Here is a 288358-nt window from a genome sequence, read left to right as displayed (position 1 = left end):
GAGAATTTTGTGTAAAACTGGAGTCGGCATTGACTCATGAAAATTCAAAAGACATTGATGCTACTAATTTGTGTAGTGAGCTTCAGGCTTTTTCAAGAGGACTTAAGAAACATTCCACTCCTGAACAAGTACTGAAGTTTGTTTGGGAAAATAAACTCACAGACAGTTTTCCAAACATTTTTATAGCTATATGCATTCTTTTAACTTTGCCAGTTTCCGTAGCTAGTGGGTAAGGTAGCTTCTCAAAGTTAAAATTGATAAAAACATATCTGCATTCAACGATGGTGCAAGAGAGACTTGTTGGACTTGCCACAATGTCAGTAGAGCATGAAATAGCTGGGAAATTGGATCTAAAAGAACTAGTGACTGAATTTTCAAAACTTAAAGCAAAAAAAGTCATGCTTTAAGAGCACAGAGTGTTTTTTATTCGGCATGTTTTGTACATACAGGTTAAAGTTCATTGAAGAGTTTTCTTATTTGTTTCTATATTGGATGTGGTGGTAATGGCAGTTAAAGCAGGATAGCGTAATGGACGATTTTGGATTTGTAATAATAAAAATTATAATTAACATTTTAATGCATTTTTATTTGAAATTGGACTGAAATATCATCTAGCTGTTGTGTACAAATCTATTCTGAAAATTTTGTGTCTCTATTTTATCTGATCTCAGAAATATTGGTTGGACAGATGGACAGACGGACAAACCCAAAAATTAAGCCTCTGTTTAAAAAAATATGTTTAAAAAACATTAAAAGGAAAAAAGGGGCAAAATGTTTTCCAGTTTACCAAAAACCACAGCCTGGATCTGCCCTTGGGGTTTGGGGTGGGGGCGCCGATTGCATGGTTCGCCAAGGGCACCAGTTGCTGGCAGCTAGTCTAGGGCCACCCCTGTCCACCCATTTACTAAAGGGATTCTGTGACGGGGTGTACAAACCCCACACTGAGCAACAAGGAGTTCAGGGATTATTTTGGTCTCAGCCAGCCCTGCCCTGCCACACTTGCAGCAAATACTCCATCTGCTGGAGGAATTAAAAAGGCAGGGAATTAGCTTATATGGGTGGCAGAGCTGGAGGTGAGCAGACCTGCAGCCCACAGCTTCAGCAGTGCAATGCAATGGGAAGCCTAAGACTGTGACACAGCTGCCCAAAGGGGCCCTCCCTGAGGAAAGGGAGGACCCACCCCAGAGACAACCAGAGAGGAAAGTATCGTGTGGACCTTGGACATTGGTAACCAGTCTTACTTATTGTGGTTTGGACCAGAGGAAGAGGCCCAGGAGGATAGCCTTAAGCAGCCTTGGTTGTCAGATTACTGGTAGCCCAAAGCATTCTGGGTAGGTTCCTGGTGGAGTGGGAGGGCCCGGGCTCCCCTCTCCACAACCCCCTTGTCAGTCAGGAGCTGTGGCCATGACCACTAAATCATGCTCCCCAACCAGCCCCCAAGTGAGGACCATTATAGATGCATAGTGCATGAACATACAAGTGTTCTAACCACTGAGCACCACCACCGCCGCCTCCTCTAACAAAATTCTAAATGTGACCCGATCTGATACGTAGCTTCTGTGCATGCCTCTCAGATCAGGCCTCGCTGGGAAGATAGGCATCCATCCCCCTATCTTCCCACATTTCGTGGATCGCTCTGAGGCTTAGGTGGAGGGAGATAGGCATTTGGACATGGCAGCACTGTACATGGCCTCAGGCAGAAACTTAGGCACTGAAGGACCTTTTACCCTGAAAACTTAGGTGCAGGGTGAGTTTAGGGACCTACTGTGTTCAGTGGGCATATTGTGGATTGCAGTGGAGCCTAAACCTGAGACATAGGTGCCTAAACTTAAGACTTTGGCATCTTAGTTGGGGTTTGGGCTTCTAAGTACCTTTATGGATCGGCGCCAAAGTTCCTTTATTCCCATTGTTTTTCTAGATGAATAAGAAAGTTTGCTGAAAGGTGAACCTTCTGATGTGCAAAAAAGACCTGAACCAAAAGACTTCAATTGGTTTTAGATCTGGCCCAAAGTACAAATATAGAATTGAGAAATGGGCATGGTAGTGGCCAGTTACTCAGAAGTTCAGGAATCATTTTGATCGTGATTTTACTTTGTAAAGCCTTTCTTCCCAGGAAAGGAAAAGTGCATTTAAGGCATCCTCTAGACATAAATATTTCTGTCTGGAAAAAAACCCAGAAAAGGATTTTCAGTATATATAGCATTTCACATTGCCTTCCAACGGCCATACACAATTCATTAATAACCTACAGGCTGCAAGTATGGAATTGTCAAGTCGGATATCAGGACAGTGAATTCATTTTAAAAACACTCTGTTAAGATAGGTGTCAGGGATCCCAGCTGAGCCCAGACAGAGCTTATTGCCCTCAGCTGATTCAGCTAATGAACCTGGAGCCCTGATTGGCTGAAAACTCCAGCAGCTATAATCTTAAACCCTGCAACAGCAATAGGTATTGGGCTACTCAAGAGTGTTCCATGCTTGCAGCTATGTTTCTGGTCCTGTCCCTGTCACACAGCCCTGCCCCTGCCGATACTGTGGCTGTGACTTGGCTCCTGGCTCCTGCTCCTGCTCCTGCTTCTGCTCTGGATGATATTCTGGCTGTGACTCCTGGCTTCCTCCCTGGACTTAGTATCTGGCTTCAGAGCATAGCTCTGACCCTTGGATCCTGTTTCCTGGGTCTTGACTCCAGCTCTCTCCCTGGCCTTGGTAACTCATCTCCTGATCTGGGTTCTGTCCACTAGGCCTGGTCACCTCTGCTCCAACCTGTAGGTCAGTCTCCCGCCCTGACCATTAGGTAAGACAGCCCACTGCCTGGTCCTTAACAAGGGACCTTCATCAAGACTATATATTGCTTCCCATGCATTTCACTATAATGGCAGGCAATGAAATAGTATTACATTTGAAGAATACTCTTGGGAGCAGGGCTCAAACAGAAAATCTCTAATAAGGGGAATTCTCCTTCCCTTCAGTCACATATATGTGTGTATTAAACTAATCACTTTTTTCAGATCCTCTCTTGGCCTCTAGAGGTGGAGGAGATAAAACTTCAGTGGATGCTTGCTGTGGGCCAGTAGGAGGGGGAATGGTAACTGTAGTATTCTTCCTCCTTCTCCAGGGCCTGAAGAAACTCCTCCACAGAAGTTTTGGAGGAGCTGTATACACAAGTAGGGAAGGGGTTAGGATGGGGGCTATCTATATATCACCCCTCCCCACTAATCAGACCATTACTACTTTCCTAAAATAATGCTGTTGGAAGCTTCTTCCTTCCCTGACATGGGATTCCCCTGTAGGATGGAGTTACATGGCACTGGGTGTCAGGGAAGTCCCTGGCAATGCAACAGCAGCAAAGCATTGCTGACACTGGACTGGGACAGTGATCAAGGGGGCAGAGAACCAGTGCAGAAGCAAAGTCTTAGCTAGCCGTGGCCTTCACTGACCTCTTGAAAGGTACTCAAACAATATGGTGATGGGGCCATATAAGTAGTTTTCAGGAGATCTGATGATTGGGGCTGGGGGCATGGCAATGAAAGTGTGCAAATGATATCCCCAAAGGGCATGATTCCAGGGATCCTCTGTACAGGGGATATTGTGGGTTTTCCAGTCCCAAATATTGGTAACTGGTGAATGTGGCCCTTCATTTATAAAAAAGAGAAATTACCCCCTTCCATCCCAAGCCCTGTTTGGGACCACGAGTGACTGATTTCATGAACATTAGGATACATAGTTCTGCTTATTTTTGTACCTTTTCTTTAGCTGATTTTTCTTCAACAGAAGCATAGCCTATGACACTAATAACAGGGGATAACAGAAAACAAGTATTGGAGACACAGCAATAGGCAGCTATGAAAGGGGTATTACCGAGAATCTGGAAAGAAAAGCTGCCAGGTTTTGTTTGGCAGCCACAGTATATATTAGAAACCACTTGTATAGAATTGGGTAGCAATTTAAGTTCTGCCAAGTGTGCCATTGATCGGTTAAGAATTGTCTTCTGTAAGAGGTAAGGAATGTAATTTTTAAACTTTCTGTTAGGATATAGATATTCAGGCCTGTCTGTAAAGGCCTATACTCTAAGAATTTAGGTGTATTCTTATCACTTGGCTAATTATAGAGGTATAAAAGAAAGAATCAAAATCACTATCTGCTGGTGTAAGGGCCTTCTCTTACTGTGACAGTCTGAGGCCCTGTTTTTAGGCTAAGGCCTTTGGCTAAGCAGCAGAGGCAGCCATAAGCTGGGAAGCGAACAGTCACATCCTCACATTCCAAACTAGTCACATTGAAATAAGGTGCTATTGGGCTGTTAGGCACTATCAGGACAGGATTGTATTCCTATTACCTCCAGAGAAAGGGAAGTGCCTAGAAAATGTAAAAGGAAACTTAGTTTGATAGCATCCTGTCTGGCAAGAACTCACTTATCAATAGCTGGGATGTGAAATCCTCACTTCTGTGTTGTCTTGTCATTGTAGTTCCCACTTTGCTATTGTTTGTCTGTATAATCTCTGTCTGGTTCTGTGATTGTTCCTGTCTGCTGTATAATTAATTTTGCTGGGTGTAAACTAATTAAGGTGGTGGGATATAATTGGTTACATAATCATGTTACAATATGTTAGGATTGGCTAGTTAAATTTCAGGAAAATGATTGGTTAAGGTATAGCTAAGCAAAACTCAAGTTTTACTATATAATCTGTAGTCAATGAGGAAGTGAGTGGGTGGGGGTGGGGGTGGGCATGGGCATGTGGGTAAGGGAGATGGGAACAGGGAATGGAGGTAAGAAAATTGGAATCATGTTTTGCTAAAGGGGGAAATGGGAACAGGGAATGGGAGTAAGGAAGTTGGAATCATGTTTGGCTAAGGGTAGGAATGGGAACAGGGACACAGGTCTAAGGCTCTGTGGTGTCAGAGCTGGGAAGGAGGACACTAAGGAAGGAAACTGGAATCATGCTTGCTGGAAGTTCACCCCAATAAACATTGAATTGTTTGCACCTTTGGACTTCGGGTATTGTTGCTCTCTGTTCATGCGAGAAGGACCAGGGAAGTAAGTGGGTGAAGGAATAAGCCCCCTAACACTTTCTATAAAATGGAAAAGGTTTAAAAGACAGCTCACCTGGTAAGGGCCACAAAGAATGGCCTACATCAAATGTGGTTTTCCATTTCATCTTTAGATTAACAGGAGAAGAGAGTGAGATCAGGAAAACAATACAAAAGCAAAATCTTCTGTGCTCCTGACCCTACAGTGATGTTTCTGTGGCCAAACTGTTGTCTACGCAGCACTCGTTGCAGGAATAGGAACTAAGCTTACGCTCTCCTCTGGGTCTCCTAATATGTCTTGTCTTATCTGTGTCTCTTTCTCGGAGTCTGATTCAATTCCTACTTATGTTAATGGGAGTCATTTCTTTTTACTGCAGAGAGTGTTGGATTGGTGCCCTATATCGTAAGATATCTGGGGCAAGGACTGTCTTTATATTTGTCTCATATGCCACTCAGCATAATATTGATCTTTAACAGTAACTGCTCAGTAACTCTGTTAATTTAAACTTGATACAACAACTGGTAAGATAGTCATAGAGTGTAAGACCATAAGAGACCACTAAGTCATGTAGTCTGACCTCCTATATTTCACTGGACATCAGCACCCTCACACTCAACCGAACAACTGAAATCACACCAGAGCATTATAGCCCATAGAAGACTAAACTCTTACATGACACAGGTAGAGAATAAGAAGGACTGAAGTTCACCAATGCCTGAGGCCCCTGGAATGGCAGGGAATTGATCAAAAGAGATCTACCCAGATAATCCCTGCAAGTACCCTGCATGCCATACTGCGGAAGAAGGAAAAAAAACCCAATCTGACCTGCAGGAAAATTCCTTCCCAACCCCACATATGGCACTTAGACCCTGAGCATGTGAGTAAGAACCAGCCAGCTAAGCACAAGATGATACTTAAAAATGCAGTTAGTTTTCTTTATAAGCGCCAATGGCTGTTAATAAAAAAACTATACGGTTTAAAGTGTTGTTGTAAATAGTACATCATACTACTCGGAATGTCAGGCTGATGTGCATCATCATAGAAATCACTTTTTATTATTCTTTCTACTGAACACTAAAATTGTTTCTATGTGAACATTAAAAAGAAAAAAATACTCAATATACTTTTGTAGAATGTACTGTTTTATACTGTTCTCACAAATTACCTGATGGCAAAATACTGTACACTATCAAAGATAGCCTGTTCTATAGTGTTTGTTTACCCTATACAAGTATTCCTCAGTGAAGCGAAGCTGTTCAGAGTTACCATAGCACACGATGATGAACACTTGCATGAACCAGCAATAATGTAATGCATGCATGCATATGATCTCTCTGGTTAGTGGGAAAAAAACAGGATTTGTTCAATGTACAGACTCAAGGAGATGGGATTTGCACCTGTAGGGGCAGTTGCACAATGGGGGGTATTTATCTTTCACAGAGGGCAGGCGGTGCTACTGCTTCATGCTCCTGGGAGTCCTGCTAGAAGAGTGCAGTTTTAACTCCTGACCAGCTAGTGGAGGCTGTCCTGGAGATACGGTCAAAAAATTCAGACAATGTCCTTCTTTCTGAATTGCACTTTCTCGCACCAGACAGGGCCGTCCACAACATTTTGGCACCTGAGGCGGGGAGCACAAATGACACCCCTATAGTCCCTTGCTTGGGCCAAAACTCTGAAAGGTCTCTATTCTGCCTTTTTCCTGTTCTACTCCTCTCATGGTACTGCTCTGTTACCTACCCCAATAAAGGAGAACTAACAGCTTAAAATGTCTTACTCAAAAATGCCCCACCTTTAAATCCCATGACCCTGTCTGCCATCTTCCTTCTTCCTGGCTCCTTCGAGATTTTCTTCAGTCTAGGTTCTGGGATCTTTCCTTCACCAAAACTTAACTTGCCAATGTCCAAAAGCCTCTTCTTGATTAAGTCAATATCCTCTCTCTGCCTCCCCCTAAACTTCCCCTCCTCTTGGCTTCTGTAACTGTGATTTCTGAATATTCTCCTCTTAGCTTTCCAACTGCTCCTTCTGTTTCCCTTTCAGTGGTTCTTCTTCTTCCCCTTTCTGTCTGTAGCATTCTCCAGGGCTGTGCTCGCCCCTCCTTTCTCAACACCATAATATTTTTCTTTAATCACCACTCAGACCATGTCCCTCTCTTAATCAAATCCATCCAACTAGTGCCCCGTTGCTATCTGAATCAAAGTTAAGATTCTCGTCCTTACCTTCCAGGCACTGCACAACATTGTTCTCTGCTACATTTCCACTCTCTTATTATACCTCCTCCTCTCTGCAGATGATGCCAGTCTCTCTGTTCCTTGTATATCCTTCTCCGCCTGTTGTTTTCGTACTTTCTTCCATACTGTGTCCTGTGCCTAAAACTCTATGACAGCTTGTCAAACTCCCACCTCTCCTCATTCAAATCCTGTTGAAAAGGTCTTTTGTAAGGTGCTCAGACACTAATTCATGTTAATATAATCCCACTGCCTCGCCCATTCATAAAATTAAATGAAAAAGTAAATTAAACCCATTCTAAGATAGCACCATCCTCTGGATCACCTATGATATTATCAGCAAAATAAATTTACAGTCTGAGTTCTATAAAATAAACAGGAATTGAGTCAAGCAGTGTCTCACCCTGATAGATGGTACGACCAACAAGTCACAGATCATCAATCACAGGCTGGATCTGCCTTCCAGGCTGGGACCATCCACCCCCAGTTCAAAGTCTTTGTCGTCCAGATGTGTTTCCAGGAGTTGAGTTGTGGGAAGAGTGAGACCAAGTCATGATGTCACTTCCCCTTCTTTTATAGTTTCTTCCATCTCACTGAAAGGACCTTTTGCTTTGATGAGGGTCAAGCAGTCTCCTTGTATATGTGTTCTATCTGAGATGGTCATTGGGAGAGAGTGGATTCCCTTCAATGGGCCATCAGTGCATCTGGGTGTGCCATTGTTGTACCTGAAAGGCTGGTTATGAGTGTTCCCAACCTCACAACATACTTCAATAACACACACATAGCAAAACTTTATAACTTCCCATACAACGATAGCACATACTATTCAAAAGGATTTTAATGTTCAACAGATCAAGACTTTCAAAATGATATCGTACAAGGCATACTTTGTACAAAATATGTCATTATATTACAGTGGTGAATATGGGGGTTCCTTCCAGGGTACTTGAGGTACAGCACAGAGTGCCACAGAGAGTTCCGCCATCCCCACTTACCAATATGCTTCAACTTTGCCATGGAGAGACTCCCTGTAGGTGAAGCAGCTATTTAATCTAAACATCCAATAACAAAGGCACCATTTGATGCTAGCTATAGTAGTGCTTTTGTGATGCAGATATTTGTGTGCTCACTAGGTGACCTTGATGGAAAAGGATATATCTCCATGTGTATTCATTGCTGAACTTGCTTTTATGAGTTTTTAACTTTTCGGTAAATTACACTTGGTTGGAATCTGAAACATGCTGATTGCTTTTTAATGAAACAGTGAGGTGTGTAGCTTTCATGGTCTCTGAATAAGAAGTGCCCCTTACAGATCATTGACAGGGTAGTTGCAGCAAATCCTTCCCAGACCAGGTGGCCTGTAACTAAAAGAAAGGTGCACCAGTCTTTCTGATTATACTGTTTTTCATATTCACCTGGTGAGAAGAACTTTCAGAAAATCTAAAATAATGCTTGGTACTGACATTATTTATCTAGCTCTCCAATACCCTCAAAGCACTTCAAAAACTAATGAACCCCCTCCAACAGCTCTGTGAAGTAGATTATTTTCCCCCTAATATGTAGGTTAATACATCATTCCCATTTATAAATGGGGAAATTGCACACAGCCTGATTCTCCCCTCAAAGCAGCAGAAACTGAATCAAGGTGAAAGGAGTAACACTAGCGTAAAATTGGTATAGAGGAGGATCAAGTCCAATGACATTAGTTGCATCGCTGGCAGCCAGTCAATCTATCAATTATAAATGAATTTAATATTGTTATTTGAAAGATATTTCTGGGTCTTTTGCTGATGGTGGCCATATTATAAATGCCTTATTTACAGCAATATAGAGGTATATTGCCAGACATAGTAAATGCATCAATAAAATAATTTTACCAAAATAGTTATAAAAAATATTTAGTGAACAAGACTCTTTTCTGATTTTTGAAACCTGTATGCAAGCAGGATGTAGCATGGTTTGAGATCATCAACTTTAGTACAATGTTGCTGGTTTCACACATGATATCACCTTTCAGAAACATAGCTCTTGGCAACAGCAGGCACCAAAATGCCCACATTAATGAGAATTTTAATTACAAAATAAATTTGCAGTTTTTACACAGTGAGAAATACTTCTCAGCCTATGAAATTACAGAAACCATCACTTAATAAAATGAGGACAGGTTTTTTTAAGGTCTTATTTCATGTATTGGCAAAAGAGCTCTTTTTTTAAACTGCGTCTATGGGAGTGCAGGGATCTGATTCTCCTCACGAAGAAAAGGAGTACTTGTGGCACCTTAGAGACTAACCAATTTATTTGAGCATGAGCTTTCGTGAGCTACAGCTCACTTCATCGGATGCATACCGTGGAAACTGCAGCAGACTTTATATACACACAGAGAACATGAAACAATACCTCCTCCCACCTCACTGTCCTGCTGGTAATAGCTTATCTATTACCTGGATTTGTGCTGGAAATGGCCCAACTTGATGATCACTTTAGATAAGCTATTACCAGCAGGACAGTGGGGTGGGAGGAGGTATTGTTTCATGTTCTCTGTGTGTATATAAAGTCTGCTGCAGTTTCCACGGTATGCATCCAATGAAGTGAGCTGTAGCTTTTCTCCTTTTCTTTTTGCGAATACAGACTAACACGGCTGTTACTCTGAAACCTGTCATTCTCCTCACGCTTACTTTCACCCAGTTCCATTAATTTTAATTGCGTTTCTCCTTATTTACACAGGTGTGATATCAGAATTAGGTCCCATATGTCTCGTGTGTCCCTACCATCCATTCTTAATAACTGCCGCTTTATGTTATACAGTTACAAAACTCACTCTTCACCAGTGACTAGAACACAGGATGTTGCATAATGCAAGCAGATACCTGAATGGAATGGGTGTGGTTCTAATCTCCTAATATTACCACATTCTCTGTTTTTGTGAGTCATTTAGCAGGGAGAGTAAGGGAGTAGAGGGAAGAAAGAGAGAAATGAAGGTTGAATTTATGACTGTGGCAATGCATTGAGTCTCAGTACATTTAGATTCTGGCCCTGGCTCTTGGAGACTTTTAGCAAGTCACTAAGCCCCAGATCCTCAAAGGTATTTAGGCAGCTAACTCCCATTGGTTTCAGTGGAAGTTAAATAACTCAATGGGAGTTAGACACTTAAATATCTTTGAGTGTCTGGGCCATAGCTGCTGATCCATCAAAGCATTTAAGCATGTGCTTACCTAAAGAGGACTAGTCATGTGGTTTGGAACCACTCACACGCACCAAGCTAAGCATGTCCTTAAGTGTTTTTGTTGGATCAGGACCTTAATCTTCTTGTACCTCCTTCTTCGTCTGTAAAATGGGGATAATCTTTCCTATATCACAAGGATGTTGTGAGGCTAAATTCATGAATGTATGTGAGATGTTCAGCTACTAGAATGACAACTGCTATGGAAAAGCTGATAAATAACATAAATGATTGTGTCTGTCTTGTCTCTAAGAACATAAGTAACAACAAAGTAAAAGAAGCACTGAGAGGCAAAAAGACATCCTTTAAAGAGTGGAAGTTAAATCCTAGTGAGGAAAATAGAAAGGAGCATAAACTCTGGCAAATAAAGTGTAAAAATATAATTAGGAAGGCCAAAAAAGAATTTGAAGAACAGCTAGCCAAAGACTCAAAAAGCAATAGCAAAAAATTTTTAGGTACATGAGAAACAGGAAGCCTGCTAAACAATCACTGGGCCCACTGGATGATCGAGATGCTAAAGGAGCACTCAAAGATGATAAGGCCATTGCGGAGAAACTAAATTAATTCTTTGCATCGGTCTTCATGGTTGAGGATGTGAGGGAGATTCCCAAATCTGAGTCATTCTTTTTAGGTGACAAATCTGAGGGACTGTCCCAGATTGAGGTGTCATTAGAGGAGGTTTTGGAACAAATTGATAAACTAAATAGTAATAAGTCACCAGGACCAGATGGTATTCACCCAAGAGTTCTGAAGGAACTCAAATGTGAAATTGCAGGACTACTAACTGTCATCTGTAACCTATCATTTAAATCAGCTTCTGTAACAAATGACTGGAGGATAGCTAATGTGACACCAATTTTTAAAATGGGCTCCAGAGGTAACCCCGGCAATTACAGGCTATTAAGCCTGACTTCAGTACCAGGAAAACTGGTTGAAACTATAGTAAAGAACAAAATTGTCAGACACATAGATGAACATAATGTGTTAGGGAATAGTCAAGATGTTTTTTTAAAGGGAAATCATGACTAAACAATCTACTAGTATTCTTTGAGGTCAACAAGCATGTGGACAAGGGAGATCCAGTGGATATAGTGTATTGAGATTTTCAGAAAGCCTTTGACAAGATCCCTCATCAAAGTCTCTTACGCAAAGTAAGCAGTCATGGGATAAGAGGGAAGGTTCTCTCATGGACTGGTAACTGGTTAAAAGATAGGAAACAAAGATAAGAAACAAAGGGTAGGAATAAATAGTTTTCAGAATGGAGAGAGGTGGCATCCCCCAGAGATCTGTATTGGACCCAGTCCTATTCAACATATTCAAAAATGACCTGGAAAAAGGGTAAACAGTAAGGTAGCAAAATTTGCAGATGATACAAAACTACTCAAGATAGTTAAGACCCAGGTAGACTGCAAAGAGCTACTAAAGAATCTCTGAAAACTGAGTGACCAGGAAACAAAATTGCAGATGAAATTGAATGTTGATAAATGCAAAGTAATGCACATTGGAAAACATAATCCCAACTATACATATAAAATGATGGGGTCTAAATTAGCTGTTAGCACTCAAGAAAGAGATCTTGGAGTCATTGTGGATAGTTCTTTGAAAACAGCCACACAGTGTGCAGTGGCAATCAAAAAAGTGAACAATGTTGGGAATCATGAAGAAAGTGATAAATAATAAGACAGAAAATATTATATTGCTGCTATATAAATCCATGGTACGCCCACATCTTGAATACTGCGTGCAGATGTTGTCGCCCCATCTCAAAAAAGATGTATTGGACTTGGAAAAGATTCAGAGAAGGGCAACAAAAATGATTAGGGTATGGAACGGCTGCTGTATGAGGAGAGATTAATAAGACTGGAACTTTTCAGGTTAGAAAAGAGATGACTAAGAGGGGATATGATAGAGGTCTATAAAATCATGACTGGTGTGGAAAAAGTAAACAAGGAAGTGTTATTTACTCCTTCTCATAACACAAGAACTAGGGGCCATCAAAAGAAATTAATAGACAGCAGGTTTAAAACAAACAATAGGAAGTATTTTTTCATACAACACACAGTCAACCTGTGGAACTCCTTGCCAGAGGATGTTGTGAAGGCTAAGACTATAACAGGGTTCAAAGAAGAGCTAGATAAATTCAGGAAGGATAGGTCCATCAATGGCTATTAGCCAGGATTGGCGGGGATGATGTCCCTAGCCTCTGTTTTCCTGAAGCTGGGAATGGGCAACAGAGGATGGATCACTTGATGATTTCCTGTTCTGTTCATTCTCTCTGGGGCACCTGGCATTGGCCACTGGAAGACAGGATCCTGGGCTAGATGGACCTTTGGTATGACCCAGTATGGCCGTTCTTATGTTCTCCACCAGTGACTTGACCAGTACTTGAAGGATGAACAGACTTGGGTATCCCAAACATACTGGATGCAAGTACAGTGTTCTGGATGGTAAGAGTGAATGTGAGATGCTGTGGTGACTGGCTTTGCCAAAGGTTGTGGGAAGGTCAGGTCACGTGCAGGAATATAGAGATTTTCCTGGGACAGTGGGGATTTAGGCATTGTGATTCCTAACTTTTAGAACCCTTGCCACTGAGTAGAAACTACAGCCTTTTTGTGGATTTGGCCCAAAGTCCTTTGAAAAGGTAATGTGCTGTGTAAGTAGGTATTATTAACATTCTATTATTTAAACATTTGTATTCAAGAAAAACTTAGATTTTCCTGTAAAAACCCATCAGTCATAAAAACAGTGCCAGTAAAGAACTGCCCATAAAAAAACAAGGGAAAGCAGATGATGAAGCCCTAGACAAATATGTGTAATTTTGATTACAGTTAGGGCCTGATCCAAAGCCCATTCAAGTCCATGAGAGTTTTTCCATTGACTTCAATGGGCTTTAGAGCAAACCCTTAATGAGAAGCTAAGTGCTTGTATCAGCGAAAATCATGGATGAATAGGAAAATCAGTTGGTTAAGCAAATTAATCAAGAAGCAACATTTAAAGAATTTGTCTGCATGATTATGGAGACTTTGACAATGTCAAGGAATTTGGTAAATGAACATTTTGATGAGTTGCATTCCTGTGTTGACAAAGCAGTTCTGATTGTCATCTAAAACTTTCTCTAAATAAAACAATAGCTTTATCTCCCGCCACACATATTAAGTATTGCAAAAAAAGTACTTGTGCTGGAAATGTGTTAAAATTGCTCATTATATAGAATTACTGAAAATACTGGTGCCAGTGACTGTAAGATTACAGAGAAGACAGTGAACTCTCTTGTTTACATCAGTGTTAATTAATCTCATAAGGTGAAACACTTTTTCAGGACGCTTCTTTATTTACTCCTGTATCTTCATCACTCTGTCATATGAGCTTCTGGGTGTCCAGCCGCTACTATTTCTCCTAAAAGGGACAATGCCAATGTGTTTTTTCTTTGTTTTTAAATTAACAAATCTAAAAAAAAAATCACTTTCTGATAGAGTACCCATAACCAGTATGCTCTGAATTCTTAATTTTTAAAAAATATTCATTTCAAATATTTATAAAAGTTTTTCTGCTCCCCTATTTGTTTATAAGGGTCTTTTCAGTTAGTCAGTTATCCCCTTGGAAATAGGGCAGGTGGACTAGTTAAATTGATATACATTAAGTGCTGTCAAATGCACAAAGAACACAAAATAAATAGGTTTCAGAGTAACAGCCGTGTTAGTCTGTATTCGCAAAAAGAAAAGGAGTGCTTGTGGCACCTTAGAGACTAACCAATTTATTTGAGCATAAGCTTTCGTGAGCTACAGCTCACTTCATCGGATGCATACTGTGGAAAGTGTAGAAGATCTTTTTATATACACAAAAAGCATGAAAAAATACCTCCTCCCACCCCACTCTCCTACTGGTAATAGCTTATCTAAAGTGACCACTCTCCTTACAATGTGTATGATAATCAAGGTGGGTCATTTCCAGCACAAATCCAGGGTTTAACAAGAACGTCGGGGGGGGGAGGGTAGGAAAAAACAAGGGGAAATAGGTTACCTTGCATAATGACTTAGCCACTTCCAGTCTCTATTCAAGCCTAAGTTAATTGAATCAAATTTGCAAATGAATTCCAATTCAACAGTTTCTCGCTGGAGTCTGGATTTGAAGTTTTTTTGTTGAAGAATTGCAACTTTCATGTCTGTAATCGCGTGACCAGAGAGATTGAAGTGTTCTCCAACTGGTTTATGAATGTTATAATTCTTGACATCTGATTTGTGTCCATTTATTCTTTTACGTAGAGACTGTCCAGTTTGACCAATATACATGGCAGAGGGGCATTGCTGGCACATGATGGCATATATCACATTGGTGGATGTGCAGGTGAACGAGCCTCTGATAGTGTGGCTGATGTTATTAGGTCCTGTGGTGGTGTCCCCTGAATAAATATGTGGGCACAGTTGGCAACCCTGACAGCAGGATTGTCTGGCTATGTAGACTCCTTCCTCAGGCCCTACGCTACCAGCACTCCCAGCTACCTTCAAGACACCACTGACTTCCTGAGGAAACTACAATCCATCGGTGATCTTCCTGATAACACCATCCTGGCCACTATGGATGTAGAAGCCCTCTACACCAACATTCCACACAAAGATGGACTACAAGCCGTCAAGAACACTATCCCCGATAATGTCACGGCTAACCTGGTGGCTGAACTTTGTGACTTTGTCTTTACCCATAACTATTTTACATTTGGGGACAATGTATACCTTCAGATCAGCGGCACTGCTATGGGTACCCGCATGGCCCCACAGTATGCCAACATTTTTATGGCTGACTTAGAACAACGCTTCCTCAACTCTCGTCCCCTAACGCCCCTACTCTACTTGCGCTATATTGATGACATCTTTATCATCTGGACCCATGGAAAAGAAGCCCTTGAGGAATTCCACCATGATTTCAACAATTTCCATCCCACCATCAACCTCAGCCTGGTCCAGTCCACACAGGAGATCCACTTCCTGGACACTACAGTGCTAATAAACGATGGTCACATAAACACCACCCTATACCGGAAACCTACTGACTGCTATTCCTACCTATATGACTCCAGCTTTCACCCTGACCACACCACACGATCCCTCATCTACAGCCAAGCTCTGCGATACAACCGCATTTGCTCCAACCCCTCAGACAGAGACAAACACCTACAAGATCTCTATCAAGCATTCTTACAACTACAATACCCACCTGCGGAAGTGAAGAAACAGATTGATAGAGCCAGAAGAGTTCCCAGAAGTCTCCTACTACAGGACAGGCCTAACAAAGAAAATAACAGAACGCCATGTTTTTTCCCACACCCCCCCCCCCCCAGATGTTCTTGTTAAACCCTGGATTTGTGCTGGAAATGGCCCACCTTGATTATCATACACATTGTAAGGAGAGCGGTCACTTTAGATAAGCTATTACCAGCAGGAGAGTGGGTTTGTGTGTGTGGTGGGGGGGTTGGGGGGGTGTGAGAAAACCTGGATTTGTGCTGGAAATGGCCCAACTTGATTATCATACACACTGTAAGGAGAATGATCACTTTAGATAAGCTATTACCAGCAGGAGAGTGGGGTGGGAGGAGGTATTTTTTCATGTTTTGTGTGTATAGAAAAAGATCTTCTACACTTTCCACAGTATGCATCCGATGAAGTGAGCTGTAGCTCACAAAAGCTTATGCTCAGATAAATTGGTTAGTCTCTAAGGTGCCACAAGTACTCCTTTTCTTTTTGAAAATAAATAGGGAAATATATAGTTTTTCAGTTATAGTAATCTCAGGTTTTATTTGTAGCAATAAGGCAAGATTTTTAAGAGTGACTAATGAATTCAATTCTTGCACTACCTTATGTTCTTCCTTGGATATAAAGTTCAAGTATATACTCTTCATCTTCAAAGAAATGTCATACAAACCTCAAACATACAAACAAAGCTCATGCTCAAATAAATTGGTTAGTCTCTAAGGTGCCACAAGTACTCCTTTTCTTTTTGCGAATACAGACTAACACGGCTGTTACTCTGAAACCATACAAACCTATTTACTTGTCTGTTCCTCACCTCAACCTCTTTCTTTAGTTAAGTTTAAAGCAAGTCTCCATCCTAACAGCAATTATAGCAATTAATAAAATGAAATTGGATGTGTAATTGTTCTAGTGTATGTTTCTCCTTTTTGTCTAAAACATGGCTTAGTGTGTAAATCAGGTGACCTGACCTTTCCACTCTTACCATAGACTTAAGTGACAATGGCATTGAAGAGTCTTCCTACTCAAACAGTCCCTCTTAAATTATTGGGATTATCTATGGTGTAAAGTAAGATTCAGCATGAATAAACATATTGGAATCTGGCCCATTGTGATTATCTTTGATCAAGACCATGTTATCTGATACAGCAGTTGTAGTTGTACTACAGCTTATATTACTGTCGTGCCTAGGAGTCCTAGTGGTGGTCCTGGATCCTAGTGTGCTTGGTGCTGAGCAAACACAAAATGAAAAGACACTCCCTGTCCCAAAGAACTTACAGTTCAAGTATAAGACAAGAGACAAGACATGAATACGGACTGATGGAATACAAGGAAATCAGAAGACAATCTTATTCAACATGACAGCCAGTGGTCTCAATACACTCGCTGTCTAATTGTGGTCAGTTATTTTTGTAGGCCTCATAGCAAAGGACAGTTTTTAGGGGAGGGGAGACTTGAAGGAGAACAAAGAATTAGTTTTGTGGCAGTTTATGGGGCACCCCTTCCATGTGTGAGGAGCAGCATGTATTTGCTTGGTTGTTTAATGAATGATAATGGACACCTTATTAACTCTAAATTATTCCAAAAAATATTTGTATGTAATGCCATAAGTGTGCATAGTGCTTTAAACAGAGTGTAAATTCTGACAAATGCTTTACTATGTAACATGAATATGACAGACAGGTTATAGGATGCTCAGATGCTATGGTGGATGCCAATATAAGAACCTGGATGGATGAATTATTAGATGGGGGAAATTTAGCAATGAAGAAGGAAGAAAGTAGTGTATAAATACACTTATGGCACAGTACTCATCATGTTAGTTCCTGTTGGGAAGTTTTCCCCTAAATGTATGTTTAATGATGTTAATGTTAGTGTTTATGTTTGAATTAATGTGTTTGCTGTAATGATTAGTATAAAATGAGTTAATTATGGAACAGAAATCAATGGAGTCCATGATTCAAGATGGTGTTGTGCCATAATGACAACTCAGACTCCATGTTGTTGCTCCTTCTTGTCAGAACTTTCATACCTTTTCAAACTAGTGGTGGGAAAAGAGCAACGGACTCTTAGGGGGCAGTTAGAACCAGTTCAGACCACTAGGTTCACACCACTGAGCCTATTGAAAGGGCTGTGCACCTGAGCATTCTTGTTGTCCATCAGAGCGGAAGCCAGGTATCACACTGATTTGCGCGGACGTTGAGGATCTCCTCGGTGACTCCGGACCCCACCATCAGCCAAGAAGACATCACTCATGAACTGTAACAGCTACCTATATCCTGATTCTAGTGACTTCTTTATCTTCAATCCTGGTTCCAGCAGATCTTCGCTGATGGTCCTGTGCTCATCCCTCCCGTAGCTCAAGTCAGGCTGTGAAACTTGGTTTGAGGTCCAGGCTCTCAAGCTACAAAAAGATACACCACCATCAGCTGTTTTATCTTACCAGAAGTTGTCTCCTCTGACACAGTACAGTATTGGGATAGTTTGTGTTTTCCTTTTATTTAGTCTGAATATAGCCAAGGTTAAGGGTTGTGCGGGCTTACGGGCTTCACATCCAATTGGGGGCAGCCACACTTGCATTTGTATTGGGTTGTTTATTCTAGTTATCATTCACCTATCCCTGCTATTTTCAGTTTCCTTAATAAATCTTTGTTAACTGTTTTTGAAGCATTCACATCTCTCTGTCTCTTTTCTATCATACACGAGAGGGCAGTGGATGGACTGACAAACTGTTTCCACAACTGATCAGATACTGTGCCATCCCAAGTTCCTGACCCTGTTGGCTAGGTTGAACGTTAACATTCCTAGCTTACCAATGTGTGTTCATTTTTATTTTATTATAACTTTCTAGAAATCCATGTATTTATCTATATTGCAGTGCATACAGCAGTGAGCTTTAGCACTTTGCAAGGTGTGCACTTTTTGCCTTAGTAACTGTGAGACGATCCAGGTTCAGTACTAGGATCCTGGTAAACAGGTGAGCTCTAGGTTTCTTACCTTCTTCCCCTTCACAAACCCTTTAATAAAGGATGCTACTAAATCAAAATGCAGAGAGCACCTGTGGGAAGACAGGGCTCAATATACAAATTGGGTGGTAAGGGCCAACACCCTGATGGGGAGGATTTTAGTTATGTTTGTTTCACCTATGGTAAATTAGTTTGATTTAAGCTGAATAAAGATTTGCTCCTGCTGTAAAATCCTTTTCATTACTGCTTTATTTTGCTGAATCAGTACACCAGTTTATAATGACTTTAGACATTATCCTCAATCATTAATGCTTAGGAACATAAGGTAGAGCTGGTCAAATTTTCCATCCAAGTCATTTTTCAATGGGAAATAATTTTTCTCAATTAAATGGAAACTTTTGAGAAAAAAAAGTAAAAAAAAAATCAGGTTTTCAGTCTGATATAAGTGATGGGTTGGACCCCACCCCCCTTTCTGGAATGCCACGTGATGTTCTGGGATTTCACTGAGCCTGCCTGCTCCACTAGCCTGGGCTCCCTCTCCCTGTTTTGCTGAATTAGGCTCTCTGGCCTCTGTCAGCACATGCACACAGATAGGGATGCACCAGCTGTAGAATCACACAGAGTCTGCAAACAGCTCTCTATGAGAAGACTCAGCTAGGGAATCATCCAGCACTCAAGTACAGCTCCCCTCTGGAAAGTATACCCAAAATAATATTGTCTTGCACTGTAGAGAAATCTATACATTGTAAGTTCATAAATTCACCCCCTCCCTCAGTGTGGAGGAAGATATATACAACTACTTTCCTCCCCCCTCCACCAGCTAGAAATTGCACGAACCGGGTTTAATAATAAACAAAAACAAGTTTATTAACTATAAAAGGCAGATTTTAAGTGATTATAAGGGATAGCAAACAGAACAAAGCAGATTACCAAGCAAATAAAACAAAACTTGCATACTAAGCTTAAGATCTTAAAGTGACTGGTTTCAAGAAATAATTTCTCACCCTAAATGTTGTTTTAGGCAAGTTGATGAGCTTCTGTAGCTTAGAGTTCCAGTTATTTCTTCTTACAGACTGGACCCCTGTCTCAGTCTAGACTCATCCCTGCCTTTCCCCTCAGGTTAGTTCCTTTTTTATTTCAGGTACTTTCAGCAGTCTTTCTTCTTGTGTAGGCAATGCAAAGGAGTCCTGTTTTCCTTACTCCCCAACCTTAAATAGAATTTACATAAGGTGGGAAGCCTTTGTTTCCAGTGGAAAAGTACCAGCAGTGTCCAAGGTGGCACTTTTTACCAGGTGATATTATCAACTGATCTTGCAGTGTCAAAGCAACCATGAAACCAGATTTATTTGCAATGTCCACAGGAAGGAACTCCTGGAAGATGGGGAATCCACATCTTCAAAGACTTATTGTCTTTTTCCTAATAGCCCATTAAGGCTGATTGCTTATTGTCTGGTGAGTGTCTCCAAGTATAATGACAGTTGTACTTGTTACATAGTCAATATTCCTAACTCCAGATACAGAAATGATACATGTATACAAATTGGATAATCACATTCAGTAAATTATAACCTTTCCTAGGATACCTTACAAGATCAATCTTGCATGAAATATATTTCAGTTATGCCATATCCATATCATGAGCATATTTCCATAAAGAATATGGAATGCCACACCACAATAAGTCCAAAGAATTTTGAAGAAAAATTAATGAAAATGAAGAAAAAAATATTTTCAGCAAAACTTTTCATGGGAAAAATACATTTCCTGAAAAGCTTCAAAACAGGAGTTGGCTCTGTGCTCACATCAGCTGTAAAATGATGCTTCACTAGTATAAGTGAGAAGAGAATCAGGTCCTTAATCTACACTGTTGCAAAAGGATGAAATGAAGGACAACAACAAAATGTATACCAAACTGAAGACAGAAATTACATCCATCTGTGACTCAGGAATGTTTTATTTTATCAGGCAAGCATGACATGTCAGATGCAATCACATTCCACTGTGATAAGCTACCAATTAATTTTATTTGCTAAACAGTGCTTGTCATAAATATAAAGGGAAGGGTAAACATCTTTAAATCCTTCCTGGCCAGAGGAAAAACCCTTTCACCTGTAAATGGTTAAGAAGCTAGGATAACCTCGCTGGCACCTGACCAAAATGACCACTGAGGAGACAAGATACTTTCAAAGCTGGAGGGGCAGAGAAACAAAGGTTCTCTCTGTCTGTGTGTTGCTTTTGCCAGGACCAGAGCAGGAATGCAGGTCAGATCTCCTGTAAAGGGTTAATAAGCAATCTAGTTAGATATGCATTAGATTCTGTTTTCTTTAAATGGCTGATTAAAATAAGTTGTGCTGAATGGAATGTATATTCCTGTTTTTGTGTCTTTTTGTAACTTAAGATTTTGCCAAAGATTCTCTTTGTTTTGAATCTGATTACCCTGTAAGGTATTTACCATCCTGATTTTACAGAGGTGATTCTTTTACTTTTTCTTCAATTAAAATTCTTCTTTTAATAACCTGATTGCTTTTTCATTGTTCTTAAGATCCAAGGGTTTGGGTCTGTGTTCACCTGTGCAAATTGGTGAGGATTTTTATCAAGCCTTCCCCAGGAAAGTGGGGGAAGGTTTGGGAGGATTTTGGGGGGAAAGACGTTTCCAAGCAGGCTCTTTCCCATTATATATTTGTTAGACGCTTGGTGGTGGCAGCAATAAAGTCCAGGGGCAAATGGTAAAATACCATTGTACCTTGGGGAAATTTTAACCTAAGCTGGTAAAAATAAGCTTAGGGGGTTTTTCATGCAGGTTCCCACATCTGTACCCTAGAGTTCAGAGTGGGGAAGGAACTTTGACAGTGCTGATGATCCAAATGCTGTTATTTTGTTGTTATTAACATGTGGCTTCATATGGATGATTTCAGTGAAGTTACAAATCCATGGACTCAAGAACTACAGAACATTTTTGTACCTTAGCTGCCCTTTAATGCCATGTGAAGAAGAAATCAGATGCAGCAACTAAAATCCCTGTCCTCTGGCCACTTCACTGCAATCATAGCCTTCTGACTGAAAAGCCTAAGAAAACTTATATATTTCTGTTTGCCCAGGCAGTACTTTTTTGGTGGAAGTGCATATTTTTCAGAATGTTGTGCAACCATACTGAGTGCTATCCTCAGGCAACAATTAATATTTACTGTTCTCTAGCAGCATCGTCTTTGCTTGATTAGTTAAACAATGCCTTCCTCTTTTTTCAAATTGGCTATGTGATTCTTAGAGAGAGGACTTCTTTTATATAACTCATATAGTTTCATTATTCATAGCAACAGCCCTGCTGATGATATGGTGAATCAGATAATGAGCAAGAAGTTAAGCAGGCTGAGGCAACACCATTTATAATACTACGGAAAGTGCATTTTGGCATATTTTTCTGGGATGATGACAGGTATAAACATCAGTGAAAAGCAGGGTTCTAAAGAGTATGTGCTCAAGTTTCAAGCTGGAGAAAGTTGATATTCACTCATTAGGCCCAGAACTTGTAAGGTGGTGCTGAGCACTGTCACAGCATTAGAATTACCTGATGTGACCTAATTCAAGGAGACATTAGCAGATTTAAGGCCCATGAACTGTTATCCTGAAACTTTGGGGGAAAACCTAAAAATCATTTCAACAGAGTCAGCAAAGGAGCCATCCCAATGCATGCTGGAATTTGTTGAACTTGATTCTCAAAAATGAGCTTGAAGTCCATATGTTTCCAAACATTGTAAGTTTACTCAGGATTTCCTTGTTTTCAACTGAAAAGTTGTTTGGGTTAAAAGAGCTTCTGAAAAATTCTGATAGAACTGTGCAACTGGATATATGAGGCACCATAGGCCTCCGCAGGTTTCCCTTCATGTTGCTATGTGGAGGCCAATCCCAAGGAATCCTAGACCATGTTAAGGAAATCAGGGAGAGTCAGTTCACCGAAACCCAGTTATTCTTCAATACATGCACCACATGAAGAAGCAATTAGATGCAGTGGGGATATTTGCCTATAAGAACTTTTCCCAAGCCCAGCAGGCTCTAACTAGGAGATGCAACAAAGAAAAGAGAGCTAGGAAAGGGGACAGTGACTCTCCTGCACTTTTTCTGGAAGCTTCAAGAAATCCCAGCCTCTTAAAAGGCCCTTGCCAAGAAAGCTGACAATAGTAGCAAGGAAGAATTGAAGAGGAACTGAAGCTTCTGCCTCTTTCACTTGGACTGGAATCTGCCAGCTATCCCAGAACTGGGCCTTGACTGACAAGCGAAAGTGATGCAGAGGGTTACTTCACCATTGATAACAGTAACCAGCAATAGAGTTACTGATAACCAAACTGTTTAGTCAAACTCATCATTGACAGAGAGAAATGGACCAGGTAATGACATCCCTTCCATTACCAGCCAAACCTGTGATGCTAACTTTAGTAATTCTTACAGGACCAGTACAAATTCAGCATAGCATTCACTGAAGTAACTGTGGGTACACAGAGCAAAAGGCAGTCAGCTGATGTGGAGAGAAAAGATGACATCCAGATGACTACATATGGTTGAAAGAGAAAATAACACATCCCTGTGGACAAAGATAAAATGTCAAGCAGGAAGTACATGAGAAGGGCAAAAGAGAAGAATTTGAAGAATTTTTTTCCTCATGATAAATAACTGAATTTAATGAGAGACTTGTAGTTGGGCTAAGGGCATTATTATCCCAGATCTCTAACAAACTAAACTTTGCTTGTCTTTTGAAGAGGAATGCAATCCCATAGACTAGTTTTCAACTGACTTTGCAGTAGGGTGCCCCTACTCCACATGAACAGGTCAGCACTGTGGAAGGGTTAGTCTTTCTCCCCTTTGAACTTTGATTGACTAGGGGGTGGGAAAGGGCTCTGCCCCAAAGACTAGGGAATTGGGATGAAATCTCACTCCTGATTTCCTGCTGCCAGTCTGCCTCTCACTGGAGAAGAATGCTGCCCCAGGATGGGAGCTTACCTCTACACAAGTAGGAACAATGGATTGGTTGTAGACTACATCATTGCCAGTGGGTCTATTGGCTGGCACAGGGATGGTATTTAGGAGAAAGTCCGGGGCAGTGCGCACTTCTTGCTGCTGGAGAAAGCAGGCCCAGAGGTAACCTGAACCCAGGGCTATGGGATTAGCCCAAGGACCAAGCTGGGTGCACAGACATGTCCCAGACCCAGGAGAGGAAGCCTTTACCAGCATAGTGACCATAGGAGATGGACACCTGATGACTCAAACTAGGATCTCCACTCCAAGCCTGAACCAAATTCAAGCATCAATGATTGCTGCAAGGACAGAAAGGCGCCTTCTTTTCTTACTAAGGCTGGGAGGAAGTTTGTATCCTCTGTTGGCTAATATAGCATTATCCCTTTTTTCAGTACCAGTGTCCCATTCTGACACCAACATCACTCCTCTTCTGGATAGTAACAGTTGTGAAGGATGGTCTAGGTATGCTTTAGGGGGGACTGAGTGGGCTATCTGCGGCTGCCAAGGAGAGAGATGTTGTTTAGAGACACACTGAGAAATAGACACAAAAACTGCAGCAAGCAGGCTGTCTCTGCCAGCCCAGAGATGGTGGTAACTTTTCTGAATGGAACTTACTAAGCTTGCAAAGAAAGATTAATGGTTGGGTAAGGGGAAATATGCATATAGATCTCTGGTTTTACCCTTTACTCTACATGCCATGTACCAGTGGGTATACAAATAATGCTTTGGACAAGCTGTTTTTGAGTCACTTTAATCTCCTGCTGTCACAGGCTCCTGGAGGAAAAAGACTTTTGGTGCCAAAGTCAGTTCGACCTGTCAGGTTAATGCAGCTGGTTAACATGGGGGGCTGCAGCCAAGTGATCCAGTTTAGGAATGGTAACACCATGGTTCCACCCAGAGATAGTTGCAGGGAACCAGGCCTGTCCTCTGAGGAGTTCAGTCATGAGTAGGGTGACCAGACAGCAAATGTGAAAAATCGGGACGGGGGTGGGAGGTAATAGGAGTCTATATAAGAAAAAGACACAAAAATCAGGACTGTCCCTATACATTTGGGACATCTGGTCATGCTACTCATGAGGGATTAAAAGGGGTCTAAAACACAACTCACCCTGTGTTGTGGTTCAAATGCAAGACAAACAAAGCTTTTAGCAAGCAAGCGGGAAGGTCTGCCGTGTCGGCTTTCCACCCTCTCTTTTATTCTTTCTCCACCCATGTGCATTACATACGCCAACCACAAAAGGAAACAACAAAAGGAATAATATGACTTTGATTAATATTCTTATTTACCAGCTTCTATCTACTACATTCCTTGCTCTTAGGCCTTGAGCCCAGTCCAAGGAAGCTTCCCACGGTTCATGTCCTCTGGGTGACTTCCCATGGTCCATGTCCTTGGAAGGAGCAGTGTGCGCACTGCTCCTACACAACACTCAGGGTGTGCCCTGAATGTTTTCAGGTGCATGAACCCTGCATGAACCGTTCAACCCTGTAACTTTGACTGGCCCCAAGTGTTCAAAGGGAAGAAGGTAGTCTGAGGTGGCAATAGACTGTTTTCAAAACCATATCCAGCTGCTGCCTTTGTTCAAGGCCAATGTCATTGCTCCCAGGTGCACTGGGAACAGGAGCTTCCTCTCATCACTGAGCAACTGTGGAGTGTCTTTTATGTAGTGTGAGGAAACATCATGGTACAAAAATTGCAACCATTCACAGTAGCACAGAAGATCTGCAGCACCATGCCACAGCTCAGGAACAGCAACAGACCTGACTGAGCTGCAGGTGCAAAGTCAGCAACTACAAAAGACCACACAAGAATGTCAACAAGAGGCAAGGCAGGGCCAGCTTGGAAAGTAATTACCAGTCCAGCATCAGCAGCAGGAAACACAGCAATGCCAGCTGGGCAAGCAGTGGGCAACAAAAGTGCCAGCTTGAAGCACAACAGTAGAAACAGGAAGTGTAGTTTCAGCCTAACATGAATGTCAGAAACATATCACCACCAGCAGGAGGCACATTTGAAAGCGCATCATCATCAGCAAGAGAGGTACTTGGCAGCTCAGTACCAGCAACAAGAAACACAGTAACACCAGATGGAGTCACAGTGGGGCCGCTCAGTCTTACCAACTTGAAGCACAGCAACACCAGGAGAAGGCACAGTCAGCAGTCAGGCATCAACAGCAGGAAGCCCAGCAGTAAATCCAGGAACCTCCAACAGTATATCCCGTAATTATTTGCAGGAACGTTCTCAGACCAGCGGGTTTGACATAAGTAGTCTCAGCCTCACCAAGGTGGCCTTCTTGGCACATTTGAAAAGGTCAAAGACCTATAAGAGTGTGACAGATTCCTACCTTACCTGCTCTTGGTGCTCCAGGAGGTACCACAAGACTCCACACGATTCTTGCCTTTCAAGTCACTATAGGGAGAACCATACATCCTAGACCTCATCCAGGAAATCTGGAATAGTGAGCCTGCACAAGCTAAGATTGTGTTTTAATATTTTCTCCTTAGGAGGGAATGGTTTGATACAATAAAACATCTTACCTAACAGAATTTGGCTCAAGTTGGGAGGCTCTGACTTGGCATTACAACAAAGGAGAGACAGACAGACAGACAGGTCAGCTTCTCTCTCAAGCTTTCTCTGAAGGTTTAAATAAACCCATAGCTCTTAACAAGATGGGTGAAGAGTACAAGAAATATTGTACTGCAGATGATTAAGTGTTATTAATGATACAATTCATGCAGGTGAAACAAAAATGAGAAAAGCAGTTCTACCTTCAATATTAATTAATATTTTACTATATGTTAAAATCTACACAATGAGCCCCATTAATGAGTGATTTATAATCCATGTAAATTCCAATTTCATGTTATTTATATGAGGAATACAAGAAATTGCCTGTGCATTTATTAGGCAAAATTATTATTTATGAAGAAAAATTGGTTTGTGGATAACCTGAGAGTTATTGGTACATATTCATAGAATCATAAAAGTGTAGAACTGGAAGGAACTTCAAGAGGTCATCTAGTCCAGTCCCCTGCACTCAAGGCAGGAGGACTGTGTAACAGCTGGACAATTCCTGACAGGTGTTTGTCTAACCTGTTCTTAAAAACTTCCAATGGTGGAAATTCCACGATCTCCCCAGGCAATTTGTTCCAGTGCTTGCCTACCTTGACAGGAAATTTTTCCTACTGTCCAATTGTAATGGGTGAGCTCACTGCCCGGCCATTGCCACATGCATGAACATGGTGTTGCTAGGTTCTTCCAGGCTAGCACCCCTTATTGTCTGCTGATGTGGCTCTGCAGCAGTCTGTATATTCTGAGGCCCGGTCCTCCAGCCAGGTGACATTTCAAGTTCAGTCTCTTTCAGGGGTAACAAATGTCCAACTGAAAGTCCCAATAAAATTCCGAACAAAAGGTTCTTCTACTCCAGTTGAGTTACAGTGAAGTCCCCTGCATTTCACCCCTACTCCCAGATCCTGTTATGTTCTTCTAGCCTCCTGAAACTGAGCACTGCCTCCCCAGGTTTTCTCCCTGGGGCTCTTTTCCTCATAGCAGGTTTCCCACTGCCTCCTTTACCTGGGCATTCCAGGAGTTTCTCCCAGCCCTGCTTCTTATACACCTATCTCTGGGCCTAACCTGCTGCCCATTGTTTCTATCACAGCCTCCTCCCTCCAAACTGTTCTCTCTCAAGCCTTTTTATGAGGCCCGGGTGTTCACAATCCTAACCCCATTAATCCCACCCCTCAAGCTGGGAGATAGTTAATTAAAGCACAGATGGGACTGTCCCCAACTCCCTTTAAAGGCGCCAGTCACCATGTGAGTAGCTGTGAAATGGGAGATAAGGTACATTTTAAACTGGTTTGGTTTGGTTTTGTTTAATGGAAAAAACATAAAAAATACATGTTTAATATTTGAAGATAAAAATCAAAATAGCTCCAGGCAATACTAATTTGCACAGTTAATATTTATATTATGCAGCAGAGTATTCAAGCTGACGTTGGCCTTGGCACCACTACAAGGGTAGAATTTTTACAAGGATGAACATGTCTCAGAGAGTGTCTTCAGTTTTCCTGAGCACAGTTATGACTTCTTTAAATATTAGGTATGCTTAATTCTCCTACCCTATTCTTTGAAACATACAATTATGGTCAATACAAAGAATGACCTATTCATTGCTAAAACCAAAGTTATTTATGAACTCTTATAGCATACAGGAACAATAACACAGAAAAAAATCATAATCCAAACCTTTGTCATCTTTTAAGTAGACAACTGTTCACTAGAGGGACACTTCTGAAAAGATATAAGAATGATTTTGATGGTTTTTAACCCAAGCTTGAAAGGCTTTTTCACAGCCAGAGGACTGATGGATATTTTTTCTAACATTTAAGACAAGGATCAAAATAGGAGCATGAGTCTGCGATCAGGTAACTGCACTCACAAATATATATTTACTCACATACAACAAGGAATTATGCGCATCATCCTGGTGCTCTCTTTACAGCAATTTCAAGGTCCTCTTTATCTTGATCTTTAAGTCCTTTAATTGGCTGGGAACTGACTATTTCAAGGTTTCCACTACCCTCCTCAGACACTCATCAGCCCGAAGCCGTTGGTGCTTCTTGGGGTTTCTGGGTTAATTAACTGCTGCCCAGCACTCAGCATTGACCAATACAGGTCATACCGCTTATGGTCATAGCGGCAGCAGGTTTTCAATTCTGACCTGACAATAAATGTTCACATTGGAAAGGCTGCCACCACCTTTAGCAGACTAACTAAAAGAGCATGGAACAACTCAAAGTTTACCATCAAGACCAAAATGCTAGTGTACTAAGCTTGCGTCCTCAGCATTCTCATGTATGGTGGGGAAACATGGATAACTTATGCTCATCAGGAGAAAAGGTTAAACAGTTTCCATCTCTGCTGTTTACGCCACATACTCAACACCAAAGGGCGACATAAAGTCACCAACGCAGAGGTTGTTCAAAGCGCAAATTTACCACGTGTGACAGCCCTGCTCAAGCAAAGATGACTGCACTGGCTGGGCCAGCTGAGTAGGTTGGAAGATGGACGCATACCCAAGAATATGCTACATGGGGAGCTATCAGAGGGAACAAGAAAAACAGGTTGTCCCAAGGTTTTCTATAAAGACACATGCAAGTGAGATATGAAGGAATTTGGAATTGATCCTGACCAATGGGAAATCTTGGCAAGTGATCGTAAAAAGTGGTGCCATTGTCTCCATCAAGGTATCAAATTCCATGACAGAAGCTGGCTCCTACAGCTTGAAGAGAAAAGAGTCCATAGGAAGCAAACAGCTCCCAACCAAGATACATACATTTGCGATAACTGCCAAAGATCATGCAAATCTTGGATTGGACTATTCAGTCACATGAGACATTGCAAACCATCTACATCATAGGCTGCAATTCCCACTGTCTCTTGTAGATTAAAGGATGCCAACAATGTTTTCCCCATCAATTTTCAGGCTCTTTGTAATGAGCACTGCCTTCCAGGGTTCCCCCCCAGAAGTCTAGCTCATACCCTTGTCTCAGGGTCATTCATGGGAGCTTGCTCCAGTCCTGTGTCTTCCAGGTATTTTCCCCTTTCCAGCTTCCTCCTAGCCCTGCAGGAGCTTTCCTGTCCCCCTGCCCCCCCACCCCAGGTCTCTCTACTACCATGAGAATAGATTGATTTTACTGGGAGTCAGGAGCCTAAACGCTTTTGAGGATCTGGACCTAAATGATTTAAAAGAGTAAGTCTCATTGATTTTCAGGAAAGTCTCCAACAGCATCTCTCTAAACTATCCATGGGATAGGAGGGGTGAATTTCCATGGGACTTAGGATCCTAAGTTACTTAGGTGCTTTTTGAAACTTTTACACATGGACTAGGTTTTATGCTCAGTTAAATAGATTCTAGCTATACCAATGAATTTAGATAGACCTCATACTAGAAGCACTACAACAAGATTTGGATTTCTTACAAATGAATACTATATATCCAAAGCATATGTCATCATCAAAAATAAGAGTTGGTTGCAAGGTTCAGTTCTATATCTGAATTTTGAACACATCAAAGTTAGGAGATGTTCAGATCTGAAATTTTGATTTAGCATAACCTATAGTAAAAATAGCTCCTCTTCAATCTGATGTACTCCTGCCACCATTATTTTGGTCTCCAATATTATTACTGGGAGCTAGCACATAGCCCGACACTTAATTTTAAAAAAAATCTATTGACATCTTTACTAAATTCTCTGCTAAACAGCAATAAGATTTATAAAGCATTTCTGAGATTCATAATCCATATTTCAAATGCACATGTGCAGTATAACAAAAGCTATGTAAAAGGAAATAATTCACTACAATACATATATACTAAACACTATAGCCATAAACTATAACTATATTTACTGAAATATACAATTATCAATATATTATACTTGAGGTTCCAAACAGTCAGTGATAACCTTGCTCTCTGGATACATTTTAAAACATGCTGTGTTCATATTTATACTGAAGCATTTAAGTTCCAGTTTCTTCAGTAAATCGATCACATGTAGGCAGTGGTAACAGAGAAAGAAACAAATACATTTTAGGAAGTGTGCAGGCAGTAAGCAGTCAGTTCTGTTGACATAATTCTCAATTTTCAGGTATCATCATTGGCTAGAAAATTATTTGGATGGTTCAGGTCAGCTAAAAAACAATGTCAGCTGCTAACAAAATAGGATATAAAATTATTTTCCAACCATCACCATCCAGAATCTTATATTCTCACATAGAGACTGATCCAAAGCCCATTAATGTCAATGGAAATCTCTCCTCTTATTTAGTGGGCTTGAATCAGGTCTATATTGAACAAGAATTACTCTTAAGCATAGTCTCATTAGAAAGTTTGCTGATATGGTTATACCGATATAGCTATACCAGCAAACCCTTCTAGTTTAGACGCAGCTTGTACCAATAAAAGATTGCTATTGCCAGTACAGTTTATACCAGTTCCCCATGTGAAATAATCTATACTGGCAAACAGCACTTTTATACAGCTATAATTATGCATACACTAGGGCTTTTGCCTGTATAGAAATGTCATAAAAATTACATCCCTAATCGACAGTACTGAACCCGCAAAGGTTTCTAGTGTAAATGGGCCCTTAAAATCAAACTGGTAATCTATATCCTATGACATGATTAGATGTTTTTTCTGCTAGCATTGTAAAGCCATGATGCATTAAATTAACTTGTAAAATTAATTATAAACTTTTATATGCTGCATTTCAGTTTTACAATATTATTATATAACATACACAACTGCAAACCTTTCATCTATTGCTTGTATCAAGAAGTGTACAGTACCTTTGCCAATTAGAATGTTCTTGACAGATGTTGAAACTAGAGTGTTGATCTAACAATTTTCACACCCTGCCACTCTGGACAGAAATATTTCTGAACAAAATATCTTTCATTTTTCATAGGTATTTTTTAGGCAGAACATGGATGTAGTCGACTGGTGACACCTCAGAGGCAGCAAAGAAACAGAAATATCCAAGCTGTTTGACTGGGACACTCTACCAGGTAAATGTCATTCATCACTCTTGCCCCAAGGATACATGAGGAAAAACAGAGGGGAAGTTACAGTCTGCTGATTCACTGATTTGAGGTTGGGGAAGAAGTTCTGAGGGGGCAGAAGCTCACTTTGAATGAGGGGTCGGGGACAACAGAGGTCCAGAGTGAAACCTAAACATACTAAGCACCTAAACATACTAAAAATGGGAAGCAGGGAGAGTCAGAGGGAGCAGGAGGAAGTCAAGGTGTCAGAGAAAGTCAGGATGGGCGTGCGGCATGGAGAATAGGGGAGTCAAATTGTCAGAGATAGGAACAGGAGTCAGAGTGGCTGCTCTGCATGGGTAGTGGGGAAGATCAGGGACAGAAGGATGTTGTGATAATTGGGCCTATAAATATACCCTAACTGAGAGCTCAACAATGAGAAATGAATGAAAATCTGTAAAGTGTCAACCAATAACAACAAACATTGATGGGAAAGGGTGCAAAGAGCGGACAGACTAAATTAGTTCAAACAAAAAGGCCCACTGATATAAATCAAGGATTGTGTGTGTTAAGATCATGTCTGGTAAACAAGAAAAGTTTGAGACTAGTGTGATGGGATACCCAGAGTGCAGCCTGGGACTGTGGGACCGCTGTGCCCCCTTAACTCTCCAGGCTGAGCTGTCTCTCACAATGCTTTGCTAGTGACAAGCAACAAACCCCTCCAGCCACTATTATCACTCAGCACAACTGCATGTGGAGCCCCACATCCAGCTAGATTGCATGAATGCTCCCAGAACCACTCATGAATCAGAGAGAAAGGCACCAGCCAAATCTCCCCAGCTCCCAGCATTGCACCCTAGGAATATACCGTCTTGCACTGCTCAAGACCCTTTCTTGAGCAATGCAAGTTTATTAATTGGTTCACCATTTCATCAATGGAAAGTGGACATACACCAGCCTTTGTAAACCTGAGCAGATTTGCCAAGCACTTCAGGCAAACTCACTGGTGAAGATAAACAGTAAAACAAGTTTATTGATTACAAAAGATAGAATTTAAATTATTATACGTGATAGGCAAAAAGTCAGAGTGGTTACCAAACAACAATCACAACTGGAACTGGATGGCTAACTAAGTAGCTTCTTCTCTCTTCCCCAAAAGAACAGTTATTACCATCTTTAATACCATGTAAGAGCCTGTTAAACAAGGAGGGGTTCTTTCTAAAGACTCTCTTCACCTAAAGGGAAGAAAGGGAACAAGGAATGTTGTTGTTAAAATGAAAGCCTTACTTAATACTTTATATTTGAAATGCTTAAACTCTGTTTCTGTCTTTTATGTATCTTTAATAAAAGGTTTTAAAGGATTTGTAATAAAAAATTGTAAAAGGATTTAAAGGATTTGCCATGGTACTAAACAGTCTTAGATATCTGTACACCAGCCCCCAAATCTTCTTTAAAATTATTTAACGTTGGACAGTTTCAGGGTCATGTTAACACCTCTGACTGTTTGGGACCCATTATTCCATCTACATTAATACAACAGGGGGAAGCCGGGGTGTTGGGGGAAGTTGGGATGGGTGCTCTGCCTGGGGAGTATGGGAAGTTGAAGGAGCATGGCAAGTCAAGGTATCAGAGGGCATGGCTTTACTGGAAACTTCAAAGTGCTGTTGCAGGAGCGCTCCTGTGGCAGCACTTTGAAGTGCGAGTGTGGTCGCGCATGAGCGCTGGGAGAGAGCTCTCCCAGCACTCCTGGTCATTCACCTCCATGAGGGGATTAGCTCCGAGCGCTGGGAGCACAGCTCCCAGCGCTCAGAGCCTGTTTACACTAGCACTTTAAAGCGCTCTGACTTGCTGCACTCAGGGGGGTGATTTTTCACACCCCTGAGCCAGCAAGTTAGAGCACTATAAAATGTAAGTGTAGCCAAGCCCAGAGATAGGAAGAGGAGTCAGGATGGGTGTTCTGCATCATAGGCACTGACTTCCTCAGATCCCCGGGAGTGCTTGGCCCCCACTCCGCCCCAGGCCCTGTCCCCATTCACCCCTTCCTCCAAGCCCCCATTCCCACCCCGTCTCTTCCCACCCCCACCCTGCCCCTGCCCCTTCCCACACCTCTTCCTGCCCCCACTTCTCCCCCTACCCTCCCAGCACCTCCTGCATACCATGGAACAGCTGATCATGGCAGGAGGGAGGTGGTGGGAGGGGCCAATCCGTGGGGCTACTGGTGGGCAGGAGATGCTGGCGGGGGGGGGGGGGAATGTGCTGACCCACAGGGCTGCCAGTGGATGCTGAGCACCCACTATTTTTTTCCATGGGTGCTCCAGCCCCAGAGCACTCACGGAGTCAGCACCTATGCTCTGCATGGAGAACAAGGGAAGCTACTGAGGCTTGGCAGGAGACGAGGGCAGCTAGTTCCAGGCTGGGAAGAAGGGGAGGGGTCCATGTGGTTTGTGTCTCTTGCCAAGGGTAGCTGCTCCCAGCCTCAGAATGCACTAAGGCTCCTGGGAAAAGAGCCTTTTATCACATTCAGTGGTCCTAGCTCCCTTCTTTATCTCCTGCCCCAAGCAGTACATTGCACATCCTATAGTGGCTATTTCTTGCAGTAGCTGGAAGTAGTAACAAAGCTTTGTTACATGTGTCAGTGCTATTCCCTGCAGGACACACTAGTTACACTTATCTGTTAATATGTAAGTTATATTTTGTCAGTCTTGCATTCACCCATTTATTAATTACATGCATTTATCCTAAATTAATTCAGAAGAGTGCTGCTGGCTTTGAAATCACATACTTCAATAATTCATAAGGCTGACAAAAAAGAAACATTAAATTATTGTTTGTTTAAAAAACATGTGTGTCAGAGTATGTAATATGATTCAAAGATTTCCATTATACTGTAAGTATACTCTTTTGTATTAAATAGGTCATATTCATTCCCATTGGCATGGGACATTATTCAAAAAAATTTATTCAAAAATGCAATTATATATAATCTTTTCTATATAAATGTTAAAATACAAATAAACCTCCAACACCGTGAATTTCTATTAAAAATAACTAAAATTAGGAATAATGAGAATTTAAAAATGTACCACCTGATACTCTTATCAATGACCATACTTAAGACTAAAAGGTTATTATACTTTGATAAAATACGTAAAATAGCAGGGCCAGATCCTCAGCTGGTATATATCAGTATAGCTCCATTGAAAACAATAGAACTATCCAAATTTACACCAACTGAATATTTTACCTATGGGATAACATTTGTGGCCCCACTTCACTTGCTTTTAGTCAGCATAACCAGCTACCTGGGGATTCCCCAGGTGTAGGTGAATGGGGAATCTCCAAGTGACACACTAATTTTAAGGTTTTGCATGCCAGTAATACATTTTAATGCTTTTAGAAGGTCTCTTTCTATAAGTCTATAATATATAACTAAACTATTGTTGTATGTAAAGTAAATAAGGTTTTTAAAATGTTTAAGAAGCTTCATTTAAAATTCAATTAAAATGCAGATCTTATCAGTTTAGTGTGATTCTTGCCCTTGCTTTTCCTTGCCGAGTTTTCCAATGTCTGGCACGTATTTGGATACTTTAAGCTGCACACAGGCTTCTGAGTGATCAGTTGTTAACCAGCTCCGAGAGGGACAGAGGACAGATTTCAAGTGTGAAAATACCAGTTCACACAAATATGTGGATACAAATGCTGAAAGCATTGCAAAAGCAATTTTCTTCAAACAGTTAAATTTCACTGGCAAGGACATCCAGCAGGTCAGAATAGAGGCCCCATGATCTCTCTCGGTAGCTTCAAGTGCATTCCGCAGATGTCCAAACTTTGATGCCTCCATAAGAACCATTATTTATATTTTTGTTCCTGGAGGCAACCAGGGTACAGGTATATACAGTGCCTGTCCAGGTGGAGGCACTGCCAGCTATAGGTATTCATAGGAGTAAAAGCACTATTGCAGAGGAGTGACTAGCGGATTCCCACCTAATTCCCCATATCATCTTGTAGCGAAAGATTCTTGCTTTAGCTGTTTTGAGTTGCCTTACAGTACCTTAAATGAAGGATTGCTGGAAAAAAGGGGGTTGGAAGGGGCTTTAAATTCAGAGAAATTATAATTTGTTTAATTGAGGATAAAAAGAGTGGTGATAGTATCAGGATCCTTTGGAATGCCTAAAATAGTAATTAGTTTTAAAATTAAAGCTTTAATTAAATAGAAATTAATAATAGTTTAAATTAGAAAATCCAGTAATAGCAGATATAGGGTAATGTAATGGAAAGTTCCATTTCCTGTGGAAGATTCCATCTCTAAGGAAGATAGGGGTCCATTACCTATGATGTAATAATCACATTTCCCGTGATGCAATGGTAAATTCCACTTCCAGTAAGGAACTTTGATTGACAGCTCCAGGGGTCACCCACTGGTCAGCTGAAAACCCCCCATAGGAACACATAGGAGCCCACAGGAATGTATAGGGATGATGCAATTGGGAGACAGTACTGCATCATTTCCGGGTGATGCAATAGAGGCACAGCATTGCATCACTTCCTGGGGGGAATGACTCAGCAAAATCTCATAGAGCTACATTGTAGCCCATAGGAATATATGCAACTTCCTGTCACATGCAGGTACACATGACTGGGTGGGGCTAGGGACGGAGCCATCAGAAAGCTGGAAGTTGATTGGCTGAGCTTGAGTGACCAAACAGTATATAAGGGCGACAGCAAACAGGTTCAACCCTGTAGTGGGATAGGGACCTTGGAAGAGAGAAGAAGCTGCAAGACATCTACCTGGGAAGAAGAAGATTCTTAGACAGCTTTTGAGTCGAGTCTTGTTAGGCTTTGGGAGGGGGTTGCTTTGGGGTTCCAGAAAGCCTCTATCTAAGCAGCAGCAGCAACCATAGAATTCCAAGGTTGCCCAGACAACGGCTGTTCCAGTTACCGAGGCAGTAAGAGACTACTGCAGCAGCAGCCAAGCAGGCCTCCATAGCTGTCACCAGAGAACAGTGCTTTTACCTCAGAAACAGCAAACAGTGGCAAGCGTCAGCAAAGCAGCAGTCACTGACAGCAGGCAACAGAGTCCAATTCTCTTTTATTTACTATCCAAGAGCGTATGGGTTTCATTTGTAAATAAAGCTGTCTGTCTGGTCTGAATGAGTATTTAGTATTGAATGTTTAATTGTTTGCATTAGTGTGTTTTTCATTTGTTGGGCTGCTTCATTCCCTTCTTAACTGTAACCACTATTCTATCTATTTCTATTATTTTATTGTAACCACTCACTTCTAAATAAAATATTATTTTTGTTTTCAGAGATTTATTGCTTGCTTGTCTAGTCTTGACTGGAGGACTGTATCTGTGTCCTTTCAAGGGTCAGCAAGGCTAGTTTGCTTCTCTGGCAATTCCCTTAGTGGACTGCAACCTCGGTTATCGGTTTAGATAAATTAAGAATTAAGGTTTTAAAATAAAAGCAGTGTCTTTAGGCAACATGAGTGGTATAGTATAATTGGATTCAAATCTTCCGGTAACAATCTGGGATCCCCAGGATCTCCATTATCCTTAACGAGGTAAGGCACCCAGGCAACAGGTAAGAGTTGCCTACTCCCAAGTAACCCAGGAGGGAAAGGAAGGTTATAGTAATATTATCCAAATCCAAATGGAGGAGATCTTTATTGTCAGGGTCCAGTGATTCCAAATTAGCCTACCATCACATATTTTATCTACACAGCAAGTATTTTACCTAATCTGATTTGCCTTTATCTAATATTAGTACTCCCTCAACAACTGAAGACACACTTCTAGTTCTAATTCCTAAGTAAATTATACACCTTTTTTCATAAAATCAGAAGGAAGCTAATAGGCTTATCAGGGTTCTTTGTGAGAGGTTAAAACTACAATGTCCTAAAAATTTAGGAAAAATGGTAAAATAACCATTTTAATGCTAATTTTTATACCTAATTGCAATGTGACCTCTATCTCCGTCACTTTTGTGATTAACTTTGTTATTAAGTTTTAGGCTCAGGGTACTGCTTTGGAAATGTTATCCATCCACTCTTAGGACCACTTTTTTAAGTTAATGGTAAAATTTCCATTTACTTCAGTCAGAATAGGATTAGGCAAGTCCTTGCTAGTAGGTAGAGTAAATATTTTTCTGTCTACATACTACTTATCCATATCTAGTATGTCTGGTACATTTAAGTATCCAGCTATAAAGACGAAAGACATTTAATACATGAAGAAGTTAAATCAAATTTCATTCAGATTTTAAATGAAGTCTTTTCATGTGCTCAGAAGCCTCCATATGTTTTATTAGATCATTATAATACTTTATAATTCTGTCATGCAGCTGTTTGTTTCTGTTAGAAATACAGTATCTCATCCATGCAGATCAGAAGATGGATGTCAAAATAAACAGTAAAAAATTTGTGGAAAACTTGGGAGCTCATGTAACAAAGAAAGAATTGTAATAGCAAGATGTAACACAGTATTATGGTGGAGCAATTGCAACACCATAGTTAAGGGTGCATTTTATATTGCAACTAAAGTAGGAGTTCATTCTGTTTGTTTTATAGGAATAACACACTGTATCTGACCCAAAATTTCAGCATGTAATCTTTGGATAAAACTGGAATTTTCTGATGTTGATGAAGAAAATCAGTTAGTTTCCAAGTTCTAATCAATTAAAAATTCACCAAAATAGTTCACTTTCTGAGTCTCATGATTTTTTCAGCCCTACAACTTAGAAATTCCAAAGTGTAGAAAGTAAAAAATGGATATATTGTGCGAATTTTGTAAATAGGAACTGGGAGGCTGGGTCTGAGAAGGAGGTGCTGAGACTGAGGAGGTGCTGAGGAGAGGCTGGCTTTCAGAGCCCTAGGGGAGCCTGGGACTGGTTGGGCAAGGAGGTTGGGACATAAAAACTAAATTTGATAGTACTTTCACCCAGTTTGAGGTCTAAAGGGGAGGCATTTATGAGATGAATGCTGTTTGGAAACACTGAACAACTGAACATTACACAGAATCATAGAATCATAGAATATCAGGGTTGGAAGGGACCCCTGAAGGTCATCTAGTCCAACCCCCTGCTCGAAACAGGACCAATTCCCAGTTAAATCATCCCAGCCAGGGCTTTGTCAAGCCTGACCTTAAAAATCTCTAAGGAAGGAGATTCTACCACCTCCCTAGGTAACGCATTCCAGTGTTTCACCACCCTCCTGGTGAAAAAGTTTTTCCTAATATCCAATCTAAACCTTCCCCACTGCAACTTGAGACCATTACTCCTCGTTCTGTCATCTGCTACCATTGAGAACAGTCTAGAGCCATCCTCTTTGGAACCCCCTTTCAGGTAGTTGAAAGCAGCTATCAAATCCCCCCTCATTCTTCTCTTCTGCAGGCTAAACAATCCCAGCTCCCTCAGCCTCTCCTCATAAGTCTTGTGTTCTAGACCCCTAATCATTTTTGTTGCCCTTCGCTGGACTCTCTCCAATTTATCCACATCCTTCTTGTAGTGTGGAGCCCAAAACTGGACACAGTACTCCAGATGAGGCCTCACCAATGTCGAATAGAGGGGGACGATCACGTCCCTCGATCTGCTCGCTATGCCCCTACTTATACATCCCAAAATGCCATTGGCCTTCTTGGCAACAAGGGCACACTGCTGACTCATATCCAGCTTCTCGTCCACTGTCACCCCTAGGTCCTTTTCCGCAGAACTGCTGCCTAGCCATTTGGTCCCTAGTCTGTAGCGGTGCATTGGATTCTTCCATCCTAAGTGCAGGACCCTGCACTTATCCTTATTGAACCTCATCAGATTTCTTTTGGCCCAATCCTCCAATTTGTCTAGGTCCTTCTGTATCCTATCCCTCCCCTCCAGCGTATCTACCACTCCTCCCAGTTTAGTATCATCCGCAAATTTGCTGAGAGTGCAATCCACACCATCCTCCAGATCATTTATGAAGATATTGAACAAAACCGGCCCCAGGACCAACCCTTGGGGCACTCCACTTGATACCGGCTGCCAACTAGACATGGAGCCATTGATCACTACCCGTTGAGCCCGACAATCTAGCCAGCTTTCTACCCACCTTATAGTGCATTCATCCAGCCCATACTTCCTTAACTTGCTGCCAAGAATACTGTGGGAGACCGTGTCAAAAGCTTTGCTAAAGTCAAGAAACAATACATCCACTGCTTTCCCTTCATCCACAGAACCAGTAATCTCATCATAAAAGGTGATTAGATTAGTCAGGCATGACCTTCCCTTGGTGAATCCATGCTGGCTGTTCCTGATCACTTTCCTCTCATGCAAGTGCATCAGGATTGATTCTTTGAGGACCTGCTCCATGATTTTTCCAGGGACTGAAGTGAGGCTGACTGGCCTGTAGTTCCCAGGATCCTCCTTCTTCCCTTTTTAAAAGATTGGCACTACATTAGCCTTTTTCCAGTCATCCAGGACTTCCCCGGTTCGCCACGAGTTTTCAAAGATAATGGCCAATGGCTCTGCAGTCACAGCCGCCAATTCCTTCAGCACTCTCGGATGCAACTCGTCCGGCCCCATGGACTTGTGTACGTCCAGCTTTTCTAAATAGTCCCTAACCACCTCTATCTCCACAGAGGGCTGGCCATCTCTTCCCCATTTTGTGATGCCCAGCGCAGCAGTCTGGGAGCTGACCTTGTTAGTGAAGACAGAGGCAAAAAAAGCATTGAGTACATTAGCTTTTTCCACATCCTCTGTCACTAGGTTGCCTCCCTCATTCAGTAAGGGGCCCACACTTTCCTTGGCTTTCTTCTTGTTGCCAACATACCTGAAGAAACCCTTCTTGTTACTCTTGACATCTCTTGCTAGCTGCAGCTCCAGGTGGGATTTGGCCCTCCTGATATCATTCCTACATGCCCGAGCAATATTTTTATACTCTTCCCAGAGTATACATGAGGTATTATAAATACATGAGGTATTATAAATCATGCTTTTACTTTTACTGTACCATTTGCTCTCTAAACCAAGTTAATGCACATAGGATTAAATACACTTTAATCCCATTTAATCAACATTGTTCCAATAACTAATTATGTTTCCTAACTTTATGCATCACTATTGTTTTTTCAGCAATGCAATTATCAGTAGTCAGCACAAGGACATTTTGCAAATTGCATTTTCATGCTCCACTAGATGATCAATTCAAGATTCAGAGTAACAGCCGTGTTAGTCTGTATTCGCAAAAAGAAAAGGAGTACTTGTGGCACCTTAGAGACTAACCAATTTATTTGAGCATGAGCTTTCGTGTCTTACATATCACCCAGAGACTAATTTGTTTGAATTTGTAAACAAAGTACAGCAGCAAAATGAATAAATAAAATGGAGATATATTAGTAGATATCCTGGTTTTTCATTAGGTACATTTAGAATTACTGTACAAAATAATTATTGGGTCCAAATTTTATATATGCATTAACAGTTTTCTATAGCTCTTGAATCATCTGCAATACACTGTCACTTCTAATTTCCATTTCCCTTTTTTTAACCACAGCAGCTTTGGAAAAGTTATGTAAGATGCTGTACTTGTATCAAACCTAAGCATGATGTATCCTTTCTTTTTTATTATTAACATCACTGTTATCATAATCTGTAATTGCTCATATTTATACAATTGTTTCAAGGCCCAAACCTACTTTTTACTCAACAAAACTCTCAATTGTAGGGTTTTTTCTTTATGTAATGGTAATAAAGTTGAAGTAGCTAATCCTGCTTGTAGCATGGGCATAACTACAGGCAATGGTAGTTTTGACATTTGTTTCAGAATGGACAGGAGTAGACCCAGATTTCCTCCCCGCCGCACACATCCCTCAATTAATACAGCAGTACTACTATTTCTAGTTCTCTTTTTATATGTGTCTGTGCCGAAAAGATAAAAAGAATTTGGAGGAGGGAAAAAGGAGGTCTAAAGTATTGTAGGGAATGAGAGGATTGGAGAGTCTCTCTGGGGAGGAAGACTACCTTGAAGAATTTCTGACGAAAGGAAAGAATGAATAGGAGTCTTTAGAGAGTATGAGAGTGAATGAGGTTCACATTTTGAAAAAGAAGAAGAAAAAGTCCAGTGTCTAATCAAGTAATGTGTAACTTGTTCTCTATTTCTCATATACTTCTATTCATCAGATCATTTTCAAATCAACCAGGTAAATCACCGACTGCAGACTATTATAATACAGAGTGGGAATTAGGAAAGGGAGATAAACTATGAAGAAACAAATGGAGTTTCCTTACTGTAACTGAAAGTGCTTTGAGATGTGTGGTCCCTATCTGTATTCCACACATGGGTATGCATGCACGACATGCACCTGAGTCCAGAAATTCTTACAAGCAATGTCTATTGGCCCGCACATGTGCAGCAGGTCTCCTCATACTCCCAACTGAGGGTATAAAAGACGATGTGGGCCAACTCCTCTCCAGTTCTTCTCCTTACTGTGAATTCAACATAATCCAAAGCAGAGGGAATGGAGGACGGGTAGTGGAATACAGATAGGGACCACACATCTCAAAGAACTTCCAGTTACAATAAGTAACCTCTACCTTTTTCTTCAAGTGCTTGTCCCTATGTCAATTCCCCATATGGGTGATTGACAAGCAGTGCTCAGACTGGAGTTGGCTGTGAAGAAGCCAGCACTAAGGATGTTTGCAATAATGCAGATCCCACTGCTGCATCCACAACAGAAGCAAGAACTAATATGTAGTGTATAGCAAATGTGTGGATGGAGCTCCAGGTGGCCGCTTTGCAAATATCTGATATCTGGACCTCCTGCAGGAAAGCTGTAGAGGCAGCCTGTGCTCTCACGGAGTGAGCTGTGACACTTCCGGCGGAGGGATATGTGTTAACCTGTAGCACTCTAGGATGCATCCTGAAACCCACTTAGAGATACTTTAAGAGGATATAGTTTGACCATGCAATATTTCTGGTATGGCAATAAAAAGCTTTGGTGACTTTCTGATTGGTTTGGTTCTTTGCAGATAGAATGCCAGGGCACACAGGACATCGAGGGAGTGAAGTCTCTTCTCTTTGATGGAAGCATGGGGTTTCAGAAAAAAGACTGCAAGGGGACATTTTGGTTCACGTAGAATTCAGAAACAACTTTGGGAAGAAATTTAGGATGTAGGTGAAGGGAAACCTTCTCCTTGTGAAAAATCACATAGGGAGGTCTGCCGTGATGGCTCTCAGCTTGCTGACCCTCCTGGCTGAAGTAATAGCCACTAAAAATGCGACTTTCATGGACAGGTGGGGCATGGAACATGTCGCCAAGGGTTCAAAGGGTGGTTTGGAGCGTGTCAACAGGGCAAGATTAAGGCCCCATTGAGGTGTAGACTTGATCATTGGTGTCCAAATTAGGCCCTTCATAAACTGAATTTGGGTGGGTGAAGACAGAATGTCCATCTACCAGAGGGAGGAAGGCACTAATTGCTGCAAAGTGGACCTGCAACAAACTAATAGAGAGACCTGAGACCTTTAGGGACGGGAGATAAAGATTCTCAGAATACTTTCAGTGACTGGAGAATGTTGATTGTGCTGCAGCAGGCAGAGAAATGCCTCCATTCGGCCAGGTAGCAGGTCCTGGTCGAATCTTTCCTAGATTAGGTAAGGATAGCCTGAATAGAAGCTGAGTAGAAACATTCTATTTCCAATGTGCATCTGAACACCAGGCTGTGAAGTGGAGTGAGCCCAGACTGGGGTGTTTTATTTTGCTCCTCTCCTGAGTTAGGAGGTTCAGAAAGCGGTGTATCTTGATTGAGGGATGGGCAAACATTGTCAGGAGCTTCTTGAACCAAGACTGCCTGGGCCAGTTGAGTGCTAGGAGAATGATGCTGGCCCTGTCACAACATACCTTTTTCATGACCTGTGGAAGCAGGGGAATGAGAGCAAAGGCATATCTAAGGTAGTTTGTCCAGGACAAGAGGAAAGCATCTCCCTGGGAGCTGTGGCCCATGGCTCCTCTGGAGCAATATCGGGGAAGTTTTCTGTTCATTTGGGACACAAAGAGGTCCCACCAAGGTGTACTCTATTGTATGAATATTTTGCCCAGGATAGAGTCGTGGATTTCCCACTCATGGTCCACTGGAGCACTCCTCTGGAGGTATCGTTGGAGAGGCATTTTTCTTGACACTTTTACTCCCTGGCAGGGAGGCATCTGGCCAGTGCTGATCTACCATTGATTACTCAATACCGTCTCAGAATTTAGGTAAATATCTGGGATGTTCTAAATGTATGGCTTATGTCTGTGTGTGCTTAAATCTAATAAAATGCAGTTTTAGACAAGAGCATATTTACTTGCATTTATCTTTGATCAGATGGAATTGCTGTGTTCCCATTGATTTATTCCTGACACCACCTGGAATGAAACAGTTACATTACCACTACTGGGGGTTCTGAAAACCCCGGGTAACAGAATGTCTATATGGAAGTAAAAACAATGAGTCCTTGTGGCACCTTAGAGACTAACAAATTTATTTGTGCATAAGCTTTTGTGGGCTAGAACCCACTTCATCAGATGCATGGAGTGGAAAATACAGAAGCAGGTATAAATACATGAAAAGATGGGAGTTGCTTTATCAAGTGTGAGGTCAGTCTAATGAGACAATTCAATTAACAGCAGGATACCAAGGAAGGAAAAATTACTTTTGTAATGGTAATGAGAGTGGCCCATTTCAGACAGTTGACAAGAAGGTGTGAGTAACAGTAGGGGGAAATTAGATTTAGGTTTTGTAATGACCCAACTACTCCCACTATACATCCTTCATGTCGACAGTCATGAACCACATCTCCTCCTGAAGTGAGGGAATTATTGATGCCAATGTAATCATCCTTAATTTTGACTTTTGTATAAAGATGTTGAGTTGCCAAAGGTCTCTCTACCCTCCGTCTTTTTGGGGGGACTAGGAAATATGGAGAGTAGAACCCTCCCCCTTGATATTCAGGTCGGATGCATTCTATTGCCCCTCAGTGTAGGAGGGATTCTGCTTCCTGTTGAAGAATCACCTCGTGAGAATGGTCCCTGAACAGGGACCAAGAAGGGGGCTTGTTAGGGGGAAAGGCAGAGAAAATATATGGCTTACCCCTGATGGATAATCTCCAAAATGCCTGTCATGATTAATTGCTGGTTGTGAACGAAGAGGGTGAGACAGCCTCCAAAAATGGCACAGAAGAGTTGGGTGGCATCAGTGGTGGTAGGTGGGACTCAATCCATGTCAAAAGTGGCCTTTTGTAAGTGGCTGGGAATGGGTAGAGGTCATGGTGGTAGAGGGGACTTAAAAGCAAGGCCTCTGAACCCTCTGGCATTTTGTTGGAGGCTTGGCTGCGCACTAGTAATAGAATGCATGAGGAGATGATGGCCTTGGTTTATAGGTTTGTCTCTAGGGTTTCTTCCTTGGGGCTGAAATGTAGATCCTCAGGGAGTACAGGGTCAATCTCAAGTCCTTTAACAAGTGTAGAGATTTGTCCATTTTCTCATTAAAGAAATTCAGCTCGTCAAAGGGAAGGTCCTGAAAGGTGTTCTGGACCTCCCTGGGAAATCCCAACAATTGTAACCAAGCATACCTCCTCCTGACTATACCAGTGGCCAGACTTCTGTATGCCACATCTGTTGCACCAACTGTGGCCTGAAGGGCTGTTTTCACCACTAACTTGTGCTCCACTATGAAGGACTGAAACTGGGCTCTGACCTCAGGGTGGAGATTGTCCTTCAAGTTCGCTCGCATGGAATAATTGTTAAAGTAATATTTTTGCTAACAGGGCCTAATAGTTAGCGATGCAAAATTGCAGGCCCACAGAGCAGAAGACCTTTCTCCACAGGAAGTTGAGACTCTTTGGGCCCTTGTCCATCAGAGTGGTCCTTTGATTTTGTGACCTAGCCCTTTCTGTAGCTGCCTGTACCACCAGCAAGTTGGGGGCGGGGTGGGAGAACAACAATTCAGGTCCCTTGGCAGGGATATAATAGTGTCTCTCAGCAGTCTTAGGTGTGGGGGTACAGGATTCTGTGGTGTGCCAGACCATTCTATCCAATTCTAGGATGAACTCATTAACCAGAAGGGATACTTTACTCAGTCCTTGAGGTTGCAAGCTATTCAGGAGCCGGTATTGTGGGTTCTGGACTTCCTCCACTGGTATCTGGAGGTCATTGGCAACTCTTTGTATTAGGAGGGGCACTGCTTATCTGAGGGGCCAATGGAAAGGGATGTCACCCTGGCCCAGATCGGATAGAGGCCTCATAAACTTCTTCATTAGGTGTTTCCCAAGGCAAAGCTCACAAGCTTCTCGAGTTCTTGGTGGAAATGAGTGACAAATACTGCACTTTGCAGAGATATGCATATCACCCAGATGCAGCACTGGTGTTCATCACTGATGGAGAAGGAGTCAGGGCAAGAGACACAATCCTTGAATTGCAGGATTCTGGGCATAGACCCACACAACAGGGAAGGAATCCCTAGCTGGGGAAAAAATAAGCTACACTAACTATGCTATAAAATCTAACTATATTAATAGTCTAAGAAGAATAAAACTAGTTATAAATCTATTTTCAGGTTTTACAAAATAGCTGAAGGAAGAGAGGACACACAATTCTGACACAGGCCCTGTGGCAGTAAGAAGCAACTGGAGAGGCATTGGCCTGCACTGTCTGTCATTCCCTTGGTCAGGAGCACAAGGAGAGACCTACTGCACACGTGTGGACCAATGGACACGGCTTGTAAGAACTTCTAGACTTCGGCACATGGCTCACATACATACCCACATGTGAAATACACACAGGGACCACCATTTGTTCTTCAGTTGATGCTTTTATGCAAATGTCATTATTAAAAAGAACTAGAAAACAGATCTAACTATAATATACAATATATGAGGATTATTTCTGAGTTATTTTTTCAAGATTTCCAAGAGCTGATATGAGCAGTTCTTTACATCATGTTGAAGTAATTTTTTCAACATATAACTAGAATCCAGTTGGAAATAAAATATAATAATAATTTCAAAATAACTATTGAAGACTTCCCCCCTCACATGGTTTTGTATCCATTTTCAATTATAATATAAGTATGGCGCTACCCTGCTTTTAGATATGTTATCAAAAATAATATGAAAGCCAAAATTCACCATAGGGGAATAGAACTACAGAAATATTACAAATATAAAAGAGTTGAATATGATACATAAGCAGAATGTATGGGAAAATGTAACATTAACTTCTTACACTTCTAATTTTTAAATAGTTCTATTCCCTTGTTATTTATTATTGAGAACATCAGCATGAAAATATCTTATTCTTAGTTTCATAGATTCATAGATTTATAGATATTAAGGTCAGAAGGGACCATTATGATCATCTAGTCTGACCTCCTGCACAACACAGGCCACAGAATTTCACCCACCCACTCCTGTGAAAAACCTATCACCTATGTCTGAGCTACTGAAGTCCTCAAATCGTGGTTTAAAGACTTCAAGGAGCAGAGAATCCTCCAGCAAGTGACCCATGCCCCATGCTACAAAGGAAGGCGAAAAGTTTATCTGCTTCTTCTGCTTAATTCTTACCTTAAATCATAATCCTCTCTTTGTGGACATCATAATTGGTAGCTGTGGAAAATGCTTATGATGTAACAGATCATGACAAATAACGATAATTAGATGTTTGCTTGTAATAACTATTGATTGATCAAGTCATTTTAACTGGGTTCTAAACATCATGTAAATCATATAGACTCTCTTAATATTTTGTTGCATAAAGCACAAATATTTAAATTGCATATTTTATTAAAAATGAGGCTTATTACACATATCATATTTCTATTAATGTTACATAAACTTTAATAGTGTCTTATTTTCTATCAACATTTTACTAATAAATATTCATCATAAAAACTCTTTAGTATCAAATATTCACAAGAGTAATCCTGAATAAATTGCCAAACAGTAACACAATATTAATATGGTAAAACCTAGAAATAGTAAACATAAACCACCTATATTAATGTGTTACAGAACAGTTCAACAATTTTCAAACAAAGTGATTTGTGATCCTACAGTCCAATTATCTGTTCCGGTTCATGGCTGGTAAAAGAATCCATGAAATTATTTCAGATATGGGTGAAGCTTTTTGGGCTTAGCTTTTCTTGACAGCCCAATCCTGATCGGGCCACTGCATGTTTTAAGAGGTTGCACTCTTATAATTTCATGTGACAAATAGTTTCCTAAATATATAAACAAAAGAGAAAGAAATCGAGGATGAAAGCAAAAATGTATTTTCATATCATGTACATATAAATTACATTCCTTTAAGACATAGAAATCAACCATGGGTACTCAACAATTAGATACTATGGAGATGGATACTATAAAAAAAAACATAGAGTACGAAGAATATATAGTTTTGTCTGTACCCATAATAAGGACCAACTTATTACATTATACTTCAATCAATCAGAACACAAGTCGCTATATTATAAATATGGCCAGGAAAAAGTCTTGTTAAGGATAGCCATTGAACAGTGGTCTACACCTTTTGGGATTTGACAATACAAGTGAATCAACTGGACAAAACCCCATCTCAAAACCAGACAATAACTAGACCTGAACAAGGGGTGAAGCTGGTTACTCCTCTTGAACTAAAATTTGTGTTAAATATTAATTATATGGAAAAAGAGGGAAGGATGGGAGGATGTGCATGTACTGATTGTTTAAAATATAGCTGGAAGCCAGGTCAGAGGAGGTTGGGCAAGATTCTAGACAGCTCTACAGTGAAACAAGGACAGACTGTGTAGCTTAGAGAGAGTACTGTTTAACTTATTCTAATAAAGTTCCATGGCACATGACAAAATTGTTCACTATATGGAGTCATGCTGCTTGCTCCTAGACTTCCCTGCTGGCTGTTGCTGCTCCCAATTACCAGTTTCATGGCACAAAGTGGGTCAGTGAGAAATTTAAAGCTGATTGGATCATTATTCACTTGTTGATTTTCCAGCAGAGGGGGTTGATGCTGAAGAAAGTAGTCATGCCTTCCCTCCCACGCCCTGGCCTGAAGTATATCACTGTAGAGCTTCCATGGAAGGACTTCCACAATACTGGAAGCAAAGAGCAAATACAGTAGAGAAAGTGCTCCTTCCTCTTTCTTCATCCTGTGCCACTCAACATCCTTGGGGCTTTTGTCCTCTACCTATAGAATAGGAGGGTATGATTTGCCCACATGTTCTAAACTCAAAGATAAAGTATGAATGACAAGATACCCCATCCTAATCAACAATTAAAAAGCTACATAACTGCTGCACTAGAGAAATTGAAAAGAAATAAATAACATACATTTTTGTAATATTTTAATAACACGGGAATGTTTTGCATAATTAGAATAATAACTTTATTCTTACCTCTTTCTTTCTGTAAACTGTCACTTCTTTCCTTCATAAATGTGTGAGACAAAAAAACAGGGTCCCATGGGAATCGATTTTTACAACCTGAATCAACATAGTCTTAAAACAGAAGCATAAATATCACATTTAACTTTTAAACTGCCTTGTGCAAATATATTATGACACAGTCTTTAATTACATAAGCACATACTATTTTTCCATAGATCTCTGACTCATTCAGGGCACGAGACAGATGATGCTCAAGTAATGAGGAGCTATTCAATATTTTGTTTTATTCTTATCGTTCAATGTGTATCCCAAGACATTATTTACTGTACACTATTCAAACCCTGCTATGGAGAATTATTAATTTCCTCATGGGCTTTTCTATTGCACTCATCACTACTGTCATTGAGTGCTTCAGAAACATTAATTAATGTATCTTCACAAAATCTCTGTGAGGTGAGGGGCTATTATTATGCCATTGTACAGATAGAAAGCTGAGGCATAAAGAGATTAAAGTCAAAAGTATGCACTAATTTTGGGTGCCCAATTTGAGATGCCTAGGACCTGATTTTTCAGAGTACTTAGCATCCTATTGCACTTTATATTGGGAGTTATGCTTTGAATATAACTTCAGTTGCAGCTGTGAGTGCTCAACAGTTCAGTCTCCAGGATCTCAAATTGGGTACCCAAAAACTGTGGAACACAGAGTTAGTGACCACCTCTGAACAATTTCGTTTTAGTGATTACTTTAGCACCACATAGGAATTCTGTGGCAGAGGCAAGGATAGGATGCTACCCTAGAGAACTGCATGAACTATAGGAAGTAAGTACTGAAGCCTGTGCACTGTACTAGTGACAGTAGCTCAGTACTTATTTCCTATATTTCATAGAACCACTACGTAGGCTCCTGATTGCTCAAATGCTGTCTCAATGCACCCAGATCCTGGCAATTCGATAGATTCCCTTAGAGCTTCCACTCCCATTTTGGACCTTACCTTAATAAAAAAATCACAATAGAGCCTCAAACCTCATAAGGTATGTAAGTATGTAACAGAGTGACCACTATCACAAGCAATAGTTAGGGAGCAGAGCACAAAATTTTATTTCCAAGTATTTATTTAAATGTTTATTAACGTATTAGATAATATTTTTAAATAATTCTGTTTGCTTACCTTCTTCAGAAAGTGAATAGAGCAATTCTTCATCTGACATACTTGAAGAACAGAACTCATGAGGTACTTTTTGCTTTACATTCCTACTTAATATTTTTCCTTTAAATGAACTTTGGTTATTAGTTATATTTTGCCCTGCTGTAGTACCACAGATTGGAAAGGAAATGCATGCTTTTGTTTGAGAAACACTTTCTAAATTTTCATCAATTCTTTCAGAATTATTCAATTCAAGAGGATTTTCTTGTATAGTGTTTGTTTCTACTTTGGATAGCTTATTTTCATGTTCCTTACTAATTTCATGAAACATACAAAGCTCTTCCAACACTAAATCAAATTTGCTCTTCAGTTCAAATTCAGATATGCTTTTACTTTCTGAAGGTAAATGCTGATCTGTCATATCTTCAAAACATCCATTGTCCATTATGGATAAATGTGGTATTAATTTGTCTCCTGAAGCAACACATATTGCAGATTCATCTTTTGAATATGACAAAATTAAATTAGTTGATCTTCTTCCATGCAGCATAGTCTGATGTTGATTTTTGTAAGTTATATAATTTTGCCCAGAACTTATTTCTCTTGCCTCTTCTAAATCTTCAAGATTTTGTTTTATAGTCATTGGCTTTGAATTGAGTGTGCAAAAATTTATATCTTTCTGAATGTCTTCATCTAGGGAAAAAGTCATTGTTTCTTCTCTCTGAACCTTAAAATACATATTATTATTAGACACTTCAGAATTTCTCATAATTTGGTATTGTAAAATGCTGTTCATTTCTTCACACTGTTTTTCTGTGTCATCACTCAAGGAACTCCTGCAATGTTCCTCTTCAGTTTTTAGTACTACATCTTTATCTGTAGAAGGGCCACAATAGAATGGTGAAGTGGAACATTGGCCATTGTCTAAGAAACAGTGAAATATGTTTCCATTATTGAAACCAGTATTTAGAAAGTGTACATACTTGTTTTCATTTTCTAAATGTTGACTATTTCTATTGTCTGGTAGTAACTCAGAGTTACAATTTACTATGAATGTTGTTGACAATTCAGGTAGAATACAAACATTTGATTTATCAGGGACATTGGGAACATTTTTTATACTAGCGACTGTGCTTTCTTCAATGTATTTTTCATTATTAGAATTCATTTGCCTTACAAGTGGAATCTGGTCCATTTCCTCAGAATCAGAACTAAGAGGAATTTTTTCATATGTGTCAAAAATAGAAAAAAGAGGTAGTTTTGGAAGACTGCTACAGCATTTTTTTTGCCATTCTCTACAATTGCCATACTCTTTTTTGTCAAAGTTTTCTTTGTTAGTAGTTCTCAGATATTTTGGAATAAGATTTGTAGCTTCATGTGCAAAGTTCACGCTATTTGTGATTCCCCTGCTTCTGTGTTTTTTATTTTCACTTAAAGCAGAATGCAAAGTTTTCAGTTTTTCTTTAGGAAAAGCAATATTATGTATTTTTCTTTGTTTCTTCTTCTGCTGCTTTACTGTAGCTACCAGCGTGTGCAAATTCGAACATCTATTATTTAACTTTTCTAATTTCATTTTTGAAATTGAAGGCAAATAATTCAGAAGTACAAGGTTTGTTTCTGTCAATATTTTTTTGGTACTGCACCAATTTATCTTCCATAAGAAAGAACTATCAAAATTGTCCCTTGGTAAAAGCAGTCCATTAGCACCTAAAGGTTGCCTTTTACTATCTTTTTCTTCACTGTCCAACATTGAAATGATACTATGCATTCCTGTACTACCTCTGGATAAGAGGCAGTATTGTTTGGCACATCTCCCTTCAGGTGACACTCTTCGTTGGTTACAAAACAGTGCTCTTTTGTGTAGAAAAGAAGTTTGCTTGTGTTCAGCTACAGTGCTAGAATAATGAATGTTCTGATATTTATGATGTAATTGAAAACCAACATTTTTTACTAATTTAGGATTTATAATTTCTTTACACATATCTGGATAAGTTATGTATTTTTGCTGAGATTCTGTGTTTCCTTTCAAACTATTATTTAAGTGTGAGTTTATCTTAACTTGTTTTCTGCAATAGAAAGGATTTTTCTCCACTGGTGTACATTTTTCTTCAGCTGGATGTAAACAACTAATATTATAGGGAAAAAAAACAAGGTTTGATTTTATCATGTTCACATTTTGCTGTTCTGAAACATTAACTTGCAAATAAATATGTGTACTATTGTTGTTATTGTTGTTATTAATACTGGTTATTAGCTCTGGAATTCTGTACTGTTCTATTGACTTTAACTTTTCATACAAATGAAACAAGCCTATGATACTGTCATCCTCTTGATATTTAAGCACATCTTTATTTAAAGATCCAGGTCTTGCCCTCAGACCTCCTAATAACATATCAAGAAAGAAGATTTTTAGTTGAGTCAGCTTCCTCTGCTTCAATATATTGTCAATGTCTCTTGGACCTGGCAAATCCTGTGTAGTACTATAAGGGCAATTGCCTTTGCTGACAACACTTTTAGATAAGCATCTTTTGATGTCAAGTATTTTTGTTGTAGAAAGTGTTAATTCTGATTCATGTAAATTCCTGTTATAGTTAGCACAATGCATGTCATAATTTATGTTTAAATCTCTGTTCCTTAGTACTTCTGATATCAATGGAACAGTTGTTTCTTGTATATTAAATGTCCCATCCTCATAACTGACTTTTCCCCATGTTTTCAAAATATTGGTAGAGTTGCTACATTCATCACTTTGAGGTGTTCTAGAACCAAAGTATATGTGAATACTTAGGTATGTGATTGGCTCCTGGTCTTCATCACCTTCTGCATTTCCTAGCTCTTTCTCCTTGACATTCCTTTTAGCAAGCATTTGATTACACTTGACACTACTTATGTTGTTCCTTAAATTAGTCTCAATTATTTTTCCTCCTTCTTCTGCTAAAGCCCAAGTCTTTTGCTTGCTAACAGATTGGTGGTTACTTTCATTAAATTCAGAACAAACACTAGGAGCATTCACAATATTTTTATCATTTTGAAACTTTTGTTTTCCTATCATAGATATGTTTTGGGAACAGTAAATCTTTTCAGATTGCATCACATATGTTTGATGTTTAAAATTCTTCAGTTCTGTCTCCTTCAAATTAGTTGATAACATGTTACTATTTAATGTATTTGAAGCATTAGAACATTTACTTATGTTCCCTTTCATAAAAAAATTAGTTTGGGGGATTTTGAATGTTTGTATATTTTCAAACAATTTTAAAGTAGGAAATGTATGTGATGAAGCATTTTTTTCTTTATTATCTAGTTGTTCAACAGATTCACTCTCATTACCATAATGATCTTTATTTTCTTCCATGGGCAATTTTTTAAAACAGTTGTTTCTGTCCTTATTCTTTATTTCAGAAAATGCAGAATTAATGCCACATAAAAATGGAATATCTAAAAGCTGGTGTTCTTTCCACTTGTCATCAGTGCCAATTTTCTGACTTGATGTTTTTACCTGAAACAAATCTGTGTTTAAAGATGAAAGTGAAGCATTTAATTTCAGATCATTATCATTGTCTCTTTTATTATTTTCTGCTATATTTTTGCTGTTTTTGTTTACATTCCCCATATGGTATAATCCTGCTTCAGAAGAATGTCCATTTGCATTCAATAAAGAGTCATCTCTTATAATATTATGCTCTTCATTTTCAGTATTCCATTTTTTAGTGAACAGTTTGTTTTCTAATAGCCCGCATTGCAATTTTTCATTAATCCAAGGTTTAAAATCTATAAACTCACACATGCTAGTTTTTCTTTTCCTACCACCGATTTCCTTTTCTAATCTCCAAGCATTTTGACTGAAATTAAGTGATCCTTCTGACAAATATATAGGTTTATTTGGTGACTTCCTACATTCATCCACAAAGTATGTTCTTTGTTCCAACTGCTGTTGCTCATCTTTCTCTACGCTTGTATCATTATTTTCTATTTTAATTCGTTTTGGATATGGGTACCCATCAGCTTCATTTGATGACATTGATAAAAATGTCTGGTAATGCAAGCCTTTAATCCTCGGAAATATCTGGTACTTCCTTGATATGGCAGTCCTGAAATGTAAAGAAATATGCAATGATTAAAAATTAACCTTATTTTTAAATAATTTTAAACCTGTACAGAATACAAAAATAGGTTACTAAGAACTATTTCTCTATAAAGCCAAAAAAACCCACTTATTCATTTTATTACCACCTTGCTATTATAAGGAAGTTATAGCAATATTGCCATATTCATATTTGCTCTGTATCCACCATATGTTTAAGTTAAAGCTAACCAGACAGAAGTTATCCATTCACTACAAATCCAAGATGTGCATGAGGTTAAAATGGAAGGAACTGCCTCCAGTGTGTCAAGACAATGTTGAGTTTGAAATATTAATCATATTATTAGATCATTTATCACATTGAATTTTGCCAAAAATCAGAGTATTCATTACTATTTTTCAAACATATAGCCCTTAGTAATGAGTTCTTCAGATGTAGAGTGCAGGCCCTTTAAGGTTGTCCAGTCTGCAAAATCCAGCCAGCATTGTGGTTACTATGTGATGATTTATAGAGAAACTCAGAGAAATAGCTGCAAAACCAACCTGGAAGATAAAAGGTGGCAAAAGCATTTCATCTCATTAAGAGAACGTTTATTTATGACTAACACACAATGTAAATTATAAATACATTAATGCACAGAAACAGGTTATCTAAATGCATCTTTATGTGAAGTGTCTTTGTTTAAAAAAGTGACATACCCAGGGAATGGTCATATTTGGGCAAAATGAACATTTGTATTTAAGAGGAGAAAAGTGGACATATTGCTGTTACATTAGTATTTTTTAATATATATAAATTAGCCAAATTATCACCAACTCTTTCAGAGGCTTTAAGTAGAATAAGCATTAAACACCAAAAACACCATGGGCAGATTGGGTCTCCAATTTCCAGGGTCGCTTGAGGACTATGTGTCTACAGGGCTTGACCTCAGCACACCAGTGGAAGTGTGGCTTAAAGTGTGCCTTATGGTGTGTGCCATGCCTCTGATTCAAAGACCACGGGGAAACCATAGCATGGCAGATCTCCTACTTTAATGGCCATGGGGAGAGCTACAAGGCCACTGGCTTGTCAAGGAATGGAATAGTTCCCCATGGCTCTGAGGTAGGAGGGTATTTACCCTGTGCAGGCAGGAGCAACTAAGTCCTGTCCCTCCATACAGTGAGATAGTAGTTCCCCTCAGTGAAGCTGCCTGCCTTTCTCTCCCCTCTAAGTGAGGCAGCTCTCCCCACTCCCTGAGCAGCTTCCCCCTCACTGATGTGCCTGCCCCTCTCTCCCCTCGCTGAGGTGATTTCCCCCTCACTGAGGCTACCCACCCCCTCTCCTCTCTGAGGCGGTTTCCCCTTCACAGAGGTGCCTGCCCCTCTCTCCCCTCGCTGAGGTGATTCTCCCCTCACAGAGGCTGCCCACCCCTTTCGCCCTTCTCTGAGGTGGTTTTCCCTTCACAGAGGTGCCTGCCCCCTCAAAGGTAGTCCCCCCTCACACACAGAGGTGCCTGTGCCTCTCTCTCCTCACTGAGGTGGTTTCCCCCTCACGAATGTGCCTGCCCCTCTCTCCCCTCTCAAAGATGGTTTCCCCCTCACTGAGGCTGCCCACCCCTCTCTCCCCTCTCTGAGGTGGTTCCCCGCTCACTGAGGTGCCTGCCCCCTCTCCCCACTCCGAGGTAGTTCCCCCCTCATGGAGGTGCCTGCCCCCTCTTCCCTCTCTGAGGTGGTTCCCCCCTCCCTGAGGCTGCCCGCCCCTCTATTCCCTCTCTGAGGCAGTTTCCCCCTCACGGAGGTGCCTGCCCCTCTCTCAGGCAACACCTGCTTTTCCTGTGTCCTGGACTCTAATGTAAGCCCAGCTGAGTTAGCAAATGGCATCACCCTGGAGCCTAGCCCTGGGATCAGTCTGCGCTGGTCACAGCCCTAGTGACTTGCGCTTCCTTGGCCACTGGGGAGCTGCACAAGCCAGGGAAGAAAGAAGAACCAACTGGATGAAGGAAAGTCCCAACGCTTCTTCGTCCTGGAAAGGGTGGAATTAGTCTATACATCACCTGTGTTGGTACATCCCTCCCCCACAGTAACCTTGCATTTTGGAGTGACCCCTGAAAAAGGAGTCCAGCCACCTTCATCTCTTAGGGGGTGAGGGACCCATCAAGTGACCCAAACTTCTGCTGTGGGGAGCCTCACCGAGGAGGGGACAGAGTGGGTTGGGATTTGCGTGCACAGGGATAGCAAGTTTGGGCCCATAGATGGCAGGATTAGGAAGGCTGCGGGGAGCCCCAAATCTAACAGCAATCACTCTACATGCCTTCAAAATGGCTTTGCCTTGAGGCCAAACTCTTCAGAATAGAAACTGTAATAAAAAAATTCTCTTATCACACTGAGAGTCTGTCTGCACTAGAAACTGTCCCTCTGCTAATGAGACCCAGAGCTCCTGAGGGGATGGGGCAAAGGGAACATTTGTTTCTCCACCCCCCACTATGACCCCCAAGTTATTATCAGGAAGGCCATAATGTGTAATGGATTCACAGATTCACAGGATTCACAGAATTATCCAGTGGAACAGCTGCAGACTGAAGAGTCTTCACCCTTTATATAAATTATAAATCACAGCAAAATACTGACACTGTAACCAAATGTTACTTAAAATCCAAGATTTTCCAGGGGTGTAACTAGCTCCTGGACATCTGGAAAGTTGTTTGTTTTTTAAATAGTGACATACCGGGGCCACAAAACACCATCCCCTACGCTCTCACCACCATAACATACAGTGCCCTGTGCCCATAACATAGTCAGAGGCTTTTGACACCAGAAACTGTCTCTCTGCTAATACCCATAACATACTGAGGGGCAACAGTGGGGACATATTCTGGCTCATTTTAAAACTGGTTCAGTAAAAATAGATATGGTTGCCTTAAACCAAGTCTACACTATGGCTCTAACCAATTTTAAAACCAATTTAGTTTTACTGAACAAGTTTTAAAACTGGCTTTAAATTTTACCCAGGCCCCATAGCTACAATATTCAAAGGAACCTAAGAAACATGGGAGACCAGCTCCCTTAGTTTCCTTTATAAATTACAGCCTATAGCCCACACTGGGGGGACCTCCATCTATTTCGGTCCTCAGGGTGCTGCTCCAAAACATATCACTAATAATAAAGATAACAATCAGATCAATAGTATTTCATTTCTAAGCCTAAACACAGCTTTTATGTTTATATGGTGAGTCATTGTAAACCCCATATACTGAAAACTTCTAACAATACAGTAAAGGAAATTAAACCCTAAATTATACTATGTATTCAAAGTTACAATGAAATCAGCTTTGGAAGTGAAAGTTATATATTCATGTCTTCTTGTTGCCAGATGGAGCTGTAGGGCAAATGCACTGTTAGTGAAAATATCACATTTTGTAAATGTTTGAAATTACTGTATCAGTGATATAACAATTTTACATATTTATTTTAAATGGTTTCACTTTTAGTTCTTTATATATTTCAATGTTTGTATAGTTAAAGGAGGAGTGAACTAGAGAGTATTTTCTGTGCAGTCTGACGACGAAACAAACGTAACATACATGGAGATGGAATTTGAAAGAGAACTGTTCAGCAGCACATCAGAAATGTCAGCAGATAGATAATCTCTTTATTTGCCTATACTAGTATGAAACATCTGTGGCCTGAAGCTGATAAGCCTGCTGCAGTGCAGGAGTAAGGAAGTGAAGGATTCTGGGTCTTCGGGAAGATTAAAAAATGCCACCCATCTGCATCAATGCGTAGGGAAAATTGATGGGGCTAGCAGTGAAATGTGGACAATCCCAGCAGCAAGGGAGGGAGACATTTGCCAAGGGACAATAGGTAGCTCCTTCCCTGTCAGTATCTGGCACCCACTGGCTGGCTGGGGGCGAGGAGTGCTGATTGGCCAGCATTCCCTACCTCCCAGGATTCACGAAAGCTCATGCTCAAATAAATTGGTTAGTCTCTAAGGTGCCACAAGTACTCCATAACTTTAACAGTTACTCACCAGCTTTCAGAAGCGGCAGACCTTCTCCTCCTTAGGATGCAGAGGAAAATAGGTGAGGGGTCTTCCCCAGCCAGGGGGTCTCTCCCCAGCAGGTGGCTCGTACTCCTGTCCCCCAGCAGGTGGGGTCTGCCTGCTATTGGGGAGGGATACCATGTTGGCTTCCTGCTTCCTGCCCCACTTGAGGTGGGGAGGCCGAGGGCTGCATGAGGAAGCTGTCAGGGCTGCCAGGTCCCCAAAAGGAGCAGCCCAGATTGGGCCTGCAACAAATGTCCCTCCTGCTCGAGGGAGAGGAGGCTGCTGTGACAGCTGCAAATGGCCTGGCAGGAGAAGAATTTCTTGCTGCCACCCTCTCCAGACCCCCTGCTGGAGGGTAGGGAGCCAGGCATTACATGGAACCACTAGCAAGGGCCCTGGCTCTGTGTTCCCAGGCAGCTCTGCTGGAGCCAGTCCTGTAGGACCCATTTCTAACCCCCACCTGCTGGGGAGGGAGCCCGGGGGTCACATCGTGGTATGCTGGTAGGGAGGGGTTCAGGGTCCCTGGGTGGCCCTGCCCAAGCTGGCTCTGTTGCCTTGGCTCCCTCCCATCCCACTACTCACCAAGAAGGGGGACAGAGGTCACGTGGTGTCACCTTGTAGAGTCCTAGTGCCCAGGCTTCAGCCTGAACCCAAACGTCTACACTGCAATTAAAAACCCTGTGAGCTCCAGTACCACATGCCTGAGTCAGCTGGCATGGGCCAGCCACATGTTTTTAATTGCAGTGTAGACATACCCAGTAAGGGCAAAGATCACCACAGAGGTGGCAGCAGGGACAGTGGCAGGCCCCACTGCCAGATTTCACATATCTCCCCCGAGTGTCAGGTTTCAGAATACCAAAGAAGGGGAAGGGGAATACAGACTGATACATCACTTGTCTTACCCCTGGGCTCACCAGTAAATGACCATATTGACCTATAGCTGTGTTCAGTGAGATATTTGTCATTTGATGCTGTGGTAGCCATGGTTAGGGAGTGTGGCCCTAGAAGGGTACTGTTGGCAAAATGCAACATCAAATCTGCATTCCGGTTGCTTCCAGTGCATCCCAGGGCTACTAGGTTGATCAGAGGAATGGTTTTCTACTTTATGAGATGAGACTCAAAGACCTTGACTTGTTTAGTCTAACCAAATGAAGGCTATGGGGAGATATGATTGCTTTCTATAAATACATTGGAGAGATATATACAAGGGAGGGAGAGGAGTTATTTAAGTTAAGCTCCAATATGGACACAAGAAGAAATGGCTATAAACCGGACATCAACAAATTTAGGCTTGAAATTACATGGAGGTTTCTAGCCATCAGAGGAATAAAATTCTGGAACAGTCTTCCAAAGGGAGCAGTGGGGGCAAAAAACCTAACTGGCTTCAAGACTGAGCTAAATAAGTTTATGGAGGGGATGGTATGGTGGGACTGCCTACAATGGCATGTATCTGATCTGCAACTGCTAACATCAAATATAGCTACTGGCTGATGATGGGATACTGTACGGGGAGGGCTCTGAGTTACTACAGAGAATTATTTCCCAGGTGTTGGGTTTTTCCCACATGCTCAGTCCAGCTGATCACCATATTTAGGGTCAGAAAGGAATTTTCCCCCAGGTCAGTTTGGCAAAGACCCTGGGGTTTTTTCACATTTCTCTGCAGCATGGGGCATGGGTTACTTTAAACTAGTGTAAATAGTGGATTCTCTGTAACTTGAAATCTTTAAACATGATTTGATTTAACTCAGCCAAAGATTAGTAGTCTATTACAGGAATGGGTGGTTGAGGTTCTGTGTCCTGCAATATGCAGGTCAGACTAGATAATCATGATGGTCCCTTATGACCTTAGAGTCTATGTGTCTACAAGATTTTAATCTGCTTGAGTTTCAGTTTGAAGACCATTACTATTTTGATAAAGCCATGCCCATGGGGTACTCTGTGTCATGTGCCACTTTGGAAAGATTCAGCTCCATGCTGGAGCGGGCATTTGTACATGAGACTGGCGTACCTCATGTGGCACACTGTTTTGATGACTTCTTATTTGCAGCAAGGTTAGGGACAGGCAACTGTCACTATATGCTTCAGGCATTTCAGAATTAGCCAAGGACCTTGGGGTCCCCTTTGCCATGGAGAAAACAGAAGAACCTAACCAAAGTTTAATGTTCATGGGCATTGAAGCGGGCATAGTTTGAGGTGTTTCTAGGTTACCTACAGAGAAGTTGGAATCATTCATGGCACAGATACAGGTTCTCAAAGGGGCAAAGAAAATTGCGCTGAGGGAAATACGGGTGGTCATGGGGCACCTAAGTTTTGCATGTTGGGTTTTGGCTCCTGGTTGGGCATTATGTGCCCATCTGGTGTCAGCCTCCTTTGGAGGGCAAAAACCCCACCACTTTATTAGAATGAGAAGGGGAATGAAAGAAGACTTAGAAGTGTGGGAAAGATTCCTGGAAGAGTTCAGTGGCGTTTCAATATGGCATTTGGACTGGTAGTTCAGAGCTGTGGGTACAGTCTGATGCCTCAGGAGGCATAGGTTTGGGGATTTACTTTCAAGGACAGTGGCATGCACAGAGGTGGCCAGAAAGCTGGGTGGGTCAGGGTATTACAGGGGACACCACATTCCTTGATTATTTTTTTTCCTATATTGGTGGTAATCACTATTTGGGGAGCAAACTTCCAGAACAAAAAAAGTCAATTTCTGGTGCAACAACCAATCTATGGTTCATATAAATAGACAGTCAGCTAAGACTGCTCAGGTAATGAGACTGGGGAGGGCCTTCATTTTATGCTACTTGCAGTTTAATATCCTTTTTCATTCAGTGCATGTTCCAGGAGTGGATAATGGTGTTGCTGATGCTCTATCTTGATTTCAGGATGACAGACATGGGTGTAATTTGGAGGCGGCTAGAGGGGGCAATGCCTCCCCCCAAACTGCAAGCTTCAGGCAGGCCCAGAATTTGCACCCCCCCATGCACAGCCCTGTTGGCCTGACTGGAGGTGCCCCCTCCCCCCCAATATAGAAGTCAAAGTATGCCTACGATGACAGATTCCAGGAACTCATCCCACTGGCCAGCAGTGATCCACAGGTGATGCCCCAACAACTCTGGAAACTTGTCTCAAGACAGCTGTGGGACAACGGCCTATAAGGCCAGCCTTTCAGAGATCACAGAATTTAGAGCACAGTAAGGGCTTCACTATGATTGGCCCATATCTACACTAGGTGGTGCAATATGTGGTGTCTTTGACCCACCACAGTTTGGCTCCCTCCACTATCTCTGGCTGGCTAGTGGGCATGTCCTTGTGGAGTAAGTTGGTGGGTTTCCCAGACTCATGTGGGCATTCCAGTGTGAAAACTCTTAGAAGGGTGGCCCAGGAGGGACAGGTGCCAGAGGGATGACAGGTTACCCATAACACTGGAAACCCTGACAGAATTAGTACAGGCTCTGCTGTGGGTCTGCAGCTATGGGAGGGATGCCATTTTATTTAAGAGGGCATTTGTTGTTGCCTTTTTTGGCGTTTTTAGAGTGAATGAGTTGGTGCCTCTGGCAGCTGTGGATTGGTCCCAGCATACGTTAAATGTAACAGATTTGCAACTATCTGCCCGAGTGGTGTCTCTACACTTAGCCCTGGTCTACACTAGGACTTTAGGTCGAATTTAGCAGCGTTAAATCGATGTAAACTTGCACCCATCCACACAATGAAGCCCTTTTTTCCGACTTAAAGGGCTCTTAAAATCGATTTCCGTACTCCACCCCTGACAAGTGGATTAGTGCTTAAATCGGCCTTGCCAGGCCGAATTTGGGGAATTTGTGACCACTCTAGACAGCACTGTCAACTCAGATGCACTGGCCAGGTAGACAGGAAAAGAACCGCAAACTTTTGAATCTCATTTCCGGAGACTGCGGGAACTTCCGGAGTGCTTCCACAGTGCAACACTCCGGAAGTCGACGCTTGCCTCGGTACTGTGGAAGCACTCCGCCAAGTTAATGCACTTAATGCACTTAGAGCATTTTCTGTGGGGACACACACACACTCGAATATATAAAAACGATTTCTAAAAAACCGACTTCCATAAATTCGACCTAATTTCGTAGCGTAGACATACTCTTAAGGTACTCAAAAACAGACCAGAAAGGGAAGGGGGCTTATGTGGTGTTGAAGGAATGTGCAGATGTATGCTTGTGCCCTGTAAAGGCAATAAGAGCTTTGCTAAAAACCCAGGGCCTACAACTGGGACCACTGTTCATATACGGTGATGGCAGCTGCCTGACAAGGTACTAATTCAGCATAGTATTGAGAAAAAGCCTTATGCTACAGTGGTCTCAACACCAAAAAATTTGGTACTCATTCTTACAGAATCAGGGGAGTGATGTCAGTGACTGCAGAGGGTTTTAGCTCATGACAGATGCAGGCAATAGGGCCCAGGAAATCAAGGTGTTGCAGGACTGATGTGCACCAAGGAAAAGATGGCCGGGAATGGTAAAATATAACTAACCCAATGTGCTTGTTTGTCTCAGAAGCTACACAGAGTATATATAATATCTGGATTTGTGCGCACTCTATAGTGCATTGGGCACACAAGAGGGCAAACAGGACAGTAGCTGGATTTCAGCTGGGCTTCAGGCCCAAAGCAGTTTGCAACCAGTGGTTCAGCAGAAGAGGCATGCTTTGGGATCAGTTCATGTCTAGGCGACAAGGAAGCACACAAAGCGGGACACCAGCTAAAGGGGGAGCATGTGACCTCCCCACATGACCCCGCCATGTGACTTCTCCCAGCCCGAGGCCCCCACACTCTCCCCGTCCCCTCTCCACCCCACGTTACCTGGGCTGGGGTTTCTGTCCTTCTGCTGTGCCGGCTTCCCCTGGCATTTGCCTGCTCTTCCTGGCTCTCCCAGGCAGCATGGCTGGAAGAGAAGAGGCTCTGGCCCTGCCCCTTCCTCTCTCTGCTGGGGCAGCAGGGCACTTGAGCCTGGGGAGGGTCACTTGACCCTTTGTGCCCCTCCCACCAGTCGCCTTATTCACCTTGAGGAGAATGATCTTGGGGGATGTACAGGAGTTAATTTACAGGACAGAATCCAGAGGGATTTTAGCTTAATCAGGCAATCATGGCCAGAGGTGAGAATAGTATGGCCAGAAATACTTGCAAGGCAGGTCTGGTAGGAAGCTGCAGACCCAGCCTGCATTGACAAGGCTAGAAAGAAAATGAATAGAAAGATCACCAAGATATTCCTGGACACAGGGGATTCAGTTATACAGCATAGGGACATCTGTTACAATCAGCCAGAAATCTTCAGGGATGACAGCGTACATTTGTTAGAGGGAGGTTCTGACATATGGCTATAGGCAGAGGCACTGGAGCCAGGTAGGCTAGGGGAGCCATGCCCCTCCCTCTTTTTCACATGGACATAATTTGGGGGGGCAGGGGATGCATTGCTCCTTCAAACTCCAGCCTCAGGCATGTGCAGAACAGTGCAAGTAGGGGCTGCACTTCATGGCAGAGTAGGTGATCAGCTCCCCTACCACAAACAGCAGCCCCTGCCCACAACACCAGCCTCTTCCCAGTATGGGGCTGAGGTGAGCTTTAGCCCCACCTCACCAAAAAAGCCTGGCCCTTGCTCCTCCTCTTTCCCCTGAACTCCCACCCCTTGGCCAGGCTGGAAGCCAGAGACAGGCCATGGTAAGAGCCGCCCAGGGAGCCCGGGCCGCTGTGGGGAGCCCCAGACCCTCCACCTGCCCTGAGCATGGAGTCTGGGGGACACAAAGCACCCCCCGGGGTGTGCCAGCCGGGGCAGGTGGAGGGTCCAGAGCTCTGCACAACGGCCCGTGCTCCCTGGGTGGCTCTTACCACTGCCCGACTCCGCCTTCCTTCTGGCCCGGGCCCAGGGACTCAAGCAGGGAGGAGCAGGGAAAGGGGCAATGGAGGAGGGCAGGGGCTTGGGAGAAGAGGAGGAGCAGGGGGTGGCTCACAGAGGAGGTGGGGAACCAGGGGAAGAAGAGAAGGGGCAGGGCCACAGAGGGGCATGGGGTCTCGTGGCCCCCCCACTTCTACCACGGTTCTGGTGCTCCCACAGGACATGAGAGAATGAACTGGGCAGTAATTGTGATTCCAGGCAGTGTAGTTGGGTGGGAGAAGTGACCAAGCTAGTCGCTGGAGCCACCTATAACTGGTTTCCAGCATGGTTAAGAGAATAAAATGAATGGTTCTCTGAGGTAAAAGATCTGGGATTTTGGTGATGGGTCTTGGCCTCATGTGATAGAGTGACACCTTGTGGCCTTAGCAGGCTGAGGTCAGACCTGTGGCCCTCACGGGCCAAGATTCTCACCCGGCTGCACCCTCTGTCCCCATTGTGGTGGGGAGGGTGCAGAGAACTGAGTCCTAGGGGATAGGCTGAGGAGATGGTTATATGGTAAGGAGCTCTGTAACCCTCACACCAATTATGGGTTATATGGTAAAGAGTCTTGTAATCCCACACTGGAACCAATTAAATGCTGGGTATAGGAAAGTATGGGTGATGGCACTGTACCATCCCGCCCTTGTGTTAAAGATTAATAAAAGTTGCAACCTGCCACTTAATTCCATGCATGTGTCTGTCCTCACTTTGCTGCTGTGTCCACATCAATAGACAAATGGAGGCTATGAAGGAATTGAGGACACTATCAAAGGGCTGTGAATTGGAACATGGTTGTATTATGTCTTGATTGGTCTTCAGAGAGCTGGCCCTTTCCAGAGACTATGAAACTTGTGTCTTTTTATTATGTCTTTATAGCACAATGAGGCCCTGTTTCATTATTGCCCTTACTACCACAATATAAATAAATATCGTAACTTGTACAGGCATCAACCAGAGGAATTTATCTGCATACAACTGGGTGTATTCCAGGGTAAGATATCTTGACCTGGAACTCATTTTAACAAGTTTTTTTTTTACTGCCCACTAGCTCTTCCAGTTACTAAGCGCTTAATTCTTCCACCCGGCTCATATTAAGTGGTACAGTGAATTGTCCCATTGATAGCAACTTGAATAAAGGTGGCAGAATTAGGCCAAAATTTTAAGTGTAAAGCTCATATTCATCCATCCCCATTCAGGAATGCACTTAAGCACATATTTAAATTTAAATATGTGCTTAAGTGCTGTTACTGAGTGAAGATGCCTCACTGAATTGGGACCATTATTAGGAGATATATATGTAGTCCATTTAGTGAAAAGCAGAAATACTTCTGAATTTTAAAAGGTTAAGTCTAATTATTCTTTTTCATGCATGTTGTTTTCCTGAAATGGTGATTATTCTTTTTTTCCAAAAAGATAAGTTTAGAATTTAACAAGGGAAGTTCTTACTGGTTCCTGACAATGGAATTTGATATTGTCCGGAAAAGGAGCCAATATTAGTTTGTACTCTGCCTATTAATCTTGAATTTCATAGCTGGTTTCCTCAAAGGGTATTATTATTTCCTGTATGCCACAGTGATAATGTTGGAGGATGGGCATCTTCCCAGTACAATATAATTCTATATTTTACCAGAAGCATGTACAAAGCAACCCTGAAAAATACTTACAGTATTGAAGCATTATGAGTGTACTTTTACGTTGAAAAGGCATAGCTTTTGATATTTTTTGTAATCATTTCCATAGATGTAACTAATAAAGTTGTAATTTAGATGCTTCTGAGATTAAATTACACTCTAATATAATTTCCATATAATCTCTTGTGGTTCTCTATAAAAGTACTTGCACAATAGACTAGGAACATAATTTCAACAATCACTCAAGTTAAATCCCAGACATACAAGTAAGAAATCATATTACCATGAAATAGCCTCCTATGGATAATGTAAATTAAATGGAGCATGATAATTAAAATATTTGTAGATAAACATGTTTTGGTTTTTGTTGAGTAAGACAAAAGCTAAGCAGTCAGAATAACAACTAAGTTAATAAACCTGACATGAAAAATTAATTTGGCAGAGCTACATTGTTTCACTGCACCTGTTCATCCTTTATAAAAAGTTCCATAGAACATTGCTCTTGGTAATGATATACAGGTGGAATTTTTTCATTGTTGTTGCTTCTATTCTTTTTCTTTCAATTTCGTTAAATAGAAAAAACATGGTTTTAACATTTACAGTTGATTTAGCTCCCCTAATGGTGGTATCTTGTCAAGTGAAATTGACAAAAAGTTGATTACAGCAGTGCAAAATGTTGCAAAACACACTGACAAAGAGACTGTGAAATTAATTAGAAATACAATGTCAGCTGATCACCTTACTAGTATCTTAATACACTTCCCCCTTCTCCTCATGCATATTTCCCCCCTTCTCCTCATGCATTTTTCCCCTGCCTGTAAGCCCTTTGAGACAAGAATTTTGTATTTGCAAGGCAGCTAGCAAATGGGGCCCCAAACTTGCTTGGGGATTGTGAGAGAAGAGAAGTAGCCTAAAGCTGACTCACTTCTCTGTACACTTTGTAAGCATCCCTGCATGGGCCAAAGTAGAAGGTAATTGATGAGAATTGGGTGATTAGCCAGTTAACAAGGGGATTCAGCTCCCCAGATGGGAATTGTTGAATGGGAGACAAGAAGGACAAGAGGAGGCTGGAAAGAAGGACAAAGAAGCCTTGGATCTCAAAGAAATATGAACTTTCTTCTCACCCTTTGCCTAGGGGGTATGTTAAAGCTTGGGAAAGGCCTTACGGTGATTGGATGTGAAGCTGCATAAGACACTGTAAACAAAGTATGTTGTGGTAAACTTACATAACAGTGTGTGAGGACACCTTGCAAAGAGAAATCCAGGGTGAGGGAGCATGCTTTGTGACATAGCTTTTGGGTACTACCACAATACAAATCATTATTTTCAATAATTGTCAGCTTCAAACAGCATGAATTCAGAATGGTTCTAATTATCTCTAGGGAAACTTAAAAATAGCTCTATTTTTTCTCAATTGTTCTTCACACTTGTCACTGTCCTTAGGATTTTACATTTTCCCATTCCGTAGTTTTGCTTTGAGACAGAACAAGGTTTTCCATTAATTGTTCAAGATGAGGGTGAAGATATTCGGACCATAAGAGTAAAAGAGGGTTAGAGAAGGGGTTTAGATGGTGATCTGATGAGTGAAATATAGATTTGGGATTGAGTAACTTCACATGTTTTTGTTGGTAGGATAGATAATCCCAGGGAATTATAATCCCAGAGAACCTTTGGCTAATGTTCAGCCCTGGATGTACATGGCAGGATCAGTGGAGGGATCAGTCCTTGCAGTTCCCTGAGCATAATGATGTTTCTTTCCATTTCCCCTTCCAATTAGAGCCCTGCTATATAATATGTATTGAACAAGTCTTCCAAAATTTCTCATGTAAGCCATGTTGATGAATTGCATGTGTGTGTAAAAATAAAGTGCTTCTGAATAGTGCCAGATTTACAGTTCTGGAGAACTAACTATTCTATTTATCTGCATCTTTCATGAAAACTGAACAGAAACACAGTGGCCAGATTGTCACACTGCTTGGTAAGGGACACAGTCAAGAGTGCCAATCTCTGATCAGGCTGCCAGAATACAGGGCATATATCCCAGACTGGTGGTGTACTCTATCATAATATTTCACAAAGCCAGTAACAAATCTGTGCTTCCAAAATACTATACTAGTTATTATGGAGCCACAGCCAGTCCCCTTCATGCCCTCTAGCCTCACATGCACCACCCAGACAAACCAAACTTCTGTGATAAATGGTTATTAAAACCAGAAATCACATATATCAAGTGATTAGAACCAGACACACACACCCAAGTCAACATATATTTTAGATCTTACCCAAAGACCATGTTTGTAGCCAATCCTTTAGTAACTAAAACTAAAGGTTTGTTTATATAAAGAAAAGAGAGTTATTAAAAGGTTAAATGAATCATATACATTACAGCTGATTACAGAGTTTGTGGATCAGGAAATAGCAGTGATGTTAAATCTGCTAGCTTGTAGTAAGTCTCTCTGGATCACCCAAAAGATTGGGGCTCCTCAGTCCATTGTTCAAAGCTTCCCTTTGATAGACATCATAGTCCAGAGATGTAGAGAAGGAAAGAGGCAAGAAGGTGATGTTGCAGTCTCCAATTTATACCCTCAGCCCATGTGCATAGAAAGTTATAGTCTCAAACATGGAATCAGGGGTCATATGTTCTACATGCCTGGCTGAGTCACTGGGCCTCGATTGTCCATATTGTGTCTGAAGTGTCCTCGGGAGGGGCCCATTGGAACAGCTGATTCTCCTAAATGGCCCATCAACTTGGCTGATTGGTCTGAATGTAAATCTGTGGGTGTTACCAGGAACATAACATGTTTGAGATACAAACACAATAGCAAAGATTCATATACAATGATAATACATGCCTATAAACAGCATAACATTGTTCAATAGATCATAATTTTTCAAATGATACTTACAAGACATACTTTGTATGGGATTTATCACAATTGTACAACAGTGAATCATCATAATAGAATCATAGAATATCAGGGTTGGAAGGGGCCTCAGAAGGTCATCTAGCCCAATCCCCTGCTCAAAGCAGGACCAATACCCAACTAAATCATCCCAGACAGGGCTTTGTCAAGCCGAGCCTTAAAAACCTCTAAGGAAGGAGATTCCATCACCTCCCTAGGTAACTCATTCCAGTGCTTCACCACCCTCCTAGTGAAAAAGGTTTTCCCAATATCCAACCTAGACCTTCCCCACTTTAACTTGAGACCATTACTCCTCGTTCTGTCATCTGCTACCACTGAGAACAGTCTAAAGCCATCCTCTTTGGAACCCCCTTTCAGGTAGTTGAAAGCAGCTATCAAATCCCCCCTCATTCTTCTCTTCTGCAAACTAAATAATCCCAGTTCCCTCAGCCTCTCCTCATAAGTCATGTGCTCCAGCCCCCTAATCATTTTTGTTGCCCTCTGCTGGATTCTTTCCAACTTTTCCACATCCTTCTTGTAGTGTGGGGCCCAAAACTGGACACAGTACTCCAAATGAGGCCTCCCCGAATAGAGGGGAATGATCACGTCCCTCGATCTGCTGGCAATGCTCTTACTTATACAGCCCCAAATGCTGTTAGCCTTCTTGGCAACAAGGGCATGCTGTTGACTCATATCCAGCTTCTCATCCATTGTAACCCCTAGGTCCTTTTCTGCAGAACTGCTGTCTAGCCACTCGATCCCTAGTCTGTAGCATGCATGGGATTCTTCCGTCCTAAGTGCAGGATTCTGCACTTGTCCTTGTTGAACCTCATCAGATTTCCTTTGGCCCAATCCTCTAATTTGTCTAGGGCCCTCTGTATCCTATCCCTACCCTCCAGCATATCTACCATTCCTCCCAGTTTAGTGCCATCTGCAAACTTGCTGAGGGTGCAATCCACACTATCCTCCAGATCATTAATGAAGATATTGAACAAAACTGGTCCCAGGACTGACCCTTGGGTGACTCTGCTTGATACGTCAGTGGTGATACATCAATGGTTATATCTTAGTGTAAACATAGTCATCTTTCTTTTTATTCAGTGTCACACCCCCCAACACAAAACTGAGGTAGGAAGGGGTGTTCCAGACCCTCCTGAATACCTCTTAAGAATTTCCCACTTTTAACAATGCATCTGCCACTACATTTTCTTTCCCCTTAAGGTGAATTATGTTCCTTTCGTATTCCTCTAAGGCTAAATTCCAATGAAGTAACCTAGAATTGGTTCCCTTAGCTCTATACAGCCATACCAGAAGGTCACTTAATACCTTCTGTTGTACAAATAGGGCTTGAGTCGCTTAACAGCCCACACATTTGCGTAGCATTCTCTCTCTATTATTGTATCATTTTGGTCAGCCAATGTTAGCTTTTTGCTTAAGTGTGCAATGGGGTGTCTCTTACCACCCTCCCCTTCTTGCATGAGCACTGACCCGAGTCCAACATTGGAGGAATCCATGCATAGCAGAAATCTCAAAATCAGGGCTGGCTAAGACAGGTTCTCTAGATAAAGCTTCTTTTAGGCTGTGGGAGCCCTGTTCACAGACCTCCATCCATATTCCCTTTCTTTATTGTTTCTTTGTCCCTTTCTGTAGTGTTATGGGAGCAACAATGTTACTGAACCCCTTTACACACCTCTGTAATAGTTAGACAGACAAATAAAGAATTAGACCTGCTTCTTTGTTTTAGGTGCAGGTCAGCCCTTAATAGCATCTACTTTCAAGAGTTCGGGGCGAACCAATCCATTGTTCGCTCTATGTCCTATATAGGATACTTCTGTGAGGTGGTATGCCTCAGTTTCCCTTTCCACACAGCAGACTAGGTTAAAATGGTTTCACTGCTGTGACAAGTTTCAAGTCTAATTACAGGTAATAACTGTGAAACAGCATTATCATAAGGTTTTTAAAAATATCTACTACAAACTGATCTTCCTCCTTTCTTCATTGATAAGCAGTTTTTCTCCACTCTTATAAGTTTTATCGTTTGATCAGGTGTTTGCAATGGAATGTGCTAAATGAAACAAACAGTCCCATGAATGGTTTCAGAGTTCTAACTATGAAAAAATTAAGATTTGAAAAACAGGCTGATTATATTCATATATAATTCAGTGGTAAGAAGTAAGAAATAAGAAAGGAGGCACATTGGTTGCAGTATCAATCTGACAATTACAGCACAAAATTATCTTTTTATTATAAGATATTAAGGTCCAAATTTTCAAGAAATATCCATTAATTTTTAGATGCCTCAATATTAGGTGTCCAACCTGAGACACCGAGGACCCAATGTTCAGAGGTGGTGAATACCTGCAACTCCCACTGACTTGATTTGAAATTGTGGCTGCTCCAAACAAGTGAAAAATCAGACCAAGATATCTTAAGTTGAACACCACAAATAGAAATCCCCTAAACCAGCAGTGAATTCTGAAAATTTGGTCATAATTAAAAAGACCCAGTGCACAAGCAGCTCAGTGTTGCTGACTGAAATTAAACAACGTGCAGAGTCTCTTGTCTCTTGGTATTTTTATAAATTGCATAACCCCACAAGAATAGTATAAGAATCTACATGGGTAAATTTTCATATGCTTGTCCAACTTTCAGATTTCATCTACTGATTAATCTACCACAGAGAAAAGTCTGCCTCCCATATCTGTTTTTGAGTGGTAAGTGTTAGTTTAGTTCCAAGACCGACTTTAGCCACAGAGACCTTTATTCCAAAAATAACATGTATTTGATGCAATAAGACGGCAACTGTACTTTAGAAGTAGAGGTTTCTTTAACTCTTTGTTGAAAGTTCATTGGAAAACAGATTTATAATAATGTTGATTTTTGAGGTTTGCTCTAAACCAACTAGTCACTCTAAGACCACTCAAGAACAACAAAAAGCATCTTTTGGGGGCCCAATCCTGCAAACACTAATGTTACAAGTTAAAAATTATTTAGACAAGTTAGATATCTTCAACTCAGCAGGGCCTGATGAAATACATCCTAGAATAGTCAAGGAACTGACTGAGTGGATCTCTGAGCCATTAGTGATTATCTTCGAAAACTCACTGGAAATGAGAGAGATTCCAGAGGATCGGTACATAACTGGAAAACCATTCTTAGCGAGTAGTTGTCGACAGGTCACAGTCACATTGGAAGGGCATATCAAGTGGGATCCCGCAGGGATCGGTCCTGGGACCGGTTCTGTTCAATACCTCATCAATGATTTAAATATTGCATAGAGAGCACACTTATAAAGTTTGCGGACGATACCAAACTGGGAGGCGTTATAAGTGCTTTGGAGGATAGCATTAAAATTCAAAATGATCTGAACAAACTGGAGAAATGGTCTGAAGTAAACAGAATGAAATTCAATAAGGACAAATGCAAAGTATTCCACGTAGGAAGGAACAATCAACTGCACACGTACAAAATGGGAAATGACTGCCTGGGAAGGAGTACTGCAGAAAGAAATCTATGGGGTCATAGTGGATCACCAACTATATGGTCAACCGTGTAACTCTGCTGCAAAAAAAGCAAACATCATTCTGGGATGTATTAGTAGGATTGTTGTAAGCAGGACACAAGAAGTAATTCTTCTGCTCTACTTCACGCTGATAAGGTCTCAGCTGGAGTATGGTGTCTAGTTCTGGGCACCACATTTCAGGAAAGATGTGGACAAATTGGAAATAGTCCCAAGGAGAGCAACAAAAATAAGTAAAGGTCAAGAAAACATGACCCATGAGGAAAGACTATAAAATTTTAGTTTTCAATTACATAAAAGGTGGCTACAAGGAGGAGGGGGGGAAATTCTTCTCCTTAACTTCTGAGGATAGGATAACAAACAATGGGCTTAAATTGCAGCAAGGGAAGTTCAGGTTGGACATTTCCTAATGGTCAGGGTTGTTAATCACAAATTGCCTACGGAGGTTGTGGAATCTCCGTCACTGGAGGTTTTTAAGAACAGGTTGTAGACAAACACCTGTCAGGAATGGACTGGTTATTGCATAATCCTGCCTTTAGTGCAGAGGACTGGACTAGATGAGCTTTTGAGGTCCCTTCTAGTCCTACACTTTTATGATTCTAAGAGAATAGTGCTTACTACCATGAGCAGACCCACTGAAGTCCAATAAGACAATTTATGGTTGTAAACTCTATGCTTAATAGTAAGCAATTGCACAGTTAGGCCCTTAAATAGCTTTCTGTGGAATGTCACGGAATTTGGTCAGTCAGACCAGCTAAACTCTGCTTTATAATACTTAGTGAATGGTAGCAGTGTAATAGACCCTCATTCAGAAAGGTACAAAAGTTCCTGCCTAACTTTAAGCATGTGAGTAGTTCCATTATATACTTAAAGTTTGGCACATGCTTAAATACATAGCTGAATCAGTGCCATAATGAAAGAAGACTGTAAACAACATAAGGAAGCTGAATAACAGAGCTGCAGATTCATTATGATTTATATTTGCTGCTTTTTGTATAGCAGAAGTAAACCCTGATGTTTTTTCTATGAGATATATTATTTAATATTTAATAGTTTCTGCTCCAGCAGTGCTGCAGTATTCAGTTCTGTTACTATTCTCTTCAGAATATAAAGACTTCTCACTTTCCCATTAAGGTATTGCAAGGCCTATAGTCCCTGTAGTATGTGTTGTGAGTCATAAGCAGGTAGCAGACTGTGGAAGGGATTGGAAGTTGGTTGTTGTTTTATGATAATTCTTTTGTCATGAGGACATTTTCTTTACAATAGCACAGACAGCATCAGGATCTCAGCCAAGATGCTTATTTCAGAGGTCAAATGAATTTAGCAACAGATAAAGGAAAGTCTGCTTCTCCCCTAATTCACACTGTTGTAACTCAGGAGAGTCGATTTAATGACACAGGTGTAACATAAGAGTAAATGAGATGAGAATCAGTGCACAAACTTTCTGCAGCAATGAGTGATTGATTGGGCCAGATAATCAGCTAGTGTAAACTGGCATAGTTCCATTGAAACATATTCTACATATTCAGCCCTGTGCAACTTTTCAGTTTGCAGCCAGGGAAAAAAGCTCTACTTACGTTACTAATGATAAATTTAATATGGCATATTTCTAATTATGAAGTGGCAGCACCAATTTAATTATTTCCATTACTTTACGCGATTTTAATTAAATTTAGCATTCATGTAGTCCTTTCTATCTCTAATTTCCATGATTTTATACGTTTCTCTTTGCTTTGGACCTTTAGAGCAGCTTTCATTCAAAGATCTCAAAACACTTTAAGGTCATCAATTAACTAATCCTCATAACACACCTAACAGATATATAATTATTATATCCAATTTACAGAATGGTAAACTGAGTCACGGGGAGGCTATGTGATCTGGCCAAAATCACAGCGTGAATCTGTGGCAGAACAGAATAGAACTCAGAAGTCCTAACTCCAGAAAAACATTCCTCCTCCTAAAACTATTATTTAAAACAATCTTATAAAGGTAAGAAAGTTTCATTTGTTTTGGATCTTTGTTACTTTTACAGAAGACAATAATGAAAACTGAGAAGTCAAGAGAATATAAAGAACAAAGCAAAACATGAAATAAAAGTGAGAGTTAAAGATCATCAAAGCAGGAACAGAAAATAATGAAGTACAACTCTAAGTACCTAGTAACAAGTCACTAAACTTCACAATCAGATTCCTACAGGTGACAAATTTCACTGCAGTTGTGCTAGCATAATTCTTTTCACCGAGTCTTTGCTTGCAATGTCCCCCGATTCTTCATAAATGCAGTAACTTAGATGCTGTATTAGTGGATGGAAATTACCTTTTTCTGAATGTGAAATTTCAAGCCTGAAAGACTGCAGTGATCAGCCATGCTTCTATCATGGACAAGGAACTTTAAGCTACATATTCTCCCCAAAAGTCACATCACCTTGTCAGACTTGTATATTTTCAAACCTTTCAGCTGCTTAGTATATTCTGAAACCTGCTGATAAGTTTTCTCCTGTTTTAGGCTGTTCCTGAAAAAGATAAATCTGTTTTAGTTTATTTGCTGTATTGCGCATGTGCCCTTTTTAACAGTTTAGTTCAAGATAAAGCTACTACCCAAGTTAGATTCCCAATAAGTAACATACCCCTGTCTAATAACCAGGTGGTGCACTCCACCTCACCAACAGATCTGACTTGGGTAAGAGGAGCAACTGGGAAGGAGGTACCATGCCAAAAGGACGAGGAGCTTTGGAAGCTCCTTCACCCTAGTCTCCAGTGTTCAGACTCAGTCCTGTGATCTCACAAACAGCTGTAATGTCCCTCAAGAGGGAGTGCAACAGCGCTGCAGAGTTAATCCCAATCCCAGAATGCTCTGGTGACCCAATAGGCAAGGCCCTGCTCGTATAACCTCACTAGGTAGATTGAAGGAAGTCTGCCGGAGTGACTAATGTCCCACCCTTTCCCAAAGGTAGGGAATCATACCCAGATGTTCCTCGGGTAACACCGGTGGCAGTGAAAGACAGGTTACTTCTCATCCCACTGAGATAATTTAGGGTGGGGTAGGATCCCATTTTACAATATCCCTCCCCTAACCCTATTAGACCTTGTATCTTAATAACATATATATTCACACAAATACATTGCCCTACTTACTTACATCTAAGACTGCTTCTTAGAATAACACAAGTAAGTCTGCAGTCTTTTAGGCAAGTAGCAAACTTACCTATCCCCTTAACTATAACCCATTTCTCTCTCTATATATATATAAAATTACTTATTTTCCATCTTTGGACTAAGAATTTTACAGATACCCTACCATAGAAATGCTGCAGACCAATAAGGTCCAACTAATCTGTAAATTACAGGAAACTGTACTGAGATCCAACTCTAAGATTCAGTCCAGGTTCCCCCAGCAGCTCTATTTTCTCCCTGCAGGGCTGAGCTGGATCTCACTGATGATGCTCAAAACGTCTGCCAGTTTTGTACCCCTGACAATGACAGAACTCACTACTGATTTGTCAGGAGCTTCCAGCTTCTAAATGAGGGTGTACGTCTATACACGCAGGAATGTCTGCCCTGAATGAAAATTTCCACACCAGCTTCAAAAGAGCTCCTGAGCATCGTTAACAACTTCCTGCACTCCCTCTAATGTGCTGAAATAGCAACTACTTGTTTGCAGTCAGTCAAGGCTCTACGCTGTCACCTTGTCTGAGAAAGTTTTCATATCAATTGAGAGCAAGTGGATAAGGTTTTTGGCTGAACACCAGAAAATAAAAGGGCAGGGGAAGTGGGGGAATTACACCCATACTGTAACTCTAAGACTATATTTCTAGCAGAGTGCCCGTAGATCACTAATCAATAAGGAACAATGGTTTAAGAGATACAATATATTGTATCAGCCTCCATGTGTAGGCCACAGCTCAGTGGCATGTTTCAGAAACCAGTTGCAGCATGTACTCCAACAAAACTGAAATTAGAGTAGAGCTTTCCTTTTGAATGTTGGACTGTATCCTAGAAGTCATGTAATAAGTAAGCTAAATTTTGGATAAGAATTTCTTGAGTTGACCAGTATTTTTGTCAGCTATTTATACCCCACTTCCTGGGATTTTTTTCCAGTGGAGGGGGATGTTTCTCTTCATTTCTGTTCATATGTATGATATTAATTTCCATGAGATTGACCTGGGACCACTTCATTTTTGGATTTTGCTGTTGAGGTTCTTTGTTGCTCCTTGTTCCCATCCATCTCCTGAAGAAATTCCTCCATATTTCTGATCCTGAAAATATCAAAGGCAATTTTGGGGAAAATTCATGATGACAATGTATTTTCTGAGTTTAAAGAGCTGTATTTAAAGAGTTGTTTACCCTTTTGCTTTCAAGTTACCTTGCATGTTTCTTGATTTGCAATGAGGAGGTACTGGACAATTGTATGGTGCTGACAGAGTCCTGATGACCAACACATAAATGTCTCTCATAAAAGCTAGGATTAAAAGGACAGTTCACATAAGCCTCCTGTTTTACTGAAAAGGTTTTTTTTGTTTGTTTTTAAATGTTGTTTTGGTTAAGAAAATCCTTTTTTACCCAAAACTGAAGAGTTGTTTGAACTTTTCCTTGTGAACAACTCCTTGGTGAAATTTAGACATCAGGAACTGCAGTGCCAAGAAAGACATTCATTTGCATTGTATAAAAGAAAAATGCTTAGTTTCCCCCCTGCCTCCTCAAAAAATAATTTAAACTAAAAGAAAAATGGTCAGTCAACATGGAGAGAAAAGGGCTATTAGGTTGATCGGGGAATAGACAGCCTATCTTACGAGAGGAGATAAAGGACTGTGGCTTATTTAGCCTAGGAAAGTGAGAGCTGAGAGGGGATATGATTGCTCTTTATCAATACATTAGGGGGAACACCAGGGAGGGGAGAAATGCTTCTTAAAACAAAGGACAATTTTGGGAGAACAAATGGGTATGAACAGTGCAAGAATAAATTAGGAGAAAGTTGCTGACCTGTCATCAGAGGAGTGAGGTCTTGTCTTGGAACAGCCTTCCAATAGGAACAGTGGAGGCAAACAAATTACTTTTAAAATGGAGCTTGATAAATTTATAAACAGGTTTATATGGAGGTGTTACCTATGAAACAGGGGACTGGACTCAATGACCCAGAAGGTCCCTTCTAGTCCTATGGGAGGAAAATAGTATGTAGAATTGTACTGTCCCATTGGGAGATCTCTGAGACATTATGCCTTTGGCATATATAATACCAGGAGTACTGGGGAAACGTGGGACAAAGTTGTCCCTTGCTACATGCTTTGAGAAGATGCGGTATGCATCCCACCCTAACTCCATCCCACTGCCCTAGTCCACCATTGCTGCCTGGCACAGTGCTAATTTGAGATCAGTGAAGATTGTTTGATGCTCTGTCATCCACAGAGACCAATAGTTCCCCCACCCCCCAATACTGCTCTCTGCATTAGTTTTGCTTCTTTAGGGATACAGTAGACAAATACTGGACCATACATAAGAACTTAAGATTGACTTCTTTAAACTCTGAGTGAATCATACTCTTCTCTGACCCTTATCTTTTTTCCATCAGGATGAACTTGAGCCATTGCGGTGTGCCCTATATATTTGATAGTTGTCACTTTGAATCAAATATGTTCTTTATTGAATTTGATGTTTTTGGCATGTACTGTTCCCGTCACCTGATGTAGAATTTGATCGTGCTGTTCAGCTGTTTCTGCTGCTATGATCATATCATCACCCTTTATATTAACTCTCCGTATGTACCAAAAGATATCCTAATTTTTCTGCTGAAACACCTTGTTTGCGGATTTGATGCTGAATAGAAGACAGTAGAAACTGTAATTTCTGTAGAGGGGGCTGAATTTGCAGAGATTCAAGGACTTCTCATCCAATTTTATCTGCCACTGTCCATCTTTTTCATAAAGGATGGTGAAGTTAGTATTGCCTGCCAAACAGTTCAAAACTCCTTTGTTTTGTGTGTATGCAGTGCTGCTGTATTCAGGTCACATGCATCCAAAGACACTAAGAATGCAGCATTCTTCTTTCCATTATAACAAAGCAATTAACTCAGTCCACAGAACCCTTGACTTTGGCTCTGACTTCCTTTTTCTCAAATTATTGCATGGTAACTTTCAGTGTACTGGACAGGGTCAAAGATATCTTCCATTACTTATGACGAGTGGCATTGCTTTGGGGTTAGTATAGATCTACTTCTCTTCTTCAGACCCTCCAAGGATTTTACCTACATCCTCATACCTGGTAACTAAGCTTTCCTTGTGATTAACTTGACTATGTCTAGTTATTAAGTACAGCCAATGACAATTAAGACTTGCACCTGCTTCCAGGAGCTACAAGGGGAGGATGGTGGTTCTATAGCTTTACAGCTCCCTTCCCCACCTCTTAAAATCTACAACCATCAGCAACTGAATTTCTTTTTTCCATCTAAAATTCATCAGTTATTATTGTACAACTCTTTTCTTTTTATTTAATACCATTATGGATGCTGCTTCATCTCCAGACTTTCTACAAAACCCTTAAAAGCAGAAGTTGTCAGACAACCCTCTTGCAGTCAAGATGGCTGGCCAGAGAGAGGCTGCCTCTCTGAGACTAGATAAAATTATGCACTGGCTAAAACAAATCTCAAATGAGCAGACCCTCTTGAGAAAAATATCTAAAGATATAACTAAAATCAAAAATATTACTAGTAACCATCAAACTAATTTGTAAGGTTTGGCATCAAAACTAGAAGAAGCTGAGAAGAGATACTCCTCACTAGAAGACACCGTGAATATTATGAATATAACCTTAGAGCAACAGGAAATGACTAAAAAATCACTGCAAGAGAAGGTTAATGATCTCAAGAGAAGATCAAAGAGGAAAACATCTGAGAAGTGTGGGTCTCCAAGAGGGGCTGGAAAAAGGGTAGCCTGTGGAATTTTTATTTACTTTGTGCTGCTTTCAGAACACTTGTCTCTCTCTGTTGGTCAGAACTTAGATACTGAGAGCATATGGCTCCCTTGAACCAAAACCCCCTCCAAATGCAAAGCCCCGGGCCATAATTTTAAGATTTTAAAAATACAATATTAAGGAACTTCTTAAAAAATCCTGTGAACTTAAAAATGTAACATGAAAGGGACACAGCCTGATGATTTTCTCAAATTAAAGCAAGGATGTGATGAAAAAGAGGGCTAACTTCAATAGGTCAAGAGCCTTAGTCAAAGGATTGGTTTTGGACCACTTCATTTCCTTCTCTGCTATTTTCAAAGTTAGAAGGGAAGGCAAGATGCTTATTTCATGACACCTTTCAGCTTCTTTTGCTATCTGATCTCATTACAGCAAAACCACCCTCCTCCTACCCCAGAAGATACCGACAGGATGACGTGATGCTGGCAGACCAGTGCCAGCTCATGCCAAAGCCCCAAGACTCCAACTGAACACTGACCAGTATGTAGCTGGAAACGAATCTGGCTCACCTGTGTATTCATTGTTAAAATAGATGTTAAATTGATAAGAATGTGCATAGTGTTTAGATTTTATTATATGCCTGCAGGATGCTGCATGTAGTAATCTCATTTATAACATCTGTACCCCATGTTACAAGGTTATATTGCATGTTTGCATTGTAAGTCATGAAACGAAAAAGGAGCATTTATTAATGCAAAATGCTGGCTTCCTACAGAAAGGGGTCCTGCCCACCAAGGAGGCCCACTGAAACCAAATAAGCCTCAGCTTGAATTCTGGGAGAAGTGAATTCTGGGAGAATTCCTCAGCTTGAATTCTGGGAGAAGTGAATAAAAATCCATGACAAGAAGGAACTGGATCTTTGTGCTGCTTGGACTTTGGGAAGGTAACATTTCTAAGCATATGCAAGGGATCCTCAATGCTTAGCCTGAGTTAACCCTAAAGGAGATTTAGAGCTTGCATATTACAGTAGCTTCTATCACTTTTTGAAACCTAAGATTGAAACTTATCGTTATGTGTATGTTTATCTGCTTTAAGCTTCTAAATAACTGTTATTTCTTTTTCTTAATTAATAAATCTTTAGATATTGGATTAGCTACAACCATTGTCTTTGGTGTAGGTCTAAGGTGCAATTGACCCTTTGGGACTGGAAGTAACCTGAATATTGTTTTGATTTTTTGGGGTAAGGGACCATCTATCACAAAGTCAAGCTTACCTGGGTGGCAAGATAGATAGGAATACCCAAGGGGACTGTTTGTGGCTCCATGTTAAGGCTGTTGTAGTGCCTGTGGAGTTCACACTTGATACTTGGTTGGGGAAATCTATGCATGGAACTCACAACCAATTTGGGGTGTGTGCCCTGCTTCTTAACAGCCTACCCTGTGGGTGGTACTCATGCCCTTGGATCACTCCAGAGAGCTGGACAGAAGCATTGAAGTGACTTTCCCAAATCGGTCACTGCAGTATTGGAATTCAGTTCTCAGACTTGCAACAAACTGTACAGGGCAAACCCCTGTGATGGGGCACCTGCCCCACACTGGGCTCTAAGGGGTTAATAGAACCCTAGGAAGACTGTGCAGGAGGCAGCCAATCAGAAAAGCTGAAGAGAACAGCCAAGCAGGGCCAAGCAGGCCCATATAAAAAGGGAACTGCAGGGCAGAGGAGGGCAGTTCTCTGCTGGGAGCCCAGGAAGGAAGGACTGTGTCTCTGGAGGGAGAGAGAACTGCCAACACCCTGGACAAAGCAGTGCTGCTAGCAGGGACCGGGGGAGCGACAGGCAGCTCCTGGCTGGCTCCTGGGGTTTGCAGGCTGAGGCCCTGAGGCAAAGGCAAAGAGGATGCTGGGGTCATAAGAAAGTGGCCAGACAATTCACTACAGTTGCCACTAAGAGAAGTGGCTGAAGACTGGACTGCAGGTCCCCCAGAAGAGGGGAACACAGTGTGTGGCACAGCCAGAGGGCTGTGTCGCTGAAGAGGATGCCACAGTCCTTGGAGTGCTGTGGGTCCTAGAGCAGGAGTGATGGTGATGAGGCACCACCTGAAGAGGGCACCGAGCTAATTCCCAAATCAGCCAGCAGAAGGCACCACAATGGTGAGCGAACCCTGTTATACATGGGTGGAGAATATAGGCACATGGTCACCCCTGAGATAAGGAGAGGATAGAGGACTGTGGGGACGATTGCGCAGGTACAAGGTGGTTTGAGAGACTAAATGAAAGATATTGAAGGCGGGGACAATGAATCCAGAGTATGCAGAGGTCTGCTTTGGAGAGGGTTCTTGTGCCATCACAGGCTGGACTCTGGGGTCAGTACCCTGGCAGAAAGGGACTGACAGACAGCAGGGAAGGCTCAAGACCCTGCTGCAGGAAATCCTGGAGAACCCACAGAAGCAATGGGAGGCACAGTGGTACCTCAAGACTTATTTGGGGCAGCTGATTAAGCAACAGCAGGCGCTGGTAAAGCTCCTGCAGAGAGAGTTTAATAGAAGCCGCAGAAAGCATGAGGAGAAGCCAGGCACCATGGCCAGGAGGCCAGTGGCTGGGCTGACTGATTGTTATGCGTGCGGGTGGCAAGGACACTGGAAAGAGATTGCCCCTACTGGGATGGGGGACTGAAGCCTCAAACAGAGAGTGGGAAGGAGCGAGAGCCCCGTCCCCCTGTGAGGAAAACAAAGAGGGGACAGGCATGTTGGGCCTGTGGGCAAGAAAGGGACGTACAGGGGGAGTGCCCTTACTTCAGTGTCAGGGCAAGGCTAGCCCATGGGAAGGGGCTGAACAAGGGAATGACTATGGGAGGCCCATGGCCAACAAAAAAGGCAAGGAGCTTGCTTTTGGTGTCATGAGGGCACCCATATAAAAAGGCACTTCCCCCTTAGGAGAAGGGGGAATTGGAAAGGGGTGCCCGGAAACCAGGCTGGGTCAGAGACTGTCGGATGGATGCAGTGGTGATGGCCACAGACCTGCCAGGGAGTCATCTCCCACACCCAGTAGGAGGTGGTAAGGAGGTTGCAGACAAAATGACTGGGACAGAGAGGATCCAGGGAGTAGTAGGAACAAACACAGTGGTAGAACAGGCTACTGTGGGGACCCAGACCCTGAGAGAAAAGGGATTGGGGGATTCTGAACTACAAGCCCAATTAGCAGTGACTCAGCATGCCCACCTAAGGGCAGAAGGAGACCTGGCATGCCTGAGGGAAGAGTCTAGAGATGCTATAAAGGAGAAGAAAGATGTGTGTTTCCAGTTGAGGGAACCAGAGATACAGTAGAATAACCTAAAGGAGCATCTCAGAGTAGTGCAGAGTGTGAGACTTCCCTACCCCTGAGGGTTGTAGGCTTGAGGGGGAGGGTGTGTGATGAGTTGCCTGCCCCACACAGGGCTCTAAGGGGTTTTACAGAGCCTTAGGGAGGCTGCGCAGGAGGCAGCCAATTAGAAGGGCTGAAGGGAGCAGCCAATCAGGGCCAAACATGCCCATATAAAAAGGGAGCTGCAGGGCAGAGAAGGGCAGTTCTCTGCTGGGAGACCAGGGAGGAAGGACTGTGTCTCTGGAGGGCTGAAAGAACTGCTAGCACCCTAGACAGATCAGAGCTGCTAGCAGGGACCAGGGGAGTGACAGACAGCTCCTGGCTGGCTCCTGGGCTTTGCAAGCTGAGGCCCTGAGGCAAGGGAAAAGATGATGCTGGGGCCATGAGGATGTCACCAGACAATTTGCTGCAGTTGCTGCCGCGGTCCTTGGAGTAAAGTGGGTCCTAGAGTAGAAGTGATGGCGGTGAGGCACCACATGAAGAGGGCACTGAGCTAATTCCCAAGACAGCCAGCACCAGGCACCACAGTGGTGAGTGAACCCTGTTACACCCACCATTTTGTTTCCTCTCTTCCCAGATTTATTTCTTTGAACTTCCCTTGTTTCATCAGCAGAGGAAGCTGGCTGGGGAGTGAGTTGCGGGGGAGAGAAGGATTTCATCTTTGTTTGAATGTTGAACATTCCGGTCCACTAGTTGGTCTTGGAGAGCAGCTATGGACTCCTGTTGCTGCTGTTAGATTGGAGGGCTACAATTATGGACACACCTGCTTTGCTTCCATCTACTCTACACCACCTCCCTCATGATTCCAGAATCACATCTGCCTTCAAGATCCTGACTCCAAGCAAATCACTCTCCTGGACCTGGGGACTACATCCATGGATCAGCAGGTTTCAACAGAGAAGTGTGATTTTGTTGTCTATCTGAGTCACTGTCCTTCCTGGTAACTTTTCCAAACCTCCTCCCTGCCTTTTAAAAGAAATCTTCCTCCCACTCTCCCTTCGATGATTTTACTTTGTTTCATTCCCATCTGATTTCCTAGATTCTGGGTTTATAATAAATCTCAGTGTTTCAATCCATCTGCCCTAAATGTACACTTAATTATTGCTGATTATGAGTCATCATCAACTTACTGAGAATTTGTTATTGTGAGATTGTCAGTTATTTTTTCAATATTATCAGTTCAGGATTTTCTTTCATGGTTTTTTTGTTTGTTTGTTTTTTGTTAAATGAGTTGAAATAAATGTTATGCTGATTTACACTGATGTACCTATTTGGCAATTTTGTTCACATTATAATCCAGTATAGACAAGACTTGAGAGGTGTAAGGTTTAGTCAGAAATGTTCTGCTAATAAACCCTTATCTGCAAATGATCCAGTTATGTTGGAATAAGGTTACTTTAACAATCTGCATAACTTTCTTATATCTCCACTATAGACTTGTTCTCAAATTGATACGCTAACCTCCTTCCCCCTTTTCTATTTGTGTTGTGAATAGTGCAGAAACCATGTACTCCCTTGATATGAGACTTTCTGTTTTATAAAGTTAAAGGGAATCCAGTTATACCCGCAAACAGGTGTTGGGGGGGGGGGCAGTGAGTGACAAGACCATCCTCTTGTAAACCTTCTGGAATTAGGTCCTTATTTCAGTTTGGATAAGAGTTATGTGTTTTTAAGAGATCCTACTCAAGTCTGATCACTTCATTTCTCTTTCTCAGTTTTCCTAACTTTTTTCCTTTCCTGGTCTACCTTATCCTTTCTCCTTCCTGTCTCTCTCGTGTCCCCAGGGCAGTGAGGGGGAACCCAGATATATCTTTCCTACGTCTAGAATTAACAATGACCCAAGCAATGACACTATTCAGGAATCTGGTAAAGATATATATTTGACCTATTCACTCCTTATGGCTACTATTTTAAATTGTGTTTCCTGTAACATCAACGGAGTGAATCATCAGATAAAAAGAAAAAGAATTATCATTAATCTAAAAACACTCAAAGTTAATATTATCTTCCTACAGGAAACCCACCTTAATGACATGGAGGCAGACAAATTTAGGAGGGGGTAGATGGTGGGGGGTTAACAGTTTCTCCTCCACAGCCGATGATGTAGCAATATTATTTCATAAAAGACTCAATTTACGAATTCTAGATGTAAATCAAGATGAAGAAGGTAGATTTTTGTTCTAGTGAAGGCTAAGATCTGACTCTATATATCCCTAATTAACCTAGATGGACCCAATGAAGATGATTCAAGTGTTTTTTTAAAAAGTATTTTCTAAATTATTTTATATCCCACTAGAATGAATAAGAGATTATATGGAAGAATTGGGGTTAAAAGGAGCATATGGTGGTTGCAGAACCGTACAATGAAGGATTTTACCTTTTTTTTTCCTTCCCACATTCCACACATTCATGAATAGATTTCTTTCCAATTTCTTCTGATGGATTTAATGCTTAATAATGAAATGAAGTCTATCATGATCTCTAATCAGGCACCAGTGATACTACAATTTTCCCTTCCTGAAACAAATTGGACTCATAAAAGATGGAGGCTGAGCTCCTATCTCCTGAAAGATAAACATTTTCAGAACTATGTCACAGAAGAAATTAATTTTTAATTCTAAAAAGAGTGACACACCAGAGATAGTGTATCCCATAAGGTGGATCAGGCTAAAAGTTTTTCATTAGCGATAGGATCATTTCCTATTCAGTGGGTAGATAGATGGCTAGCCAGGCATGACTCCTGGAATTAACCGAACAATTTATAGCCATGGATTCAGAATGTGCAAACTACTTCTCCGAAGAAAAGCTTTTAAAATTAATTAACCTTCAGTATGAAGTAAATAGACTGATTTCAGCACAACCCAGATTTGCTCTTTTTAGCCTCATACAAACATAATGAGAATCAGGGGAGAGAGTGGGAAAAAATCTTAGATTAGATTAAAAGTGAGAGGTCAAAGATCCTGAATAGTATTGCTCAAATGAGAATAAGGGCAGGCTATTACTAATCAGAAAGAGATCAATGATCAGTTTTTGAAATTCTACCAGGCTCTTTATAATCATGATTCACTACCAGACCCAGAAGAACTGAATAATTTTGTTAAAACTCTTAAGCTCCCACAAATCTCAGAGCACCAGGTCAGGCTGGCCTCTCCCTTGCAATTACAGGAAATAATCAAAGCCCTAGAGGAACTGAGTCCATGCAAGACACCCAGCCTTGATGGCCTACCAACTGCAACATTCATAGAACTCTAAAAAATTCTGGCCCCTAAGTTGTTATGCATTTACAATGATGCCCTAAAGAAAAGTACATTCCCTCCTACTATGAGGGAAGCCCTAATAACTGTACTACTAAAACCAGGTAAGGATGCGTAAAAGTGTAATGGCTATAGACCCATCTTTTTAATCAATATTGATATAAAATACTTTCAAAAATATTGGCTTAGAAGCTTAATAAAGTAATGAGTTATATAGTTCATCCCAGTCAGGTGGGATTTATTTTAAAAAGGCATGGTTCAGATAACACACACATCTTTTAGTTAAAGTTATGGCATTCCATCAGCACACTAGAAATTCCCATTCAATCATTTCACTTGATGCAGAGAAAGCCTTTGACAGAGTGAACTGGCAATATCTGTTTTTGTATCCTGGATAAATTGTGGCTGTGAAAATCCTTTATTTCATGGATAAAACTGCTATATTTCAATCCTAGCTCTCGTATCCTAAAAACAGCACAATATCCCCCCTTGTTTGATCTGTTTCGAGGAACTAGATACAGATATCCCTTCTTCTCCCTTGCATTAGAACCACTTGCAATAGTAATTAGGGAACACCAAGGTATTCAAGGGATCAAATAGGGACCCAGTAGACAAAAATCCTTTTATATGCAGACAACATGCTCCTATTTATTAAAAATCTGGATCAATATATTGTAAATACCAATGTTATCTATTGTTTGTAGGGTAAATTCTCTGGCTACGAGATAAATTGAATAAGTAGCAGCAATAAGATCTTATTGGGTTTAGTTGGAAGTGGCTCACCTAGAGGGACATTTAGATGGCAACAGACAAACCTCACGTCTCAGCATCCTGTTCCCTAAAGAAATTAAAAACAGACATAGTTAATCTAGCCCCATTAATCATGTAGTTAGCAAACAATTTAAATAGATGACAGGCACTACCTCTCTCCCTTGGAGGAAAAATAAACATAATTAAAAATGAATGTCCTTCTCAGGATCCTTTCTATTCTGAATTCCTTCCCTATCCACAGTCCTCCCTTTTATTTTATCAAAATAGACAACATGTTCAGACTTTTCTTGTGGGATGCTGTTAAAAAAACTCAAAAGATTACAGCACCCTAGAAAAATAGGTGATTTTACATTTCCCAACTTTAAACTTTACAATCCAGCAAAAATTCTTAGCCAAGCATCACAGGCGTGGTGTAGAGGTCTGGATTGACTCTGTTCGGTTGCTCCCTTACCCCTTTCAATGCACTGCACTCATATTACTGCTGATTCCCTAAGGAATAATTACCAGCTATGGTGGCATCCAGAAATATTTGGCATACAATGGCATGCACATCCAGCTGAAGAAACATCCAGCAAGAAGCAGTTAGGAGAGTGCAGGTTATTGCAACCCAGCTCTTTGCAAGGTTGCTTATACCACTGGACATTTTCAAAACTGCCTTTTAATGTATTCAATATGGAACTAACTGGAATTAATTTCCAGCTTAATATGCATAAGTTGTGTCCTACATACAAAATAATGACTGAGATGAATGCTGTAAACAACTGTTACTGGCAAAGCTGAAATTTGCTTGAATGAAGTATCAAAAACCGGGGATACCTGATACCTGATACTGGGGATACCTGAGGAAAAAAGTAAATTGTAGGTGTTTTAATGACTTACAGACTAAGCTCCAAATAGTTTTCACCTTTTGGAAGCACAATTCACAATTACGCACTGTTTTTTGGTAGGACAAATAATAACACTCAGCATACTCTATGCAGTTTTTCTAAAATGAAACCCAGAGGAAGTAAAATAATGTAAAAAAGTTAATTTTGAACTTACTGAATTGCACTTTAATACTTAATCTTTTTACAGTCATCTTTTTCTGAAAGACATTTTACAGTTAAAGTACCATAAATTACAACTTTCAAAGCATGTTATACTTATATAAAACAGTGCAAAAAATAGGAAAAAGTACGTATTGTGATATTGGGTTGAGTAGAGAAACTGTAAAGTTACACATGGAATAATATATTCAACATTTGCATAAGCAGTGTTAGTTCAGATAAAAAGGCAATGCAGGAGTGTGTTAAATATCTAGTGTTAGGCCTCTATTAGTTTCTTATTTTTATTAATAATCTACCAGCCCAATATGCTTTCTCTTCTGTGCATACATATGTCAAGGATATAATGTTATGTTACAACGCATTATCTTTGCCCTAAGTTAGCAGCAGTCTGCAGTCATTTTAATGAGCTAGGGGCATGGTTCTTGTACAATGAGTTGCTTTTAAATTAAATTTAAAATTGAGTCCATAATTTTTGGTTCACCTCCCAGATTCCAGAAACTGATGGCCTCATTGCTGAATAGAACAGAAGCTGATAATGACTAAAAACATGCTGACCAATCTCAGAATCTGGCTAGATCTCTCTCACACTTTCAGCCATCATGTAGATTATATTTGTGTGTGTGCAAAATTGGTGATCAAGAAAGAATTTGAATGAGTTAGTAGGAAGACAAGTTGTTCAGCAGACCTTGTCTTTGAGTAATAGATATATTGTATAATTGAATGCATCTGGGGTGAAGGTAAAAGGATTACATAATAAACTTTTTGCAGATTCAGTATTTTCTAGTGAACTTGAGATCCATTGTTGTGACTTTCATGGCTGTCTCATGCAGACTAAAATCCCAAACAAAGCTAGGGAATTTGGTAGTTTACTGACAGAAAGAAAATTAAGTATTTGACACTGCTATTTTACAATATACCTACTTCATTTGTATGAAGTACTTCGGCCTAAAAGTTGTCTTTTTGATTCCTCTATATTATTATTATTTATTCATTATAGTGTTACTATAGCATTCATTCAGAGCAGCCACATAAGACTGCTTCCCTTCCTCTTTAATTTACTTTTCCTTTAATTATAAGCAAATCACACAGGTTGAGGGAAAATTTTAAAACTCGTTCACACACACGGATGCATTCTGATAATATCTTGACTATAAGCTACATTTAAAATTAAATACCTAAACAGTTATTCCTCTTATTTAGGATGATTTAACTCAGTTATACCAAGACTATTTGAAGGAACTGCCCAGATCCATCAATTACTTCTGTTTTCTGATACAAACCTGCTTTTTTGAGTTATCATCATTGCTTAACATAGAGATGAGGGAGGCCGGTTCAGCAGCAAAGAACATAATGGACTCAGTGGAAAACATGTAGTGGTAAGCAGGCCTGTAGAATGGCAGAATGGGTATATGGGTGGAAGGCAGAGTGGATGGGGTTTGAGGAGACATGAGGGATTGTGTGGTGCTTTGAAGAGAGGTGGGAGTCAGCAGGAATTTACAGGGCCTGTTGTGATAGTTGGCCTAATTTGCCCTAATTGTAAACTCAACTGTAAAAAGTGAGTAAAAGTATATCAAATGTCACAGCAACCTATAACAATAAACGGTAATGGGAAAAGGTACAAAAGAGAGACAGAATGAATTACTCCAAACAAAGAGAATATATACTGATATAAATCAAGGATTCTTTAGATCATGCCTGGTAAGCAAGAAGAGTATGGGACTGGACATCAATGGACTAAAATCGGTGTGTTGAAAATTAGGTCTAATTGATCTCCAAAATAATGAGGGGTTGAGCTAGTCCATCTATCACTCCCTTTTGTGGTTCTTAAAAGACTTTTGGTGAAAAATTAGCAGAAAAAGAAGCTGTCTGCCAACAACCTCTGCAGCAAGTTTTATCGTTATGGCTGCCACATCCGCCATTTCCTGGGACCACAGGATCCATTGTAACATTGCTGGGCCTTCATTGTTCTAATCCCAAGAGATTTCCTGACCAGGCCAGAGAGAGGGACCCAGATGACATTGCCACCTTCACCTGCTTTTGACTAAATCCTGAACACAACCTGGAATGTGAGACTTTGTCTCTCCTCGCACGCCCGGCTTTTTCTTCCCCCTCATTTCTTTTCTCTTTCTCCTTTTGCCTTCTGTTTAGTAAGAGTCTGGTTTAACCAGACAAGAGAGTATATTTTCCAATACTGCTGTGAACATATGACCAAAGAGGCAGCTAAAAGCAATGCCTTAAACAGCCTGAAGCTGGTACAAGTTTGCCAGGTCTGAGGCCATGTCTACACTTACCGGGGATCAACGCTGCTGTGATCTATGCAGCGGGGGTCAGTTTAGCAGGTCTAGTGAAGAGACTCCTGGCCAATCCAGGAGGGTTAGCAACCCTACTCGGTAGTGTAAATAAGGGTAGCTAATAAGACCATGAGCTGTGCCTTTTGTTTTTTCCAGCAATGAGGTTGCAAGTGACAGTCAACAGCAGAGACAGAAGCCACATTTTCTATCTTTGCTGTTCTTCTCTTTCCCTTCATGTCCTTTTTGTCCAATCCCCACTCTTTTAGGCAATAGGATTGGACTTCAACAGCAACAGCATCACAACAGCTCCAGTCCATTTGAACTAACTTTTCCCCTTTTCTCCAGAAAGATTACCAACTTTCTGGACTTAAGAGACTGTCAAACAAGGGGTTTTGTTTTTCTTCTGAAGACTCTCTACAGCTAAAGGGAAAGGGAACAAGGTGTGTTAAAATAAACTCTTAACACTTTATATTTCAAATGCTTTTAGTGTTTTTATTCTTTTTCTGTATCTGTAATAAAAGGTGAAAAATATTTTTATTCATGTCTTTGCCATGCTACTCAGCAGGCTGAGATCTCTGAATACCAAACCCTGAACCTTGTTTAACACTATTTAATGTTGGACAGTTTCAGAGTCATGTTAACGCCTTTAACTCTTTAGGCCCATATAGTCCATCTAAATAATACAACAGGCTCTATGGGAAGAGGGAAAACTTGTATGCAGTGTTTTTTTGGTTCTGGGGCAAGTGAGTTCTATAGCTGTGCAATGGGTCTGGGATGATGGTGATGAGTAGAGATTGTTGGGAAATGTTTTCTTTTTCAGAGAAAAATTCCAATGAAAATAAACAATGTTTCATTTTAATCACTGAAATCCTGAAAATTAAAACAAATGTTTTCGTTGCTGTAAACCACAAAATTTTGTTTTTCAATGAAAAACCCAATTCAATGTTGTTGAAAACAGGCACTTCCCATGGAAATATATTTTGGGTTTGTTTTTTTACAAAAAAAGCCCTTTTCTATTGAAAAAATGTTAAAGGAAATTTTTTGACCAGCACTTATAGTGGAAGCAGAGTGTCTCTGTATTGAGGCTGTAGTACACTGAGGACAACTCCTGGCATTGTTGCCCATCGTGTCAGGATTTCTGGTAGCACTGCTGGGGAAGCCCTTCCAAAGCTGCTGCCTTTGCATAAAGACACTGGGATCTCCACCGCAGGCCCACCTCACAATCCTGGTACATCCACTAAGCATCCTGTGCCACACACAAGCCTCTTCCCTCCCATCAGTCCCTCTCATACAAACATCCCCACTCACTTCCACTTGGTTTTCCGTGTACACCCAGAGGTGCTGGAACAATTTGTATAGTGGGGTGCTGAGAGCCTTTGAACCAAACTGTAAACCCTGTATATGATGGAAACCATTTCAAGCCAGGGGGTGCTGCTGGACCCCAGCGCTCCTAGTTCCAGCACCTATGTGCACACCATGCAGCAGTACTATGGAGAGCCAAAAAGGATGAGCAGCCATGTAGAGAAAGTATGATGGAGATGTAGGAATATCCCTGCATTAGGACACGGGGTAGAAGCAAGATTTGTGGGGCCTAGACTTGGAGTGGAAAGAAACTGCACTCTAGTGACCCACCATCATTGATTAGCAATCTGAGGAGCTGTAGAGCCAGAGATATGGTTTCAGAAGGCTATATTAGTGGATGTAAGGTTTACTTCCATCAACTGAGGGGGAACAATCATTTTTTAACTGGTGAATGTCTCTACCATAGATGTGGCCTCAGTCTCTTTCTTCCACTCTTCTTCCAATATCTGGTGATTTACAGCAACTCTTCTATCAAACACAGGACATGCACCTCTGTTTGGTTAAATATCCAGCTCTAAAATAACCATCGTGTTTGTTAATCCCCTAAGGAAGCATGCATAGAATGTGTGTCTTGGTTGTCTCATAAATAGTGTGAGAACAACTTCATAGGTTGTATAGCTCCCAGCTGGAACCTTACACCCCAGTGACCTCTGCAATCTCCTTAATTGCCCAAGTCTTTCCAAATAAAGGAAGCAACACTGATTTACTACATTGTATAAATGTGTTTTGTAGAGTAGTTTGGCACAATAATATTTATGTGCACTCATTTCCTGACTGCAAATATACCCTTTGTTCAAATCAGTATATTAATACTAAAGGATCTAAAGATAGATTATTATTTTGGCATGAAACCCCTTACCACTCCAAATAGATTAAATAAGCTGCTAGTGCATGCACAGCTCCACGTGCTCCTCAGCAAGATGGACCTAAATTCTGCAGCTGGATCCTTGAATCCCCACCCCCCCTTCAGTTTAGTCCCATTAAGCTGTTTGAGTTTGACTTCCACCTCGGGTGTGGTAATTTCTACCTCCACATCCTCATTCCCATTTTTAAGAAAGAAGAAAAAAGTGATCCAGGAAACTGCAGGCCTGTTAGTTTGACCTCAATTGTAGACTAGGTCTTGTATCAAATTTTGAAAGAGAAAGTACTTAAGGACATACAGGTGAACAATAATTGGGAAAAATACAACATGGTTTAAGAAAAGGTAAATCATGCCAACCTGATCTTCTTCTTTGAAAAGATAATGGATTTTTTAGACAAAGGAAATACAATAGATCTAATCCATCTGGATTTCAGTAATGCATTTGATACAGTTCCACATGGGAAATTATTAGTTAAATTGGAGAAGACAGGGATTAATATGAGAATTGAAAGGTGGATAAGGAACTAATTAAAGGGGAGACTATACCAGGTCATACTGAAAAGTGAACTGTCAGGCTGGAGGGAAGTTAATAGTGGAATTCCTCAGGGGTAGATCTTGGGACCAATCTTATTTAACATTTTTATTACTGACCTTGGCACAAAAAGTGGGACTTTGCTAATCAAATTTGCAGATGACTCAAAGTTGGGAGGTATTGCCAATATGAAGGAGGATCAGAATATCATACAAGATGATCTGGATGACCTTGTAAACTGGAGTAATAGAAATGGGATGAATTTTAATAGTGCAAAATGCAAGGTCACACATTTAGGGACTAACAACAAGAATTTTTTGCTATAAGCTGAGGACATATCAGTTGGAAGTGACAGAGGAGGAGAAAGTCTTGGGTGTATTAGTTGATCCTGGGATGACTATCAGCTGTCAGTGTGATATAGCTGTGAAAAACACTAATGCAGTCCTAGGATGCATCAGGCGAGGTATTTTTAGTAGAGACAGGGAAGTGTTAGTACCATTATACAAGGCATTGGTGAGACCTCATCTGGAATATTCTGGCCTCCCATGTTTAAAAAAGATGAATTTAAACTAGAATAGTAGTAGAGAACGGCTACTAGGATGATCCAAGGAATGGAAAACCTACCTTATGAGAGGAGACTCAAAGAGTGTGGTTCATTCAGCCTAACCAAAAAAGGCTGAGGGGATACATGATTGCTTTCTATAAATATAGATAAATACCAGGGAGGGAGAGCAGTTGTTTAAGTTAAGCACCAATATGGACACAAGAAGAAATGGATATAAACTGGACATCAACAAATTTAGGCTTGAAATTAGATGGAGGTTTATAGCCATCCGAGGAGAAACATTCTGGAACAGCTTTCGAAAGGGAGCAGTGGGGGCAAAAAACCTAACTGGCTTCAAGACTGAGCTTAATTAGTTTATGGAGTGGATGGTATGGTGGGACAGCCTACAATGACATGTAGCTGATCTACGACTGCTAGCAGCAGGACACCAGGTGGGAAGGGCTCTGAGTTACTACAGTGAATTCTTTCCTGGGTGTCTGGCTGGTGGGTCTGGCCCACATGCTCAGAGTTTAACTGATTTGGAGTCGGGAAGGAATTTTCCACCCGGTCAGATTGGCAGAAACCTGGGTTTTTTTCATCTTTCTCTGCAGCATGGGACATGGGTTACTTGCAGGTTTAAACTAGTGTAAATGGTGGATTCTCTGTAACTTGAAGTCTTTAAATCATGATTTGAGGACTTCAGTAAATCAGCCAGAGCTTGTGGGTCTATTACAGGAGTGGGTAAGTGAGGTTCTGTGGCAGGCAATGTACAGGAGGTTAGATTACATAATCATGATAGTCCCGTCTGACCTTAAAGTATGTGAGTCTAATTTGTTTTCAATGTGTCACAGAATTTTGTACTGACAATACATAACTTGCACTGTACAAATTGTCAAGGGGACTTATGACTTTGACTGTTGGGTTAAAGACAAATGGGAGTTTTGGTATATTGAGGCTTTTGTCAGGTTTTGCAAAAGTTTGGGATTGTAGGACGGAATAAGTAGTCCAGCTGGATATTTCTGTCAATGATAAAAAATCTGAGGAAGAGATTGACTTTAAATTAATATGAATAAGACAGATGACTTAATATTGGTGGGGAGAAAGGGGACAAAATTTTGTTTTGTATAAAATATGGAGGAATTTTACAATTTTTTGTTTAGTCCAGCTTTCTCTTCTGTGATCTGCACCTGTCTAGATGATTGGTTGAACACATTTTATATCTAATGGATACACAAACACAAGTTTCACATCTCCGTGGACAAAAAATTGTTTTTCAAATGTACAAATGTTGATCCAAATCTGATCCAAATCTGATTGTGCCAAATAGAAGGGGGACCAAACTTTGTTCGGACAGGCTGGATATAGTGGTCAGGATGGTGTTAAACCAGTGATAAAAGGAGAGGGTAAAAGGAGGGAAGATATGAGAAATCAGCACAATACCGAGAGGTGAGAATATAATTAATCAAGGAACCAAGGATATGAAGAGAGGAAATTCTTGACTTGCCTATACACCAGTGCTAGGAGCCTGGGTAACAAACAAGAGGAATTGGAATTGCTCATTTAGGAGCATAAATTTAATAGAGTTGGTATTACTGAAATCTGGAGGAATGGATAGCTCAGAAGAAAATGATCTTGAATACTTGTGGATCAATGTCCTAACAGACAGAGCACAAGATGGGGAACTAGTTGGTGTAGGCTGTAAACCACCAAATCACACTGGGGACAGGAAGACTGCTTCCTTATGCACTTATCTACAATGTGTAGGGGGGAAAAGCTTGTGTGATCATAGAGGACTTCAATTTGAGTGACAGAGGTCTCATGCTACCAATACTAAAATATCCTTGGAATTTCTAAACGTTATAGATGACAGTTTCCCAACTCAAGAAGTGTTACAGACAACACAGTGGAATTCTATATTAGACCTTTTTCTAACAGATAAAGAAGAAGTAATCACAGAACTAAAAGTCTTGGAATACTGGAAAGTTCCAGAAGACTGGAAAAAAGCTAATGTGCCAATATTTAAAAGGGGTAAAGGGATGATCCAGATAATTAGAGACCTGTCAATCTGACATTGATCCAGGGCAAGATAATGGAAAGACTGATATGGGACTCAATTGGTAAAGAGTTAAAGGAAGATAATATAATTAATGCTAATCAAAATGGATTTACGGAAAATAGATCATTTCAGACTAACTTGATATCTTTTTAATAAGATTACAAGTTTGGTTGGTAAAGGTAATAATATTTAAATAATATACTTAAAGTTCTGCATGGCATTTGACCTGATACTACATGAAATTTTTATTAAAAACCTAGAAAGATATAAGTGAGCATGGCATACATTAAATGAATTAAAAACTGGCTAACTGACAGATTGCAAAATGCAACTGTAAACGGGGAATCATCATCAAAATTAGGTTGCTAGTGAGGTCCCACAGGGATCATTTCTTGGCCCTATGCTATTTAACATTTTTAGTAATGACCTGGAATAAAACATAAAATCATCACTGATAAAGTTTGCAGATGACAACAAACGCGGGGGAGTGGTAAATAATGAAGACAATAGATTGCTGACATAGAGCAATATGTATTATTTGGTAAGCTAGGCTCAAGAAAACAATATACATTTTAACAGAGCTAAATGTAAATGTCTACAACTTGGAGCAAAGAATGTAAGCCATACTTAGAGGATGGGGGGACTCTGTCCTGGGAAGCAGTAACACCAAAAAAGATTTGGGGTTTATGGTGGATAAACAACTGAATCTGAGCTCCCAGTGTGATACTGTGGCCAAAAGGGCTAACACAATCTTTGGATGCATAAACAAGGGAATATCAAGTAGGAGTACAGAGCTTATTTTACCTCTGTAGCTGGCACTGGTATGACCACTGTTGGAATACTGTATCTAGTTCTGGTGCCCACAATTCAAGAAGGATGTAGATAAATTGGTGAGAGTTCGGAGAAAAGCCATGAGAATGACTGCAGGACTAGAAAACATATCTTATAGTGATAGACTCAATGAGCTCAATCTATTTAGTTTGACAAAGAAAAGGTTAAGTAGTGACTTGATCACAGTCTATAAGTACCTACATAGGGAGCAAATATTTAATAATGAGCTCCTCATGTTAGGGGGCTTATTCCTTCACCCACTCACATCCCTGGTCCTTCTCGCATGAACAGAGAGCAACAATACCCGAAATCCAAAGGTGCAAACAATTCAATGTTTACTGGGGTGAACTTCCAGCAAGTATGATTACAGTTTCCTTCCTTAGTATCCTCCTTCCCAGCTCTGACACCACAGAGCCTTACACCTGTGTCCCTGTTCCCATTCCTGCCCTTAGCCAAACATTATTCCAATTTCCACAGCCCCATTCCCTGTTCCCATTTCCCCTTTTAGCAAAACATGATTCCAATTTCCTTACCCCTATTCCCTGTTCCCATCTCCCTCACCCACATGCCCACCCCCTCCCACCCACACCCACCCACACCCACCCCCTTCCTCATTGACTACAGATTATATAGTAAAACTTGAGTTCTGCTTAGCTATACCTTAACCAATCATTTTCCTGAAATTTAACTAACCAATCCTAACATATTGTAACATGATTATGTAACCAATTATATCCCACCACCTTAATTAGTTTACACCCAGCAAAATTAATTATACAGCAGACAGGAACAATCACAGAACCAGACAGAGATTATACAGACAAACAATAGCAAAGTGGGAACTATAATGACAAGACAATACAGAAGTGAGGATTTCACATCCCAGCTATTGATAAGTGAGTTCTTGCCAGACAGGATGCTATCAAACTAAGTTTCCTTTTACATTTTCTAGGCACTTCCCTTTCTCTGGAGGTGATAGGAATACAATCCTGTCCTGATAGTGCCTAACAGCCCAATAGCACCTTATTTCAATGTGACTAGTTTGGAATGTGAGGATGTGACTGTTTGCTTCCTAGCTTATGGCTGCCTCTGCTGCTTAGCCAAAGGCCTTAGCCTAAGAACAGGGCCTCAGACTGTCACAGTAAGAGAAGGCCCTTACACCAGCAGACAGTGATTTTGATTCTTCTTTTATACCTCTAGAACTAGCCAAGTGATAAGAATACACCTAAATTCTTAAAGTGCAGGCCTTTGCAGACAGGCCTGAATATCTTTATCCTAACACCTCAATCTAGCAAAGAAAAGTAAAACAATCCAAGGGCTGGAAGTTGAAGCTAGACAAATTCAGGCTCAAAATAATGATATATAAGTTTTATTATATTTTTAAAATACAACAAATATATTAAAATTCAAGATTCATCATAATACACAAAGTAAGTAAAGAGGGTTAGGATAAAGGGAAAGTAGGGGAAATGACCTTCTATCTTCAGGGTCTGTATTAATCACAGACCTCTAAAGGGTCAGCTCAAATTGTTTTGAATTTCTTGGGCATTGCCCTTCTGTGGAATGCCAGTTGTTTGTTTGCTGTTACGTCAGCCATATCACTGAGCCAGGCACTGGTGTTTGGTGGAAATCGATTTTTCCTTTTTTGAAGGATTAATTCTTTAGCAACCAAAGCTGCATATTGGAACCATGTCACCTTTTTACAGGTAAGCTTCAGGTATCAGGAATATATCCAAGAACAAAAACTTACAGAGGAGGGCTCCAATTTAGCATTCAATATCAAATTGGTCCTTTGACTAACCTCATACCAGAAATTCTTGATGCAAGGGCTCTCCCAAAAAATATAAGTTTATGAAGCACAAAGGGACTATAACACCAACATTTCCAACAGCAGTCACCATTTATGAGGCCCATTGCCATTAGCCTAAGTGGGGATCAGTATATTCAAAAAAGTGTCCTTTCATGAAGAAGCCATAGTCTCGGGTCTACAGTTGCTTTTTTAACTTTAGATACACTTGTATTCCATGGAGTTGAAGATAGCTGTGTATCCAAATCTCTATTCCAAGCAATTCTCAAATTATCAAACTTTGGCAAAGCTTTTTGGATCAGAAAATTGTAAAAGGATACCACTGGTTGAGTAAATCCAGGAAGTTTCCTCCAACACAATAAAAGTTCTGGAGGTTCTGGAACTCCCAATGCATCCGGTCCAAATACATTGGTAAGTAAATGCTTTAAATGGAGATAGTTCCATGCTCCAAAGCAAGGCAAGCCAAATTGTTGCTGAAGATCTACAAATGGTTTAAATGTATCATTATATATTAGCTGTGACACAGTCATAATTCCTCTCTCCATCCAATCCCTCCACATTACGGTTTTGTCACTCATAGGCATACATTTTTAACAGTGAGAATACCATTGGAACAACTTAACAAGGGTCATGGTGGATTCTACATCACTGATAATTTTTAAATCAAGATTGGATGTTTTTTCTAAAAGATATGATCAAGGAGTTATTTTGGGGAAGTTCTATGGCCTGTGTTACAAAGGAGGTCACACTAGATAATCACAATGGTCCCTCCTGGCCTTGGAATCTATGAGCCAATGAAAATTTAATATGAATACAAAGTGTTCTCATAAATATAGCTATGGTCTAGTCAGTATGTCCTTCTTCTGAGATTCCTGATTCAAGAGCACTGATTCATTATTGCTGTCTAGAAGTAAAATAAATTAACAAATATTTTTTCAGGAATTAAGACTATTATGAAAAGTTGTCACTGTTATATTTGGACCCAGAAGAGAAGGAGATAGACAGACATAGAGGGAACTGAAAGAAAGCTGTTTACTATGTTGGCTTTATTGTTCTGGTACCAAATCTGAAACCATCATGAAAGTGAGGCTTTGCACTGCCGGGCGGGGAAGGAGTGCTTATACATTTAAAGTGACAGGACATCACATTCCTCCACCCTACTTTAAAAAACTTCCCAAATATATACACATTATCATTTACATGGCTAACATAAACCACTATATATGCTAACTAAAAGTTGCAGGTGGACTACTGCAGACTCTCAAATTCCCAGGAATTATTCTGCCATGGAATAGCAACTCACTAACTAAACAATTTATTAGTTCAAGCATACTGCTGGTTTTCGCACTCTCTTGGGATAACACGGTGATAGTGGTGTGGCAGGAACAGTTTGGGGTAAATAATCAACAGGATCTGCTACGAAAGTTTCTTTAACCAAGTCATCATAATTAGAGTTGTAAAAGAAGGTTTGATTAGAGGAACAGAAAGTCCTGCTGGAACATCCCTGGACTTGGGTACTTGTCAAGGCTGCAACTGGTCCATATGTCGTTTCCATAAAATACCATGGGATAGTTTAACCACAGACAAAACAGGTTGCATGCATTTTACAAGTTCTCCAGGTACCCATTTTATTCCACAACCCTAGTTGCGAGTCCATAGTAAGACTCCTACTTGAAAAAAATGATGACAAGTATCACAAAAAGAAAAGGAGTACTTGTGGCACCTTAGAGACTAACCAATTTATTTGAGCATAAGCTTTCGTGAGCTACAGCTCATCCGATGCATCCGATGAAGTGAGCTGTAGCTCACGAAAGCTCATGCTCAAATAAATTGGTTAGTCTCTAAGGTGCTACAAGTACTCCTTTTCTTTTTGCGAATACAGACTAACACGGCTGATACTCTGAGACAAGTATCACGTCATTGATCAATTTGCATAACTTGGGATTTGGCTACGTAGATGTGAAGCAACATCAGGACGTAGCAAATCTCAACAGGTACGCAAAGGCCACTTCAAGAAAAATGTTGCAGGTGATTCCTGAGTAGTAGCATGTGCGTTTTCCTGTAGATAATCAAGAAATTGTTCAATTTCTGCTGATGACTCAGAATAGACTTGTTCACTCTTAAGGCGTGCTTAAGTGTTTGTACAAAATGTTGCGCTAGTCCATTTGTAGAAGAATGGTATGGAGCAGAATGTATGTGCTAAACTCCAGCTGAAGATGGGAACCTCTGAAATTTTTCAGATCCATTGTCACTCACCAACTATAACAGTCAACCAGATTGACTAAACAAGGTACAAAGATATCCAGTGGTCTTGGTAGCTGCAGTAGAAATCACTCAGAAAATTACTGGCCACTTTGAATGGGCATCAACACTGACCAAAAACATATAACTGTTTAAAGGTCCAGCAAAGTCCACGTGTCCAAGGAGTCTGAGGTAATGATGAGCCGGGCCAGGATCATGCTGAATTTGCTGACACGTAGTACAGCACTTCGCTTTCCTCTCAATATTTTTGTCAATCCCTGGCCCCCGACATGACTCTGGAATATGGTCTTCATCCATACAATGCCAAAATGAGCTTCTTGAAGAGCCTCCAAAACCTGACATTGAAGTAATTTTGGAATGATAACTTGCATTCCTCATAAGATGCAACTGTGATTCACAGATAATTCATACTGATTTAACACAAATTGTGTAAACTGGGGATTCTTATGATCCAAGACTGTACCTTGTAGTACCATTCCTTTCACAAGAGAAAGCACATCATCCTTAGCAGTTTCTTTGTTGATATCTGTGTTAACAATAGGTCCATCAAATTGAGATAAAATACTTTCTCCAAAGTTTCTTTGGGTTGACAGGAGCTTGGGCATGGCAGGCACAACAGCCCATTAGCATTGTCATGCTGAGTCCCTTTAAGGAATGTAATAGTATAGCAATGAGCTGAAAGTAGCAAGTACTATAACTGCATAAGAGCAGCAGCTAATGACAGAATCCCATCTTTTGGTCCAAGAATTAAAAGTAATGATGATCCATCAGCAATGTAAAATAAGATAGGAATGGAACATCCGAATTCAAAAGATCATGCTGAGACCTTCTTGCTCTATTTGCACATATTTCTTCTCAGGCATAGTGAATGTTTGTGAAACGAAGGCTATGCCATCAGAAAATATGTAGGAAAGAACTGTACCCACTCCATTAAGTAAGCCTTGTAAAATACCTCAGTAGTAGGTAAGTATTATTATCCCTAATTTACTAGGGATAAACTCAGACACAGAAAGGTTATGTGTCCTGACCAAAATCGTGCAACAAGGCTGGGGCAAGGCTACTGAAAATAGAGCAGAAGTGGGAAGAATTTAGATTATTAGTATTAATGTTAAAAGAAAAGGAGTACTTGTGGCACCTTAGAGACTAACCAATTTATTTGAGCATGAGCTTTCGTGAGCTACAGCTCACTTCATCGGATGCATGCCGTGGAAACTGTAGCAGACTTTATATATACACAGAGAATATGAAAAAATACCTCCTCCCACCCCACTGTCCAGCTGGTAATAGCTTATCTAAAGTGATCACCAGGTGGGTCATTTCCAGCACAAATCCAGGTTTTCTCACCCTCCACCCCCCCCCCCCCACACACACAGATTCACTCTCCTGCTGGTGATAGCCCATCCAAAGTGACAACTCTTTACACAATGTGCATGATAATAAAGTTGGGCCATTTCCTGCACAAATCCAGGTTCTCTCACCCCCTCACCCCCCTCCCAAAAACCAGACACACAAACTCACTATCCTGCTGGATATTTGTTATTTGTTTTGCCTCAGTTTTTATGGTCATTGTAAAAAAAGAAAATCCTTAGGAGGGATTTTAATATGAAAATTACATAATTATATGTGTGTAATAATAAACACATGGATATATGTAAAATGTAATTATGTAATCAAACGCAATTTGTGTTGATTCTTGATTATATTATATATAATCTTTAGTCATAATGAAATTAATAACACTGGTCACACACACGTTTTTTTTCTCCAGAGCATCAAGGATTTCACCCCCTCAAACTGTGGTGTGTCGCTAGCAGCCTTGGTTAGTCAAAAAGTCCTGAAGTAGCCTCTTCTTGCCAATCTGTACAGCTGCATTGCTGCTTTCAATTTGCTGCAAAACAGACAAGGGAATCTTGGCCTTAAGAAACTGCTGCCAAGAAGGAGGGGGAAAAGGAGTAAAATGTAAGGGAAATCACTGTTAAGAATGCATCACATGCATTTGAGAATATTAGGAAATATGTATATTGATATAATATATATTCCTTCTAGTTACAGTTAATCTGTTATTACTTCCTGTACAATACATATGTGTGGATGGGCCTTGCAAATGTTCACTACACAATTGAGAAGGGAAATGTAACCACTTAAAAAGTTCTCTGCAATTATAGGTGTCTGTTAAAACAGGAGGATTTAGTCAAAACAAAACAAAGCAAAGCACCTCATTAACCACAAGCTACCTGCTGAGAGATTGAATACCTAAAGATCCTCTTGGAAGACTCATGAATGCAGCTTTGAATGGCTGAAGTCTCAGTTCCTTGGGGTTGCACTGTACGTTGAGGTGGGGGAGAAGAATGGAGGAGGAAGCATGTAATCCTGTCAAACTTTGCTCCTTTGCAAATTCTGACATTTCACACATTTTTTCTCCTCCTTCAAAAAGTCAAAATCCAAAGGTGCAATTTCTGACAGATAATAGAGGGCAGGGACTGCCTGTTATTATGTCTGTACAGTGCCTAGCATAAAGGGGCCTTTTTCTGACCTATGTGTTACTGTAATAATAATAGTAATAGAGAGCTGTGGCAGAAACTGAGCTCCCAGCATTGGTGAAGGGGATGCAATTTATTACAGAAGCCAGAGAACAATGCAGATGTTACATCTTCTGGTGCAGCACATTGGATAGGTGAGGGGATGCAATTTCTGACACACTCCTATGTCCTCCAGTAGATATGGCTTCTGACACCAGTCCTTTTTTTGTCCAGCATGGAGCAATTTTTGACAATCAGGAAATGCTACATTCTTCCTAATGAAAAGAGAATTTTGTCTCAACTGTTTAGTTTTAAAGTCATAATAATTTAATATGTTAGATTTTACATCTTATTTAGAATATCTAAATCAGCGGTTCTCAAACTGTGGTCAGAACCTCGAAGTGGGCTTTGCTCCCCCCTCTTGGGGTCGTGCAGTAATGTTTGTTGTCAGAAGGGGGTCGCGGTGCAATGAAGTTTGAGAACTCCAGATCTAAATGATTCTAAGCATGTTCCAGATAGGAGTAACTTTTGTGAATGATTCATATAATGGTATAATTTATCAGTATTCTTTAGAAAGAACATTTAAGTGAACAGTGAGAAAGGAGAATCTAGTAGTTAGGCTATTAGCCTGGGACTCTAGAGACTCAGGGTCCATTCCCTGCTCCACCACAGATTTCCTCTGTGATCTTATCACTCAGTGTCTCTGTGATTATATACTATCTGTAAAATGGGGATCATAGTACTTCATAGGCATAATCTGAGGAATAATATTTTAAAGGATTGTAAAATGATCAGATGCTATGGTAATGGGGGTCATATAAGTACCTAAGATAAAAAAGTAATAAGCACCTTGTCTCGCATTTATGCTTCTATCCCTACACATTCCTGTTCAATGAGAAACTCTAATTTATACTAAATACAAAAACTCTGAATCAGATCCTGACCTAATGTAAATTGCTATAGCTCCACTGTAGTCAGTCTGGTCCTTAGTTTCAAAAGCCACATAAAGTTGCTAAGGACTTGTCAACATAGTGCAGCAATGTGCACCGATGGATTGCAAACTGAGTCATGTAAACCCTACTGGCACCCACAAAAAGTTCTCTGGTGTGCGTTTAGTGGATGCCAGCAGGCTCTATGTGGGTCAGTTAATGCACTTCATATTGGTACACATTAAAATTCACACCACTCTGGTGTGTATTGGCACACTATGTAGACAAGTCCAAAATGACAATGGTTTGCATTATTTACACTATCAAAGAACTCCATAGGAAGGAAATTAAAAATCTTACATTGTCCACACTGGGTCTGATTCTCCCTAACTGTTCATATTGTGTGGTCATTTGCATCCATTTACAGTGAATGCAAAGTGAGTGTACAATATTAAAATTCTGATCTGTTAAGGTTTTATACCCATTTACCACAAGCTCTAAGTGACTACCTGAGGCAGAGGGCAGCAGAAAGCCAAACGCCTTCTTCTTACTCTGCCCTATTTTATCACTATTTATTATTGTTTGAAATCTTAACTTTGTTATGTAAATTATTTCTTTTAAAGGATACATATATATATTTAGATAGTAAATATTATCAGTTAATACATTAGTTGATTGACAGTAGAATTTTTGTAATATGATTGTTATTACTGTTTCTTATTAATAATATTGCATGTTTGAATTTTAATAAGAAATATTTATTAGAGTTTTGATTTAAGGAAAAATTAAATTTGCATATGGACTTGCATTGAGGCTTATCAGTGTAGTGTTGGCAGGTATATTTTATTTACATATATTTCTTATTCAAAAAGGTTTTTGTGTTGCATTTATATTTTAAGATTATGGATAAAAGAATGGGCTAATGTTTTCAAAAGTGACTAGTGATTTTGCATGCTCCAGATTGGAAATAGCTAGATAAAGAAAACAGATTTTATTTTAAAATGTGTTTGCAAATATATTTTAACTAACATGATTTTAAACAGGACTTTGCAACTCGCATACACAGGGCAAATCATATTTAAAAACATATGACATGACTTGTCCTGTCTATAATATGCATAAAATTCTGCCCATCTTTAAGTCAATGGGTGTTTTGGCATTTTCTTGTATGGACCCCTATACGCAAACTCCAGTTCAAAATTGTTTTAGTTAAAATATGTTAGGTTGTGTTTTAAAACACATTAGCTATTTGCCTACATTAGACATGGAAAAAGAGGCCTGGTTTTTCAGAAGATGAGTGTTCAGCACCACATCCCTTTCAGGTGTCTAAGTTGGACACTCAGAAATAATAACATGGTTATACTGGTGAGAGGCAAAGTAGTATCATGAATCAGAAACTGGATAAAAGATAGAAAATATTAGTGAAAAAGGTCAATTTTCATCATGGCTAAAAGTTAACAATCCAGTGCCACAAGATTCCCTATTACATGCTATAAGGATATGGAAATCAGAGTGAGCAATGAGGTGGCAAACTGCGCAGATAATTCAAAATTATTTAAGTTAATCAAGACCAAAGAAAAATGTCAGGAATTTCAGAGAGCTCTAACTGAGGCAGGTGAATAAACAACACAAGAGTTGATGAAATTCTATTTCTCTTTATTGAGAGAGACAAGGTGGGTGAAGTAATATCTTTTATTGGACCAACTTCTGTTGGTGGAAGGGACAAGCTTTTGAGCTTGACGGTGCTCTTCCTCAGGTCTGAAGAAGGTAACCAGAGTGTCCAAGCTAAATACAAGATAGATCAGATTGTTAAGCATGTTCATATCCTGGGATCCCCATGGCTATATCAATACTGCAAACATTACTTCTTCTTATTTTAAATGTTTTTGTTTTGTAAATTATGTGGTAAGTAATCTTGCTATCTAAGTAAACTTTGTCATCTGAAGTGGTTTTTGTGTTTTGGAATTTTCTCAGCTCCCCCCCCATTTTATTTTTTTTAATTGTCAAAGTAAATAAAGATACAATTTTTAAAATGCTACATAAATCAGATCCACTGGAAACTCTTACGGGGAAGTATTGTATCTTCCTATGTATTCGTACAATGCCTTGCAGAATTCAGCCTTGAACTTGGTTGGGCCTTTGGGCACTTCAACAATACAAATAAATTAACAGTAATAATTAATAATGATTATTAACTGCAGTTAAATCAATTGTGTGCAATTAAATAATAATATCTTTCTTCAAATCCTTGCTTAAAACTCTTCTCTAGTGTGATGCCTAAAAAACCTCTAAAATGGTCAGACATCTGGTTTCCAATGAGTAGTGCTTTTCACAGTTAGCATTACGGTATTTCCTTTTGCTCCCTTTGTCTGTTTGTTGTATCCACCTGTAGTCTACAGTCTTACACAATGGATTTATGAATGCTCAATTTAATGCATTGTGAACAGTCAGTGGGACTATTCACGCTGTGTAAAGTTAATCAAGCCTGTGAATCTTTGCAGGATCAAGGCCATAGATGATAAAACCTTCAGGGCAGGGATTGTCTCTTTGTTACATGTCTGTACACTGCACAAAGGGGCCCTGGCCGCTAGGTGCTTGTGCAATACAATTTTTTAATGTTAATATTAATAACAATTTAAAGAAGGGGGTCAGTCACCTGTTTATCACATTAAATGAAGGAACATGGCTAGCTAAACTAAAAATAGTCAGCTAACATCCATTTTCTTATAAAAAGTTTGAAATTGTTGTGGAAATAAACGGTCAGTGACAATGCACTCTCTACAAGCAATAAAACAGCCCAGTATGTGTGTAAAGGGTGTGTAGATGGCACTTTTGTGAAAGCAATGTATTGCCCTGATATTTTTTTCTTTAACCTCTGAAAGAATTCAGGGACAAAACAGACTATATTCCCCATCCATTTTAATGTTCAGTGATGGACAACTGTGTGTAGTATTTGATCATTTCTTTGAGATGAAAGAAAAACTGAGTGTACAGAAGGTCTGAAAAGGTGATGTTCAAAACCAAAAAACCCTCTTTTACGTTAATCCTTGTCTTCCCTGTTTCTTTTCCTCTGCCCCCTCTCTAGGTATGCTCCTCAGTACCCTCCCTTTTTTGCTCCTTTCCACTCTTTCCCCGTGCACTTACCTGCTCCCTCCTCCTAAATTTTTGCTCTTCCCCATACATTTTTGCACCACTCTCTGTTGTGATTTTTGTCCCCTGCGTTTGTCCTCCTCGTTTTTGTTGGTCTTTCCATGATTGCCCCTCTCTTCTCGCTCCCCAGTGTGGTAGCCCGCCAGCTTCCCCTCCTCAATCTTTTTGCTCCTCTTTCCCCCTTTTTTTTGTCCTTCCCTCTGTTTTACTGATCTCGTCACTCTGTTTTCGCTCCTCCACTCTCCCTTCCCCGTTTTATCTCCCTTTCTGAGTCGCCCCCTCCCGCCCTTTGTTCGTTTCCTCTCCCCTGTCCCCTGCCCCCTGCCCCCACACGCGGTTTTGCTCAGGGATCCGATCTCTGATGGCAGGTGAGAGCAGAAGGAAGAGCCGCGGCCTCGCTGTTGTGAATGCGCATGCTCTTATCTCTCGGCGAGCAAAATCTGACACTCCGTCGGCTCAGGGAACGGGCAGCGCGTGCGCAGGCAGCTCCATCCAGCAAGGGAAGCTTGAATTTCTCTGGGATTCCCGATCTGCAGTGCAGAGCAAAGCGGAGGATCGTGTGGAAGCAGCTGCTGGGCTCGCAGGCGCGCTCTAAAGGGGATTTAAGCCGCAGAGAGAGCGGGAGAGGCAGGGACCGATTCACCATTGATCTGAATTAAATACTTCTCTCTCTCTAAAAAATCTGCCCTTTTGAGTTTTATCCTTTGCATCAGGTGACAGCACATAACGCAAACTGTAAGTGCTCCCTTTGCTCTTGGATGATAATTTAGGGTTCATGATGGGGTTGGAATTTCTTGCACCGATGTATCTTCTGCATGGATGCGGTGACTTGCATGGTTACAATAAAGTGCTGTTGGCTTTGCATTATTCTGCTGTTTGCTAGCAATAAAGGATGAGGGGGCGAACATCTCGTGATGGAGACAAGAGAAAGTGAATTGTGAGGTGTTTGCCTGCACGATATTTAAGGATTAGGATTACTTTTTAAAGTCCGCTAGGCGTTTGACAGTAGGGGGAGGGGGAGTATAACTACATATGATTTCTAAATCTATAAATAGAAACCTTTCCCTACATACATACATCCCTAGATGCAGATGGCGAAGTTGTTCCGTTTCTGATAGAAGTGGGGGATAAAATGAGAGGGCTGTAAAGTGTCAAACTGTCTGACATCCTGTCGGTGCAATTTCTTTTACCCCGGAAAAGTGGCATAAGTGTCTGCTAGTGAAAGTGGGTGAACAGGATAGGATGGAAATAGAAGGAGGCTTTTGTGCCATATGTTAGTACTTAAAAGCTTAAAGCAATATGGTTCTTTCTGCCTCTTTTTAGCGCTTACAAATAATCGTAACGAGCAAAGTTGTGTAACATTGTTTTACCTTTTGTTAATACTTTCTGTGCGTTGTTGTTTTTATTGACCAAAGGGAGCGAATTTGTGTCCACAGCAATCTGCCTTGACCTGTTTTAAAATGAGAGACTGCCTGCTATATTGATTATGATATAAATACTAACAACATCAAAAGCAGACATTGATCGCTCGCTTAATAATTTGTGTTTGGGCATGTTTTGCTGATAGCTGGAAGCCTTTGACATTTCTAATCACTTGAAAAGCAATAGAGAAAAGGTTATTATGTTTTCCAGTGCAAACAGACCATGCGAAAATTAAGAGGAAGATCAGTCGTCCCTGCAAGGTCATCAAACCCATTGTGAAGAGCAAATTACTAGAGATCCTTGCGATTACTTTCTTGATAGACTGGGTTTGTGTGACAGATGTTTCTTTTAAGTGGTCCGTCCACCCTTTTGTGCATCTGCAAGATATTTTCAGGAATAAACTTTGGAATAAGCGCGCTCATCTCACTTCTCTGATGTGGTAAACTGCACGGTGGATGTGCTGCGTTCCTGTTTACTTGGGAATAGGACGAGGTGAAAATGGAGGTGGGTGGAGATAACAAAAGCAATCCAAGTCATTTCCCACAGGAAGGAAGGCGTGAGAAGAAGGAGGGAGAGGAGACGAAAGGAGAATTTCATTTCCAGAGATCAAAACAAAGGAGAGGCAAGTTGAGGCAGATCGGCAGAGCTCGTGTGGGAATCGAGGCGTTTTGCTCGGTGACCCAACCAGTCAAGAAAGAAGGTTTCATAAAAGCTGCTGTCGCTGACTGCTGTGTTCTGTGTTATTAAGAAATCTAGCATGTTTTATAGCTAAGGGACGGTGGACAGGTCAGTCTCTACGGGAATTTAGGCTGGATGTCTCAGCGCAGGTAGTACATACAAGGAAGAAAGGTAAGGGCAGCAAAAGTGAAGTTTAAGAATAAAACGTTTTAAAATAACGAGTTAGAGAGCTAAGAGGAAACATATACGGGGGGTGGGTGTACCTCAAAAGTGGGACCTTCCCTTCTCCCCTCCTTCCATCCCTCCCAGGTATTTGGCCAACCTATAAGAGGCAGATTCCTGAAATTGCAAAGGGAGTTTGTCAGCACATGGACAATTGTGTGTGCTTAGTACAGTTGTGTTTTTTTTAAATTGTGTCTCATTCTGCTCAGAAGGGTCACGCATAAGCTGAAATATCCAGAATAATGGGATACAGGGGACAGTTTGGTAGAAAGAAGGGGGAAGACTTTGAACACTTCTGGAGGAAACTCCACATTGCGTAACAACAGCGGTTTAGAGCGAGATCCCTCCTCCCTCAGTATCTTAAGGTGCTGCTAGAAATACATGCCAGTCCTTCCCTAGCGTTTCTCCCCCCCCCCAACTCCTTTCTACACACACACGACCCCCCTGCACCTCTCACTAAAACCCAACAAGCCCCTCTACACCAACTTTACCTTCCCTTTATTGCCTCTGCGCATACCAGATCCTTCTGCATACCCCTCCTCCATTCTGCAGGTACCCGATCTCCCTGCAACCTCCTCTGTGCACCCACCAGACCACCCGCCTCCCTTCACCAGAAACCAGCAGCTCACTCTTCGCACCTACCAGCCTCCCCCGCCCTTTACCTCCTCTCCGCAGACTGGATCTCCACTGCAGCTCCTTGCGCACGTTTTCCTTGCAGCTCCCTCTTTTCTCTTACCTGATCCCCCCTGCAGTCCCCTCTCTCTATACATCGGACCCCCCCCCCCACCGCAGTAGTCCCCTCTGCACAGACTAGATCCCCGCGCCTCCCTCTTTGCACACAACAGATCCTCTTGCAACCCGTTCTCTGCATACACCAGAGCCCTCTGCAGCCTTCTCTCTGCACACACGAGACTTGGCCGGGGCCCCGCTCTGCACATACCAGATCCTCCCGCACCTTCTGGATCTGCAGGAATTAGACCCTCCGGGCCGTTCTCTGCACCCTGCAGATTCCTCGCCGTTCCCTCCTCTGCCTCCTACCCCACAAACACGAGCCATTGCTCGTCTCCCGTTACCGACTGCGCTTCCCTGCTTTGTCGCTGCGCCTCACAGCCCATTGACTCATAAGCTGTTAGAGATGTGGCCCTGCGGAACGTGGTCCTGAGTGCAGGAGGCGGAGGTGCCCCATGCGCCTTTCTGTTTCCCGGCGATGCGGGGCTGGGGGCCGGTGCGTGAGGATCAAGGTGGGGCGCACCCTAACGTTATGTAGCTGCACTGAATCCGCGGCGGTAATTGGCACGGCGGGGGGAGGCCCTAAACCGATCCCGCTGGGGTCCTCCTCCAGGCGGGCGCTCTCCCCAGCCCCCTGCGGAGTGGGAGGATTTTTGCCTGCCGAGGGGCACCGCATGCTGAGCAGCCTGCTTCCTACTCATCAAAGTCTGTTGAAAGTCAGACCCTGGGGGGCACCTGAAAACAGCCCCAGCTGGGTATGTTTTGTGGGGTTGTGGAAAGCGACCTTCCTTTTACGGCTGCCTTCGAGCTGTCAGTCCCCCACTGCAAAAATCTTCTCCCCTCTCGAAGGTGGCCTCAAGCTCCCATCTGCTATCGAGAGATAATTTAAAGGTATCGATTTCAGAATTAATTTAGAATCTAAAGATTTTGTAGTAAGGCTATTGGAGGAATTAGGGGGATCCGGATATGCAAATTTTTTTAATGAAGAGGAAACCTTTTAGATAACAGAATGACATTTTTAAGGGGGCCAGTGTCCAAAGAGCTACCCATTTTTAATTACAAATGAAACATGATTATTTTCAGGCTTGTGACATGGTGAGTTAGTGAAATATTGAATCAATGTATGAATGCTATGCTGTTGCAAAGATGTTCATGTAACAGATATATTCAAAGATAGAGGCCCTTTCCTAATGATTTCAGTAGCCACAGTGGTAACATTTTATAGCAAACATTTTTGCGGATCTGAATTCTGCTCTTGTATTAAATTGCTGAGCTAGAAGAATCATCAGTGGCCATTTATACATAAGACTAAGTAGTAAAAGCAATGCATTTATTAGGCAGAATACACAACAAAATCTAGACAAACCAGAGCAACAGAAAGGTGTGAAAACAACCTTGATCTTCGTAAAATTTATTCTTATCAGCCCCTTCAAAATATATTGTTTATACAGCCGTTTGTTTCTATGGCAAGCTCTCAGATGTATACAGCTATTCATACTATGGCTTCTTTGGCAGTATGTGTTTGTAAAGAATACAGTTTAGCAATATCAGTTCCATTGAAAAGCCTTCTGCATTATCCATTTTAAGTTTTGGGGACCGAGTTAATTCATACTTTTATTACTTTTCTCCTTCCATTCACAGCTCTCCCAATAAATAAATAAATTTATAAAGTAGTCTGAGTTGCTGTCACTGTTAAGAAAAAAAATTAAAAATGTCTTTAATTTTCATTATACAATACTCACCTTTTAAAAAAGGCGTGCTCCTGCTCCCATTGAATTCAATGGGAGTTCTGCTATAGACTTCAGCAGGAGCAGGACTGTGAATATAATTCTTGTTTTGAATGGTCTTAGCTTTTAAACATATACAGCTGTATGCCTTGACATATAACTACACCTGTCATTTTTTACCTTTGTTTTTTAGAAGTAGTCTGTGTATGTGTGTGTCTGGGGGGAAGGGAGTATTGAGGTAAACCAAGTAGATTTTGGCTGCTTGGATTTTGTTTGTGCAGATGTAAGTCAGTATACATAGATCCCACATATGCGTCAAAAATATATTTAATGAATGGAATAGCTAATCATAGAATAAACATCAAAATGTCTTCACACTTTACTAGTACGTTGCTTATAAATCTATTAAGATGTTCTCTAGTTTGATAAGCAGATTCAAAGCCTGGGACTGTGGTAATTTGTCATGGTACTTAGCCTTTTCGGTGTTTAGTTTGTCACAATGTTACATAACCATAATACTGTAAAAGCAAATGTCAGAAACGTTTTCATTCCCTCTCCCCACCCCCAATCTGTTTGTGTAAATCTATGAAGAAAAAAAGGCACAACTTGACATCTTCCTGTTTATATAATACAAACAAGATGTCAAATCTTGCCCTGGCCAGAGCTGCAAGACAAGTTGCCTAGGTGGATGGGTACAGTGTAAGAAAGACAGTAGCAGATGAGTTTGCTGCTGTTGGAATCCTGGTGGCCAGGGTAGAATTCCTATGGATAGGCATGATAGGGGAATCACCACAGGGCTCACTTTGATTGCTGAAATGAGTTGGAAGTGCCCCAGGATACAACATCCTGCATCTGTAGCATATATACTAGCTGGCTGTAGGACTATATGTGCCTTCTAGCTAGCAGACCATATCCTCTTGAGGGCCTGGTGTGTAGTCTGCATCACCTGTAGCCGTGACACCACACCTTTCTCCCTTTTGCTTTCTTAAGTGCTTTGGAGTGATACTTCCCTGCAGCTTGTTCTCTATAACAGCTTCACCCCCAGTATAGCAGTGGGCAGGACCTAGATCTAAGTCCATATGTTCCCTATGTGCAGAAATTTTGCTTCCTTATCATTTTAGGTAAGTAAACCTAAATAAATTAAATTTTAGAACTTTCATAGAGAAAATTCCTGGCCAATAACATTATTGTTTTTTTTTAAACACATTGTCTTCGAATTTTCCCCTTATTCATTTTTGTATCTTATTATTTCAGATCTTCCAGCTCCATTCATCAAATTTTCACTTGTTTAATTTTTTATTTTGGGATTCTAATTTTGTTATATTTTGTATCCCTGATTGAAATCAAATCATTTATACAAAGAGAGGTAGAAAGATAGTTATAGATACAATATGCAGTGTGTACATTTATCTTTTTCTCACATTCATAATAATGGACCCAATTCTGTATGCCTTAAGCAGTTGAAACTCCCTTTGATTTTAACAGGTGTTTTGGCTGTGCAAAGAATGCAAGATCAGCCTATAACCATGATTAAAATAACAACATACATTACATTTGATTTAATTATGGAAGCGGGGCAATTAGAAATTAGATTTAATGGGTAAGCTTGTTTTAAACATAATTAGAATTGTAAATACCGGTATCTGTCACATATCATGAAATGTTGCAACCCTCTTCTTTCCATTTTGTCCTGTCTCTTGCCTATGGTGTTTTAAAACAGCTTGAGTATGGTTTTTAAACTCACTTTTTATACTTCATTGTTTTGTCAGTGTGGACTGGACTAAATATCTACTCTCCCCTTTCTTTTTAGAGCTGTCTTAAAGGAATACTATTGCAGAGGTCTTGCATCATGGTGACTTTTACTCTGCCTAGTTCTTCAATTTAGCCTACGGTTGTTAGAGAACAGGGTGATCCCTCTGCAGAGCTCCTAATCCCAATCGTCACTGACTGAAATTTAGTCCTGCAGTTTGTTATGGTGCCATCAGATTATTGCATCTGCACCTTTCACATGTGTGTCTGTTACTCCTGCATTTGTGTCTCACATGACTTCACATTCTGTTTATTTCTTTGCCCTCTTTCCACTGTAGCTTTGTTCCTTCCCTTCCAGATTTTGCATGCATTAGTCCTATTTGCTTCTTCATATTCGCTCTCTCCTGTGCTCTTCACTGTTTATTTTCCCTCATTAAACTGAAAATACATGCCCTGTGCTGTAACTTCTGCACATGGCATTAGCCCAGGAGTACTGGGTAGAGCAGCAGCATAGTGAAAAGAAATTGTAAGCTAGAGAAATGCTGTGTACAGGAACAGCTGCAAAGATGACGTTTTGGGTAGGATGCTACCACTGGCAAGGCATGGGAAAACACTCATGTTGCCATCTTAGTTCAAACTCCTGAGCTCATTCACGTAGAAAGGTGCTTATTATCTTTTGAAATTTCAGAGTGCCAAGAATGTCAGAGTCTGAGAAAAAATGGGTGCAATGCCCTTTAAACAGAATGAAACATATGGGAGCAAGAACATGGCTGTCACCAACTGCTGAAATAATTGTTCTTGTTTATGGAATCCAAATTCTCCAGACAGTGCTCCATATCCATATGATTAGTATTGCTGTTTGATACATGTTAATAATTATTATTTTAAAACTTTACAGCAAAGACAATCCTGAGGACATTTCAATCTATTCCATATCAATATGGTCCATGGGATAATAATAGAAATGTGAGAAGTGAGGCAAATTGTCAGTGGTGATCTCATAGCTGGAAGACTTAGCAAAATAAATCGTGTTTAAGGAGGGAGTTGGAGGAGAGGAGAGGTGTTTTGCTCACTGGGAAGTGGAAAGTTGTGGCAAGGGTAGGAGTGATATGATGTTCTTTTGCACTGAAACTTTTAAATTAACACACATTTAAAAATAAGCATATAAAGATATCCAGCAATCTTTCTAGTGGTTACTTTTCTGAGGAGGCTAGGGAACAGATTATTCTAGCTAAAATAAGAAATTCAGAATTGACCTCAAGTAAATAATTTTCACATAAGTAATTAGAAATAAATAAGTCTATTGTGCTAAAAATAATACTGTCTCAAATTCTGGCACCAGAAACATAGTAGACAATTATATCTTGGTGTCTGAATATATTTGACCATCAATTAAACAATTCTGCCCACAACAGACCCCACGTAAGTAACTTTTTGGAGCCAAACCTGTATAGAACAAACAGAAGAATTTGGGCTAAGTTAGCCAAGTTCAGGTATTTGCAGGAACAAGACTTTGTTACACTTTAGCTGATGTAATTTATTGAGATAATGGTAGCTGAATAATTTCCTTCAAGAAAAAAATGCATTTTAAAACACCTAGCTCTTCTGAAAGCTGTTTCTGTGATTACAGTTAGTGCTACTGTGATTTTTAATGGATGATTAATTCAAAACAATATCAGTGTTTTCACAGAGATCCATTATAAGGTTCAATAAATACCATGGAATCCTATGAAAGATTCACTTTCATGCTCCCCTTCTGTTCACAATGAACTCGGTGGGAGTTTTCCCATTTATTTTAATGGGAGCAGGATTGTATTTCATGTGTACATGTCATTCCCATTTAGTTAGTGGGGGTTGTGGTTTCTTGTGGCAAAAAGCCTGTATCACAGTGAATTACAGTGTGTGGTTTGTTAGTAGATCCTACACCTTATTTGACACCTTGGATTATCTAATTATAGCTGTTCTCTTATTTGTCAGACAGTTGTAGTTAGAAATATCTTTCCTTTCCCCTCCACCCCAACACTCACAAAACCAAAAAAAGGTTGTACATTTTCCCTTTACGTAAATTTAGTGTTTTTCAAAGATATCTGATAGGTAGCCCTAGAAACTGAAGTCCTCTATACACCCCAAAAGCCACAGTGAGATATAGGCAGTGGCATTGCATAGCTCCCATAATGCCCCAGCAACATGCTTCCATACTGGCAGGAATAAGTGGTGGGCATTAGAGAGGAGTAGAGGCCTTGTCTACACTAGAGAGTTTTGTTGACAAAAGTCAGCTTTCATTGACAAATCAGTGGAGATGTACACACTGCAGTGTGCTTTTTGCTGACAAAACTCCCTTGCTTTGCCGACAAAATAAAGCCACCTTAATGAGAGCCATACAGTTTTTTGCGGCAAAGTTATATCGACAAAGCATTAGTGTAGACACTGCGCTTGGTTATGTCGCTTTACATGGCCTCCAGAAGGTGTCCCACAGTGCCCATCCTGACTGCTCTGGTCAGTAGTTCGAACTCTGCTTCCCTGCATCCAGGTACACAGACTTCTGCCCCTCCTCCTTTAAAGGCCTGGGAATTTTTGAAATTCCACTTCCTGTTTGCTTGGCGTGGACAGCTCACGTTGCGTCTTCCCAGCTGACCATGGCAGCTCAATGAAGGAAACGCTCTCCTGCTTGGAGTACAGCTGAGTTGTTGGAGCTGCTGATATGGTAGGGAGAGGAGGCTGTGCAATCCCAGCTCCACTCCAGCTGTAGGAACTTCTATACCTACGATGGGATTTCTTGTGGTATGTTGGATAAGGGCTACGAATGGGACACACATCAGTGCCATGTGGAGATAAAGGAGTTGAGGCAGGTGTACCAGAAGGCAGGGAGTCAAACCATCATTCTGGTGCTGGCCGAAGATTCTGCCGCTTCTATTAAGAGCTGGATACCCTCCTTGGCGGCGACCCCACCTCCACCGCCAAGAGTCCAGTGGATACTTTGGCAGGGCTGGAGACAGCATTCTGCGGACTCAACTTAGAAAACGAAGTTGTGGACAAGGTGGTTGAGTTGGAAAATGAAGTGGATCACACAGCAGGGTCTTCCAGATATGTGGCGTGTCAGCATTTTTTCCCTCTCCGGAGCGGTCTAGCTGGTCCCAGCAGTCTATCTCTGGTGCACATGATGCGGGAGAGGCGAGCTTTGGTAAGTGATCTTTTTGAGTTGATGCTGCTCGGTTATATGAGCTGTTCTTTGCTTTGTATATTCTAGAAGTGGGTGAAGGGATAAAAATGTACAAGACTAGCTGTGTTAGCCTGTGCTTCACATTCCACTGTGCAGCTAAGCGGTACAGCGGAACAGCATGTTAATGCACACCAAGGTTTCACGGGAATCCTCCAGAGAGATATCTAAGAAACTTTCCTGGACATACTCGCGAATCCTCTGCCGAAGGTTCCTTGGCTTTGTTCCTTCACTCGTTTTAGGGAACTTTCCTGCACCAATCGGCAATCACTTGTGCTGGGACCAAAGCAGCACACAGGTGAGCAGCATAGGTAGCAGGTCTGAAGCTGCACGCGTGAAGGAGATGCACCCTTGCATCCTTGCTTACCTTCAGGAAAGAGACCTTCAATGACCCCTGCCTGTGCGAAAGGGTGGCAGAATTTACAATATTGTCCCTAGTCACTGCAGTGATCCCGTTAAAAAAACACCAAGTTTCTTTGCCCCATCTTAACCCCACCTCCCTCCCATGGACTCACCATGTTTAGGGCTTTCGCCAAGCTGTGTGCTTGTCAAAGGACAAGGAGAAGCTGATTCATATTTTTAAAAAGGTGCATTTTACTATAATGATTTGATGCTATGTGTGCACTAACAATCATGCTTCTGTTTATTGTTTCTTGTGTTTCTGCAGATGTGGCGTTCAGGGGAACCTCCAATACATGGGCGGAGCACCTCTGCCAGATAAGGAAGCAACCAAGGAGGAGCAAGGAGTGCATGTTTTGAGAGGTGCTGCAATCATCAGAGGCTGAAAAACAAGAACGCAGGGCATAGAGAGAGACTTCAAAAGAAAATGATTAAATAGACAGGCACAACAGAAAGGAGAGCCAGTAGCGAATTTTAATGGTCCAGGAGCAGATGATAAAAGTGATGGAGAAGCAAATGGAGATGTTGAAGTCCCTAATCACACTACAGGCAGAATTCATGCATGCTCAGCCCCCCTGCAGCCAATAGAGAACTACTTTCCATGATCTCCGCAAACTCCTCCCACATATTCCTTGCAACTTCCCTGCCTGTCTTGGTACCCTGTTCACTCCACCCCATTGAACAGCTTCCAAAATAATAGCTGGAGTTACACACAACTATAGAGCCTACACTGCCCTTCATTGTTATCTCCTTTCCCACCAAGCCTTTTGTGAGTGTTGTTAATTGGTATTTAATAAAGACATACTCTCTTAAAGATAACCAGTCTTTGTCTCCTACATATGGTCATTGCTGCTGGAATGGGTACACAGTGGCAATTTGATCATTTGTTGAGTACATATCATGGTCAGGAATCATAAAAATTTTCATGCAAGATGGCAAGTTAAAGCATGGCAGAGTGCTATATAGAAAGACACCTTACTGGAGCTCATTGTCAAAATGGTGCCTCAAAGCCTCCCTGATTCGAATAGCCCCCTCCCCCCCCGACATTGTGCCCCTCTAATAGCCCTGGTATCTGGTTGCTCAGAATCAGCTACCAGGAGATCTGCCTCCGTGCTCCACCCTGGAGGAAACCTTTCAACCTTAACCTCACAAATATTATGGAGTGCACAGTAGGCTGCTATGACCATGGGAATATTTTCCTCATTTAGGTCTAGCCTGCCATAAAGGCAGTGCCAATGAGCTTTTAATCTGCCAAAGACACATTCTACAGTCATTCTGCACCTGCTCAGCCTATTGTTGAAGCGCTCCTTGCTGCAGTCCAGATTTCCTGTGTAAGGTTTCATGAGTCATGGGAGTAAGGGGTCAGCTGGGTCTCCCAGGATCACTGTGGGCATTTCAGTATCCCCCATTGGAATCTTCTGGTCTGGAAAACAAGTCCCTGCTTGCAACTTTCAGTGCAGGCCAGTGTTCCCAAAGATACATGCATCATGCACCTTTCCAGACCACCATGCACTGATGTCAGTGAATTGGCCATGGTCATCCACAAGCACCTGCAATACCATGTAGAAGTACCCCTTTGTATTGATGTACTCCATCACAGGATGGTCTGGAGCCAAAATTGGGATATGTGTGCCATCTGTTGCTCCACTGAAGTTAGGGAATCCTATTGTCGCAAAGCCATCCACTATTTCATGCACATTGCCAAGAATCACAGTCCTTCATAGCAGGATGTGATTAATGGCCCTGCACACTTGGGTTAACGCAGCCCCAGTGGTGGACTTCCTGACTACAAACTGATTCACAACTGTCTGGTAGCAGTCTGGAGTTGCCAACTTTCACACTCTGATCGCCACATGCTTCTCCACTGAGAGGGCAGCTCTCATTTTTCTGCCCTTGCACCACAGTGCTGGGGCAAGCACCGTATACAGTTCCAGGAAGGTGGCTTTCTGCATCTGAAAGTTCTGCAGCCACTACTTATCATCCCAGACTTGCATAACGATACGATCCCACCCCTCAGTGCTTGTTTCCCGAGTCCAAAAGCCATGATCTGCCATGTGCAGCTGCCGAATGCCAAAAGTAATCTGGTGTTGTTTCTTTCCATGGCACACGGCAGGTCAGGCACCTCTGATTCCTGTTCAGATTGGGTGCTCATGATATACTGAATGACCAGCTGCAATGTGTTCATAACAGTGACCACAATAGGAGAGAGCAGTGCAGGATCCATCCTTTCATACAGAGATGGCTGGCGGACAGTAAGCGGGGCCATTGAAAAATGCCACAAAACTGTCAGAGACCCATGGAATGATGGGATGGAAAAAACTGCATTATGGGACATTGAGCCCACACCCATCAAGTGCTGTGATGCATTCTGCCTTCCCACAACTCCTAGCTGCTGAAGGTGGTGGATAGCACAGTGGGATAGCTACTGGCAGTGCACTGGTCTCTCTGTCAGTGCTATCTGCTGACAGAAGGAGTGTTGTGTGAACATGCACAAGTGATGTAATTATACTAGTTTTTGATCATCGGTGTAACTTGCGTTGACAAAACTCTGGAGTGTAGTCAAGGCCAGAGTCTCTCTGACTATTTAGTGTAGACTCTGTTTGCATTAGATAAATCAGTCAGTCCAATATCAATTAATGGAATTAACTTGATTGTTTTAACTGTGAGGGAGTGTATCTACTCTGCTGCATTGGTCTTAGCTGACATGCAGTTGTTCTTTTAAACTGCCAGTAAGGATGTCAGCTGTAATGGTGATTTTAGTAATTTTTAGACTAGTTTATATAGGGGCCCTACTCATCCTTTTGATGATAATGACTTTCGATCATTGCTGACTTTATGTAGTGACCTAGAGAGAAAAGGTTTTCGAGTCATAAGATTGTTACAGTTAGAATGGACCAATATGATCATTTACTCTGACCAGCTACATTACACAGGCCATAGAATTTCACTCAGCGATTCCTATATCTAGCCCAATAAGTTTTGGTTGAATTAGAGCATATATTTTAGAAAAAAAAATCCAGTCTCGATTTTAAAGACTCCAAATGATAGAGAATTACCACATCCCTTAGCAATCTGTGCCAATGTTTAATTACCCTCACTGTTCAACATTTATATCTCATTTCCAGGTTCTATATTCCATTACCAGTCCTTGAGCTAGCCATTCCCCAAAGTAATTTTTTTTTTAAATTAAACTTAACCACGCCACTTATTAAACACAGACTTTGTAAAGCATCTGTAACTTGATTTCAATATTTTAAGAAGTAATTACACTTATGATAGTGCATTACTGGAAATGAATAATTTAATAAAGGATCAGTTCCACATACTTAATAAAAATATTTTTAATCCAGAAGAAAAGTTAAATCATTCCATATTAAATGGTACTAAATACAATTTAAAGGATATCTTCTTTGTGGACCTTGAGAATATCTATGTTTTTAATCCAGAAGAGAGTAATTTAAAATTAGAACATCTTGTTTATAAAAGTTGATAGTTCAGAACACAAGAAGTATATTTATATTCTTTTTATTGGTATAGTTTAGATGGAATATAAAGCTACTGAAAGGCTTATAAACAATGAAAGAAGAGATACTGTTTAACATAGGAGGCTTTTAGGGATTATTCCACATGGTTTTTGATGGAATGAGGCAAATATGTAAAAGGATACTAGTTTGTTCATGATGTAATTGGAGGAATTAATAAAATATAACATTAGTCCATCTCAAATCTGCGTGGCTAGTCACTAGAATTAATAGCTACTAAATATCCAACGTGGCTAACATTGCCAAAAAATTATTCTTTAGGAGGATTACTAACTAACCAGCACATATCTGATTGGATAATGTTGTTTCATTACAGCAGAACATATGCTGTATTTTGGTAAGTGGTACCAAAAATTAATTTTATACGCATATTATTCAAATTATATACATGAGTAGAGACATTAAGGAACTCTGTGGAGCTTTTTTCCCCTCTCTTGGAAAAGACTTCTATAAGCTTTTGATACTGTTTCGCATGACCTTCTCATAAAGAAACTAGGGAAATGCAACCTAGATGGAGCTACTATGAGGTGGGTGCATAGCTGGTTGGAAAACCGTTCCCAGAGAGTAACCATCAGTGGTTCACAGTCATGCTGGAAAGGCATAATGAGTGGGGTTCTGCAGGGAGCAGTTCTGGGTCCGCTTCAGCTCAATATCTTCATCAGGGAGTTAGATAATGGCATAGAGAGTACACTTATAAAGTTTGCGGATGATACCAAGCTGGGAGGAATTGCAAGTGCTTTGGAGGATAGAATTATAATTCAAAATGATCTGGACAAACTGGAGAAATGGTCTGAAGTAAATTGGGTGAAATTCAATAAGGACAAATGCAAAGTACTCCACTTAAGAAAAAACAATCAGTTGCACACATACAAAATGGGAAATGACTGCCTAGGAAGGAGTCCTGCGGAAAGGGATCTGGGGGTCATAGTGGACCGCAAGCTAAATGTGAGTCAACAGTGTAACACTGTTGCAAAAAAAGCGAACATCATTCTGGGATGTATTGGCAGGAGTATTTGTAAGCAAGACATGAGAAGTAATTCTTCTGCTGTACTCCATGTTGATTAAGCGTCAACTGGAGTATTGTGTCCAGTTCTGGGTGCCACATTTCAGGAAAGATGCAGACAAACTGGAGAAAGTCCAGAGAAGAGCAACAAAAATGATTAAAGGTCTAGAAAACATGACTTATGAGGGAAGATTGAAAAAATTGGGTTTGTTTAGTCTGGAAAAGAGAAGACTGAGAGGGGACATGATAACAGTTTTTAAGTGCATAAAAGGTTGTTACACAGAAGAGGGAGAAAAATTGTTCTTCTTAGCCTCTGAGGATAGGACAGGAAGCAATGGCCTTAAATTGCAGCAAGAGAAGTTTAGGTTGGTCTAAACTGCATAGGGAGGTTGAGGAATCTCTATCATTGGAGATTTTTAAGAGCAGGTTAGACAAACACTTGTCAAAGATGCTCTAGATAATACTTATTAGTCAGGGGACTGGACTAGATGACCGTTTGAGGTCCCTTCCAGTCCTGTGATTCTAAATCTAAATTAAACGTGAAACCATGGATGCTTGGAACTAGAATCTAGTTTGAGAATTAAAATTTAAGGTGATATAATTGATTTTTACAAGGAGGTCAAAAGGGATAAAATTTATTGTAAATATTTTTGTTCATTTGTAACAAAATGTTTTAGACAGACAGGGCCAAATTGTCAAATGCACATTAACTAAATTGCACATACGCTTTGGCATCTGTCTGGATGTATCAGTATCCTTGGGCATGATCCAATGGCTGTTGATTTCAATGGGCTTGGGATCAGGCCCGTAGCATGCGTGCACATTGAGTGAGTGAAAAAGTATGCATGTAGTTTACCACACACTTTTGGCCCTTGAAGTCTGTATGTCTTGTCTATTTTTGATCTTTAAAAAAAGTTTATCTCATGGATTCTTAACCAGGGGATCAGTTGTCAAAGGGTCACAACCACCCTCTTTCCCATATTACTGAATGGAAAGTGCATCCCTCCTAGATCCCAGCTAGATGAGAAGGTGGTCCCAATATAGAAAAGATGGAAAACCACTGACATGTCTTATTTTGTCTATCTAGGGTATTTCTAATGTGCCTATTGTATCAGTGTCATATCCAAGTGCCCAAAGATGTAGACGATAAGGTTCTATTTTCCTCCTCAGATATTGTGAGTGGATCATCACGTACCTGTATTTTTTTACATTAAAGCTTACAAGAAGAGCATCCACATATGTGGGGGTGTGCTCTGAGTACATGAGACAAGCATTGGGCTAGTTATTTAACGTAAAGCTTTTTCTTATTTTTTTAAACTGATTTTGGGGGCCAGGAACTGTGTCTTCTTCTGTGAGGGGCCAATACCTCGCACATGACAATTGCTACTGGAATGCATACATATTAAATACATACATACACAAATTCCACATGGGTAAGAGAGTAACATTACTCATTCAAGATTCTCACATAGTTACACTGAGATCTAACTTGGAATTTTCAGGATTGCCTCTGCCTCATCTCATCCCCTCTTGATCTGTACATTCTTCTGCATCTCCTCTCTTAATTGTTCCTTTTCTTTCCTCCCTGTCTCAACTATATGCCTTAAGATTATAATCTTTTTGGATTGTCTGTTTATATGTTCTGTAAAGTACTACGGTAGGTACCTTTACGTGCTATGTAAATATTCATATATAACATGATGATATATAATCACAGTTAATAATAGTATGAAAATAAAAAATATATCCAAGGATTCCATGGAATTATATTAGGACAATTCATATTTGGGAGCAGGGACTGAATCCAGCTTCTGTATAACTAAAATATATTTCAAGAGCAGGTTTCTGTTGTTGTTGTTGTTGGGTTTTTTTTTTTTTTACAATTGTTCTGTATACTGCTGTTGTCTTCAGAAGGGCTGCTCCTGAACCAGAGTACAATGTCAGAGGTTCAGGTACTACTGCCTTCTGTCTAGCTACTCCAGTGGTTCTCAGACTGTTGTACTGGAGACCCCTTTCACATAGCAAGCCTCTGAGTGCGACCCCCGCTATCAATTACAAACACTTTTTAGTATATTTAACACTATTATAAATGCTGGAGGCAAAGTGGGGTTTCGGACAGCTCGCAACCCCCCATGTAATAACCTTGCGACCCCCTGAGGGTCCCGACTCCCAGTTTGAGAACCAATGATCTAGTATATCTATACATAGTTCAGTGGGCCCCTGCTGATATTGAGCTACATTCAAAAGCTCTGCTCCTGCAATTTGATGTGCATGGCCAAGTCTTGCACTTGTGTGAAGTCGAAATAACTCTTGTGGAGCTCCACATGAATGCAAGGGTCTGCAGGTATAGAGCTGATGGCAGGATCAGAGCCTGGATTCCCATTGACTTCTGCTGGCTTTCAAGTACAGAACAGTGGCATGGTATGAAGAGGAAAATAAAAGGTTTAAAATGCTATAATGACCTAGCACAACATATTATCTGTTTCTTTTCATTGTATTAGGATCAAGTGTCTGCTTGTCGGCATGTATCTACCTCTCAATACCATAGTGTTTACATTGTTAGTTAGGTAATAAAATGCAGTAATGTATGTTCTTTGGTCACAAAGCACATCCTGCTCTCTTTGAACAAGAATAAACCAAGATCTGTTTGTAAGTTAACTGAAATTATATATGAGCTATGTTACTTTAGATTAATAGAACCTTTAAATGTTTTTTCACTGAATTTAAAATATTTACAGTATATAACTACAAGCAATTGAGAAGCAGTAGCCTTACACAGTGCTGAATTTCTGCAGGGTGTACTAGAAATTCCTGTTAAATAAGTAATATATATGAATATATATAAATATATATTTGACTGTCAAACACCCCATTACATTTTTGGTTTATTCTTTTAATTTTGGGAAGAGGGGAGACGTATATAGGGTAAAATTAAAATCAACAGTAGAAGCAGTTTTACCTCAATCTTTTTTGATTATGTGAAAGCCTGAAAACACCCTTTTATGGTTTTGAAAACTGGGGTGGTGCTGATGAGTTTCAATGGGGCTTGTACTCCTTAAGTCACGTAAATGATTTTGAAAATTCCACTTCATGCCTTTAAACCGCCAGGTGTTAAAAACAGGATCCTGTTACTTGTTTGACACATTTCACCTCTTGTACAGTTGTACATATACTAACAGCAATATATATAAATAATTAACAAGAACAATGCATTAATGTCATCTTTTCTACAGAGATAAGAGAAGGTTCATGAAACTTTCAGAATAGCTTTATAAAGATAGGTCAGAGCAACAGCTAGGGATTGTAATAGCCACAATACAATATCCAGTAAATCCCCACAGTCTAATATTTAAGCATAGATATTACTCACCAGGGCTTGAACTAAGCCTGTCTCATTAATGTCTGAAGTTTCATGAAAAAATTAACATACTTCTGCATACTCTGTCCTCCTTCCCAGTTTATGAATTTATTTGTTTATTTGGTTCAGCTAATTTGAAAGCAGCAGTTAATAACAGTCTTGCCGGAAAGCTTGCTGGAAAGACCCTTTGCTGTGATGTGAGTCAAGTAGTCTCCATTGTCTACGTGCTATCTCTGAGAAGTCTCCATTGTATATAGTTCCTGGGACAGTCCTTAGGAGTGTGGATTCCTTTAATGGGATATCAGCAGTGTCTGTCTGCCCCATTGTTGTGTCTGAAAGGCTGCTTGTGGGAGTTCCCAACCTCACAATATATTTCAGTAACACACACATAGTAAAACTTCATAACTTCCCATGCAACGATAGCGCATACAATCCAAAAGGATATTAATGTTCAAGAGATCAAAACTTTTAAAATGATACCTCATAAGGCATACTTTGTACAAAAGTATCATAATTATATGACAGTGGTGAATATGGGCGTTCCAGGATGCTGCTTTGAAGCATAGAGTGCCACAGGAACATATAATGAGGATGATAGAAGAGAAAGATGATTTGGGTTATAGTATACTGAACAGAATGAAGGAGGGAGAGAGAGAAGATAGGGAGGCTAAAAAGGAGAAGGTTAGACTAGTTTGAGGTAGGAAGTTACCAAGTATAGAAATGAATTTTACCATAGAGAGACAGAGAAAAAAAGATGAATTTTGTAGATGTTGTAGAGAAAATAACTGTTGGAGCAGAGGAAGGATAAATCTAAGGAGTCTCAAAGTACGTGTTGGGAAACGGAACGTTAGTAAAGATGTAGCTGATTCTTGCCATTTCCAGCTGAACAGCTTCTCCCCATTTAATCGGTATTCTTAAATGTCAGAGTAATGCTAGGCTATATCAGAGAAGAGAAACGAATTGATTTAAGGGCTGAGGGGATTAATGGATTTTTGTGAAAAGATTACAATAACTAGTTAGGTAAATCATGATAAAACGTGTGTGTGTCTGTGCATGAATGACATGAACACTCATAAATAGATGAAGGATGTAGATCCTAGAGAATGGAGAGAAATTAAGGTGGTACAAATCATCTGGGAATAATGATATGAAGGTGAGTGGAGGAATATTTTGGCTGAATGTCAGGACACATTTCCATACATATGCTCCAATTTATCAACTGAGCTCTGTGTGCATTGAGGGTCTGTGTCTGGTTTGGAGCTCCTTACAGGATTCGGGCCAGAGCCATTTATTAAACTGTGTAAGTTCCAATACTTGAAACGTTTGAAACTAGACTCAGAAATGGGCTGAAGAATGTACTGTGGGGAACAACACTGCATTGGATAGCCTTTATAGGTCTGTCATCAGTAAGTCCCAGGATTAATTGATCTTATGATTGTTTATATTGCTGTTACAGTCTTGCTTTTATAGCAGTACAACACTGTTATGATCGGGTCCTAATTCTGAAGAATTTAAATAACACACATTTCTAACCCTGTTGCATTTGAATCCACTTTCTGTTGTTTATGCTTCATTCTTCATGACAGTTATGAGAGGGATAATACACCTGTAGTATTGCTGGTAAATTTCTAGAACTTGACATGACCTTATTCACAGCATCCCCATCTTGACATGAAATCCAAGATGACAGCGCTGTGAATAAGCAGATAACAGCAAACTCAGCTTGACTTTCTTACCTTGAGACTGCATTTCAATTTCAGCTAAGTGTCAAGCATCTCTGTTTGAAACTTAGATAGAAATTTTAATTCAGGTAGGGTTGCCAACTTTATAATTGCACAAAACTGAACACCTTTCTCTGCCCCCTCCCCCACCCCTTCTCTGAGGCCCCGCCCCCACTCACTCCAGCTCCCCCCCTCCAGTAACTCGCTCTCCCACACCCTCACTCACTTCCATTGGGCTGGGGCGGGGGTTGGAGTGCAGGAGGGGGTGAGGGCTCCAGCTAGGGGTGCAGGCTTCAGGGTGGGGCCAGAAATTAGGGGTTCAGGGTGCGAGAGGGGGCTCCGGACTGGGTCAGGGGGTTAGGGTGTGGGTGGGGGTTCAGGGTGCGGGCTCCGTCTGGGCTGCGCTTACCTCAGGCTCCCAGTCAGCAGTGCAGCGGGGTTAAGGCAGGCTCCCTGTCTGCTCTGGCTCTGCGCTGCTCCAGGAAGCATCCAGTATGTCCTCGGCCCTTAAGGGACCGAGATGAAAAAAACTCTAGAGACATTCCATCCATATACTGGTTCAGACTGCGTTTTTCAGAGACTAGGAAACAATAAAAGGGCTTTTGGTATAAAAGGATGAACTTGAACTAACTTGAGCCCTTCTTCCTGATCCAGCAAACAGAAAGGACGGTCTGTCCAAGGGCCCGAACCCCTGCAAAAGGGTTGGAAAGACCTTGGGCTACTAGGGCCACATAAGACTAATGGGTGACCACTCGTAAGCTTGTAGCATGTGTGTCAGAACATTTATTGTTTTTATTATGTTTTCTGTGTAATGCATTTAGCTGAAGAATAAATGTGCTTGCATAGAAAGAGCTGTGTGGGAACAGGTAACTACTGTTATAGCACCTGGAGAAATGTTAACCACAGATGCTGGCCTGAAAGCAAAGCATAGGTACTGGCCTTTAGATAGATGGGTTTGCTGGGGATATCACAGTGTAAGGCAAGGGGCTCCCTACCTCTGATCTGAAGGGAGTTGGCCAGAGACAGGTGATAGCTGGAATCCTGAGACCTGGCTGGAGTGGACCATGGAAGGGATGGTGGGAGGAAGAATACAGGTGCAGATATCCTGAAACTGTGACAATCACTATATAGTTCCTTTTGTGGGAGGATCTGAACATTCTTTGACAATATGAATCAATTTATTTGAAATGAAAGTATAAAATGATTGGAATTTGAACACTATTTCATTTGTCAGCTACAAGGGGCCGAATCCTGGAAATTCTTATTGAGGAGACTAGTCCCATAAGACTAATCATGGGAGTAGTTCATATAAATGAAAAAATATGGAAAATTCTAAGCATTTTATACTTGGAGTTTAAATAATTAGGATTGTTACGTTGTTAGTTTAATTTTCTTTTGTAAGTGTAAAACATTAATTGTAACTTTTTTAGATAATACACATAAAAGTATAAAAAACACATAAAAAACACATAAAAGTATATAATTAACTTAAACCTAAACTATGAAGTCTCAAATACACAGCATGATGATAGTGAAATATCCTTTCCAATATGTTTGCTTTTACCTCTCCCTGGAGCAATCTAAATCAGCAATGACCCCGAGAATAGATATACAAAGACTTAATACGTTAACAACACAGATTTATTATTTGGATTACTTATAGGCGTAGTTTAAGAAAATGTAATGGTACTCAGTTATGAAGTGAAAGTCAAATGTGTTGCCAGAAAGATATGCTGTATATACGTGATCTGAACTCAAAGATTTTCAGTGACTTCAGTGGGCTTTGGATCAGGCCCTATAAGGGAAAATGTCTGTGTTGTACGGTATGTATGGATACACATAATGAAATAAAGCTAATATTTAAAGTATTGTGGCCCAGATTCTCTGCTGGTATAAGGTCGGAACGGCTCCATTGAACTGATGTCAATGGACCTATTCCAATTTACACCTGCTGAGGATTTGCTCCATTGTATTTACACGGACTCTGTCAGTTTAAATCACCCTTTTGTCTGCAGTATTTTGCCAACTATTGTTACAAATAACCTCTAAGATTAGTGTAACTGAAAGTGCTTAGAGAAGGAAATATTTTCTCTCTTGTCTTTTGTTTCATATGTACTTTTGTCAGCATTATGTGTGTAGACAGTTTAACTGTTTCCCATGTATAATCAGTTAGTCTTGTCTGTCATTCGTGTGGGTCTTTCCAGTAGTCACAGAGGTGAAGGAATCAAAACATTTTAAAAATTTGTAAAATTTGATTGTAAGACACCAGCAATTGGCAGAAAGGACCCAGAGACAGGTGTAGTAACTGAATTTATTCTTAATTCCATTTGAAATTGTGTGGATTTGTAGTTTACATTGTCCCTTTATATATTTTGGTATCCTGTGTATCTTGCAAAAACACATCTCAAGGATAATACAATAAAAAGGCTAGTATTTGAAAAGGGGATTTTCGGAATGAAATCTGGAGTTCAAAACAGGAAGCCGATTCAATTACTCTGCTTTTCAGTCTGGTGCTATATACTATTATGCACTTTTAGAAAACCTTTTCTCTTTTACCTTTCAGAGTACCAGCACAGCAAGAGTTATATGATTGTTTCAGCTAAGCTATTTCAAACCATATTGACCCCATGCTACTTTGGGGTACCTTATGTCAAAGCTGATATTAATGTTTGAGTCCCCACCCTGTATTTTTTTTAAATCAAGGTTTCATGGGTAGTGGGTAATATTATCCCACCATCTATTTCAAAATATAAACACAATGTAATTCTTTTCATAAAATTGAAGACAATCATGTTAAAAATACTTCTAGGCAAAATCATACATGTTCAGTACAAAGAAGTTGTTTAAAGCATGATCTAAAGATATGCCAAAATACGAGGACCATTACTCTATAAAGTGAAATCAACTGGAATTTCCACATCTTGCACAAGATTTTGTGGTACATCCACTGAGATCTCACAATGGGTCTTGTTGATAATAATAATACGAGAACTTGTGCAGAAATGTGCTACTGGGATAGCAGTTGGCTCTTTAGAGATAGTGTAGGAGGTAGATATCCTCACTATCACTGAATTACAAAACCAGCTGTTCCATGTAGGCTCAAACACTGGTCTGTCCGTAGATTCTTTTTTACTGCCTTTTGTTTTGGAGTTTCTTTGGTTTTTTTTCCTAGTTAGGTCTATGGTACAATGGTAGAATAAAAGCAGAGTTTATCACTCACAAATGACTGGATGCAATGCTTTGTAGCCATGTTGGTTCCAGGGATTAGAGAGACAGACAAGATGGATGAGGTAATATCTTTTATTGGACCAACTTCTGTTGACGAGAAAGACAAGCTCTCGAGGTTACATAGAGCTAGGATTGCTAATTTTGGTTGGATGTATCCCTGGAGGCTTCATCACATGATAAGATTAATCTTTAATTCCTGGAGACACCAGGACAATCCTGGATGGTTGGCAACCCTATATAGAGTGCTTCTTCAGGCTCGAAAGCTTGTCTCTCTCACACACAGAAGTTGGTCCAATAAGAGATACTATCTCAGCCATCTTGTCTCTGCATGAAAATTGTCCATACACCAATGGTTTATAAAGTACAGTGGAGGAACAATGAGGTCCCAGGTTATTTTCTCATTTGAGTTTGAAAACAGTAGCCATCTGTGGAAAAACCAGCAACAAGTCTGTTCACATTTGTGTTCTTCATGACAGAATACACACATGGCAGAACTCTTATGCACTGTATAGCTGGATTGCGTGCCAGGCAGACTTTGTGGCAATATGCGCTTTACAAATAGTTCTCCCCTTGGGTATCATAAAAGATGTATCAAGGTATCTGTTTCAGCATGAATAAAGGAAAGGGAAATCATGAGAAAGGAACACTTCAGAGTGCAGCCCAATAACCAGGCATAGTTACAGGTTTCAGAGTAGCAGCCGTGTTAGTCCGTACATGCAAAAAGAACAGGAGTACTTGTGGCACCTTAGAGACTGACAAATTTATTAAAGCATAAGCTTTCGTGGGCATAGTTAGTCACCTTCTGGCTAATCCGTGGGGAGTGCCTGAGATTTGTCACTGTAATAAAATAGTTGGCAATAGGAGCTATTATCTGTTCCAGCTTATTTCAGGAGGGAATGGGTGAGACAGTGGAAGGATGGCTAAACCATTGAAAAAACATTTACAAAAATATGTTATTAGAGCTAATCAATAAAAAGGACAATTTTTTCATGAAAAGAAGAGCCCTCCTGTTTTGTTCTACTTTTACAGTTACAGTTGTTGGATCTCAAGCAGTTCTAAACTAAATAAAAGCCTAAAAGTTACATTTCTGGTGGAAATGGATTTCAATTTGGCTGGAACTAAATCAGATCTTCTAGGTGTTCAAAGGGGCTGAGTCACTTGACTCTTGGATTTCATTTCTTCCTGAGGCACTGCAGCAGCACATGGCCTGGCATGTCTCTGCTTGATCCCAGCATAGCAGATAAACAGAGAAGCCTAACTGGAAAATCTGCTTCTTCTGCAGCTTTTCCTAGACAGAGTACATGGATAGTGAGCTCTGCTGGTTTTGTGGTCTGGGGCAGCTCTCTTCACTGCATTGCCCAGGAAGACATTTTTCAAGCCTTCCCTTCCCTGGGCCAGTAGGTAGCCAGACCAGGTCATGCTAGAAAGGGAGTTAGCTCCAGCAGGAAAGTGGCAAGTGCCACCTTTCTTCTTCTGCTGCTGCAAAGAGCTGGTGAAGCAGCAGTCCAAGAGCAGTTTATCCAAGGAAAATATCACTACCATCAAGCCCAGTGAACCTACTTCAATCACTGCTGGTGACCTCTGATCCAACAATGGGTCCCAAGTGTTTCCAAGTGCAAGGCCACTGAAGGAAGACAAAGAGCCAAAGATCCAGCAGACCACTGAGAGTGGGTGTCCAATTTATCTGAGAACCCAAACGGCTCACATAATTTATGCCCTGTTCATAGGGGCTTAAATGGCTGTTCCTCTCCATTTGCACCTCCCAAGCAACGCTTTGCCATTTAACAGGTCTATAGCTATGTAACCATTCTGCCAGGTGGAGCCAGGGCTGGGTTCAATATCTAGGGGTTCCTTTCCATCGATGCAACACAGAACTGGCTCAAGCACCCACCCAGCAACCTGGGAAAATTACACACCACCCCTGGGCGCCTCTAAGAGGCAATACTTCCCCACTCACCAGCACAGAATCTGAGTGTAGAAAATAAACTTTTAATAGAAGGAGAGGAGTAACTTGGCATTAATTTGGGCAAAAGACCCACCCCAAGAAAGTTGGACAGTGTCCTTTTCCCCTCAGGTTCTTAAGTCCAGCAACCCAAAAGACCCATTAACATGCCCATCCCTTCTCTTCACCCCACTCACAGTTGCTGTCCTTGGTCAGTGCAGACCCAGAGTTCAGAGGTGCCTCTGCAGAGTTCACCTTCCACCCTGGGTGAAGCAGAACACCCAGTCGAAAAGGGACCCTGGACTCTGAACCCCTCATTTCTGGCCCCACCCAGAACCCACACCCCCAGCCAGAACCCTCATGCCCCCCAACCACCTGTCCCAACCCAGTGAAAGTGAGGGTGGGGAAGAGTGAGTGACAGAGGAAGGGGAGATGAAGCGAGTGGGGTGGAGCCTCAGAGAAGGGGTGGGGCATGGGCATGGACTCTGTGAAGGGGCGGGGCTGGGGTATTTGGGTTTTTGCTGTTAGAAAGTTGACAGTCCTATTCCCTAGGAGTGGTAGCAGCGTCTTGAGTGGAATGATACACTACTTAAGAAGAAATCTGCAAGTCAGCCTCCTCGCTATCCATGCATTCCTTTGAAAAATACTGCACATTGGCTTTGAAAGTCTACCCGGATGCTGTTTTGGGGAGGATGATTTCGCACACTACAGGGTCTCAGTGAATCAGGGAACAGCCGGTGTGTCTATTTAAATTTTGGTAATATTAAGATGAATTGTTCTCCATCCCTGAGTTCTTTCCCTGCAAACTGTCTGATGCGGACTGTATGACCTGGGGACATTACTGCTCGACAAAGCACATGTGCAAAGCACGTGGGAGATACACATATGCATTTTCTTATTGGGTGAGAAAAAGTTAGAAAAAACTGAAAATATTGAACTGCAGTAAAATTAAGTATCCACATTGCTTCTAGATGTTGAACTAAGAAGGGTATTTCTTTTACAGGGAATTGGCTACAAGCTGCTCACTGATGTGCCTTGAATCACGTTTTGGGACCAGCAGTTTCTCAACTGTCATTGGTACCTACTCTGGCCACTAACAGCTATTCACCTCTTTACTTAGTCTAATAGCACTAGGAATATACTTTGCCACAGTCCTCTAACAGAAAAAAAAATCACTATTTGATTCAGTGCCCAAGGCCATAACAAGGTCTTCAGCAGCAGTGCAAGTAATACACTGGAGATCCAGTCTGACATTTTAGGAGAGGTAAATAATTGCTGCATTACTTATACGTATTCCTTATATTGTAATTTAGGTATAGTGATAAAATGCTACTAAGCATTTTTAGCTAATCTAATTTTAGCTAGGTAGGTATTTAAAGAGCACTTGGTTGCCATGGTACCCAGGTCCTAGATATAGCATTTAGTATTTATATCATAGTGCTATACAGACATTAAGTAACTGAGCTATTGATAGGGATATAAATTTAGGCTAGCACCCATGAAGCAACTCCCAACAGCTGGGCTTGAACATTTGTTGAAACTGGACTATTCTGACTATTCACTTCCAGTTTCATGTGTTCTCCTGAAACACCAAAAGGCAACATTTGGAATGACTAGTACACAAGCAACAGCTTAAGTTTTCTTTAACGCAGTAGCTAGAGTTACAGTCACTTGAACCCTCTAAACAAAAGGCTTTATAGATTGACTGAGAAATACTGCACAGTTAGAAAAACTACAACAAGATCCAGGGAAACCAAATATAATGGCTCCTCCATTAGATTCCAGGGGAACAGATAAAATTTTTTAGTGTAAATGTTTCTTCCCAGTTCAGGCAACCAAACTATATAGCACAGGGAGTTAGAAAGAGGCCTTCTTTCCAACAGGAGGGGAAGATTTCAGCCATAAGGCAACATATGGTATTCAGCCTAAACTACTTTTGCCTTTTGGCTCAGACAAGGTTAACTAATAATAAAATCCCCCTCTCACAGTAGTGTGTATTGTCTTGTGAATAATCACACATTATGGGCTAAATTCAGGCTTCTGTCCTATTTTCCTCCATGTTACAAACTTTGGAGAGGCTTGGAGCTGAGGGCAGCACCCGCAGATTTGGTGTGGAGTTCTCTGGTTTAGCCACTCCATATCTCACAGAGATTACTCGTGCTCTCCTTCGAGAGTTCTGCATAGGGAACTGTCATAAATGTAAAGGGAAGGGTAAACCCCTTTAAATTTCCTCCTCCAGAGGAAAAATCCTCTCACCTGTAAAGGGCTAAGAAGCTAAAGGTAACCTTGCTGGCACCTGACCAAAATGACCAATGAGGAGACAAGATACTTTCAAAAGCTGGGAGGAGGGAGAGAAACAAAGGGTCTGTGTCTGTTGGTATGCTGCTTTGCCGGGGATAGACCAGGAATGGAGTCTTAGAACTTTTAGTAAGTAATCTAGCTAGGTATGCATTAGATTATGATTTTTTAAATGGCTGAGAAAAGAATTGTGCTGAATAGAATGACTATTTCTGTCTGTGTGTCTTTTTTGTAACTTAAGGTTTTGCCTAGAGGGATTCTCTATGTTTTGAATCTAATTACCCTGTAAGGTATCTACCATCCTGATTTTACAGGGGTGATTCCTTTACTTCTATCTACTTCTATTTCTATTAAAAGTCTTCTTGTAAGAAAACGGAATGCTTTTTCATTGGTCTCAGATCCAAGGGTTTGGGTCTGTGGTCACCTATGCAAATTGGTGAGGATTTTTACCAAACCCTTCCCAGAAAGTGGGGTGCAAGGCTTGGGAGGATTTTTGGGGGGAAAGACGTGTCCAAACTACGTTTCCCAGTAAACCCAGTTAGAGTTTGGTGGTGGCAGTGGTTATTCCAAGGACAAAGGATAAAATTAATTTGTACCTTGGGGAAGTTTTAACCTAAGCTGGTAAAAGTAAGCTTAGGAGGTTTTCATGCAGGTCCCCACATCTGTACCCTAGAGTTCAGAGTGGGGAAGGAACCTTGACATGGTGGCACAGTGGTGGGATTAACCTGAAATCATTTTGAGATCAATTTGAGATTTTTTGAACTAGAAATACAGATTTTAAAAAGGAAATATTTTTTTCCTTTGGGGCTGCTGGAAAAGAGGTCCAGAAAGCAGCTGAAACTGAAAGCAGCTTGTTTTTTCTCTGCTTTGGAGCCAGAGGAAAGACAAAAGGGGACTATCTTTGTGAATTGCAGGTTTTCTTTGCCTGGAGGCAGGGTACTTAACTCCTGCAGGGAAATTCACAGTCTTCCAAACCAGAAGAGTTTTTTTTCCCTAAAAGTAAATAGCGAGGGGTGTTCTACCCATTTGCCTGGAGACAAAAGTGGCAACGGCTTTTTTTTTTTTTAGGATTTTGATTTTTTTTACAAGGAGCACAAGTTTGAAAAGGAATTTTTTTTTTCCTTTGGGCTGCTGGTAAGCAGGTTTCCAAGTAGTTGGAGGGTTTTTGCTTTGATTTGGGGCCAGAGCAGAGACAAGGGAATTGTCTTTTTCTGTAGGCTGACAATCACTATCAGAGAATAGGTATTCTATTCCAGCACAGCAAAATTTTACAGCCAAGTTTTGTTTGTTTATTTCTAAACCTCGGGTGTAAAGTTAGTTAAAAAACAGAGAGGTTAGGATGACAAAATCCACGGCTCAACAAAAGCTGGAATTAGCCAGATTTCAGGCTAAGGAAAAACAAAGGGAACATGAAAGACAGATAGAACTCATGCGGCTGAAGAAGGAGGAGAAGGAAGAAGAGAGGAAGCATGTGGAAGAAGAGAGGAAGCATGTGGAGGAGGAGAGGGAAAAAGAGAGGAAGCATGCACTGGAGATGGTAAAGGCTCAGCAGAATATACCAACAAACCCTAGCAATCCTTCTCCAGGTACCACTCCCCATCCCAGAAAGTTCCCCACCTACAAGGCAGGCGATGATACTGGCCTTCCTAGAAAACTTCGAAAGGGCCTGCCTTGGGTACAACATCTCTACTGACCAATACATGGTAGAGCTGAGGCCGCAGCTCAGTGAACCCTTAGCTGAGGTGGCAGCTGAAATGCCTAAAGAACACATGAACAAGTATGAACTGTTGAAATCCAAAGTGAGAGTCAGAATGGGGATAACACCCGAGCAGTCTCGTCGGAGGTTCAGAGCCCTAAGGTGGAAACCAGACATGTCATTTACCCGACATGCCTACCACATTGTGAAACATTGGGATGCCTGGATATCAGGAGCAAGTGTTGAATCTCCAGTAAATTTGCCCTTCTTAATGCAAATGGAACAATTCTTAGAGGGTGTTCCTGAGGAAATAGAAAGATACATCCTAGACGGGAAGCCCAAAACTGTAATCGAGGCAGGAGAGATTGGAGCCAGATGGGTGGAGGTGGCCGAGAAGAAGAAAACTGGTCGCAGTTGGAGCGGAGACCAGAAGGGACAACCCCAGACCACACCCTATCACCAGGGGCCGCCCAAAGCCCCACCTACCTCCTAAAGAACCCTCCAGACCCCTTATTGTCCCACCACCCCGTTCTCCAGCAACTCACCTCGCCCTAGTGAACTGTCAGCTGGACAATGTTTTAAATGTAACGAGCTGGGGCGTGTAAAGGCCAACTGCCCCAAGAACCACAACAGATTACAGTTCATTGCACCGGGATCACACCAGAGGTCCGCAGGCCCAGATACCTTCCAGATACCCTTGGAGCGGAGGGAAACTGTGAGTGTGGGCGGGAAGAAGGTCACCGTGTGGAGGGACACCGGAGCACAAGTGTCAGCTATCCATGCTTCCTTAGTGGACCCCAATTTAATCAACCCAGAGATCCAAGTGACGATTCAACCCTTCAAGTCCAACTCTTTCAATTTGCCTACAGCCAAGTTGCCTGTCCAGTACGAGGGCTGGTCAGGAACGTGGACTTTTGCAGTCTATGATGATTATCCCATCCCCATGCTGTTGGGAGAAGACTTGGCCAGTCATGTGAAGCGGGCCAAGAGGGTGGGAATGGTCACCCATAGCCAGACTAAACAAGCCGTGAGGCCTAGCTCTGTTCCGGAAACTTCTATCAGGACCCGGTCAGAGGTGATGGACCCGGACCCCAAGCCAATGTCTGCAACAGCAGTAGTGGATGCAGTCCCAGAGACCCAGACGGAACCAATCCCAGAACCGGAACCAGCCGAACAACCAATACCAGACCCATTGCCAGCACTGAATCCAGTACTTGCAACCTCAACACCAGAGGGCCCCACCAAACCTGAACCGGCAGCAGCCGATAACCCTACACAAGAGGCTCAGTCGGAGCCTGAATCCCAACATAGTGCACCAGCGGAAAGCGGTTCACAGTCAATGGAAACAGCCCCATCCCCTACATCGCTTCCAGAGGGACCAAGCATAGGTCCACAATCCAATGAGGAACTGATGTCTCCAGCATCAAGGGAACAGTTCCAGACTGAACAGAAAGCAGGTGAAAGTCTCCAGAGAGCTTGGACGGCGGCACGGAGCAACCCACCACCTCTCAGCTCTTCTAATCGATCCAGGTTTGTTGTAGAAAGAGGACTTTTATACAGGGAAACTCGTTCTGGTGGACACCAGGAAGACTGGCATCCTCAGAGACAGTTGGTAGTTCCAAATAAATACTGGGCCAAGCTCTTGAGCTTAGCCCACGATCACCCTAGTGGCCATGCTGGGGTGAACAGGACCAAAGACCATTTCGGGGGGGGTCATTCCACTGGGAGGGAATGGGCAAGGATGTTTCTACCTATGTCCGGTCTTGTGAAATATGCCAAAGAGTGGGAAAACCCCAAGACCAGGTCAAAGCCCCTCTCCAGCCACTCCCCATCATTGAAGTTCCATTTCAGTGAGTAGCTATGGATATTCTGGGTCCTTTTCCGAAAAAGATACCCAGAGGAAAGCAGTACATACTGACTTTCATGGATTTTGCCACCCGATGGCCGGAAGCATTAGCTCTAAGCAACACCAGGGCTAAAAGTGTGTGCCAGGCACTAGCAGACATTTTTGCCAGGGTAGGTTGGCCCTCCGACATCCTCACAGATGCAGGGACTAATTTCCTGGCAGGAACCATGGAAAACCTTTGGGAAGCTCATGGGGTAAATCACTTGGTTGCCATTCCTTACCACCATCAAACAAATGGCATGGTGGAGAAGTTTAATAGAACTTTGGGGGCCATGATACGTAAATTCGTAAATGAGCACTCCAATGATTGGGACCTAGTGTTGCAGCAGTTGCTCTTTGCCTACAGAGCTGTACCACATCCCAGTTTAGGGTTTTCCCCATTTGAACTTGTATATGGCCGTGAGGTTAAGGGGCCATTACAGTTGGTGAAGCAGCAATGGGAGGGATTTACACTTTCTCCAGGAACTAACATTCTGGACTTTGTAACCAACCTACAAAACACCCTCCGAACCTCTTTAGCCCTTGCTAAAGAAAACTTACAGGATGCTCAAAAAGAGCAAAAAACCTGGTATGATAAACATGCCAGAGAGCATTCCTTCAAAGTAGGGGACCAGGTCATGGTCTTAAAGGCACTCCAGGCCCATAAAATGGAAGCATCGTGGGAAGGGCCATTCACAGTCCAGGAGCGCCTGGGCGCTGTTAATTATCTCATAGCATTCCCCACTACCAACCGAAAGCCTAAGGTGTACCATATTAATTCTCTAAAGCCCTTTTATTCCAGAGAATTAAAGGTTTGTCAGTTTACAGCCCAGGGAGGAGATGATGCTGAGTGGCCTAAAGGTGTCTACTACGAAGGGAAAAGTGCTGGTGGTGTGGAAGAGGTGAACCTCTCCATGACCCTTGGGCGTATGCAGCGACAGCAGATCAAGGAGCTATGCACTAGGTATGCGCCAACGTTCTCAGCCACCCCAGGACTGACTGAACGGGCATACCACTCCATTGACACAGGTAATGCTCGCCCAATTAAAGTCCAACCTTACCGGGTGTCTCCTCAAGCTAAAACTGCTATAGAACGGGAGATCCAGGATATGTTACAGATGGGTGTAATACACCCCTCTGGAAGTGCATGGGCATCTCCAGTGGTTCTAGTTCCCATACCAGATGGGGAAATACGTTTTTGCGTGGACTACCATAAGCTAAATGCTGTAACTCGCCCAGACAACTATCCAATGCCACGCACAGGTGAACTATTAGAGAAACTGGGACAGGCCCAGTTCATCTCTACCTTGGACTTAACCAAGGGGTACTGGCAGGTACCGCTAAATGAATCTGCCAAGGAAAGGTCAGCCTTCACCACACATCTCGGGCTGTATGAATTTAATGTACTCCCTTTCGGGCTGCGAAATGCACCCGCCACCTTCCAAAGACTTGTAGATGGTCTCCTAGCGGGATTAGGAGAATATGCAGTTGCCTACCTTGACAATGTGGCCATATTTTCAGATTCCTGGGCAGACCACCTGGAACATCTGCAAAAAGTCCTTGAGTGCATAAGGGAGGCAGGACTAACTGTTAAGGCTAAGAAGTGTCAAATAGGCCTAAACAGAATGACTTACCTTGGACACCAAGTGGGTCAAGGAATTATCAGCCCCCTACAGGAAAAAGTGGATGCTATCCAAAAGTGGCCTGTCCCAAAGTCAAAGAAACAGGTTCAATCCTTCTTAGGCTTGGCCGGTTATTACAGACGATTTGTACCGCACTACAGCCAAATCGCCGCCCCACTGACAGACCTAACCAAAAAGAAACAGCCAAATGCTGTTCAGTGGACCGGAAAGTGTCAGAAGGCCTTTAACAAGCTTAAAGCGACACTCATGTCTGACCCTGTACTAAGGGCCCCAGACTTTGACAAACCGTTCCTAGTAACCACAGATGCGTTCGAGCGTGGTGTGGGAGCAGTTTTAATGCAGAAAGGACCTAATCAAGAATTCCACCCTGTAGTGTTTCTCAGCAAAAAACTGTCTGAGAGGGAAAGCAACTGGTCAGTCAGTGAAAAAGAATGTTACGCCATTGTCTACGCTCTGGAAAAGCTACGCCCCTGTGTTTGGGGACGGCGTTTCCACCTGCAAACCGACCATGCTGCACTGAAGTGGCTTCACACTGTCAGAGAAAATAACAAAAAAAACTTCTTCGGTGGAGTTTAGCTCTCCAAGATTTTGATTTCAACATCCAACACATCTCAGGAGCTTCTAACAAAGTGGCTGATGCACTCTCCCGTGAAAGTTTCCCAGAATCAACTGGTTAAAATCGTCCTTGAGATGTGGAAAATATTGTTAGTCTTTATGTACTTGGTAGTATATTTAGAGATGCATGTGTCTTATTAACTCTGTTTTTCCTAGAGCTCCAGGAAGAAATCCCAGCCAGTGTTTCACCCTAGCTGAGATTTGGGGGGCGTGTTATAAATGTAAAGGGAAGGGTAAACCCCTTTAAAATCCCTCCTGGCCAGGGGAAAGCTCCTCTCACCTGTAAAGGGTTAAGAAGCTAAAGGTAACCTCGCTGGCACCTGACCAAAATGACCAATGAGGAGACAAGATACTTTCAAAAGCTGGGAGGAGGGAGAGAAACAAAGGGTCTGTGTCTGTTGGTATGCTGCTTTGCCGGGGATAGACCAGGAATGGAGTCTTAGAACTTTTTAGTAAGTAATCTAGCTAGGTATGCATTAGATTATGATTTTTTAAATGGCTGAGAAAAGAATTGTGCTGAATAGAATGACTATTTCTGTCTGTGTGTCTTTTTTGTAACTTAAGGTAACTTAATTTGCCTAGAGGGATTCTCTATGTTTTGAATCTAATTACCCTGTAAGGTATCTACCATCCTGATTTTACAGGGGTGATTCCTTTACTTCTATCTACTTCTATTTCTATTAAAAGTCTTCTTGTAAGAAAACGGAATGCTTTTTCATTGGTCTCAGATCCAAGGGTTTGGGTCTGTGGTCACCTATGCAAATTGGTGAGGATTTTTACCAAACCCTTCCCAGGAAGTGGGGTGCAAGAGTTGGGAGGATTTTGGGGGGGGAAAGACGTGTCCAAACTACGTTTCCCAGTAAACCCAGTTAGAGTTTGGTGGTGGCAGTGGTTATTCCAAGGACAAAGGATAAAATTAATTTGTACCTTGGGGAAGTTTTAACCTAAGCTGGTAAAAGTAAGCTTAGGAGGTTTTCATGCAGGTCCCCACATCTGTACCCTAGAGTTCAGAGTGGGGGAGGAACCTTGACAAACAAATAGAAACGCTGCTTTTGTAGCATTAATGTGGCTTTCTGTGTTCAGAAATCCTATAAGGTCTAAATTTGACCTTCTACGACACATTCTGCTCTCAGTTGAACCCATGCAGACCCCCATCCTGTTGGTTACAGTAGGGGTTGCTTGGAAGCAACTGAGATCAAAATCTAACCTGTCACAGTTTTAGGGTAACTGCACCTGTGTCCCCACTCTGTGGTGCACTCTAGGAGTATCCAGTCAGCTCTCAGGTCTCCAGCTATCACCTGTTCTGGCCAGGGACCCTTGTCCACTCCCATTATAATATCTGTGATATCCTCAGCAAGGCACTCTGCCAAAAAGCCCAGCATCTGTGTGTTGCTCTTTCTCCAAGGGCTAAAAGTAGTGTATTGCCAGCAGTTACAAGTTACCACACATTTGTTCTTCAGGTAAAAGCATTGCAGAGAAAGCATATTGAAAGCAATAAAAATTCCTATACACATTCTAAGAGCTTATCAGTGGTCACCCATCAGTCTTAGAGGACCTTACAAGGCTCAAGTCTTTCCAACGCTTATGGAAGTGTTCCCCACGTCATCATCGTTGTCCCCCGTCCGCCCTTGGACAGAATGTCCTGTCTATTTGCTGGATCAGCCTTGGGCCAGGAACAGAGCTGCGACCAATGGCTGGGGGTAGGAGCTGGGAATGGGGCTGCGGGCGGGACCAGAGCAGAGCTGGGGGTGAGGAGGGGTTGGATGGCACTCCCTCCGCACCCCATCTGAGCCCACCTAGAGGGGCATGCCCCACAGTTTGGGGACCTCTGAGCTATGTGCTTCACCTTAACCACCTTATTGAAGGAACTGTGCTAACTCTTCCTCCTGGAGTTGTATACAATCCCTGGCCCTCAGTGATACTTAAACTTAATACAATATGGTCCTCAAAGATAGTGAATGTGGTTGCAATATTTGACTAAGTTAACTTATGACTAAGTTATCCCTGTTACTTCATGTGATGGGGTGTACCAGGCTCTCGGTCCCCCTGCTGGAGGTCCTGCAGTCCTCCTACACCCTGCCCCAGGAAAGGGGCCACAACAGTCGGTGCGGCCTCCCTAGAGAGGCTGCATGGATGCAGCCAATCTGAGCCCAGCTGGCTCAGATGAAAGGAGCAGCAGGACCTTATCAGTTCAGTTCCTGGTGGGGCTGGGCTGGGTTGGTGAGAGGAGATGAGAGAGGACCTGAGAACATTAACCCTAAGATCAGGGGTGAAGCTAGAGGGGCCATGTGGGAAGAGGCCCAGGGAAATAACAGCAACTAACTGAAGGGAGCAGTAAATGGCTGCTGTTTTATAGGGTCCCTGGGTTGGAACCTGAAGTAGTGGGTGGGCCTGGGTTCCCTCACTGGAAAAGTGACCTAAGCCGTGGGAAGGGGACAAGGGTTGTTTAGACACCTGAGTGAAGGGCTGAATTTAAAGGTTCCAAGAGCCGGGGGTAAACACCCTGGTGAGGGCAGACTGACACTGTGTTGAACTCTTTACTAACCCCGAAGGGGGCATCATTTGGACTTTGTTACTCGGGTGGGGGAAAAATGCTGCTGAAAACCCACCAAGGCCTGCATTGCCACACCTAGCCACTAGGAGGAGCACAGGAGTACCTCCATTACACTTCGCTATGACTAAGTACCATCTACTGCAGTGGTTCTCAAACTTTTGTACTGGTGACCCCTTTCACATAGCAAGCCTCTGAGTGTGACCCCCCCATTGTAAATTAAAAAATCATTTTTTATATTTAACACTATTATAAGTGCTGGAGGCAAAGCAGAGTTTGGGGTGGAGGCTGACAGCTCATGATCCACCATGTAATAATTTTGCGACCCCCTGAGGGGTCCCGACACTGAGTTTGAGAACCCCTGATCTACTGTTATCTGTTCTGTAGGATGGATGGATGTTCATTAGCTTTCTTTCAAAACAGAAAAATACAAATCTTAAATCAAATATCCTTTGAATTACTTCAGCCACCATTGTAGGACAGTTTTACTTGCTTATATGTATACAAAACACACTATATATATTTCTTATGCAATTTCTGCCATGTGCTTCTTAATGGCTTATGAAAGAGCACAAGTTTGTTTGTGCACTGTTAAAGCACCGTTGACAGGGAAGTTTTGGGAGGGGGGAACTCTATTCACCAAGGCCAGCAAAGCATAGTATTAGAGATATTTGCTAACTTGAAATTGCTGTATTTTTCAAGGAAAACAGGCTTTTTAGAGTTCATTTCACAAGAATGGAAGAGGTAGAGCAAAGGCCTGGTACAATGCATACGCACGCACACCACTGCCAATGACAGCAGAGCTCCAAAGTCTAATTTTAGGTCTCTCAACCTTGGTGTTGTCCCCTTCAGTGTAGTGTGTGGTTGGTTTTTTTTTTTTTTTAATATATATATACACACACACAATACAAATCAGTTCCTCTTTCAAGAATTACAAACTGCTTTAGAGAGCAAAGACAAGGACAAAATAATCATAACTCATGGCTGAAGACAAACCAAAGAAATAAAATTTAAATAAATCTGGAGTTAAAAGCACTTGCATGTCACTTCCATTTTGATATGAAGATTGTCTAAGAAAAGAAAGAATCTAAAGAAATGTGTCCTGAGATTTGAGATAAAAAAATATTATGAACCTGGAGACCTTGAGTCAGATTCTGATCTTGATTAATCTGGTGTAAATCCAGATTAAAATGCCAGTGAACTCAAGGGAGTTTTCCTGGATTAATTGCAATGTAACTGTGAGCGGAGTCTAGCTCAAGTTTTGGGATTAATTCATGGTGAAATACATTGGAAATTAGGTACACAAGCTCTAAGGATGAGTTGCACAACTAATTCCTTATGTAATACAATAAAGCATAATCTTTTTTATTATCTGGCTTTTTTTCCATGACTAAAATTCATACAAAATGGGTACATCAAAAATATATCCAGTTGTACTGAGCTAATTAACACATCTTTGGTTAAGGTATAGGTCATGCATATTTTGCAAAAAAACAAACAAACCCTCAAAACTACTTCACAGTATGCTCATTTCGGTATGTGCTATAAATATAATGGAATAGAATAAAAAACCTCATCATACCATTATTTCGTGAATTGCTGGTGTCCAAAGTGTAGAAGTTAAATCAGATGATTTTACTGCTAGAATTTTTATAAACTGTGGACCTGATTTCCCTACTGTGTGCTTCAGTCTAATGCCAGCATAACTTCATAGTTACCCTGGCATAAAATTGAAGCACAAACACAGTGATGAATGAGCCTCTTTCTCTTACCATCCGTGGTTGTATTTTAGTTTTTCCTTATACAAAGTGTGTTATGAGTCTCTTATTCTGCACCAGATTTTATGTCCTCCAGAACACTTTTCTTTAATCTTGTTATACTAACTGTTGTATTTGCTTCAAACAACCTAAGACCTTTCTGTGGTATTGCCATTATGAAAGTTACTTCCATCTTCAATGTTTAATGCCGCATCTGAAGCCAGCACATTTAAAGATAAATGACATCTGAAAAGCACCAGCTGCGCTAGCCTTTGAGATAATATTTAGCAGGTCAGGTTCTGTGCTGAGTTGCACCCCAATGAGTGTGGATACAATTTTGTCACAGTAAAGTTATGCATAATTCACAGCACAGTCACATTCAAAATAATAATAGAGAATTTGATGCTGTGGTCATGGCAACCTTGTGGCTCCTTCTCCGACACATTACAGTTTATTAGTTTGCTTTGATGTGGCCCTTTTGAAATGAGACTTGATCAGTGTGGACTAACAAACTGTTAATGCATGGCAGTAGGTGTCCCTGTAAATGACCAAATTTACAGGTGCTATGCCAGTAGTGACCTCTGTGACACAATCATCTCCTTACCTATGAGATCAACAGGACTCAACAATGAGGCAACTCAGCACAGAATTTTGGCTAGTACCACAGGGTGATAGACAACTTCATAATTGACATCTCTTCAGGCTCCTTTATCTTATTGCATCTTTTTCTGCCTTTCTTAACAATTCAATAGCTTATGATGGAGTAAGATGAGCCATCCCTGTTCCTGTGTGCAAACAAAGAACATACATATAAACTCTTTTGAGTCCCAATTCTCCTTTCACTTATGCCAATGTAAACCTGGAGTAACTCCACTGAAGTCATAGAATAATAGCATTGTAGGACTCTATGGGATCTCAAGAGGTCATCTAGTCCAGCCCCCTGTATTGATTTAGGATTAAGTATACTGAGACCATCCCTGACAAGTATTTGTCTAACCTGTTCTAAGGGTATGTCTACACTATGAAATTAGGTCGAATTTATAGAAGTCGGTTTTGTAGAAAGCGTTTTTATACAGTCGATTGTGTGTGTCCTCACACAAATGCTCTAAGTGCATGTAGTCAGTGGAAAGTGTCCACAGTACCGAGCAACCGTTGACTTCTGGAGCGTTGCACTGTGGGTAGCTATCCCACAGTTCCAGCAGTCTCCGCCGCCCATTTGAATTCTGGGTAGAAATCCCAGTGCCTGATGGGGCTCAAACATTGTCACGGGTGGTTCTGGGTACATATTGTCAGGCCCCCCTTCCCTCCCTCCTTCTGTGAAAGCAAGGCCAGACAATCGTTTTGCACCTTTTTTCTTGAGTTACCTGTGCAGACACCATACCATGGCAAAGCATGGAGCCTGCTCAGCTAACCGTCACCATATGTCTCCTGGGTGCTGGCAGACGCGGTACTGCATTGCTACACAGCAGCAGTTTATTGCCTTTTGGCAGCAGACAATGCAGTATGACTGCTAGCCGTCGTTGACGTAGTCCTGGGTGCTCTTGTAACCGACCTCAATGAGGTCAGAGGCGCCTGGGCAAACATGGGAGTGATTCAGCCAGATCATTTCCCTTTTAAGTTTCGTCTCATGGCGAGTCAGTCCTACCAGCAGTGCACTATCTTTTAATCAGCAGCCAGCAGAAGATGATGGCCAGCAATCATATTGCACCATCTTCTGCCGAGCATCCAGGAGATGACGATGGCTAGCAGTCGTACTGCACAGTCTGCTGCCAGCAAGATGTATAAAGATAGATGAAGTGGATCAAAACAAGAAATAGACCAGATTTGTTTTGTATTCATTTTCTCCTCCCTCCCTCCGTGAAATCAATGGCCTGCTAAACCCAGTTTTGAGTTCTATCCTTGAGGTTTTGAGTTCTATCCTTGAAGAGGCCATTCTATTTCTCGCAAAGCCACCCCCTTTGTTGATTTTAATTCCCTGTAAGCCAACCCTGTGAGCCATGTCATCAGTCGCCCCTCCCTCCGTCAGGGCAACGGCAGACAATCGTTCTGCGCCTTTTTTCTGTGCAGACGCCATACCATGGCAAGCATGGAGCCCACTCAGATCACTTTGGCAATTAGGAGCACATTAAACACCACACGCATTATCCAGCAGTATATGCAGCACCAGAACCTGGCAAAGCGAAACCGGGCTAGTAGACGATGTCAGCGCATTGATGAGAGTGATGAGGACATGGACACAGACTTCTCTCAAAGCATGGCCCCTTTCAATGTGGGCATCATGGTGCTAATGGGGCAGGTTCATGCGGTGGAACGCCGATTCTGGGCTTGGGAAACAAGCACAGACTGGTGGGACCGCACAGTGTTGCAGGTCTGGGACGATTCCCAGTGGCTACGAAACTTTCTCATACGTAAGGGCATTTTCATGGAACTTTGTGACTTGCTTTCCCCTGCCCTGAGGCGCAAGAATACCAAGTTGAGAGCAGCCCTCACAGTTGAGAAGTGAGTGGCAATAGCCCTGTGGAAACTTGCAATGCCAGACAGCTACCAGTCAGTCGGGAATCAATTTGGAGTGGGAAAATCTACTGTGGGGGCTGCTGTGATGCAAGTAGCCCACGCAATCAAAGATCTGCTGATATCAAGGGTAGTGACCCTGTGAAATGTGCAGATCATAGTGGATGGCTTTGCTGCAATGGGATTCCCTAACTGTGGTGGGGCCATAGACGGAACCATATCCCTATCTTGGCACCGGAGCACCAAGCCGGTGAGTACATAAACCGCAAGGGGTACTTTTCAATAGTGCTGCAAGTACTGGTGGATCACAAGGGATGTTTCACCAACATCAACATGTGATGGCTGGGAAAGGTACATGATGATCGCATCTTCAGGAACTCTGGTTTGTTTCAAAAGCTGCAGGAAGGGACTTTATTTCCAGACCAGAAAATAACCGTTGGGGATGTTGAAATGCCTATAATTATCCTTGGGGACCCAGCCTACCCCTTAATGCCGTGGCTCATGAAGCCGTACACAGGCAGCCTGGACAGTAGTCAGGAGCTGTTCAACTACAGGCTGAGCAAGTGCAGAATGGTGGTAGAATGTGCATTTGGACGTTTAAAAGTGCACTGGCGCAGTTTACTGACTCGATTAGACCTCAGCGAAACCAATAGTCCCACTATTATTACTGCTTGCTGTGCGCTCCACAATATTTGTGAGAGTAAGGGGGAGATGTTTATGGTGGGGTGGGAGGTTGAGGCAAATCGCCTGGCTGCTGGTTACACACAGTCAGACACCAGGGCAGTTAGAAGAGCACAGGAGGGTGCGGTGCGCATCAGAGAAGCTTTGAAAACCAGTTTCATGACTGGCCAGGCTATGGTGTGAAAGTTCTGTTTGTTTCTCCTTGATGAAACCCCCTGTCCCTTGGTTCGCTCTACTTCCCTGTAAGCTAACCACCCTCCCCTCCTCCCTTCGATCACCGCTTGCAGAGGCAATAAAGTCATTGTTGCTTCACATTCATGCATTCTTTATTAATTCATCACATAAATAGGGGGTTAATTACCAAGGTAGCCCAGGAGGGGTGGTGGAGGAGAGAAGCACCAGGAGGGGTGGTGGAGGAGGGAAGCACCAGGAGGGGTGGTGGAGGAGGGAAGGACAAGGCCACACAGAACTTTAAAAGTTTAAAACTTTAAAACTTATTGAATGCCAGCCTTTTGTTGCTTCGGCAATCCTCTGGGGTGGAGTGGCTGGGTGGCCGGAGGCCGCCCCCACCGCGTTCTTGGGAGTCTGGGTGAGGAGGATATGGAACATGGGGAGGAGGGCGGTTGGTTACACAGGGGCTGTAGCGGCGGTCTGTGCTCCTGCTGTCTTTCCTGCAGCTCAACCATACGCTGGAGCATATTGGTTTGATCCTCCAGCAGTCTCAGCATTGAATCCTGCCTCCTCTCATCATGCTGCCGCCACCTTTCAGCTTCAGCCCTCTCTTCAGCCCACCACTTACTCTCTTCAGCCCGCCACCTCTCCTCCTGGTCATTTTGTGCTTTCCTGAACTCTGACATTGTCTGCCTACATGCATTCATCTGTGCTCTGTCAGTGTGGGAGGACAGCATGAGCTCAGAGAACATTTCATCACAAGTGCATTTTTTTTTGCCTTCTAATCTTTGCTAGCCTCTGGGAAGGAGAAGATCCTGTGATCCTTGAAACATATGCAGCTGGTGGAGAGAAAAAAAGGGACAGTGGTATTTAAAAAGACACATTTTCTAGAACAATGGGTACACTCTATCATCGTAAACCTTGTTGTTAACATTACATACATAGCACATCTGCTTTCATTCCAAGGTCGCATTTTGCCTCCCCGCAGCGCGTGGCTAGCCCCTCCACCCTCCACCCTCCCTGTGGCTAACAGCGGGGAACATTTCTGTTCAGTTACAGGCAAACAGCCCAGCAGGAACGGGCACCTCTGAATGTCACCTTAAGAAAAGCACCCTATTTCAACCAGGTGACCGTGAATGATATCACTCTCCTGAGGATAACACAGAGAGATAAAGAATGGATGTTGTTTGAACACCAGCAAACATACACTGCAATGCTTTGTTCTGCAATGATTCCCGACTACTTGCTACTGGCCTGGAGTGGTAAAGTGTCCTATCATGGTGGGTGGAATAAGGCTGTCCTCCCCAGAAACCTTTTGCAAAGGCTTTGGGAGTACATCCAAAAGAGCCGTGAATGCCAGGGCAAATTAATCATTAAACATACTTGCTTTTAAACCATGTATAGTATTTTAAAAGGTGCACTCACCAGAGGTCCCTTCTCTGCCTGACCAGTCCGGGAGGCAGCCTTGGGTGGGTTCGGGGGGTACTGACTCCAGGTCCAGGGTGAGAAATAGTTCCTGGCTGTCGGGAAAACCGGTTTCTCCGCTTGCTTGCTGTGAGCTATCTACAACCTCATCATCATCATCTTCCTCATCCCCAAAACCTGCTTCCATGTTGCCTCCATCTCCATTGAAGGAGTCAGACAACACGGCTGGGGTAGTGGTGGCTGAACCCCCTAAAATGGCATGCAGCTCATTATAGAAGCAGCATGTTTTGGGCTCTGACCCGGAGCAGCCGTTCGCCTTTCTGGTTTTCTGGAAGGCTTGCCTCAGCTCCTTAAGTTTCACGCGGCACTGCTTCGGGTCCCTGTTATGGCCTCTGTCCTTCATGCCCTGGGAGATTTTGACAAATGTTTTGGCATTTCGAAAACTGGAACGGAGTTCTGATAGCACGGATTCCTCTCCCCATACAGGGATCAGATTCCATACCTCCCATTCGGTCCATGCTGGACTTTTGCGATTCTGGGACTCCATCATGGTCACCTCTGCTGATGAGCTCTGCATGGTCACCTCTGCTGATGAGCTCTGTATGGTCATCTGCAGCTTGCCACGCTAGCCAAACAGGAAATTGAAATTCAAAAGTTCGTGGGCCTTTTCCTGTCTACCTGGCCAGTGCATCTGAGTTGAGAGTGCTGTCCAGAGCGGTCACAATGGAGCACTCTGGGATAGCTCCCAGAGGCCAATACCATCTAATTGTGTCCACAGTACCCCAAATTTGATCCGGCAAGGCCGATTTCAGTGCTAATCCCCTTGTCGGGGGTGGAGTAAGGAAATCGATTTTAAGAGCCCTTTAAGTTGAAAAAAAGGGCTTCATCATGTGGATGGGTGCAGGGTTAAATCGATTTAATGCTGCTAAATTCAACCTCAACTCCTAGTGTAGACCAAAGCTAAGAATCCTCCAAGGATGGGGATTCCAGTAGAATCAGGCCAAATCTGGGCTCTTGGTTAACAATAGACTAGATTGTGCTTTTAAAACACTGGCCCATGTTGGAATGGGTGTGAAGCTTTCCTCCCCTTTGCAGGAGTCTCAGGAAATATTAGGCTTGATACAGGCATAATGCTTCTATGCCCAGGTACAAGAAGGGAATGTGCTGGCTGCTGGTAGTAGTTTGCAGTGTTCTCCCCTTCACCTCTGTGTCTGGCTAGTGCCAAGGTAAGTCAGGGTCAAGGCTCCTGCAGACCTCTTTTGGGCATTGTAATAGTCAGAGGTACTTCTCGCACTCAGAAGCGTGCAAGGGCTAGAGTTGTGATCTGTATCATGATGGGTTCAAGTGCAGAGAAGCTCTTTGCTTCCCCCACCTATCCATGCAGAAATTAGGCACTCCCCTAATATTTGCATGTATACAATACCTTTCTTGCATGTATTTCCAAGCGCTTGTCAAACAGCTAATTCTTCCTCACAAAACCTCCGTGAGCTTGCTTATCTACACATTTTATAGATAGATGAATTATCCGCAGTCACTGACTGAGGCAGAGGTTTAGCTAGGAATAGCACCCAGAAATCCTGACTCTCCTCCCCCATTATGCACTTGATAACATACTCTTTGCTGCTGATGAGGCAGGGTTTTTAATTTGACATATTTATTTCAATGTATAGAAAAAAACACCTATCCCATGCACAAGGAGCTTGATTATAATTGAAAATGCATATCCATGCAGAATAAAAATAGCAGATTCAGCTAAAAATAACTGCAGCCCACATAGCAAAGCAAATAAACCAACAGAACAGCCAAGAACTCCATATTCCTTAAGAAACCCAGGCCTGTTTTCAGTACTTATATGGCCCTGTAGCAGGATGGTCCGATGACCAGCTGGCCTAATGGTCAGGTCGTGGTCTTCGTTTCGGCCAGCCTGGTCATCCCAGAGGTTTCCCTGGCTGCAGCCTCAATCTCTCCATCATGTTCCAATTGCTCCTCTAGAGGTTCTGTCACTACAGAGAGGGGAGGGAGAGGTAAGGTAGGGGGACACAGGCCCACCCTTTCCACCAGGTCCTGGCCTGCTTACTGAGCTACCCCAAATTTTGTTTATCTCTGGGTCACTTCCTACCAGTTTCAAGCTTCTCAGTTTGGGGCATGGTCACTGGCTGAGAAGAGTCTCCTCAGTTTCTTAGCATGCTGATCCAACAACCTCTTTTATGGCTTTCAGCTCCCAGAGAGAAGGGGTGTGTGGCTGGGGATTCAAATCTCTGCTGCTAAAGTAGTCTTCACAAAGCTGTAGCCATTCCTGACACAGGTCTTCAGTCTTCTTCCCTAGTGCAGAATAAATAAGGCTGCATGTCTGTCACGGAGGTCATAGAAGTCACGGATTCCATGACTTTCTATGACCTCCCTGATTTTCTGCATCTGGTGCAACTGGCTCAGGGGCTGCCCAAGCAGCAGCAGCAGTTTGAGTGTGGGAGGGGGCTCTGGGCTGGGGCAGGGTGTTGTGGTACGGGGCGCCACTTACTTGGGGGGTGGATGCAGATTGACAAGGCTCAAGGAAATCTGAGGCACCCAACCTACTGAGAATTGTCTCAATTTACCCCCAAAGGAAATATTTGAAACCGTTTGATAATTGGCCAGATAGTCAAGAAATGGCTTCTTGGGCAGAGTGCTTTCTTAAGGATGAACTGCTGCCCTGTCTTGACAAACTCAACCAACAGTGGACCCCAGTTTCTCCTGACTGGTCTTCTCCTTCCAAGAACCTGGATCAAAATCACAGATTGTGGAATGAAATTTTTCCAGCAACCTCCAAGTGGTTGACAGCCTGAAACTTGACCAAACAACACTCTGCAGTTGTCTGCCCCCACCACAGGTACAGACGGCTCAGCCTGAACCTGACCTCAAGGTAATATTAACATTTCTTATAGTTCAAGGGGCTCAAATCAGCCACCAAATGGAGACAATCCAGATGAATCTGGTTCTCCACCATTCAGAAGAATTTTTCTATGCATGATTTCATGGATGCTACATTGGGGGCAAAGAGGCTTTTCTTGGTCTCCTGCACAACCCCTGTTTCACAGAGTTCAAAAAAGTCTTCATGGTGCAATTGTTCAGCTTTCATATTGCTCCTTATCATATGAAGCCGTTAAACACTAACTGATTTTTGTTATTAACTGTTGTTATTAATACAAACCATTCTTTCTTCAGTTTGGAAAAGAGCAGATTAAGTTACATCCTGACAGTATGTTTCCTTTTGTGGAATCTGGACCAGATTCTCAGATGGTGTAAATCAGTGTAACTCCACAGAAGTAAATATGGAATGTGTATGGAAAAGATTGGCATGCAAAGATTAAGGGCTTGTCTACACTAAAAATGCTGCATTGATGCAGATTCACCTGCGCCTCTGTAGCACTTTGATGAAGATGGTCTAAACCGACGGGAGAGAGGTCTCCCGTCAGCTTAGTTATTCCACCTCCGTGAGTCATACACCTAAAGAAGAAAGTGTGAAGTGTAGAACTGGCCTAAGAGTGGGATGAAAGAATAACAAATGACAGGTGAACAGAACGGTTAATCAGCGGTGTAGGTGATTATCCCCAAAAGGAACCTTAAACTAATAATCATTTGCTGTATTTTAGCTTTCAACTCCTCTTGACCTTTTCATCCTGTTAAATTTAAACATTTTGATTTACTTGGGGAGAGACAGAGGTAAATAGAGCAAGGAGACTAAATAAAGATTTGCACTTAAAAAAGCTATTGATTAGGTGGGAATTCTTCACAAGTGCAGTTAGTTTTGGTAAACAAATAGATCATAAATACAGGTAAAACAGGCAGGCAGTCTTTTACCTCTATATAGTTTCCATCTCTGTTTAACTGTTGGCTTCCAAATTAAATTTGTAGAAAAAGTTGTACAAATTTCAAGAAGATGTTGTAAATGTGCTTTTCTGTGTAGTTTAAGCAAGTCCACCTCATATCTGTTTTCTTCCTAGTAGATGCATAAGAGTATGCCTCAAGCATTATGAATGCAGCTTCTCTTGCTACTCCTGCAAAATCAGTCACCAAAAGGAAGGGAGAAAGCTGTGGCTATGAGGGGAGAATGTACAATGGGTGGGGAAAGAGATTGGGACAAGGAGCCAGGGCTGAGGTGGTGGTGCTGAGACTGAGATTGGATTAATAGTCTGGAGTGGGAGACTTGGAGCTAGTGGGGCAGAGACTGGAGCAGGGAACAAGAGGGGTGTAACTGGAGACTAGTTTGGGTGGGAGGGGTAAGAGACAGATTGGACGAGGATCTGGGAGGGACTGGGATTGGCAGGAGAAGGAGACTGGGAGTAGGGAAAGCAGAAGATTGGGACTGCCGGGGCAAAGAGATGCGGGACTGGGAATGGTTGGACAAGGAGAATGGGCCTAGGAGCAGAGGAGGGAGAGAGACTAGGACTGTGATGAAGAGTTTGAGGAGTGGAGACTAGGATTATCTAGGTGAGGAAAATGGGACTGGGATAAGGTGCCAGGAATGGGAAAGAGACAGGACTGGGACAAAGACAGTTTGGAAGGGACAGACGAAAGGGGTTAAGTTTGCAGCAGAAGAATTTGTGCCAACGAGAATACGCTCCCTACCAAAGCCTGGAATGGAACCCAAGGTTCCTGAGTCTCAGCATAGCACTGATGTCAGTGGAGATCTGTGAAACCAACTGTCCAAGTATGTATGTCATCCCCCTCCACTGCTACTGCACATACAGGATGATAATCTGCTTCTGCTGTCAGTTAATCTGTTAGCTCAAATGGCAGAGGTCTTTACGATAGAGGCTGCTGATGACCAATGTGCTATCACTATCATGCCACATGATGAAATTCATGACAGTTTGCTTTTTTTAAAAAACCTAGGAAATTACACACAAAAACCTAGGCTAAAAGAACATTATTAAGGTTAGAACATAAAAACGGCCATACTGGGTTAGACCAAAGGTCCACCTAGCCCAGTATCCTGTCTTCCGACTGTGGCCAATGCCAGGTGCCCCAGAGGGAATGAACGGAACAGGTAATCATCAAGTGATCCTTTCCCTGTCACTCATTCCCAGCTTCTGGCAAACAGAGGCTAGGGACACCATCCCTGCCCATCCTGGCTAATAGCCATTGATGGATCTATCCCCCATGAATTTATCTGGTTATTTTTTTAACCCTGTTATAGTCTTGGCCTTCATAACATCCTCTGGCAAGGAGTTCCACAGGTTGACTGTGCGTTGTGTGAAAAAATACTTCCTTTTGTTTGTTTTAAGCCTGCTGCCTATTAGTTTCATTTGGTGACCCCAAGTTCTTGTGTTATGAGAAGGAGTAAATAACACTTCCTTATTTACTTTCTCCGTACCAGTCATGATTTTATAGACCTCTATCATATCCCCCCTTAGTCATCTTTTTTCCAAGCTGAAAAGTCCCAGTCTTATTAATCTCTCCTCATACAGCAGCCGTTCCATACCCCTACTCATTTTTGTTTCCCTTCTCTGAATATTTTTCAAGCCCAGTACATCTTTTTTGAGATGGGGCGACAACATCTGTACGCAGTATTGAAGATGTGGGCAAACCATGGATTTATATAGTGGCAATATAACATTTTCTGTCTTATTATCTGTCACTTTCTTTATAATTCCCAACATTGCTCACTTTTTTGATTGCCGCTGCACATGAGTGGCTGTTTTCAAAGAACTATCCACAATGACTCCAAGATATCTTTCTTGAGTGGTAACAGCTAATTTAGAACCCATCATCCTATATGTATAGTTGGGATTATGTTTTCCAATGTGCTTTACTTTACATTTATCAACATTCAATTTCATCTGCCATTTTTACAGGTTTCAGAGTAACAGCCATGTTAGTCTGTATTCGCAAAAAGAAAAGGAGTACTTGTGGCACCTTAGAGACTAACCAATTTATTTGAGCATAAGCTTTCGTGAGCTGTAATAAATAAATTTATTACAAATTGGTAAATAAATAAATATTTAAATAAATTGGTTAGTCTCTAAGGTGCCACAAGTACTCCTTTTCTATCTGCCATTTTGTTGCCCTGTCACCCAGTTTTGAGAGATCCTTTTGTAGCTCTTTGCAGTCTGCCTGGGACTTAACTATCTTGAGTAGTTTTGTATCATTTGCAGATTTTGCTACCTCACTGTTTACCCCTTTTTCCAGATCATTTAAGGTTGCAGAGTCAAGAACTGAAAAGTTAGGAAATGTCAAATTGATGTTACCTGTGCAACCTTAATTTGGCGCTTTTATGGGTATACATAATAATGCAGTCTTTTATTACATGATTACATACTATTTTTTGTACTGGATCCCTGCCTCAGTTGGTGCACAGATTGGATGGTGCTTACATAGGCTTGGAAGGATAATGTGGATTTGACAAACTGATGAAAGAAGACTTCTGCTCCTTCTTGACGCTGTTTCTTGACCCCTTGACCTTTCTGCCTGGCCCAAGTCACCAGTCTGCTCAGGTCAGGGGAGATGAGGTTCTTTTTTCCCCACCTTCAAACAAACAGCTTTTCTAGTTTTCATTTGTTTTAATACTGTCTCTTTGTCCCTGAGACTGGAAATTGAGGAAATCAAAGAGCCATTGTTTGAAGTCTTTCCTTGTTCAACTCCAGAGGGGATTCTATAACAGGTCTCTGTATATACAGAGACTTCTGTGAGTAATTTTAACAAAAATAGTACTACAAATATAATCAGGTCAGGCAGTTCCTTGCCTGCTGGCACCCCGTGGTTTCTTATTTGATTTACTCAGAAGTTCCAATCTTCTGTCCAGTGCCATAATAGCTCTTATGATTATTGTGTTTTTTTGCTGCAGTTTTTGTAATCTGCTTTAAATTTTGTCCATATTGTTTCTTTGAGTTTCTCTACTGTTTTTCCTGCATGCACTGATATGGAGGTGTCAATATTTGTATGACGCCTAGCACAATGAGGCCCTAGCCCAACCTACCAAGGGATGTCGTGAAGTCTCCATTACTTGAAATATTTACATCATGACTGGAAGTCTTTCTAGAAGGTATACTGTAGCTCAGCCACAAGGTTTTGGGCTTGATGCAGGAATTACTGGGCAAAATTCTATGGTCTGTATTAGGCAGGAGGCCAGACTAGATTATCACAATAGTGTCTTCTGACCTTAAAATACATGAATCTATAAATCCTTGTTTGAGATTCCTAGTCTCTAAATTAATAATATATCTCAAGATGATCTTACATCAAGTTGTGAATCATCTCTTCTATTATTTATAGTGCCAAGGTCCCATAGCATGGTAGACCTTGCATAATCATATGGGAAGATACAGTCCCGGCCCCAAAGAATTTGAACTCTAAAACACACAAATGTTGGGGAAAGGAAGCAAACATACAAGCATAGTGGTCATGGGATGATTGCCACACATCATTTCAATTCCTTTTTAAAAAATGTTTTCATATATTTTACTCACATTATAAATACTCAGTGTTAGGGTTCATTTGGGAAATCACTTACTGGTCACTCTTCAAGTAGGCAAGGGATTACAGTGATAGCTGTCAACGAAATCATAGGAACTACAGTAGATAATGAGAATAATTGTCATCTAGGATCAACAGCTATTGTGATAAAACATACTCAACGCTGACTGCTTTCTGGATGCTCTTGCTAGTCTTATGTAACCCGTGATTTCTTTTTGGCTTGAAAAGACACTAACTGCCCTAATTGGCAGGTCTTTACAGTTCTTTGAACAAGAGCATCTGTATGCCCCGAAACCATACTCTCATGCTGGGATTTTGGTCTCACCGGTACCTTTGTGTGCCAGATTCATGGCAAGTTGTTGAAGAGCTTTTGGAATCCTCATCCTTGAGCCTCTCAGAATGTAGTATGCACCGTCTGCCTCCATGGACAATACAGCAGTGACCTGTTCTGAGTTATGAAGAAACATCACGCCCCCATAAAGGGTGATGGATATTTACTGCAAGTCCCACTGTTCAGAATGCATAACCTGTTCTGCCTTCATAGGTGGGTCCTTTCAGGCAGCTTTCTCAAGGAGATCTGCATTTTACTTCCTCAGCTACAGTTTAGCAGAACTATAACTTGGCATTTTAGATTTTGAATTTCAAGAACATTCAGCAGATTTCTGAATTTGTCCATTTCTACTGCTCCATCCTTGTGGATATAAGTGCTGTGAATTCAGGCAAAGTAAATTTAATTTTTCTCTTTATTGGGTTAGTTTTATAATCTTAACATATTTTGCTTGTTGTGACAATAGTTTTCTTTATCTACTTTATTGCTGCTTTCCCCCACCCCTATCTCATTTGGCACCTTTGCTACTGCACATTCTCTGAGCTACTCATCTTGAACTGATTCCCATAGCTTCTTGCTAGAATCTGTCCATACACTGATGCTCAAAACAAAGGTGGCTGCTGCACATTTCCCGTTAATCGCTATTGTCCTCAAAACAAAGATGGCTGCTGCACTGCTAAATTCCGGAAATACAGCATTTAAGAAACAAGTCTATCTCAGTTCTGCAAGAAGAAGAAAATGAATAGTGTCCTCAGTTTTCATCCTTGCAGGCTGAGGCACATAGTTTTGATGTGGTAGTGACTGCAGATGTGTGGTGCCTTATGGCACTGGATGATTTCTGTGTTTCCCCTCCCCCTTCCTTCCCCCCCAGTCATAGGCTGAATCCTTCTTGACAGCTGTAGAATCTAGTAGAACACACACACACACGGATGAGGGTGTGGAGGTATCATAGTGTTGTATTGGCACAATTCTGGAAGGTAACTTTGAGAAAAAATTGTACAAGTGCAACTCTCATTGAAGACCGATTGTTTGTAACGTACTGAAATTATAACATACATTCTTTCAGGACAAAAAAAAAAATCTGACTATGTCTGGGATTTTTTTTTTGGCCAAAGGACTTGTATTATTTATATTTTGAGAAAATTTGTCATATTATTTACCCTGTCGTCTTCAATACAGAGTTAATTTTAAAATGCTGGTATTGATAGTGAATATAGCTAACAGTTTGCAGTTGATGAATATCCCAGCATCTCAGGTTTCTGCTTGAACCTTAGGCTATGAAGGTTATGGCCAGGGCTGAAGGTCCTGCTATGAAGGGCATGAAATAAATAATGAAGTTCCTTTTTTGTGAACAAAAACTCTTTCCAGAGAGAGCTCTCCTTTTGCTTTGGCTCCCCCCCACCCGCCCCTTTTTATCAACATTAATCCAAATACATTCAGTTGCAATTCCAATAAATATCCTTGCTAGGAAACTTTTTTCTTTTCTTTTGCTCTCTCATCTATAAAACTTTTTTTATTATGTCAGGAAAAACAATTTGGGAGACTCATGCATGTTATCTGTCAATCAGATTTCAAATACCAGTATTGTTAACTTATAGTAAAGCAAGTGAAATACAAAAGAAGAGAAATTATTATGTTCATTATTATTTTTGACGAGATAGTATAAGCATATATTGCCTTTAAAAAGCTCCTCTGGACTACTGAACCCATAATTTTTCTATCTTTATAGAAGCAATTTCTTTTAGAAAAAATTGAGTTAATTTAGTGGTTTTTGAAAATGTTGGATTGACAGCCCTAGAAAATCTTCCATTGTTGTAGTGGTGCTGTAGCCATGTCGATCCCAGGGTATTAGAGACGAGGTGGATGAGGTAATATCTTTTATTGGACCAATTCTGTTGGTGAGAGAGACAAGTTTTCAAGCTACACAGAGCTCTTCCTCGGGTCTGGGAAAGGTACTTGGAATGTCACAGCTAAACACAAGATCAAACAGATAGTTGCCACAAGTACTCCTTTTCTTTTAGCAAAAGTAGTTCACCATAGGTGCTGTGGTGTTTTTGTCTTTCATCATCTTCTTGTGTGAGCTCATCAGAAGCAAGCTCCCCACAGATGAGGACACACCAACTTAAAGTGGTACCAGGCCCTGCCAGAACAACAGATGCAAAACTTGCAGACATATCTCCATTGCTACAATGATCAACACCCACCACAATACATCTTTCAAGATCCATCGGCCCTACCCATGCTTATCACAACATGTGGTGTACCTCATCCAGTGCACTAAATGCTCCAATAAAAACGATGTGGGTGAAACCAGACAATCACCGCCCTCTTGAATGGACTCTCACAGGAAAATGATAGAAGACAAAAACATCACAGCACCTGTGGGTGAACACTTTTCACAAAGCGCTCACTCTACAGCTGACTGATCAGTCCTCATTCTCAAAGGAAACCTGCACAACACTTTCAAAAGATGAGCCTGGGAGCTTACATTCATTACCTTGCTTGACACTAAAAAACATGGTTTTTGTAAAGACACTGGATTTATGGTTTATTACAATAGCCTCTTGTAATCCGCTAACCCTCCCCCCTTTTTCTCTTATGGCTAAAGGGGTGTTAATGGGCCACCACTTTACATAGTCCCTTAGAATATGTGTTAACTACTTATGCTAAACCATCTATTTGATCTTGTATTGAACTGTGACACTCTCAGGGAACATCAGCACCACAAAATTAAGGCTATGCCTACACTACAGTTTATGTCAGCATAATCTGTCACTCGGGAGGGGGTGTGTGAATAAATAAACCCCCTGAGTGACATAAACTACACCAACATAAGTGCTGGTGCAGACGATGCTATGTCGGCAGGAGAGCTTCTCCCGCTGACATAACTACTACCGCTCCCCAGGGCTGGAGCAGTTAAGCCAATGAGAGAGCTCACTCCATCGGCTTCGAGTGGCTACATTAGAGATCTTACAGCGGCAAACTCTCTAGTGTAGCTGTGCCCTTAGTCAACGTAAGTTATGTAGACGGACAGTCACTACTGTAATTGAATTGATTTTACACGTCCACAATAAGCTCCTTGTGTCGGTGGTGCACGTCCTCACCAGGAGGCCTTGCTCCAATTTCACTGCTAGTGTGGAGCATAGTGGGATGGTTTCTGGAAGGCAGCAACAGTCCACGTAAGCAATGAAGTATCTGCACTGACACAGTGTCGACCTAACTACATCAACTTAGGCTCTTTGCCTCCCGTGGAGGTGGAGTTATTAAGTCGGTGTGTTGGGCTAATTACACTGGTGGGAGCTACATTTTAGTGTAGACGCTTACAGAGTTAGGTAGACGTAAGCCGCCTTACGTAGACCTAACTCTGTAGTGTAGACCAGGCCTGAGTACCTTTTGCAGACCTGAGGATGAGCTCTGTGCACTTGAAAGCTTGTCTCACTCACCAACAGAAGTTGGTCCAATAAAAGATATTACCTCACCCACACTGTAGTCCTAGAAAATGAAGTTTGCTCAGTATCTATGTAAAAGTTGTAGCACGGGCACTGCCGGTGAAAGCTTCCCCACCAGTGCTCCTAAATTCTGAACTGTAAAGATCCAATGAAAGGCTCATTCAGTTTCCATACCCATCCGACATTGGCCTCTTTGCCCAGATGTCCAATAAGGGTGCCAATTAGTGCAGTGGTTACTATTATTTAAGATTAGAGACCTTAACCAAGAGATGGTGCTCCATTGTGCTGGGCACTGTACATACACATAGTAAGAGACAGCCCTGTCCTTAAAAGCTCTAAATAAACAAAACAGACAAACTATTATTACCCCCATTTTACAGGTGGGGAACTGAGGTCAGGAAGATTAATTGACTTGCTTAAGGTAGCACAGTAAATCTCTGACAAAGTGAAGTTTTCCAGAACCCAGATTTCCACCCAGTTCCTTAACCACAAGCCCATCCTTTCACTCTGTTGCGAAATGGGTACCTACCTTCCCATTTAGAATCGGACTGAGAAAACAACAACTTATCCCACATAGACCATCAAACAGCTGACAAATGACAATAACTTTCAGTCACTACCGGCTTGGGTGGAATGTGAAGCAGTAACCTGGGGCTGAAAGGCTTTCTCTTTTATTACCAGTCCAAGAGCTATCCAGTCCTCAGGAAGCAATTTACCTGCCCTTCTTTCTCCATGAAAAAGGCAAGTTTTCAGGTCTCTCTTTTATTTTTCTTCTGGATTTAATATTGCCACAAGTTAAATCTTCAGTGTTTTTTTCTGTTTGAGTTAAAAGTAGTTCTGCATGATTCAGTTGTTGACTTACTTAGCCAAGTAATAATTTTGACCATCCCTCTATGTCTGACTTGAAAGCATAAAGCCACTCATTTCATCCTGCAGAATTAGGTTTCGTCATCTCGATAATGCATTTTTTCTGCATTTAATTGACTACCATCAAAAGTAGCCACAGAGAAAAGTTCTGATGACTGAGCTATGAGTGCGGGGTGGGTTTTGTACTGAGGGAACAATAGCCATAATAACACAGGTGCTGTGTTTAGATTTAAAAGGGTTTTAGTAGAAAAATAAGCCTTAATCTATATTCACACTAACCACGTCCATTAACAGCTGCTGCATCTGCATTCATATGGTTTTCATTAGTGTGGCTGTTTAGCACAAAGGGCCAAATCTTCACCTGAAATCTGCTCAGTTACATCAGTGATAAATTTGACCCAAAGACAGCTAATCACACGAGGGTCAGTCTTATTTTTCTTTCTTTTATGCAATAATTGAGTGTAAATTCAAGACCGAGAATAGTGAAATCTGCTTGTAATTATCTCAGTTATGGTGAAACGCTGTTTATTGAGACAAATCCTGATGTCTTTGCTCACTTTTTTACACACTCCTTTATCAGGCAAAACTCTCATCACAAAGTAGTGGGGAAGAAGAGAAGCTGCCAGTATTCTGTGAGTGGGGTTGAGAGTAACAGTGAATCCCTGCTCCTAATCTTGCTGCAGATATTCCCTGCAGAAAGGGAGAGGAGCTGGACTTGTCTTGCTACCCTTGCTTCCCTGTGGCTTCAGATACTGTCTAGCAGAGACCCTCTTGCACCAATAAGCACAGCTACTAGTGCCCTCCCTCTGTAACTGCTGTGAGCAAAGAGAGATCCAGATGCTACACTTGGGATGAAGAAGAACCTTTTGCTTGATTGAGCCTTTCCAATTATCATGAGACTGCTCATAGTAAAATTTTTGTGGAATAATAATAATTAATATTGCTGTTGCCCTTAGAGGCCAGAGTCCCATTGTGCTAGGCACTGTACAAACAAAAGAGACCCAGAGTCCCTGGCCCCAGAGAGCTTGTGTCATAAATATAAAGGGAAGGGTAAACCCTTTAAAATCCTTCCTGGCCAGAGGAAAAACCCTTTCACCTGTAAAGGGTTAAGAAGCTAGGATAACCTTGCTGACACCTGACCAAAATGACCCATGAGGAGACAAGATACTTTCAAAAGTTGGAGGGAGGGAGAAACAAAGGGTCTGTCTGTGTGATGCTTTTGCCGGGGACAGTACAGGAATGGAGTCTTAGAATTTAGTAAGTAATCTAGCTAGATATGCGTTAGATTATGATTTCTTTAAATGGCTGAGAAAATAAGCTGTGCTGAATAGAATGGATATTCCTGTCTTTATGGCTTTTTGTAACTTAAGGTTTTGCCTAGAGGGATTCTCAATGTTTTGAATCTAATTACCCTGTAAGGTATTTACCATCCTGATTTTACAGAGGTGATTCTTTTTACTGTTTCTTCAATTGAAATTCTTCTTGTAAGAAACTGAATGCCTTTTTCATTGTTCTTAAGATCCAAGGGTTTGGGTCTGTGTTCACCTATGCAAATTGGTGAGGATTTTTATCTAACCTTCCCCAGGAAGGGTGGTGCAAGGTTTTGGTGAGGATTGTGGAGGAAACACGTTTCCAAACAACGCTTTCTCAAAAATAAACCCGGTTAGACGTTTGGTGGTGGCAGTGGAAGTCCAAGGGCAAAAGGTAAAATAGTTTGTACCTTGGGGAAGTTTTAACCTAAGCTGATAAAAGTAAGCTTAGGAGGTTTTCATGCAGGTTCCCACATCTGTACCCTAGAGTTCAGAGTGGGTAAGGAACCTTGACAGCTTGCAGCCTACATATAAAGCTATAGGTGAACAAAACAGATTGGGGAGCCCAGGAAAATAGTGAGATGATACTGGTGAGCATGAAAAAAGATGATACGGGTGAGCATGGTTTCAGCAAACCAGCTGCCTACCATTATTAAGGGTTTGTGGGGGCGTTTTTTGTATGCATCATGCCAGATAAGTGTTTTAAGAAGGAATTTGAAAGGAGGACAATAAGGTGGCTCTGTAGATATTTATGGGGAGCTCCTGTCATTCATGAAAGGCAGAATGGGAGAAAGTTCAAAGGTGCATATTGGAAAAAATTAAAAATGGGCCATCACAGCTACCTTCATTTAAGGAACTAAGGTGGGAAGCGACCTCTCAATACAATGTAAGGGATGATAGCTAGGTCAAGGATAGGCTGTGAACGGCCTTAAAGGTGATTACAAGTAGTTGGATTCACTGGAGAAGGGGGAACTAGTGAACGGATGTGAAGAGTGGGGGAATAAAAGTAGAAGATTCCAAGCTATTTACTATGATCAAATCCTAAAGTCTGTACTTTGTTTCTGCTAACATCTGTATTGAGGTAAATTCCCAATGAGGCAGCACTAAATGAGTGAACACTGAATAAGGGCTTCAGGATGTTGTCCTCCTTGAGGCCCAGTAGTGCTACCTACGTGCATGTTGATATGCAAATTACTTATCCTCTTTGCAGGGGCAGCCTGCATGAGGGAAATCATTGTTTGAGGCCATTACACCCAGCATATGGGTGTACAAACATACTGCCTTGACAGAATGGATAAGGGCATATTTGGGGAACAATTCCACGGGGAGCAGATTTTGGATCATATCATGTGCTTTTTAAAAGTCTTAGTGTGCATAATCTAATAATAATTTTGCAAAAATTTCATGTCACATTCTAATAGGATCTTTCTTCGTTGTTTTAAGATTGTATCTTAGATTTTTCTCAGACATAATTTAAGTCTCTCAGGCCCAGCAGCTGAACTCATCCCCTGGCCTTTAGCAGAGGACAGGTACGTAGAATAGGAGGAAACTTCCTCTCTGGATTGAAACCTCTGTTTCATGGCGGTTACTCTAACCCAGTGGCTGCAGGAGCCTCCTAAGACTCTTGTATAGCTCCCCATCCTGTGCGGGAGTGGGAGGACTGCTCTGGGAGACCTCTGGCCCTGCCCTTCCATAGCACTTTCCTGCCCTCTCCCACCTCTTGTGTATTGCCACTCAGGGAGCAGGGCTTCACACTGTGTAGGGATTATGCACTCCCATGCCCTCCTCATCCTTTGTCTTCACCTCCTTTGTACACTATAACTGCATTAGTTCTTCTGTGAGGGGAACCTCCACACCTATGAAGAAAGGGATTCTATTTGCCTTTTAATGCATTTCCTTCCCTGGTTGAAGTAAATAGTAATCCCATAAGAGAGAACCTAAGATGTATAAACTAGTGTTCTCTGACACTTAGTCTTACCTGAATTAAGTTTCTAGCGTAGAGAGATAATGATCAACTAGTGAGGCAAGATTATACTCTAGCAAGTAGGAGCTAGAAAAACATTTTGATTGCTAAGTTAACCACCAGTGTCAGGAACACAGTGCATACCAATTCATGACAGGCTGAAGTCATGTTAAAATTAACATATTGGGTTCTGTGATTGTCTTTAAGGAAATCTGCACTTTGTAACTGTAAATAGAGTGGTGAAAAAAGAATAAATATTTACATGAGTAATAGTAGTCATAGAGTAGCTTTATTGCTGTCTCACCCATTTTCCTTCCTGCTAAAGTCCTCTGGACACTAAATTATTAGCACAATAAAATATTTGGTTAATAAAGCCCACCATTTTAGAGTTTGTACCAGAAAAACCAACAACCTGAGGAGGAAGACAATAAATATGAGGCCAGCAGAGTGCTTAAAACACTTACAGAAAAGGGGGGTAGATATTGTTTTAAAGCCATGATGAAGGGGCTGAGATGGATGTAAAGAAGGAGTGAAGTCCACACCATTGGGCTCATCACAGCAGAACTCACCCATTTAAGACTCAAAGGCATAGTCATAAGAAGTCATATGATGTTTGAGCATAGCCACCTGCCAGGATGAGGCTAAAAGAGGAAGTCTTGAATGTGGCCAAGATCTAAACTGTTAATACCAACAGTGCCAATTTAAAGTAATTTAGCTATTTTGTACGTATCAAGTATAAGGAGCATAGGAATAATCATGATTGTTCAACCTAGTGAGTAAGCCTGATGCAAGCAATTCAGATGAACTGCTGGAATTCCAGTAAAGAGGAAATTACAACAATCAAACCTGGTGGTCATGAGGGCATGTATTTTGTTTTTGTGAAGTTACCACAGATTAGAAAAGGGAGCAGCAACTGTAAATTGCATAATCAGTGGGGAGAAAATAAAAATCTTTCTGACACATGTGCTTTCCATAGAAGCGATGCCAAGATTCTAAATCTGGGTCACTGTCTTCAAACATGTACCCTCAATACGCAGGTCATGAGGAAAGAGCATCTTCGTAACCAAGACCTCTAACTGCTGTCAAGAATTTGGTTTCATGTGGGAGGAGAAGGTGGTTCTGATGCAGCCAAACATTTTGTAAAGACTAAACTTGCAGGCATCCCAGAGCAAGAATGATACAGTTGTAAGGCATCAATACACCGATGGTACTCTACCCCATGTTGTGAAATAATCTTACCAATAGTGCTAAACATGGGAGACAGGTTAGATCTTTGAAAGTTATCACATGTCTCTCAGGATTATACAAATGTGCATCAAGATCAGCTGAACATTATCTTATAGGCACAACTGGAAATAGAGGACAGTTCCAGACCCAGCAGCAGATCGTGTCACTGGAGCAACGACTTATACTCTGTTGTATCAAAAACCACTGAGATGCCTGGTCTGACTAAAATGCATAGGTGACCAGGATCTAAAACCAAAGTAAATTGCTTATAACGCTGACAAATATCGTCTCAACTCCAAAGGAAGGCTGGAACCCAGACTGGAACCCACAGAGGTTGGCATTGATGTTCAAATATAGCTGGAACTGCTCATCTTCTCCAAAGAGGAGTTTGTAACTGGGAAATACCTAGCAAATATTTCAGCATCAAGAAATGGTATTTTGAATAGGGGATTAATCTCTTAACATTTGAAAATGGTGCAGGTTGTCCCATTGGAAAGCAAGTTTTTGAAATGCCTATCAATACTGGCATTACAGCCACCCAACTTACTTTAAGTGGTCAAGTTGAACTTGGTATATTGAGGAGACTGTGGACTTCCTTATCAGTAACTCATGGGAACTGAAGTAGGGGGAGATAGTGTGTTCTGTTGGAAGCAACAACTCTTGCAATCAAAAACCTCACAGAAATCAGCTGGAAACTGACAACTTTACCATGAAACATGTTGCAAACTTGTCACAGTGATCAAACTGAATGAGTACTGAGATGGAGAAACAGTCTGAATAATCAGGTTAATGATTACTGAAGTTCAGCTGAATGGTGTTTAGCATATGAATAAATCCCATATTACACCAATAGGTGGTGGAAGTGTTTTGAAGTTCTGTTTTCACTTATTATGGATGAGGACAGAGTTGAAGAGAATAGTCCAAATAAGGAAATATTCATCTTAGTCCTGATAAAACAAATCTCTCCTTAAAACTCACAGCATCCCAGTGCCTACAGAACACTGCAGCTGATTGTGGCTAGGCATGAGTAGAAATGAGTCCACTGATCTGCTTGTCTCCTATACTGGGATGGTTATTTTCTGTCAGCATTAGCAAAACAAAACATGTCTACCCATTATCCCTTTCGGAGATCCAGCCTTATATCACTAAACTATCTGAGAAATCTGTCATAGGTGCCAAACCCCGTCCAAAAGAGGAGAGGAAACAATAAGCAGAAATGGGGGGAAGGACTAGTCAGGCGTGGGCACACAGTTGGTGTAAAAAGGCATCAGTTCACACAATCTGGCCACTGCTGCTCTTAGAGCTTTCTGCCCTGCAGCACTTGCTCTTTGGAACACTCTGCTTTATATCTTAGTACCTAGTCAATTGTCCATCTCATTTCACATAGCATCTGAAAACAACTCTCTTTCTGCTTGCCTAAACCTCTTACTTTCTCTCTCCAGCTGTGTTTATTATTTAACAACTCAGTAATTGTATCATTGAATTCTTTTAACAAGTTAGGAATACATTTGTGTGTGATGGCATTGTATAATGTCAGAACTCTCCATTTCCACACAACCCCCCCCCTCCCAAGTAAAGAGAGATCATTTCCATTGTGGGTATAGACACTGAGCCAGGATCTGATCTCAGGTAAAACCAGTATCAATCTGGAGTAACTGCATAAAGTCAGTGGAGTTGCACTGAATTTACTCTGGTGTAACAGAAATAAGAATCTGGCCTATTTCACCCACTTTGTGTGTGAAGTACGTTTTGTTAGCAGTAAATGGTGCCTTGTTGCCATTAACTTCAATGTAGCATTATACTGAAAATCCCCATTTATTTATTTTTCAGTAAGGGCTATAGCCTCAGTTTCACTGTGTGGCACAAATGACAGCAAAAGTGTGGTTAAAATCATACAGTTGCGTCCGAAGTGCTGTGTGAAGGGAAAATCTGGGAATTCAGGCTCCTCCCTGTCTTCCAAAGGGAAGAATACAGCAAATTCCTGCATTCTGCAAAGCTGCACAGTTCTGATAAATCTTCCCCTTCTGGGCCATGATGACACAAATCCTATCTCCTTTCCTGTGGGAGCAGAGGACCTTTGGGGAGCAGAACCACTTTGCTGTATAAGGCATGGGACAGGGTTTGGGGAGGTCATTCTGGAGGTGCATACCCCTCTGCAGTGTATCTCTGAGAGTATTGTGCAGGGGTGCTTATGGAGAGGGCTGTGGTCCAGGGCAGGCCACTCCAGTCATGGATTCCTGCTCCTTTGTTTGGGTGGGATAATTCCTCTCCCATTCCACTCACAGAGTCCCCCAGCTACTTACTCAGGCTGGGTTCTTTGGAGAAGATTTTTGGCCTTTATGTGTGAATGGTAGGTTCTGGCTGTAGATTTCTATTTTTCTGTGGAACAAGAAATATATTTGAAAGGATGAATCACCAGGCTGGTTTCACAGCCTTGTCTTGCTTCCAACTATCCTTCATGCTGACATTAGTAAGAGGAAAGGCAGTGTCGGAAGTAGCCTGAGGAGAAAGGAACAATGCTGAGATTGGTCAGGAGTTGTACTTATTACCAGGGCACAGCAGGGAATTTGTTAAGCAACATAGTAAAAAATAACAAGAAAATTGGTCTGTTATTTCAGATTACGCCAACAGTTCTTCACTTGCCCAGTGTTTTTGCTTTCTGTATTTTTCCATTTTATATATATATATATATATATATATATATATGAATGATATGGTATGTGTGCAAGGGTAAGATGAACAATACCTTATAGTATCTTACTTATATGAACAAAGGAACAGATTGTGACCGTCTCATTCATTGTGAGGAGCAATGGGGATACTCATCTGAAGCTATGTCTACACTACCGCGGGATCGACGCTCCAGTGATTGACACACTGGGTGTCAGTTTAGCGGGTCTAGTGAAGACCTGTTAAATCGACGGCAGAGCGCTCCCCGATCAACCCCAGTACTTCACAGGGAATGAGAGGAGTAAGGTAAGTTGACGGGAGAGTGTGGTGTAGACACTGCAGTAAGTCGACCTAAGCTACGTTGACTCCAGCCTCAGTGTCTGCTAGAGGTTTGCAATGTGGCACAAAGGCACTGCTCAAGGAGTAAGGTATTACTCAGGAGGAGTAAAGGTATCAGAATCTGTCCCAATCAGATTCTTCATGTAAGAAAGTGCTCACCAACATAGGGTTGCCTATTTTGGTTGGATGTATTCCTGGAGGTTTCATCATGTCAGTCTTTAATTAAAGATTAATCTTTAATTCCTGGAGACTCCAGGACAATCCTGGAGGGTTGGCAACCCCAAGTAAGGATTGGACAGCATAGACCATAGTGAGAGCAAGTGAAATTGTATATATATAAAATAAGGAAATTCCACATGGTGTTTGACGGTTCTGCCTAGTGCATATAGAGCTGGATTGTGACTTGACACAGGCTAGAACGAGTGGGCAGAAGAGGTGAGAAGTGGGCATAGGCTTGACTTTGTCCCCGGCTATGTGCCAGCTAGCACAGCTGAGCTGTCACAGTGGGTGTTGTATCAGGCACAGGCCAGCAGCTAATTAGTACTTCTCAGCTCATGGGAGAAGTAGAGAGGGTGTGTGAGCTGTAATGCCTACCAAGGCTACCCCTGCAGCGCTTTAGCTTACATGTCACCCATTGCTCAGGGATGTTTGGGACGTAAGGTACTACTCAGCATGAGTAAGGGTAATAAGTATAAACGTAGCAAAAACTTTGCTAGGTATATGGAGACCAGAGGCCAGCCCCAAAGAGTTTACACATGAAGAGAAAATGAGTAGACATCATCTAAAGATTTGGATATAACCAGAGCAAGAGACTAAGATGTGAAGTACAGCATGGCCAGATTTTCAAAAATGTGCCGGACCAGATTTTCAAGAGCACAATCTGGGCCAGATTTTCACAAGAGCCCAACTTTCATTTAAGCACAAGAATAAGGGGCCCGATTTTCCAAAGCACTCAGTAGCTCCAATTCTGAGGCCTGGTCTACACTGGGGGCGGGCGGGTGGGGGGAATTGATCTGATATATGCAACTTCATCTACGTGAATAATGCCTACATGAATAATGTAGCTGAAGTCGACGTCCTTAGATCTACTTACCACGGTGTCTTCACTGCGGTAAGTTGACAGCTGACACTCTCCCGTCAACTCCGCCTGTGCCTCTCACCCTGGTGAAGTACCAGAGTCGTCGGGAGAGCGCTCGGCAGTTGATTTATCACATCTAGACTAGACACGATAAATCAACCCCCGCTGGATTGATAGCTGCCCGTCGATCCAGAGGGTAATGTAGACAAGCCTAACTCTCAGGGTACCCAACATACTGAATTCTTTTGGACATTCTGGCTTTCAGCATGTGTCTTGTTAGTTCCACATTTTCTTTATCAATTATTTGTAGCACTTCAGTGCAGAGAGGGGGACTAGGGTTTCACTTGCTCTCACTATGTTCTGTACTGTGCAATACTTACTTAGGATTGCCTGAGTAAGGATTGTCTTGGAGTCTCCAGGAATTAAAGATTAATCTTTAATTAAAGATTATGTCATGATGAAATCTCCAGGAATATGTCCAACCAAAATTGGCAACCCTATACTTGTGTTGGTGAGCACTTTCTTACATGACAAATCCCATTGGGGCAGATACTGATACCTTTACTCCTCCTGAGTAGTACCTTACTCCTTGAGCAGTCCCTTTGTGCCATGTTGCGAACCTCTAGCCGACACTCAGATGAGTATCCCCATTGCTCCTCAACATGAATGAGGCAATCTAGTCCTTTGATATTCATATAAATAAGGTACTATTCATCTTACAGTATGTGTGTAAGGGTATCAGAATCTAGTTCATTCACTTTTGTAGACATATGTGAATAGGTACTCCCTAATGCAAGCAAGGGTTGCACAGTGAAGCTCTATATTTACAGTAGTCAATCTTGACTCAAATTACAATTACCTTTCATAGGGGTTTCAACATGAAGTATTTCAGTGTATATTGCTGGTATTTAAAGACAGTGTTTTAGTTAAAGTCTTGATTTTGCCCTGGTTGTATTACGTAGATTTTTAAGCAGATTTTTTATTTTGCTGACAGAAGTTTCAAAAATATTTGTTCAAATTTGTTTTGTTAGAAACAAAACATTTTTTTTTAGGCTGATGTGCCATTCTCCAGAATATGCAACACTTGAACAACAGTGCTTGGATATTGACATACTAAAGTGATTTGGAAGCAAATTAATAGATTAAACAAAAATTTTACTCCACATAAAGATTCTAATAGTGAGTAAGTGAGTGACCTTCTGCCAACTTGAAGAACTTAGTGTTTGTGCAGCTGTGCTCTGCTGTTTCTGCCTAATGCATATTAATGGATTTTCAGAGGGAAAAAAAACATGTTTTGTAAACCATGATTATTGTGGCATAATGTAAAAATGTTTTAATTTTAGAAAATTAAATGTGTGTTGGCAGCTAGTACATTCATTGCTAAGGACGGATTATACCTCTTCCATAATAATAAGAGATGCAAAGAAACCCTAGAAGACTGAACTAAATCTCATGGTTAACTAGAAAAATCTATGAATAATAGGTTTCTTACCAAAATTAATTGTATCAACAACCAAAAGCCTTGGCGCTCACCTGATAGTCATATGATACTGTTGAGCCTTACTGCAGATTGTAATTCAAATGTATTTTGCTAACAAAAGACCTAGAGGTTGAAAAGAAGATGGAAAAAATGAGTTGATATAATTACAGTAGACGGGAGGATTATACCTGACAGGACTGATCAACTAGTTTTGTTCCCCGCATCAAATGGGAGCAAAGCAGATAATGTACCATGTTTAACTGGACCAACAAATAAATGAGAATCCATAAGATTTCAGTCCCAAATTATTGCTTCCTTACATGTTGGTTAAGTTTTACAGAAAGCATCATTTATGAAAGGTTTCTGTTCATAGAATATCAGGGTTGGAAGGGACCTCAGGAGGTAATCTAGTCCAGCACCCTGCTCAAAGCAGGACCAATGCCCAATTTTTCCCTCAGATCCCTAAATGGTCCCCTCAAGGATTGAACTCACAGTCCTGGGTTTAGCAGGCGAATGCTCAAACCACTGAACTATCCCTCCTGCCTGTTAAACTGTTCATTGCAATTAGCACTAATACAATACACAGGGAGGTTCACATTATATGGCAAAATGCATCAAAGGATGCTGAAAGGTGTTTGAGGCAGATCAACCAATCTGTAGTGGAACAAGCAGGTGAGCAAATACTAGGATCATGTATCACAGAGAAAGACAGGAAAGGAGTGTCTTGTTTCTGTGAATATGATGATGGAAGAGATTATAGATAGATATGCTGGGCCAGTTGTTTGCTCACATACACTGGTATAAATCCAGAGCAACTCCATTGACTTCAATAATTATATCCACCTAACCAAGAAAATATTTTTTCTTGGAAAATGGAGTTGAGGTTTACAGAAGAATGGTATTTCCTGAAGGAATTTTGTCTGCTTTACATATCTGAAGTGCCATATGAATCAATGGGACAATGTAAATAAATGGATACATTTAGAAATAATATAATTATAAATCAAAAAATGAGGATATGGAAATATCAAGAATCCAAATTAATAAGTCAAGTAAAAATGACATAAATGAATGAAAGAAGCCAGATGACATTCATTTTAAGCTCCTTATGAGTATAGCAAAGGAAGTTATTGTACGTATTGGTAGTCATCTTTGAGAACTCTTGGAAAACAAGGAAGGTACTTGGGGACTGAAAAATATAGCACTATTTTTAAAAGGCAAAAAGAAACAAAGGAAATCAGCAGGCCAGTTAAAACATGAAAACAAATAAAATATCAGCCAGTCTGTAAGCAATTGGGATGGGGGCAAGGAGAAAAATGTATTACTACTAGATTAGCCAGTATGGGGTTTTAAATATATACTGTGCCAAATTAACCGAGTACAAGCTTTGTGGAAAGTGGGGCACCCAAAGACAATACTGGGCCAGATATTCTGAGGAATATATGACTTCCTGACCAAAAGGCTCAACTTCAATTATTTATGCTGGTGTTAGGGAAAAAGGGTTCCCCTCCCGTCTAGGGTTAGGAGGGTAGCCTTCCCTGGACTTCTGTATTAGCCAAACAAAACACAGAGTCTTGGCTCTTTGATAAAGTGAGGCACTTTATTGCTAGCGAATACGACAGCTGAAGGGCTCACCAATTCCTTTTCAGAGGAAAATGGTGAAGCCCCGAACAAAGAACAGGGATGAGCTTTTATAGCTTGGTTCAACATACATTGTGATATCTCTTCCAGTTCGAACCGGTTAACCCAGTCTGTTTGAAGTTCTGGGGTAGGTAAGAGCATGGAGGCTTATCTGTATAAGGAATTCTCTCCCCAAAAGCAGGGAGTGCAGGTTACACACAGTTCGCATTCTTTCTATCCATAAACAAAGTAGAAAGGACAGATAAGCATAGAAAAAAGACAGCAGCGTAGCTTTACATGATTATAGGGTCGCTTTCTGGGTTTTTTTCCTATCAGTTCCCCCCTTTGAGCCTGAAGATAATTATCTTACATGGCTCATTATTCATTGTTTAACATGTTCATGTGTTTCTCATCTTGGTTAACACCACCCTTCTTTACATATAGTATCTTTGCTGGGCTCATGGTTTTGGTACATACCCGGTGGAAGAGAGCACAACAACTGGACGCACAGCAAAACAGCAGACCCACAATCATAAGGAATCCCACTCCATACACAAACAAGGTTTTTAGCCATCCAAAGTTAGGCAACCAGCTGGTGAGCCAGCCCCACAAGTCAAAGCCCACACTGGGAGAAATAGAGGCCTGCTTATGAAAGAAGGCTGACACGTTTGCAATTATGTTAGTATCTGTGACTATGCGTCCGCTTTGATTTACATAAAGGCAGCATGTGGCATTGAGAAATGTGCACACCCCTCCCTGTGCACTTAAAAGCTGATCCAGGGCCAACCTGTTTTGCATACTGTAGCGAGCTAGTGAGCTTATTTCTTCTTGCAAAGCTTGGATTGCATCTCGAGTGGCGTTAGTAAATATTTCCATTTCGGCTGACATATTTTTTAGCGCGTATTCAAGTTGGCCCACCCCCACCCACGGAAACAGAATACGGAAGGCGCGCATACCTGTACTGCCTTCCTCGACAATAGGATTATAACTGGTATCTCGACGGGTTCGTCGGGTTGTGTCTCTGATTTCTATTAAGTCTCTACGATGCATCCCTCCTGGCCAGGCAAAGGCCACCGTGCATCTTCCCAACCACCTTGGGGGCAAGGTCTTTCCTGCCCAAGTGCCACATACCCACCATAAGTGATGATCTCCTAATACTATGCTATAGTTGCCTTTATTGCCCCCTGAGTTCTGAGATACTTCCTGCAATCGTCCCACCAGGGATGCAGCATCATCAGGATTGGGTCCTATTCCCCCCCATTTCCATAATGTAAGGCCGGCAAATTGAGTCGCATTTTCTCTGAGAATGTACCCCACATAGCCTCCAGCACGGGCATAGTTGGCTACCTCAGTACCATTGGGATACAGCAAAAGAGTAGTACTTGCATTGTTTCCCAAAATTAGAATTTTCTCACAGTGGGTTTTCGGGTATTTTCCCAGAGTAGTTTTGCCTCGGGTGCGTAGCGACCTCTTTTCTACGCACAAGGGGGCCTTAACGAGCAAGTCTGGGCGATGGTTCGGGATCCAGGTCCTAAAATCTATGGGTCCCCTTCCCCTTTTTCCCTTTTGGCCGTACCACGCCAAACCATTTTGCCAAGAATTGAGGAGTGCTGGAACCGGCAAAATGGGGAACCCTTGCAGTGAATGGGAAGAGAAGTGGGAACACACCCAACAGTCACTAACATTCCATGCGTTGGTTAAATTTTGGGCTAATTGTAGAAACGTATTTTTATCCCAACCCCCCAGGGCAGAGGTCCAGGTTAACGCCCATAGCCATACATACATTATAAACACTACCAGCTACTAACAACTCTAAAAAAAAATAATATTAATACAATATTTGTAACAGTATACTAATACTCCAGAGTTCTGTAACTGCTTCTGATTCCGCTGATTGACCGGTACCCAGTTCATGTAGAAGCGGCGGTCGTGATGGGAGTCGTTGGGGATGTTGGAGCAGGAACCTTTTTACAGTGGCTGCAGTGCACCCATCTATCGATGCCCTCGACCTTCACTGCAGTTGGAGTAGTCAGAAGGACTTGGGCCGGGGCCGACCACCTTGGTTCCAGGCAATGCTTCCTTCGATGGATTTTAACACAGACAAAGTCTCCTGGAAAAAGAGAGTGCGCACAAGTATCAAGCGGTAAAGGTTGGGCATCTTTTACTCTGGCCCATGCATCACTCAAGGCATCTTGCAACATGTGACAATAACCCGCCAACTTATCTTGCCCAGCCATTAATGAAGTTTTTGCTGGGGCAAACCCGTCTACACTGGTTAGAGGAATCGGCAAGGGTCGGCCAAATAGAATTTCGAACGGTGTCAACGAATGCTTCCTATGGGGTGTATTACGAAGATTGGTTAACACTATGGGTAACACTTCAGGCCACTTTAATCCAGTCTGCTCGCATAGCTTTGCCAATTGGGTTTTTATCAGCCCATTCACCCTTTCTACTTTTCCTGAACTTTGTGGATGATAGGGGGTATGCAAGGCTTGTTTTATGCCGAGGGCCTTTGCTAAGTGTTGAATAATTTGGGAAGTGAAATGGGGGCCTTGGTCACTTTCCAAACGAGTCATTATCCCGAAGCGGGGCACTATCTCCTTGAGGAGACACTTCGCTACGGATACTGCATCTGCCCTTCGAGTGGGGAAAGCCTCAACCCACCCTGAAAAAAGATCAACCAGGACAAGCAAGTGTTTTAGTCCTGTCACTGGTGGTAAGTCCATGAAGTCCATCTGGACCACAGCAAATGGGTACTCAGGCAGTTTGCAATGTCCCATAGCTTGTGGTTTGACTGCTCCTTGGTGATTGTACCGTTGACACAATTCACACTGTGCAGTGACGGTCTTCGCAGCTGCATGGACCCCCGGAGCAAAAAACAACTTCTCCATTTGAGCCACTAATCCCCCCTTTCCCAGGTGCGAGGCCAGGTGGAGTGCCTGGGAAACCTGAGGGAGGAGTTGTCTTGGGAGAACCGGACGACCGTCCGGGCTGACATAGAGGTTGTCCTCATTTAGGTGGCATCCAATGGATTTCCAACGGCTAACTTCGGCCGGGGGCGTCGTCTGCTGGGCAGAGAGCAAAACGGCTGGCGTCACTGGTTGCAGTAGCAGGGGTGCCAAAAAAGGAAAAGGGGCTGGAGCCCCACAGAGGGCAGCATGACAGGCCGCCGAATCGGCTGCAGCATTTCCCTTGGAAACCTCGTCCGAGGCGCGGGAGTGGCCCTTACAGTGTGTAACCGAAACAGCTGCAGGAAGTTGAATAGCCTCTAACAAGGCAGAAATCAAGGCAACATGGGAGATCTGAGAGCCGCTGGAGGTAAGGAACCCACGATGCTTCCAAAGTTGTCCAGTAGAGTGGCATACCGAAAAGGCATATTTGGAGTCAGTATAGATGGCCACAGTTTTGTTTTCAGCTAATTGACAGGCCCTAACAAGCACCACAAGTTCTGCTGCTTGCGCTGACTTTTGTGTAGGTAAGGCATGCGCTTCAAGCGTTGCCATCAGGGTAACAATTGCATAGCCAACTCGCAAGGCCCCAAACTCGTCCCGACAGGCGGAACCATCACAAAATAATTGGAGGTCAGGATTCTGCAATGGAATATCAGAGAGGTCAGGACGAGGCGTGGAGATCAAATCCACCACGTGGAGGCAATTATGGGGTTCCCCATCCTCAGGCAGAGGCAAAAGGGTTGCAGGATTCAGGACTTCGCAGCGGCGTAGGGTAACAGCCTGATTGGCGAGCAAGGCCAATTCGTACCTGGTCAGTCTGGCTGCTGTGAGGTGCTGCGTGGATCCACGATTAAGAAGTGCTGCAACGGCATGAGGCACTTGAACTAGAAGAGGGTGGCCCAAGGTAAGCCCCGAAGCTTTCTCGACCAACACGGCGGCAGCCGCAACAGCGCGGAGACAGGGCGGAAGACCCTGAGCCACTGGGTCAAGAAGGACCGAAAAATAAGCCACCGGTCGCTGGCCAGGCCCAAAGGGCTGAGTTAGCACACCAGACGCCGTGCCAGATTGTTCATGGCAAAATAAGGTGAAAGGCTTTGCGTAATCCGGTCTGCCCAGGGCTGGTGCAGAAGTTAATGCTTGTTTGAGGGCGGTAAGGGCGTTATTGTGTAGAGTCGTCCATGGTAAGGGTTCGGGAACGGAATCCAGCAGCAAATCGGTGAGGGGGTGCACTAACTCCGCATAAGCTGGAATCCAGGCTCTACAATAGCCACTTGCTCCCAGTAACTGGCGGAGTTGCTTTTTAGTGGTAGGCCTTGGCATACTCAGAACGCTTTCAATCCTGTCCTGAGTAAGTGCAGTAGAAGCATATGAAATACGATGCCCCAAATATTCCACCTCGGGTTGGGCAAACTGTAGCTTGGAGAGTGCCACCTTGTGACCTTTTTCGGCCAATGCAAAAAGAAGGATTCGAGTGTCCTGTACACAGGCAGCCTTGGCTGTAGAGCACAATAACAGATCATCAACGTATTGAATCAAAGAAGAACCCATAGTCAACGAAATAGAGTCCAGATCTCGCTTTAAATACTGGCTGAAGATGGTAGGGCTCTCCCTGTAGCCCTGAGGGAGGCGGGTCCATACGTATTGACATCCGTCAAAGGTAAAGGCAAATAGGAACTGTGAGTCTGGGTGCACAGGGATGCTGAAAAATGCTGAAGACAGATCAATCACAGTAAAATAAGTAGCCCCTGGGGGAATAGCAGTTAAAATAGTTGCTGGATTGGGAACAACCGGAGCTCTCGGGATCACAATAGCATTAATCAGTCGGAGGTCATGCACGAAACGGTAAACCGGTTTGCCATCGGGGCCAGGCTTGGGTTTCTTAACAGGAAGAATAGGTGTATTGCAAGGGCTGGTAGCCTCCTTAATGATTCCTTGAGTTAAAAGCTGTTGTAGGACTGGCCGAATGCCCTCTATGGCCTCTTTAGGCAATGGATATTGCATTTTTTGGGGCAGAGGGACATCTGTACGGTAATTGATATACACCGGTTCTGCTGACTTTAAAAGTCCAGTTTCAGTGGACGCCGAGGCCCACAATGCTTCAGGAATATCAGATAACTCAGCAGGGACAAAGGGGGCGGTGGGTGTAGTGGCTAACAATGCCATTACCGTAGCTTCAGGGACCGAAGTAGGGACTGAGAGATATAGCCCCTCCGGGCTGCAAGTTATAGTTGCTCGTAGTTTACATAACAGATCTCTACCTAATAAATTTGCAGGACAGGAAGTTGCAATTAAAAAGCTATGATCCTCTGATAACGGGCCAAGCTGGACCGTTTGCTCCGCAGTTAGAGGAAGGGCGCACACGGTGCCACCAACGCCTATAGCTTTTACGGTTGCAGAAGTGGTAGGAAGGGTGGGGTCCTGTAGAGTACTTCTATCTGCCCCGGTGTCGATTAACATTGAATAAGTTTTTCCTCCCACCACAACTGGAAGCTCCGGGTGGTTTGCATCCAACTGCACTGTCCAAGAAGCGGAGGGGGTTCCTGGCGAGGGGGACGAAGCATTGTGGGTGGCTAGCTTTCAATCAGTACTTCCTTTTTCTCCCCCCCTTTCCTGTACCCTCTGGTAGGCTTGCATAAGAGGGTCAGCTGGCTGGAGGGGGTAATTTGGGCACTGGGCAGCCCAGTGTCCTTTTTGTCGGCACCGCCGGCACTCATCTGGCCCTGCCCTCCCGGGCCGTGGCTGGAAGCTCTGACCTTGTGATCCCCATCCCTGGGTAGAGCTGCCTCCTCTTCCGCCTCGTCCCCGAAAGCCTCCCCTCCTGCGGCTTGCATCCCGTCCCCGAGAGCCGTCTTGAAAACCTTGCAACTGCAGATTAAGGAGCTTTTCGGACCTCCTAGTGTCTAATTCCTTCCTATTCCTCCAGGCATGGGCTGCTAACCCCACCACCTCCTCCAGCGTTTTGTTTTCATAAGCTGGTTGACTACACACATACTTCCGAGCGAATGGTAATAAATTTTTTACATACTGGCCGATCACTTGTGTTTTCGCTACAGGGGAGGTTGGATCTAAGCCGCCGTGGTTTTTCAAAACCTTACAAAGGCGGTGGAAGAATTCCCCTGGGTGCTCATCGTGCTTTTGAACACATGCATCTACTTTTCCCCAATCATACACAGGCTTAGACATATCCTCTAATGCTTCTAAGATTCGCTTTCTCATTTTATCCCACTCTTGAACGGTCTCTGGAACATCCCAATCCATTTCAGGTTTCTCTTGCAGATAAGCCGCCCTGCCTTGCACCGTCTCTCTAGCTTTCTTATACACCGTTTCCTTCTCACCCTCGCTTAGCACTTGATTTAAAATCATTTCCACATCGTCATAATTACAATTATACATTGTGAAAATACCCTTTAACTTTTTAATAAATTCTTCCGGACACTGTCGAAATGAGGGAAAAGTAGATGACCAATTCATTAGATCCGTGCTGGTAAAAGGGACATACACCATCTGTGTCCCCCCCCTACCGCTCGGCAGTTGTCGCATAGGCATTTGGACTGCACTAGCTATTGCAGCTCCAAGAACTTTTGCCTTAGGGGTGCCTAGAGAACCGTGAGACCGGGTCTTTGCAGGGGTTGCATCACTGGGGTGTCGCGGATCAGGACGTGTCAACCCCCTGGTAGAGGTGCCAGCCTCCGGATCGCCCCCCCGCTCTGCGTTAATTGTGGGGGTATTGGTAGCTAGTGGGAGAGTGGGACCGCTCCTTTCCCCGGTTGGGGGCGTGGGTGCATCAGGGTCAGGCTGCGGTACCCCACCCCATAGCCAGCTACATTCTTCCAATGGTATAGGATCCCCCGCTTCTTTCAATGGGAGTTGGGGATAAATAGACTTTGACGTTTTTAGCTTCTGGTCAGCATGACTAGATTCTGGATTGTATGGTGGGGGCCGCATGGCTTTAAGCTTTTCTACCTCAGCACGTAAACTAGTAGTTACACTGGCACTTTTGCGCCGTTCGGCCTCCCTTATCCATACATCAGAATACTTAAGTTGCCGCGGTTGTAAATCATACAATACTTTTCGTAATTGAACAATGTTATGTAACTCAAATGTTCCTTCCCCCGGCCAGCGATTTCCTGGTTCCGGGTCGTCTTGCGTCATTCCCACCCAGGGACCTTGACACAAAAATATAAACTTATACAAAGCTTTGTTGCCATCCGATTGTAAGGCCTTGATATCCCTATCATAATGTTTTAACATATAGCCCAGAGGCGTAGAAGGATCAACAGTTCTACTGGACCCCCCCCCATCTTTTCCCAAAGACGGGACCCCCGGCTGTTGTCTAGCCAATCACAAAGGAAAAATTCAGAACTCACCAAGTTCCCACCGGCCGGTGTTCACCAATAGGTCCGGACCCTAGTGCCTTCGGGATGCCTTATTTCGCCGAAGCGGCGGGTGGAAGCGAGACGGGAAGCCTTCAGGGTTAAAGCAACCCGGGTGCCGGCAAGAAGGATTCAGAGTCCCGACCGTCCACCGGTCCGGAGAAGAGGCGATCCCGGACGAGCCCCCAAATTGTTAGGGAAAAAGGGTTCCCCTCCCGTCTAGGGTTAGGAGGGTAGCCTTCCCTGGACTTCTGTATTAGCCAAACAAAACACAGAGTCGTGGCTCTTTGATAAAGTGAGGCACTTTATTGCTAGCGAATACGACAGCTGAAGGGCTCACCAATTCCTTTTCAGAGGAAAATGGTGAAGCCCCGAACAAAGAACAGGGATGAGCTTTTATAGCTTGGTTCAACATACATTGTGATATCTCTTCCAGTTCGAACCGGTTAACCCAGTCTGTTTGAAGTTCTGGGGTAGGTAAGAGCATGGAGGCTTATCTGTATAAGGAATTCTCTCCCCAAAAGCAGGGAGTGCAGGTTACACACAGTTCGCATTCTTTCTATCCATAAACAAAGTAGAAAGGACAGATAAGCATAGAAAAAAGACAGCAGCGTAGCTTTACATGATTATAGGGTCGCTTTCTGGGTTTTTTTCCTATCACTGGTTTAAATGAGAGTAGAAGCAAGGACATTAGGTTTTTTTGCCTACACAAAATTGATAAATTGATAGTTGTTCCACATGAGGATTATTATAATTCACAAAGAACATAAGAGATTGAAAATGGGCTTCTTTGGTATGCTAACGATTTTTACATAGGAAGCAAATGCAGAGCATGTCCAGGTCTGTCTGCTAGATATTGGCAATACCCTAAAGAAACTATGAACCCAGTTGTGCCTTCAGTTATGTCTGTTCAGCATCATAATGTGGTTGTGCAACAGAGGACAGAATTTCTCCCTAATGCTTTGGGATATTCCTGGCTAATAATACTTTGTCCTATTGGTTGCACTATTTTACACATATCGTACTTGCAGCACTCCTTTCATACCCGGTAAATCCTTTGAAACTGTGCCCCTTTTTCTGGGTGCTCTTGTTGCTGAAACCCATGCTGTCCTGGCAAAGTGACTTGCCAACAGTTATGACTTGCCCCTGGGACAAGCTGGTTTGGATACTATTATTCTGGGATGGATACATGATGGAATGGGAATAACAAAGATTATTAATAGAACTGTGACAACTTGGGAAGAGGTACTGAGCAGAGATGTGGATGCTTTAGTTCCATGTCTAGTATCACTCAGGAGACTGCATAAAGGGATACATCGATCACAGTCACTAACCACGCAAAGCTAGGAGGGATGGCTAACACTATGGGAGCCTGTCCAGATAAAGCAGGCTGTGCTGAAATGATGGAAATGGGCAGAGAAATGAGTAGCTCACTTGATGAGAAAGAGACTACGTTTTAAAATGGGGAAAAGCTTCTTTAAACGCAATATTGCAGGGGGAAAAAAAGGTTTTGAGATGGGGAGGGAGGGGAAGGGTTGGCAGGTGATTTAAACTGAACTTGCATATGAAATGTAGAGCTGCCACCAAAGGTGGGTGCTACACTGGAAAGTAGAAACACATGTGCTAGGTGTTGGTCCAGGGAAGACATTATTCCTTTCTGTGCACAGGACACAACTAAGCACCACGTGAAAATCTGAGCACCCTGTTAGCAAAATAGTGGAGAAAATATATAAAATGAATCCAAAGTACTGCTATTTAGAACGTGGCCCACAAGGAGAGATTAAGGTAAATGATGTTATACATTTTAGGTAAAAGACGACAGGGGCCAATATAAAAATTACTGAAAGAACTGACATATTTGTTTATAAATACAGCTCATATCTCAAGTGTTGACAATTGGATGTAAATGATCTGTGTTCACTACATAGCAATTAATGATTATATTTCTCCACTTCTGTTCTTCTTTCCTGTCTGTTTTTATTCCTTTTTAAGGTTTAAGTTAATCTCTGGATTTCAAGTTAACTTGGGCACATGGATATTAGAGATGGAAAAGACTTGTTCATGCTTCCACCAGTTCAGGATTGTTTCCCCACAGTATAATTCTTCAATGCTTCACATTAGGGACCTGATCAGGGCCTTGTATTTAGTGTTGTCATTTACACCTGTGCAGAGTGAGGGCACAGTAGATGTTAAAGGCTATCAGATCAGAATGGTAGTGTTTTAATCCTGTGTTGCACAGATGTAAATGACTACACTAAGGGAGTGGAGAGTCAGGCCGTATATTTTCCAGTGGGTTTTTTGTTACATACAGATGGAAGTTTTGCTATTGACTTAGATGGGAGCAGGTTGTGAATGAAAGACTATATGAACCCAATCCTGCAAGCTGAGGAGCACCTTCCACACCCATGAAAGTCAGTGGAGGTTGAGGGTAGAGGGAGGTTCAGGAGTGCTCAGAATTTTGTAGGAGTGGGTTCAGCTAACCAGGTTAACTTGAATTCAGTGTGTGTGATGGGGCGAATCCCTTATAGAACTGGGAGTGAGAAAAAGAATCAGCCAAACTGTCAATCACCCAGAGAGATGGTAAGGACTTCTCTGCAAAGGCTTCTAGGTACAGGAGCCCTTTATAAAATGCCTGGCTCTCTCCTAACTAGAGAGTCGGAGTTGAAGAGCTGGTGAGGAAGGGTCATCTCAGCCAGTTATGAGACATATGGAATACTTTAGGCAGGTAAATGGACTGACATTTTGTTATGGAAAAGTATCCCTTGGTTTTCTTTCTTTTCTTTTTTTTTTTTTAAAGAATGTTTGGTATTTTGTTTGCTAAACCTCTCTGAACTGCATCTGGCTGACTTGTTTGGCAGCCTTTTTGCTACAGTTGGTGTGAAAGGTGGGATGGCTGGCTTGTGAAGAACCTGACCAGAGGTTGGCAGGTGACTTGAATGTGATACCAGGGATGTTTAAGACACCATATAGAAAAAGCCTTAGATATGGTTTTGTGATGAGCTGATGCATAGCTGGAATGGCAGACATAACAGTGTAAAGGAAGGTTTCTGAAATGAGCATGACACAGTTCAGGGGCTATTAGTAAAAGTACCAAAAATATTTTAAATAAAAAACCCCAAAAGAACAACAAAGAATGTCTTTCCATAAGATAGTGTCAGTCCATTTATCCACTCAAAGTACTCCATATGCCTTATTGCAGGCCCAGGTTCCTCCAGGTCAGAGGTTCTCAACATTTTTCTTTCTGAGGCCCCCCCAATATGCTATAAAAACTCCGCCTGTGCCACAGTAACTGGTTTTCTGCATATAAAAGCCAGAACTGCTGGCAAGCAGGACAGTTGGCTGGGGCCGCATGCCACAGGGCCCCCCCACAAAGCTACATTGCTGAGGCTTCAGCCCCAGGTGGCGGGGCTAGGGACCTGGGCGTCAGCCCCAGGCGGTGGTGCTTCGGCTTTCTGCCCTGGGCCCCAGCAAGTCTAATGCTGGCCCTGCTTGGAGGCACCCCCAAAACCTGCTCGAGGCCCCTTATGGGGCCCCGGACCCCTGGTTGAGAGCCACTGCTCCAGTTGACTCTTCTTCATCAACCCTTTAACTCTGACTCTCTAGCCTGGAGGGAGCCAGGGGTTTTAATGAGGATTTCCCAACCCAGAACCCTTTGCACAGAAGAGAAGCTCCTCCCCTGTCTCTCACAGTTTGGGTAGCTAACCAGCTCTTTTCCTCAGTCCTGGTTCTGTAAGGGCTTCACCCCTTCATACAATGGCATTTCTTATTTGAGTGAGGATTGCTCAGGTGAGCTGGGCTTGTAAGATCAGGCCCTAAGAGCTTAGGACAGGAAGTGGCAACACTGTCATTCATCCACTGTCTTGATGACTGCAAAAAATGCACATTGAGATAAAATGTGATTATCTAAAAAAAATTATTAAGAAAGTAAAAAATGAGGTGGGGGACGGAGAATTATTTGTACTAGTCAATGTGAATATACCAAAACCTAAAATTATGAGAAGAAAAATGTAGTCCCACTAATATACTGTAGAACACTTCATATTTCAAGAGCGAGGCATATTACAGGCCCTGAGCCTGCAAAGATTTCCACCTGTGATTAACTTCATGCATATGGGAAGTCGCATGTACATCAGTGGGACTGCTTACAAATGTACCGTTAATCATATGTGGAAGCCTTTGCAGGATTGGAGCCATAAATTGTAAAGAGTCTGTCAATCATTGAACTGGCATCAGTGGAGGGGTTTAAGGTAAGGTCAGGGGTGAAAGTAAGGGGGTACAGGCCGGTACGGCGTACCGGTAAAAGGTAGCTGCCAGTACCGGCCCATACCGTTGACTTTAAAGTGCTTTAACATCGCTGCCCCTTTTGCGCCCCCAGTCAGTGGCCCTGCCGGGTCCCTACCAGCAGGGCCACCAATGTGGGGGCACAAAAGGGGCAGCGATGACCCGACGGGGCCACCAATGGAGGGTGCAAACAGGGAAGCAATGTTAAAATGCTGCCCCTTTTGCCTCCCTTACCTCCCAGCTGCTGACAGTGGGGGGTGCAAAAGAAGTAGCTGCCCCGGGGCCGTGATTTAAAAGGGCCTGGGGCTCTGGCCAGCACTGCCACTATTGTGCAGCGCTGGCCGCAGCCCCGGGCCCTTTAAATCACCGCTGAAGCCCTGGGCAGCGCAGGCCAGGGAGCGCAGATGGACTGGCTGTGGAATGCTGACCCCCCCAGTCCCGCCCCTTCCGGCGGAGGCCACACCCCTTCCCGGGCAGGGGGTGAGGGGCGGCCAGAGAGGCCCTATACTGGTAAGAGCTGCATTTTACTTTCACCCCTGGGTAAGGTTAAAGAGAAACTTGTGAATAATATCAGATCTATGAATTTGTGAAATGTATGAATTAAAATGCAACAAAAAGATCACAAAATCCTTTTCAACCCAACATAGTACTGACGAATAACAATGCCAGCCTAAGGAACACATAATTGAATACACAAGGAATAGTTAGGAACCACTTTATGAAGGTTACTAAAAGAATGGTCACTTTTTAATATGTTGGTAACCACTGGCAGGAAGAACCTGTTAGTCCTCTCAAAAAGAAAAGAAAAGAAAAAGGGTGGAATCTTTATATTAAATGATTATTAAAGATAAAAAGATTAAGCAAATTCTCATTTATTTTGAAAACTAATTCAGCAGTCTCTCTGCAGGACTTAAGAGCTTTAATTGAAAGATGAATTTCTTAGTTTTTTCTCAAATTCAGCCTAACACTTATTTAAATAAATTTAGCATCCAAATAATCAGGGAGAGCATGGGGTCGGGCTTGGCTGACAGCATCAGTGAGCACAAAACAAGGCTGTCAGTAGCATACTCCAGCTTGGTTGCTAATCAAGTTTTAAAATGATCACAGCAACTTAGCTAATTGTATTAATTTGTTTTTCTTAAGGCAGAATGGGGAAACAGAATAGCAAACTGGCCCCTGAAGTGATGGAGGATCTGGTGAAGAGCACGGAGTTCAACGAACATGAACTCAAACAGTGGTACAAAGGATTTCTAAAGGACTGTCCTAGTGGTAGACTGAACCTTGACGAATTTCAGCAGCTTTATGTAAAGGTACGTTATTTATTAGCTTCTTATTCCACAGCCACAAGAAGGGTATCAGAGTGATGCCTCAGTATCTGTAGAGCAAAAATATCCTTCATGGCTATCATTCAAATTAAAGTCTATACTAACAAGGAGCAGACAGGTATGTACATAGGAATTACTATTGCAAAATTGGACCAGTGGTTCAAATAGATCAGTATTCTGTCTCCGAGAGTAACCAGTACCAAATGCTTCAGAGGAAGGATATAATTTTCCCAAAGGGAAAGAGTCTTCCTAAAGCCTCTCAACTAGAGATTGCTTTATGCTCTGAAGGATGAGGGGTTATGGCCTCTCTCCTGCAACATGATCCATGTTGGCAGATCCCTATACCTCCATGCAGTGCCACTGGTTTATAAAATGAGTATCCTGTAGATGTTCTCATTACCCATCCAAATATCTATTCCTCTTTTGATTCCCAGTCATTTCTTAGCCCCAGTGAAGTCCTGAGGCAGTGAGTACTATAGACTAATTATGCACTATGAAAAGAAAGTTTCTTTTTGTACGTTATAAATGTATTGCCTTTCCTTCTCATTAAGTTTCCCCTTGTTCTTGGAGTATGAGAGAGGATATGTAGGACATCTCGTTACCTTCTTTTTATTAATCATTAATTTATCATGTACCATGTCTTCTTATTTTACTATGTATTTATTTTGTAAGGGGAGAAACATTGGAGACAGCATGAGATGTGTATTCATATTACAAAAGTAATTACATTCTCATTCAAAATGGAACAGCTGCCTGAAGGTCAGAGGCTTCAAAGTAATTTTAAGTCGGAAAAATATTGGATAGTGGTGATGAACACTTAGTTCAGAAAATTAGAGTGTTAGGTTGAGGAACAATAAAAATGTCTGCAGTCAATTTTACCAGTGCTTTGATGGCCTGGAACTCAGTAATGATCTCTGTAGGCAAGGACTATCTGTATTTATCTGAAATGGAACTGCAGTCCATCTTTCCTGAATTTCCCCAGCCCTGGACCACACCATCCCCACAAATATTATAAGTGGCCCCTTTCCCACTGCCAGTGACGGTTACTGTACAAACACTGCCATCTGCAGTGTATATGAATTAAGCTACCATCTCTGCACTTTAATTTCTGTACATTAAAACAGCATTCTGAAAAGTCCTGTCCTCCAGAAGACTGTGACTCCCTATTTTGTGACAACTCTGCTATTACTGCTTTAGAGCGTTGTGTTTTGGATTGAGTGATTATTGATTGCCTCCATTTTAGATGATGTTTGGCATGTGTCCTACATTGACTTGCATCTTGTTTCCCATGCATGTTAGTAGGAAAAGTAAATAAGCATTTGCAAAATATGTATGTGTAGCAAAATATATAAAGTGTTTAACTGTTGTAGAACCATTGCTTCCTGTTTGATAAATTACAAATAAAAAGTGGGGAATAAAGTCTAAATAAGTATTTGGGGAGGGAGGTTGAGTGGGAGGGACAGTTTTATGATGTCATCTCCCAGCCATGAGGACTTCTCCTTTTCAAAAGTGTTTCTGAGTCATCCTCAGAGGTCATTGTAGACTCCCACAAGATGCTTTACTCCAGAAGGAAATATCCCAGAGATAAAATTTAATTCCATTGTTACTGAGTGGTAGTGCAAAATGTAAATCACAGAGTATAAAGGTTCATTGCTGCTTAAAAGGATGGGATCTTTGACAACACACAGAGAAGGTAAATCTGGCTACTAGCTTTAGTGCCTTTACATTACACTTGTGTTTGGAAATATAGGCTAAGTAAGATTCTCCAGCGTTTGGATATTCCTATTTTAGCAATAAGTGCCCCTAATATTGTTTTAACATAACTCTTATGTGTTTAGCCTAGTTTGTTATAGGCTGAAAATTATATATATATATATATATATATATATATATATGTATGTCTACATGCAGGGCAAAATCCTGACTCTGCTGAAGTCAGTGGTAAAACTCCCCTTGACTTCAATGAATCCATGACTTCATAGTTTCTCTCCCCCTCATGCATATTCTGTAGAACAGTGGTTCTCAACCAGGGATACATGAGCCTACGGGGGTTTCCAGAGATCCTCCAGGGAGTAAATCAACTCATCTAGATATCTGCCTAGTTTTACAACAGGCTACATAAAAAGTACTAGCAAAGTAAGTACAAACTAAAATTTCAAACGGACAATGACTTGTTTATACTGCTCTATATACTATACACTGAAATGTAAGTACAATATTTATATTCCGATTGATTTATAATTAAATGGTAAAAATGAGAAAGGAAGCAATTTTTCAGTGTGTGCTGTGACACTTCTGTAGTTTTATGTCTGATTTTGTAAGCAAGTAGATTTTAAGTGATGTGAAATTTAGGGGTACACAAGACAAATCAGACTCCTAAAAGGGGCATAATAGTCTAGAAAGGTTGAGAGCCACTGCTGTAGAACCTCAGAGTTACAAACACCAGAGTTACAAAGTGACCGGTCAACCATAAATCTCATTTGGAACCAGAAGTATGCAATCAGGTAGCACCAGAGACCAACCCAACCCCCTCCCCTTCCCCCCCCCCCCCAAAAAAAAAAAACCCGGTAAGTACAGTACAGTACTGTGTTAAATGTAAACTACTAAAAATATAAAGGGAAAGTTTAAATTTTTTTTTACAAGATCAGGAAACTTTCTGTGCTTGTTTCATTTAAATTAAGATGGTTAAAAGCATTTTTCTTCTCCATAGTAAAGTTTCAAAGCTGAATTAAGTCAATGTTCAGCTGTAAACTTTTGAAAGAACGTTTTGCTCAGAGTTATGAACAATCTCCATTTCCGAGGTGTTTGTAACTCCAAGGTTCTACTGTCAATGCTTCTAACAGGTTATTCCCTGACTCTCTGAGACATTATTACTTTCCATGTTCCCATGGCGGTTGATTCTTGATGCTTGGGACACTCATTCAGTATTAGCTTCTGACTACAGAAAAAAATCCAGATTTGAAAATTGACTTTCGCAGCAGAGGTCACCACAAGAAGTCACAAGGCATTGTTGTTCGATTTTAAGCATTCCAGTTCTCTGAAATACATATTAAGGGTAAGAATGTATAACATTTATGTTGATTTCTTAATTGATTTCTTTATGTTGAGTGTGAGCCTCCAGTTAGGAGAAAAAAAGTTCCCAAGTTATATTCACTGGATTTTAGCCAGGAAGGTTTCCATAAATATTTTATTGGGAAGATTATTACAAGGTTTACATTCACTTCAGTGTTACATTTTCTCTTAGATGTCAGCATCTGTCTGCTCATGGGATTTGTACCATGCACTTGGACATGTCTGATCAAGGAGTGATATTAGAATGTTCATGACAAAACTTTGTTCTAAGGAATGAGACTCCTTCCACACACAGCCAGCCAATGGAAAACACCCACAACGTTTACTATCACAAGACATAATATGTTCTTGTGATATTAATATAAATTGCCAATTTTGCAGAGTTTTACAGTCTGGTGACTTCATTCTCTTTTTACAATGCATTGAAAAATTGTCATAATTGTTACTTCAGAGGCTTCAGTGGTTACGTAGAGACCCGTGAGTGACTTGTTTTTGTTTGAGGTGGCACCAATAGTTATGTTGATTAGGATCAGCTCTGAATTCATTGCAACTGGGGTTCTTTCTATGAACCTGGCTGTGCAAAACTTAAGACGAATAGCACTCACGCAACTAGACCTTCTGTGTAGAATGTTTGCTTGTTTACAGAACTTGTTATGGAAGTGTTGTATAAAAGTGATATATGTCTGTATACATGTGTATATGTAGACAGTTTAATAGAACACCTTGTATTGGCATATAAAAATATTTAACATTGCCTGTAAATTTGTAGGTTCAATAAAGTTGTTTTTTTATGCACTGCAACTGACTTGCAATGTGCAGCCCTTAAGAGATATGAAGGTGTAGGGTTACTGTTGTGATTTTGACTCAACTGGTGTCATGGCTATTAAGATTAGACCCCAGACTTTGTTCCCACATAGCTGAATGAGCTGAATGCTCCTGAATAGTTTTAGCAGCAGTTTTACTGGAGGGTTGTATTTATTTAGTGTTTATAGTATATTCATCATAAGAAATTAATTTACAAAAATACATTAAAGTAAAATTGGGGACCAGAGATAAGTCAACCTAAACATGGGCATTCTGAATTCATGTTGTGATTCCATACATCTTATTTTGATTTAAAAGGCCAAATTCATTCTGCTTTAAGTTTTGAGTTCAGCAGGATTACATCAGGGGTGAATGTGCCCCGTACTGTGCAAGTGTGCGTAATGGGCATTAATGATAACATGAGTTATGTGTGTATACTAAGTGGAAAGTAGGCTCCTATGATGTCATACATCTTGGAACCAGGTCACTGAACATGGCAAGCATGTCTTCTGGGTTAACAGTGAAAGCAAACGCGAATAGTCTTTCAGATGGAAAGGAAATATTCAGAGCCATTATGGTATAATGCACCTTAGGCTAGTATTAAATAATAAATTGGGTGTAAAGTTTTATGAATTTACCTTATGTATTTTATTAAGACATATTATTGAGTTTTAATTTAAATTGCTGTGACAAATATAATATGATTTCATAAATTAGTCAAATAATTTTTCATGTTTTGGGCTTCTCCCTCACATTCCCTGACTGAGATCCCACTGAATTCTATTCTCTCATTTTGAGAGTGTATGGAACAAAATAGGCTCTATTCTCAAATATTTACTGAAGATTAGGTAGGTGAATCTCAATTCCAGCCCCTCACCCCCACCCCAAATTTCAGTATATGCCAAAATGTACTGTAGGAAGTACATAGCTCCTCAAAATCTTCATAAAAATACTTGTCCACCCACTGACATATTTGTAGATTCTCGGGATTAAGACGGTCAGATATGTACACAGTGATTGTTGTTGGACAAAATGGGGAAAAACAAAACAAAAAACAAAAACAGTTTTGGGAGAAGTTGCCCATCTTGGAGACTGGATAACTTGCACAGTGAGGAAGGATGTTTTTTGTGGGGTGAAGGCACTGGACTGAGGCTCTAAAGATCTAGGGTCAATTCCTCGCTCTGCCCTAGACAGGTCCCTGTGTAACCTTGTAAACAATTTAATATCTTAGTGCCTCAATTCCTCATCTGTAAACTGGGACTAAAAATACTTCCTTTCTCCTACTCTTTATCTTTGTTTTATGTTTAGACTGTAAGTTTGTTAGGGCAAAGACTGTCTCTTATGATATGTTTGCACAGAGTCTAGCATAATGGGAGATGATCTCAGTTGGGGAATCTAGGAACTTCTGTAAAAATAATAATATTCATCAACAAAGACAACCATTTCAACTCTACACTAATGCTTAAGTATTGATGGCTTTATATAATGAAGTAGGAACGATGTCTTAAATAACCTTCGTATTGGAGAAGGATTAACTGGTTTGAATAAAACATGAACCTCCATAAGCCTTTGTCCATGTTTAGAACTGAGCTTAACCTGAACCTTTTTTAATGTTTGGATATGGGCATCCTCCGCCCTCCCACCCATGGCTACCTACAGCTGTGACTATAACCAAAAATACCAAAATAAAATACAGAAAGTTGTTCTTTCATAATTTTTTGCCAAGACTGGAAATAAAAATGTCAGAAATTGTGTGAAGGAATCTGTTCTCCTGAGGTTTCCAGCCCAGTTTTTCCTGTCTGTAGGGTTTGGATTATTCACTTGAGTTTTCAGTGCCTGCATCAAAGGCCACTGAAGTCAATCAATGTATTTTCATTAATTTCACTGGGCTTTGGATCAGGCACTGGGTAAGCATCCAATCTATGGACACTTATTTGAACTCTGAACCTTGTGAGAGTCTTGCATCCCTGGTGCCCATCCTTGTGCCCATAGACGTCACCATCTTATTCCACATTTAAAGCTGCTGCCTCCCCATCCTCTGTTACTCATGCCACTGTATGCAAGACAGCAGAACAAGGGAGATAGTTCTCATAACAACAAAATTAGGAGAATTCTTGTCCAACCCTGCTAAAGAGAATTACTGCACTGTAGTGCTTTACTGTACATTCTCACTTGTTCCACTCCACTGCAATATTAAAAGGAAATAGATGAGTATACCAATGCAGGACAATGAACCATTTCTCCCTTAGTATACTGGAGGGGGGTGGAGCAGGGGTAGATGTGCATGCCGTTTATTTCAGGGAAGTCTGTCTGTGCCTTACAGGATGTAAACATTCAGGAACAATTCAGCTATATGTAAAGATCACTCCTGGAATTCTGAGAAGTTTCCTAAACAATAGGGCAGTTCATTTGGTAGGATATACTGTATGCTTTTTACCAGCAGCATGTACACACCTAATATGATGTAGTCATACATCATATCTATGTATGTATCTATTAATATGACTTAAGGATCCACTAGAAAGATAATAGTATTAATTTTGTAATGAGCTTTTTTCAATAGGAATTGGATTAGAAGCCATTATTATTATTTATTATTATTATTATCATTATTTTATTATTAATTTATTTGGGGGGGCTAAGGGCCCCAATCAAGGCTAATGTACACAAATAAGTAAAACAAAGACAATCCTTGCCCCCAGAGATTTCAAAATCTGCAATACTAGATGCAACAGATAGATAAAAATGCAAATGGGGACCTGTTGAAGAGAAGGAACAGTAGCATTATTGATGCTGTTTGGCTGTTTTTCATATGGGGAACTTGTAGGATACGTCAAATGGACAGAAAACATGTTAAATGCATTCCCTCGGTGCTAAATCTAAATCTAAACATTTGATAAAAATACAATGAAATCATTTGTAACAAATACCTGATAAAGACACAAACTTCTTCAAAAGTAAATTTATCCTTTTTAAAGGTAAATATATAGAATGCACTTAACAGAAGAAACTGTAAAGCACAAATAAAAAGCAAGCACACTGAGACATAGAATTATCATAGAGTAGTGTTTTTCTGTATGAAATGTATATTTGGTGCCCTAATATTGTATTAAATAGGTTTCTGAGAAACTGTGAAAAGACAACATTACTTTTAGTATAAAGCTAGTTAACATAAAGAATAGGAGTACTAGTGGTACCTTAGAGACTAACCAATTTATTTGAGCATAAGTTTTCGTGAGCTACAGCTCATTTCATTGGATGCATACTGTGGAAAGTATAGAAGATCTTTTTATACACACAAACCGTGAAAAAATGGGTGTTTACCACTACAAAAGGTTTTTTTCATGCTTTGTGTGTATAAAAAGATCTTCTATACTTTCCACAGTATGCATCCAATGAAGTGAGCTGTAGCTCACGAAAGCTTATGCTCAAATAAATTGGTTAGTCTCTAAGGTGCCACAAGTCCTCCTTTTCTTTTTGCAAATACAGGCTAACATGGCTGTTACCCTGAAACATAAAGAATGTATTCCTGGCAATGACAAGATTCTTACTGTCTTTCTGCAATTTCCCAAAACACTGCTGTTTTCGCTAACAATATATCCTGTTTCTCCTCTCTAGGAACATTAATAGGAGGGTGTTGTGCCAAACATCTATGCATATTAGACAACCATAATAGAAACTTCTTGCATTTCTTAAGTAGAAGCCAGGAACGCGGTGTGCCTTCTCACATGAATTCTAAAACGAAGGGGCAAGCTGTTCTTCCCATGGAAACACCCATGGAAGGACCATCCTTCATAATGAGTCCAGCACCTCCTATCTCCCTCTCCCATAAGGCAGCACTAACTGTGAAGCCGATTCTTTATTTGATTGGGGAGGAGGATGATACATGTAATGTATTTGCATATTTCTCTCTATATATAGATCTTGGACTCAGAAACACTCTAGGAAACCTCTCCTCAGACCAGTCTCTAATAGCCAGATTTTCAAAGCTCAGCATTCACAGTTAAAAAAACCCAGCAACTTTTGTTTAGACTTCAAAATAAGTACCAAGATATTCAGATGAGATCAGCAAATTGGATGCCAGGCTGTTCTGAAACTGAAATCCTGGCCCCATTGAAACCAATGGAAGTTTTCCATCCTGGCTCTTATTTAGGGGCTTAAAATTAAGATGAGCTTTTTTGAAATTCTGACCACAATTGTGGGAACTGAGCACTTAAAAATCTGGTTGTGAGCTCTTTTGAAAGTCTGGCCCTAACTGCTGAACTCAGATCCTCTCATAAAATATAAAGAAAGTTTCTTTCGTCACTATAGAATTTAAAGGCTAACCTATCTTTCTGTTTATCTTTTTTGTGTGAAAAGCACTAAGATATCATCGTGATAGGCAACCTTAAAAAAAACCTGGTTAGATAGCAGAAAGGTAATCCAAACCACAGCATTTAAAAAGCTGACACACATCCATGCACACATTACATTCCAAAAGACTTTAATGAGGGAAAGACACGCTAGGAAAATTCTCCAGATACGTCAAAAATATGTAAATTCATTTCCATTTTGCATCTGTCTAAAGATTTCTTTTACAAAAGCATGTTTGGTAATTACAGTAGTGTGCACTATTTATGAAGGGCTTTGTTCCATTACAGCTCACCTTTACTACCTGTTGGATCCCCCAGAGAACAAGTAATTATGAATTTGGAATGTCACAATTATTTCCATGGCAAAACCCTGTGAATTCATAAGTACAGGTTATGACTTCCCTGGAGAATAAAACAGAAGGAAAGGAGCGGTGCAGCTGCAAGGGAGAAAGCTATCATTAAAACATAATATCAGGGAATGCAGTAAAACACTGACAAAATAAGAGCCCAATCCTGCTGCCACAGTCAGGCCATGGATTTCTTTGTGTAGTTATTGTTTTAAAGCAGTGCTTAAAGCTCCCAAATGGAAATAAGGGCCCCATTGTGCTATGTTAGTGATTCACAACCTTTTTCCAACCATGACCTCATGTTACAACAGAAAAAAAGTTTTAGAATCTCCCTTTCTTAACTTTCAGGACCTGCCCCCCTCACCCTACCCTGCCTCCATCTAGCCATAAAGAAACCGGTTCATGGGAGTCACAAATGCCATGTTGCAAACCCATGTGGTAGGTACCGAACATACTCACAGTAAGAGACAAACCCTTCCCGAAAAAGCTAACACTCCAAATAATCAAGAGAAACCAAGGGTGGGGGAAAAGAAGTAGTATAGTCTCTAATTTACAGATGGGGAATGCCGGCATACAGAGATTAAATGACTTGCCCAAGATCACACTGGAAGTTTGTGACTGAGCAGGGAACTGAAATCAGATCTCCCAAGTTCCAGTCCAGTACTCCGAATGCAAGAGCATCCTGCCTTGTTTGTTTGTTTGTAGCATAAATGTTTTCATTTCCTCTGGAATGATTCAGTGAGCGTTCCCTATAAATTGCAAGGGCACAAGGTCTATGGATTCATTATAGCAAAGATGACTAGATTGTAGCCAAATGTGCACTGTGGATCTAGATCTATTATTATATATAAAGGGTAGCCTCTTCATAATTACGGTTATGACCATCTTCTGGTATTTTAGGTCTCCTGTAAGTTTGGCTTGGGTATAGCTTTAAACACGATGAAGATGGTGAACTGGTGTCTTTTAGTAAGTTTAACATGGCACATTTTTTACAATCTGCCTTTCTACTTGTTTAAAATATTAAAAACTGTTCAGCATTACAAGGTTTGTGAAGGAGTCTCTGAAACTAAGGAAAATATAAGACATTTTATCTTGACACTGGAGTAAACTTGTATTGTGAGAGACAAGGAATTTTGTTTCAAAATATAGGAATGTTTTTCTGCGGTGTCATGCATCTATTTTCAGTATCTGTTTTGTAGGCAGAACTCAGACTGAACAAACAGGCTTCATGTTAAGGAAGGTGCAAATGGGAACTCTGAGTTCCACACTGAGGCCTGACGTAAACAGTACAATTCCACTGATCCCAGGGCTGAATTGGCCCCAAATATTGTATTGGACTCAGTAACATGTTAGGAAACGAAATGTCCATAGTGATCCCCGCCTTCCTGGTCTCCAGGAGAGACTGTTGCAACTCACTATACCTATGTCTGCGCAATCTAACATTAAAAGGATTCAGATAGTCCAGAGTACAGCAGCTGGCCTGTTCACCAACACTAAGCACCAGGTGTACATCATCCTGGTGCTCTGCTCACTATACTGGCTCTTGGTAGAATACTGGATCAGATTCAAGGTCTCAGATCTTCAAGACCCTCCATGGAGCTGGTCTGAAATACCTCCAAGAGTGCCTTTCTCTTCGTAGTGATGACATCCCTTGAGAGCTACATTTCTTGAAGACAATGAAACTTCAAGCCTAAGAGTAATAGTAGTAAGAGCTAGAAGCAGGGCTTTCTCAGCAACATGTCCTAGGTTGTGGAATTCACTTACTGGAGAATATTATAATAACCACAGATCTCACCACTTTCAGTGTGAATTCCAAAACTCAGCTCTTTGAGTTAGCTTTCCCACAGAATAAAACCTGCACAAATGTGGGGAGGATGGGAGAGAGAGAAGAGTATTTCAGAGAGTGAGGGGAGAGAATAAACAGGAGATATGCGGTGGCTTTGTTCTTTTTTGTGCAGTACCCATATATCACTGCAATGGGTGTTCTTTTGGGTAGGTAGGTTAATAATGAATAGTTGTGCTTCTTTAGGAACTTCTATGGCATAGTACAACAGTCAGGTGCTGGATTAGGCATCAGTTTAGATGCCTATTATTATTATGTAGGCTGTAGTTGAAATTCAGATCAGGTTTCTACTATCCATAGCCTGAACAGTCCCAGCACCTTGGGATATCAACCTTATTTTTACTCAGTGAAAGTAAATTCCCCTCTTTTCATGTTTAATTAAGCTCACATGAATTGCCTGTTTTCACCAACAAACCTATTAATTGCAGAGTTGAGATGGCTGACTTGGCATGAGAGTTTGCTCTCTTAATTGTATATTCAAATACAACACTGAAGAAAACATGCAGGTTGGAAGATAGTGACAAAAGCAAGAAAATTCAGTGTAGTGAAATATATGCTGATATTTAAAGGACTAGTGAAAAATAGTAGATCCCACTTTGTTTTCAGGAGTGGTTTGTATGGAATCCACACTACCCAAGGAGTTTCTAGGCCTGTTGGTTGCAGAGATAGCACTCCCTTCAAAAGTGAATGTACAACCTTTCATAAAACCTCACTCTAATCCAGAGAAGCAGAAGCAGAGGTGTAAACCAACATCTCCCTATTTACCTCGGAGAGGAGTTAACAACAACAATCTATTTGGGATTATCTAAAAACTAACACTGTTAAATAAGACAGTCAACAAAATAGCGTCAGACGTTGCTCTGAAATCCTATGTCGGTCTTGCCATCAATTTTCAATGAAGTCCATTGACCTATGAGTAGGCTTAGAAGGACTAGATTTTTATCAGTAGATATTGGTGAACATTGATTTCACTCTACAGAATGAAACAATATTTTGATCAAAAATGACAGTCATTTACAGTTAGGCAAAGTAAGAAAAACACTGTTTGAGAATTTCCTAGAGTTTGATTTAAGGATATTTATTTTGTACATTTTGGTATGTGATGTTGATGGTTAAATGGTTATAAAGCTTGAACTTTTCGAATCTCAGCATTTACTGTCAATAAATAACTATGGTCTGACCCCACACATTGTCTGATTCCCTCATCATTTCCTACAACCGTGAAAAATTAAATTTGAAAAAGAAATGCTTAAAATAACCATTTATATGAACCGTCAAAATTATAAGCAAAATAAAAATCAAATTCTTCCAAGCCTACCTATCACGTATTTCAGGCTGTACTTATTCCCCCTCACTCTGGATTATTTTCTACCATATGCAAAATGCACCATATATATAGCTTTTAATCTGAGGTGCTAAAGGGCTAGGGAGAGTGTCTTCCAGACCTACTGTTCATCTGGAAAAATCATGGAGCAGGTCCTCAAGGAATCAATTCTGAAGCACTTAGAGGAGAGGAAAGTGATCAGGAACAGTCAGCATGGATTCACCAAGGACAGGTCATGCCTGACTAATCTAATTGCCTTCTATGACGAGATAACTGGCTCTGTGGATGAGGGGAAAGCGGTGGATGTGTTGTTCCTTGACTTTAGCAAAGCTTTTGACACAGTCTCCCACAGTATTCTTGCCAGCAAGTTAAAGACGTATGGGCTGGATGAATGGACTATAAGATGGATAAAAAGTTGGCTAGATTGTCGGGCTCAACGGGTAGTGATCAATGGCTCCATGTCTAGTTGGCAGCCGGTATCAAGTAGAGTGCCCCAAGGGTCGGTCCTCATGCCGGTTTTGTTCAATATCTTCATTAATGATCTGGAGGATGGTGTGGATTGCACCCTCAGCAAGTTTGCAGATGACACTAAATTGGGAGGAGAGGTAGATACACTGTAAGGTAGGGATAGGATACAGAGGGCCCTAGATAAATTAGAGGATTGGGCCAAAAGAAATCTGATGAGGTTCAACTAGGACAAGTGCAGAGTCCTGCACTTTGGACAGAAGAACCCCATGCACCGCTACAGACTAGGGACCGAATGGCTCGGCAGCAGTTCTGCAGAAAAGGACCTAGGGGTAACAGTGGACGAGAAGCTGGATATGAGTCAACAGTGTGCCCTTGTTGCCAAGAAGGCCAATGGCATTTTCGGATGTATACATAAGGGCATTGCCAGCAGATCGAGGGACGAGATTGTTCCCCTCTGTTCGACATTGGTGAGGCCTCATCTGGAGTACTGTGTCCAGTTTTGGGCCCCACACTACAAGAAGGATGTAGAAAAATTGGAAAACGTCCAGCGGAGGGCAACAAAAATGATTAGGGGACGGGAACACATGACTTATAAGGAGAGGCTGAGGGAACTGGGATTGTTTAGTCTGCGGAAGAGAAGAATGAGGGGGGATTTGATAGCTGCTTTCAACTACCTGAAAGGGGGTTCCAAAGAGGATGGATCTAGACTGTTCTCAGTGGTAGCTGATGACAGAACAAGGAGTAATGGTCTCTAGTTGTAGTGGGGGAGGTTTAGGTTGGATATTAGGAAAACCTTTTTCACTAGGAGGGTGGTGAAACACTGGAATGCATCACCTAGGGAGGTGGTGGAATCTCCTTCCTTAGATATTTTTAAGGTCAGGCTTGAGAACGCCCTGGCTGGGATGATTTAGTTGGGGATTGGCCCTGCTTTGAGCCGGGGGTTGGACTAGATGACCTCCTGAGGTCCCTTCCAACCCTGATATTCTATGATTCTATGATTAAGAAGGTGCAGCAATGTCTTTCTACTCCCTTCCCCTCCAAGCTCATTGTGAATGAGTTTGGCCCACCTGTTCCTTAAAGAAATGTTACTGTCAATCTAACTAGGTTCTAAAGAGATTGGGACCCCTTCCTTCATGTATGGCATTTCCCCGTCCTATTTCCCAGTCTGCTATCCTTTGCAGCAGTTGTGGTACCTCACCCCATGCCATGGTACTTCACCTCCAGTGTTTCCAGAGCAGTAAATATGTCAAGAGCTGCTTTCTTTTAGAGAAATAACTGCTTTGTACCTTTGGAGACTCACCAGATACCATTTGCAGTGTCTGCTCCCTTCATGTTTGTGGCATAAGGTTAATAATATGATGACTATCCTAGATTTGGGACAGAAATCTCAGCAGAATTTAAAGCCATGTTAATATCTGTAATACAGCATCCTGTGAAGGCAGCGGGGTCAGAATCTTAGCTGGTGTAGCTTCACATCAGTGGAGCTATGGCAGTTTACATCAGCTGAAGAGCTGACCCAGTATGTCGGTAAGTAGACTAAGGAACTGGACAGATTCTCAGATCTGCCACTAACTCACTGTATGGCCTGTCTGTGTCCTTATAGCATGCCCAGCATCTTGGGATGCATTACACCTTGAATGGTTCCTTAGAATATGTGTTAACTACTTTTGCTAAACAACCTGTTCCCCCTTCTATTTAGCTCTGACACCCTGAGTACTTTTCCTGGACCTGAAAAAGAGCTCTGTGGAGCTTGAAAGCTTGTCTCTTTCACCAACAGCAATTGGTCCAATAAAAGATATTACCTCATCTACCTTGTCTCACCTAAACCAAGTCACTTAACTTCTCTGGGACTCTGTTTAACAAGAGATGATTTGAGATCTAGCTATGAAAAAGTTACCAATGTTTGGGAGTATTTGGATACAAGTTTCTGGTTTGGTACCAACACTAACTTCTGTAAAAGGCATGACATGTTCCCTGGAAAACACTAGGAAGGAGCAGTCACTGAGTTCGCCTGAGTCCTGGGGACTACTGTTGTGTCCAGGGTGCACAGGGAATGGAGGTTCTCTGCACCCACGCCTACTCACTCATATGAGGGCCAAGCACAATGTTTTGACTTTCTCTGAGGTGAAATACTCTTTTCCTGTAAACGCCCCCCCCCCCTTTTCAAGTAAATTTTTCCCCATGCCCCTTTATTCAAATATGTAGCTGTTTCCTAATGTGGTATTCGTATGCCCTAATTCTGTAATATGTGTCAGCACAGATAATTATGTAATTAGACTACGCAACTGTAATGATGGAGATGTCTAAGAACCTAACAATTAAGAGTGAAAATTATGTAGCCAAAATCTTCTAAAACATGGTGAAATAAGGTCTGCAGAGTGCACCTGCGAGCGCTTCAGAATACTTTCCCCTGCCCACCTGCATTACCTGTCTTTCCAGGATTGACTTCAGCCAGCTGTTTTCATCTAATAGCTGTTCTCAGCAGTGCCCTTAGATAGCTGGGAGTGTGTGAGGTTTGTATCTGGAGTGCATGTGATGCAGCACTAGTGTTACTGTTTCACAGTTTGCCCTACCATCTTTACGTGGATGTTCAAACGGATGGGGGAGACAATGGATCCTTGCAAGACTCCTCAGCCTGAAAGTAGAGGAGCTGACATCAATCATCTGGATGAGACCTGGGAAGAGAACAGTTGAAACCACCTCAGTGCAATCATGCTAATCCCTACCATGTCTGCGAGTAGGATTCTAGAGCTGATTGTTGAGAAGGCCAGCAATGTGAATATGGAGATGAGAAAGGTGTGAATTACTGGGGTGAGCTACACATCCACAATGAAAGTCATAATATTCTAGCCATGCAAAGTTGGAAAAAGAGCACTCTTGTAACAGCTGCAAACTGGACATTCAGAAGCTGCTAGGGATGTAACAGGATCCCCAGGATACAAACTCTGGTAACAGAAGCAAGGGATACCCTTTTAGTCAAAGGAGCCACTGTTACCCCTACCATCTCCTCTTGTTGCTTCCCCAACTCCAGCATTACCTCTTCCTGGTATGGGTTGAACCTTGGACTGTTAGCTGTCATCCAAGCCCTTGATGTAGGAAACTGAGTGACTGCACCATCCCTGTCCAATGCTGGACAAAGATATAGCTGAGTGTTATCAGCATACTGATAGCACTGCACCCAGAACCATCTCCCTGTATCCCCCTAGCTGCCTTGTACTGAACAGAAGGGGCCTCTGTGGCACTCCGTGTTATAGGATTAAAAAATCATAGATTCCAGTATTAGGCCCTCTTAGCTTAAAACAGATAATTTTTTAAATTAAAATCAATATTCAATTTGAAGAATTGTTTAAAAAATGAAAGTAAATAGATAAAATAACCCTTGGCCTGAGAATGGTTAATTTTCAAAGTTAGGTACGTGGGTGGTTCCCATAAAAGTCAGTGGGAATCCTGTGACTAGAATCTCGAACAGCTCTTTCGAAGTGTATCTATCACCTGGTGTCTTAAATTTTTGAGCATTTGAAGCAAATGTTTGCTGATGAAGTATAAGTATCTTCAAATGAGAGTTTAGAATGCAAATGTTTATACATTGGTATATACAAAGTTCTGTAGAACACTACCATAATAAAGCAACCAATCATTTTCTACTAGAGTTAAAATATAATATGTAACAAGGAAAACCTGAGGAATTTATGGTTCTAGGTTAAAATTGTAAGCAGAGTACAGGGATCGGTGGCATTACTCACATGAGTACCTGCTGCAAGATGTGTGTACTCCACACTTAGTTTTTTAATCTTTCCCCCATGGGAGTTTTTCTACATAACAAGAGAAAGGTCTTGTCTGAAACTGGTGTATGCAGTGGGCCTGATTTTACTTTCACAGCAGTGTTACTGGTGTTATTCCAATGTAAAACCAGTATGTAACTGAAAGACGAATCAGATCCATTGTACTTTTTCCAGATTCTCTTTCCACTTGACACTCCTAAACCTGGACCCTTAGAGAACAGCACATGCTTTGAATGTTCAGATAAAGTCTATTTGCACCTTTAAAAGACTAAGATGCTTGTGCAGAAATTGCCAGCAGCTCCATAACACTTTAGGAAGAAGTATAGTTGAAAGCAAAAAATAAGGGGGGAGGAAAAGAGGGAGAGTCCACATAATTCAACAGTTTCCCCCCAAAGTGAAATATTTCGTTGTTCTTTTTTCTTTCCTTTGCATGTGAACAACAGATGTAAAATATGTTTCATTTCTCTAAAACAGGCTCATTTTGCTGGAAGAATCACAGCATTTGTATGTGAAAATGATGACATTTTGCCTGAGACAAATGTGTGAAATTTTTCAGTTTGTTTCCAGAGTGGAAACGCTGAACATTCAGTCCCCAAACTTTGCTTTCCTGGTAAACGGGACACTTGACACTTCACCAAAATTACCCAATTCTTGTGAAAATTATTCCTTTAGCACAACTCTCCTAAGGCGATCCTACAAAAGAGGACATTAGTTCAGAGAGTCATACATTAGTTCAGAGAGTTTGAGGCCAGAAGGGACCCCCCCAGATCATCTAGTCTGACCTTCTGTATATCACAGGCCACTGCTACCACCTAGGCCCCAACAAGTAAAATAAGACCAAAGTATTACAACGCACAGGGACTGGAAATAAGATCCTGAACTCTATCCAATGGAATATTCTGAGTTCAGTGCAGAGTGGGATTTTTCTTGCCTGGGTACAGTGAATGCATTTATTCCAGAAATAAAGTGGTTGCCAAATAGATTTGTTTGAATAAAAGTATGTTTATGCTTTATATGTGGGGAAAAAATTGCTCAAGAACAGTTCATCCCTGTGAAAATATTACTCCTGTATTATTGCCATGATTAGACTTTGCCTTAGGGTGTCTTTCACTTTGGCAAATTATGTGTTTCAGTTTTCCATAAGTGAGCCATTGTTCTTGGTTTTCCCAGAGTGGCTCCTCCCAAGGTTTTTCTTCAGTTTCACCCATTTTGGGCTTATGCCCCCACACATCAGCCACTGCAAGAGTATATTGGGCTGTGTTTCAGACTCCAGCTTGGTAGAATGTCATTATTCTGCTTGCAGTATGGTGAGTTGAAGAAAGGAACGAAGGGCTTAATCCTGTAAGGATCACCAATTTCAGTGTGAATGGTTCATGGGAATAAGGAGTACTTAAGTGAATGAAAGTTTGCAATAAGGGGTGAGATCCTCTGCACTGGCCCTTTTATGCCAAGTAAAAGACTGGAGCGGTATAAAAGTACATTAAAATCCCTGTGTCTGCCGAGGGGAGTATTTCCATGGGTCAGGAACTGAGGAGGATAGCCATGAGGCTGCTTTCCACAGATCCCCTCTGATGCCCTGACATGGGGGCATTCCAGAGATGGGGCTGGGTGTGGGAGGGACATGTCAGAGTGGGGCCATTCTACATAGTCCAAGCAGCGCTACAGCCCATAGGGAAGCCCCAGGAGGCTACTGTAACTTACTTGGAAAGATTCACCCGGGAATATCCCATTGGCTTCCTGAGAACTGGAAGATCCTTGTTCAGATCCTTTCTCCACATCAGTAGAGGAAGGAATTGAACCCTGGTCTCCCACATCTCAGGTGAGTGCTGTAACAGCTAGGGTAGGAGAAACTGGAACAGGCATTCCTATTGGGTTCCATTCTCACAGGCTCTGCAGGTGTTCTAGTTCATTAGCCAAACATAAATTTTCTCCCATATCTGCTGAATCAGAGCCTTTTCTAGTGCCACCAGGTCAATGCCACTCAAAATATCTTCAACCAGCAGCATGTTATTGCTGGCACCTATTGGAGAAAAGCATTTGTAGTATGGAAAACCATTGCTGATGGCACTTGATGTGTCTTTCCTTTTCCAGTACTGTTAAAGCACCATGTCCAACCCTGGTTGTAGTGTTCAGGAATTAAGGAACTTTCAGAAGATAGCATTTGGAGAGGCAACATGGCCAGTGGGAAGAGCACTGGGCTGGGAGTCAGTTGAGTTAGGGTCTGTTCCTGGCTCTGGCACTATCCTGCTGTGTGACCTTAGGCAAGTCTGTTCACTTCACTGTTTTCTTCCCATTTTATGTCTGTCTTGTTTATTCACATTGGCATCACTGTAATATAAACAATCACAATAATAAAAGTGGATTTGCCTAGATAATTCCAACCCCTGTGATCTACCAGTTTGTTGTGGGGAAGTTTAAGAATATAATAAAGATTCAGTGGGAGAGAGAAAGCCTTGAAAGAACACCAGTATTAAGGTACATTAGAGCCCATTGGCATAGATGAAGCTCTGTTTATGAAACAACTTTGGATGGTCTTAATGCCACAACAGTTTAGCAGCTGACTAGGTAGTAATTATAAACTTATGGCTGTGTTGGAGCATAATACAAGAAAGCACAGTACTATTCAAGGCAGTCATTTTCAGGGAGTAAGAAAAAATAGTTTGTATTTTGGATGTGCCTGGAAGGCAGATTACTTGTGTGTATTGTTAAGATCTACCAGCAGTTCAGGTATCTCAGTAAATCCAAATATAGGGTGTGATGCTCCTCTCCCTTCTCTCAGTTATGCACCATTGTAACTTCCTGGACTTGAGATTTAGTCCAGTGTGAGAGGAGAATCAGGCTAGTGGAATTTAGTTATGTTCAATCTTTTCCTTTTCTTCTCTGGAATCCGCAGTGCAGAGATGCTGGAACAATTTGTATAGTCAGGGTGCTGAGAGCCTTTGAACCAAACTGTAAATCCTGTATGTAATGGAAACCACTTCAAGCCAGGGGGTGCAGGAGCACCCCCAGAACCCCTACTTCCAGCACTTATGCCACATTATGCTTGTCAAAGCCCTAAGGCCTCTCATATTCCTACCTTTTAAACCCTTAATTTTTGAGGATTTACCCCACTACTGCCATCCTTATAGCTAAGGAAAATTAACTGGGACTCTTTTCAGTATTAACCTTCAGTCAATCACAGACATACAATCACAGAAGTCCCTCCTAAGGGCTAATCAAACTATCATCTTCCTCACTCTCCAAGATTTTTCAGTGACGTAACCTCGCCTTTTCTGGCCGCATTTCTGATGCTCTAGAGGTCAGTTGAAATTCAGACATTATGTATCTTCTATCTACTTACCTATATAGATGTTATCACCATAGCACCTAAACATCCAAGTTTTCTGATTACGGAAAGTATTTCAGAGGAAAATAGTTTACAGATTATTTTTTTCCCAGTGAAAGGATGCACAAGCAATCATGTCTTAATGATGTTGCTTTGAACCTATGTGGGACATTTCATTCAAAGGTCTCATAATAGCACTTTGCAAACATCCAGTAAAGACTGTTGAGGCAACCTCACACTTAGCATTTATTTCTGAATTTATTTGCTAAAAATAAAGGACCCAATCTTGTTCCCATTGATGTTGGTGGCCAAATGGCCTGTTGACTTCAACAGAAGTAAGGTCAAGCCCCAAATGGTTAAGTGGATTTTACTCACATAGACTAGAGGAGAAAATAGAAGTGGAGATACATGGAAAAAATATATGCCCATAGTAGACTGTAAATTAGTTCCTTGGCTTAATGTTGATTCATAGTTAAAAAAAAAAAAGCTGTTTGTGACATTTTATTAGCTTTTATGATAATTACAATAATTACTTCACAAGGCACAAACCAGAAAATTCTTAATAAGACAATATAATTACAATACATAGCCAAAATAATGCTTCCTTACATTCCTCACTTTGTTATTGTGAAGCTTGATTACTTAATGTTTGCACAGCGCTTTAAGATGAAAAACACTATGTAAATGCTAAGCATTGTATTTTCTAGTTGTAGGAGGCTGCAGTGTAACTGATCATCTCATATACAATCTTAAAAATGCAGACAGTTTTAAAACAGATTTGTTTATGTAAAATAATATTTATTTTTATTTGTCTGTTGGGAGCTGGAACTGGGAAAAGGGGTGGTTCAATTGTAACATTACTCTGATGGGCATCCAGAAGATAGTGCAACGCAAAGGGGTGAAACTCTATTGAAGTCGTTGGGCCAGCACCTGTTTACACTGGTAGAGAATTTGAGCCAGAAATATTTGCTTAATCATCACATTGGGTGCTACCAAAAGGAAAAATTCCTAGGTGATTAGGTGATGTAGCTGATGGAAATCAATCTAGAGAATGAGCAACTAAAGCTGACAAAACATTAAATTTAGAAAGAAAAAAATCACAAATTAATTTTGTCCAATTATAATAAATAAAACCTGCCACAAAACACTGGGAATAGAAAAATCTATTACTTCAACCCTTTTGCAGTAATCTGGTGTTTAAGTAAAAACTTGTTAGTGTTCAGCAATGTGAGAATAAGCAAGTCTATGTAAATATTTGATGAATGGATTTGGTGCTCCTGAAATGTCGCATGAGGTTATTGCAGATTAGAAGGCGAAAAAAACACACTCGTGATGACATGTTTGCCAAGCTCATGCAGTCCTCCCGCATGGATAGGGCACAGCTTAGTGCATGGAGGCATTCAGTGGCAGAGGCCAGGAAAGAATTAAGCAAGCGCGAAGAGCGGAGGCAGGATGCGATGCTGAGGCTAATGCGGGAGCAAATGGACATGACGAAGCGTCGGTTGGAGGAACAAACGGACATATGAAGCGTCTGTTGGAGCTGCAGGAAAGCCAACAAGAGCACAGACCCCCCGTTGCATCCACTGTATAACCGCCTACCCTCCTCCCCATGTTCCATAGTCTGCTCACTCAGACGCCCAAGAACGTGGAGGGGAGGCTCCGGGCACCCAGCCACTCCACTCCAGAGGGTGGCCCAAGCAACAGAAGGCTGTCATTCATACAGTTTGATTTTTAATGTGGCTACAATAAGCAATGTGGCCTTGTCCTTGCCTCCTCCCTTACCCCACCTGGGCTACCTTGTTCGTTATCTCATTTATTTTTAAATTAATAAAGAAAGAATGCATGGTTTCAAAACACTAGTTACTTTATTTTGAAGGGGGGAGGGTAGTTGGCTTACAGGGAATTAAAATCAACAAAGGGGGTGGGTTTGCATCAAGGAGAAACACACACAACTGTCACACCGAAGCCTGGCCAGTCATGAAACTGGTTTTCAAAGCCTCTCTGATGCGCAGCGCGCCTTGCTGTGCTCTTCTAATCACCCTGGTGTCTGGCTGCTCAAAATTGGATGCCAGGTGATTTGCCTCAACCTCCCACCCCGCCATAAACGTCTCCCCCTTACTCTCACAGATATTATGGAGCACACAGCAAGCAGCAAAACAATGGGAGTGCTGGTTGGGCTGAGGTCTGACCTAGTCAGCAAACAGTGCCAGCGAGCTTTTAAATGTCCAAAGGCACATTCTACCGCCATTCTGCACTTGCTCAGCCTATAGCTGAACTGCTCCTTACTACTGTCCAGGCTTCATGAGCCATGGGAGCACGGGGTAGGCTGGGGTAGGTGCGACTGTGCTGTGCTGCCGGCTGGGAGAGCAGCCTGAGGCAGAAGCCTCCAGCTCGCACGATATTCCAGGCAGGACTGAATCTCCATGAGACGAAACTTAAAGAAGAGAATGACCTGGAGTCTCTGGCTCCCATTCGGTGCTCTAAGAGGAGGATAGCCATGTCTGTCCAGGCGCCCCTGATCGACCTCACCGATGTCTGCCAGGAGCACCCAGGAGATGTATGACAGCTAAAAGTCCTACTGCACCGGCTGCCACGAAGGCAAGGAGCTGCTGCTGTGTAGCAATGCAGTACCGCGTCTGCCAGCAGCACCCAGGAGACGTACAGTGATGGTGAGCTGAGCAGGCTCCATGCTTGCCATGGTATGGCATCTGCACGGGTAACCCAGGAAAAAAGGCGCGAAACAATTGTCTGCTGTTGCTTTCACGGAGGGAGGGGGGCCTGATAACATGTACTCAAAACCACCCGTGACAATGTTTTTGCCCCATCAGGCATTGGAAACTTAACCCAGAATTCCAATGGGCAGCAGAGACTGCAGGAACTGTGGGATAGCTACCCTCAGTGCACCACTCTGTAAATCAATACTAGCCACGGTAGTGAGGATGCACTCCGCCCACTTAATGTGCTTAGTGTGGACATACGCAATCGACTGTATAAAATCGGTTTCTAAAAATCGACTTCTATAAAATTGACCTAATTTCATAGTGTAGACATACTTATACTCAAAAGGTGGGAAGGGAAACAGAGCTGAAATGACTTACTTAAGATCACACAGCAGCGCAGTGGCAGAGTAAGGAATAGCACCCAGGTCCCAGGTGTTTCAGTCTAGTGCCCTATCCCCTGGACCATACTGCTTGTCTGCCTTCCGTGTGTGCCTCAACACTGACTTAGAGGGACTGCTTCTAAGAGGAATCTCTTCTATCTTTGGAGGCTGTCCTGTTAGAGGATTATTTGGGGTTGGAGAGACATTTTAAAAACAAATTCAGCCTACAAAACACCATGTTGATACATTTAACAGAGGCAATGAAACTATCATCTTTAGCTTAAACAGCCATGCAAGATGCTAGCCCAGTCTTTTGTAGCTGGTATACTGTTCGCTTCAAAGCATGCCATTTAACAGGGCCCTAGAAGTGACTCTTATACAGCTCGCTTCCTGCATCAAAAGCAGTAACATTAAACATAAAAAATACATCCACATTTGTTTTATATAGTGCCTTAGGCCCAGACAGCACAGGGGTATACAAAAGAGGCTAAATTAATCTCTAGCATAAGTCTGTAGAGTCACATCGGGTATTAATTTGACTCATTGTGTAGAATGTTTCGGTAACACAGAGTCTGCATTTTTTTGAACACCCCAAACACACACTGACTTTTGAGTGTGCGAAGAATGCAGGATTGGGGCTAAAGGCTACAATGCTGAACTTGGGCACAGTCCTCCAAGATGCTGAATTCTGTCTCCGATCAGCGCTTAAGCGTATGCTTTACTTTAAGCTTGTGAGTAGTCCCTTGAAGTCACATTCTTCCTCTCTGACTTGGATCATTCAAAACCCATTAGAGGGCTTTTGGATCCTTCTGGATGCCTTAAAAATAAGACACTATATATAGGAGCTTCAGGGATAATTCAGGTTGCTGCATGGTGTAACTGGAACTATCACAGCATGGACTGAAACAAAAATCTCTGACTGTAAACAGAGGTGCAGTGACAAAACAGTGGGCTCTGGGTTCATAAATACGTGCACAAGTTTTGATGGCTCTGAATTACCACACACACACAAGTTTTGATGTTTGTTTAAATATATACTGTCATTAAAAAAAGACATTAGCTGAAAACCTGGCTCTACTGAAGTCAAATGGGAGTTCTGCTATTGACTTCAATGAGGCCAAAATTTCATCCTGTCAGGCTGTCTGGAGCTGCTCACAAGCATGGCCATGAGTGCCTACCTTAGGGCAGACTGTCAAAAACAGGGCAGACATGCCAAACTGGTTGTATGTTCTATAATTATATTTCACCAAGGTGGGAACAAATGTGAACTGCTGGATCAATATAACAGTCTTACCATGGAGTCACAGACAGACCCCATAGACTCTCCAGTCTATCTTGTCACCCAGGCAAACTGGACTTAGTGATAAATGGTCAATTACACCAAAAAAATCACACCATATTCAGGTTGCTTCCAGTCCCAAGAAACCATCACTTAGCCCTGATCAATTGGTTCTCTACAACTTAAACCAGAGACAATGCCTGTAGCCAATCCTGTAATAAACTACCTAAAAGTTTATTAACAATAAGAAAGAATTAGAGGAGTAGCCATGTTAGTCTGGATCTGTAAAAGCGTCAAAGAGTCCTGTGGCCCCTCATAGACTATATAAGAAATAAATGAGTGTTATTTACAGGTTAAAACAAGCAAACATATACACACAAATGAGTTACTATCTAGATTCTAAGAATCACGGAGTTATAGTGATCTGTCCCAAAGTGCACTCAGGAGGTAACCCCTGGGGATCTCTGGCTTCTGTTTGGTTTCTCTGGCCCTGTGAGAGTTCAAATAGCAAAGAGATGAAAAATCTTCACATCAACTATTTTTATTTCCATCTTCCAGCATTCATAGCAATGGGACAAGGCCTTCTGCGCATACTTCTCCATGGGTGGATGGGGCAACTAACAAAGCTTTTGTCTTATAATGGCCCACTTAAATTTTGATAGTCCTCCTGGATGGGTGGGGGTCAGGTGAAGTCTCATGCCTCGGTTCACAAGTTCAGAGCAAACATTTTCAAAGTTATTAATTACAATTTACATATTTTCTTATAGCATGGAATACAGACATTACAAGTAGGATTAATGCAGGCAGCAACTTACTCTTATAAGACTAATACCTATTTTGAGCTAAACTAACATACAGATGAACTGGACTGATCACCAGCTATGAATTTGTCAGTTCTTAGCTAATGCCTATAGTCTTGGCAAGAGCTAGCACCTGGTTTGCCAGCATCACACAACCACTAAATGTGATGGAAGATGATCTAAGTCTTTAAACCACGATTTGAGGACTTCAATAGCTCAGTCTTAGGTTAGAGGTTTGTTACAGGAGTGGGTGGGTGAGATTCTGTGGCCTGCGTTGTGCAGGAGGTCAGACTAGACGATTATGATGGTCCCTTCTGACCTTAAAGTCTATGATTCTATGATCTACTTTATTGGCAACCGTATGGGGGCCTAGTTACTACAGTCATGAATGTGTTAGTATTACCATAATTAAATGCTGATTATTATCTCCTTAGCCTAGTTCTCTATATTATATGGGTAGCAGAGTGTCAGGTTGGATGACTGAGGATTAAAGACAGCATTTTGGTTGAAATTTTTTTTGCTAATCTAATATTGCCCCTTACTGGGTTTCAAACTGATTTATAAACGTCTGCTTTTTACAGACAACAGCCTTCCATTTTTGCAAATTTTGAGAATTTACATTATTGTAGTTACATGTGGACCAACTAGTTGCTTAGCAACAAGACTGAGTTACTTGTCAAATCTGGGATTTAAATCGCAGGGCAGTTAAAAGGAGGAATCGGTAGACGGATGGTGTAATATGCTTAGAATAAGAATGTCCGTTTCTGAAACAGTATGTAGAGAGAACATAATTGTGATATAGAGATGTTACTAAAGGTAAAATAATTGTTTGAAAAAATTGAGAGCAAGTTTATTCATTATATTTGGGCTACTCATGCTGAAAACAAAATTAAAAGATGTTTATACAGCTATTTGAATTGATAAATGCTACTGCATAGTTGTGTCACGAACAGCTGCCCACATACATTGTTAAGTACCAGTATATCCAGGAGGCATCAAGGAATAAACTACATATTTAATGAACAACAAAAGGCTTTCAGAACATGCTTGATTTGTATTTTTTTGCATAGAGGTTTTTGTTTTTTTGTTTTTTTAGGGGAAGGAGCGTTTGCATTTGAGTGCGAAATGAGTGAGTTTGTTGCTATACAAGGACTTGGTCAGCTTCCATAAGATCAGATGGCATAATTTTTCTTCACTTCTTTTTACATTGGTGGCGCCACGGTTCCTGGTCAATGGGAGCTGTGGAGCCGGTGCTCGGGGCGGAGGCAGCGCAGGTCCCTCTGGCTCCTAGAGGCGGGGGAGCATAGCTAGAGGGGGAGCAGGGGGAGCAGCCACTCCCCCCACTGATCACATCAAAAGTGGCGCCTTAGGCACCGACTCCCTGGATGCTCAGGGGCTGGGGTGCTCAGGTGAGCTGGGGCCGGGGAGCTGCACCCACCAAATTTTCCCTTTGGGTGCTCCAGGGTTGGAGCACCCGTGGAGTCAGCGCCTAAGGCGCCACTTTGGGCCGGTTAAATTTAGAAGCCCTTTTAGAACCGGTTGTCCCTCGTGGAACAACTGGTTCTAAAAGGGCTTCTAAATTTAACAACTGGTTCTAGCGAACCGGTGCAAACCGGCTCCAGCTCACCACTGCCCGTGGCTGCCCCAGAGCCTAGGAGTCGAACATGCTGGCCGCTTCCGGAAGCTGACCGGTAGGTGACTGGAGTTACCAGCATCCCTTTTCGACCGGGCATTTCAGTCAAAAACCGGTCGCCTGGCAACCCTAGGTAACACTGGGCTCATTCACATGTAACTTGGTCTCCTTTTACGTATAATGTGGAATTGGGGGCCAGGGCATCAATCATTTCCAAGCCTGTCTGACAGGAATCCCCCATCCTCCTGCTGTTTGCAAATGGGCTGGAAATCCACAAATGTGTTCATATGCCTTATTTACATAACAGTAAAAATTCATATATCTCCAAAAGCAGCAGTAACATGTGACATAGATTTGTTTTTAAATGTTGTGTTTGCAGGGAATCCTACATATTGCAGGAGGATGAGTTTGTTGGTGTTTATATTATGATGCCGAGAGGCCATGACTCCATTTTACTGGGCACTGTAGAATCATCTAACAAATAGATGGTCTCTGCCCAAAAGAATTTACAGTCTAAATTTCAAGCTGAATGATAGCAGGTGGGTATGACAAATAGATTTAGGCGGAAGCAAAAATGAATAATGGCAGTTCTGAACAGAGGAGAAGCCCCTGAAGTCACAGCACACCAGCCGCGTAACCGCTATCAAGTGTTTTGTAGGCATCACCACCTAGGTGAGTTTTAAGAAGAGATTTAAAGGAGAAGGATGTGGTGGCCTTGTGGACATTTACAGGGAGCAAATTCCATGCACGTGGGGCAACATGGAAAGAATCATGATAGTGCTTGCCCAAAAATTTGACAAAACAACGATCCAAGGTGGCATTGTTGGCTGATCAGAGGTGGAATTCTACATCTAGATTCTATACAAGAAATGATAGGGATGGTAGGGATAGACCAGGAAGGGCCTTAAGAATGAAGGCAAGTAGATTGTGTTTGAAGTGGTAGAGAAGGGGAAGTCAGTGGTGATGCAAAAAGTGTGATGTGATTGAAGTGACAAACCACGAAGTGAGGCAAGATGGCATTTTTTCAGAAACAGAGAGGAAGAAGGAAGTTGTGAAAACAAAAATACTAAGGGATGACGATGAGACTTTAAGCTGTCAGTACAGAGAGAAAAGGCCTGACCTTAGTGATGCTGTACAAGAAGCAGCAAGATTTGTTTGGGTCTAGTGAGAGAGATGACTCAAAGTTGGTACCCTGGTTACATACTACTTTATTTCCCATTGACTTCTCACACTTTTTTCTTTTTGCAGACCTTCTTCGACTCTTTAACATACTCTCTTTTTTTAGGAGTAATTCAGTATGGCAACATGCCAAATGAAAAATTTAGCTACTGCTTGAACTTTTCAGGGAAGTTTCATAGTAAATTGCTACTATTTCCTGCACTCCAAGGCACCCAACCGTGTGGGAACACACGGTCCTAAAAGGCCATTCTAAACTTGTAGCATTCTCAAAATGGATCTGCACTATTCTTTTTAGTGCTCTTGGTTTTCACAGAAATCATTTAAATGCAGAATTTGAGTTATAAGCTTCAAATTCTTTTGCACATATTATCTGTTCTTTAACTAGCCAGAGGCTTTGTTTGGTTAATACCTCTAAAGGTAGTTGATGATATAAGCGTATGACATTTTGGCCAAAACATTTAAGTAGTGATAAAATAAACTAATAAAATACCTGAGATGCATTGCTGGTCTCAGGTTGATTGATTGAAGACCTCATTTACTGTCTGAGCTTTCCCTCTCACAAATTAATATGATTACCATGGGGGGTGGAGGGGACCTGTCAGCACCAGATTTGCAGTTGAAGAAGTGGATGAGAGGAAAGGATAAAAAGGATGTTGCTACATGCACAACAAAAGCCAGCAGATTTTGCATTATTTTATTTTTGCATAATTAATCTCCGGTCATATATTTGTTAGAAAGCAGTTTGAAAAGTATTTTGGGAAAGGAACAGAATGTGATAGCCAGATTAAAGCAATTGTTCCATCTAATCACACTCTATTTTTCCTCATTAGCAAAGGCACAATGTTCAATATGAATGTTTTCCTAGCCAACATCATCAGTACTAAGACTGCTTTTCAGTTATTGTGCCTTACTCATTAATACCTATTAAATAGGTCTAGTTTCATAGGAAATACCTTGTCCTCAGAGTGCTCCTCACACTCGTCATGGCATCCTGCAGACTTGCTGCATTGTGATGCCTATACTGGCTCTCTGAGCTTCTCTAGAGTTACAAAACACTCACTTATGAAGGGAATTGCTGGAAGAATTCCTTGATTTTTTCACCAGCCTGCAGAAATCAATGTAGGCTTTACTTTCCCGTTCTCATACTGCTCATCAGAATAGTATCCGAGTGCCTTCTCGTCGTGTATTAAGCAAAGTGACTAAACATGTATCACATGTTTGTTTTTTTTTCTCATCTCACCAGGGGGAGAAGTGAGAAGTGTGTTCAGTAAAGAGCTTTGTTTTGGATTTTTGTTTTTTTTTTTTGGTCACAACCAAGCACACACAATACAGATTTAAAGTCAAAGTCAGTATTCATTCAGACCACTTTGAGTAGTATCTCAGTAGATCCCATTTTGTGAAGAGAATCTGGACTGGCTAGTAGTTTGAGAGATTTCTGACGAAAACTCAGGTGCTGCAAGAACACTTTCCTCTGAGTCCGCATGATCCAATACCCCATCATTCTGCTAGGGGTACTGTACTGACTCTTGGAGGCGCCGTCTTTCAGATTAAATGTACTGCTTCAGAAAGCACAAGTGTGAGTGTGTGTGTGCACACGCAACACTAACTTACTGGGGAAAGTTCTTTTCTATATAAATATCCTTGGGTCTATTCTCTGCCCAAAGGAGAATTTTTATTGTTTTTAGTAAAAAATGTGATTTAATTGGCCAAGTTGGAAAAAGGACGAGTCTCATTCATCCCTGAGTAACGGTGTCTACACACAGCTAGCATGTTGGCTTTCCGTTTGTGGCAGCTCTCTGCACCTCATGGAGCACTCAAAAGCCAATTTACCCAGTTCAGGTCAGGCAGCAAGACACATCACATAACTGGGAGAAGCTGCAGTTCACCAAGTGCATCTCTTCTTCCTTTGGGAATTCTGCACCATTGCATGATGCAAAATTTGCTTAGAATTAGTGTTCTGTGTAGAATTTCCTTTTTCTCTTGCAGAAATGGGCTGCAAAGCTTCTGGCCACCACTAGGGGCTGCTGGACCCAGCCCCGCCCCAGAGTCCAAAGTTCACAGCTTGCAAATAGAAGACACTGTTGGGTGGAGCGGGAGGGAGCTGGAGGGTTCCAGGCAATTGGAGGGTTCCCGGCAGTTGCAGTTCCCAGCACACTCTGAAGGAAGGAGGCGACATGCAGGAACCTCCATACAAGCTTGAGACCCAGCTTCAGGCTGTTTCTCCCTCTGGATCCCTGGGCTCTGGGGTTTAGGGGGCATGGGTGTCTGGGCTGGGAGGTGCCCTGCAACTGGGCTCTGTGGGGTGGGGGTACGGATGTCTGGACTGGGAGGGCATCCCATGGCTGGGCTCTGGGAGGGTAGGGGATGCAAATGTCCGGGCTCTGGGGTGGGCCCTGTGGCTGGGCTCAGGGGTGGGGGGGTAGGGGCTGTGAGTGCCTGGGCTTGGGATGTCCAGTGGCTGGGCTCTGGGGGGTAGTAGGTACAGGTATCTGGGCCTGAGGGCCCCAAAGCTGGCTGTGGGGAGAGGGCTGTGGGTGTCTGGCCCCCTGGTTGGGCTCTGTGGAGGAGGGGGCAGAGAAACAGAACTGGGTTGTTGTAGGGGTTTCTTTAGCTCTCTACTCCTGGGGGAATATTTTGTGTCTGTGTTGTTACAGACATACTTGCTGACAGGTATTTTGAAAGAAATTACCACAATAATTGAAACTGGCATGATTATATAGCTGTGGTTTTCAAACTTTTTTTCTGGTGACCCATTTGAAAAAAATTGTTGATGCCCATTACCCAACAGAGCTGGGTATGAGGGTTTTGGAGTGTGGGAGGGGCTCAGGGCGGGACAGAGGGTTGGAGTGCAGGGTGAGTGCTGCGAGGTGGGGCCATGAATGAGGGGTTCAGGGTGTGGGAGGGGGCTCTGGGCTGGGACAGGTGGTTGGGGTGTGGGAGGGGGTTATGGCTCTGGGCTGGGGGTGCAGGCTCTGGGCTGGGGCTGGGGATGAGGGGCTTGGAGTGTAGGAGGGGGCTCTGGGCTGGGGGTGTAGGCTCTGGGGTGGGGCCAGGGATGAGGGGTTTGGGGTGCAGGAAGGGGCTCCAGGTTTGGGGGGGGTTAAGGGCTGGGGCAGGGGATTGGTGCGCAGGGTTACCTTGGGCGGCTCCCGGTCAGCAGTGCAGCAGGTTTCCTGCCTATCCTAGCACCGTGGACCGCGCTGCATCCCGGAAGCAGCCAGCAGCAGGTCTGGCTCCTAGGAAGAGGCGCGCAAGCGACTCTACATGGCATTCGCCCACTGGCACCGCCTCCCCCCCAGCTACCAGCCAATGGGAGTGTGGAGCCAGTACTCATGGTAGGGGGCAGCGTGCAGAGCCCCATGGCCCCCACACTTAGAAGCCAGACCTGCTGCTGGCCGCTTCTGCAGCGCAGCGCGGTGTCAGAACAGGTAGGAACTAGCCTTAGCCGGGACTTTTAACGGCCTGGTCAGAAGTGCTGACCAGAGCTGCTGCGACCCAGTGCCTTACAGGGTGGGTCGCACCCTGCGGCTTGAAAACCACTGTTATATAGCGTTCTTTTGCAGAATTTTAAACTATTGTGTGCACTGAGTCCTGTACAGTGCATGATGCATCAGTTCATGGGCCAACAGCAAGAGCTGTGCTGGACATAAGAGCTGTCATACTGGGTCAGATCATGGTCTGTCTTGCCCAGTATCCTTGTCTTTGACATTGGTCCATACCACACCTTCAGGTGAGTGTATAGAACAGGGCAATTTCAAATGATCCATCTCTGTCTTCCACTCCTAGTTTTTGGTAGTCAGAGGTTTAGGGTTGCCCCAAGGGTTGCATTATGGTTAATAGCCACTGATAGACCTATCCTCCATGAATTTATCTAGTGCTTTTTTGAATCCAGTTATGCTTCTGGCCATCACAACTTCCTATTGGCAATAAGTTCCACAGGTTAATTGTATGTTGTGTGAAGAAATACTTCCTCTTGTTTGTATTAAGCCTGCTGCCTCTTAATTTCATCAGGTGCCCCTTAGTTTTTGTATTGTGTGAAAGGATAAATAACACTTTTCTATTCACTTTTTTCCACCCCATTCATGATTTTATAGTCCTCTGTCCTCCAATCATCTGTTTTCTAAGGTGAACAGCCCTAATCATTTTAGTCTCTCCTCATATGAAAGCTTTTTCATACCCTCGATCATTGTTGTTGCTCTTCACTGAATCTTTCCCAGTTCCATTATATACCTTTTGAGATGGGACAACAAGAACTGGATACAGTATTCAAGGTGTGGATACACCATGGATTTAAATACAGTAGTGACACTATGATATTTTCTGGCTTATTTTGTATCCCTTTCCTAATAGTTCCTAACATGTGGTTACTGCTGCTGTGCACTGAGTGAAGGTTTTCACAGAATTATCCACAATCTCTTTCTTGAGTGGTAATAGCTAATTTAGAACCCGTCACTGTGGACAAATCCAGTGTCAACAAAATAAAGTAGGATCTACACTTAATCTACACTGACAGCCTCCTAGTAACAGATACACATAATCAAACCTTATGTCATCATACAGTTAAAGACCACAATGAGTCAAATTAATGTTCTCAACAGAGGAGACTTAAATATGGGGTGGCAACTAGTGAGGCTCACTAAACTATATGTAGACTTAATGTTAGGGCTGTAGAACCTTTGCATGTGAATTTTCTGAGTTTTTGTGATTCATAATGCTTTATTTTTTATTAACTATAATATTTAATGCTGTTTTAAAGGGCAATGTAGTCTCAACCTTAACTCTGTCTTTACAAAGTCTTTCAACTGGGAATATATTTAAAGGTATAAGAAGGAGCAGTGGGTAACTCATTTGAATATCTCCTTGTCCTTTTCTGAAAAGTAATTGATATCTCAAGGAGACAGGCTACGTTTTCCTTTTCTCCAGTGTATTATGATTTGTAAGAGGTCTTATTACTCTATGAATGACACAACCTGAAGGAGCTAATATAAAATGCTTGGAATAAAGAGATTCTATCTCTGACACTGTCAAGGTTCCTCCCCCACTCTGAACTCTAGGGTACAGATGTGGGGACCTGCATGAAAAACCTCCTAAGCTTATCCTTACCAGCTTAGGTTAAAACTTCCCCAAGGTACAAAATATTACCCCCGTTATCCTTGGAATGGCCGCTACCACCACCAAACTAATACTGGTTACTGGGGAAGAGCTGTTTGGACGCGTCCTTCCCCCCAAAATACTTCCCAAAACCTTGCACCCCACTTCCTGGACAAGGTTTGGTAAAAAGCCTCACCAATTTGCCTAGGTGACTACAGACCCAGACCCTTGGATCTTAAGAACAATGAACAATCCTCCCAACACTTGCACTCCCCCTTTCCTGGGAAATGTTGGATAAAAAGCCTCACCAATTTGCATAGGTGACCACAGACCCAAACCCTTGGATCTGAGAACAATGAAAAAGCATTCAGTGTTTTACAAGAAGACTTTTAATAAAAAATAGAAGTAAATAGAAATAAAGAAATCCCCCCTGTAAAATCAGGATGGTATATATCTTACAGGGTAATTAGATTCAAAAACATAGAGAACCCCTCTAGGCAAAACCTTAAGTTACAAAAAAGATACACAGACAGAAATAGTTATTCTATTCAGCACAATTCTTTTCTCAGCCATTTAAAGAAATCATAATCTAACACATACCTAGCTAGATTACTTACTAAAAGTTCTAAGACTCCATTCCTGTTCTGTCCCCGGCCAAGACGACTACAGACAGACTCACAAAACCTTTGTTTCTCTCCCTCCTCCCAGCTTTTTAAAGTATCTTGTCTCCTCATTGGTCATTTTGGTCAGGTGCCAGCGAGGTTACCTTTAGCTTCTTAACCCTTTACAGGTGAGAGGAGCTTTCCCCTGGCCAGGAGGGATTTCAAAGGGGTTTACCCTTCCCTTTATATTTATGACACGCCCCCCAAATCTCAGCTAGGGTGAAACACTGGCTGGGATTTCTTCCTGGAGCTCTAGGAAAACAGAGTTAATAAGACACATGCATCTCTAAATATACTACCAAGTACATAAAGACTAACAATATTTTCCACATCTCAAGGACGATTTTAACCAGTTGATTCTGGGAAACTTTCACGGGAGAGTGCATCAGCCACTTTGTTAGAAGCTCCTGAGATGTGTTGGATGTCGAAATCAAAATCTTGGAGAGCGAAACTCCACCGAAGAAGTTTTCTGTTAGTTTCTTTGACGGTGTGAAGCCACTTTAGTGCAGCATGGTCGGTTTGCAGGTGGAAACGCCGTCCCCAAACATATGGGCGTAGCTTTTCCAGAGCGTAGACAATGGCATAACATTCTTTTTCAGTGACTGACCAGTTGCTTTCCCTCTCAGACAGTTTTTTGCTGAGAAACACTACAGGGTGGAATTCTTGATCAGGTCCTTTCTGCATTAAAACTGCTCCCACACCACGCTCGGATGCATCTGTGGTTACTAGGAACGGTTTGTCAAAGTCTGGGGCCCTTAGTACAGGGTCAGACATGAGTGTCGCTTTAAGCTTGTTAAAGGCCTTCTGACACTTTCCGGTCCACTGAACAGCATTTGGCTGTTTCTTTTTGGTTAGGTCTGTCAGTGGGGCAGCGATTTGGCTGTAGTGCGGTACAAATCGTCTGTAATAACCGGCCAAGCCTAAGAAGGATTGAACCTGTTTCTTTGACTTTGGGACAGGCCACTTTTGGATAGCATCCACTTTGGCCTGTAGGGGGCTGATAGTTCCTTGACCCACCTGGTGTCCAAGGTAAGTCACTCTGTTTAGGCCTATTTGACACTTCTTAGCCTTAACAGTTAGTCCTGCCTCCCTTATGCGCTCAAGGACTTTTTGTAGATGTTCCAGGTGGTCTGCCCAGGAATCCGAAAATATGGCCACATCGTCAAGGTAGGCGACTGCATATTCTCCTAATCCCGCTAGGAGACCATCTACAAGTCTTTGGAAAGTGGCGGGTGCATTTCGCAGCCCGAAAGGGAGTACATTAAATTCATACAGCCCGAGATGTGTGATGAAGGCTGACCTTTCCTTGGCAGATTCATCTAGCGGTACCTGCCAGTACCCCTTGGTTAAGTCCAAGGTAGAGATGAACTGGGCCCTTCCCAGTTTCTCTAATAGTTCATCGGTGCGTGGCATGGGATAGTTGTCTGGGCGAGTTACAGCATTTAGCTTACGGTAGTCCACGCAAAAACGTATTTCCCCATCTGGTTTGGGAACTAGAACCACTGGAGATGCCCATGCACTTTCAGAGGGGCGGATTACACCCATCTGTAACATATCCTGGATCTCCCGTTCTATAGCAGTTTTAGCTTGAGGAGACACCCGGTAAGGTTGGACCCTAATTGGGTGAGCATTACCTGTGTCAATGGAGTGGTATGCCCGTTCAGTCAGTCCTGGGGTGGCTGAGAACGTTGGCGCGTAGCTAGTGCACAGCTCCTGGATCTGCTGTCGCTGCATACGCCCAAGGGTCATGGAGAGGTTCACCTCTTCCACACCACCAGCACATTTCCCTTCGTAGTAGACACCTTCAGGCCACTCAGCGTCGTCTCCTCCCTGGGCTGTAAACTGACAAACCTTTAATTCTCTGGAATAAAAGGGCTTTAGAGAATTAATATGATACACCTTAGGCTTTCGGTTGGAGGTGGGGAATGCTATGAGATAATTAACAGCTCCCAGGCGCTCCTGGACCACGAATGGCCCTTCCCACGATGCTTCCATTTTATGGGCCTGGAGCGCCTTTAAGACCATGACCTGGTCTCCTACTTTGAAGGAACGCTCTCTGGCATGTTTATCATACCAGGCTTTTTGCTCTTTTTGAGCATCCTGTAAGTTTTCTCTAGCAAGGGCTAAAGAGGTTCGGAGGGTGTTTTGTAGGTTGGTTACAAAGTCCAGAATGTTAGTTCCTGGAGAAGGTGTAAATCCCTCCCATTGCTGCTTCACCAACTGCAATGGCCCCTTAACCTCACGGCCATATACAAGTTCAAATGGGGAAAACCCTAAACTGGGATGTGGTACAGCTCTGTAGGCAAAGAGCAACTGCTGCAATACTAGGTCCCAATCATTGGAGTGCTCATTTACGAATTTACGTATCATGGCCCCCAAAGTTCCATTAAACTTCTCCACCATGCCATTTGTTTGATGATGGTAAGGAGTGGCAACCAAGTGATTTACCCCATGAGCTTCCCAAAGGTTTTTCATAGTTCCTGCCAGGAAATTAGTCCCTGCATCTGTGAGGATGTCGGAGGGCCAACCTACCCTGGCAAAAATGTCTGCTAGTGCCTGGCACACACTTTTAGCCCTGGTGTTGCTTAGAGCTACTGCTTCCGGCCATCGGGTGGCAAAATCCATGAAAGTCAGTATGTACTGCTTTCCTCTGGGTGTCTTTTTCGGAAAAGGACCCAGAATATCCACAGCTACTCGCTGAAATGGAACTTCAATGATGGGGAGTGGCTGGAGAGGAGCTTTGACCTGGTCTTGGGGTTTTCCCACTCTTTGGCACACCTCACAAGACTGGACATAGGTAGGAACATCCTTGCCCATTCCCTCCCAGTGGAATGACCCCCCCAAACGGTCTTTGGTCCTGTTCACCCCAGCATGGCCACTAGGGTGATCATGGGCTAAGCTCAAGAGCTTGGCCCGGTATTTAGTTGGAACTACCAACTGTCTCTGAGGATGCCAGTCTTCCTGGTGTCCCCCAGAAAGAGTTTCCTTGTATAAAAGTCCTCTTTCTACAACAAACCTGGATCGATTAGAAGAGCTGAGAGGCGGTGGGTTGCTCCGTGCCGCCGTCCAAGCTCTCTGGAGGCTTTCATCTGCTTCTTGTTCGGTCTGGAACTGTTCCCTTGATGCTGGAGACATCAGTTCCTCATGGGATTGTGGACCTAGGCTTGGTCCCTCTGGAAGCGATATAGGGGATGGAGCTGTTTCTGTTGACTGTGAACCGCTCTCCGCTGGTGCACTATGTTGGGATTCAGGCTCCGGCTGAGCCTCTTGTGTAGGGTTATCGGCTGCTGCCAGTTCAGGTTCGGTGGGGCCCTCTGGTGTTGAGGTTGCAAGTACTGGATTCAGTGCTGACACGGGGTCTGGTGTTGGTTGTTTGGCTGGTTCCGGTTCTGGGACTGGTTCCGTCTGGGTCTCTGGGACTGGATCTACTACTGCTGTTGCAGACATTGGCCTGGGGTCCAGGTCCATCACCTCTGACTGGGTCCTGATAGAAGTTTCCGGAACAGAGCTAGGCCTCACGGCTTGTTTAGCCTGGTTGCGGATGACCATTCCCACCCTCTTGGCCTGCTTCACATGATTGGCCAAGTCTTCCCCCAACAGCATGGGGATGGGATAATCATCATAGACTGCAAAAGTCCACATTCCTGACCAGCCCTTGTACTGGACAGGCAACTTGGCTGTAGGCAAATTGAAAGAGTTGGACTTGAAGGGTTGAATCGTCACTTGGATCTCTGGGTTGATTAAATTGGGGTCCACTAAGGAAGCATGGATAGCTGACACTTGTGCTCCGGTGTCCCTCCACGCGGTGACCTTCTTCCCACCCACACTCACAGTTTCCCTCCGCTCCAAGGGTATCTGGGAGGTATCTGGGCCTGTGGACCTCTGGTGTGATTCCGGTGCAATGAACTGTAATCTGTTGGGGTTCTTGGGGCAGTTGGCCTTTACATGCCCCAGCTCGTTACACTTAAAACATCGTCCAGCTGACGGGTCACTGGGGCGAGGAGGGTTGCTGGAGAACGGGGTGGTGGGACGATAAGGGGTCTGGAGGGTTCTTTGGGAGGTAGGTGGGGCTTTGGGCGGCCCCCGGTAATAGGGTGTGGTCTGGGGTGGTCCCTTCTGGTCTCCGCTCCAACTGCGACCAGTTTTCTTCTTCTCTGCCACCTCCACCCATCTGGCCCCAATCTCTCCTGCCTCGATTACAGTTTTGGGTTTCCCATCTAGGATGTATCTTTCTATTTCCTCAGGAACACCCTCTAAGAATTGTTCCATTTGCATTAGGAAGGGCAAATTTACTGGAGATTCAACACTTGCTCCTGATATCCAGGCATCCCAATGTTTTACAATGTGGTAGGCATGTCGGGTAAATGACATGTCTGGTTTCCACCTTAGGGCTCTGAACCTCCGACGAGACTGCTCGGGTGTTATCCCCATTCTGACTCTCGCCTTGGATTTAAACAGTTCATACTTGTTCATGTGTTCTTTAGGCATTTCAGCTGCCACCTCAGCTAAGGGTCCACTGAGCTGCGGCCTCAGCTCTACCATGTATTGGTCAGTAGAGATGTTGTACCCAAGGCAGGCCCTTTCGAAGTTTTCTAAGAAGGCCTCAGTATCATCACCTGCCTTGTAGGTGGGGAACTTTCTGGGATGGGAAGTGGTACCTGGAGAAGGATTGCTAGGGTTTGTTGGTATATTCTGCTGGGCCTTTATCCTCTCCATCTCCTCCACATGCTTCCTCTCTTTTTCCTTCTCCTCCTCCTTCAGCCGCATGAGTTCTATCTGTCTTTCATGTTCCCTTTGTTTTTCCTCAGCCTGAAATTTGGCTAATTCCAGCTGTAGTCGAGCTGAGGATTTGCCCATTCTAACCTCTCTGTTTTTAACTAACTTTACACCCGAGGTTCAGAAATAAACAAACAAAACTGGGCTGTAAAATTTTGCTGTGCTGGAATAGAATACCTATTCTCTGATAGTGATTGTCAGCCTACAGAAAAAGACAATTCCCTTGTCTCTGCTCTGGGCCCAAATTAAAGCAAAAAACCTCCAACTACTTGGAAAACTGCTTACCCAGCCCAAAGAAAAAAAAATTTCTTTTCAAACCTGTGCTCCTTGTAAAACAAAAAAAAAATCAAAATCCTAAAAAAAAACCCTGCCACTTTTGTCTCCAGGCAAATGGGTAGAGCACACACCCCCTATTTACTTTTAGGAAGAAAAGAAAAAAAAAACCCTCTGGGTTGGAAGACTGTGAATTTCCCTGCAGGAGTTAAGTACCCTGCCTCCAGGCAAGAAAACCTGCAATTCACAAGATAATCCCCTTTTGTCTCTGCTTGGCCACAAAGCAGAGAGAAACCAAGCTGCTTTCAGTTTCAAAGCTGCCTTCTGGACTTCCTAAAAATTCCTTTTTAAAATCTGTATTTCTAGTTCAAAAAATCTCAACTGGATCTCAAAATGATTTCAGGTTAATCCCACCACTGTGCCACCATGTCAAGGTTCCTCCCCCACTCTGAACTCTAGGGTACAGATGTGGGGACCTGCATGAAAAACCTCCTAAGCTTATCCTTACCAGCTTAGGTTAAAACTTCCCCAAGGTACAAAATATTACCCCCGTTATCCTTGGAATGGCCGCTACCACCACCAAACTAATACTGGTTACTGGGGAAGAGCTGTTTGGACGCGTCCTTCCCCCAAAAATACTTCCCAAAACCTTGCACCCCACTTCCTGGACAAGGTTTGGTAAAAAGCCTCACCAATTTGCCTAGGTGACTACAGACCCAGACCCTTGGATCTTAAGAACAATGAACAATCCTCCCAACACTTGCACTCCCCCTTTCCTGGGAAATGTTGGATAAAAAGCCTCACCAATTTGCATAGGTGACCACAGACCCAAACCCTTGGATCTGAGAACAATGAAAAAGCATTCAGTGTTTTACAAGAAGACTTTTAATAAAAAATAGAAGTAAATAGAAATAAAGAAATCCCCCCTGTAAAATCAGGATGGTATATATCTTACAGGGTAATTAGATTCAAAAACATAGAGAACCCCTCTAGGCAAAACCTTAAGTTACAAAAAAGATACACAGACAGAAATAGTTATTCTATTCAGCACAATTCTTTTCTCAGCCATTTAAAGAAATCATAATCTAACACATACCTAGCTAGATTACTTACTAAAAGTTCTAAGACTCCATTCCTGTTCTGTCCCCGGCCAAGACGACTACAGACAGACTCACAAAACCTTTGTTTCTCTCCCTCCTCCCAGCTTTTTAAAGTATCTTGTCTCCTCATTGGTCATTTTGGTCAGGTGCCAGCGAGGTTACCTTTAGCTTCTTAACCCTTTACAGGTGAGAGGAGCTTTCCCCTGGCCAGGAGGGATTTCAAAGGGGTTTACCCTTCCCTTTATATTTATGACAGACACCCATGGAGAAAAGCCATGGGAATAAAACTAAGCCTCCAAAGAATCTTAGTACAGTACCATTTGTACCATTGCAGTTAAGGTTATGCTAGCCCTGCCATTAAAACCCTCACATGGGGTCGTGTTTGTAACCTAACTGATCAAATTTGAGCTAACGTATCCTGAGAAAACTTTATGTACAAGATAAGAGTAAGCATTTAAATAACAGTAAATATGTGCCACAAACAAAGGGCCATGTCATCTCTTATGTGAGGAAAGCCATGACAGAGAGTAGTAAACTCAGCAAGTTTCCCTTTCATCTTTATGGTTCCACTGAGGGGGTGGGTGTATGGGAGGCAGGGGGTCATGTCCCCTCACAACTGATTGAAGATGCAACCCTCGAACCCCCAGCTCTTGGATGATCCATGGAGGCCAGAGCCTCTAATGTGTGTGCTCACTCCCCACTACTGCTGGGACAGCATGGAGCTGTTTTTAGCAATGACTCTCTTCTGACAGCCGGACCTAGACTGGCCCTACACATCAGGGATTCCAAGGTGATGATGTTATAGTACCTGATCCAACCTCCCACTGAGTTCAGTCCTATTGACTTCAGTAGGAGTTGGATCGGGCCCAGCAGACAGCACCCAGTCCTGCCCCCTTCCATGCAATGGAAGCTGATTCCTGTAGTGCAGCCATGGAAACGGCTTCTTCAAATCGGAGGGGGGGGGGAGGGGGGAACAAAGCCATAGAGCTAGTAGTGCCCTCCCGTTGGTGCCATCATCTAGTTCCCTCCCACTTACACACAAAATGATCGTGTGAGCCAAAGGTAGGAAATTCATAGCTAGACAAACAGTGCCAGGGAGAGGGAGGGAGGGAGGGAGACAAGGAATACTGAACGGGTACCGGATGGCCAGAAAATAGTCAGGGGTTCGCATCAGCATTCAAAGCAACCTTCCAGACTTTACGCACCGATCTAACTCACTAGCAACATGGTCTCCCTTTTTCTTGTTATTGACTTGCCATGGTGTCACATAAAAAAACACCCCCCCAAACAACAAGCAACTCATGCACCAATAATATTCCCTTCGCCATTAGATGTTGAAGATGAAAACAGTTTTCCCGGTAAGAAGACTTACTCATACGTAGTGACGGCGCGCTCCTCTGCTATGTCACGCAACAAGGAACATGTGGTTGTTATTTTATATTACGTCACTAGCTGAGGGCCCATCACGTGACATCTGTAATCAGTAAATAATGCGTGACCTGTGGTTCTGCTGCACATCAAGCCATGTTTTTACAGTTCAGTCCCCAGAGCGTCTGTTTCGTTTTGCTTGATGTGTCTGCCTCCTCAGTGCCAATTTTAAAGTTAGTCTCATAGTAATAATTGTGAGAAAATCGGTTTTGGCCAAAAGGAGGATCTGGAATGAATGGATGAAGACAAAGCTCCGTGTCTTAAACACATCATCTATTGTTTTGCAAATGAAACCCAGGCTCAGACACTTTGTATAAAGTAAACAAACTGTCTGCCCCGCAAGAAATACCAATTGTTCACCAGTTTGAAAAACCCACAGGAACAAATCATGTATATTGCAAGCTCTTGGAGGAGACACCGTATCTGTCTCTGTACAGCACCTAGCTCAGTTTTGGTTGGGACATTTGTGCACTACCATAATGTAAATATTAAATAAATAAAGAATAAGACTTTAATTTGTGCCTGGCTCATCCAGATTGTTTCAATAGGAAAAGTTTTTTGTCAATATTATAGTTCTAGGATTGTCACTCCATGTTCCACTCTGAAGCCTAAACTATGTGAGTCAATGTGAAGTGACGAAAAACAGCTTCAAGCAAGGTTCAGAGCTCTTTGTTCAGCATATCAGCAGGTTGAGTCAACACTTGGATTCATAATCTGTTAAATTATAAGCCATTTTGACATTATGAATTACATGCCTTACAAGTACCTATGCCACACTAAGAGTTCTAGACCATTGTTGTAGCAGAGGTAACTCAACCAATCGCTATCCTTACTCGCCAGCTAATTTGTATGCAACAATTTCATTGGTCATATAAAGGAGACTGAACAGATGGCGGATTACTTGACACAACTGCCACACCTGTGCGACAGTTTGGGTTTTCAGCTACTAGTCGTTATTAAAATTATTATTAAGGTGCTGAGCACCTGCATCACCCATTGACTTCTGTGTGAGTTTAAAATCAGCCCTCTTTTGTTTAGGTGCCTAAATTATGGGTTGAGGCGCCTAAGTTTAGCCACCCAAGTCTGAAAATGTTAGTCATTAATGAATTTATCCTTACTAAACTCCCTATGAAATAGATTAAGTAACTATTATTATTCCTAGGTGGGGAAACTGAATCAGAGAGAGTGTTAGTTAGCTATTTCTTTATTTATGTAGTTAGCACCACTGGTGTGCATGCCGCTTTACAGATACTGAAGAAGATGGGCTCCTTGCTACAAAGAGCTTTGAATGGGAAATCAGAGTGCTCAGCACCACCTAGGAGGCATACAGCAACTTGCAGGATTGGGCCCTGAGGGAGAACATAGGGCATGCCCTAACAATGGTGCAGTCTTTTTAGTTTAGCTTAGAACTGTGTCGTGTCTGTTCCAAAAGGCTTTTTAAAAATATATTTGTCATAGATAATGACTGTTTTAATAATACATTTAATACTGTGATATAAAGTCCATAGAAGCAGTCAAATGTCAGGTTCCCAGCCGTGGTTCCTGGTTCCCAGCCGTGGGCTCATTCCACTAATAGCAAGATTATAATATGGGTTGTACTTAGCTTTGTTTCTTATTCACTGTTCAGTACATAAGAGATTTAGTATTAAAATCCTGTCTTTTAGCTGCAGAGACATAGAGCTGGATAAACTTTGCTGATTTACCTGGGTTTGCTGACTTAATCCTCAGGCAATTAGCTGCCGCAGAAATTTTTCAAGCCCAGTTAATTGTGAAGCATCCCACATCGCCTTGGACACGTGGAATGGGCAGGGGGAAGGCTTTATAAATAAAAGTAATGGCACCCTCAGCCATGAGAGTTTACTGAAATGTCTGCAAATATTGGGAGCATTTTTAAAGGCCATTTATATGTCCTTTCCTATAGTTTATTCCTCTGGCTGGAGGAATGAATAGCGCAGTCTTTATTATGTTCATTTAATATGTTAATTTCTTCCAGTCATGAATCAATAATTGAAATCCAACGACCTCACTCTATAATAATACCCATTGCAAACATAATCACAAATTCAATACCTGTGAACTGCACAGCTTCTATTAGAATATAATTGCTATGATGCAGGGCAATATATTAGTCATTATGACCATGACATTTTTAAATGACTTCTGTTAAAAGCATGGCTGATGGAAATATGTACCTCACTAGAATATAGCAAAGCTTTATTAGAGCAAGAGCTTAACAAGTTCATTGCTAATCATCAAATCTGTTAGTCCCCCTTAAATTAATGTGACTGAGGTATTTTCCAGAGGAGAGTTGACTGTGCTTTATGCAGCATTTGCCCATCAATGTCACGTCCTAAACGTATCTCCCCATTTGTAAAACTTCCCAAATCATCTTTTCTTATGTCAGACCATTACAATAATCCTCTTTTCTTTCTAATCTTGGATGATCAGCTATGAGTGGGGTTTGGAGGTAGTATTTTCCATTTGCCTGTTCGCAAATTCCATTTGCCTGTTCGCATTACCGTCATCCAGTAATGATTGGATTGAAATTGTGTGTCTCTGGTATTAATCTGCTAACAGAGTAAAGGAATGATTTATTATTATATTCAGATGAATCTGCCATGCCAGGGAACTGAAGAGATCTTGAACCTCTTGTTTATTGACCTAAGCAAATACTGGATTTTCAGTAAAAAAGCATTGTGTATATGCCACAGTAATAGAATGGTTCCATTGTTAATGTTAAGGGACCTTGAGAAGGTTTAAAGGTCTGTTCTAGCTTTTACAGTCAAACCGCGCAATGGGGAATAGGGTGAGTGTAGGACAGGAGGTCTGAAGGTCCCTTGCACCAGCGCAGTCCCTAGAAATATTCTGGATGACTCAGCACAGATCTCTCTGACCGTGCCAGGGGAGCAGACACAAGACCAGGAGCCATGACACTTTTTCAAAAAGAGGCTCTATGGGCAATGTAAAATGGGGGAGGAGGTCTCAAAGTCTTGCCCCACCCACTTTTGAGTGGTTCTGAGACAGCCTCAGTCCTTCTTGCTGGGAGTTCAAGAACTAATATTGCACTTGCCCTTTGTGGAAGTATTTAGGAGCTGGAAAGGCTACGTATTTCCTCGTACCCTCTTGTCTGCCCATGCCAACAATCTAGCTCTAACCCTACAATTTTACCTGTTCTTAAGTTGTTCTTTCTAACTTGTTGGTTTGAGAGTCTCTGAGGAAGTTCACTTTGTTTTCGTCAAGTAGGCTTCATTCTTCTTTGAGCGCTTGCACATTTTCATCCCACTTTAGGTGTCTGGGCACTGGTGCACTGAAGGAGGAGAACTTTTCCCATAGTGGTGCCCACTGGGGCAGCACATGTGCCCTCTGTGTACTCCCTCTGCATGCTCATGCTGCTTGCCAAATGTATACAGATGGTGGCACTGCCCTAACAATTCTCAATTCCTTCTCATCAGCTGTGATCGGTAGTTGGCGCGCGTGTGAGCATCTGATTTTTCCCTATTTTCCTTTTAGCAGCATTTTTAAGGTCCTCCATGTAAATAGCGTAGTACTGTTCTAGTTGCTGTTTAGATAGTGGTATTCATTTTAGAGATTTGTTTTCCCTTTTTACTCTGTTTGCTTTTAGCTTTGTTCCAGAGCATGCCTGAGTCCCCAGGATTCTGGTTCTAACAAATCTATGCCAGTTAGCGATCCTCACTCCTACTGCTTAAAGTGTTTGGGAGAAAGACACATCAGATATAAGTGCCCTGTTTGCAGGCATTTAAAATCAGAACTAAGAAACTGAGGGAAGTTTGGCTTAATGACATCCTGATGGAAGTGGCTTTGCATCTCTGTTTGAGACCCTGTGCAGCAGCTCCGGCTTGCGGAATTCAGACTTGACTCAGTCTGGAAGTACACCACCAGACACAGCAGTTTCCCTGAATTGACGGAAGCTAGAGAGAAGGCAGCACTCTTTGTTTCCAGTACCATGCAAGCAACAGCAGAAATCCAGCACTTCGATTTCTGATCATAAGAAATCCTCTTCCTTGAGGGCTAAATCCTCTTCTGTCTCGTAAGAAAAAGATGGGTACGGAGGTCAGAGAAGCTCTGTTGAGATGCTCACTGGTACTGCATTCTAGCAATGTAGAGTTGTTGTCTTCAGCACCTCTACTAGTACCATGGAGACTGACTTCCTTGCCAGGACCTTCAACAGTGTTGACTTCTTCTGCAGTGCATGCTACCATATCAGTACCGACAACACCTAATGTGATGCAGCTGCTAGAGATCTTTTGTGCCTTTTGGTGCCAGACTCACCGCCGATGCAGGACGAGGCTATGGCACCTACTATTCTCACCTCACAAGTCCCAGTACTGGGATCTTCCTTGGCACCCACACATTCGGCACCATTGGGGACTGATGCATTGTCGGGGTTTGGAAGCTGTACCGTTCACATGATCCCTTCAGGAGGAAAAGCCTCAGATGTTTCCTCCAGTGCCCTCTAGTTCTTAAAGTTCAATTTCTATGAGAGGTAAAGCTGAGATTTCCACAACCAAGTATGGAGCTTGACATGGTACAGGAAGCTGCAGAGTGATGCAACAGAACTTCATTATTTTAAGTGAAATTTAGAGAAACTATTGAATTCTTTTTTGTTTTCATGCATGCCCTGAAGTGCTCAATAATATCACACTGGGTGTATAATTTTCCATGGTTTTAAGACTTTGGTATGATGTTTTTGTGACCCAGCAATCTGCTGTGAGTTAAGGCTGTTGGCTGCTTCTGAATCTAGAAGGAACAAGAATGTTGTTTGAGTTATACCAAAGCAGAGGTTTGTATATTTGGCCAACATTTTTCATCTTTCTCCAAGGATAGAATGTTTCTGATAAAGGCAGACAAAATATGTAGTATAATAGAAGTGTAATAAGCAATACTACCATCTACTGGTAAAACTGTAGCCTAACATGGATGGATAGATAAACTTTTTAGCAGAATCTCATGTGGAAATTGAAAAATTTCACCTGTAGGACTTGTACTTTAGTAATATCAGCCTATTTACCTCCCATTCGAGAAGATATTCTTGACTGGGAGGCAAATGGGCTGAAGCTTTTAATTCATTTGTTAGGTCTATCACTGTTTATTATCTGGGACAGGATTGACATAACCTGCACCAAGGTGACCCAGCAGGTCAGATCTAAAATGAGTATAAAAGATAAGAACATTGTTTGTTTGTTTGTTTTAAAGAGGCTGCTGATAGCACAAACCCTCAAATACTCCATTAATATGTCACTTCTGTAATTCCATGTATAAGTGGAGGAGTTGTAAGAGGAAATTATTTTGGAAAACAAATGACTACTTTTTTGCATGTTTATTATATGTGCTTTACATTTCATTGTTACTGAGCAGATGAACTAAACAGACGTTTTGTGAAAAATGACAGTAGTAATGCAACATACGGCCATAATTTCAAGCCTGGTGAGTTATTTTTGAGACAAATGTTCTGTTTGTCATTTTTGAGGAATTAACATATGCATACAGCTTCTAAAAGGCCTATTTAATGGCCTCTGTCATAAAAATAAAGGGAAGGGTAACCACCTTTCTGTATACAGTGCTATAAAATCCCTCCTGGCCAGAGGCAGAACCCTTTCACTAGTAAAGGGTTAAGAAGCTAAGATAACCTCGCTGGCACCCGACCAAAATGACAAATGAGGAGACAAGATACTTTCAGATCAGGAGGGAGGGGAAAACAAAGGGTTCGTCTGTCTGTGTGATGCTTTTGCCGGGAGCAGATCAGGAATGCAGTCTCAGAACTTGTTAGTAAGTAATCTAGCTAGAAATGCATTAGATTTCCTTATTTAACAGCCATTAAACAAAAGATGTGCTGAATGGAATGTATATTCCTATTTTTGTGTCTTTTTGTAACTTAAGGTTTTGCCTAGAGGGATTCTGTATGTTTTGAATCTGATTACCCTCTAAGGTATTTACCATCATGATTTTACAGAGGTGATTCTTTTAACTTTTCTTTAATTAAAGTTCTTCTTTTAAGAACCTCATTGCTTTTTCATTGTTCTTAAGATCCAAGGGTTTGGATCTGTGTTCACCTGTACAAATTGGTGAGGATTTTTAATCAAGCCTTCCCCAGGAAAGGGGGTGTTGGGCTTGGGGGGATATTTTGGGGGAAGACATCTCCAAGTGGGCTCTTTCTCTGTTCTTTGTTTAACATGTTTGGTGGTGGCAACATAGGGTTCAAGGACAAGGCAAAGTTTGTACCTTGGGGAAGTTTTTAATCTAAGCTGGTAAGAATAAGCTTAGGGGGTCTTTCATGCAGGTTCCCACATCTGTACCCTAGAGTTCAGAGTGGGGAGGAACCTTGACAGCCTCATTTAATAAAATGATAAGTGGCACAAACATCAATCAATGATCTTCACCTAGACCTATACACAGCAGTGTAGCTATGGTTACCAAACGACTAGGTAAATATGTCTCCTCCTTATTCAGGATTTTTGCTAACTATGTCTGTTTGAATAACAGCTCTTTATTGCACTGGCAAAATAAGAATTTAATCTTGCTGCCATGCAATAGAAGATTGAATTGGATTTTATTCTGTCTCATGGATAGTCAAAAGGAGCCTGATTCTGCATGGTACTGAGTGTCTTGTTGGAGGTGCTTAGTGGTCTCAGCTCCCATCGTCTGGATGTCCTATCCAACTCCCATTAGAACCACTATTATAGTAGCAACCACATAACCTTATTAGGGTGCCCTATAATGCGGGGTGCTATACAAACACAATAGGAAGATGTGGTTCCTGCCCCAAAGAGCTTACAAACTGAAGACTTCAAATGACATCCATGGGAGTTGCATCAGTCTCTTGTTCAGCATGTCCCAGGATGGGGCCCTAAGTTCCAACTTCAAAAATGTAATTACTGGGAGGTGGGAAGAACCCAGCCTGGTTTTCATAGCCCTGGGTTGAATTTGCAATGTGAACTTGTATTCAAAAAAATAATTTCATTCTTTTATAAACAGCTGACACACAAAGCAGAGAGCCCACCCTGATCTGAAGCCTGCCACTCTCTGTTCTACTCAGCAGCTGCAAAGCCCCACCTTCCAAACTGTAGGCAATCTTTTACTACTTCTGCTGACTCCCACTTCCCTGCACAGCAATATCATCTATTTCACCCTGGTGGTTAGACAAATCTACTCATATGCAATTATAATTATCTTTTTAAACAGAAAAACGTCTGCAAAGCAACACTGGGGTATTCTAAATTTATTTCCTCTGTGGTGTCCAAATCAAATGTATTAGGTTAGGACTAAAAGAAAAGGAGGACTTGTGGCACCTTAGAGACTAACATATTTATTTGAGCATAAGCTTTCATGAGCTACAGCATCTGATGAAGTGAGCTGTAGCTCACGAAAGCTTATGCTCAAATAAATTTGCTAGTCTCTAAGGTGCCACAAGTCCTCCTTTTCTTTTTGCGAATACAGACTAACACGGCTGCTACTCTGAAACAGGTTAGGACTGTAACCACAATTGAAAAGGCATAAGGAAAAACCAAATTAGAACCCTCCTCCTCCTTTTCCATTCCATGGCCGTGCGCTGTCATAGCTCTTACAGGTGGCAAACGTCTGAAATGCTGAAGGGAACTGAAATGTGGCATGCTGACTCAGTACTACAGAAATGTCTAGGGGTTGGTAGAATGCTGCTACACAGGCACTTCCAACTCTCAAATGCAAAGTCCCACTGGCTCATCTGAGTGGAGTCGATTTCCATCTACCAATGTACAGAAAGTTGAGCTTCATGGGGGGAAAAGAACTCTGTTAGGATCTGCTCCTGTGCTGTCATCTGAAGTCTTACTCACCATTATTCAGAGTAGAAAGCCTCCTGTTTCCCCCTCAAGTCTCTTTTTCATTCCTTCAACTACAGTATGTGCACTGGCTCCTTTCCCACAGCTCAGCTGCCACATCTGCGCTGAGCTGCTCCCCTCTTTTCTGTAGTGCTCGTCAAAAATCTTAGAGCCAGGGTCTGGGTGGGCATAAATCAGCATAGCTCTATTGACTTCTATTATACCGCTGTTGACACCAGCTGAGGATCTGACCCTCACTCGCTAGTCAAGGCAGCATGACTTCTGCAGCTCTCAGACTTCTTTCTTATCTCTTTCAGTCTTCTGTAAGAAGTTTTAAAGCTCTTAAAATGTGTCCAACTGACACCAGTTTCCTCTTCTAGCAAGGGAAGAGGTCCTCTCTCAAGGCCCATTCAGTCCTTGTCCTTTCTGCTTAGGCTGTTAACAGAAGTGCCAGCTGTGAGGATCTTGTTTTTTTATTTTGTGGGTACCTACCTGCTAGGAACTAGGCTGAGACCACCAACTCTTTATACATAAACTACTACATGGCTGTGAGATAGTAATGAGTGGTGTTCGCTACTGACCGGGGCTGGATTGCAATTAGTAACCTAGATGCGAAAAGCTTTGTATCTCATTACCTCTGTACTATCCCATTCCTAGCTCTCCTTGAAAATGTCATGCCATTTTCAGCAGACTTTTATTAAACTGTTTGTTCTTGTGGGCCTGCCTTATTCAGCGAAATAACCAGGGGTCAAAATGTTAAGGGCCTGATGCTTATTGCACACAGTGTTTACCTTTTCCTCACTTAGACACATTCTTGTGGACCTAGGAACCTAGGGGATGTAGGAACTGAATAGCCCCGAAGTAATATGATGCCTAGCTTTTCGTATGTAGGTCACTAGTTATAATCCAGCCTAAGTCAGTAGTGCTCAGTAGTCATTAACAGTAGCTGATGTAAAATAAGTCTGTGGTCTCAGTCGAGTTCCTCATGGCTAGGTGTCCACAAAATAAAACACAACTGGCACCTTTGTTGATTCCAGCAGGAGTTTGTCTGAGTAAGGATGAAGAAAAAAAAAATGAGCAAGGAGCTCGGGATTTGACCCTAGATTAGCAATGGGTAATTGCAGTCTGACATTGCTAGCTTTTCTGTGGCAATGGAAGCAACTTAAGCCAAGGCGCTGAAGAAATAAGAGATCCTAAAACATAAGTACAGTCCGTCACCTGGCATTGTCATGTTGCTTTTGGATGACTGTTCCTGGAGTTCCACACCATGCCCACAGCTGGCATGCGATCTCAGCGAAGACTGCACAAAGAAAGGATGCTACACTGAGATCCAGACAAACCGTGGACACTGTCAGGGGCTGCATTCTAGTCCATTTAGCCTATAGGGCTAGCTTTCCTTTATTATAGTCACTGCCTGGCCTTCATTATATTATGCCTTTATTATATTTGGCAGTAATGCAAGGAACTTACAGGCCTGTACGCTGTAAGACATTAGCGTCAGCAGTTAGCATAAGGCCTATGGGCTTTGGCACAGATAAACGGCCCAACGGTAATCCCCAAGTTTTGGGGAACTGGAACTAGAGAGTGTAAGGGGGAATTTTTTTGGAATTTACCATAACACCACTAGCCAACCCCAGGAACATGAGCTAACATCCGCAGTTATCTGACCACAGGAGTAGAGATCATTCATATGCTAATCTATAGGAGAAAGGCACTCCAACATTAGTAGGGTGAGGAAATACGAATAAGGAAGAGGGGAGGAAACCCCTACTGAATATGCATTAGACATAGTGGTGTCAGCATAACATTACCTGGTGGCAAGAGGAGAGAGATGTAGACCTTGGGAGGAGCCAGAATGATGGCCCCTGGTGATGAGGAGGGAGGTGATGGTGATGAGGAAGATAATGGCTAACATTTTAGGTTGCTCTGCAAGGGATGGCATGAGTATATAGATGTGCAGATGTACATTCTGTAGTATCTCTATCTACCTAACTGAGTTAGAGTGTTTGTGACTTTGCTAAATGTATTAATAAACTAGTGTAAATATAGAAGGGTTCCTACAGTGTGAGTGTTACAACCATGCACATCAGGGTTCCCAACTGTACAGTAATTTCAATGATACTGGGCCTGATCTTGGGATCCTGTCAACCCTCAAGTGATAACTGGGAATTCTTAAGTAATCAATATAATTAATACATAATCTATAGATCAGGCTACATTCATTAGCGCATAAACTTTCCACACAGATTGGTTCAGCAATCCAGCGTCACACCCCTGACTCCTGGTCAGGGTGGAATTTAGGAAGGGAGACATGGCAGACGTGTAAGAGAAATAAAATCACTGTGCTCTGAATATGTATTGCCAGCTATCAAGGGCCATGAAGGGACAGAGCAATGCTCTGCATTCGACTGCATGCGCTGTTGGAAGAAAAATAGCACTGTTAGTGGAGGGAGAGAGAGCCTCTCCTGTAATGCAAATGCATAATTCGGTTTGTCTTGGTTAGTTCTACTGACAATTTATCTTTATTTCTCCTGTCAAAATATGTTTAGGCCAAAATAGTTAAGTAAGCAGAGGGGGAAAAAGGCTTAAATTGCTCTTATTTCTTTAACTTAACCTGGAAAAAAAAATCTGGTACATGTTGTAGAAGTGGTGTTCCAGCGACGGGGTAGGCTGTGTCACAGCTTTTTTAAACGAGTCCACCAGGCAAAGGGGCCATAAATCGAGTGGCTCAAGCAAACTGGTGACTCCCCGGCCGTAACATAAATGGCTCTGTTTCACTTCATGAAATAGGGTAAGAGCTGAGCTCTGGTACCACCCAGATAGTCGTTGACAGCCTGCTTAATGTATAGCAGCCCAGAGACTAAGCTGTACCAGAGACCCGCAGAATCAGAGATCTGTGCCCCCTCACTATCAGCAGGCACGGGTCGCCTCTGCACTAATGACTCCTTTGTGCTCCACTCTCTTCTTTACCTTCGCCCAAACTGTACTGGGTGTAGCTGAGAATCTAGTATAAAAAGTACAATATAAATAAATGTACTAATGTAGCATTAAAAATGGCAATCAATACTGCAAAGAAATTCCTGGAAATCACTTGAAAATGTAATTTAAGGTGAAGTTCTTAGAGCCTCGGGATAGCCCATTTGTTGGCTGTTTCACTTGTTTTTTTAACGTTTTAAAGTGGGGGACATCCTTTTGTTAAAGAATTTGTTGGAAGACAGGATTCAGATCTGATTCTATGCCAAAACTATGCCTCTCTGCTCAAAAACTGAGATCCCATTTGCTTTACATGGAAACTAGAATCCCTGGGCATTTTTCCTGAAGAGCAGGCCTCTGCCCTTTGTCCATTCTGCTCCCTCACTGTTGTGTAGCATACTGTACACTGGTTGCCTTCACCCTGGATGTAATGGACATCAGTGATGGTAGGTAGGTAGGTATACAGGCCCTGATTCTGCAAACTACTCGAGTTGACTGGACCCACGTGCCTGTGCAGACCCCCCACTGACCTCAGTGGAGGGCTTCCCACACAGAGCTTTCTCAAAGGCAGTGGGGCTCTGCATTGGTGCAGGAGCCCAGCCATGAAGAATAGTCTCTTGAATTGAGATGACTGTGGAATTGGGATGACAGCTGGTAAAGCCCGTGGAGAAACTTTCACCAGAAAAGCTCCCTCTATGTGGGGAAAATATAAAAAAAACTTATCACCACACATCTTAGAAATTAGTAAGGCTGGCTAAATACACAGGCTGTCACCTCTCCTGAGGCAGTGACAGGTTTGCTGTCTGTGGAAAGCAAAAGCACAAAGTAGTTTGCTGCTTCTGGAGAGCATTCATTGCATTATACGAAGCCTGATCGGAGCCAATGCAGCAAGAGAAACATCCCTGGATAATACGTTCTGTCCAACAGTTACATTCTGCCACTCTAAATCCATCGCTGCATAAATACAGGACAGGTCTCTTCTGATTTCAGGCTGACATCTCAAAGGGAGTGTGATTATAGGACAGAAGCGACTTTGTCTGTACAAAGTGCAAGCTGGTCTTCATATTGGAAGAGAAGTTCAAGGTCTGGAGAAACAAGTATCGACCCTGCGTTGCATAAGAGAAACTGAAGATTTCCTGGACAGACGTCAGGATATGCTTCTATGGACACAATGTTCTGAAGATTCAGAGCAGGCTGCACAGCGGGGACAGGAGGACGGTGAAGAAATTTGGCAGCATGTGACCTCCAGAAGAAGAAAGGGGAGCATCCATGTACCAGCAATGCAGATACAGGTAAGCAACCGTTTTCATGTTCTCTCCACAGGTACTAATGCAGAGAGTGGACTAGATGATACATCTGAGGGAAGGGAACAGAAGGAGACTCTGCTGATTGGAAGGCATGAGATGCACTGTCCTAGGGATGGGGGTTCCATGACCACCGCTCCCAAGAGAAGGAGGCGGATCGTGGTGGTCGTGGACTCTCTCCTCAGGGGGACTGAGTCATCTATCTGCCGCCCTGACCGGGAAAACCGAGAAGTCTGCTGCTTGCCAGGAGCTAGGATTCACGATGTGATGGAGAGACTGCCGAGACTCATCAAGCCCTCGGATCGCTACCCCCTTCTTGCTTCTCCATGTGGGCACCAGTGATACTGCCAAGAATGACCTTGAGCGGATCACTGCAGACTACATGGCTCTGGGAAGAAGGATAAAGGAGTTTGAGGCGCAAGTGGTCTTCTCGTCCATCCTCCCCGTGGAAGGAAAAGGCCTGGGTAGAGACCGTCAAATCGTGGAAGTCAACGAATGGCTACACAGGTGGTGTCAGAGAGAAGGCTTTGGATTCTTTGACCATGGGATGGTGTTCCAAGAAGGAGGCGTGCTAGGCAGAGATGGGCTCCACCTAATGAAGAGAGGGAAGAGCATCTTCGCAAGCAGGCTGGATAACCTAGTGAGGAGGGCTTTAAACTAGGTTCACCGGGGGAAGGAGACCAAAGCCCTGAGGTAAGTGGGGACATGGGATACTGGGAGGAAGCACGAGCAGGAGAGCGCGAGATGGGAGGGCTCCTGCCTCATACTAACAAAGGAAGACAAACAGCAAGTTATGTCAAGTGCCTATACACAAATGCAAGAAGCCTGAGAAACAAGCAGGGAGAACTGGAAGTCCTGGCACAGTCAAGGAATTATGATGTGATTGGAATAACAGAGACTTGGTGGGATAACTCACATGACTGGAGCACTGTCATGGATGGATATAAACTGTTCAGGAAGGACAGGCAGGGCAGAAAAGGTGGGGGAGTTGCATTGTGTGTAAGAGAGCAGTATAACTGCTCAGAGCTCTGGTATGAAACTGCAGAAAAACCTGAGAGTCTCTGGATTAAGTTTAGAAGTGTGAGCAAAAAGGGTGATGTCATGGTGGAAGTCTGCTATAGACCACCGGACCAGGGGGATGAGGTGCACAGACAATCCAGGAAGTTTTTGGAAAGTGTAGGGGACAATTTCCTGGTGCAAGTGCTGGAGGAACCAACGAGGGGCAGAGCTCTTCTTGACCCACTGCTCACAAACTGGGAAGAATTAGTAGGGGAAGCAAAAGTGGATGGGAACCTGGGAGGCAGTGACCATGAGATGGTCGAGTTCAGGATCCTGACACAAGGAAGGAGAGCAGCAGAACTGATCTTTAAATATTCATGGTAAATAGGTCCAATGGCCTGTGATGGGATGTTAGATGGGGTGGGATCTGAGTTACTACAGAAAACTCTTTCCTGGGTAACAGGCTGGTGAATCTTGCCCACATGCTCAGGGTTTAGCTGATTCCCATATTTGGGGTCAGGAAGGAATTTTCCTCCAGGGCAGACTGGAAGAGGCCCTGGAGGTTTTTCGCCTTCCTCTGTAGCATGGGGCACGGGTCACTTGCTGGAGGATTCTCTGCTCCTTGAAGTCTTTAAACCACGATTTGAGGACTTCAATAGCTCAGACATAGGTGAGAGGTTTTTTGCAGGAGTGGGTGGGTGAGGTTCTGTGGCCTGCGTTGTGCAGGAGGTCGGACTAGCTGATCATAATGGTCCCTTCTGACCTTGGTATCTATGAATCTATGAATATGGACCCTGGACTTCAGAAAAGCACACTTTGACAAGTCTCAGGGAACTGATGGGCAGGATCCCCTGGGAGAACAACATGAGAGGGAAAGGAGTCCAGGAGAGCTGGCTGTATTTTAAAGACTCCTTATTGAGGTTACAGGGACAAACCATCCCGAAGTGTAGGAAGAATAGTAAATATGGCAGGCGACCAGCTTGGCTTAACAGTGAAATCCTTGCTGATCTTAAACACAAAAAAGAAGCTTAAAAGAAGTGGAAGATTGGACAAACGACCAGGAAGAGTATAAAAATATTGCTCAGGCATGCAGGAGTGAAATCAGGAAGGCCAAATCACACTTGGAGTTGCAGTGAGCAAGAGATGTTAAAAACAACAAGAAGGGTTTCTTCAGGTATGTTAGCAACAAGAAGAAAGTCAAGGAAAGTGTGAGCCCCTTACTGAATGAGGGAGGCAACCTAGTGACAGAGGATGTGGAAAAAGCTAATGTACTCAATGCTTTTTTTGCCTCTGTCTTCACAAACAAGGTCAGCTCCCAGACTACTGCACTGGGCAGCACAGCATGGGGAGGAGGTGACCAGCCCTCTGTGAAGAAAGAAGTGGTTCTGGACTATTTAGAAAAGCTGGACGAGCACAAATCCATGGGGCTGGATGCCCTGCATCCGAGAGTGCTAAAGGAGTTGGCGGATGTGATAGCAGAGCCATTGGCCATTATCTTTGAAAACTCATGGCGATCGGGGGAGGTCCCGAATGACTGAAAAAAGGCTAATGTAGTGCCCATCTTTAAAAAAGGGAAGAAGGAGGATCTGGGGAACTACAGGCCAGTCAGCCTCACCTCAGTCCCTGGAAAAGTCATGGAGTAGGTCCTCAAGGAATCAATTCTGAAGCACTTAGAGGAGAGGAAAGTGATCAGGAACAGTCAGCATGGATTCACCAAGGGCAAGTCATGCCTGACTAATCTAATTGCCTTCTATGACAAGATAACTGGCTCTGTGGATGAGGTGCAAGCAGTGGACACGTTGTTCCTTGACTTTTGCAAAGCTGTTGACATGGTCTCCCACAGTATTCTTGCCAGCAAGTTAAAGAAGTATGGGCTGGATGAATGGACTATGAGGTGGATAAATGGTTGCCTAGATCATCGGGCTCAACGGGCAGTGATCAACGGCTCCATGTCTAGTTGGAAGCTGGTATCAAGTGGAGTGCCCCAAGGGTCGGTCCTCATGCCGGTTTTTTTCAATATCTTCATTAATGATCTGGAGGATGGTGTGGATTGCACCCTCAGCAAGTTTGCAGATGACACTAAATTGGGAGGAGAGGTAGATATGCTGGAGGGTAGGGATAGGATACAGAGGGCCCTAGATAAATTAGAGGATTGGGCCAAAAGAAATCTGATGAGGTTCAACAAGGACAAGTGCAGAGTCCTGCACTTAGGACGGAAGAATCCCATGCACTGCTACAGACTAGGGACCGAATGGCTAGGCAGCAGTTCTGCAGAAAAGGACCTAGAGGTTACAGTGGACGAGAAGCTGGATATGAGTCAACAGTGTGCCCTTGTTGCCAAGAAGGCTAATGGCATTTTGGGATGTATAAGTATGGGCATAGCCAGCAGATCGAGGGACGTGATTGTTCCCCTCTATTCGACATTGGTGAGGCCTCATCTGGAGTACTGTGTCTAGTTTTGGGCCCCACACTACAAGAAGGATGTAGAAAAATTGGCAAACGTCCAGTGGAGGGCAACAAAAATGATTAGGGGACTGGAACACATGACTTATGAGGAGAGTCTGAGGGAACTGGGATTGTTTAGTCTGCGGAAGAGAAGAATGAGAGGGGATTTGATAGGTGCTTTCAACTACCTGAAAGGGGGTTCCAAAGAGGATGGCTCTAGACTGTTCTCAGTGGTAGCAGATGATGGAACAAGGAGTAATGGTCTCAAGTTGCAGTGGGGGAGATTTAGGTTGGATATTAGGAAAAACTTTTTCACTAGGAGGGTGGTGACACACTGGAATGCATTACCTAGGGAGGTGGTGGAATCTCCTTCCTTAGAAGTTTTTAAGGTCAGGCTTGAGAACACCCTGGCTGGGATGATTTAGTTGGGGATTGGTCCTGCTTTGAGCAGGGGGTTGGACTAGGTGACCTCCTGAGGTCCGTTCCAACCCTGATATTCTATGAATAGCGGTGCTGGACCCTTTCCTAGTTATGTAGTGGTGATAGGAAAAACCCAGCTTCTTTTTCTTAGCATTGCAGTCGCTCTGGATTTTGGTCACCTCATTGTCACACTAAACTGTGCTGGCACAGTATCACTATGGCAGGTTTAGTTACATTTCAGCTTAATGACAAGTCTCATCCGGATGATACTGTGACCTCAAACTTGCATCATGTTCAAACCTCAGTCACATTCAGTCACCACCTCCTGCAGTCATCTAACATTAATGTTTAGAATCATTTGCCATACACTGTAGATATTTATGGATTTTACTAGGAATTCAGCAGGACTTTCCAGTTCATTCGTAAGTGTCTCTTGAAGGATTACAGATAACAGATCAATGGTTAAAGACAACATGAAAGAAGGCTTGAAGTGGGAAATAACACATCAGATTTTGCCTGATTATTGGAATCCTGTTCTTTGAACTACAGCTCATATATTCAGTTTATATTATTCACTTGGGTAATATGAGTCCTCCATAACAAAGCAGATAACCAATATAATCAATATAACACCTGTGATTTAAGGATAAAGTTAAATACAAACTATGCTAGAAGACAAATGCTTTCATATGTTGTATTGATATGAGCTATTACTTATTCAGACAATCACATTCAGCTGCTTGGGGGAAATGTTGACATGTTCACCATGGGTGAAATTCACCCTGTCCAGGAGGTCAACACAAGGCCTTGGCACTACATAAGCCTTCCTGGTGCCAGCCCTGTACGCATTGGTGAATTTCACCTCAGAGGCATATACTAGTGAAATTGGCCTTATCTAGGGTTTTCTATTCATTTTTCAATCCCTTCAACCCTGTCTGAAAAGGTCTGCATGTCTAGGGATACTGCAGTTTGCAGCCTGGGGGTTTGTTTTGGGGTTTTTCAAAATACATTGTATTGCTTTTAGGCAAAAGAAACTCAACATATTACACTGGGTTAGAGAGTGGGATACAGAGTCCAGTCACAAAAGTTGAGACTTGGTCAAATTATAGGAACAAAGAAAAATTATTTACTTATTCCCATTATATAAGAATTAGGGGCCACCAAATGAAATTAATGGGCAGCAGGTTTAAAACAAATAAAAGGAAGTTCTTTTTCACTCAGCGCACAGTCAACGTGTGGAACTCCTTGCCTAAGGAGGTTGTGAAGGCTAGGACTATAACAGGGTTTAAAAGAGAACTAGATAAATTCATGGAGGTTAAGTCCATTAATGGCTAATAGCCAGGATGGGTAAGGAATGGTGTCCCTAGCCTCTGTTTGTCAGAGGGTGGAGATGGATGGCAGGAGAGAGATCACAGGATACTGGGCTGGATGGACCTTTGGTCTGACCCAGTATGGCCATTCTTATATTAAATCCCTATCTCGTATACATAACTGGTAAGATTTAACAAACTTTCTTGCCCACTTCACTGTCTGAAGTGAAACAGGCCAGCAATTGAATTAGCGAGATTAAACGTTAAATATTGTGACCCACAAAAGTTCTTCCAATCATAGGCACAGTTCAGCAGTGGGCAGGTGGTGTTGGGAGGGAGGGGGAGGAGCTGGGGGAAGAGGCGGAGCAAGGGTAGGGTATACTCAGGGAGGAGGCAGGGTAGGCGGAGCCTCGTGCGGGGGAGAGGGAGTGGGAAGAGGCAGATTGAGGGTGGGGCCTCAGGGGGGAGGAGCGGAGTGGGGGGTGAGGCTTTGGGGTGGAGTACCCCCGGGGGAAAGCTGAAAATCAGTGCCTGTGATTCCAGTTACTTTCACTAGGTGCAATGCTAGCTAAATAGAGCTAAAACGATTATAAAAGTTAAAAAAGAACGTCACTCCAGTTCAGAATAGGAAGCCAATCATCCACAGCTGAATGACAGTAAGGAACCTGGCAAATAAAAGAACTGGGATCTAAATATTCTTTGAAGGGGCAACGATTAGTCCTTTGTTTTCTGAGAACTAAAAATAGCTTGACAGATCCGCTAAGATTTTTTCCCCGGCAGAGCTTAGCTGAATTGGATGTAGATTTTTCTTCAGAGATAACCTGGCGTACTGTTGGGGAAGTATAGCTCTTCTCACTCTTGCAGTGTAATATGCTGTGCCACATCCCTTTTGCAACAATCCACCAGGCAGAGGTGCCACAAACAGGCTAGATCTGGCTATCTGAAGAATCCCAGACATGGGGGAATCCTTGCCTGACATCAATGGCTATATGATCCACCTCTTTGAAAGGGGGTAATGGCTTAAGCACCGCTGTGCTCTCTTAACTCCATGAGGGCGATTGGAAGCTTATTTACAGCCGGTAGGCTAAGCTACACCAGAGAGGGACAAACTCTTTCTGACATGCCTGTGAGAGGACTCAGGTCAGGGAAAAAACAATATCTTTTGGCCCTTTATAGCTTGTGCTGTATTGATAATCCTCTTTCCGTCTGTCATGTCATGTCAGGCAGTGTAATGATGTTTGTCTGGTTTAGTGCTCATAGAATTAAAACTTGAAAACGGTAGCATAGCGGCTTAGGAAAATATACAATCTCTCTCAAGCTGCCCGCTGGGTTCTGGACTGCTACTAAGGAATTTCAGGGAGAGCTGCCAATTCGCCACTGCAGGGGGCCTGTAGGTCAGGTGGGCCCTTTCACGATAGGGTGAAATACCAATGTACTGTTTCCTGTTAGTGCCCCAGCACCGTGTGCCACAGACTACAAGCTTCTTTATATTTTGACAGAATCTGTGGGGATAACTGGAGTCCCCCAGTCCATTAGAATTTTTCTGTCTTTATCCATGTTCTGGCTGAGGCATATTACAGGTTTCTCTTCTCTTGTTTAACAGGAAACCTCTATTCATTTTCCCTCTACCTCTCTCCTCAAACACACACCTCACTCACTGACCACCTCCTGAGCGCCACATCTGGCCTGGTAAAGGTCTCTGGGGCAGCTGGTGGAGAAAGGAGAAGGATAATGTTCCCCTTAGAATGATCCCTAGAGGAAATATCTTTTACAAAGGAAGCTGGTTGCAACTTCGATACAAGTGGTAGCGTCTTCATAATCATTTTATAGCTTTATATCGTACATTTGCTTTGTCCACTGATCCAAAGCCAACTGCTAGCATAACAGGTCTGCCATGATTACTGTATTTTATAGTCCAGCCATTTCTGCCTATATTGCGTTTTATTTATCTTCACTGCGTTTGGAACACAGCAACATCAAAGATGATATGGTCTGCTAGGGAATTCTTAGCAAATGTATCTTATCAGGCTGTGCCGAGGCATTCAAAGACTTTTCCCCCTTGTATTGTTTCCTTTTCAAAAGTGCTTCCAGCTTCCTCCTGAGCAAGGTTACACAAATGGCTTTTATTGAGAACATTGACAATTTGTTCCATTCATCTTAAAAAAAAAACACTCTGCCTGAATTATTTACACACTAGTTCAAATTCAGCTTCAGCCCATCAGCTCTCATTAATGAATGAGAAACTCTCTCTTAAATAGCTGCTTTTTTCAGAGGTCCTTTCAATTCTCTCAAATGTTGTATTTAACGCTCCATGGGATTTTTTCTGTCCAAAGCTAGCGAGGCCATGTCTGACTAATGCTTTTCTCAGTTCACACCCACAATACTGAGCCTCCCTGTTTTTTGCTATCTGCACATTAAGCACTGAGTAACTGCTGCCATTTATTCAAGTCGAAATACAAGCTGATATATTTAACGTTTGCCAGAATATTTGGGGAACAAAGTGAAACCAATTGCTCATATTCATTATTCAGTGTGGAAAAGCATCAATAGTTCCCCCAGTGCATACTAATTAATTGTACTGCGGGGCAGCTGAAATTGCATCAGACTGAATTTTCCACTGCATTTCTTAGGTAGTGCTTATTAAAGGAAAACAGTGAGCTTGAAGCATCTCTCTGTGCTTTGCCTTGCCTGTAAATAGACCCTTGCCCTTGTAGCTTCCTTCTGACAAATAGACGTTCGATGCCCAGTTTGAACTCCAGGCACTTAGACAATTTTTATGGGGAAGGGAAAAAGTCACAGCATTAATTTGGATTAGAGAAATAAAAAAATCAGTAGTTATCTCTATGCTAAGGAAACAAACATGAGTATCAGGAATCCTAAGGACCTAAGTGGGTTCCCTTCACTACGTTTTTCCCACATCATTGTATGGGGCTGGGATTTTCTTCTCCATGGGATGAAGAGTGGGTTCTGCCTCGCTCCTCATGGATCATGGAAATTTGAGACACACAGGAATAGCCATTCCAAGGTGATGTGCCTCCATACCAGCCCCAGTCCTCCTGCCTCACTTTTTGTTTCCAAGAACAGTGATTCCATTGGAGCGCTATTGCCGTGCACATGGTAGCCCCTGGAATCCTTCCTTACACCGGGGTTCTCTGGCACAGAGGAGACTCCATGCAAAAGTTAATGCAGCCTGTGTATACTTTGACAGATTTACTGTTGGTAGCTGGGAGAGATCTGACCTGACTCTGTGCACCTTCTGGCTGTCTCTCAGCTGTCATCTTCCCATCACTCTGGTGGCCACCCCCAAGCTCAGGTTCCTGGATCCACAGAACTTGCTGTTGAGTCAAAGTCAGTGAGACGGTGCCATGGAAACAGTAGCCAGAGGCAGATGCATTTATGGACATAGGTGCTGGAACTAGGAATGCAGGAGGTGCTGCAGCACTCCCCAACTTGACGTGGTTTCCATTATAGACAGGGTTTGCAGTTTGGTTCAATGGCTCTCAGCCCACCCACTATAAAAAATGTTCCAGCCCCCCTTTTTATGGAGACAAAGCTCTGTGCATGCATCTTGGGGATGTGATCTGGCCCAGTGTCTCAAAGTCTAGGCTAATTAGTTAGTGTATAATCTAGAGCTTATTTTGAAAATCCCATGTGGCAAATTGCCAGCACTACTATGATGGGTCTCACACTTTCTCTTTGGAGGGGTGGGGTGGTTCAGGGCACCATTTCTTGCCCCTGAACTGAGGTATTAACTGCCTAATAGTGTCCTAGAGGAGAGGAGTGGAGAGGGAAGGACCCAGGCCTGCCCCCTACTCCAGGTTCCAGGCCAGGGGCTCTAGGGATAGTGGTAAACCACTTGAACTAGCAGTTCCTTCCCCTGGGCTACTTCCTTCTCCTACTCTTCAGCTTGTGGGGCTTTCTGCCCTCCCTCTGCACAAACTAGGTGTCCCTTTACCAAGGGTCTTGGTCTTCTTAGCCCACCACAGCACTTCACCAAACTGCCCTCTGCTCTAACACCAATCTACTCTGCTTCAACACCTCCTCTTGTCTGATTGAAGCAGGGAGGTTTTATCAAGTGACTGGCTTCAGGTGCTCTAATTGGCTTCAGGTGCTTTAATTAATCTATAGCAAACTTTCTTCCCTCTACAGGGAATAAGGCTCTACAGGGAATAATCCTGCTGCCCTCTGGCCATGCTGTATCACAACCTCTATATTATTTTCTGTAATTTGTGCTTAATAATCTATCCCTTTTAATAACAAAAATAATAATACAATCCTTTTTGCCTGTAGAACTCAAAGCACTTTACAAATGCAGGTAAATATCACCTCCCCTTTTATAGAAAGGGAAAATAAAGCACAGAGAGTGAGAGTTGTCTAAGGTGACACAGCCAGTCAGGGGCAGAGAACCTAAGTTTCCTCACTCCCCTTCTCATGCCCTATCCCCTAGAATAGATCATGATACCTCATGGGTTTTATGTACACATGCAATTGAAATAAATCAAATAAAAATAAAAGTGTACAATGATACTAGCCTTTTTTGTAACTGTATCACACTGTTAACTTATATTCAATTTGTGATCCACTATAATAACCAGATCCTTTTCAGCATTACTATGACCCAGCCAGTTCTTCCCCATTTTGTGGTTGGGCATTTGATTTTTCCTTCCTAAGTGAAATACTTTTCACTTGTTTTTATTGAATTGCATCTTGTTGAATTCAGACCATTTCTCCAATTTGTCAAGGTCATTTTGAATTTTAATCCTGTCTTCCAAAGTGTTAGCAACCTCTCCCAGCTTGGTGTCATCTGCAGATTTTATTAGCATATTCTACACTTCATTATCCAGGTCATTAATCAAAATATTGAATAGTACTGGACCCAAGACTGTGAGACCCCACTAGATACTCCCTCCCAGTTTGACAGCGAGCCATTGAAACCTCTCTTTGGTCTTCCAGCCAGTTGTACACCCACATTATAGAAATTCCATCTAGACTTCATTTCCCTAGTTTGCTTATGTGCATGCCATCTGGGACTGTGTTAAAATCCTCACTAAAATCAAGATATATCACCTCTACTGCCTCTTCTCTATCCACTAGACCAGTAACCCTGTCAAAGAAGGAAATTAGGTTGGTTTGGCATAAAGAATAAGTGTGCACAACACTCTATTAAGAAAATAAAGACACTGTCTCTGTCCAAAGAGCTTAAAATCTATGACTTTAATGAGAGCTATGCCTGAGCAAGACTGGTTTGGCCCATTATTTTGTTTCTTTAATTCATAGCTGAAATTTCAAAAGCTTGTATAACTTTGGTCCTGTGGCTTTGTTTTATTTCTTCATTCATCTTCCACGTCCACAGGACGAGCTTCCTTGCATGTAGCATTTCCTCGGTGCACTAGGGCCAATCCTTTGTAGCGTGATGATCCTTGGTGGTATTGTTTCATATTCTCTGTGTGTATATAAAGTCTGCTGCAGTTTCCACAGTATGCATCCGATGAAGTGAGCTGTAGCTCACGAAAGCTCATGCTCAAATAAATTGGTTAGTCTCTAAGGTGCCACAAGTACTCCTTTTCTGTCTGATTTTGATAGTCCTTCTGGATGGGACAGGGAGGGAAATTATACCCATGGCTCTGTTCATAAGTTCAGAGCAAACATTTTCGAAGTTATAAAGCAAACCTTCTGTATTTCATGCTATAAGGAAATCCAAACTTGACAAGTGAGATTAATGCAGGCAGCAACTTACAAGCAATTCATAGAGCCTACATACTAAATATATTTGTATGAGACTAATGCCTATTTTGAGCAAAAGATATATAGAGATGACCTGGTCTCGTCTGCAGCTACGAGTTTGTCAGTTCTTAGCTAATGCCTGTAGCCGGCCAAGAGCTGGCATCTGGCCTGTCAGCATCTCGAGGAGTGTAGAGCCCTCTACTGGTTGGATGCTGAACTAGAGGGTAAAAGTAATACCCAGTAATAAGCTGGCATTTTCATTATACTTGGTTTTTGAGCTCACCAACCTTCAGCTAGCCAACTAGTAGTGGCCCACACCAAGGATATGCAGTTGGCTGGGTCCAGGTATGGTGACAGCAGAATGATGTCTGAGTGAGTTGTAATAAAGGTCTGCTTGTGGGAAGCTCCAGGTTGTTTCTGAAGGCAGTGGGCTCTGTGTTCAGTACCAAATCCTGGACATTGCGCTCATCCTGCAGTAACAGGTGCTGTATTCTGAAAATCATGTTTGGGCCATGGCTGGCAGTTTAGCACACTGTGGGTCAGCTGTGGCCTCTTTAGGGCCCCCAGGTGTGTCTTCTGGTCAATGGAGAGTAAGTACATCGACTTCAGCTACATGAATAATGTAGCTGAAGTTGCGTAACTTAAATCGATTCCCCCCTCCCCCCCCAGTGTAGACTAGGCCTGAGTGATCTTGGCCACCTAGTCTCTTTATGCCTCAGTCGACCTTCTGTAAAACCAGGATAATAATACTTCTGTACCTTGTGGGGAAGCTCTGAGAATAGATTTATTAATGTAAATGTGGCACGCAGATAGCTAGGGGATGAGAACCATAAGTGCTTGGAGAGAGCTATTTCTCATTAGTTTGCAGCTCCCTCTACTTATTTGTAAGGTGATTATCTCTGAGTTTGATGATCTCTGTTTCAAATCTCTTGTTTTGAAAACTACACAGACTAGAGCTTTTAATCCTGCTTCTTTGGGAGCTACAAATTGATCTTCAAAAAGTTGCATGAGACAGGATGCATGACATTAGAATTAATGCTCTGATCCTTCAGGGCTCAGACTCACTGGGAAAGTAATGTCCTTTTCAGAAGGGAAAAGAAGTCAGAAGCTTTCGTTAAGGGGCAAATCTGCTCCAGATTGGTGCATTCTGCAGTCTGGTATGTTCCCGGATTCCTAAACAGATAACATGGTGTCAAATGAAGGGATGTTGTAATTAAACTGGGGTATAACTACAGCACAGCTGGATTCTGCCATTGTTCAATCCCTGTATTGTGACTGACCTTGGGGCAGTGTAAACCGTGCCAAAATTAAAATAAAGAAATGAAATGCTCCAGTGCTGTCACTCAGATGGGGAAGAAGAAAAAGAAAATAGCATTTAATCAGTCCCAGCCCTGGCGTAATGCACTAGCAATACTAATTGGTTTGGCAATAATTCTCTGAGATTGATTGTTTGCAGTGGGTAATAACTGATCTGCTAGCACATTGCTTCATAGCACTACCGTGGCTGCAATAGGTTGCTCATTGTTTAAATCTAATTACAGAAAAGCAGCGATTGAAAATCAATTCATTTTCCTCCTAGTTAATGACTAATTCTCCACCAATGTGAATAAAGAGATTAATCCGGCAGGTTGGAAGCTTTTTAATGCTACGCCCTCCACATGAGATTTGCCGGAGGATGTGTGATAAACAACAGATAACTTGACTTCTCCCCATTGCAGAGTGTAAATGTCTTCTCCAGATGTTTCATATTTGGATTTCTGCAGCCCATTCACTTTATTTATCCTCACACACCCAGCTCTGAGGTAGGGAAGTACCATTATCTCCATCTTACAGATGAAGAACCGAGGCACAGAGAGACTAAGACTATGTCTGTACTGTCCTGCATGGCTTGACCTAAGTGGTTCCTAGTTCATGTCAGTTCTGAATGTGGAGGAGTATAGACTGGATGACCTAATAAATCTTTTCCATCTGCTGTTTCTATGATAAGCATAATAAGCAATGTCCACATGCAGTAACACCAATCTTTCCACAAAGAACAAACCTTCTGGTCCGCTGACACTACAGTGGTGAGTGGTGCACTAAAACCTAAGAGACTCACACTGCAAATAATTCAGACAAGAGGATAATTCACTAGCATGTCTCCCGAATACCTGCAGACTCAGCAGGAATCTTTAGTCTGGCTGCTTAGTAATTTGAGCTGATTTTCAGAGGTGATGAGTACCCATGGCTCCTGTGGCAGTCAGTAGAAGCTGTGTGTGTTTGACAGTTCAGAAGATTGTTATTTGGTTGATTTGTTTGTTTTCTGTTTTAACTCAAATATATAACAGAGAGTCGGAAGAGAAAATCTTTTTATCAAAAGTCCCTCTATCAAGGGCTAAGAAAACTACTATTCCAATTCTCTGGTCTTCCAAGGAGACCTCCAGCAAAAGCGGGGAAGACAAGATTTGATGAGTGAAGTCATCACTGAAGTTAATGACAAACCTCTCATTGACTTCATTGGGGCTAGTATTTCACTCGATCTGTCTAAAGACAGGTCTACATACAAACATGCACTATAATAACAAAAGGTGTGGTTTAAAACTCATTTAGTTAGGCTGTGAGAGGACAAGAGTAATCACACAGAGACTTGCACTGAAATAACAATATCAATTTTATTAAACCAGTTTACTCAGATCACTGGAATTTTGTGTATAAAATAGCTCTAAGGTCAAAAACAACTGGGGGAAAAAGGTTAAATAAAATCTCTTTCCTGCATTTCTAATACAGGTCACTTTTAATAATACTTATCATTACTTGTGTCTTTCCTAGGCCATTTCTCAACATTATTAAACTTTCTTGCATTGCTGTTGACATTTTATTTCTGCTGTTTATCTGTATTAGCTTTATAGCAGAAAATACTCTGCCATCTTCTGCGATGCAATGTGGCAATGATACCAACAGCCTGTGCTAATGCTGAAAGTAATGGTAATTCCAGTTCCTTACTAGGCATCGTGCAATTTGAAACCAGCTTCCATTTATATAGACCCATTGCATTCACATTGAATATCAGGTAGCAGATTTAACCAATGAATGTAAAACCAGATCTCTGAATCTGGGTGAGCTGTGCTTAGTGCAGGGCCCAGGAAGGCCTGGAGTGGGGAGGAGAAGGTGGCTATATATCGCAGGGCTGGTCTAGTTTTCACCTTTTGCAGTGGCTACCGAAGGACTGTTACTCTCACCAAGGATTGCTGCAGTACAGTGTGCTCAGGCTGTGTCGCTGCATTTGCTCTCTTCGGGCAGCTTTATGGCCCCTTTGCACTATAGAGGTGCTGGCGTGTGAGAGACTTGTGTATTAGCTCTGGGAAATACCCTGACAGATGTATTACCTCTGAGGCTTGCATAGCTGTTTTATGCAAAGATGGAATGATTGCAATAAGGGGAGGGAACCCAGGTCCTGATTTTGTGACCAATGAAGTCAGTGGGAGAAGAAGCAGACCCCTAATTCTGAAATGGCATCGCCTTCTGCTTGGACTAACTTCATTAAGATAAATGAAAATTACATCCTCAGCAATGTTGTTTCTTTACTGAGTATTCTGTCATCTCCTGCTGAAGTCCCATAGGTGAGCCAATGTAAATGTCATCAGCTGCTTTGATAATCTTACTGTTCCTGTGGTTACAGATGTGAAGCTCTTGCAGTGCAATAGAAGCCAGTGCCTGAGCTGCAGCGTAGTCGTCCAAAGATTTTAAAAGGGGGATAAACCCAACCCAGTGAAAATATTTATTAAAATTTGTGAAGAAGGACTAATAATGATCATGCTTTATCAGAGGCCCTGCAATTAAATTTGGATTTCTACAGCTTCATCTAAAAACTGGAAATAGCTTAGCAGAGCAAATGTCTGGTTTACTATCCTATCTACTCAAGCACACAAATGTAACCATCTGGTGGAGCAGAACTGTAGTATTTTTACAATGTCTATTCCCTTGAATCCTCTTACAGTTATTAGAAAAATGGTTGTGAAGCTCTCCATAGAACTGTGGTGCAAATCTGGGGAACGTCCTACAAGCATTAGTTACATATGAGGTGAATACAGCTCGCACATTGTGAGCTTTCCACACAGGGGAACTGCTGAGATTCCGCTACTGAACAGACTGATACTTGCAAGTGGGTTAACATCAGTTTGGATAAGGACCCCTCTTTAATATAAATCTGAACTGTGAACAGAGCTCACTACATAGACCTGTGTGCAGTGTAGCCAATCATATTGCAGTATGTTGACATCTCATTCTGTAATGAAGATTTGGAACATGTTCCAATGTAGCTGTTAAAATCAACCCCCTGGAACGTCCATAATAAAATTAATCCAGAGTGACTATGAGTTGACTTTCCATATGTGTGAACAAAATAGCTCTGACTAAGATGTATTCTTCAAACTGCGTATTTGTGACTGTCTGTGGTGGTATGGCTCTAACTGGATGAAGGCTGAGAACATTACAGAAACCTTTGCATTTGAAAGATCTAAATCACTTAACATTTTATTAAAGTATTAATGGATGATCAGCTTCTGTACTGCTTACACTGAGCCAAATTCTGAAGTTCTTATTAACTGCCTCTGCAGTCAAAACTCTCATTTTAGAGAATGGGAGTTTTGCCTGAGTTAGGACTGAGTAACAAGAATGGGATGTGACCCATTGTTACCAAATGTTAAATGTGGATCTTTTAAGTAAAGATTTAAATGAACACTTACTTAGTGACACCTTTAATTAACATAGAGAATTATAAGAAAGTGCTTTAAAGATGAATTTTCTCATATAGCCTGGGTCTGAACCAAAGCCCACTGAAATAAATGAAAATATTTCCATCACCCCATATTGGTAATAATATGCACTGTGCTGCGTATTATGGCCATAAAGTGCACAGGGCATAAAAATAATCTCATTCATAATGAAAGATTGGAAATAAATGTTAAGAAACCCCATTTTAATGTTAATTGATGAAGAAGTATGAACTGAACTGCCTGAGAAGAATGTTCTCAAACTTTATACATATATTGGGGTGAATTTTGCTCATAGCGTTTAGGAAATGTATTTGTGTTTTTGGTTTCGTTTACATTTGGATGGGAGTAGGAGCTGCTATTTTAAAAAAGTAAATAAGTAACATAAGCTGATAAAAAAGCATTCTATCCTGCGTTTTAGTGCTCCTCCACTCCAAGTCAGGTGTGTATTCACGTCAGGACTGATGGGCAACATCACCAGTTTCAGCTTTTACAAAGCAAAAAATGCATTGCTGGGTGAAGAGCTATTGAGATTGCAAGGCAGCTCCCCACTGCACCCCAGTTGTCAGGAGGGGCTTGAGAATTCCTAATGGGGATAAGAGGCTCTGGGGAGTAGAAAAGCTGAAGGTACATGAGGTGGTGATTTAACCTGAGTGCTCTCTAAACTTTTCAAATGAGTTATCAAGCAAATTCTAATACACCTTTTATCCTTGTCTAGACAAGGTTACTGCATAGTTCCTTACTGCTCTACTAGTCTCTATCATTTCACTGACACTACTTAAGGATAAGACAATTCCCAACATGAGTGAGGGTGTCATGATTTGCCCCATAGACTTTTGGTTCACGTGTCCTAATGAAGTTTTTCCTAATGCTATTTCTTCTTTGCAAATTTTTGATCTGTTATGGTGACATCCCTTGAGCTATGTAGTCTCCAGGAGTGCAAGTCTATTACAACTTACCTTCTGGAGAAACAGAAACGCAATGTATAGAAATTATAAATGAGCCACATTTGTCCTTCCATCTCCCCCTGAGCCATTGCAGTGTGTTCTCGTATGTTAATTTGTAGTTTGGCTCAAAAAGGAGCTGGCAGTTGGAAGCTATGGGCTAGTCTTCACTACCGTGGTAAGTTGACCTAAGCTACGCTACTCCAGCTATGTGAACAATGTAGCAGGAGTCGACATTGCTTAGGTCGACTTATCCTGCTGTCTTCATTGCACTGCGTCAACGGGAGACGCTCTTCGGTCGACTTCCCTTACTCTTCTCGGAGAGCTGGAATACTGGGGGTCAACCGGAGAGCACTCTGCCATCAATTTAGCAAGTCTTCACTAGACCCGCTAAATCGACTCCTGCTGCATCGACTGCAGCAGCATCGATCTCCCCGTGGTGAAGACCAGCCCTGTGATATTCTAGGTCACCCTCATGTCACATCATATATGACTTTCCCAAGGAGGTCTATACATTAGCTCAATTCTCATGCCCTAGTTGTTGAAGTCCAAGCATGTTGACTTCTAATTACAATAATTTTCTTCTGAGAACACAAATAAGTACATTTTCTTTTTATTTCATGGAGAAAATTTTTGTATAAGGAAAGATCAGAAAGATCAATGAAAACTGACCTCGTATCTGATGCATTGTCTTCTGAAAGAACTACTGAATAGGCCTGCCTTGCAGCAGCATCAGGAGCATTCCTGTAGTGTTGGCTTCAGCTTCCTGGATAAAAATATCCATAGTATTAATGTACTGCAGGCTCAGACAGCTTTAAGCTATTGGTATACGCAGAGTACAGGTTACATTATCTAATTCAGATCAATCTGTTAACATTAATATCTAAAGTTAGGGATAAAATGTAGCATCTGAAATTCTATCCCTCTCCAGAAAATGGTTTACTTGCGTACTGTACAATATTCCAGCAAAGGCGTTTCAAAAGGCCTCCAGTTTATATAACCAACTAAGCATTCAAAGTTCAAACAATGCTGAGCAAATAGTTTGTTTAAATCTATCCCCTTCACAAACAAGAATTCAAATTGGATTTTGAGTATTGGTATCAAACTAAATATGCCTTTGTCAGTGGAAGTGAGGCTTTAATATGAACATTGCACCCAGATTGCTGTATTTTTTTGAGAATATTTCCTCTGGATAACTCTTTAACTTTTTAAAACTAGAATTTGTTATAAGTTAATACAACTAAGCAAAACTTAACATATTGGCCTCACTGCACATTTAAGCAGTGGGGGCCACTGTCTGGCTTGTTGGAAAAGGTGTGTCCTCCTATAAGGGCTAGAGAACCAGCGAGTGACTTTTAGCTGTAGCTACAGACCAGGTGCGTGTGGGGACAGGGATCCATCTGCCCCAGGTGACTGGAAGAGAGGGAGGGACTATATAGCTCCATTTTGGTGCAGGAAAAGCCCTCTTCTACCCAGACCAGGCACAGCAGCAGCCATCCTCCCTCCCATGGAAGTGGTGAAATACCAGGTTTTGTGAGGCTGTGGGCACTGCGCTAGTTGCTTCTTCCTTGAGGGACTGGGAAGGCATTTTCTCCTCACTGCCACGCTAGCCAATGCAAAGTGAGGGTTTTTTCCACCTTCTCCACTGCAGGTTCAGCTAGTTGGGGGTCAACATGAAATGGGAGTTAGGCTATGATGTCAAAACTCATTATGTAAACATGCGGTGGGTGACCAGTGCAGGTACTCCATCGGGAAGGGATGCACTGATCAGATAAAATGGACTGGTAAAGCATTTAAAGGAGGTAGTCTTAAAAGGAGCTGAAATGGAGGATTCAGTGCTCCTATGACTGGTCTGGCAGGGAGTCACCCCACCCTCCTTTACAGCCCCCCCCCTCCATGCCTAATTCAAGATGTGAGGGATGGTGAGATCCCAGCAGAGGGTTGGCTGGGGACCAGGATGGGTAAAGGAAGGGCTGATGGAAGCCCCCTGAGTATATATTGAAATGATTATGAAATTACCTGCACTGTGCATTTATTGCCAGGTACTCCCAGACATTTAAGAATGGAATTGCTGCGTAATTAAACCACATGCAGTGTCTTCCGTTCTTTGTTCAGCATAGCCGGACAATAGCATCTTTCTTAACAATAACCGGAGACAGTTTCAACTGCCTCTGATTAAGGATATATGTATCAAAGTGCATTCAAAGGTCAGTAGACAGTGTTTGGGCTAAATGATATAACACCAAATATCCCACGCTTAGTAATTTCAGAAATGCCATGCATGTTTCCTTCTTGCATTTTCACAGATAATTCCACTTTCCTGCCCGGATAGCTGATTTTAGTAGAAACATAAACCCCTCTAATATATGGGGTAAATTATGCTCTAAATTTTTTTTTAATGGAAGACTCATATTTCCAGTAGGTTTCTGAATATACGATACAGGTGATCATTAATTCATCAGAAACATAAGTACACTGCAATGTTAATTTGCCAACAAACCTATGTTTTTTGGAGTTTTAAAGACACAATTATTTTTTCTGGTGGTCATACAATCCATTCTCTCACTATTACATTTATTATGGTCTGAGGGAGTTTCTTGCAGGTCTGAAATGACCACATACTAATTTAATTCTAAATACAAAATTGTCAATAAATTAAAACATTTTATTTTAGATTATCTTCTTTCATGATTTCTTGTCTCATTGGGATCTAAATGATGGCTTTTATGATTGCAAAATGATTCAAATCAGGTATTGTGATAAGCTTTCAAATTTTGCTTCAATGAAATATATTGTACTGATAATAAATCTAGACAATAAAATTTGGTCTGCATAGCTAGATGCTTGTTGTTCTATATTTCATATACCAGACATTTTGTATTTTAAATCAACTGAAATTAGATTCTTTCTTTTTAGTCCTTTCTGCTACTGTAAAGAGATTACATGTTTGAATTTAAGATTTCTTAATGCAGTCAGGATTTCACTCCTTGACTTTCAATGGGTTTAGGAGCCTATGTGCCTAAATCGCTTTTGAAAATAGGACTCAGGCACTTATGAAAGTTGTCCCGACTTCCTTTGATGAATGCTAAACTGATTGAGATCTAGCTTGGCCATAGACTAAGCAGGAAAAAGGCATGCTTATTCTGTCCACAAGGGGTGTTATACTCATAACTGGAGTGGTTTAATTATACTAATATAATTCTGCTGTTAAATTTCTCCATGTAGGCAAACTCGGAGACTCTAGCCCTATGTTAGGCTGGGTGAGAGAGTTGTGATGAGTTGATTTTTCTATCTGTGATCTAGCGTCACGTTCAACTTTCTAAACTAAAACCAAGTTTTGGCCACACAGGAAACCAATGCAATCACTGAACTAAACATTTAAGGCCATATTTTAAAATGCAGTTTAATTACAATTCTAGAATAGGGGTGTCAAGCTCGTGATTTCTTTTATTTTCCTGTACTAGCAAGTGGACTCAGCCTTCAAAAGTGTGGGACCACGCTGATATAGTGTAACAATGCTGTGGACAATTTATTATTGTAACAAGTCACAATATGCATATTTAGTAGAGGGAGTGTTGGCGAGTGGCTAAAGCAGGGGATTACAGGTTTTATTCTGGGCTCTGTTACCAGCTCACGCTATGATCTTGGGCATGTATTTAACCTCTCTGCAGGGGTGAAAGTGAGCCAGTACAAACCGGTATGGCGTAGCAGTAAGAAGCTGGTACAAACTCACCCGCAGCCCCCACACAGCAGCACTTCAACGTCACTGCCCCTTCTCCCCCGTCGGTGGCTCTGCCCGTACAGATCCTACCGGCAGGGCCGCCAACAGGGGCAGGGACGTTAAAGCGTGCTGCGGCAGCGCTTTAAGGAGGGTCCTTTGGCATGGGAAGGCTTTAACATTGCTGTGCCCCATCGGAGGCCCTGCTGGTAGGGACCCTACCAGCAGGGTCACCGATGGCGGGGTGCAAAAGGGGCAGCGATGTTAAATCGCTGCCACGGCAAAGGACCTCCTTAAACCGCTGCCACGGCAGCGCTTTAACGTCCCTGGCCCTTTTGCCTGCCCCCTTGCCCCAGCCGCAGGGCAAAGGGAGCAGCTGCCCCGGGCCCTTTTAAATTACCGCTGGAGCCCCAGGCAGCACGGACCAGGCAGTGTGGGAGGCTGACCCCGCAGTTCTGCCCCTTCCGCCTGAGGCCCCACGCCTTCCAGGGCTGGAGCCAGCCCTGGCCCCCGTACTGTTAAGTCTTTGGAGTTACTTTCACCCCTGCCTCTCTGCCTCAGTTTTGCCCATGTGTAAAATGGGGTTAATAATCTTCCTAGGGGGATCTGAGTGTTAATGTTAGAGTGCTTTGAGAGCTGCAGCTGACAATACTTCTTCAAAGGTCTGTTACTGGTTGAGGACGCACCTCCTGGAATTATGAAGGTGCAGCCATAACTAAGACTTCTAGATATTTGATTAACTTTCCTAGAGCTGTGGTCTGGGGACTGTTAAAGCTATTTCTTGAGCTAGTTGAACAAAACCAGAGAGAGACAGAGAGACTTCTCAGAAATCTTCCAGGAGACAAGAACCCTCTAAAATTATCTTCTTTTCCTAGACTGGGAACTAGCATTACAAAAAAAGAGCCTTCCCCTCCCCCCAGTTAAAATTGCCTACTCATTCTAATAGTTAGCAGATCCCTAGCACTGCAAAGGAGTGATGTGGCTGTTAAGCAGTTGCTTTACTCCAGTTAGAAAGTATGGATGAGAAAAGAGATGAGATTTGACAGGCAGAAATGCAAGAAATGTTAAATTTAACTTCTCACCTGCCCTTTGGAGAGGCTGTGGCTGGTCAGCCATGGAATTCAATGCTGCACAAGGTCACAAAGACATACTTTGCTTTGATTTTATAAATGGCTAATTTTACGGTCACTAACATGCATGGCAAAGGCAAGATCCTATACTGATAAAAGTAAATCAGTCTCATCCTTCCTGCTGTAAGTTGATGGCAGCCAGGAGGATTTTGTTCCTTTTGACATAACACATTGTAAATTGGCCAGGGTTTGGGTTAGGTTTTTCCAAAGGAGCCTAAGGGAATTAGGAATTTCAATGGGAATGTGTCCCAACTCCCTTAGGATCTTTTAACAATCCCTGTCTTGGTTTCTTATCTGTTTCTGAACCATCAAATACAGGGCCTATGGCAGGTTGCCTGACTGGTAAATTCCATTTTCTCCAGAACCATTTCTGTGCCTTCTAGGCATCATTTTCTTTCCTTTTCCTTTGAACATTAGCTATTTTTACAGTAGGTAACACGCTGTACACACTATGAAAAAGAAAAAGTTTAATAGAGACCAATAGCCTTTGTATAGTTTGTAAACCAACCATACCATATAATGTCTATACAGCCCTGTCAGTTTCAGACCAATTAAACTATATAGGACTTTTCCAAAAACCAAACAAAACCAAAGAAGTGTGTTTTGTTGTTCTCTGACCTAGTGATTTCATAATGATAAAGCTTAATTCCTTTAATTCTCCATGACATATGCTAGATTCTCTATACTGATGTGTACTCCTGATCTACTCACAGCAATAGACATTAAGCATTTATTTATTTCTAAATATCACGCAAAGATGGATTCAGCAAGTTTGCCTTTTAGTGTGTGGATGTGAAAAACCTCTCTCTTCCTCTTCACCCTCCTCAGCAGATTCTCCGCTTTAATAAAAATCAAGTAACTTTCCAATTTAGGTAATTTCATGTTCTGTTTGCTGGGAATAGATGGGGGAGGTTATTTGAGTTCCTGCTTCTACCTAGGAATAGGGGGCACAGCAGTGTTCTTGTCCTCCTTTCTTCATCTCTAGGCCAATTGTCTGTAACAAAACATGTTAAATGTGCCTTAGTTTGGAAGCAGAGAGTATAAAAGGATAGTTTTAAAAATAATTCAAGGACAGGCCAGATGCCAATTTCCTCTTAAATCGGTTCTTGGCTCCATTTCTTACATGGAAATCTTCTAAGAGCTGGAAGCTGCACAATGGAAACATTATCCATGTCTTTTTTCTTTAAACATTTTTGACAATGAGTTTTGATTTGTCTGAAGCAATAATAATAGAAATCCATAGGTGCAAGTTTAAGGGCTTCCTCCGGGTATTTCAGGCATCAATTACAAGTTCCAGTTCCTAGTTGGGAAGAGAGCTCCAATTTAGTGATTCAAGGACCTGATGTTGTATTTGCTGTCAATTGGAGGACAAACTGAAACAGCAAAAAGCATGGAGCTCACTCATTAGTATCAATACTCATATTTGGAACATCTTAAATGCCTTCATGTTAGCCCAGAGGAGACACATCTAGCTCTTGGCCTTGATGAAGAGTAATAGAATATTATTCAATTCCCAGTTGTATGGGCATAACACAGATTAATGGGAGTCCTGTGCTTACATCAAGACTATGCCCACACACTCATGTTAACTAGAGTTGTACTGATACACGGATGGGTCCCCAAGAACAAATTTAGAAAGACCCCTCTTTATTTTTTACTCACCCTGCTATCCAAAGAGTCCATCCTAACCCCCCCTCCTCAATTCTAGGGCTCTCAGCCTGGCTGCTGGGCTCCAGAGTGTTTCTGATGAGACGGTAGATGCCTAGTCTCATTAGCAGCTGGTCTCGTTCCCTGCTCCCTTGTCTAGTTTCCTTGAGTCAGAGCAGTCCATGCTCCCAGTATCTTCCTGACCCATTTCCTACAGTCTCTATCATTCATTTGGCAGCGCTTGCTCTAATGGGTTAAAGGGATACTCTGCTATGCTATGCCTCTTGGCTCCAGAGGGCAATTCCATTTCTGGCGCTTCTCAGTACAGGGGAACAGAGTCACTGCACAGAAGCATGACTGATGAAGACAAAAGAGCATTTCTCATTCTGCTGCAGACAGCCCAGAACCCCTCTAATGATGGCTTGCAGTCAGTGTCTAAGGAATGCCTGGGAGCCCAGGGCCTTGTACATTACACCCAGGATGTTTGCAGGGAGTAGAATTGTGAGGCACATTAGCGGGGTTCTCTAGTTATATGAGAGGCAAAACTTATTTTTTCCAATTTGCTTCATCTCTTTGTCTTTCTCCATAGTGTTTATAGTGACCACCAATGAAAGTAACAGAGATCTGCAAAGGGGTTATCAATCCTCTTTAGCAGTACGTGTTATCTCCTCGACAACAGCCAGGCTCCTCAACCTAAACATGCGCTTTGTGAGACAGCATGATTTTGTGACGCTTCATATCCTAAAAAATCAGAAAGAGAGAGTCACATACATACACAATGTAAACAGCCTTGCAAACCCACGCAATATAGTAACCATAACAATATACCTAACCCACTATGTGTAAGAGGGGGAATGGTCCCGCTATTGTGCGGAACTTTCCTGGCTTCTGCACTACCCCAGTGAAGTGGGCTAGCGAAAGGATCTGAGTCCCCCCTCCCACTTCCTTTACCCAGTGGCCTCCCTGCCCTTGAGGACTCCCCTGCCACTCTCCTATCTGGCAGAGTCCTTGTAACCCCAACAAGGCCGGGCCCAGGATTCCTGTGGGGCTCGACCCTCTAACCCTGCTGTGGTCACCTAGGACAGGGACTAGGGCTGTCCCCACTCCAGGGTACTCTCTCTGCAATGGGCACTTCTCTGACCCACTGACCATTACATACAAGTTAAAGCAAATGCAAGTTATTTAATCAACAATTAATTTTAAAAAGAATAAGGAAAAATGGAAAAGGTTAAAGGAAACACATCACCCTGCTCTGTGGCAGGGAACATCACAAACAGTGTCTCCAGATGTCAGGGCACTTCACAGTCTGTTCCTTATAAGTCCCAGGTCTCCTTCTCCGGCCCTGGCTGTGCTGCAGGGATGCTGTGGGTTGAACACTTGCAATCGTGGTGGCCACACGCCTCCAGGCTTTGGGTGGTGGGACCCTTCTTCCCAGCGTCAGCCCCGCCTCGGGTTAAGATCCCCCTCCCAGTCTGGCCTGCAAGGACCCTTGGCTAGGGGTGTCTTTCTGCGCTGGGCCCTTTGCCCAGAGTCCCCCATGGCTGGCCCCGGTTGTTCACCACACCTGGCTCTGGGGCTGCAGCTCTGCTCCCAGCACAGGGTCTGCTCTCCCTGGGCCATGTCTCTGGTCCCTCTGGCTCTGGCATAGCTCTGCTCCCCAGCTTTCTCCTTCGCTCGGCCCCACACTGTCTGACCCAGGCTTACATGGAGGATGGGACAACCCTGGCCTCCTGACTCCCTGATTAGCATGCCCACCCTGTTATTCAGGCTAACCTGGAGCATTGGCCTCTCTCCATTGTACCTGGGGACTGTCAGACTCAGGGTCCTGATTTCCCATCGACCTGTCCTCTTTTAGTACTGGGAGCTAGCCAACCAAAACACCCCCACTGAATGTTAGTAAGGGGGCAACAGTCCCCTTACATATGCAGTAGGCCAGCCTCCTGCTCCAACAGGATGAGGGTGGGATTTTCAAAGGCATTTAGTGTTCATCTAACTTTGCTCCCTGAGACTGCAGTGGAAACAGATTAGGTTCATTCTAATTCCCTTCTGGGGTTGAACCATCACCAAGCTCTTGTTGGAACAAACCAATGTGGAGCAGCATCACTGTTATACAGTTAATGTTAGAATGTTTATACCGATATGGTTTGCAGAACTTGGGGGGAACTGCCACAGGAGCTAGTTCTGAGTTGTCACTGCCCCTAGACTGCCCTTGTATTTAGCACAGTGTTGCCAAACTGTGAAATTTTATCATGAACCTCACAATAGTTGGTGTTTTTCTTAAAGCCCTGGATGCTGGAATCCTTTGAGAATCTCCGTTTTCTTTTTAAAAAAAAAAACTTTCCAGCCCTTATGGTTTCAGAGAAAAGCCTGAAAACATGACCCAGAATGCATTCTAAAGCTCAGAAAGCAAAAGGCAAATAAAGAGTCCTTAAAACTAACCAAAACCTCATCGTAAACAAACTCCTAGATGGAACTACTATCAGATGGGTGCATAACTGCTTGGAAAACTGTTTTCAGAGAGTAGGTATCAAGGGTTCACAGTCAAGCTGGAAGGGCATAATGAGTGGGGTCCCACAGGACTCAGTTCTGGGTCCAGTTCTCTTCAGTATCTTCATCAATGATTTAGATGATGCCTAGAGAGTAAACTTATAAAGTCTGCGGAGAATACCAAGCTGGAGGGGTTGCAAGTACTCTGGAGAATAGGATTAAAATTCAAAATGATCTGAACAAACTGGAGAAATGGTCTGAAGTAAATAAGATGAAATTCAATAAGGACAAATGCAAAGTACTCCATTTAGGAAGGAACAATCAATTGCACACATACAAAATGGGAAATAACTGCCTACGAAGGAATACTGCGGAAAGGGATCTGGGAGTGATAGTGGATTACAAGCTAAATATGAGTCAACAGGGTAACACTGTTGCAAAAAAAGTGAACATCATTCTGTGATGTATTAGCAGGAGTGTTGTAAGCAAGACATGACAAGTAATTCTTCTGCTCTACTCCGCATTGATTAGGCCTCACCTGGAGTATTGTATCCAATTCTGGGTGCCACATTTCAGAAAAAATATGGACAAATTGGAAAAAGTCCAGAGAAGAGCAACAAAATAAGGTCTAGAAAACATGACCTACGAGGGAAGATTGAAAAAATTGGGTTTGTTTAGTCTTGTAAAAAGAGAAGACTGAGACGAGATATGATAGTTTTCAAGTACATAAAATGGTTGTTACAAAGAGGAGGGAGAAAAATTGTTCTCCTTAACCTCTAAGGATAGGAGAAGAAGCAATAGGCTTAAATTGCAGCAAGGGAGGTTTAGGTTGGACATTGGAAAAAATTCCTGTCAGGGTGGCTAAGCACTGGAATAAATTGCCTAGGGCAGTTGTGGAATCTCCATCACTGGAGATTTTTAAGAGCAGGTTAGACAAACACCTGTCTGGGATGGTCTAGATAATATTTAGTCCTGCTATGTGTGCAGGAGACTGGACTAGATCACCTCTCGAGGTTCCCTCCAGTCTTATGATTCTGTTTTAAGTCAATTTCATGATTTTTGAACACCGGAGGTTGGTAATGATGTGAACAGGAATAGTATGTGTGCTCTCCTGTAACTGGACTTATAAGAGGTTTCCTTTTAGTAAGCTATTACCAAAACAAAAGAGAGAGAAAGTTTTCTTACCATGGTTCAGTGTGTTACCTTTGGATATTCACACTTGAGGAAAGAAAAGGAGTACTTGTGGCACCTTAGAGACTAACCAATTTATTTGAGCATGAGCTTTCGTGAGCTACAGCTCACTTCATCGGATGCATACCATGGAAACTGCAGCAGACATTATATACACACACAGATCATGAAACAATGCCTTCTCCCACCCCACTGTCCTGCTGGTAATAGCTTATCTAAAGTGATCATCAAGTTGGGCCATTTCCAGCACAAATCCAGGTTTTCTCACCCTCCACCCCCCCCCCCACACACACAAACTCACTCTCCTGCTGGTGATAGCCCATCCAAAGTGACAACTCTCTTCACAATGTGCATGATAATCAAGGTAGGCCATTTCCTGCACAAATCCAGGTTCTCTCACCCCCTCACTGCCCTCCAAAAACCACACACACAAACTCACTCTCCTGCTGGTAATAGCTCATCCAAAGTGACCACTCTCCCTACAATGTGCATGGTAATCAAGGTGGGCCATGTCCAGCAGAAATCCAGGCTCTCTCACCCCCCGCCCCTTTTCCCGGGGACACACACACACACACACAAACTCACTCTCCTGCTGGCAATAGCTCATCCAAACTGACCACTCTCCAAGTTTAAATCCAAGTTTAACCAGAATGTCTGGGGGTGGGAGGTAGGAAAAAACAAGGGGAAATAGGCTACCTTGCATAATGACTTAGCCACTCCCAGTCTCTATTTAAGCCTAAATTAATAGTATCCAATTGGCAAATGAATTCCAATTCAGCAGTTTCTCGCTGGAGTCTGTATTTCAAGTTTTTTTGTTTTAAGATAGTGACCTTCATGTCTGTAATTGCGTGACCAGAGAGATTGAAGTGTTCTCCGACTGGTTTATGAATGTTATAATTCTTGACATCTGATTTGTGTCCATTTATTCTTTTACGTAGAGACTGTCCAGTTTGACCAATGTAAATGGCAGAGGGGCATTGCTGGCACATGATGGCATATATCACATTGGTAGATGTGCAGGTGAACGAGCCTCTGATAGTGTGGCTGATGTGATTAGGCCCTATGATGGTGTCCCCTGAATAGATATGTGGGCACAGTTGGCAACGGGCTTTGTTCCTGGGTTAGTGGTTCTGTTGTGTGGTGTGTGGTTGCTGGTGAGTATTTGCTTCAGGTTGCGGGGCTGTCTGTAGGCAAGGACTGGCCTGTCTCCCAAGATTTGTGAGAGTGTTGGGTCATCCTTTAGGATAGATCCTTAATAATGCGTTGGAGGGGTTTTAGTTGGGGGCTGAAGGTGATGGCTAGTGGCGTTCTGTTATTTTCTTTGTTAGGCCTGTCCTGTAGTAGGTGACTTCTGGGAACTCTTCTGGCTCTATCAATCTGTTTCTTCACTTCCGCAGGTGGACACCATCACAGGGCCTAATAACATCAGCCACACTATCAGAGGCTCGTTCACCTGCACATCCACCAATGTGATATATGCCATCATGCGCCAGCAATGTCCCTCTGCCATGTACATTGGTCAAACTGGACAGTCTCTACGTAAAAGAATAAATGGACACAAATCAGATGTCAAGAATTATAACATTCATAAACCAGTCGGAGAACACTTCAATCTCTCTGGTCACGCAATCACAGACATGAAGGTCGCTATCTTAAAACAAAAAAACTTCAAATCCAGACTCCAGCGAGAAACTGCTGAATTGGAATTCATTTGCCAATTGGATACTATTAATTTAGGCTTAAATAGAGATTGGGAGTGGCTAAGTCATTATGCAGGGTAGCCTATTTCCCCTTGTTTTTTCCTACCCTCCCACCCCCAGACGTTCTGGTTAAACTTGGATTTAAACTTGGAGAGTGGTCAGTTTGGATGAGCTATTGCCAGCAGGAGAGTGAGTTTGTGTGTGTGTGTGTGTCCCCGGGAAAAGGGGCGGGGGGGGGGGGGAAGCCTGGATTTCTGCTGGACATGGCCCACCTTGATTACCATGCACATTGTAGGGAGAGTGGCCACTTTGGATGAGCTATTACTAGCAGGAGAGTGAGTTTGTGTGTGTATGGGGGTGGGGGGGGTGAGAAAACCTGGATTTGTGCTGGAAATGGCCCACCTTGATTATCATGCACATTGTAGGGAGATGTTGTAGCTCACGAAAGCTCATGCTCAAATAAATTGGTTAGTCTCTAAGGTGCCACAAGTACTCCTTTTCTTATTGTAGGGAGAGTTGTCACTTTGGATGAGCTATTACCAGCAGGATAGTGAGTTTGTGTGTGTGGTTTTTGGAGGGGGGTGAGGGAACCTGGATTTGTGCAGGAAATGGCCCACCTTGATTATCATGCACATTGTGAAGAGAGTTGTCACTTTGGATGGGCTATCACCAGCAGGAGAGTGAGTTTGTGTGGGGTGGGGGGGGGGTGGAGGGTGAGAAAACCTGGATTTGTGCTGGAAATGGCCCAACTTGATGATCACTTTAGATAAGCTATTACCAGCAGGACAGTGGGGTGGGAGGAGGTATTGTTTCATGGTCTCTGTGTATATATAATGTCTGCTGCAGTTTCCATGGTATGCATCCGATGAAGTGAGCTGTAGCTCACGAAAGCTCATGCTCAAATAAATTGGTTAGTCTCTAAGGTGCCACAAGTACTCCTTTTCTTTTTGCGAATACAGACTAACACGGCTGTTATTCTGACACTTGAGGAATTCACTCATGCTGAGGTCACTTGGGCCCTAGAGAAGTCTAAAAATGAACCAAGAATATTTCTTCAGCTTACAGCCTGAGGAAGGTGGCAACCCTGCTATCAAAGACATCTGCTTCCCCAACTTAGAAAGCATCAAACTCAATGCAGACCTAATTCTATCCCTGTGCATGCATGGGATTGTGGCCCTAATTTTGGGCTGTCCTTTGGGGTCCAAGGCATCAAAGATCCCCGTTGCCAAATAATTAATGCCAGGCAGCCTAGCTTCATTATTTGAGATACAAGTTTGGTTGATAAGTAACTGAGTAAATATCATCTACTTAAACTTTTGTAAGGCATTTGATGGAGCCTTGCATGACATGCTAATTTTTTTAAAAAAATAATGCTAGATAATATCAGTAACACACACATTAAATGGATTAAGAACTGACAGATCTCAGAAAGAGGTTGGCGATGGAGAATCACCATCAAATGGGGGTGTTCCTAGTAAGGTCCAGAACTATTCAACATTTTCATCCATGATCTGGATGTAACTATAAACTCACTGCTGATCAAATTTGCAGCTGTCACAAAGATTGGCAGAGTGATAAATAATTATGAGGACAGGTCCATCATACAGAGTGATCTGGATTGCTTCATAACCTGAGCCCATTTTAACAAGATGTGTTTTAATACAACCAAATGCAAGGGACTACGTCTAGGAACAAGGAATGCAGGCTATGCTTTCGGAATAAGGTACCATAGCCTGAAAGCAGTGACTCTGAAAAAGATTTAAGGGTCACAGTGGACAAGTAACTGAACGTGAGCTCCCAGTGTCTGTTGCTGTGGCAAAATGGGCTAATGCGATCCTTGGCTATAGAAACAGGAGTGTTGAGTAGGGCTGTGATTTCACCACGGTGCATGGCCTTGGTGAAATTGATAATGGATACTGCATACAGTTCTGGTGTCCACATTTTAAGAAGGATGTTGAAAAATAGGAGCGGGTGCAGGAAAAAGAGCCACAAAGATGATTCGAGGGCTGGTGAAAATGCCTTATCGTCAGAGACTTAAAGGGCTCAACCTGTTTAGCTTATCCAAAAGATCGAGAGATGACTTTATTACAATGTGTAAAATACCTTTGTGGGGCGACAATAGCGAATACTAAATGTGCTTTTTAATTTAGCAGCGCAACTTGAGCAAGGTATAACAAGAATCAAGAGTTGGAAGCTGAAGCCAGACCAATTTAAATTAGGCACCTGTTTTTTGTTTTATTTTAAACAAACAATGAAGGTAATTAACCATTGGAACAAGCTACCAAGGGAAGTGGTGGATCTTCCATTTCTTGATGTCTTCAAGGAAAGCTTGGATGCCTTTCTGGAATGTATGTGTTAGCCAAACATAAGTTATTGGGTGCAATACAGGGGTACCTGGGTGAAGTTTAAGGGCATGATCTATACAAGTCAGCCTACATCAGTGATCCGCAGTGTGGCACACCCCCCTCCCTGGGGATGCGGCGGGGCTCAGGCCACTCGGACAGGCTTCAGACACAAGGAACAGATTTTCCAAGCTGTTCACTGTCCATATATTTTATAAAAATGTCTTGTGGCACTATTGCATTTTAATGGGAATCAAAACTATTCTAATATTGAATGGCTAAAGCTACTTCCTATAATTCACCAGTCTTCCAATCAACTTCCACATTTCTTAAGTCTCTATTCCAGAGGTCCCCAAACTGTGGGGCACATCCCCCTAGGGGAGCAGGGAGGATCATTTGGGGGGGGAGGCCACAGCTGGGGCCCAGGCCAGCCCCCCAGCTCTGCTCCTGGCCCCTGAATAGTTTGGGGACCACTGCACTATTATATGGCAACACGTATCACTGGAACTTTGTTTGAATTCGCTTTGTACCTTTCTAACATTGCTGCTGTCATTATTGGTAGGAGAGTGTAATGCCAGGGACCATAAATATTTGACAAGCTGAAAAACAGGCTGATATACACTATCCTTTAGGCAAACACAAGGAAAGCAACATTGTTTATCAGCTCGTTCAACACTACAGAAAGTGCACGTAGAGGTCAGAGTGGAAGAAGGGCATGAAGACAGATAAAGTAGACAACCACGTTGCATTTTTTTATCCAACTTTGGCCAAATACCTGCTTGAGGCATAGCTGCATACATAGATTAAGATTTCAGGCCCAATGCTCCACTTGTACCTTGCGTAGTCATGAGCTCCAGCCCAAGCAGCATTGTCAAAGCAATCTCTGTGCAGCTGTTTTTAGTGTGAGCCCCGCTAACGCGAGTCTGTGCAGCCAGACTGGGAAGCTCACTCCCACTGCAGTGTAGACATACTCTATGAGTGTAGCTTTCGGAATGTGAATGGTTAAAATATATTATACTTCGTAAGGGTAGCTTAACCTATTACAGTCCAAAGATGTATGATGTACATATCTGGTTAGGGGCCTAGGGCCAAGATTAATATACTCTCAATTGATAAAAATGACAGGTTTCAGAGTAACAGCCGTGTTAGTCTGTATTCGCAAAAAGAAAAGGAGTACTTGTGGCACCTTAGAGACTAACCAATTTATTTGCTCAAATAAATTGGTTAGTCTCTAAGGTGCCACAAGTACTCCTTTTCTTTTTGATAAAAATGGGTATTCACACATGCCAATGAGCATCTTGTTGTGTGTTCAGTGAGGGGTACAGCCTAATCCCAGTGCATGAAGTAGCAGGGGTGTGCTGGCAGCTGAGTGAAGGGCATAATCCTAGTTTTTGCTCCTCCCCTTCCTGCCACAAAAGTTACAGGAGCAGAGCTGCTTCACCCCCGCTACCAGAGCCTCAGGACTGCAAGGGGGAAATAGCTGATGGGACGTGCATAGTTACAGATCCTTTAGCTCCCAGGCCTACCCTACTCCCATCCACCTCTGTTCTACAGTGCACAGGCAGCGTGTGCCCCTGTGCACGCTTGTACCACACTGCATATAAGGCCCCTAGAAGCAGAAAGGTTGGCCTGGCTCTAAAAGGATTCCCTCGTATTCAACATTAGTCAAGATGAAACGAATGGTATCCCCCATCCCCACTGCAGCATTATATCATGGCAGTGCCCAAAGACCTCAATCGGATTCCATGGTGTTGGGGTTGTATGGACATATGTCCAGAGCCAGGAAGCACTTAAGTCCCTGTGCCCTCAGTAGGATTTCAACATGAACTTGAAAACATCCTCCATGAATAAGGACGTTTTCTTGCATTGAGTCCATAGGAGAGAGGATCTCTTGAGTAGGACATTATAGGTACTAGAAAGTCTCAGCCCGACATGCATGCACCAGTAATTGAAAATCTTTTGACTAAACAAGAATGTGCTGCCTTTTTACCTAATAGAAACTGATAAGTAAACATGAGTAGCATAATGTAATATTTAGTTGGATCTCCGTTTATTTCCCATTTACTTGTATTATGCAAATCAACATAAGTAAACACATGTTCCTGGTTTTGTACTGTATGTGTGAATTTGTTATAATAAATAAAAAACAGCAGTAAACATGCACATGTACTTGACTGCAGAAAAACAACTGATTTCTCTTAAGCAGCAAAAATACTGAATTTAAAAATAAAGACAGTGCTGTTCATCTGAACTTGTGGCATTTGTTACAATAATTCCTCTACTTCAAACAGATCTCACTGCAAATGCAGTTGTAAATTTAACTACTTCTGATGATCCATTTCTGATGACCCCATTTAAGGGCACCCGCTGTAAAAGGCAGTTATGATCAGAAAAATGGCTCTAAAAGGTCACCCTCGCTAACATTGTATTCAAGTCACAGATGTTTACTTACCTTTCTCACAAAGTTAAGGTTTTCATTGCTATTCACACTATAGAGCTAACCCACCAGGAGAATTAGAATTGTTCAAGCTAGAATAGAATCCACCAGCAATAGAATTGTTAACTAATGGCTGAAGCCTGCATTTGATGGCAAAATCCCTGTTGATTTAATTTGGAATCAGATTACGCTACATTTTTCAAATGCAGAATATTCCTGAGAAAGGTACTTGAGCCAGAAAAAAAAGAATCAGCTTGATTTTCAGATGACAGGCTGAATTTGCAAGGCTGGAAGATAGAACCCCTCTCTCTACATGTCAACTCAGCAAATTTCCTCTGGAAGTCGCTGCTATAAACAAACATGGAACGCGAGCTCCCTCAGTGCTATTGTTTTTATTTGTCATCACTTCTCAGTGCATAGCTGCACTTTAAGAATGATCTGCTTTAATGTTAGCTTTGACGATAGTGTAGTGCGCGGGTACAAAATAACTAATATTTCCTTGTTGGGAGCTTTTTTTTCCCCTCTTCTCTTTTTATGAAAAGTGCTCATAATACTTTACTGTACAATGTATCATGATGCACTTTTTTAAGGAGTCACTTTCTGAGCATTAGGCACTGATAGATATACTTATTGCCGATAAATTGAGAATATGCAATAAAATGTTCAGATCACTAAGTCTTCATAAAAGCTTCACTTTAATATTTCTGTATGCAGACAGATTGTTTCCTTAAACACCCAATAACTGCATTTATATTTCATTTTGCAGTTTTTTCCATATGGAGATGCTTCAAAGTTTGCCCAACATGCCTTCAGAACCTTTGATAAGAATGGCGATGGAACCATTGACTTCAGAGAGTTCATTTGTGCATTGTCCATCACCTCAAGGGGTAGTTTTGAACAGAAACTAAACTGGGCCTTTAATATGTATGACTTAGATGGCGATGGTAAAATTACCAGAGTGGAGATGTTGGAAATTATAGAGGTAAGAAATATTACACAGGATTACAAACATAATTTTTGTACATATTGAACATTTTCCATAAGGCAGGTGTATCGCCCATTCCAATAAGCACAAATTTCCTGATATAAACACACAAGCAGGCATAGGTGGAGTGCTGAGCTCATAAGAATTTGTGCATAAAACATGAAGCATATGCAGAAAGAACTTGTATTTCTATAGAAGCTGTGCTGATAATGCTGAAATCTAACTAAGTAATAGTGGTTTGTGGAAAGCATAGTTTCACCAAGGAGTTTGCATCTCACAACACATTAAGATAGTTAGAACTTATCTGTCCAACATTAGAGTGCCAATTCTATGAGTAACTAGGATCTTCCATTATAAAAATGTGCAGTAGAAATAACTTCTAAAAATGTTGCCAAATTAGTGATTACTGAGGTGTAGAATATAGACTTGGATATTTTTAGTACATACAATAGCTTAGTTGGATTCTCCAAACAGTAATATTTCCAGTTGTACAAAACAGTCCATTATCTAAAATAGGATATTCCACTGTCCTCTGAACATTGGAAATTTGTTATCCAGACTTGTTCAGTTGGTCCCCATTTTAATAGAATAATGATGTAATGCAGAGCCATCATTTAGTATCGTTTCTCAACGTGATTAGCAAATTGAAAGAAAGACTTTTAAAAAAAAATGTTTCCATGATTTCTGAGGGCTATGCAGTGTGTGCACACATGCATGGACTTATATCTTAATAGCGGTACATCTGATCCTTTTCTGATGTGTGTGAAAACCAGTACAGCTGAATGCTTCTAGGACCTCAGATAGGAATTCTCAAACTTACATATAGTTCTAATACAAGCTTAAATCTTTACCTGATGGAAACATCTTTTCATTCTTGGTCAAGTGTTCCACAGATGATCATGTTTACTTCTTACCAGACCAAGATGATCTTGTAAAAAAAAAACCAAACAAAATCTTTTTTCCAAACCGTTGACGAGTATGACCGTAGAAAACTGATCAGTCAAATTTTGTATAAAATGTTTCAAAGAGCTGAAGGTTGTTAAAAACCTCAGACTCCAGAAGTGCGCACACATCTGATCCAGAGCACAGGGGGGTTTGAGCTGTAGTGCTGTTCTAGTTTGTTTTAAGACTACAGGACCACACTTCTACTGGATTATCACAAATAAAACTATGCATCTACTTGCAATTGGAAACTCACTTATAACAGTACAATTATGATTTTCTTTAAACAAAGGTTTCAAGTGTTTGAAGAATCAAATTAGTTCTAAAGTGACAAATGGAATAAGTATTTTAAAGAAGCCTGTATTTATATTAAGGAATTTCATTAAAATATTTAAGAGGCTGTTATTCCTTGTCAGAAGCAAATGGGTTTGGGATTTTTAAAGCTAAATTGAAGGCATAATCACCATCTCAAGTTAGAAAATCAACTCTGCATATAATCATGACACCCAGAACCATGTACAGACTACACTTAATTATACTGATTCCAAGTCTCGATTTTTTAACATTATTATTTTCCTTTCTTTTTCTTTCCAAAGGCCATTTACAAGATGGTGGGTACTGTGATAATGATGAAAATGAATGAGGATGGTCTCACGCCGGAGCAACGAGTAGACAAGATTTTCAGCAAGATGGATAAGAACAAAGATGACCAGATCACACTGGATGAATTCAAAGAAGCTGCAAAGAGTGATCCTTCCATTGTATTACTCCTGCAGTGTGACATTCAAAAATGAGCTAATGTAAAATGCATTATGGACTGCACAGAAGTTTAGATGTTCCATTCAGTTTGCAGCTATTTCCACACACACACAAATTGCTTGGACTACCTATAAATGGACTTGCTTCTTGTGTTTGAAACACTCGTGTGCATGAGAATGTCATTTGCTAAAGAATTTTAAAAGTATATATTATAAAAATAAACGGCCACAATGTGATGTGTGCAATGTCATTTCATAACAACCCTATTCCTCTGAAGCCTGTGCAGCAGAACCGTGCTGCAGTGAAATACTATTGATTGTTCGTTTTACTGACGCTAGCTATGTGTCTCCTAGCCTGAGTAATGTTAGTGACACTGACTTCCCATGGTAATGTAACTGTTGATTATAAACCATGTCACCATTCTGCTGTAAAGTAGTACTGGACAGACAGAGGCGAAAGTTCCTCAGTTCATGAGTCTGATCCACACATGTGCTTGTATTGTCAGTGAATATAAATGTAATTCATTTGCATGCCTTTTAGGTTTGCCTTAATTCTTACCTCATTTGCATCCTTTCAGTCTGGAAAGAGCTATGTCAGAGGAATGCAGTATAAACAAAGTTAAGTAAATCCTGCTAAAATGTTCCCTTAATTAAAAAGTCTATCTACACATTTAAAATATTGTTTTACTGGAAGTTTAAAAAAGTTTTATTGGAAGTTTATTGATTTCTGCCTGAATTTTCAAAAGCTTCTAAAGAGGTTGCAATATATGTCCAAAATAAATTTATAACATTTGACTTTTTCCCCCCTAATTCTTATTTCACATCTTTAGCATGTTGCTACTGCGAGAAAAAATATAATTCAGTCACTACAAGAATCTGCTACTACAATACTGGGAAAAATACATATTTCATGAGAAAACAGTGTACATGAAACTGGAGGTAGAACTTAATTTTTGTCCAAACTGCCTTATTTGATGAATTGTAATCAAATGCCGTGGTGCTCACATATATCTGTAGGGACAGATTCTCAACTCTATGTGTCAGAGAGAAAATAGCCGGTAAAAATACAGAGGAGCTCACCCTCCAAATTCTTCCTTATCCAGTAGTATTCCAGTATCTGGTCTCCCTAATATGGCACTGACAGCAAATCCTACTTCTGCAGAAGTAGTCACTACTACAGTATATTTCACAGATGACAAAGCAGCTAGGGAATAGGACAGTGGCACTGCTCAGAGCATTGTCAGAAGAGCTGTGATATGACTGTGTAAACTTGCAGCTCCTCTCTCCTTGTACCTCCTTCAGAAAAGTCACTGAATATTAGAGCTCATGTCCCACCCACAAAAGGACCTTGATTCCAAGCATGTAATACCTCTATATTAAATGCCTTGGATCTATCACCATTGCTGTTATTCTATATAGGCCTATTAAATGGGGGGAGGCATAGCTCAGTGGTTTGAGCATTGGCCTGCTAAACCCAAGCTTGTGAGTTCAATCCTTGAGGGGGCCATTTAGGGATCTGGGGCAAAAATTGGGGATTGGTCCTGCTTCAAGCAGGTGGTTGGACTAGATGACCTCCTGAGGTCCCTTCCAACCCTAACCTTCTATGATTCTAAATCAAGTCTGATATTCAAAAGGTTCAGGTCAAGATTCTTTCTAGGAAGCTTAAAAATAAGTTCCTCAGAAGTCTTGATTATGGAGGAGAAAACTGACACAACAGACACCTGAGTGAGGTTCTCACTCAGAATTAACTCTTCAGAGGGCAGCAACAATAGAGTAACTAGAGAGGAGTTTAAGATTCAATGGTTACAAGCACTGTAAGGTAAACATTTTCAAGGCCAACCGGCCACTAATTCAAAACTCTAAAACTGCAAGAAAAAGGGTTGCTTTATTTCCTGACAATTTTTAAAGTATTGCATCATTTCACCCAGAACTGCAGATAACATTTCACTTGTCCAGCTCTTTAAGGCCCCCTTAAGTGTATTAGCCTTTGACTTGCTTTAAAATGCTTTACAGGATTACAGAAATGGCAGAAAAATACAATGCGTGCACTCTGGCCATGTTTACCAGTTGGGGGAAGACAGCAGATCTCTAGCATCTTACAATTACTTTTGTTACCTTTTGAAGAAGCCACGCAGGTCTGCCAATCTGCAAATCATGCCTCAAAAAACAAGACAAAGCATCCCTGCATTTCTAGACTGAAAAAGCAAGCTGGGCTCTAAGTTTCAAGTCAGAGTAAACATCTCCAAACAAGTCAATAAAGAAGCATCCAGGCAGGAAGCACTGTTTTGACATGTCCATATGTTGCAGATTCTTCACCATAAAACCTTCCCTTGAAGCACACTAATAATTTAATCCTCTCTTGATCAGAATCAGTTCAGTTGGTCCACCCTCATCATGACTACAAGCATGTTGTCATTTAATTTGCCTGCTCACATTGAGCAGCCAAATGCAGAAATTTCAACTACAATTTTGCATCAGAATTTCACTAGGGCACTGCAATTAGTATCTTCACTAAATTTATTAAATGGTATAATTCATGTTAGTTTAAAAATAATCAAGTGCTTATTAAACACGAAGCTAGTAATTATATATTGAGTACTTCCTGGAATTAATGCTCATATCCATCACTCTTATTTACTGTGACTTGCAGTGGGTCTTCTACATTTCACTTAGGGCATCACGTTAAAGTAAATGAAAAAGCTCCAACAGATTTCAGTGGCAATTAGCTCAAGACATTAAAGCAGTGTTGTACAAAATGGCCACTGGCTTAAATATAAACATCACAAAGGTAATTATGGCAGCATTACGATTGTCTTTTGGTAGTCCAACAGCCGTATCACGGGCATAAGTAAATCCTTATCTAAAAAGTACCAAGAATAGGAGAACTTGAGAACCAAGAAGTCTCCACTGAAAAGCATTACAAGAACAAGGTGATTCAGCAATTGCATGAATTGATTTATTCAGGGGAAATCAACTTCAAAAGAAAACAGATGCCTATGAAATCCTGTCAGTCCCACATTTTTATACTTTACAGGAACTGATATATTCAGAAGAAATACATCATGTGATTTCAACAGAAAGCCCGAAGAAATGTTTGCTGTTGCTTTGAATAGTTTAAGAAAAGTCTACCTATTTCTGGAATTTGCTAGAAAAGTTGGGATCGAGTATAAAAGCTAGAAGGATATTTAGTGAGAGCTGCAGTAATTTCACTCTCTAGCCCTTTTCCTCCCAGCAGTTATCTAAAAAGGCAGTAATGAAGGCTGCATATATTTAAGATGAAGCAGACTTTTCCTTTTGCCTATACACACTTTCTATGCACTTCATTCTCTTGGATCCTGAAGAAAGTCACTGGGAACAAATGCCATGCCATTCTTTTGGTTCACATTTTGCCAGCAAAGGCCTTAGAGGACTTCTTCCTGGTGGCAGCAGAAGTAAGTAAATCTTAATAAATTTACCATGTAGTGAGACCATGGTTCCACACCAATCTAAAACTAAGCTACTGGTTAGCTCATGCAAGAGAGCAAAGAACCAGGTGTATTATAGAGGAAAAACCAAAGTCCTTGGCATCAGGCATGCAGAGTTTGTGTGCTCCCAATGCACATGAACCTAGACAAGTGAACACTGAGCATCGACATCTTAAGCCGGGGTGAGCAAACTTTTTGGCCTGAGGACCACATCAGCTTTGCAAAACTGTATGGAGGGCTGGCTAGGGAAGGCTGTGCCTCCCCAAACAGTCTGGCCCCTCCCCCCTATCTGGCCCCTCCCACTTCCTGCCCTCTGACTGCCCCCCTCAGAACCCCCAACCCATCCAACCCCCCTGTTCCTTTGTCCCCTGAACACTTCCCCCCAGGACCCCCTGCCCCTAACCGCCCCCCTGGGACCCCACCCCCATCCAACCCCCCCCATGTCTCCTGACTGCCCCCACACCCCCTGACAGGCCCCCTAGGGACCACATCTCCTCTCCAACCTCCCCGCTCCCTGTCCCCTGCCTGTCCCTGGAACCCCCTGCCTGCCCCTGGAACCCCCTGCCCCTTATCCAACTTCCTCTCCCGCCCCCGTACCATGCTGCTCGGAGCAGCATGAGCTCGCAACCACGCCGCTCGAACGGAGCCAGCCACGCCGCCCGGCAGAAGCAGAGTGCTGGCAGCGCGGCATGCTGAGGCTGCGGGGGGTGGGGCTGGGGACTAGCCTCCCCAGCTGGGAGCTCGGGGGCCGGGCAGGACAGTCCCACGGGCTGTAGTTTGCCCACCTCTATCTTAAGCCATTGACATCTCGCCCTCCTGCAACTGAAGAAAACTTGGACCGTTGAGGTCAGTTAAAATCGTAACATTGAAAAGGAAGCTTTTCTAGACAAATTTAAAATTTGGCATCAAAAAGTTAAAAAACCCACCTTTTAATTAAAACAGCTGGTTATTTGAAAGAATTGAGTTATACCTGAGCCACAGCAACTTCAAAAGGATGCAGGCAGAATGGCTGAATTTTAAACTGAGTTGCAGAAAAGCTCCTAACAGCTTTATATTTTCAAGGGGCCAGAGAGTTTACTTGGAATAATTTGAAAAATCCAATTAATAAACAAAGAAAAATAGACTTTCCCCTATTTTTCATGATCAAAAGCTATTAAAACATTTTTATTTTTAAAGCAGCAGCTCCCACTACACTGTACAATAGCAAAAACAAAGCAGTTAGGTTATTGTATAACATACCTGCATGTGTTAACACTATACTACTGTTCCTAGGTATAGTACAAAATCAGAAGCAGAACTGTATAATAGAAAACAGAAGTAAACTACTGTCACATTTACTATACATGCTATTGCACACGGATCTTAACCCCCAATATGCATTTCAGTAAACATGTTATAACTGTATTTAGTTTTACATATTTTTGCACATGCTACCTTGCAATTGCCATCTAAAAATATCTGATGTTTCATGTCTCTTAAGCTAGGGTGGCCATCACCATACTATCAGAGTGCCCTGTCTTCCAGTGTTGTCTATTCCCTGGTATTGGCAGCTCTGTGTGGGGTATGCTTGTTTCCTTTATTTTTGTTTTACTATAGATCGAAATTGTTAGATATGCATGCCTGCATGCTATCTGCACAAGACATTACATACATGCTTTGTTTAAATAGGATCAGGGATCTAACTTCTTAAAAGGCAATATTTGCTAGTTGAATTATGCTTATGTCCTAAGAGCCTCAAATGGCTTATAAAGAGAACCACTTGGGAAGCGTGAGAGGGTAGTTTTCCAGTCAAAGATAGTTTTGCCAACAAATTCTGCACTTGTTAGTCGTGAGAACATATACTGAAAATTAAGAATCTTGTTATACACATAGCAACTCCAGTTCCATTGGAAAATTGAACATGTATGTTTAAAGTGATGTTGACAAATACAGTAAAAGTGTTCAAACAAACTTGGCAGTTAAGTTAGGAAGAGCTTGGTTTCCTCCCATTTGGGGAACAACTTGCCTGGTTTAGGAAACTGAGATCTTACAGGAATTAAACGAACATGTTTTCTCCCATTCTGTAGCACCAAGAACGTAAGTAAAAAAAAACAAAGCAGCAGAGAACTCTCCAAGATTAGAATTATGACAGCTATCTAGTCAGACACTATGCATGGAGAAACAAGGGGTCACGTGCCCCTGCCCCCTCTCCTGCCCTCCCCCCCCCCCATTTGCTACTTGGCTTGTACTGAGCACGCTTACACAGACTATGCGTGCTCAGTAACACTGCTGAAGCTGGCAGCCGTCCCTCTGCCTCCCTTCTCCCCCCGCCTCCCACCCACTATCAGCAAGCACAGGTTGTCCTGCCTATAGTGCTAGATTTTTTGGTATAGGTATTTCTAATATAGCACCATGCAAATTTTACTTTTAGATTGAATGTATTAACTAATAATTCCTCTAACATTACATAATGTTGGGTGAGAAAACAGCTTTAAAAAGAACTGTGCAAAAGTTTCAGAAAAAATGGTTACTGGCCTTCTCGTAACTGTTGTTCATGTCTATTCCAATCAGGTGTGTGCACACACGCGTGCACAACACCTGGAAGATGTTTTTCCCTAGCAGTATCCGTCAGGTCGGTCCAGGTGCCCCCTGGAGTGGTGCCATCCTAGTGCTCAACATAGGGCCCTACGGACCTGCCACCCCCTCAGTTCCTTCTTGCCGACTACTCCAACAGAGGGGTAGGAGGGTGGGCACTGGAATGGACATGACCAACAAATCTCGGAGTAGTTACGAGAAGGTAACTTTTTTCTTCTTCAAGTGCTTGTTCATGTCAATTCCGATCAGGTGACTCCCAAGCCCAAGTTCAGGAGGTGGATTTAGAACTGTCCACTGATTGGAGCACTGCTCTACTGAAAACCGTATCGTCTCCGGCCTGCTCGGTAATCGCATAATGCATGGTGAAAGTATGTATGGAGGACTACGTCGCCGCTCTACATATTTCCTCAGTCAGGACTTGTGCCAGGAACACTGCTGAAGAAGCTTGTGTAAGGGGATGGTTGACCCCTTACTAACATTCAGTGGGGGTGTTTTGGTTGGCTAACTCCCAGTATTAAAAGGGGAAGGGTCTATGGGAAACCAGGATCCTGAGACTGATAGTCCCCAGGAACAATGGGGAAAGGCCAATGCTCCAAGTCAGCCTGAATGACAGGGTGGACAGGCTAATCAGAGAGTCAAGAGGCCAGGGAGGTCCCGTCCTCCGTGTGAGCTGGAATTGCCTGGGTCCGACAGTGAGGCCAAGCTAAGGAGAAAGCAGGGGCCCAAGCTGAGCTGGGGTGCAGAGCTGTGCCAGATCCAGAGGGACCAGAAAAGCAGCCCAGAGAGAGCAGACCCTGTCCTGGGAGCAGAGCTGCAGCAACCAGAGCCAGAGGGACCAGAGAAGCAGCCCACGAAGGTGGTCAGTCCTGGGAGCAGAGTCACAGAAGCAGCCTGCAGAGCAGACCCTGTCCTGGAAACAGAGCTGTAGCAACCAGAGCCAGAGGGGACAGAGAAGCAGCCCAGGGAGCTGGAGGCAGAGCAGCAGCAGTGCTGAGGCAGAGTGGTGGAGCTGGGGCTGGAGCAGTCCGGAGCTGGGTGCGGTGAGCAGCTGGGAAGAGCGAGGGGGACCCTGGGCAGCAGGCCCAGCACAGGGAGACCCCTCAGCCAAGAGGCTCTGCAGGCCAGGCTTGGATCGTAGCCCCGACAGGGCAGAGGCAACACTGGGAAGAAGGGTCCTACCACTTAGAGCCCGAGAGCGTGGCCACCACCAGAGAAAGTGTCCAACCCACAGCATCCCTGCAGCACAGCCAGGGCCTGAGAAGGAGGCCTGGGACTTACGAGGAACAGACTGTGAACTGCTCTGACATTCCAGAGACACAGTTTGTGATGTTTCCTGCCACAGAGCAGGTTGATGTGTTTCCTTGCACCTTTCCCATTTTTCCTTATTCTTTTTAAAATTAATTGTTGATTAAATAACTTGCATTTGCTTTAACATGTATGTAATGGTCAGTAGGTCAGAGGCTTTTTTTTGCCTCTGTCTTCACGAACAAGGTCAGCTCCCAGACTGCTGCTCTGGGAATCACAACATGGGGAATAGATGGCCAGCCCTCTGTGGAGAAAGAGGTGGTTAGGGACTATTTAGAAAAGCTGGACGTGCACAAGTCCATGGGGCCGGACGAGTTGCATCCGAGAGTGCTAAAGGAATTGGCGGCTGTGATTGCAGAGCCATTGGCCATTATCTTTGAAAACTCGTGGCGAACGGGGGAAGTCCGGGATGACTGGAAAAAGGCTAATGTAGTGCCAATCTTTAAAAAAGGGAAGAAGGAGGATCCTGGGAACTACAGGCCAGTCAGCCTCACCTCAGTCCCCGGAAAAATCATGGAGCAGGTCCTCAAAGAATCAATCCTGAAGCACTTACATGAGAGGAAAGTGACCAGGAACAGTCAGCATGGATTCACCAACGGAAGGTCATGCCTGTCTAATCTAATCGCCTTCTATGATGAGATTACTGGTTCTGTGGATGAAGGGAAAGCAGTGGATGTATTGTTTCTTGACTTTAGCAAAGCTTTTGACCCTGTCTCCCACAGTATTCTTGTCAGCAAGTTAAAGAAGTATGGGCTGGATGAATGCACTATAAGGTGAGTAGAAAGTTGGCTAGATTGTCGGGCTCAACGGGTAGTGATCAATGGTTCCATGTCTAGTTGGCTGCCGGTGTCAAGTGGAGTGCCCCAGGGGTCGGTCCTGGGGCCGGTTTTGTTCAATATCTTCATAAATGATCTGGAGGATGGTGTGGATTGCACTCTCAGCAAATTTGCGGATGATACTAAACTGGGAGGAGTGGTAGATACGCTGGAGGGCAGGGATAGGATACAGAGGGACCTAGACAAATTGGAGGATTGGGCCAAAAGAAATCTGATAAGGTTCAATAAGGATAAGTGCAGGGTCCTGCACTTAGGACGGAAGAACCCAATGCACAGCTACAGACTAGGGACCGAATGGCTAGGCAGCAGTTCTGCAGAAAAGGACCTAGGGGTGACAGTGGACGAGAAGCTGGATATGAGTCAGCAGTGTGCCCTTGTTGCCAAGAAGGCCAATGGCATTTTGGGATGTATAAGTAGGGGCATAGCGAGCAGATCGAGGGATGTGATCGTCCCCCTCTATTCGACATTGGTAAGGCCTCATCTGGAGTACTGTGTCCAGTTTTGGGCCCCACACTACAAGAAGGATGTGGATAAATTGGAGAGAGTCCAGCGAAGGGCAACAAAAATGATAGGGGTCTGGAACACATGACTTATGAGGAGAGGCTGAGGGAACTGGGATTGTTTAGTCTGCAGAAGAGAAGAATGAGGGGGGATTTGATAGCTGCTTTCAACTACCTGAGAGGTGGTTCCAGAGAGGATGGTTCTAGACTACTCTCAGTGGTAGAAGAGGACAGGACAAGGAGTAATGGTCTCAAGTTGCAGTGGGGGAGGTTTAGATTGGATATTAGGAAAAACTTTTTCCCTAGGCAGGTGGTGAAACACTGGAATGCGTTACCTAGGGAGGTGGTAGAATCTCCTTCCTTAGAAGTTTTTAAGGTCAGGCTTGACAAAGCCCTGGCTGGGATGATTTAATTGGGATTGGTCCTGCTTTGAGCAGGGGGTTGGACTAGATGATCTCCTGAGGTCCCTTCCAACCCTGATATTCTATGATTCTAAGTGCCGAGTGCAGAGAGTATCCTGGAATGGGGACACCCTAGCCCCTGTCCTAGGTGACCCCAGCAGGGTTGGGCGTCAAGCCCCCCAGGAATCCTGGGCCCAGCCTTGTTGGGGTTACGAGGACTCTGCCAGACAGGAGAGTGGAAGGGGAGTCCTCAAGGGCAGAGAGGCCACTGGGTAAAGGGAGTGGGAGCGAGGACTCAGATCCTTTCCCTAGCCCACTTCACTGGGGTAGTGCAGAAGCCAGGATAGTTCCCCACAATAGCAGGACTATTCCCCCGCTTACACTTGCACTGTAGTGGAGTGTGCTGTGAGCAGAGGGACAGGCACCTCTGCCAGGTTATGGTATTCACAGATGCAGGATGTGATCCACGAGGAAATTTGTTGGGAGGAGACTGGACGACCCTTCATCCTGTCTGCCACAGTCACAAACAGTGGAATGGTTTCGTTCTTTCAATGTAAAAAGTTAGCGCTCTGTGGACATCCGATGAGTGAAGCCTCTGCTCTCTGCCGCTTGAGTGCAGCTTAGGATAAGACATGGGGAGGAAGATATCCTGGTCGATGTGAAACTGGGAGACAACCTTCGGGAGAAAAGTTGGATGTGGCCTGAGCTGAAGCTTGTCCTTACAGAACATGGTGTAAGGGGGCTCTGATGTTAGGACCTTGAGCTCAGCCACCCTACTGGCTGAGGTTATCGCTACTAGAAACGCCGCCTTGTATGACAGGCAGAGCAGGGAACACATCGCCAGTGGTTCAAAGGGCAGACCCATCAATTTGGAAAGGACCAGACTGAGGTCTCAGGTTGGTTGTTGGACATGCAGATATAGCCTGTCAAGACCTTTCAGGAAATGGCACTGCAGGATTGGCAAACACTGACTGGTCCTCTGAGCCTTGATGGAAGGAAGAGATGGTGGCCAACTGAACCCTTATTGACAACATGAACAGTCCCTGCTGCTTGAGATGGAGAAGGTAGTCTACTATGAGTAGTATAGAGGGGAACATTATATAGTATAGAGGGGATGAGTAGTAGTATAGAAGGGATGAGTGATGCTGTGCTGACCAGAATGAGACTCTTCCACTTGGCAAGGTAGGCAGCCCTGGTGGTGGGTTTCCTACTGCCAAGGAGGACTTGTCTAACCAGGTCAAAGCAGGAGAGCTCTGTGGGGTTCAGCCATGGAGCTTCCACACCGTGAGGTGCAACAACTCACGGTTTGGGTGCTGGAGATGGCCGTGATCCTGAGTTACTAAGTCCAGGAAGAGCAGCAAGGTAATGGAACTTCCATGGACATTTCCAGGAGAGAGGTGTACCAGTGTTGGCGGGGCCAGGCTGGAGCTATCAATATCACTGAAGCCTCTTCCCTCTGTATCTTGAGGAGCAGCTTGTGAATAAGAAGGATGGGTGGGAATGCGTAGAGAAGACGGCCTCCCCATGGGAGGAAGAACACATCTGCAATGGAGCTCAGGCTGAGATTTAGGAAGGAACAAAACTATTGGCACTTCCTGTTGCGTCGTATGGTGAACAGATCTATTTGGTGAAAGTCCCAACGCTGGAAGATGGAGTTCACGACATCTGGGCATAGGGACCACTTGTGGCCGTGAAAAGACCTGTTGAGATGATTTGCCAATTTGTTCTGTACTCCTGTGGTATGATGCTTGCAGGTGTATTGAATGAGCTACACAAAAGTGCCACAGCATGAAGGCTTCTTAGCACAGGGGAGAGGAGCATGCACCCCCGTTTGTTGATATAGAACATCACCATTGTGTTGTCTGTCATGACTGATACACATCTCCCTATCAAATGGGCTTGGAAAGTCTGGCATGCTAGACGCACCACTCTCAGCTCTCTGACACTGATGTGCGAGACCAGAGGCCTTGTTTCCAGAGGTCTCCTGATGGGCTCCCCAGCCCAAGACTGACACATCCGTCACTAGCAAGAGGGATGGCTGCGGACCGGTGAAAGGGACCGCTGCACACACTACCTACGGGTTGAGCAACCACTGACGGAGTAGAAGACTGGGTGAGGCAGAGTCACGACTCTGTCCAAACTGTCCTGAGCCAGCCAATATACCGAAGCTAGCCATGATTGGAAAGGCCAGAGTCTGAGTCTGGTGTGTTGCACCACGTAGATACAAGAGGTCATGTGTCCTAGAAGCACCAGACAATTCCTTGTTGTGGTGGTGGGAAACTGCCTGAGAGTTCAAATGTTGCTGCCCAGGACCCCAAATCTCGCTTCCGGGAGATATGCCCTGGTGTGTGTCAAGTCCAGCACCACCCCTAAGAACCCTATCCGCTGAACAGGGGACAGTCAATTTCCCCACGTTCAGGATAAGGCCCAGTTCACTGAACATCATTCTTATGAAGTTGACTTTTGCCTCCACTTGAGCCCTGGAGCGGCCCTTGATCAGCCAGTCGTCGAGGTACAGGAATGCCTGTACCTGGCGTCCATGTAGGAATGTGGCCATGACACACAAGGCGCAGCTGACAGGCCAAACGGGAGGACTGTGAACTGGTAGTGTTTGTTGCTCACCACAAACCTGAGGTACCTTCTGTGTGATGGTGTAATTGCTATATGAAAGTACGCGTCCTTCAAGTTGAGGGCAGCATACCAGTCCCCTGGATCCAAGGAAGGGATTATGGAGGCCAAAGAGACTATGCAGAACATCAGTTTGCTCATGAACTTGTTGAGCTCTTGCAGGTTGTCAGGGTTCCCTCCCCACTCTGAACTCTAGGGTACATGAAAGTGCATGAAAGACCCCCTAAGCTTATTGCTACCAACTTAGGTTAAAGACTTCTCCAAGGCACAAATCCTTCCTTGTCCTTGGATGGGCACTGCTGCCACCACCAAGTGAGTTAGACAAAGATTCAGGAAAAGGACCACTTGGAGTTCCTGTTTCTCTAAAATATCCCCCCAAGCCCAATCACCCCCTTTCCTAGGGGAGGCGTGAGAATAATCTACCAACCAAATAGGTAAACCAGATTCTTAAAAAACAGAACTTTATTATAAAGAAAAAAAGTAAAAGAAGCACCTCTGTAAAATCAGGATGGAAGGTAATTTTACTGGGTAATCAGATTCAAAACACAGAGGATTACCCTCTAGGCAAAACTTTAAAGTTACCAAAAAAAACAAAAAAACAGGGATGAACCTCCCCCTTAGCACAGGGAAAATTCACAAGCTAAAAACAAAAGAATTTAACACGAGTTGCCTTATTTAATTACTCTTTTTGCAATATTGAGACTCATTTTAGGATGATTTTAGAAGGAGTTTTCTGACCTGATGCTTCCCCAGAGAACACACAAACAAAGAACACAAAGCAAGTCTTCCCCCCCGTCCCCAGATTTGAAAGTAGCTTCTTCCCCATTGGTCCTTTTGGTCAGGTGCCAACCACATTATTTGAGCTTCTTAACCCCTTACAGGTAAGGAGGAATTCAAGGCGACCCTTAGCTGTATGGTTATGACACAGGTCTAGGATGGGCCTGAGCCTGCCTTTGGCTTATGGTATTAGGAAATACCAGGAATAGAAACCCTTGGCCTTCAGCTCCTGAGGAACCTCTTCCACTGCTCCTAGTGATAGAAGCGAGTGTACCTCCTGTATGATGAGTTGCTCGTGAAAAGGGTCCCTGAAGAGGAATGGGGAAAGGGGGTGGAAGGGCGGGAGTGCAGAGAACTGGAGGGAGTATCCCCTCTCTACCATACGGAGCACCCAGATGTCCAATTGATTCAGGCCCACACAGGGTAGAAAGGAGATGGTCAGGACAAAAAAGGTAAGGTGAGTTGGATTCAGTCCAAGTTCTGTTGCATCATCCTCGTTCGCACCTTCAAAAGGCCTGCTTCTGGTTTGGATGGGCCAGAGCCCTGGCCTGAGGACAGCTGCAGCCTCTTCATGCTGCTCCTGTTTCTTCTCTATGAGCCGTCCTCCGTTGGTAGAACCGTGGAGGAGGTTGCAGCCTAAAATGCCTCCGCTGAGTGGCATGGATGTGGAGGCCCAGCGATTTGAAGGTGGCTTTCAAGTCTTTTAGGCTATGTAGCCTTTTATCCATCTTTTTGGAAAATAGAGTCACACCCTCAAAGGGGAGATCCTGAATGGTCTGCTGGACTTCCTATGGCAGACCTGATACCTGGAGCCAGGAGTCCTCTTTTCTGGCAATCCTGGTAGACATAACCCAAGTGGCCACATCAGCCCCATCCAGAGTGGCCTGCAATGAAGCTCGGGAAATGAGCTTGCTCTTCTCCACCAGGGCTGAGAATTCAGCACAGGAGTCTTGCAGCAGCAGCTCTGTGAACTTTGCCATTCCCCCACATGTACTGTAGCAGTACCTGCTGACAATGGCCTGCTGATTAGAAACACGGAGCTGCAAGCGCCAGTGGAGTAGACCTTTCTACCAAAAAAGTCGAGTCGTTTCACCTCCTGATTCTTTGGGGAGGGGCCTTGGTAGCCCTGGCGCTCGCGTTGATTAGTAATGCCCACGACCAGGGAATCTGATGGAGCCCTCTCCATCCTCCTTTTCTTCTGCAGAACAATTGAGACCAGTGCCTGCCTGCAGCATGTGATCTGCGAGTGGAGCCATGATGGTGACAAGAATCCTTGTCTTTACTCTGCACTGATCCCCATGCCGACAGTGACGGGGCACTGCATACCGAGGAGGAGATACTTGGTACCAAGTCTGCCGACTCAGGGTTGGACTAGGGCCGGAGTGCCACTTCCATTAGTAGGATCTTCAGGTGCTGAACTCTCTCTTTCAGTGTCCTGGGGCAAAACCCTCTGCAGTTCCTGCAGCGATCCTTTTGATGGCTCTCCCCCAAACACTTCAAACATGAAGTGTGAGGATTGCTTCTGGGCAGGAGACCGCAGCATCCCTAGGAGACCGCGGCATCCCTAGCACTGGGATAGCACTGGAGGGGAAACCCCTCCAAAGGAAACTTAAGAACTAAGTAAAGTACCTACTAACTACTTAACACTAACTACAGAACTAATGAGAACTATATACAGACTGCCAAATGCGCTTGTCACGACAACAGCAAGGGGAAGTTCCAGCTAACTGTCACTGGCAGTAAGAAGGAACTGAGGGGGTTGCCGGTCGGTAGGGCTCTATATTGAGCACCAGGATGGCACCATTCTAGGGGGTGCCCAAACTGACTCGATGGATACCGCTGGGGAAAAATATTCCGGCTGCTGTGCACTTGTACGTGCACACCTGACTGGAACTGACATGAACAAGCACTCAAAGAAGAACCTATTGTTTTGTTACACTTTCATTTATAAGTGGTTCTGTTCTTAAATATATCAAGGCAAAATACTGCAGGTGATATTTCCACAGCTAAATATGTAAACACAGTTAATATACTCAAAACAAATCTCAGATAC

At 42.4% G+C, this 288358-nt stretch overlaps 1 protein-coding gene across 2 annotated transcripts; it reads left to right on the top strand.

Moving 5' to 3' along the window:
- The first annotated feature begins 106746 nt into the window (after nucleotides 1-106746).
- VSNL1 (visinin like 1) lies at nucleotides 106747-274355 on the top strand. 2 transcript variants are annotated; one of them, XM_084622966.1, is made up of 4 exons: nucleotides 106747-107013; nucleotides 184984-185146; nucleotides 271902-272117; nucleotides 273659-274355. In XM_084622966.1, exons 2-4 carry the CDS (start codon nucleotides 184985-184987, stop codon nucleotides 273854-273856), a joined length of 576 nt encoding a protein of 191 aa, XP_084479092.1. In that variant the 5' UTR covers nucleotides 106747-107013; nucleotide 184984; the 3' UTR covers nucleotides 273857-274355. The 2 variants fall into 2 exon arrangements, with proteins under 2 accessions (XP_084479092.1, XP_084479091.1); XM_084622965.1 differs by having other exon boundaries at nucleotides 106748-107013; nucleotides 184980-185146.
- The last annotated feature ends 14003 nt before the right edge of the window (nucleotides 274356-288358 follow it).

This window comes from Lepidochelys olivacea (genome assembly GCF_965140295.1).
Source record: "Lepidochelys olivacea isolate rLepOli2 genome assembly, chromosome: 3".
NCBI classification, from domain to species: Eukaryota; Metazoa; Chordata; order Testudines; family Cheloniidae; genus Lepidochelys; species Lepidochelys olivacea.
This window is presented reverse-complemented; position numbering and strand designations above follow the sequence as displayed.

Bases quoted from the DNA above. Each gene is read 5' to 3' on its own strand.
- VSNL1 (XM_084622966.1), top strand. From the start codon at position 184,985: ATGGGGAAACAGAATAGCAAACTGGCCCCTGAAGTGATGGAGGATCTG. The intron at 185,147-271,901 runs GTACGTTATTTA...TTCATTTTGCAG, and splicing joins TTCAGCAGCTTTATGTAAAG to TTTTTTCCATATGGAGATGC. The intron at 272,118-273,658 runs GTAAGAAATATT...TTCTTTCCAAAG, and splicing joins AGATGTTGGAAATTATAGAG to GCCATTTACAAGATGGTGGG.